Genomic DNA, 288358 nt, shown 5'->3' with positions numbered 1-288358 from the left:
TAAGTGTTCTCTTTTTCTCTTGAAGTTGTATTTCCTCTCTGTAGACAGTATCCCTAAACAATCATACTGTATGTATTCTGAGTCATTTTATTTTGCCTAATATGTTTTGGAGATTTATCTATACTGATATAGGTAGTTGTCACTCAATCACTTTCATTACCAAGTGTATTTTGTGACTTTACAGAAAAAAATTATCCATTCACCATATGATGGATTTGGGCTTTTTTTTTGTTTGTTTGTTTATTTCTGTAATGAATAGTTGAGCTATGGATATTCTTGCACACGTGCAAGGTTTTCTCCAGCTATTATTTCAGTTAGGCTTGGTTTCAGCCATGAATTATAGAAACTCAAAATAACAGTGGGTTAAACCAGATAAAAATGTATTTAAGTGAGACCTTGATAGATGTGGTGCCAGGCTAATAAAGATGCTCTGCTCTTCTAAATCCCCAGAGACCCAGCCTCCTCCCAGCTCATGATGCTGCCATTTCTAGAATGTGGTTCTCATTCTCACAGTCCAAGATAATGGCATCCTGTATTTCAGGCAGTGAGATGAAGGAAGAATTAAAAATCAGGTACAAACACACACATCACCTATCCATTAAGGAAGGTTCTTGAAAAATGTTACACAGTATTTCTACTTATATCCCATTGGCCGGAAATTATGTGGCCACACCTGTCTACAATGGAGGATGAGAAATGAAGTCTTTATTCCAGGCAGTCATATGGCCAGCTAGAAATTCTATTTTCAGAGGAAGATGAGGATAGATCTTGGGAAAGAGTTGGAAGACTCTATCATAGGTACATGCCTAGGAGTAAAATTGCTGGGCGACAGGGTAGGCATACCTTCATTTATACAAGGCATTACCAAATCATTCCACCAAAAAAGGTAGAATTTAAGGACAGTCACTCATTGGACAAGTATTTACTGAACACCTGTTATGCTCCAGATTGTTCTAAAAGCTGGGCTGTAACAGTGAGGTCCTGTTCTGGTGGAGACAACAATAAGCAGGTAAACAAATCAATGTTCTAATTTGGGGAGTAGTGTCAGGGTAACGAGTAGAGGTTGTAGGAGTGCTAGGTTTAGAGAGTGGTCAGGGAAGGCACTCTCCAGGGGACTGATGGGAGAGAGGTGAAAGGTCACAGTGGACTAAACCCAGATCCTTCTGTGTGTCTTGCATTGGCTCATAAGAACAAACTTGTCTTTTCTCACAAGTGGTCTTCTTGTTTAGCCCATCAAAAGAACTAAATGTGATGTTACTGATAATATATTCAAATAATGATGATTTGGGGAGGACCTCCTGCCTGGAATGCAGTAGAGCTATCCAGAAGTTTGGAGACCAGTCTCTGATTTACCATCTATTCATCAAGAACATCCCAAGTGCAGAGCATTGTACCAGCTGAAGGGGTATTAAAAATGCACGACCAAGAGTGTGAATGGTAGCTTGCAGGCACAAAGACAATGCAGTTGTACTGCCATTAAGGTGAGTACAGGAGGACAGATACCTGCCCCAAAATGTGCAAGGCTGGGGCGCACATTCTGGGAAACAAGCCCCAAGTGCAGGTGTTCATATTTAATTTTCCCAAAATATGCTGAGAGGGCTTCTTTGAATACAGCAGCCCAGCTGATGGCTTTTTCTTTGCTACTTATAGTTATAATTCTATTCCTGCTAATCCAGTTCCCATTGCCTAGGAAAATTATATACAAACCAATGCAACTTGAACATGATATGGACATTATTCTCTCTCTCTCTCTTTTTAATCAGTGGTGTGTGAGCTAAATGGTATTTTAAAAAACACATTGCAGCATAGCAGATTCTACTTACACATTGCATTTTCAGCGCTCAACTATCCAATCCTTGAATGCAAAACTTTACTTGCTATAACTCCACATCCCCATCCCCTAATCCCTATCACACTATTTGATCACTGATTCCTGACTAAACTTTTGCCTGAAGGGTCAAGAAACAGCATGATGCTAATCTCCATCCCTGGCTTGAACTTGGAGCCATGCCCTAATTAGGCTTCAGCTTCAGGCAGCTGAGAGAGCCAACCACAAACAGCAGGGAAGCTGAAACAAAGAAACCAGCCACCATTCAATCAACAAACACCAAAAGTGAGGGTGCAACGCGTATTCTACGTGAACATCAAGGCAGACCCTCTAGGGTGCCTGTCCTTGAGAAGCGAACAGTCGAACAGGGCACCAAATCTGTACAAAACTATTAATTTTACAAAGCAAAACATGAGATGAAGTCAGTGCTAAGCAATCTGGTGATGAACAGCACTTGCTGCTTCTGGAGCCCCATAAAGATGCTTTTGCAAGTCCCACGACTGGGGCCATCTATTACATTGAACCAGACAGGGCTCCTTTCCTCTACACATTACATCTTGGAAGCAGTCTTGGCACACGGTTACATTACAAAATTTCATCACCCTAAAGTAATCTAAAGACATTAAGTCAGGAAACAGAGTAAGACGTTTGGCAAGCCCCTTCCCTTGGCTGCCAAATTTCTGATTTAACAGTGCCCTTTGCTTCACTTAGGAGATTCAGGTCTGAAGTTGAATTCCTAATTTTCAGCTTCTCTGGGTTTAGCAGAGACACGTTGCCAGGGACACCTCCTCCACTGAGTGTTGTCACTGAAACCCAGGGGTACAGCATATCTGTGGATATGAGGAGAGGTTGAGACTTTTTCAGACAGTGTGTCTTCTGTCTCCTGCTTTTGTCCCCCATCTCTCTATGTACAGAAAGTCCTTCACCACTCCACCAAAAGAGATCACTTCCTATCTCTTCTGGAGGCCTTCATAATTCACCAATCCACAGGTCTTCATTTCCCTCCAGCCCACCCCCCAAAACCCCTGCATTGTAGTGGCCAATCGCCAATGCGTCGGATACAATTGGGCATTTAACAATTAAGTGTTAAATTGGAATGACGTGCGTTGGGCTTGTTTAAAGTCCCACAGCAGGTACAGGATTATTGAGCAATTATTTAGTAATTCCAACTGGGGAGGTGGCGAAGGCCTCTGAGAGAAGGCAGCATGTGAGCCTGAGGGATGGAGTTGGTCCTGATGGGGGGAGAAAAAGGATGGAACAGCATGAGTAAAAAGGCATGTTCAAGGAACAGTGAGCAATTTAGTGGCGACGCAGATTGCATGAAGTCGATGGCAGATAAAATTGAAAGAATGGGCTTGAGTTAGATCATAGAGAATCTTGAATGCCAGATTGAGAATTTGAATTTGACTCAGTAGAAAATTGACAGCTATTGAAAACTTTTGTGGAATGAAGTTCATCTGTGCTCTAGAAACTCGGGCAAACTTGGAGGCCAGTAAGAAGGCTACCATGTGACATAATGAGTACTTATCATGGAAAGTAAGAGTGCAAATTAAACGGAGGGGACCAGATTCACAAGTCACTGGAGAAGCTCGTGCTTGGCTGCTGACTTTCTGATTACTAAAGTGAGATCCTGGGTGAGACCCCAGGATAGCTAGTCATGGGTCTGCCCACGTTTCTATGCAGGGGCAGAGGAAGAATAAGGAATAAATGTACAGAGGCATTGGGAGACACAAAACTGACTAGATCCCATGAGTCATGCGTTTCAACATGCTGGTTACTTTAGGGTCTTTCTTATATATTCACCAGGAAACAGTGCTATCCCCAAGGACAGGCGAGTAAGTGACAACCGCTTCATTTATTCATTCGTCGAATATTTATCGATCACTTACTGTATGTTAAGTGCTCCGTACATAAGGTGTTTATCATCTGGGGTGATGCAGAAAGTCATACAAATGGGGCAATTCCAATGGAACGGGTAGCAGGTATGGTAGAGGCAAGCACAAGGCACCCATAGATCACTGAGGAGGCAGCTAACTGAATCCTGCAAGAATAAAGAAGCATCAGCCAGAATAGCAGGAGGGCAGTGAATGGAGGGACCCTCAAGTCAAGGAGAACAATCTTAATAAAAGCCCCAGGGTGAGAGAGGGCTTGGGTTTAGGGAAATAAGTCACGTGTATGGTTCGAGGTAAGAAGGAGACAAGAGTAGTGGGGACAGTACCACATGCAGACTGTGCAGCCTCCCAAACCACCCCAGGGGCTGGGGACTGTATCCCATGGCACTGGGAGCTACCCAAACTTGTTCAGCTAGGAGACAACCGTCTTGTGCTTAACAAAGCTCCCTCTGGCTGCAGAGAGGAGAGTGGATCAGAGGGGCTGATCAGAGGCTGCAGCTTGGGTGTGTACCGTTCATCATGTGGCTGTCCCTGCCCGGTACTCTCTTCTGCCCGTAGAAATCAGTCCTGTCCATCATGCAGCTTCTGGGACACCTTCTCTGTGTCTGTCAGCCAATCACAGTTAATTGCTTCTTCTTCAGCATTTCCACTATCCAGTTGCATACACCTCTATTTCCCTTAACACACCCAGCTCCATAACACCTCCTGGGATATTGAAATCATGAGGACACCCTTTGTAAATTATAAACTGTGGTACAAATGTTTGCAATGTGATGACAATAGCGATAGGTGGTCTTTCCAGTAGCCTGAAAGATGTCTGAGAATAGTGATTGTGTAGTAAATCTCCCAAACCCGCACACCTCTACATGGGCAAGTCCTCACTCCAAATGGGCTTTCATGCTGAAGAGGCGCCGAGACATAAAGTAGCAAGGACTCTAGAGCCAGACAGCCCTGGGTTTGAATCCCAGCTCCTGACTAGCCATGTAGTCTTGAGCTCATTTTACCTCTCTAAGGTTTAGTTTCTGTGTCTGTAAATAGTAATAAAAATACTTAACCCGCAAGGTTGTTGTGAGGCTCAGGAGTAACATATTGAAAGTGCCTGGCATACTATCTGAGTAGTAGTGGCTATTCGTGTATTGTCTCCATTGGTATACTCACGCGGGTGAAACCAAATCCCAGTTTAGGAAACAGCCCTCTGAAGAAACTAATACACAAACAAGAAAAGCTGCAATGAAAATTCATTTTGCTCAGATAAAATCCAACGAACAAGTTCCAGAAAGACAAAGCTCCTCACGCTGATTGTATATTCAAATAGGACTTTTGATGATGGAAATTTTATAAATCCACACTGACCAATATGTAGCCATTGGCCACCTGTGACTCTTGAGGACTTGAGGATGTGTCTAACATTAATTTTTAATTTAATTTACTTTAATCTAAATTTAAATAGTGACCCATAGCTTGTAGATGTCCTGATGGACAGTGTGGACAGATGCTATGTCCCGGGGCAGCCCTCACAGTGTGGGGCTAGTGAAGAGCTTGGGAGGGAAGGGTAGGGGCAGGAAGGGGGAGGAGGAGATCTGTTTTCAAAGCTGTCCAAGAGGTTGGGTTAGTCTGCATACAAGAGTTATAAGAAGTTTTAAGAAGAAAGGGCCAAGCAGCCAGCAACAAAGCAATAGAAGTTGAGGAAGACAGATGCCACACCCCTGCATAAGGATACAGATGATCACCACTGTGTTCAGGGAAGGGAACGCCATCTCCAGAAGGCTGTGCTAGGTGCAGGTCCTGTCTAGGTATAACAGCCCTATGCCGTCCCTGCAAATGAATTTTATCAGCAGGTCATGTGCCATGACGTGCGAGGGTTTATGATCATACTTCACAACCTTTGGCTAAACCCTAGATTTTACTCCAAAGAAATCTAGTTCTGGGGAGCAGTGAGCAACCGCCAGAGACTTCAGGCGAAAGCTGGGGTGCTAGGGTGGCATTCTGAATTCCAGAGGGGTCCCCTGCTCTGTGTTATCTCCTCTCACAGTGCCACACAGGGGTTTATCTACAGAACAAGAGAGGAAAGGGGGCCTGAACACATGATTCGTTTTCCCATTCCTTTGCCTGCCTGCCGCTGGACGATTGTCTTGTTACATTCTGGGTCACATGGAGACAGTCCCAGGGAGGGCCACCTTCCTCCTTTGTGGGACCACCAAACAAGCCAGAGATGAAAGGACGCTGATCGCACACCCACTGGCCATGCAGAGGAGCCAGAGACTGGAAAGGAAAAGGAGAAAGAGAGGGACAGCACCGGGGCGCCTGGTGGCTCAGTCGGTTAAGCGTCCGACTTCAGCCAGGTCACGATCTCGCGGTCCGTGAGTTCGAGCCCCGCGTCGGGCTCTGGGCTGATGGCTCAGAGCCTGGAGCCTGTTTCCGATTCTGTGTCTCCCTCTCTCTCTGCCCCTCCCCCGTTCATGCTCTGTCTCTCTCTGTCCCAAAAATAAATAAACGTTGAAAAAAAAATTAAAAAAAAAAAAAAGAGAGGGACAGCACCAGGGTGCTATGAGGCAGGGGTTTTAGCTTGGTGTGAAATATCTAAAGATTTGGGGGTATGTAGGAACCTAATTCTAGAATCTATACCTATTTCTCCCAATTTTTCGTCCTGAGTGATATAACCAAAAATTAAGCTTGCACATACAAGTTTGGCTCAATACAACAGATGTTTATTAGCCAGGCCCTGAGGGGATACATTCAAATTAGGCAGAATCCCAGCCTTCCAGGAAGGAGCCAAGAGGAATGTAACCATTGTCAGAGAGGAGTAGACAATGCACACAGGAGCAATAGATATTGTGAGGTTTGTGATCCCAATAGGTATTCAGGGATGTCTGCAGAGGAGAACGATGCTGGAGCTGTGCCTGGAAGGATAAGAAAAATCCCAATTAGCCTAAAAAAAATAAATCAAGAACATTCTTGGAAGAGAGACTAAGTGAATAAAGGCCCAGAGACATGGAGTTGATATTGGTGACAAGGCACAGAGCAGTGCATGATAGGTGTGCTCTAGGGGAAGACAGGGTTGAGAGAAAGGATGGTGGGGAACAAAGCTGTTGATTATCGCAAGGAAATGTTGATTATGGCAAGATTCACAAAGCACTCTGGATGCCCTGCCCAGTCTTTCTGACATCAGGTGAAAGGTAGTGGGGATCTAGCGAAGCATTTTATGCAGAGAAGTGACACATATTCTTTCAACAAACTTTCCTGAAGACAAATACTTCTAAAGATGAAAAGACTGGGGTGCCTGGGTGGGGTTAAGCATCTGACTTGTGGTTTCCGCTCAGGTCATGATCTCACAGTTCGTGAGTTCAAGCCCGCCATGGACCTCTGCACTGACAACGTGGAGCCTGCTTGGGATTCCCTGTCTCCCTTTCTCTCTGCCCCTGCCCTGCTCGCTCACTCTCTCTCTCTCTCAAAAATAAATAAATAAACGTTAAAAAAAAAAAGATGAAAAGACCCTAGACACTTTCGTTGGGTTCTTAGGGTGTAAACGACAAGATGCTTTTGGAGGGACACGAGGGCAGCAATGAAAGCAGAGGTCAGCATTCTGCAGCATGGAGCGTGCAGCGAATGCAATGGTAATTCCTTAAAAATCTGTGTGAATGGAAAAGAAAGAATCATTGTATTTTCTCTCTTATTTACCCAGTGAAGTGAATTTAAAAAAATGATGAGTTGAATCCCAGGGCAACCATCCACATATAGTCAATATTGATCCCCATCCCAGGGAAGACCATAAGTAATTTTATCAAGCTGTCTCAACAACTCTGGATCTGAATGCAATGTGCGCACATGCAACAAAAATATACCCACACTGCTACTTGTTTTCTCTTACTAACCACTGGTAAGTTGTCAGCTACAGACATTCATTCCATATTCCCCAAGGCTTGTGTTGACGAAATGACTAGCTCAGGATTACCAACACTGTGGTATGTCACTGTTCATCCAAGATAAAGACTTACCCAGTGAAGGCTGAAGAAAAGAGGACACCACCAAATCAAAGGAGCACTAAAACAACTTAAAAAATATTTTTTTGATCTTGGTGATTCTATGGTTCAAAAAAAAAGTGTCTGGGTATCTTCAAGAAACTGGAAAAAACAAGCCACACAATAGGAGAAAATACTTAAAAATCATATACCTAATAAGAAACTAGTATCAAGAATATATAAAGAGCTCTCATAACTCAACAATATAAAGACAAATAATCTAACTAAAAAATCAACAAAGTATTCAAATAGACATTTCTCCAAAGAAGAGAAATAAATTATCTGTAAACATGTAAAACATACTGAGCATCATTAGTCATTAAAGGATACAAATCAAAGTCACAATGAAGTAGTATTTCACACTTACTAGAAATGGCTAGACTTGGAAATATGAATAATAACAAGTGTTGATGGGGATGTGGAAAAATTGAAACTGTCATACATTCCTGGTGGGGATATAAAATGGTGAAGCTGCTTTTGGAAAGCAGTTTGGCCTTACATTAAAAAACTAAACATTGGGGTGCCTGGGTGGCTCAGTCGGTTAAGTGTCCCGGCTTCGGCTCAGGTCATGATCGCATGGTTCGAGCCCTACATCAGGCTCTGTGCTGACAGCTCAGAGCCTTGAGCCTGCTTTGGATTCTGTGTCTCCCTTACTCTCTGTCTCTCTCCTGCTCTCTCTCTCTCTCTCTCCCTCTCTCAAAAATAAACATTAAAAACTAAAAACACAAAAAAAAAACCCAACTAAACATAGAGTTATCACATGCCCTAGCAATCCCTCTCCTAGGCATATAACAAGAGCTGAAAACATATATTCACATAAAAACTTGTACATGACTGTTCATAACAGTATTATTCATGATAGCCAAAAAGTGGAAACAACCCAAATGTTTATCAACTGATGAATGGGCAAACAAAATGTGGTATATCTATTCAATGGACGATTATCCAGCCACAAAAAGGAACACAGTACTAATACATGCTACAACATGGATAAACCCTGAAAACATTATGCTAAGTAAAATAAACCAACACATAGGGCCACATATTATATGATTCCATTTTTATGAAATGTCAAAAACAAGTGGATCCGTAGGGGCAGAAATTAGATTGTTGACTGCCAATGACTGGAGGAAGGGAGTGGAATGGAGGGCAATTGCTAATGGGTATAAGATTTCCTTTTGGGATAATGAAGATGTTCTGGATGCATCTAGTGGTGATGGTTGTACAACATTGTGAGGAAACTTAAAATCACCAAATTACATACTTTAAAGTAGTGGATTTTATGGTATGTGTATTATATCTCCATTAAAAAAAAAAATCAGGGGCGCCTGGGTGGCGCAGTCGGGTTAAGCGTCTGACTTCAGCCAGGTCACAATCTCGCGATCCGTGAGTTCGAGCCCCGCGTCAGGCTCTGGGCTGATGGCTCAGAGCCTGGAGCCTGTTTCCGATTCTGTGTCTCCCTCTCTCTCTGCCCCTCCCCCGTTCATGCTCTGTCTCTCTCTGTCCCAAAAAAAATAAATAAATGTTGAAAAAAAATTAAAAAAAAAATCAGTTGACTTCTTGGTCTAGTAACCTAGCTATTTTTTTGAGGGTAATATGTCTTTTTCACTTGTTGCTTTGAATACATATTATGATGTACCTAGGAGTGTATGTCTTTTAGCCTCCTTGGAATTCATTGGTCTTTTGAAATTTGAGGATTAGAGTCTTTCATCAATTCTGGAGCCATTATTCTTCAAAAATTGCTTCTCCTTCATAATCTCTCTTTTCTGCTTTTGGGATTCCAGGTAGACTCAGGAGAGATCCTTTCACTCTTTTTTTTTTTTTTTTTGATACCTATTAACTTCTTTTTCGTATTTTTATTTCTCTTTCTCTCTCTCTCTGCTGCATACTGGCTTTCTTCAGATTTATTTTCAATTCTGTCTTGAGATACACCTCACTAGCTGTTAAATCATCGATTGTCTAATTTAATTTATTATTACCATCCAGGTAATGATAATTCAGTCTAAATGAGGCCATATCGTGCTTATCAATGCTTAGGTGGGCCTCCCCACCCCCACCCCCCACCTTAAGCGTCTGGGCTCAAAATAGGCAGTTTTCCTGTCTGTCCCCTATTGAGAAACAGGTGAATATTTTCATGTTTGTACATGAGCAAAAACTCGTAGCAAAGTATGAGTAAATGGCCAACACTAGCTAAAGACGGTACAACCCAGGAGAGATTTTCAAGTTTATCTCTTCCTGGAGCTACTGTCTGCATTTCAAAGGGTTGTAAATACCTAGAGAACTTCTTCTCTTCCCAGAGCAAATTTGTTTACATTAGAGAGCGAAGGGTCCTTTCCCTCTCTGCAGAGGGGAAGGTGGCCGCCGTGTGGCAGTTCCTGTGTAAACTGAGATTCATCATTTCAGCATTCCCCTCCTGCAGGACAGACTCCTCTGTACACGCAGGGTGAACATCTGCCCTTATCACATCACCCTTCAGAGGGAAAATGGAGCCTGCGGGACCAACACTGTTATTGCTGTAAGTAATAATGGCTCTGATCTCTGATCCAGAAACCTGGTGTTTGCTATCAAGATAAAATAACTAAGACCTCGCCCTCCCTTGCATGCGCAGGAGGTGAAAGGCTGGTTTATTCTATGGTCACTCTTACATTAAAGGTATAGACCTTTGAAGCTCCGGCTTTGTACAGGGGCTCTCCTAGTACACTCAGAAGTTTAGGTTTTTTCTCTTTTTCCCCTTGCCCTGTGAGGTTGTGAAAGAGAAACTCTAGATCACCAGAGTTGGTGTCTGCGCTCAGGGTGCCTCCCACCCCGCCACCTGCTCAAATTGCACCCTCTGTCTCTCTCTCAATAAATAAACAAACTTTAAAAAATATATAATAACTTATTTAAAAATATTTTATCCAGACTTCTTCATTTTCCTAGGAGGGTCAGTCAGAGAGTCTATTTTGCATACTGCCAGAAACAGAAATTTCATCTTCATGTCTTGCTGAGACTTCTTGATAGACATTTCTGGGGAACTGAAGAAGTCATACCTAGTAGACCCACTCCAGGGTCCCTTTCTGCCTTAGAATGTTATTTCTTTTACTACATTGTACCAATGCATTTTGGCATCTCAGCTGCATTTAGGTAGCAGAAAGTACAGGGCTTTATTTAGAGAGCTACAGGGTTGTTTGAAGCAGGCTTTAGCTTCCTCCCAAATCTCCATAAGCCCTAACACATTGATATGGACAATTGGTATTTTTTCAAAATTATGTGAAGTGCCAGGCAAATTCAGTTTGCCATGTATCCTTCCTCTTCCAATTTGATTACACTTCCTAATTTCCTCTCACATTAGCACTCTAAATTACAATAATATGTAGGGGAAAGTCAAGGGACCATTTAAACAAACAAAAATCAGCATATACTGTGTCAACAGGAAGGAATCTAGGCCATGAAACAAGCTAAGGATGTTACAGAGGGGTCTCAGAAATTCCAGAAGGCACTGGCTAGCTCCAAGGCAATAGAATGCTTTTACACTGGGGCATTGCTAGAGGATCACAGTCCTGGAATGTACCCGTGCACTATATCACTACCACCTCGCAACGTATTTAAGCAGGTAAAATGGGGTTAAAATGAAGCACTGTGGCAGCCCAGAGGTGAGAAAAGAAATCAAAAGGCATCTTCTGCTATTTGTGTGTTCACAGAGCCTAGCCCAGGTCTTCACTTCCAGTAATTGCTTACGAAAAAAATCAAATTGGGTGACCTATTACTTCAAGCACTGGAGAGACCTTCCTTTTTTAGGGCTGAGGTATAGACTTGTTTGCAAACGTTTATTAAATGTTTGCAGAATTCAATCCAGATTCAAACTAAATCATTTCCTGTTCACCATGGGCCAGAGAAGAAGGTTTTCTGACACCTAAGTTCAAATCCAATCTCTGTCACTTATTAACTGTGTGGACAGGTCACTTTGGAGGGAAGAAAGGAAGTGTCTCAGTTTCGTCCTCTTTAATTGGGGGGAGGAGGAATCCAACCAGCCCAGATTATCGTACTGCTGTTACCAATCGTTACAATCAACAAATGAGAGAAGAGATGTATGAAAAGTATATGGTGGTAAAACAGCGTAAGGAATAATATTAGTTTGCTTTGATAATAATGCTAACAACTCAACCCACTTCCCTGTTTGAATGGTGCACAGGAAACTTAGGCAGGAAAATATATTTATTGCTTTTGCAAGAACCTCCAGGGCACCTTCAGGAGTCATGTCTGAGTCAGGGCCTTTCCTTCTTCTCTCCAACTTCATGACAGGTTGGAAAAGACCTCAAATTAGATGAGAGGGAAAAAAATCATGAAATGGTAACCTCGTGGGCCAAACGCTTTGGAGGAGAGTTTGCATGTGTTGGACCACGGAGGGTATGGCTCTCTCAGTGCCAAGAGTTATTTTAACCCCCATTAAGATGGAGACACAGGCTCTTTAGAGCCAGGGAGCTCGAAACACAGGCAACCACCTCATCCTGACTCACAAGGATGATTTTCCACTCAACAGCCATTGTCGCATCCTCCTGGCAAACAGGGCTTGTATTTTATTCTGGTGTTTAATACCTTCCTCACATGACTCAGAAGAAAAATCCTAATTAAAGTCAGTCTTGGTGGTTTCATTTTCCTCTCAGCATATATTTATGGAGCACCTTTTACATGTCAGACACTGCTCTAGGTTCTGGGAAATGTCAGTGAACAAAACACAGTCCCTTCCCTCGGTCTAGAGGTTAGACAGATAACAAACAGATAAAAACATATATCATGTCATATGGAAAGAAGTGCTTTAAACAAAAATGAAGGAGAATAAGGGTTCGAAGAGAGTGACAGAGGATATGATTTTAAATAAGGTTGTCAGAGAAGAACTTTCTGAAAAAATAACACTTCTGCACAGACTTGGTATATCAGTACCTGAAGCACTTTTACAATAGGCACACCTTCTGTATAAGCTTTTTATTAACACCGGCGTACCTCATTTTGTTGTGCTTTGCTTCGTTGTGCTTGTACATACTATGTTGTTCACAAATTGAGGGTTTGTGGCGATCTTGCAATGAGCAAATGTATCAGTGCCATTTTTCCGATAGCATTTATTCACATCATGCCTCTCTGTCACATTTTGGTAATTCATGCAATATTTAAAACTCTTTCATTATTACTATATTTGTTTTGGTGATCTGTGATCAGTAATCTTTGATGTTACTATTGCAATTGTATTTGGGGCACCATGAACCACACCTATGTAAGACAGTGAGCTTAAGGGATAAATGTATTGTGTGTGTTCTGACTGCTTCACCAACCCTGCTCACCTGTATTTCTCCTTCTCCTTGGGTTTCTCTATTCCTTTAGACAACAATATTGAAAGTAGTCAGTTAATAACCCTGCAGTGTCCTCTAAGTTTTCAAGTGAAAGGAAGATTTTCATATCTCTCACTTTATTTTTTTTTAATGTTTTCTATTTAATTTTTTATTTTAGAGAGGGAGAGAGATCGAGCACATGAGCAGGGAAGAGGGGCAGAGAGAGGGAGAGACAGAGAGAGACAGAGAGAATCCCAAGCAGGCTCCATGCTCAGCACAGAGCCCGACGCGGGGCTGGATCTCAGCATGGTGGGATCATGACCTGAGCCAAAATCAAGAGTGAGATGTTCAACTGACTGAGCCACCCAGGTGCCCTTCACATCTCTCACTTTAAATAAAAAGCTAGAAACAAATGTGGTGCCTAGGTGGCTCAGTTGGTTAAAGCAGATGACTCTTGATTTCAGCTCATGTCATGATCTCACGGTTTGTGAGTTCAAGCCCCGCATCAGGTTCTACACTATGACAGTGTGGAGTCTGCTTAGGATTCTCTCCCTCTCTCTCTCTCTGTCTCTCTCTCTCTCTGCCCCTCCCACAGTTGTCTCTCTCTCTCTCTCTCTCAAAACAAATAAACTTAAAAAAAAATTAAGCTAGAAATGATTAAGCTTAGTGAAGAAGGCATGTTGAAAGATAGGCTGAAAGCTAGGCCTCTTGCACATTAGCCAAGTTGTGAAGGCAAAGGAAAAGTTCTTGAATGAAATTAAAAGTGCTACTCCAGAGACCACATGAATGACAAGAAAGCAAAACACCCTATTGCTGATGTGGAGAAAGTCTGAATGGTCTGGCCGAAAGATCACACCAGCCCCAACATTCCGTTCCCTTAGACCAAAGCCTAATCCAGAGCAAGGCCCTAACTCTTCTCATTCTATGAAGGCTGAGAGGTGGGGAAGCTGTGGAAGGTAAATTTGAAGCCAGCAAAGGTTGGTTCATGGGATTTAAGGAAAGAAGCCGCTTGTCTAACACAAGGTGAAGCAGCACGTTATCCAGAAGATCTAGTTAAGATCTTTAGTGAAGGTGCCTATACCCCAAAACAATAGACTTTCAGTGTAGACTCCTATAGGAAGAAGATGCCCTTTGGGACTTTCACAGCTAGAAGGGAAAAGTCAATGCCTGGCTTGAAACCTTTAAAGGACAAGCTGACTCTCTTGTTAGCAGCTAATGCAGCTGATAACTTTAAGTTGAATCCAGTGCTCACCATTGGAAAAATCCTAGGGCTCTTAAGAATTATACTGAATCTATTCTTCCTGTGCTCTATAAATGGAACAACAAAGCCTGGCTGACAGCCCATCTGTTTACAAAATGGTTTACTGCATATTTTAAGTCCACTGTTGGGAACTACTACTCAGAAGAAAACATTCCTTTCAAAATATTACTGCTCACTGACAATGCACCTGGTCCCCCAGAATCTCTGATGAAGATGTACAATGAGATTAATATTGTTTTCATGCCTGCTAACACACCATCCATTCTGCGGCCCTTGGATCAAAGGAGTACTTTGGCTTTTGAGTCTTATTATTTAAGAAATATGTTTCGTAAGTGTAGGAGTGCTGATAACACTGACCCCTTCTCTGGCCCTCCATCTTGTTCGTGCCTGTGCAATGATCTCCCTTGGGGCTACGTGTTCCAGGCCCCGTGAAGTTCAATGCATGCCCTGACCAGAATGCAGGAAGGCTTGTTCTGATCTTCCCTAAAGTGGTGCACAGAAGGCTCCACTTTATTTTTTAAATGTTTTTTATTTATTAGAGAGAGAGAGAGAGAGAGAAAGAGAGAGAGAGACAGAGAGAGAGACAGAGAGAATCCCTGGCAGGATCCATGCTATCAGCACAGACAGTCTGTCTCAGAGTTCAATCTCACAAACCATGAGATCATGACCTGAGCCAAAATCAAAAGTCGGATGCTTAACCGACTGAGCCACTGAGGTGCCCCTACTTTAGATAACTAGTAGAGTTGAGAGCCCCCTGGCACACAGATGGTACTGCTTTGGATAACTACCCTGTGACCACACCACCATGCGATCTGCTTTATAAAAACTGAGGTTGAGGCCCAGACTTGGCGGAGAATAGGGAGTGGGGGATAGCTTCATGGTGCCTGAGTCATACGTTAGCCAGATTCCTCCATCAGTAAGTTACCCTGAATAAAATTTGGTCTAAACGATATGGGTATGGAATGACTTGCTTGCTTTTCAGTGTCAAAGCGCCTTTTCAATCTGGATGATAATTTACTGACCCTCCTCCACCTTCTAACAATTGGCCAGCTAGCCAGGAAGAGACTGAAAACGAAGCAAGCATGGGTAAAAAGGCTGGGCGGGTGACGGGGGCGGGGGCGGGGGGGAAGTCACTGTCCTTGTCCTGGGGTGTGTGGGGCAGGGAAACCCCTCTGCCCATGGGGGAAATCCCAGGTTGGCCAGCTACCTGCATGTGGGGAGACTTGGCCAGATATTTCGAGTGGTTCGGACCAGTGCGTGAGTATAGGGCTGCCGCCCAAACCCCTGATTGTTAGATATCCTATCTGAAATGACGGGAAAGAGAAATGGAAAAGGGAAAGTGAACAAGTTGTTGCCGCCATGGCTTGGTCATTGATCTGTGTGTTAAGAGATGCCATGGGAAACGGATATGAGTAAGGAGAGAATTGAAACAGGGTTGAGGGGGCGCCTGGGTGGCGCAGTCGGTTAGGCGTCCGACTTCAGCCAGGTCACAATCTCGCGGTCCGTGAGTTCGAGCCCCGCGTCAGGCTCTGGGCTGATGGCTCAGAGCCTGGAGCCTGTTTCCGATTCTGTGTCTCCCTCTCTCTCTGCCCCTCCCCCGTTCATGCTCTGTCTCTCTTTGTCCCAAAAAAAATAAATAAACGTTGAAAAAAAAAATTAAAAAAAAAAAAGAAACAGGGTTGAGAAGCATTGGCTTTGGAAAAGGATGCAAAATCCATATCTTCGATACAGACATTATGTCCAAAGAATCCAACTGTAGGAGGAACGTTTACGAATTCTGGCACATGAGATGGTAAAGATGCAAGGGCACAGACTAGCGGGTGCTAAAGTGTGAACTATTCCATCTCAAGAGAATCAGGCCCCTAAAGCATGGGATCCCTGAGGTCACGACTCCTCTAATGAGGAGAGCATTATCATGGAGGAGGAAAATGACTTATAGGCATGCCCTTTGATTCAAACAAAGACCCAGGCTACTCAGGAGTCTAGGGATGATCAAAAAGAAATTCCTGCTGGTCTGAAAATTTTACTGCTAGGGAATATCATACCACTTAGTGGAACTAACCAGCTGCTTTAAGCAAAAGGGCTAAAAAGGGGTAGCTACTTGGTGCTACAACTGTGGGATACTGGGGGAAATGGTATTATGTTAAATGGTTTGAGATTTCCAACATGGCTTCAGTCACTGTTCATCCCACCTTGTGACAAAGATTATTCACCACGGGCATGGGTGAGAATCTTGGGCACTTAGCTAATATGACCAAATGAATGCTTGTATTAGGATAACCTGGCTTCAGGTTCCCTCCCCTCAGTGACACTGGACCTCTATGGAAGAACTACAAGAAATTATATGTGAACTGGGAATGAAACATGCCATTTTTGCCAGGCATTTTAGAGGTCCAAAGAATTATTTTCCCCTGGGATGAAAGATCGTATCTTTTTTATTTTATTTATTTTTTTTAACGTTTATTTATTTTTGGGACAGAGAGAGACAGAGCATGAACGGGGGAGGGTCAGAGAGAGGGAGACACAGAATCTGAAACAGGCTCCAGGCTCTGAGCTGTCAGCACAGAGCCCAACGCGGGGCTCGAACTCACGGACCATGAGATCACGACCTGAGGTGAAGTTGGCCGCTTAACCGACTGAGCCACCCAGGCGCCCCGAAAGATCGTATCTTATAGTCAGCACTGGGGGCGTGGTATGAGACTTAAGTATCTGCTTTTGTCCCTAGGGTTTATCAGCCCCTTGCTATAGTAGCTGCGATGGTGGCTGACTTCAGTAAAACTGAAAAAATCTGTCATAAGGATAATAGGTTGAAAAACAGAAAATCGTGCTGATGATAAAATGGCAGAAAGAGGGACCATCAAGGTCTCAAACAATTGTGGCAAGATCTAACATTATCTGGGACCTCTAGAGAAAATACAGATCACCCGATTCAGTCTTGCTGAGCCTATGGAAGGTGTTGTGTAAGGAAGGCAATTTATTCCTTTGAAGGAAGGTTCAAGAAAGCCAGGTGTGTTGCCAAGCACCCCTGCACTAACAGGAATTTTAGGGAGGGATACCCCCTACCTCTAGAGACCAAGGATTAGGCCAATGGCGAGAGTTGCCCTGTAGTACATGCAAGAGGACATGACTGGAGACCCCATCTTGAATTAACCATTTATTGGTCTCCCCGTAGCAGACTATATTAGCTCTAATAGACACTGGAACTGAATGCATACTTACTTATCCATGGAAACCTCTCAAGATTTGGAGTAGAAAAAAAGGCTATTGATGGTTATGGGGGACAAATTGTCAAGGTCAAACTAGTCTCTCCCTACAGATTGGAAAACTCTCTCCCTGCTGTTTTCTAGTGCATATGTCCCCCATTCTGGAGTATATTTGGAGTATATTTGGGGAGTAGATGTTCTATAGGACCTAGATCTAATTACAGTGACCGGTGAATTCAGGTTGCGTATTCAAGTAGTGAAGCCCATCATTGTGGGTCCCGAAAATGGGAATTTATATAGCTGCCAGATCTGGGAGAACAATAAATTTAAAACAATAGAAGCTACCAGGGGGCACTATGAGATTACTGCCTCATTAAAGAACTAGAAAAGCTTTGATTATCAGGCCTTCTCAGAGCCCATTCAGTAGTCTAGTTTAGACAGTGAAGAAATCTAATAGGACTAGCAAATGATGATAGATTATAGGGAACTCAAGTTACTCTGCCCATCCATACCCACATGCCTAATGTATCCTTATGTGAGAAAATCACAACATCCATGAAGACCCATAATTATGTACTTGACCTATCTAATGCCTTTTTCAGAATTCCATTAGGACTTGAATCCCAAGACCAATTCACTTTCACATGGAACAGGTGACAGGCATTGCCCCAAGGGACTATCTCCATAGTCCACAATTTGTCACAGGATGGTAGCCAGAGATTTGGAAAAATGGGTATTGTCAGAGGAAATGGTGCTTTATCATTACATAGATGATGTATGTTAACTTGTGGTGACTTATCCTCTCTTTCTCAAGTAGTCATACCATTACAGGATGGATTAAGGACAGGTTCAGTAAACCTAAGAGTGCCTGTGGTCAGGTAACATCTTACAGAAATGGCATGCTTACCTACAGCAGATAAGCACTCATACTACCAACCCGCTCTCTTATGAACTGCACTTGTTACTGGGGCTGGTCACCTATGGCTACCCAGCTCAACTTCCACAATTTGCAGACCTTATGCCTCTCCACCCCAAGTAAAGGGTAGTCTCACCTCCAGTGGACACATGGAGCACACACTGACAGCAGTTGCCAAGGAAACTCACCTATTGGGAATTCCTTTGCTGTCTGACTAGATTTTAATGCACTTTGATTCAAAGAAGAAACAAAATAGTGGACAGAATTGAGAGCGGTATGGATTGTGTTGATGCATGAACCCATGCCCCTCAATTTAGCCGGACTGATAGCTGGACAGTGTGAAACAGATGAACACCATGGTTACCACAATGGTACAAATAAGACTGGGCTATATTAAATGGCCCCCTGTGTGGAATAGAACTATGGAAAACTATTTGGGAAGCATGCATTACACCTGATGCAGCCATCCATATATCTGTTCACTGCCCATCCACGCTACTAGGCAATCCTGAGGCAAACTCTCCAGCCCTGGTGTGAGCCCTTCTGCTGGAGGAAAAGCTGACTCAGAATGGGTCCACTATAAATCAGTATACTGAGGTCCCTGGAAAACAGTGAAAATATTACATTTGCCCTTAATATACTCTGGTCTACAAGTTGCTGACAAGGACTGCCCTCCATGCCACCTCAGGTGAAGGATGTTGCACCGTACCCCAGGGCATATTGGGCTGAATACACACCCCGTTTCTCACTAGCAGAGGGATGGCCTGCACTGGAATTGGCAGAGCACAAATACGCACTGACCTGTGTGCACACATCTACAGGACTTGTGCAAGCTTTTGCCTATAAAAGAGCCAATCAGGGTGCAACTATAAAGGGATTAAAAAAACAACAACTAGAGGTCATGTATGGAATACCAACTCAGATAGTGATCAAGGGACATGTTTTACTGGCCATGATGCCCAAGAATGGGCAGACGCCTGGGACGTACTATGGACTTTGCCCGGGCCATACCATTCCACTGCTGCCAGCCTAACTGAAAGGAAAAATAGACTGATGTAAAATACACTGAAGACTCGGTCACCAGCTGGCTCCCTCCAGGAATATCTCCATAGCTAACAGGCAGTTTAACTCTTTAATGCCACATTCACAGCAAGACCTATCAGTGTATGAAAGCCTAATCAACAACCCCCCACAGCTCAGCCCCAAAGGTGCAGGTATTGTCTGGAGGTTTGAGGCCTAAGGTGGGGGCAGAGAGACTCATCTTGCTATTGCCACAAGACCTCCCACCTGGTAAGAATTTAGTTCTTCGGACATTAGCTCAGGTGCCTTGCTACCCCTGAGGTGGGCTGATGTCCTAACACCTTGTGGCCAAGGGCTCACATCCAATATTCTTAACCCCTCCTTCTACCTTGGTCAGGAACCCATACACACAAGTAACTTCTTCTGAACCTCTGGTGCTAAAATAGGGCTGTTAGTATGGGGGGGCCCACCCAAATGTCTATACACTACAGACACACCCTCACATGATACTAAGGGGCAAAATAGATGGTATTGTCCCCAGGGAAAATACCTAAACCAGGGATGGTATTGGCTCATGGGGATCAAACCGCTACCATGTTGTTGCTGAATGAAGATTTGCCGTATCTATTGTCTGTAAAACATCTGTCTTATTGTGCCTGGCCTCTCACTGCTGATGTTCCATTCTGTTGCATCAGGAGATGTCTTCCTGTCACAGGCCACCACTTACGTTGAAGTTCACAATCACCCCCACAGTTGGGTCTGTGGAAAGGACCTCTTCACTGGGTTGCTTAGCACCATGGTTCTAAGTTTTTGGTCTTCTAGGTATATTAATATTGTTGCTGTGGCATAAGAATGCAAGTCGCCTCCCAATAGCTGGCTATAGAGTCATTGCAGAACGATGGCACGTAAATGTCGTATGGGCCGTATAAGAAGTTGGGAGGTAGAGTGTAGGAGTGCTGATGACACTAACTTCATCTTTGGCCCTCCATCTTGTTCATGCTTGTGCAATGACCTCCCTCAAGGCTATACGTTCCAGGCCCCATGGGGGTTAATATATGCCTTGACCAGAGTGCAGGAAGGCTTGTTCTGATCATCCCTAAATTGGTGCACAGAAGGCTCCACTTTAGGTAGCTAGTAGATCTGAGAGCCTTTGGCACACAGATGATACCACTTTAGATAACTACCCTGTGACCTCACCACCATTTCCTTTGCTCTATAAAAGCTGGAGATTAAGATCCAGACTTGGCGGAGAAGAGGGAGTGAATAATAGCTGCACAGTGCCTGGATTGTCCACCTGATTCCACACCCCCCCACCCCCAATCAGTAAATTATCTTGAATAAAACTGTATAAATGGCATGGAGTGGCTTGCTTCACTTTTTGGTCTTGAAGTGCCTTCTCAGTCTGGAGGATACTTTATTGACCCTCTTCCACCTTCTAACACATAAGGATACAGCTGCCATGGATAGTGATCCCACTGATGGGTCTGGGCAAAGTAAATTGAAAACCTTCTGGAAAGGCTTCCCCACTCTATATGCCCTTAAGAACCTTCATGATTTGTGGAGAGAGGTCAAAATGTCAACATTAATAGGAGCTTTCAAGTTGATTCCAGCCCTCATCCTCCGTCCCTCACTTTGAGGGATTCAAGACTTCAGTGAAGGAAGTAACTGCAGATGTGGTGGAAACAGCATGAGAACTCGACTGAGAAGTGGCACCTGAAGATGGGACTGAATTGTTGCAATCTCATGATAAATTCTGACCAGATGAGGAGTTGCTTTTCATGGATGAGCAAAGACAGTGGATTCTTGAGCTGGAAACTATTCCTGGTGAAGATGCTGTGAAGATTGTTGAAATGAAAGCAAAGGATTTAGAATATTACATAAAGTTAGTTGATAAAGCAGCAGCAGGGTTTGAAAGGGTTGACTCCCTATGAAAGAAGTTCTACTGTGGGTAAAAGGCTATCAAACAGCATCGCATGCTACAGCGAAATCCTTGATTCCACAGGCTACCATTACAATAGACCGCAGGAATGTCATGTAGAACCACAGTGAGACATCAGCCAGTGGCTGGTTTCCCATTGCCTTACAAGTCACCCGAGTCCTGTGTTCATGTGCATCTGCTCAGTTACTCGAACAAAACCAACTCTGCAGTGTTACACAGGTATCTGTAGAGACAGGACAGCATAAGCTGAAGGAAGTTTATTACTGCAAGTCACCTTAAAGGAGAAAATACTAAGGGCAGTTTTCACAGATATTACTTCTAGAGGCATGGGGGCAGACAACCCACCATCTCACTGCCAGAACAGATTGTATAATTTGTATGTTCAACCCCCAGTGGGTTTGTTTAGGGGCAGCCATACCACTTGGTTCTGCCCGGTGAGATACAAGCAGAGGTCGGCTAGAGGTATCTGGTCGGACTTATCTTGCTCTTGAAAGTAGGCACCTATCTGAAAGACCATCCCAGGTACCCAATCCATGGTACTTCCTGCTCCTTGTCATTACAAGAAAGTGAACCACTTTTGACACCCAGATCCCAAGAAGCCCTTCTCCTGACACACCACCACCTTTTCAGCTCATTTGGTTTGACACCCCTACTTCTGCAATTCTAAGTCTTCCGTGAGACCTCTAATCCACTGACTCGTCTATTATTTCCTTCTTTGGTGGCTTAGATCAGAGACCATCCTTGTCACCACTCCCTTGAAAACATCTCAACACCCTTGCCCCACTCCTTCTAAGGTATTTCCTCACCTTCTTGGAACCACAGGGCTCTTGCTAACTGCCTCTTCTGTCCTGCTGATACTTAGCTGGGAGATTCCAAGACAGCTGTATCCATGCTTATGGCTGGCATCGGCCCTGGATGAATTTCAAAGTTGGGTTCATTGTGAAAGGAATGAAGTTTCAGCTTCAGGATCCTCCTTTGCATGACACCTTTCAAAGACCCTAGTGATGGATTTACAAGGCCACATCAGTTTTGTTTTTAAACTTTAATATGATGTTTTTCTTAAAAATGTCCCCCTAAATTATATAAGCTTTAGGTCCTATAAAACTAAGTCCACCCCTGCCAGGTGTTGATTATTTTGAATATTACCCCTGACCATCCCTTAAGCAGATGTACATTGCTTTATAATAGACTCATCACATCTACCCAAGGCCAGGATGATCTGGACCCTGCTTGTGTCTGCTCATCTGCTGAGGTCCTCTTCATTCTACCCTCCAGGCACACTGGTCTTCCTCTACTTCTTTAGCATGCCAAGTTTGTCCCCTCTGTGTTCTTCACACATTCTGTCCCCTCTGCTTGAAATACTCTTCTCTTACTTATCAGGTCTCTGCTCCTGACCATCCTCACTAAAGCAGATGCCTGTCATCTTTCAATCTCTTTCCAAACCTTCATAGCCCTGCAAAATTAAATTCTTTTATTTTTGCATTAACTTTTTGTCCATATCCTTCATGCAACTATATTCTCCACAAGTATAGGGATGGGATTTATATATTCATTATTGTGTCCCCAGGATCTACACACAAATGGTTTGAATTAATTGTGAACGACACAGACTGTGTGGGGTTGTTAGTGAGGGTCTATGGCTGAAAGGAAAGTCTGTAATGACTGTTTATGCTTCCATCAGACTTCTCTAGCTTCTGGGTACCTGGGTGGCTCAGTCGATTAAGCATTTGACTTCAGCTTAGGTCATGATCTCACACTTTGTGAGTTCAAGTCCCTCATTGGGTGAACACGAGCCCCACTTCTGGTAAAACACAAGACCCCTCTCTCTCTCTCTCTCTGCCCTTCACTCACTTGCACCCTCTCTCTCAAAAACAACAACAAAAATGACTAAAATGTGAGCTGGTCTCCCAGGCACATGGCCTATGCAGGCTGTTTCTCCAGACTCCTGCAGAACCCTTAATGTTTCCAACCTCTGCAGGAGAGCATGACAGTTTCATGATGCTCTAGGCAAGTCGTAGTACTCCTCTGACTCCTTTGCTACAGCAAAAGTGAGGCCTCCCTTTCGGCACCTGCGTGCCTTCTCCTCTGCCCGCAACTTCTCTTGTTCTCTCCATTTGTCCAACGATGACAATTGTCCTTATATTAGGGGACAGACCAGGGAAAGATACCTCCAGCATGACTACTGCAGGGTATAGTACGTTTATTAAGTTGGAGATTGTTGAACACAACATGCAAAATTATATAAATGTTCATGAATATACATGTAAATGTTAATTATATAAAATTTATGTTCTGATCACCTGGGGCTGGAAATATGGTAACTTTAATCAAGGGTTCCCTGAGGGAGGTAATATTGACAACTTGCCTGGGACTTGAGAGATTCCGGGTGTGTTTGCGAAGAAACTGTTATGTAAGAGCAGCTGCTTTTCCTTCCCACCATCAATCATGGTTTAACATCTCCCCAAGTGCCTTTTATAAACAGGACACTGTGCTGGTCAGTATTACCTGCCTTTACCTGCCTACTTTTATCACTTCCATTTGTACAGTGTACATTTTTCATACACTTTCTTTTTTTAATTTTTTAATTAAAATTTTTTTTCATTTTTGAAAGTATTGATTTGCTTTTAAGAGTAGACAATCCATATGACATTATTGATTAGCAATATGAATGCTAAATTTTTTATATCATTTCCTCATGTTAATATGGTTTCATTATCCCAACACTCTTTCACCCAATTCTTTAAACTCTTACTGAATATTTATTCTATAGGCTATATAATGAAATTCTACCAAACAGTTATGTGCTTTATTTTATTGCTCTCTAAAGACCATATCTATCACTACACTGGACCATGGGCTCCTTGAGGCTGTAGATTCTTTTTTTTTTGTTTACATTTTATTAATAATTTATTTTTTAATTTATATCCCAGTTAGTTAGCATATAGTGAAACAATGATTTCAGGAGTAGATTCCTTAATGCCCCTTACCCATTTAGCCCATCCCCCCCTTCCACAACCCCTCCAGCAACCCTCAGTTTGTTCTCCATATTTTTTTTTTAATTTTTTTTTTCAACGTTTATTTATTTTGGGGGCAGAGAGAGACAGAGCATGAACGGGGGAGGGGCAGAGAGAGAGGGAGACACAGAATCGGAAACAGGCTCCAGGCTCTGAGCCATCAGCCCAGAGCCTGAGGCGGGGCTCGAACTCCCGGACCGCGAGATCGTGACCTGGCTGAAGTCGGACGCTTAACCGACTGTGCCACCCAGGCGCCCCTGTTCTCCATATTTATGAGTCTCTTCTGTTTTGTCCCCCGCCCTGTTTTTATATTGTTTTTGTTTCCCTTCCCTTATGTTCATCTGTTTTGTCTCTTAAAGTCTTCATATGAATGAAGTCATATGATATTTGTCTTTCTCTGCCTAATTTTGCTTAGCATAATACCCTCTAGTTCCATCCACGTAGTTGCAAATGGCAAGGTTTCATTCTTTTTGATTGCCAAGTAATACTCCATTGTATATATATACCACTTCTTTTTTATCCACTCATTCATCAATGGATATTTGGGCTCTTTCCATACTCTGGCTACTGTTGATAGTGCTGCTATAAACATTATAGCAGCATGTGCCCCTTCGAAACAGCATATCTGTATCCCTTGGATAAATACCTAGTAGTGCAATTGCTGGGTCGTAGGGTAGTTCTATTTTTAATTTTTTTGAGGAACCTCCATACTGCTTTCCAGAGTGGCTGCACCAGTTTGCATTCCCACCAGCAATGCAAAAGACATCCTCTTTCTCTGCATCCTCGCCAACATCTGTTGTTGCCTGAATTGTTGATGTTAGCCATTCTGACAGGTGTGAGGTGGTATCTCATTGTGGTTTTGATTTGTATTTCCCTCATGATGAGTGATTTGAGCATTTTTTCATGTGTCAATTGGCCATCCAGATGTCTTCTTTGAAAAAGTGTCTATTCATGTCTTTTGCGCATTTCTTCACTGGATTATTTGGTTTTTGGGTGTTGAGTTTGAAAGGTCTTTATAGATTTTGGATACTAACCCTCTATCTGATATGTCGTTTGCAAATATCTTCTCACAGTCTGTCGGTTGCTTTTTAGTTTTGCTGATTGTTTCCTTTGCTGTGCAGAAGCTTTTTATTTTGATGTGGTCCCAATAGTTCATTTTTGCTCTTGTTTCCCTTGCCTCAGGAGACATGAGTAAGAAGTTGCTGTGGCCAAGGTCAAAGAGGTTATTGCCTGCTTTCTCCTCTAGGCTGTTTTGGTTTTTTTGTTTTTGGGGGTTTTTTTTTGTCAACAATATGCATGTTTATTACTTTAAGCCATTAAGTTTCAGGGGGGTGTTTGTTATGCACCATTACTGTGGCAATAAGTCACTGATGCATCCTTGTTTGCACTGTCTGATATGCTCTAACCTAGTTCTTTTTTTGTTATTACTAATACGAAATTTATTGTCAAATTGGTTTCCATACAACACCCAGTGCTCGTCCCAAAGGTGCCCTCCTCAATGCCCATCACCCATCCTCCCCACCTCCCACCCCCCATCAACCCTCAGTTTATTCTTCCTCTAGGGTTTTGATGGCTTCCTGTCTTATGTTTAGGTCTTTCATCCATTTTGAGTTTATTTTTGTGTGTGGTGTAAGAAAGTGGTCCAGGTTCATTTTTCTGCATGTAGCTGTCCAGTTTTCCCAGGACCACTTGCTAAAAAGACTGTCTTTATTCCATTGGATATTCTTTCCTGCTTTGTCAAAGATTAGTTGGCCATATGTTTGTGGGTCCAATTCTGGGTTTCTATTCTGTTCTGTTGATCTCAGTGTCTGTTCTTGTGCCATTCATACACTTTCATATGCATTAGCTCATTCACTTCTCAGACTAACTCTGCAGTGAGGGAGAAGGGGTATTGTTATGCCTCTTTTATAGATAAGAAAACAGGACATTTAGAACCACAAGGAAGTGTATGACATACCCCAAAGCCTATGCCTACAGTGTGTTCCAGGTTGGACTTCACATGCCCAATGCTGTGTTGAGAAAGGCAGTACAGGACAGAGGGAAAGGCCAAGCCTAAGGTTCCAACCATCTGTTTCTGATTCCAGTTATTCCCCAAACTACCCTGTGATACTTCACCGCTCTTTAGATGTTTGTTATCCTGACTAAATGAAGCCATTGTACTAATAGCAGTTCTTTGCCTGGGCTACACATTAGGATCATCAGGTGAGCTTTAAAAAATTCCCATGCCCAAACTATATCCCAAATCAATTAAATCCAATCTCTGGGGCTGGGAGATGTGGCTTCACCTACGGTTCTTTCACATTCCCCTGGCTATTTGCAAATGGAGCTAAGGTTGAGAATATTGGCTCTGAAGTAAATGATTCCTTGCATTTTTCAACACACTGTAAACTTCCATCTGAAGACAACTTGTAGCCTCTGACCAATATAAATGTTCACTGATTGAGCTGTCTCCAAAGAAGCCCATTTAACATTGTTAACCCACCCTCTCCCAATCACATGTGACCACAAAAGCCTTTCCTCATGTGATAATTTTTAATACCCTATTAATATCCTACATCCCTAATGTACTCTGGGAAACACTCCATTCAGGGTCCATCTTTTTTTTTTTTTAAGTCAATTCAGAAAAGTTTGATTCTCTGAGCTGTTTGAGGTGCCTTACATGAGTAAGTGCCTTACATGAGTGCCTTAGAAAACAGTCTCTTGCAAACTGCCAGCACGTGCCCAGATGGGATGATGGTAACTTCTACTCACTCCTCTGTGTTTGGATTCAGTTCTATAATTAGCATTCCCATCAGCATGTTCTGAGGGTAGACTAAGAGAGACTCTTCCACATATGTTTCATGTGTTTCAGAGGTTTTAAAGAGCCAACCATTAAGGCAAAACCATTAAAATATAAAATAAAATGCAGCAGCATACATAAAGGCACAAAATGCAAAAGCAAGAAAGGCGAGATAAATAAATTTGAATACATCAGACTTTTAAATGGCAGAAGACCGCACAGACTAAGAAGAAAAGTGTAGACTTGGAGGGAACATGTGAAGCATACATAACAAGTCACAAACGTGTGGAATATGTAAAGAAGTCTCATAATTCAACAAATAGCCCCAAATAAAAATAAATGAAGACATGAGCAGGTAATTCACAGAAGAAAGACAAATAGCCAACGTGAAGAAATGTACAGCCTCACAAATAATCAAAGGAAAACAGACTAAAATAATAACAAGACATCATTTTTCACACATGAGATTGGCACAAAATGTAAAAATATTAATAACAGGTTTTCCTGGGGAATAGCAAAAGCTGTACTCTTCCACACTGTTGGTGAGGAAATAAACCTAAAAGGCCTTTTTGGAGGGCAATTTAGAGTAGCTAACAAATTTTTTTTTATTTTTTTCATGTTTATTTTTGAGAAAGAGAGAGAGAGAGAGAGAGAGAGAGAGAGAGAGAGAGAGACAGGGCATGAGCAGGGGAGGGACAGAGAGAGAGAGGGAGGGAGATACAGAATCCAAAGCAGGCTCCAGGCTCTGAGCTATCAGCGCAGAGCCTAACACGGGGTGGGGCTTAAACCCATGAACAGGGAGATCATGACCCGAGACAAAGTTGGACACTTAACTGACTGAGCCACCCAGGCGCCCCTAATAAAATTTTTAATTCACATTTCCTCTCACCCAGAACTCCATTTCTTCATCTTTACCCCGACTTGCAAGTACACCAGCCCATGTCAATGCAAAAAATGCAAAATAATGCCAAAAAAAAAAAAAATGGGCAAAGAGTAAGTAGCCAACAAATGCGTCTATGGAAATGCAAAGAGAAACATCTGGAATCCCCAGGGGACTGGTATGTGGAGGTCAAAGTGGACTGCTTTATCTACATTATTTCATTTTTTTTTTTTTTTGAGAGAGAGGGGATAAGATAGTCTTAATGACAGTGCACAACTCACAAGGTTGTAAGCATTAGATGAGTGAATATATATAAAGCATACAGTGCTTTCTCATAGGCACTGGGTAGTATCTTTGTCATCTTTAGCAACAGAGAATGGTATTCAATAACTGCCTGTACCTCAGGAATGTCTTCTGGCCTCTGCTCTGCCATTGCTGTAGAAGACCTTCTGTCACCTATCGTGGCTTCTGGGAATCCCTACCTTTAAAACTCCCTTCCTCCTCCATTCGGGCAGTGATCAGGCAGTGATCACTGAATCTAGCCTTCCTGTGTCAAGATGACAGAGCACAGGTGTTTGTTCAAGTCTCTGAGGTCGAGCTTGCCACAGACATTAGGGGAAATATGCAAACATCGGTCATCGCGCTTTCTTAAATGCTTGCTGACTAATGCTCACTTCTCTAAGAAAACACATTTTCCCCTTCTTTGGAGAAGATTCCAGGCCCTGCTGGATGTGGGATAGGGGCATTAGAAGGGGAAAGGAAAAGAGTGAAGGGGCATCACATTTTTATTTCAGACAAATTCTTAGGCTTCAGCGACAACATTTCCCACCTCCTCTAAAACGCATGGAACAGGGGCACCTGGGTCACTCAGTTAAGTGTCCAACTTGGGCTCAGGTCATGATCTCTTAATTTATGAGTTCGAGCCCTATGTTGGGCTCTGTGCTGACAGCTCAGAGCCTGGAGTCTGCTTCAGATTCTGTCTCCATCTCTCTCTGTGTCTCCCTAGTTCGCGCTCTGTCTGTCTCTCTCTCTCACACACACAAATAAATAAACATAAAAATAAAACAAAACCTATGGACATTTAGCCCTGGAAGCATTTACCCTAACCAAAAGAAAATGCATTTCAATAAATTAATTTTTTTTCAACAGCACTAATGAAGTGGTGACAGAGTATTGGGGAGGGACTCATTTTAGAGCTTAGTAAATTGGCACGCCAAGAAGGAAATTACAGGGAGGACTGAGTGGTGATTCCTTGCTCAGGACACCTAGAAGAAGCAAAGAGACACAGACTCTAGGAACTTACTAGAGATCCATTTGTTCCTTTTTCTCTCCGGTTGCTTCCTCTGACATATTTTTTTCTTTTTTAACTTTAGTTTTGCAAGAAGACCAGAGTCAACCCTATCAGCTTTTCCTCCCTGCTCACTTGAAAACCTTCTTTTTAACCTCCTTTACCCAGAGTTCCGCTCAGGCCTGCATGAGGCTTTTGTCTCCATTCACCTTTCTCAATTTGACATGATTGACTTCTCTTCCATTCATCCCCTTTGGGAGGTTTTACCCAGAGATTTGGTCCTGCTCCCTGCTTTTCTTCTCTTCCTCTCCATGAGGGAATCTCTCCATGCTCAAATTTTCATTTTTATTCGGAGGCAAATGGCCTTAGACATTCCTTGCAGACTCTGCAATTCTCATGCAAGGCAGTTACTTCCAAAGCTTTCGCTGGGTTACTTTCCAGCTTCCCTAACTTCTCTCAAAGTTACTTCCATCTTGCTGGGTTCCTGCCCAAGTCCCAGCTATCCTCCGGACTCTGAGGAGGCAGGGAATCTCCTCCTCATTTCTCTTTGCCCATATAAATCTCCCCGGGGTCTAATTCCAGTCCCACCTTTCTAAAAAGCCTTTTAGGATGTCCCCAGCCAGAAGGGATTCTCCCTCATCTGAATTCCTATGGCACTTAACATCTATATCACTGAAGCACCCCATCATCTATAGTCTGTGAAGAACTACAGGGGACATATGAGGTGCCAACAGAGGATGCTGTGTGCATGTGTTCAGAGAAACATCTCTACCTCCTAGGTACATTGCTAGGGAAAGAGAAAGCAGTGTTTTATTTATTAAATATGAAATTTATTGTCAAATTGGTTTCCATACAACACCCAGTGATCATCCCAACAGGTGCCCTCCTCAATACCCATCATCCACCCACCCTGCCCTCCCACCCCCCCATCAATCCTCAGTTTATTCTCAGTTTTTAAGAGTCTCTTATGGTTTAGCTCCCTCCCTCTCTTTTTTTTTCCTTCCCCTCCCCAATGATCTTCTGTTAAGTTTCTCAGGATCCACATAAGAGTGAAAACATATGGTATCTGTCTTTCTCTGCATGGCTTATTTCACTTAGCATCACACTCTCCAGTTCCATCCACGTTGCTACAAAGGGCCATATTTCATTCTTTCTCATTGCCACGTAGTGTTCCATTGTGTATATAAACCACAATTTCTTTATCCATTCATCAGTTGATGGACATTTAGTCTCTTTCCATAATTTGGCTATTGTTGAGAGTGCTGTTATAAACATTGGGGTAAAAGTGCCCCTATGCATCAGCACTCCTGTATCCCTTGGGTCAATTCCTAGCAGTGCTATTGCTGGGTCATAGGGTAGATCTATTTTTAATTTTTTGAGGAACCTCCACACTGTTTTCCAGAGCGGCTACACCAGTTTGCATTCCCACCAACAGTGCAAGAGGGTTCCCGTTTCTCCACATCCTCTCCAGCATCTATAGTCTCCTGATTTGTTCATTTCGGCCACTCTGACTGGCGTGAAGTGATATCTGAGTGTGGTTTTGATTTGTATTTCCCTGATGAGGAGAGACGTTGAGCATCTTTTCATGTGGCTGTTGGCCATCTGGATGTCTTCTTTAGAGAAGTGTCTATTCATGTTTTCTTCCCATTTCTTCACTGGATTATTTGTTTTTTGGGTGTGGAGTTTGGTGAGTTCTTTATAGATTTTGGATACTAGCCCTTTGTCCGATATGTCATTTGCAAATATCTTTTCCCATTCCGTCAGTTACCTTTTAGTTTCGTTGATTCTTTCCTTTGCATTGCAGAGGCTTTTTGTCTTCATGAGGTCTCAATAGTTCATTTTTGTTTTTAATTCCCTTGCCTTTGGAGATGTGTCAAGTAAGAAATTGCTGCGGAGAAGGCAGTGATTTAAAAAAATAATGTCCTCTCTTCATAGGCTCTTATGGTCTGGGAAGGAAAACACAAATTTAGCCACATATTGTCCATGTGTACAAACCTTTGGTTGAATTGGATGGTTGGAAGTATTATCATTTGCCCTCTTGGGGTCGATTACTAAACTATTCAGCATGCCTCAGGACCTTTGATGAGATCATATGTACATAATACTTTAATCAGGACAGTTTTTAGATTAATTCCTGGAAACAGTTCCGTGGCATAATTTCTCATTGGTTTATTTCCCTACTTTCTTTCTTATCGCTATAGAAAATACCAGATACACAGGACAGTTTCACAGATAACCCTCACAAAATGATATTAAAATATATATTTAAGAGAAAATGCTATGTAGCATACATATCTGTCATTAAATATGTAAACACTGAGGATCTTTGGGTGAGCCCAGTTTCTAAAACCCACTCACTTTGCTGTCACATTGCTACCCCAACACTCCTCACAGACCCATTTTCAAAACCTCAGATTTCCAGTTATCTTAGCTTTCCTAACACTACTTTATTTATTGATTTTGATTCTATCCAAACCTGCTCTGGAGGGAGCTATCTTGGATATTATATGGCCCTTGCCCACAAAATGCTCCACATATTCAGGCTAAGCAGAAAATGCTCCCTGAGTTTAGAAGCACAGTCTGTATAACCTAGATGTGACTGGCCACTTTTTAGGCTTTTTTCCTTTGGTTCAGAACTTTCAAACCTGTGTATATATTTTTTAAAAATATGTTTCACTGGTTGGAACCTCTCCTTTCTGTTCCCTTTTAGTTATGTTTATTCTCTTTTTCTTCACTTGCTCCCCTATGAGTCATTTCACATTCCCCTTGGATCATTTCCCCCACTCAATCAATTTCAAAAGTTTCTCTGTACATATAGCATTCCTATAGATGGCCTCCTTCCATGTAAATCTCTTATTGTAAACATCTTGTATTATTCTGTTTCCCAGAGTAGCTGGAATCAAGATTGATAACATCTTTCTCACTTGCCCATGACTTCGAGGATCCCTACGGCCTATGTTGCAGCACTTGGGAGGTTTGGCTCAATGACAAGTCTTCCATAATTCTCTTACTTTGAGATATGGCCACTTCAAGCCAAATGGGCAAATAGTCTTCACCTACAAAGTAACTCTGTTCTGTTTCCAGTCCCCTCCCCTGGTCTTAGGCAAAAATATCTGGTGCAGTGGGTAGAACACAGAAGTGTGAGTAGGATGTCTCCTGGTGTACTTGTTTTCCAATAATGATCTTTCGTCCACAACCCAAACATGGCTTTTTCAACAGCCTCTCCTCTTTTTGTTAATGTTTGTTTGTTTGTTTGTTTGTTTGTTTATTAAGAGAAAGAGAGAATGTGAGCAGGGGAAGGGCAGAGAGAGGGAGAGAGAAAATCCCAAGCAGGCTCTACACTCAGCAGTCAGCATGGAGCCCAATACGGGGCTCAATCTTACCACCGTGAGATCACAACCTAAGCCAATATCAAAGTCAGATGCTGAACTGAATGAGCTATCCAGTGCCCCAACAGCCTCTCTTCTTAAACTGAGCTCCTCCCATGAGGATCTTGAGCTGATAGACAAGACCTCACATGGACTCCTCTTTCCCATCAATATGTTTGAATAGCCATCTCCTGATATAAGACCCTTAAAACAAGCTCATGAGTTTCACCTGTGATATGTTCAGCCCCCTCATCCAGTAAAAAGATGATGAGATCTCAGATATAGGACATTTTTTTAGAGTCTGCCCTTTTTTACCTCATGGGTAGAGATACTATAGCATAGAGGTTAAGAGGATGGACTTAAAACCCAGGATACTTGCACTTACATTTCAACTCAACCTTGAGCAAGTTTCTTTAGCCTCTACAAGTGTCAGTTTCGTTATCTGTAGAATTGGGGATGGTAATATCTATCTTCTAGTACTGTTAGGATTATTAAAATTGCCCATAAACTAGATCATAAAGCAAGTCGCCACTGAAATTATTTAAAGCATGTCCTCTGGAATTAAGTTAGAAATTAATGGTAAAGTACTAGAAAATTCCCACCTACTTGGAAATTAGGTAACCCGTGACTCAAATAGGGTACTCAGGTTTTGTCTACCCAGTTTTCCTACATGCATTTGCATACCTCGATACCGGTAAAAATTGCTGGAAGAAAAAAGCTGCCCAAGCAAAGAAGCTAACTTAATGCAACCTAACTGATGCTTCCATTGGCCATTACGTGCAGAAAACTCAGTAACACAGGAATCTTGGGCTTGGTCTTCCTTTTTCTCATGGGAGCACATGTTGACACTACACAGGAGAGTGCCACCCTCTCTCAATATACACATTTGTGTACACAATTAGGTGAACTTCCTCTAACCATTTTGCAGATTCTGAAAGAGAGGATTTATAAGCAAAGCATAGTTTACCAGTTCATCTTTTTCTGTTCAGTAAATACAGAAATCACAAGAGGGCAAAACTGGAGATTAAACACACTATTTCTGAGTAGAACTCTCAGGCTAGAGGCCTTGTGGGCCAGGAGGGGTGCTAGCTGACTCACTGGTGTGATCTGAAGGACTGTGTGAATTTTGCCAGCTTGCTAAACAATTTGCACTTGACTGGGACCAGGATATTTTGTATTTGCACCCATGCCTAACATTTCAATCAGCATGTATGCTAATGATATATCTCCTAGGAAATGCGAGGGATTAATGATAAAAATGTGAATCATTATCCAGGGTTATGAGTTAACCAATCCTATTCTACTCAACAAACATTTATATAGCAACTATATTTAGTTACACACTGGGCTAGGGCAACAGTGCCACTAAATGCAAACATCCAGATGGACTTGTTATAGAAAAAGCATTGAATCTCAGATCAATTTCACATATAGGCTGGCCTAAGAAATGAACAATAGACATAGAACTGGAAGTTTTATATTCTGGTCCAAGCTCTGACACTTACTCACTGTGCGTCAGCAGGCAAGTTTAATAACCTTGCTTGCTGGCATACAACAAGGAGAGAGAGGAAACCAGTTATTTTCAAATAAGATAATGAATGTGAAAGCTGTTTTAATACAATTGAGGAGACTCTTTGTGTAATGCTGTGGAATGATCTCCAAGAAAGTACTGTTAAATTCTTTCTTTTTTTGGCAAGGGTACAGAAAAGCGCTTTCGTTTTCTTCCTTTGTTTGTTTTAAAGAGAAATCCTATATCTACAGACTGCTAAATGCATAGAATGTCTTTGGAGGTATACACAAAAAATGTTGCTAGTATTGCTGACCTCTGGGGAAAGTTACAGTGTGGACGGTGGAAATGACAAGAAGAATTTTTAAGATAAGGAAATTGAAACATATAGAGGTTAAATAACTTCCCAAGGACATCTGGTAAATATCTAAAATAGCAGGGATTCAAAATGAGGTGGTCTAATCGTAGAATTCACTCTGTGACCACCATGCCCTACTGTCCCCTGACCTTCTGAAGAGAGGGTGTCCATGCTGCAAAGTTAACCTCTGCTCTAAAAGCCCACCTCAGATATCTAGCCATTATCTGTAGAATTCAGTCTACCAACCATTTCCTCCCCTTTTCTAGACTGACATGCCACACTGGCTGAGAACATTATTTCATTAAATTGCACTCTCTTTCTCTGGAACAAATCAATACAAAACCACAAAGATTTGGGGCGCCTGGGTGGCTCAGTCGGTTAAGCGTCCGACTTGGGCTCAGGTCATGATCTCACAGTCTGGGAGTTCGAGCCCCGCGTCGGGCTCTGTGCTGACGGCTCAGAGCCTGGAGCCTGTTTCAGATTCTGTGTCTCCCTCTCTCTGACCCTCCCCGGTTCATGCTCTGTCTCTCTCTGTCTCAAAAATCAATAAATGTTTTTTAAAATTTTTTTTTAAAAACCACAAAGATTTCTCTAAAAACATATACAAAATTCCTGTCCTAGGTCTGTTTTTTTTTCTTTTAATTTTGTATCCCTGACAGCTAGAAAAGAATCACTTATTTTAATAGGAATGATCCTTCCTGTATGACACTAATTGAAACGTTGTTTGCGTTCAGAAGATGTCTTAACAGAAAATGTCTTATTTAATTGGTTGGAGCCTTTCTGAAAGTCACTGTCTAACCCAGGGATCTTTGGCCAGACATTGCTTGGCTCCTTTCACTTAATTGGAGATACATGCACTGCTCTTTGGTTGTGGTGGTGGTTCATGCATTCTTCCCACAGTGCCTCTTTGCTGCCCTGCTTTAATCATCCACCAAACCATTTGGGGCTTCTTTCCAGAAACTTTCAACGTAACCTACCTGTTTCAAGACTGGAGCTGAAGTTATTGTTCTTCTTGGTTTTAGTTGTCTTAGCAGACTTCAAACTGATATCCTTCTGGGTCGCTTCAGTGATCAGGGTCATGCTCATTCCAACAAGACCCACGTTGCCTGGGTCTCCTTCATGCTGTGACTTCATTTCCACATCACTGCAGCCATCTCCTCCCTCCCATGGTCACACCCTGGACTTATCATCATCATTCCTTTGATTTCCACCTCAAAAATGCTAGACTTAAAAGTCCCACTGCCTGATCACAGCCTTATAAGCTTCTACCCATCAACCCCTAAAACCATTCCAGAAATCCTATCCAAGGATCCAATATCAGGTAGCCAATTCTCACCTAGCTCTACTTTCTTTTCTATTCAACCTGGATCCCAAGGTCAAATGCTTCAAACCTAATAACAGCATCCTTAGGTCTTCACTTGCCTGTCGTTCTACATCTGCTGGAATGTCTCCCAACCCTTGGAGAATCTAGCAAGTCTGTACCTCTACCTCTCCCAGGCTGAAAGAGTAAAGCATGTAAACTTACAGATTGATGACTCCACTGAGGCCTCAGTTCATGAATCCCTTTACTTGACTCTAGTAAGTTCCTTTTCCCACTTACCTTAGAGACTGTATTAAGTTTAATAATCTCCTATTTCAGTTAGGACCGTATTTGGGTGCATATAATTGAAACACAATATAGCAGTGACCTAAACTTGATATAAGTTTGTTTCTCCATTATGTAAAAGAAAATCAGAGATTGGCACTCCAGGTGTGCTTGTAGAGATACCACAAAGTCCTCAGAACCTAGGCATCTATTTTTCTGTTCTGTGATCTTCAGCAGACGACTTGTAAACTTAAGATTACCTCATGACACAAAATGGCTGCCAGAGTACCTGTCATCATATTCTAGACAGCAAGAAAATAGAAGTCCAGAAGGGCAAAAGAATACCCCTCAAAGCCAAGTTGTCTTTCTTTAAGAACCTTCATAGAAGTCCCGTATAACACTCCTATTGATATCTTATTGGCCGTAACTTGATCATATGAGCATGTTTAGTTGTAAGGTAAGCTGGGAAATGCAGTTTCTAAGCTATGTATGTCACTCGCCCAAACAAAATCAAGACTGTTACTAAGCAAGAAGGGGGGGAATGGATTTGGAGTAAGCATCTAACTGCCCCTACCACATCTTCATAATGCCTCTACTCCCACACTCCTCATTTCAGACAGCTCTTTTACTGGGAAGAGACCAACAGGTGTGAAATCCCTTAATATCTCTCCCCTCCATTTCTAATTCATCTGATTACAGAAACCACACTTAACTTACTTTATTCCTGTCTTGGAGGAAGAGTGTCTCTACCCCGCAAGGCTAAAACCTGTGCTTTTATCATATGTCATTTATCACATGTCAAGTGTGCAGCAATAAAGATGTTAAATTTTTTCAAATTTTAAATTCATTCACTTCTTAATCCCTTACCATCTGTCTTCCACAGTCATTATTCTCCTGAAACTCTTCTAGCCAGGGTCACCAATTAAAATCAAACTGCCAAATCCAAAGCGAGTTTTCAAAAAACAGTTTTATGGTTCCCCCCAAATTAACCATAGAACTATCTATTCTACTCCTACTCTATTCCTCCATATATACTCCAAAAAACTGAAAACAAATACTAAAAAAAAAAATGCATGTACATGCAAGTTCATAGCAATACTATTCACAGTAGCTAGTAGATAAACTCAGCTCAAACATCCATTACTGGATGAATAGATTTAAAACATTGTGGCATATTTATTCAATAGAATATTCTTCAGCCATAAAAAGCAATGAAATACTGGCAAATGCTACAATGTAGATGAACCTTGAAATTATTATGCTAAGAGAAAGAAGCCAGACACAAAAAGTCACATGTTAAGGGATTTCATTTATATGAAATATTCAGATGGATAAATCCATAGATATGTAACCCAGATGGGTGGTCACCAGGAGCTGGGAGGAAGCCACTTAACCTATATAGGGTTTTACTTTGAAATAATGGAAATGTTTCGGAGCTAGGTAGAGGTGGTGGTTACATCGTATTATGAATGTGCTAAATGCCACTGCATGGTTTGCTGTAAAATAGTTAATTTAAATAGCTATGTGAATTTCATCTCAATAAATTACTCTTTTATAACATCACTTTTCCGTTCTCTTACTCATACTTTCCACCATTGACCACCACCTACTTCAAAAATTCTTCCTTCCTTTGATTTCCTGAGCATCAGTTTTTATGGTTTTTCTGCGTGCTTCTCTGACCATTCTTACCCTTTCTCTTTTGCTGATTCAACTTTTTTTGTAATCATGTGATTTTTGAAAATTCTCCGGACTATTTGGGTTCTCTTCTATTTTTGTTCCTCCAGGATTCTCCCCTCTATTATCTCAGTTCTATTAGAGGAAGTTTATGCTCCTGTTCTCGTCTCTGGATAAAGAACTTCTATTCCCAGGAAGAAACAGTATTGGGAAAACCCATCTGAACAGACCATGTTACCGGCCCCATGGAAGAAGGAGTGATTTATCTAATTGGAGAGTTGCAAAAATCTGACACTCATTTTTACACAGTCCTTTATAGGGAGAGGTTAAAATGTTGAACTTCATGGTTCCCATGTGGCCTATCCTCTTTCTTTTGGTACCAGCCTTTGCAGAAACATAAATTCTGCTCTCCTCTATAAGCTAAGCTTAACTGCAGACTTTTGGAAGGAAGTTAGTAATTTCAAATTAGAAGGGAGAGTTTTAGGAAACCTCGTTGTGGCAATAGATCCGAGCTGTATTCGCCATGCCAGTCTTCTTAGTAATAAAACAGAGTATCAATCTCCACCTATTGAAATCTTTATTTAATTTATCTCTTACCTTTTAATTCAGAGAGAGAAGGACATGGTCTAACACCCTTTTAAGCCTCAACAGTTTCCAACCACGACTTCAGTACCAGTTGCTACCAAATTTATCACTCTGGCCCCTTTCTGTTTCTTCTTTTTTTTTTTAAACTGAATTATAATCAATATACAGTAATATATTAGTTTCAAGTGCACCACATACTGATTTAATATTTTTAATTTTTTTAAGTTTATTTTATTTTTTAGAGAGAGAGTGTGTGCGAGCATGAGTTGGGGAGGGGCAGAGAGAGAGGGAGACACAGAATCTGAAGCAGGCTCCAGGCTCTGCTGTCAGCAAAGAGCCTGACATGGGGCTTGAACTTGTGTACCACAAGATCGTGACCTTAGCCAAAGTCGGACGCTTAACTGACTGAGTCACTCAGGCACCCCCTGATTCAATATTTTTATACATTGCAAAATGATCACCATGATGGGTCTAGTTACTGCCAGCATACAAAATTATTACAATATTATTGACTATATTCCCTATGATGTACATTAAGTCCCCATGAATTATTTATTTGATAACTGAAGGTTTGTACCTCTTAATCTCCTTCACCTATTTCTCCTGTCCCCCCACCCTTGGGCAACCGCCAGGTCTCTGTAAGTCTCTTTTTTTTATTCATTTGTTTTGGACTTTTTTAGATTCCACATACAAATGAAATCATATGGTATTTGTCTTTCTCAGACTTGTATCACGTAGCATAATACCCTCTAGGCGCATCCATGTTGTTGCAAATGACAAGATTTCATTCTTTTTCTTTTAGAGCTAATGTTCCATTGTGTGTGTTTGTGTGTGTGTGTGTGTGTGTGTGTTTGTGACACACACACACACACCACCACCACCACCACCACCACCACCACATTTCTTTATCCATACATCTATGAATGAGCATTTAGGTTGCTTCCATATCTTGGCTGTTGTAACACTGCAATGAACGTAGGAATGCATACATCTTTTCAAATTTGTGTTTTCATTTTCAAATAAATACCTAGAAGTGGAATTGCTAGATCATAGTATTTCTATTTTCAATTTTTTGAAGAACTGCCATCCTGTTTTTCCTAGTGACTGCATCAATTTACACTCCCATAAACAGTGCATGATGGCTCCCTTTTCTCCACATCCTCACCAACACTTGTTATTTCCTGTCTTTTTGAGTCCAGCCATTCTGACAGGTGTGAGGTTCACATTTTCCTGGTAGTTAGTGGTGTTGAGCACCTTTTCATGTACCTATTGCTGGTCCTGATCCTTATTTTCAAGTGACCACCTGTCTTCTTCCCCCATCCCAAACATCTCCTGTATGATTATTTGGTTGATTTTTAAAACTTTAACTTTATTTAACATGATTTTTTAAAGTTAAATCCAAATTAGTTAACATATAGTGTAATAATAACTTCTGCAATAGAATTTAGTGATTCATCACCTACATATAACACCCAATGCTTATCCCTACAAGTGCCCTCCTTAATGCCCATCACCCATTTAGCCCATCCCCCCACCCAACAACCCACCAACAGCCCTCATTTTTTTCTCTGTATTTAAGAGTCTCTTATGGTTTGTCTCCCTCTCTGTTTTTATCTTATTTTTGCTTCCTTTCCCCTATTTTCATCTGTTTTGTTTCATAAATTCCGCATGTAAGTGAAATCATGATATTTGTCTTTCTCTGACTTATTTTGCTTAGCACAATACACGTTAGTTCCATCCATGTTATTGTAAATGGTAAGATTTCATTCTTGTTGATCACTAAGTAATATTCCAGTGTGTGTGTGTGTGTGTGTGTGTGTGTGTGTGTGTGTATCACATCTTCTTTATCCATTCAACAGTCAATAGCTACTTGGGCTCTTTCCATACTGTGGCTATTGTTGATAGTGCTGCTATAAACCTTAGGGTACATGTACTCCTTCAAATCAACATTTTTGTATCCTTTGGATAAATACCTAATAGTGTGATTGCTGCGTCATAGGGTAGCTCTATTTTTAGTTTTTTGAGGAACCTTCATACTGTTTTCCAAAGTGGCTGCACCAGTTTGCATTCCCACCAACAGTGCAGAAGTGTTCCCCTTTCTCTGCATCCTGGCCAATATCTGTTGTTGCCGGAGTTGTTAATTTTAGCCATTCTGACAGGTGTCAGGTGGTATCTCATTGTGGTTTTGATTTGCATTTCCCTGATGATGAGTTAACATGATTTTTGAAGTTACAAGTATACACTCTCTGGAGACTCAAAATTATTACACCTCAGAGCATTATGTAGTTGATAAAGATGACAAAATGGAGGAACCTGGGGAATGGGAGGATCAAAGGAGTTATATGATCCAACATCACTCCTATAAGTTGCCTAAAGCAGGAACTGGGAAACCATCAAGAGCCAAGGCAGCTGACTTTGTCCCTTTTTAAACCTTCTCATGATTCCAGAAGTGACTGGAATTGTTCTTCTCACAGGGGCTCCTCTGTTACTTTAGACTGTGTTAGAGACTTTCTCTTACCTGCGGCCAATGTCATGTTTATTATGTTCTTAATACTTCTCATTATTGTCCACATTTTCCTTGAGAGTGTTACAATTGAAGCACAACGTTTTAGGTATAAAGTAACATACCCACTTACGGGGTTTGGGCTGCTGTAATAAAGTACCATAGACTAGGTGCTGTATAGGCAACAAGTTTATTTCTCACAGTTCTTAAGGCTGGACAGCCAAGATCTCAGTGCTGGCATGACTGGGTCTGGGGAGGGTCCTCTCCCAGAGTGCAGAATGCTGTCTTATTCTTCACACAGAGGCAAGCAGAGAGGAAGGAAGCCCTCTCACATCTCCTCCAAGAAGGGCACTAGTCCCATTCCTGAGGCCTCCACCCTCATGGCCTAATCACCTCCCAAAGGCCCACCTCCTAATATCACATAGGGAGTTTAGATTCCAACCTAAGAATTTTGAGGGGACACACAGGCAGTCTTTGACAGTCCACTACCCTTCATTTGCTCCTTGTGGTGAGCAGATGGGTGGACCTCCTGCTCAGCTTCCTGTTCGCCCTCCACCTGATGCGCCTGTTCCAATTGCGGAAGCTGGAAGGCGTAAAAGCTACATTTAGGATGTGGATACAAATTACGTGCCACCAGTTAGGTGCATTGTGCAAGATATAGAAGGCAGAAATGGTGCATAAGCCTTCTCCTTTCCTCTTTTGGTCTGTTTTGTTGTTGTTGTTGTTGTTGTTGTTGTTGTGTTTTGTTTCGTCTTCTGGCAAACGGTATCTTGGACACAGGAGATTTTTCCAAAGCAGGGTTCCAGTGACTAAGAAGAGGCGGTTGTGACAGAGACAGCAGGGGTAGTGGCCTCCTGATTTTGGCTTCCTGATCCTTGGAGGTGCCGTTCAGACAGTGCAATGCAGGGTCCTTGGCTACAGGGTGGAGTACTTCTCAACATTTCCAGGGGTAGCCTCAGAGGTGGTAACTCCCCTGGGGTCAATCCTGCTGTGTTGTTCTGGGAGCAAGGATTTTGCTCTTCCCAGGCTTCTAGTGATATTTACTATCACTTAATTTCCTTTATTAAATCTTTCTTGCCTAAAATAGCTAAAGCACTTCTCTTTCCTGCATTGAACCCTAATGGATGCATTACACTACTTTTTTTTTTGAAGATTATGTATTTATTTTTGAGAGACAGGGAACATGAGCAGGGGAGGCACAGAGAGAAAGGGAGAGAGAATCCCTATAGCACAGAGCCCAACAGGGGACTAGCTCCCAAGAACCGTGAGGTCATGACTTGAAATCCAGAGTCAGACACCTAACCGACTGAGCCACCCAGGTGCTCCATGGCTTTCTATCCCCAGTACCAGAAAGGAATTAGAGATATCAATTATTTTATGGCTAAGGACCCAGGAATGCCCACATCCTGCTCTACTTATATCCCTTTCTATTAGGAGTTTCCAAGGGAGCCATCTGAAAAAGGAATAATAAATAAAAATCAAAGTACCACTTTATTACTAGTTGTGCACAATCTTAAAACCCAAATGCAGTGCCTTGATAAAGGTTACAGTGGGGCCTGGGGCTGCCTGCTCCAAGTTCCCATCTTGACATCTTACCAATTTGGACACAGGCAGGCAGGAAGTTGAAGAGAGAGAGAGAGAATCAACAGAATCATCTAGAATCCACTTATTCATCCAGCTGTGAGAAACAGGAGAGAAAGAGAGAAGTTTCTTGCATTTTAAGGGACAGTAACCTTGCCCACTGGTCAGCAAGACCCAGTCAATCATCCTGGACGCTGAGCTCACAAACTGACAACTCTCCAGAGGGGTAAAGGAGGGGGTGGATGTAGGCAAGGAACTGAGCACATATGTCAGCCATGGGACACGATGGATGTCAAGAAGGAACTGGCCAGGCAGAGCAGAAGGGCAAGGACTAGTGAGTATCCCTGTGACAGTTAGGGTCTCCTCGTTTGGATTCATGAACTTGTCATAAATGGGAGTGTGTGAGTGAAGGAAAGAAAGTTGACAGTCATGAGGAAGCTAGCCTGTGGGTAGTGATATTAACAAAGCAGGAGGTGTTGATCATAATCAACAAGTGTGTATGAATTTTTACAATTAGTTGGCCCTAATGGAAATGCTGGTGGAGACATTGTTAGAATATACTGATTTTTCTGGATGGGAAAGACTGAAAACAGAAATCCTGGATGCACCTCTAATAGGCTGTTCGATTTAACCCATTGAAGAGGAAATGGGTGATGTGAACTTGGACGTTCCCTCTAATGTTTTGCGATTCTAGTCTGTACCCCAAACTGGCAGCACTTTAGAGTTTTTGCCATCTCTAAAAAGCTTCCTGACTCAAACAAATCAACAAATGCTACCACTACCACTCTAGCTGCTAATCACTACTTCCTTAAAGACACCCCTTAAAGCCAAGCCCCCTTATTTGTGTGCTAATGGAAAGAATACATCTTTCTGAAAAGCAAAGAAGGTAGACTTTGGAATTTTTCTTTTTAATTCAAATTGATCCTTTGTGAAAATAGGCAGGAGAAAGTCAGAAAAATTAAAATAATCCAGAAAAGTTAAAAATAATCCAGAAAATAAAATTCTGTTTTGTTTATGTTGCTGAAACCATGGTTTACGTTGTTGATCTCACCATGAATGACTCAAGTTTATAGTCAACTGGCACTCTGATGATATTTAGCTCTTATATTAATATGGTCTTGAGAATATATCCTAAGAATTCTGTCATCTATACCAGAGATGAAATTTCTTGGGGACAAAAACTGTCTCATTAACACCTACATCCTTCACAGCGTAGGTGTTGACACAGACTCTAGGAGTCATTGGATGAATGGAGACATAGTAGGATGGGTGGTTAAGCAGATGGGCACACAGATGGCTGGATGGATAAATACAATGAGTTATTTTTGTTATCTTAATCAGTATACTCCTTCGGAAGGGCTTCAAGATGAATCTGTATAATCCTGAACACTTGAAAGAGAGAGGAGGAGTCAGGGATTATAGTAAAACCCAGACAAAATACAACAAAACATGTTAGTACTGAAGGTTTTTAAAAATGTTTACATTCTGAAGTCAATAACTCTGATCATGTGCTTTTCTTGTAACATTTTTTTTGTTTTCTTTAATGCTTTTATTTATTTATTTTTGATAGAGAGAACAAGAAGGGGAGGGGCAGAGAAAGAGGGAGACAGTGGATAAGAAGCGGGCCCTGTGCTGACAATAGCAGCCCTTCGTAGGGCTTGAACCCACAAATCGTGAGATCATGACCTGAGCCGAAGTCGGTCGCTTAACCAACTGAGCCAACCAGTCACCCTTCTTGTAACATTTTATATCCTATTTTTCATTTCTTAAATTTTGGTAGACTTAAAATAATGCTGTGTTAATGTTTGCTCCAGGAGAGTGTTAGAACACAGCTAACCTGGAACCTGGCCAGTCCCAAGTATGGTCCACCAAACAGCACCATCTCCATCACCTGGGACCATATTAGAAATGCAGCATCTGAGGCTTCTTCCTAGACATACTAAACCAGAATCTGCATCTTCACACGTTCCCCGGATGAGTCCTATACACATTAAAGTCTTAGAGACACTGGTCTAGATCTGAGCCAATAATGAGTAGGAAGTGGGATTAGCCCAGAAGCCATGGACTCTTGCATCAGAGACTTAGTCTAAGCAAAGTATAGTACATCCTAAGTCCTATCCTGATGGTGAAGAAGTCTCAGGTGCTAAGGAAGGGAGTTTGATATATTGGAACATAAAAAGTGAGCTGTGGAGAACGGAGACTGTAGGGCTAGAGGGGATTGTGCATGTATGCGTGTGTGTGTGTGTGCGTGTGTGTGTATGTGTGTAGGCTGGAGGGAAGAACAGTCAAATTCATCTTCTGAATAACAGGAACCATCAGAAATGCAAGAGACTGCAGTCAGCTGATTGAAATATGATGCAGGGCCTTCCCTTAGGTCTGGACATCACTGCTGAGCCCTAGAGCCTCAGGGAGGGGCAGCCAGGTCTGTGTCTTGCTCGGGAAGGGGGACAATATGAGCATGAACATCTCAGCCACAAAAGATTTTCCAGCTTTGGCTAGAGGCAATACGCTGGGTGTTTATTCCAAAGAACCAAGTCTTTAGAAGCGAGAATGTAGGAAAAGGCCGGAAGTGACATTTGGGGAAAGTGAGGCAGACAGCTGATGTGACTTCTCAATCCCACCAGCTGGGTAGGTGACGCTGTGCAAATTAATTCACTTCTTCAGTATATTTTTTGTTATTTTCTTAATAGTTACTCAAGGGATTCCAATATATATCTTATTATATTTTACTTCAGGTTAATAGTGACTTAATTCTGGTAAAATATAGTAACTTGGCTCCAGTATAGCTCCATTTCCTTCTTCCTTCTTTGCGCTACTCTTGCCATTTTGTATACATACATCCAGCAGTCCGGTGTCATAATCATTGCTTTGCATAATCTTATATCTTTTAAACAAGCTCATATATATATAATATATATAATCCACAGGAAGAAATAAAGAACATTGGAGATAGCAAATCTAAAAGACTATATGGCCATATATACGTTATCTAGTTACATCTCTATCTGTATATTTCAAGTCTGCCCCAGCTTTTACTTTCCCCTCAGCCAGGCCTTCTCAGACATGCACATCCTCTTAGCCAGTGATATGTGGAGAGCTTATCTAATTTTCAAGGTCTTCCTGTTAAATTTCTGGCCACAACCTCAGGCTGGCAAGGCTATAGGCTTTTCCTATTTGTTTGCTAATGAGTTTTCTAATTTTACTGCCACTGCCCTCCTCTGCAAATCACGCCAGTCCCCTCTGGCAGCTAAAGCTGCTGATTTTCACAAGCAGCCCCACCCGGTAGCACTGTGGTGCCAACAGATCTGGGGTAAGGGTATGGAGTAGCCCCAGGCAAGAAAGCCACAGACTCCCATTGTTCTTACCCAGAGTTCAGCAGGGTTTCGTGAATAAATGTTTCTCATTTTGTTGTTTGCTTTTGTCAGTTTCCAGAGCCCTGAACCGGTTGCGGATAATTTTCTCTAGTTGTTTTTGTGGGAGAGAATTTGTCATCTTCTCCACTCTGCATTGCTAGAAGCCATGCCTCCTATTCACTTCCACTGGCTTTGGGTTTTTCATCGGTAAAATGAGGTCTCTACCACCCTAGTCCTATGCTATTTTCACTGGACCAGGAAACCAAAAGTTTTCAGGAGCTAGAAGCCTATTAAAGATGACACAGGACACATCACTTAGGGTTCAGGCACCAGCAACCTTGGCTGACTCTGTCTGGCTGACGCGGTTTAGAAGACTATGGGGCAGCTCAGAGACAAGGCTGCCACTGGTACAAATCTAAAAGGATTCTTCTTTGAATTAAAAAAAAATGTTTAAATTAGTGTATTATTGCACAACTAAACATAACACTCAGGCAACCCCAGGAAAGTAGAAACCTAGAAACCAGGCAGGTGGCTACCTCATCTGTAAAGGAAAGAGAAGGGGGAAGGGAAAGGAGTAAGTGACTAAAAGGAGGGGCAGGGCAGTGATGGCTTTGATGCCATAAAGCAAACATTTTTTAAATTGGCCCGAATATATGCGTCCCACTCAGAATAAAGTAAAACTAAAGCTTTTTACTTGGGTCCATGGTCTGAACGCTTCTCTCTACTCCCACCCCACCCCCATGACCTTCATATGTTGAAATCCTAATGCCCAATCTGATGGTGTTAGGAGGTGATCTCCTGCCCCTCAGGAGGTGATTAGATCATGTGCTTGGAGTCCTCATGAATGGGATTATTGTTCTCATAAGAGACACCCCATAGATCTCCCTCTGTCCCTTCTACTAGTCAGCAGTCTCCAACTCAGATGAGGGCTTTCGCCAGAACCCAACCGCCCTGGCACCCTGATCTTGGACTGCCAGCCTCCAGAACTGTGAGAAATAAGTTTGTGTTGTTTATAAGATACCTGGTCTCTGGGATTTTGTTACAGCAGCACAAACAGACTAGCACAGAAAAATGCCCTTAGTTTTCCAGGCTCTTCCAAAGGAGGACTGCAAGGGCCCGAGCAAGCAGAAGATGTAATGCACACAAGTGCCCCCGTTCCTGGCTGCTCAGCCACATCCTGATGTGCAACATTCACATCACTGGCAGTAGGCACACTCCACTCTCCCAGCCCCTGCTCCCCAGGAAAGGGACTATGTCTAGGTAGGTTTGCTCTCAGATGCTGTCAGAGCATCTAAAACAATGGAAGGATGAGGGAAGCAACCTCAGGGAACATCCAGAGTTGCACAGGGAGAAGACCAGTTTGTATATGTGTGGGTGCCAACAAGTGAGCGTGCAGGTGAATGTATATTCCTGGATGGTAGTGAAAGTTTATTTCACCAAAAGCTCTCTGCTGCTTTGAGAGGATCCACCCCCATTCTCCTAGAAGTTAAAATCAGTCCACAATGTGAATGCTTCCCTTCCCTTACACTTGGTGCCCTTATATAGTACACAATGGGAACAATCGTGCAAAGGAAAGCTGGATAACCAAAATTTTAAAAGAGCAGTTTGAAAGATCCAGGAACCAGGGCCTCATTCCTATGATTAATAAACTTCAACCATGTTTAATCATAGCCTCACTCTACTCAAGATAAAAAGATTCCTGGGAGAAAGCATCTGATTGGCTAACCCTGGGCCATGTGTCCATGCTTTGGCCAGGATGGGACAAGTTGTCTTGTCCCTTAAGTGCTTAATAACCTTTTAGCACTGTACCCTATCAAGAATAGCTCCCCAGAGCAGAATTAGGGTTCTGTTCCTAGAAAGGGGAACACACACTGAGCAGGCAAAAACAACAGATGGCTAACACAGAAAAATTAATTAGGGATCAGATTTCTTTATTATAGGACTTCTCGACGCCTTTATGTGGCAAATTTTGTTTTATGAATCTTTAATAGGAAATCAAATATGTAACATTTCTCAATTTACCAAGGAACACTTTTTTGGCAGAATGCTTCGAGAGACAAGGGCCCTCCCTTCCCCTCTCCCCCCAAAAAGACCACCTTTAGAGAAATTAGACCATACTGTCTCTGTGCCCACAGGTATTGTAGCCCGTGAGGGCAAGAAATTGAATTTACCATTGAATCTCCAATGCCTGGAACAGACCTAGCACAGAGAAGGTACTCAATAAACGGAGCACTGAATGAATCTGTTTATATTATCTGTGTATTTATCTCTGAAAGTCTGAATTGCATGAGGCATTGCAGGAGCCATGCTCATCAAAGGAAAATTTAGTTAGGTTAATTCTATTGTGCTCACTAGGTCTGAGTAAACTATCCATCCTCCACAGAGCCTCAGAGTCCTATAGTTGAAAGGAAAATCCAATACGTCACTCCTACTCCTAAAACGGATGCCTATTTCAGGCCACTACAAACTCCTGAGTATGATGTGCGGTGGCTTTGAAATTCTGGCCCCTGCCCGTCTCCTGCCTCTCTCCATCCCCCACTTTATGCTTCAGGAAAATGACTGATACGTTTATAAGTCTTTAAGTTTGAAAGGTTTTCTTACTCCTCTGTAACTATACAAATGCTGTTCCTCTGCCCCCTCCTTTTAGCCATTTAGAAAATCCATCTTTCACAATCCGGATTCACTGTTAACTCCACTGTAAGGTTCCCCTGATCTCTCACCCGGCTGCTAGCCCAGTCCTAGTCCTCTCCTCTGAATGGTGGACATTTGTGAACCGCTGCATATTCACCACATGCTTCTGCTGTCTATGCTCTTTGTCTTCCCTCATGAGCCCCGTGGGAATAAGGATCACACATGTTCACCTGAGTAGTTGTAGTACCTCATACCTAGTACCTAACTTCAACTAACCAGGATGAGAAAAATCCCACCAAGAGATTCAGAGAGAGGGACTGTCATGCCAGGAAGTACATCCATGGGTGAGAGAAGAGGCTTAGAGGGGCCTGTGGGTGGCTCAGTCAGTTAAGCGTCCAACTCTTGGTTTCCACTCAGGTCATGATCTCTTGGTTCGTGAATTCAAACCCTGCCTCGGTCTCTGCACTGATGGTGTAGAGACCCTCTCTCTCTCTGCCCCTCCCCTGCTCTCTTTCTCTCTCAAAAACATAAATGAACTAAACAAAATTTAAAAGTTAAAAAAAAAAAAGAAGAAGAGGGTGAGAAGTCAACCAGAGGTAGTGAGTGCCTTAGTTTTTGTTTCCAGGAAGCAGGCTCTGAGACCAGTATTCAACTGCAAGCAATTTATTGGGCAATGAAAGGAATATGGGTAGTTGAGGGAGGGAGTCCAATGGGAAGGGAAGACAAGGCAAGGCAACCACTACAGGGCATTCTTATTAAGCCACATACCAAAGTAGGCAGCTGGAGCTTAATCCCACATGGACACCCTGGAAAATAGTGCAAAGTACACACCTTAGAATTATCCTGGCCAAGGCGTTTGGGAGCTGGGGTATTTATACTAGTCAGTCAATGACTTGGACTATCCCCCCAAAGGAGTGTTAATTCTTAGGCACTGACAGCCTGCAACTTGGGTGCAGCCCTCCAACAAAGACACCTGCCAGAGCTGACCTTTGGAAGTCAGACTGGCTTGGAAAGACAAGGTAAAAGGGTTCTCAGATGTGGGCAGAGAATTGATAGCATTGGCTAGAGTGAGGCAACTCAGAAGTTCACAATAACTGCTACTACCCCTGGCCTTGATGTACAGAGGGTGGGGATGGGGTTACTGAGTCCCAGAAGCCAGTAATACATGGCAGAATCTGGAATCCTCACTGTGGGCTTGTTCAGGAGACACTAAGAGACAAAGAGGGCATTTACCACTCCCAAAGACTCTTCACAAGGCAGAGAAAGAGGCTTCCTCCTTCCTCCTTCATCCTTCCTCCTGTCCTCCAGTCTCCCACCAGGGCCTCCCATTCACCAAAACCAGCAGGGAGACACTTGACAAGAGTCTGGGAAACCAGCTTGCCCTCCAGTGATGTAGAGCGGAGTAGATCAGAGAAACAGCAAACCAGCCCATCCCTGGCAGACAGACTATTGTGCCACGAAGGGACTCTGTTCTCCCCAAAGCCAGCAGCATCAGGATTACCTGAGTAGTTTTTCTAAAATATAGATCCCTAAGCCCTATGTTTGGCCTGATGAATCTGAACTTTACAGATAAGGTTAGGGTCCCAGGAAGCTGTATTTTAACAAGTTCCCAAGGAGATTCTTACACATAATAAAATTTGGAACTACTGGGGAACTGACTCAATGTAGAAGTTTTGGAGATTAAAAAAAATTAAATGAAATATATAACAAGATGAAAATTGTATTTCTTGCCAAAAAAATCAATTAGTACAAGTGGTCCTTCCAGTTAAGTTTAACTGCTTAACAATTTTACAGAGAAAAAGTACTCAAAATCAAAGGATGTTGGAAAATATAAAAGCCTGAGGCAATACCAATATGCTTTTGTCATACTATATTGCTATTATTATTTTGTTATTTATTATGATTATTATTTATATGGTATCTATCCACCCAGACCCCTGGATTGAGTTTCTTGAGGACAAGGATTAGGTCTTATTACATTTTGCATGCACTGCTCAGAACATGGCCAGTTACATAGCAGGAGTCCAACAAATGTAGATTTAAGTTCAGAGTCTAAAGCGACCCCTTAACCAGTATGTCTCTGACGATGGCTTTTTCAGGCACAGGCCAACTCAGAATGTGGCTAAAAAAAAATTTTTTTTTTAATTTCCAACACCCTTTTGGGTTTTCCATAAAATTGGCCTTTAAATTTTTTTTTCTCCAGTTTTGAGCATACATGCAACAAAGTTGTTAAATGATGCATTATACATGATATATTGCGCTTATTTCAGAATAATTAAGCAATTATTATCATAGAAACTGCATTACTCAATTTTATTAAGAAAAGTCCCCTTTTCCTTAGAGAGTAATATATTCAGATTAAGAAATATTCTAAGGCAAAAATCAGACGAAACAAGCTTTCAAAATTGCAAATCCAAACTAAGAAAAAGATTAACAGTGTTCTAAAATGAGAAGAGCAAAAACAATTTATCAATTTTACTGTTTCAAGGGAGTGGACAAGAGGATGAAAACTATATTAAAAAATTTCCATTACCATAAAAAACCACATAAGCACATTTATTTACAGGGAAATAAAGTAGAAACATAATGCCACATGTAAAACAGGAAGCCTATTCGCCCCAAGGCTAGACCTGTTTGGAAGACAGTTCCCAGAAATTGATTAAGAGGACACACCGAAATCAGTCAAACATGGTTTGAAATCAACACCCAGCATAAAATACCTACGTGATCTTGAGCAAAGTTCAATCTCTGTACCTTTACCTTATCATTTTGAAAATAAGACCAAAGACACCTACTTAAAGGGCTGGTTAACCAGTATACTTTTTAATTATTAACTACTGTCTTACTATTTATAAAGTTTGGAGCTAAATAGAAAGATGAATTGACCGTGTGGAATAGGCTTCTGGCAATCTAGCATACCTAATGAAATGATCTGGCATGGAAAGAGGGTCAGCAGGGGCATGTGGCTGTGAAGGAGCATGGATCCAAGGTCCATCATGGAAGGACATCAACCAGGGGTCAAGAGGACGTAGGAAAGGAAATTATTCCCAGATCAAGCAAGCCAGGGGGCTCAAGTTTATGGATCTAGAGTAGGTAACTACAGGATAATGATAAAGAAAAACTCACTTCATGACCCATTAACTAGCTGTGTGACCTAGAGAAGATTACCTATTCTCTCTGGGCTTCAGTTTCATCATTTAAAAAAAACTAGCATAATAATGCCCACCTCACTGGATAACTGTCAGAATTAAGTGTGATCATTTGTGTAGTATGTTGACCACGGTGTTTGGCACATAATAAATGCTCAGAAAAAGCTAGCTAGTGCAATATTAGCATCAGAGCCTCTGTTTCCAGGCTTTTGTTTGGAAAGAGAATGCCTGCTCCAACATGAGTGAGGACTGAAAAAAAAATTACAGTCATAGTTCTATATAAACTGAAGTTATCAAGGCAGGTACTCAGGGAAATAAGGCAAAGGTACAGATACAGAAGTTAGATACTATGGGAGACTGGCTCATAACAATGGTAGAAATGCAGTAACTGAAACTGGGACAAAACAGATTTTAACTAGCAGCAAGTATGAAATGATGGATGGGGTCAACCTTCTGGTAGAGCTCAAGCTGGCTCAACTGTTGGTAGAGAAGGACTCTGGAAAAGGCAGACAGGTGATTCCTAAAAATATCAAAATTAAAGTGCTATAACTCCCTATCTATCCAGAGATCATTTGTGCAGCAGTGTTTTCACTCAATAAGCAAGCAGAAGAGCCTTCTGAGCAATCTAAATCAGTGTCATAAAACTCATGAAACAAAATGGGTACCTATTATTACTCATAGGAAACTTTTCATCCCCTCATTCAGATCCCATTATACTCTTACCTTACAAGCAATTTTAATGAACATTTGTATTTGGTTTCCTAACCCACAACAGATTTGGGGAGAAGGGGGAAACTTCCAGTGGTGGAAATTCTATCAGAAAGAGAGGGACTATAGGGTCATCTGGGTGGCTCAGTCAGCTGAGTATCCATCTTCGGCTCAGGTCATGATCTCATGATTCATGGGTTCAAGCCCCACGTTGGGCTCTGTGCTGACAGCTCAGAGCCTGGAGCCTGCTTTGGATTCATTCTCTCTCTCTCTCTCTCTCTCTCTCTCTCTGCTCCTCCCTGACTTGCACGCGCACTCTCTCTCTCTCTCTCATAAATAAATAAAACATTTTTAAAAAAAGAACAAGAGGCACAATAAAGTTATACAAAATAGAAACAAGTCTTATAAAGCATAGTGGCCTTGCCTCATTTCATGCAAGGGCAAATTGTCCCAGATGCCTCATAAACCAAGAAAGCCCAGTATAGTACTAGACATTTATAATGGTAGTTTTGAGTAGTTTTGAGTTCCCCTCATCAACCACCCAGTAGATTGAGCCAAGAAACCAGAAGTTACTTTCTTTGCCTCATCCTACATATCAAGTCCATCAGCAAGTCTTCTCCATCATCAATCCAAAATATGTTCTGGATTTGTTCATACACCTCTCTTTACTTGGCATCTGCATCACCCTCGTCCAGGCCATGACATTCTCTTTCCTGGATCATAGTAATGTCCCCTAACTGGCCTGTACAATGACCCATTCACCCAAGTGAGCTTTTAAAACAACTATTAGCATACATCAGATCCCTGATTTAAATCTCTGGTAGCTTTCTATCACCTTAACGGGAAAGTCAAAACCCAGGATTCTGTTCCTGAGGCATAAGGTCTGACTGTGGCTTTCCTCACCGGCTCTACTCACCACTCTCTGACCACGCTCCCCTTCTCTCTGTCCCTTGAATACCCCACACCCAATGGACACCCTTAGCACTTGCTCTTCTCTCTTCCTGGAATGCTCACCTCCCAGATGTTTGCAGCCACCAGCTCAAATGTCATCTTTCTCCACATGTCTACTCTGATCACTCGATCCAAAGTCATCACACAGCTATTCAATTACTTCCCACTGTCTGAATATTTTGCATAGCACTTAACCCCACTGGATATTTCCTGTTTATTTCACAGAGTGTCATCCGTCTCCCCACACAGAAGGTGGTCTTTTCTCTCTCATTCACCCTTGTGTCCTCAGTACATAGAGCAGTACCGGGTACCTAATGAATGCATTATAAATATTTGTGAAAAGAATATAAATGAATAACTTTGCCCCTCCCCCACCCAATTTTTTTCTTTAAAGGAAATCATCTACAATTCTTAGAACATCAGTACTGGATACATGTAAGTCACTTGCAACCCCCTCGCAGTAATCAGGTCCTGCTAATGGCTGAGAACTGCCACCATGCCCAAGGACAAGAAATACGTCTTCTTGCAGGAGGGCAGCATAATGGAGAAGTTCTTTTAGAGATGTGAATCTGCACAGCATGTGCAGGGCACATCAGAGGGGAAAGGCAAGAGCCAAAACGACCAGACGAATGTCTATTTTATCTTTCCATGTGTGGAGTGTTGGGGCCTGAACCAGTGGCTGTAAAAGGCACAGATGCAAGGACCATGGTGGCAGAAGTAACAGGATCAGAGGCAGATTAGGTTTGTGGAGGGGGCCACATGGGGAGCTACTGGGAGCTCAGAACTGTGGCAGTGATTTTTTTAATATATATTTTTAAAAGTTTACTTATTTATTTTGAGAGAGGGTGTGTGCATGAGCAGGGGAGGGACAGAGAGAGGGAGACAGAGAGAATCCCAAGCAGGCTGCACACTGTCAGCACAGAGCCTGATCTAATAAATGTATAGATTCACACATTCATATAGCAGGATGTTCCTTTATAATTTGATTTTTCTTACATGATAATCATGAAAATCATGCATTCTTTTAAAGACTGGAAAACCTATCTGGTGTCAATAACACATCAATCAAAAATGTTAAAGTAATTATAGCTATGTGCCAAATGAATACAATTATTTTGAATAAATTCAATGAAAAGCAGCAATTGGGTCTTTTCAGTTTTTTTTAACACTTTGAGGATTTAGCTGACTTTTTTAATGTTTATTTTTAAGAGAGAGAAAGAGCCAGAGCAAGCGAGTGGGGGAGGGGCGGGGGGGGGCAGGGGATCTGTATTGACAGCAGAGAGCCTGATGTGGGGCTCGAACTCACAAACCATGAGATCATGACCTGAGCCGAAGTCTCAGGCTAAGACGCTTAACTGACTGAACCACCCAGGCACCCCTGACATTTTTACTTTACCTATACTTGGTATGGATTATCAGTATTCCATTGCTGCTGTTACAGATAATCACAAACTTAGGAGCTTAAACACAGTTCTGCAAGTCAGAAGTCTGGCACAGTTCTCACTGGACTAACCTGATGGTGTAGGCAGGGCTGCTTCTGTTTCTGGATGCTCTGGGGGGAGAATATATTTCCTTTACCTTTCCAGCTTCGAGAGGCTGCCCACGTGTTGCGACTGGTGTTCTCTTCCTCCATCTTCGAAACCAGCAATGCATCTCTCTAACCCTTTCTCCATCACTGAATGTTTCTCTCTGACCACAGCTGGAAGAGGCTCTCTAATCCTCAGGACCCCTGCAATTAGACTGGGTCCACCCAGAGCATCCAGGACAGTCTCCCCATCTCAAGGTCTGGACCACAGCTGCAAAGTCCATTTTGCTATGTAAGGGGGCACGTTCACAGGTTCTGGTGGTTGGGGGGTAGACATCTTTGAAGGGCCATTATTCTGCTAGCCACATGTGGAATCCTGTAGCTATAATTTTCATCCATTAGAAATAAATCTTTAAATGTTGCCAGTTTCCTCTTGTGGCTGGATTCTCCAGTGGCTACTCATGTCACGGGAGGAAAAGGCAACTCAAAAACTTGACTTGATCAATTTTATTGCCTGTGTTTTAGAAAGGTATTTTATTTCACTTATGTATACCCCCACTTTGTCCTAGGACCTTTAAGGGCCCCTAAGAATATGATAAGGATGATGTGTCAGGTGCAGAAACATGGCCTCCTCTCTTTCCCTCTTTTCGTGTGGACCCTCTTGCAACAGTTGAGCACAAATGAGCCTGAAGTTGAGGGAGTTGATAAAATATAATACCTGCCATAATACCAGGACCTGCCTTCTAGGATAGCTGTGAGGGTTAAATGAAGTACATTTAATTAATTTATTTATTGAATGACCCTAACCCTTAGAGAAAGAGCTGATGTATAAGTTTTGAATAAAAATTTTTAAAAATTATTTTTTACCATTTCAGAAGTATGCCTCAATGAACAAAGGTTAAATGTTTTCCTCCTAGGGGTATAATTTCACTCCTCAAAGTACCCACTTGGGAGGCGCCAAAACCTCATGGGTTTCATTGTGACCTGCATGTCCTCATTCCTGTATGAGCCAGCAAGTTAGCCCATGTCTCTCGAGGTATCCAGACTTGGGGTAACAGGGGACCTTTCACACCCCAGGACTCTACAGCGTCAGCTCTGGCCTGCTTTTCTTCCAAGGAGAGATTCTATGATATTTAGAACTCAGAGTTTGAGTGGAAATCCTTAATAATCACTCTCCACATATTGCTTTGAAGATTCAAGATAAAGTTAACATCTTCTAACACTCTGATATTGCCACTCTTGTCTTCTCTTCTTCCCTAAATATCCAGGCTTCCCCCTCTGTATTTGCCTAGAAGTTTTAAAGTTCCTTTATGGCTTTTTCTAGCCTATGCTCAGCAGAGCTCCCTGGTAACCTCCCAATCAGCAGTAACTTTTCCAGGATAAGGATAGTGGCCCTTATCTCAATCACTAAGGGCTCCAGTTCTAGAAAAAAGTGAGCAGTCTGGGATGTAGACATGGGGTGACCACAAGGTGGTAAAATCCCACTTGAATTCCGCCCCCCCCCTTCTCTTCCCCTCTGAAAGCAGTAGGTCTTGTCCCACAGTTCAGACTAAACTATGGCCATATCAACTTTCCATTTTGCTTGAATACTCAAATACCCTCATGCCCTATTAGCAAGAAGTGGTATTTTGGGAAATCACCAAATCTAAGCCATTGACCAATCTCCCAGGAGCTTGCAGAGTGCAACAATATTCAGACCTGTTCCTTCACACCAGGCTGAAAGAGCAGTGGAACGATGGCTGCACAACTGAGATGTCTTCTACCTAGTGTCACCATGGGGACCAGTTCTGCTCAGTCCTTCCAATGCTTGCCCCCTCATTTGGACTCTGAAGTGACAAGTCTTTCAGATGACACCCTCATTCTCAGGAGTGTTCCGTTTCAGTCTTTTCACTTCCAGGATGGCTGGTCCAGAAGAGCCACTGGTATGAACGGTGCATTGTGTAGGAACTAGCCCTGTGTCACACACTTTGAGGTCTCAGTTCCAGGTCATCAGCCTAGATGTCCTCTATGCATAAGGTTGATTTTATTTTAGGAACCTCATAGCCCTTCCCTACCCTGGGTTTAGTAGGAGCCTTCCATCCCCTTCCTCAGCAGTTCTACCTAACCAGACCTCAGAGAGCAGTTTAGAACATTGGCCCCTTGTCTTCCAAAATGTCTTGGGCTCCTATGCAAATCAGTTGTCATCTTCCTCCAAAATCAGTTTCCCCAAGCAGCAGGCTTGCTGTGTTGACAAAATTCAGATATGCCCCAAACCCAGAACAGTGAGTGCCAGTTAGCCCTATATTAAACTACTAACAGAGCCGCTTAAAGGCGGAGGGAAGAGACGAGCCTCTCTTGATAATACATACACCCACACATTTCAGATGAAAAAGCAAAGTCTGAAGACAAAATCAGATAATGCAGTGCAAACTTTTTGTATCAGGCACATTTTTATTTGATCCGTCTAAACATCAAAATACATTTCACCAATCTCCTCTTTTGTCTGATTTGGGTGATCTCCGGAAGATTTGAATAATTGAGATGTACAGATAGTAGTACAGATAGTATAACTTTTCTTTAAATATGTTGTTTATTGACAGGGCTTTCAAAAAGATATTTTGATACAGAAAATCCATTCTCTCCTTGGATACAAATATTTGTTAAAAGCAAATTGCTAGCAGATGGAATCCCTTAAGACCTCCCACAGCAAGAGCAAAGTGTTGCTACTGTGGATAAGCCATGCTCACAGTTTCCTCCCTTGTGCTGAAAGGAAACGATAGCAGGATGCATCATTTACTCTTAATTGTGTATTATAGCATAGACATAATGCTTTGTGACACATGATTTGAATAAGCAAGGAGAAACATATTCCACTCACCAGAATTGTTAAACAGTTTATGAAACACTTTGGGAGAGGCTGATCCGTAGCCAACGCTATTCGTGGCTGTCTTAATCCCCAGACTGGTCTCCACTGGTCTTTTAGCCTAGAGCTCATTGAAAAACCTCAACTGCCTCTCAGAAGGAGAACTGATTAGGGGTTGTCTCTCTCAAACCCTGAATCTTTATGCCTAAGTCAGGGAGAGCAAACAGACTTTCGTCTAAAGAGCCAACTCTGATCAATAACCAATTCAGCATTTGCACCCCGCTGACAGCCAAGAGTAATGTCTGCTTAGGCATGGAGGGGCACGCATGGGGTGCACAGCTTTGCCTCACTCACCTGGGTCTTCCCAGGGCCTCCCTCAAACAGTGCCCAGCTGACAGAAGGCATTCAGTCAGAGTATGGAAAATAAGTCAGAGGATGGGCTAATTAATCGATCATTTCCGGCTTCTATCTTTGAAAAAGCACAGGGTTGTAGAAATCACACTAAACTAGAGAATGTTTGCTCTAGGGCCATCAACTACCTGGGTAAGTCTCTTTACCAGAGTCTCAATTTCCCTCTGTATAAAATGAATCTAGCAATACCCACCCTGATTGATTAGCAGGTGAAATAATGTGCTTTGCTGAAAACAACCAGTACCCTACATTTCTATGTAGCTGAATCCATCAACCACCACTTGCTTGTGAGCTTTTCAGCCTGCTCAACTGACACTCAGGGCCTCCTAGACATGTACATGGTGGTTTTTCAGGGGCAGCTTCCTCCTGGAAACCAGCCTTGGAAGAAGGGAGAAAGACTACCGAGCAGCATGTCAGAAAAGGTAGTTTGTAGCAAATAGACTCAGTGGTGATGAAATCGTTAACTCCTGGGCAGAATTATACCGTGAACTTTACAATAACATAATAAAAGGAGAACATGAAAATTCTAAGTGCTACACGGTGGCATTTAGATACAAGAGGTTTCCAGAGGTATCTCCTTGACAACCAAAGACATGTGGAGGGAGCATAACCTTCTGTAGCCTGTTTCTGTCAAAACAAACTATCACTTCATTACATCTGTTCTAGGTGGGGGGCCTCTCTGTGTTCCACAGAAAATCATATTTATTCATTAGAGGAGATTTCCTACTCTGTTTAAATGATTCCGAAATGAAAATCCCAGGGACATTTAGAAGATCGCTTTCAGAGTTTTTAGGGCAGTGTTCCACCTCCTCGAAGATAGGCCCCATCTATCTCTCATTCTCTCCGCTCCACTCAGACCTCTGCAAGAGCTTTCCATGTACTCGGAATAAAATTGCAAACTCTCATAACACTGACAGGGCCTGAATGATCTGGAGCTGCCTCACTTCTTCGCTAGGTGCCTGTGCTACTGCACTGCCCCTCACCCACTCGGCGGAGGCAAGGCTGTTCCTTAAACAGCCACCCCACCCCCTCCAGACTTTTGCCTGTGCTGTGTCCTCCCCCAGGAACACTTTTCACCTAGAGTCACAAGAATCTCTCCCTCCCTTCTTTCAGTTCCCTTATCAAAGAGGACTTCGCTGCCATTCTATTTGAATTAGCAGTCCCTACCCCACCATTATTGGTTCTCTAACTTTCTCAACGTTTTTCTCCATCGCTCTTAAGCTATCTGACATTGTTTTTCAAATGTGTGTGTATGTATACACATATCAACAAATATATACGTTGTTTATTTGCTTTTGGTTTATCTTCCCTTATCAGATTGGAAGCCCCTAAGACAGACACTCCGCTTTGATTTCATTGCTCTAGCTCCACTGCTTGGAGCCATACCCGGGGTTGTGTGCACTCAATAAAATGAATGAATGAATGACCACCCCCTACCCAGCCTGCTCTCCCATCCTGTTCATCCGCGCCCCCCCCCCCCATGTGCACATTACCGTCTCATCTCCGTGCCCTCGCACACTGGGGCCCCTCCACCTAGAATGCCTTTTCCCTTCTTCATGGTTCCAGAAGGGACTCTGTCCACCACACAGGGTGAAACTGACTGAGGAAAAAGGGGAGGAGGAGCTTGCCAGAAAAAAAGTTGCAGCAGGAGAGAACTGTGACAGGAAACACAGGGAGAACTGGAGAAATAATCTGCTCTACAGAAGAAGGAAAGGAGTGAGGGAGACAGAGAAGAGCCATTCTCCCCAACCCCAGCCTCATGCTCAGACACACACACGATGCTTTGTCACCAGCAACTGAGACGCAGGCCTCCCACCTGTCCTCTCTCCCCCTACTTTCCATCCACCAAAGTCTTCCTTTTCTCCTTAATGCCCACCCAGGGGATCCCCCACCCAGCCCCTCAGAGTTCATGCACCCCGGCAACCTTGGTCAGGTACTCTGTCCAGCATTAGAGAGGGTTTTAGTTTTTTCACTTTTTTTTTCTTTCTACAACTAAATAGTAAACTCCTTTGGGAAACAAAAATATATAGACTTTTGAGATATGTTTGAATCTTGACTCCAACACTTAGTACTATATTTCATTGAATCGAAACCAGCATTATTTTATAAACAGCATTATTTTATAAAAACAGAAAAATACAGCTAGTTAACTGTAAGACATGATCAATTATAAAATGCATCCTGATGGCAGGGGCACCTGGGTGGCTCAGTCGGTTAAGTGTCCAACTTCAGCTTAGGTTGTGCTCTCGCGGTTCTTGGGTTGGAGCCCCACGTCGGGCTCTGTGCTGATGGCTCAGAGCCTGGAGCCTGCTTCGGTTTCTGTGTCTCCCTCTCTCTCTGCCTCTCCCCTCCTCATTCTCTGTCTGTCAAAAATAAACTTTAAAAAAAAATTTTTTTTAATGCATCCTGATGGCAGAGATCTGAGAATGTAAAAAGGAAACGTCAAAGCATCGGTGAAATGCAGAGGGTATGTGGTCTTAGACGAGTGGCTAAACCTCTTTGAGCTTTAGACTTTCCATGTGTGGAATGAAAACCATACTTTTTCATTTGTTCAACAAGTATTTATTGAGTGTTTACGTGATGCAATTTTTTGGTTGAAAGGAATAGGAACTGGCTCTGGGTAACTTCAGCACAAGGAGATTTACTGGAAGGGTATTGGGAGCTCAGAGAATTCAAGAGGGGCTGGAGAAGCAGGCTCTAGAGGAACACTGAGGGTAGGAGATGGCAACAGTCATGGCAACAGTCTCCCGCCAGGAAGGGGTCCGGTCAGGACAGAGATGCTAGTAGTCAACACTTCCTCTTGCCCTTGGGCAAACACTTTCCTCCTCTGATGGATGGAGCCTGCCCCCTGGTGCAGGGGGCCCAGCCAGCATCTGTCACCTTTGACTTCTAAAGTAGGAGACAAGCACCTGAATTTGCCAATCAAAGCTTCATACAAGAAGATAAGAGATAATTCCCCAAAGTAATTTGGGTCACTATCAGGGAGGCAAGGAAGGTGGGATGGATGCTACATGGCAAAACAAAAGCCAAGAGAAAGATGAATATCACAGTGAGTTCCTAATATGTGCCAGGCACCATGCCCAAAACAGTCATGGCTCCTGCTTTCATAGGGTAACTATCCAGTAAAAAGGACAAGTATTACCAATAACAGCAACAACAAAAAGATACTTTCAATGAAGAAGAAAAGCGATTGCCGTGAGAGAGGAAGAGAGGATAACTGGGGGGACTTCCTGCTTAGTTAAGTCCTGTGACCCATTCTCAGTCCTCATTTTATATGAACTGTCAAAGCTTTGACGCAGTTGATCACTTCCTCTCCGTGAAAAACCTTCTTCACTTGGCTTCAAGGAGATCATGTCTTCATGGTTTTCCTCCTCCTTCCCTAGCTGTTCCTTCACCTTTGCTGGATGCTTCATTTCCCCAACTCTTCCATGCTAGTGGGCTCCAGGGCTTAGCCTTCAGACTCCTACTCTGTCTATATCCACTCCTTTGGTAATTCCATCCAATCTCACAGTCATAAATAATGTCTGTGCACTGACGACTGACAAATGTGTTTCTCCAGGCAGAACCTCTACACTGAGCCCCAGACCTGTGTCCAACTCATGCCTCAGTATCTCCATTGGGATGTCCAATCCCAAATGGAGGTTCAAAGTTATCATGTCTAAATCTAATTCTTCATCTTTCCTCTGCCAAGCCTATCCCCTAGTCTTCTCCATTTTAGGCAAAGGCAACACCATCCTCCCACAAACCTGGGTATCTCCTTTGACTCTGGTCTCTCTCTTACATCCTACAGCTAATTCACCAGCAAACCCTGTTGGCTCCAGATCTATTCACTTCTCATACTTTCACAGCTACCACCCTGGCCCAAGCCTGGACTAGGGTAACAGCCCCCTAAAAGGCTGGCCTGTTTCTGTTCTTGCCCCCACTACATTCTAATTTCAACACAATGCCTTGAGTAATCTTTTAAAAGTCTAGATCGGATTATGTACCCCTCCCCAAACTCTTGTGATAGCCACCAAGTCCCCACTCAGTCTTCCTTCTGACCTCTTCAGACCTGATCTCCTGGCTCTCTCGTTCATTCACTCTGTGCTAGCAGGGGTTCTCCCTACAAGTGCTCTTTTTGTAAGTGCTCTTCCCTCCTCCCAGAATGTTCTCTCCCCTGGGTTTCCACATGTCTTCCTCCCTCCCCTTTGAGGTCTTTACCAAAATGTTATCTTCTCTATTAGGCACTCTCTCACTACCATATTTAAAATTGCAGCACCCCCAAACATGCACACACACATAATTCTTCCCCCAATTCCCCATTTTATTTTCCCCATGCCATTCAGCATTATCTGGCATATTATATATTTTATCTATGGGTGTGTTCCCCACTAGAATATAAACTGCATAAGGCCAGGACTTCCATTCCCTGCTTACAATATTTCCTGGCACATGTAGACCCTCAATAAATAATTGTTGAATGAACCAAGTTGTCTCACCTTTCTGCATATCACTTGAAGAAAATGTAAGAAATAACCCTGCCTACAAGAGAAGATTCCCATAAGAAGTCAGTGAAATACTGTGCCTTATATACTGAGCTGCACTGTATACAATGAGGAAGTAGAGAATGTGTATCTCACACGGCCACGTTTTGACACCCTGCTCATTTAGCAATCCTTCCCACGGACTGAAAAATGAAGGCTTGTTTTGCTATCTCACAATACAAGCTAAAGACTGAAAGGTCTTTCCCTTCCCTCTATAACAAAGGTATATTTCCTATCCTCTCCTCACCACATCCTCATTAAAAAAAAAAAAAAATACCCACATGAAATAAAAACAGGCTGAAAACACCTATAAAGCAACATTACTGTATAATAATAGTAATGATTGGTCGCCTTTCCAAAAATATGTTTTCAAAGCACCCAAATCTGTTAGGCTTTTATAAAAGAAAACGAAGTACATGGTGGGCTAAGCTAGTAGGGAAGGAGGAAGATGAATACAGTGGGGGAGCTCATGGACCCCTTCTGTAGAAATATTCCCTGCGGCTGAACCACAGGCCGACTAGCCTCAAACTGACTTCTTCCCAGGACAGATCTGAGCCGCATTCATATTGCATCAGCCCCCAAGGAAACTGAGTGCCTGGACGTATCCCACCTGGCAGGCTGGGAATATATAATTATAAGTCTGCAGATAGCAATTGTACATGTTTCAGTGGATTAGGAAAGGCAACTAAACAGAGAGTGATTGAATGCAATGCAGTGTGTTAGGACGGGGCCAATTTTCCAGCATTTGTGTTCCTTTTGGCGGTTTCCTCCCTTTCCATCTTCATGGTTTGCCTGTCACATCAGACAAGTCGATTGCAGAAGGACTCCATCATTCTTGAAATGCAGCTGAAAGCAAGGATTATCAAAGAGGAGCACCTGCCATGAGGCAAAGCTACAGAGGACCTGAAAGGAAGTCTGCCATCTTGCTGTGACTCTTATGAGGTCATACCTGGAAGGCTGCCATGACCAAGGCTAGCATAGGGTAGTACCTTGAGGGAGGGAGAGTGGGAATAAGGGTCATGGGGGGATAATATGATAATAAGAACTACCATGAATTAAGTGCTTACTTTGTACCAGGACTCTATTTGCTACATCATAGGCATGCATTACCTAATTTCATTCTTGCACTAATCCCCCTGAGGTTGGTACGGATATGCTCACGATTCTACAAGTGTAGAAAGAGGCTCAGAGTGGCGGTGGGAGGCTTCCAGTGTTCCTCATGTGCTAACACTAAGAGCACTTCGAATTAAGGGACTTTTCATGATCTGAAGCACCTAGTCCCAGAGAGCGGGCACACACACAAGACTTTGTCTCCTTGTAAGAGGTCGCAGAAGGATCTTGCTCATAAAGCCACCTCTGCCTGTCCACATTTCCTAGAACTCAGCAGGCTGGGCTGTACTCTCACCGATTTGACTAGACTCTGGCTATGTGCCCATAAAGAATCCACCTTGATGAAGCAGAGAAGGTATGGTTTCTAAATCTGGGTTTTTATAAAGAAATATTGCCATCTGGTGGACACCTGGTCACACTTTTTTAAAAATTGTGAAAATTCTCATTTAAAAAATTGTGAAAATTCTCAGAAGCAAGGGGAAGGGTGACGTCTTCTGAACTTGAGTTGTCCTCTTGTAGCTTCAACCCTTTTCGCTTTGGTTGTGGGACGCTTGTATGTACTGCACCATGAAATAGGCTTATTCTTTTGGTACACTCACATCAGTCTTCAGAATTTACATTAACCTAAAAATAACGTGACCACTATCCACCTGCCTACCACCCATAAAAATCAAGTCCTCACGTTTTCACCATCGTGATAAGTCATCTCCATCAACCCAGTTGTTTAATCCAGCAATCTGGGGGGCACCTGGGTGGCTTGGTCGGTTCAGCATCCGACTTCAGCTCAGGTCATGATCTCCTAATTCGTGGGTTCGAGCCCCGCATCAGGCTCTGTGCTGACAGCTCAGAGCCTAGAGCGTGCTTCAGACTCTGTGTCTCCCTCTCTCTCTGCCCCTCCCCCACTTGGGCTCTGTCTGTCTGTCTGTCTGTCTCTCTTTAAAAATAAATAAACATTTAAAAAAAAATCCAGCAACTTGGGAGTTATTTTGACACCTTCTTCTTCCTCACCTATCCTCCCTCCGTCCCAACATACAGTCCCTCACCAATGTCTCATCAATCCTGTCTCAAAAATATACTTCAAAGCTATCCACCAATCTCTCCATTCCTTTGGTCACAATGCTGGTTCAAACCACCATCTCTTGCTTAGACTTATACAGTAGCCTCTTAACTGATTTCCTTGCTCCTTATCTGAGTCCTGCCTGTGTTGTAAATCTCATATCACTGTCCCACTATTGTGCTGCATTCTGGCAACACTGGTCTTCTTTTGGATTTATATAACACCCCAAGCTCTTTGCTACCTCAGGACCTTCACACATGCTATTGTCATTGGCTGAGTTGCTCTTTGCACTTGAAAATCGCCTATGTATGTTTCAGGTACGAACTGGAAATACTTGACTCTCAATGTAAATTATTTCCATTATTCTTTTTTATGACAGCCTTTTAATTTTTTTCTCTTAGGGCATGTTACTTTTTATAATTATACATTAGTATATTTGATTTTTCAAAAAGTTTTCCAATTCTTCACCTATGTTATGACTGTGAGTTCCATGAAGTAAAGAGCCATAGCTATTTAATCTTTGTACCCTTGGTGCCTAACAGAGTAATGTGCATTGGAGATTATTTTTTTTAAAGAATGAAAGCTTACTATTATGACCAGTATTACTACCATTGTCAGTAATAATACTCCCCTACCTTATTTTAGCATGTGGTTTATTAAAAGTGCTGTTGTCATTTCACCAAAGAGGACATACAGATGTTGCTATGAATGTTTGTTTCCCCCCCCCCAAATTCACATGTTAAATCCTAATGCCTAATGTGATGGTATTAGGAGGTGGGCACTCTAGGAGGTGATTAGATCATGAAGGTTGAGTCTCATGATGGGATCAGTGTCCTTATAAGAAAAAGGGAAAAGGTGACTCTTTCTTTCTGTCATGTGAGGATACAAAGAGAAGATGGCCAGCTGTAAACCAGGAAAAGGTTCTTGGTCCTCATCCAGAACCTGACCATGCTGACTTCCAGCATCCAGAACTGTAAGGAAATGAATGTTGGTTGTTTAAGCCACCCAATCTATGATATTCCTCTGTAGCAAGCAGAACTAAGACAAACGGCAAATAAGCACACGAAAAGATGTTCAACACTATTAGGTGTTAAGAATCTCTTTGCCCGAAGAAATACCTTTTTAATTGTGTTGTCCTTTGCAGTGATACCAAACTGCGTATCTTTGTACTCCTGCCCAATGAAGTCCCCGCTTCTTACTTTTATGCATAACCAAAGGGTCCACTGAAGCGTTTTACCGGCAAGAGCTGGTTTTTTCCTGTCAACCAACCTCCTAGAAAAATGTGTTTAGGTTGAGGGTCCGGATCCATTAGTGAATAGAGAAACCCACTGGTGGGGCTGCAACCAGCATTGACTTAAAAGATACACTAGAGGGGCGCCTGCGTGGCTCAGTCGGTTGAGCATCCGACTTCGGCTCAGGTCATGATCTCTCGGTTGATGAGTTTGAGCCCTGTGTCGGGCTCTGTGCTGACAGCTCGGAGCCTGGAGCCTGCTTCAGATTCTGTGTCTCCCTCTTTCTCTGCCCCTTCCCCGCTCATGCTCTGTCTCTCTCTGTCTCAAAAATAAAATATTAAAAAAAAAAAAAGATACACTAGAAAAAACAGACACAAGAGGTGTTTGCAATATTGGCATTTTTATCTCCATGAAACAGAAACATTCAGAAGGGAACCTATTTTTTCTTCTCCCCACCTTTTTACCTCAACCCACAAAAAAGATAGCACTTATGCTCACCTTCCAGGAGAGACAGAATTCCTACCCTTGCAGCCTCTCTATAGGCCCCCTCACAGTCAGCCCAAGGAGGAAGCCAGCAGGTGCCTATCCAAGAGACTGGAGCCTCATTCACATCCGGTGCTTCTTTTATTATTTATTTATTTATTTATTTATTTTTGAGAGAGAGAGAGAGAAAGTGCGAGTAGGAAAGGGACAGAGAGAGGGAGGGAGATACAGAATCTGAAATAGGCTCCAGGCTCTGAGCTGTCGGCCCAGAGCCCGACGCAGGGCTCGAACTCGGGAACGGCAAGATCACGACCTGAGCCAAAGCTGGATGCTTAACCGAATGAGCCACCCAGGTGCCCCTCACATCTGGTGCTTCTTAATGGCTGCCTGGTCTGCTACCCGTATCCTCTTCTCCTTCATGCGCCCACATGCAATGGCAGTCACACCCCGGGCATGGATGTTCCTTGAGGGTAGGCCTGGCAATACTTGTGCTGTCTGTCCAGATTTTTGGTCCTCAATGTGAGGTTGAGGCAGGCCAGTCCTCCTCTCCTGCAGCAGGTAAGGTGAGTGGATTAGAACCGCTGTACAGGTCTTGCTGTTCTAGACTTCACCAATCTCCACTTGAGGGAGTAGAAAACCCACGTTGGCTTCCAGACCCAACCCTCCAGCTAACCAGACGTCCTTCTGTTCCAAGCAGATACGGCTGGCTCTGTGTTTCTGATTGGCTACTGATCCTCAGATATGTAGCTCCCTCAGCAGGGAGCCTTGGACGTTAGGGGCGCCACAACTCCACTTCCAACTGCATATAAGAAATACACATGACTTTGATAAAATGTACACCAGATTCATTTCATGAATATTTAAAAGCTTCACTCATTTGCTCTAAGACTTTAGGCAAGTTTTTAACCATTCTTAGTCTAGCATTTTTAATATAAGATGACAGGACTTGAATCTCACCCAGAGTGCAGATAATACCTACTCTGTAGGCTGGTTGTAGAGATTTCATAAGATAATGCACACAAAGAACAGTGCCTTGCACACAGTAAGAGCTTAATAAATGTTACATACTAGTGTTCATATTATTTCCTTCCAGCTTAAAAAACAAACAAACTATTTTACTGTATCACAATACATATGTGCAATGACTAGGAATTTAGTCCAAAACACTCTCTCATCATGGTTGTCGAAACAAGGGAAATGTGAAAGTCAATAATAGCAAAAAAAGAAGAGAAAATTATGATTCAGGGAAGAATAAAGACATGTTCTAAGAGCCAAGAGAAAGAGAAAGAGAAAATGAGTCATGAAAATAGAGGCCAAGAAACACTGAAGCTTGTGTAGCGTCTCTGTAACCTCATTCTAAATTCAAGCAATACAGCCTCACAGAGATGTAACTATCAGAAAATCAGAACCTGATACTACCACCACCCAGACTGGTACATTTTTACCTGTCGGGCAAGCAACTTTGTGCCCGTATGGGGAGTTAGTGATACATGATTAAACACAGTTGATTTAACACAGAATTATTTCTACCCCTTCCTCAAATCACACTAAAATAACAATAAATGAAAGCAAAGAGCTATAAGTCACAGGAACAAGGAAAATGAGAGAAAGGGCTAAAGTAGACAAAAAATAGGTAGTACATGAACAGACAAGGCAGCTGACTTAGCAGAAAAAAGAAAGCTGAAAGCCAAATATCTGAGAAGGGTAGGGGGAGTGCTAATATAAAGCAAGCTGGTTCAGGGACACCTTGCTAATAGAAAGCAAGTTGCTAGAGTGCGTGACTCCTAATATCAGGGTCGTGAGTTCAAGTCCCATGGCCCTATGTTGGGTGTGGAGCCTACTTTAAAAAAAAGAAAAAGAAAAAAAGAAAAAAGGAAAGCAAGGTGGTTCATTCCACCCAAATCCAGAAAGACTCAGGAATTGGAGGCACCAACAATTTTTGAGGATAAGGATGTGAAGTGGAGCTCAAAATAGAATTGGTTGAAAGTTTGTATAAGACCTCCAAATCCCTGCCACTTACTTTTGCAGCCAGCCAGCCACCCACTTTCCCTCACTCAGGAAGCTGACTGGAGATGTATTCCTATTAGAATGTAAGCCCCGTGAGGGCAGAATTTTCATCTATTTTGATTGCTGGTGGGTTTGATTGAAAGCACCTAGAATTATGCCTGGCACAAAGTGCAAAGGGGATACCAGGTAAGTATTTGTTGAACGAATAAATGATTGGGAACCCAGAGAGTAGGGACACGAACCACCGCTGAGTACAAGGTACTCAAAAACAAACAAACAAACAAAAACAAAAACAAAAAAACCCAGATAAGATAAAAATCTAGATTTAAAAAGCAAAACAAAACAAAAACCATGATGAGATTTTCAGGCTCATAGAAGTCTGGCAGCCAGCCTTAACCCTTCCCACCTCCAAAGAGAGCCTCTGACCTCCTCCTTTCTGGCATATTTGGAAAGTCCAAGAGAAAAAACCTACAGAAACCAACAGAGGTCTGCACTCAGAGACCAAATTTCTGCTACCTCACCTACTACTACCACTCAGTAAGCCCTGTACATACACACACCCAGAGGCTCTAATCAGAATCAACCAAGAATCAGTAGACCTTTGTGGAAAGCTAGTATGAAAGACACATATTAAAAATAAGGAACTAGACCTTTTTAAAAAGAAACACAAAAACTCAAAAGAAACGAAGGAGACCATGAAAAAAATCTCCAAAAAAGAAAAATACTTTCCAAATAGATACTGCTTCCATTTAACCAGAACATTTATTACTAAACGTTTTTTTAATGTTTATTAATTTTTGACAGAGAGACAGAGCACCAGCGGGGGAGAGGCAGAGAAAGAGGGAGACACAATCCAAAGCAGGCTCCAGGCTCTGAGCCGTCAGCACAGAGCCCGATGCCGGGCTCGAACCCACAAACCACGAGATCATGACCCAAGCCAAAGTCAGACGCTTAACCATCTGAGCCACCCAGGCGCTCCCAGAACATTTATTACTAAAAAATAAAGTATGTGTGTGGTGGATGGGGAGAGAGAGGAGGCATTCAAAGAATAAGAGGTTTTTCTTTTTTTAATGTCAAGAAGACAACATCATTGGAATGTATATCTCTTAGAGGAAACACTTACAACAGGTGTTGCACTTTGGGAGAAAAGTGTGGTCCACCGTAACACTTAATTTGAAAGTTTCCTGAGTATTATTCTCATATAAAAAGAGTATACAATACCATCAATATGACACTGAAATTCATGTCCACAAAATAACAATGTATATTTTATAAGGACACATACACATAAAAAGATACACATCAGAATTAGGTAGAATTAGAATATTTGCCCATGAATAGGAAGGAAATGGGAGTAGGAACAGGGTAAAAAAAAAAGGAGGTATGAATGAAAATTTTATCAGATAAGAGAAGGCCCATGCACAGATTAATAATGAAGGTAAATCAAGAACTGAGAAATATGATTAGCTGAAGCTTCTGCACCTGAGTTAAAAGAGGGAGTGTCACTATATTATTCACAATTACTTGGGCTGAAACAAGCCAGAAACAATGGACTGGCTCACTGAAAAATCCAGGAGTGGTCTTTTTCAGGAAGATTTGGATCCGGACTCAAATGATGTCTACAACTCTCAGTTCTGCTCTCCCAAAATTCAGTGGCTTAGAATAACCATTTTACTTTGTTCACATGTGTTAGGAATTCAAGAAAGGCTCAACTGGACATTTTGTTTCTCATTCACTTGGTGTCAGGTGATGTCTGGCCAGAGCCAGAAGTTCGTCTTCTACAATAGCTTCTTCATTCACATCTGTTCAGTATCTTGGTGGTCTGTGTCCCCACCCCTGCACGCATGCACATATTCTCTCTCTCTCTCTCTTTCTCTCTCTCTCTCTCTCTCTCTCTCTCTCATACACACTGTGCATTATAGCTTAGTTTTTATTCAAGGGCTATTTCTGTAAGCTACTTTTATCATAAGTAACCTAGCACATCTAAAGTTCCTTGTTTCCATCATCTCTTCAGTAATTTGGTCTATTAGCAGGGACTGATGGAGTATAGGGAAATCTTCATGACCTCACAGTTATTGTTGCAGGGCCATAGTTTAATCTCTAAAAGAAGCTAACAGGCTTTATAGAGTAGAACCAAAGATACAAATCTTGGCTGAGAGCAGATCCATGTTCTTCTGAAATTGGAGGGCCTGTAAGGCAAAGTTCAGTGCATTATAAAATTATGATGCATTATACAAATGTGGGGGCTCGTTAACAATTGTGGACTGACCAGTATGTCTTCATGGAAAAACTCCTTTCTTTCAAAGCCAGCATACAGTAGAACTTGTTTTTTTATATCGAAGCCATAGAAGATTTGGGGGTTTTGTTTCTTGTTTGTTTTGGCAGAGGAATGGAGCACAGTTCGAGGTGCCTTCTAGAAAGAATAATCTGGATTCACTTAAGAAGAATTGGGAGAGGAACTCAATCTATGATCTCTAAATATTTTCATTGTGCACTTCATCAGTAAGGACTTTGAGTATGTTGTCCCAACATGTGTTTTTATTTACATATTATTTACCTGAACTACTGTTCTAAGGAAAAGACACATATTAAATGTAGCTATAATTTCCAATATTTTTTTTATCTTGCCCTCAGTTGGCTCTCTTGGAGACTCGAGTCAGAAAGACCAGTGGAGAGGCTATTGCAATTATCAAGTGAAGTTTTTAAGAAAATAACTCACTTGTCAAGTTCATCATTAGGATACATATTAATTTAAGGGTGTTAATAAAGATAAGCTTTCTCTTTTAAGGAGGAGGAGTGAGCATGCTATTATGGGTGGAAATGCTGAACACTGGTCCCAGTGTTACCAGCCTAAGAAAAGAGGTCAGGGTGGCAACTGCACTGGGAAACACAATTAATATTTGTAAAGGGCTTAGGGCCAATCAGATTAAGAGGCAGGGTCAAAGGCAAGATTCATTATTACTGCCAGGTTCCTGAATTCCAAACCAATTCCAAAAATGTGACCTAATCTACCAAGAGCTTTGGCAGATTTACAGACAGAGTAGCTTGAGTGAAGTTGCCAGCATTGTACCCCACAATGTCCTCAAATTGCTAATGAATAGAATTTGGCATATGTCCTTCTAGTCCCAGAATAAGAGCCTGTGCTCTCAACAAAACTTGTTTAATTTCCTTTCCTGGCATTCAAAGCCTCCCATGATCTGGCCCGGGTACACTTTCATTCATTCTCTCAGTATTTCATGAGCACTGTTCTCCATCAGGCAACGTTATAAGAGCTGAGGAACAACAGTAAACCAAACAGACCTGCCCTCATGGAGCTTACAGCCTGACGAGGGAGACAGACCATACAAAAATAGTGTTAGATAATGATAAGTGGAAAGAAGAATAATGCATGGTTTAGAGTGACAGGGGAGACCGCTGCTTACAGTCAAGATGGGGGTAAAGGAACTGGTTTCTCTTCCTACCTGAAACAACCTAAAAACAGACAAAATGTATGAAACAACAGTTTGTAAAACACTGCACTTCAGGTGATGAGAGAAGAGTGATCCCTGAGAGAAAAAACAAATGAGGGGAGCCCTCCACCTCACCTAGTGTACTGCCTTGAGGGAGTTTCCAGACACAGCGGAGAGCTGGGAATTCAGGAAGAGCCTGGTGGGCCCCCTGAGTTGAGATAGTGGGGATGGGAGCTTGGGGAAGTCCAAGCAAGTAGGACTACTTGCCACTACAGAGCACCAGAGAGAAGAAGGTTGAACAGAAAGAGAACCCAGAGACTGGCAGAAGGTCCCCTTGAGTATCATGATACATATGATGGGAGTAATGAGTGATGGGAAACTCGTGAGGATGAAGCGAACCACCCAAGGCCAGGGAAAGAGCCACTTGTCAGGATCAGAGGTAACAGGGCCTGATGATCACACAGGGCCAGGAATGGTGCCTCTTCCTACCAACCAGAAGGGAAAACCTCAAGATTTCTGGAGCATTGGGTAAACATTCAGGTCTTACTTCAGTAGGGGAAAAATCACTTCTGGGGTGATAACTGTTCCAATCTTGTTGAATAAATCTTAACCGCAAGACCTAAAAGGATAAATCTGTTTCCAAGTAACTTAACTACGTTCCAGAACAAAGCTCAAGGCTATTTATAGGAATACAAAAATATCTAGCACAATCCATCAGAGGCCTCTGGAAGTCAATCCATACCCAAATTGTTACTGGAACCATACATGACTAATAAATACAAGAAAAGATGTCCAAGTTTTTTGATAACTCAGGAAATAGGAAAATAACAACAAGATGGGGAGGGTTTAAAACACCAGAGGAATGTGGTCAGAACACTCCTCAAATTAATACACCTTTATTACATTCAACATTTCAATGTGGTTCATAATTCTCAAGGTAGTCTGAGGACAGAAATAGTTCATATTTCTATTTTTAGAAATACTGAGATAATAGAGTAATACTAATAATAATGCCAGGATCCTGGCATTGTTGGTATTTTTCTCTCAGTGAATCTCTCATTTTTCTAGAGCAATACCGAGACACTTAAAAAAAAAAAAACCACCTCATTTTAATTGCATTTTCTGAGATTCCCCTACATCCCAAAAAGCATTTTAGATATTCTGAGAACCATGCAGTGTAAATTGGAGTCACCGAGGTTGCAGGCTTGGTATTTTCCATTCTCACCAGAACATAAAGCTAAATGAAATTAGCAGGTCTGTTATCAGAGTGCCAGAGCGAATACTTTCCATTCCCATCACAGCTTAGCTCACCGGTCCACAGAATCGACTGTGTCTGAGTCAAAACCCAGTGGCATAGGCTATAGATGGACCAATAATCTAATCATCATCCACCAGGCTGCTTCCTTTTCTGACTCTCCAGGGGCCTTCTATTTTCTTCAGGGGAGCTCTGGGGTGGGTGGTTGACAAAGAGAATGTTTCTGTTGAACAATTTAATTACTTAGCATCTAAGTAGATTCCACGTCAGGGCCAACGTCCAGCTCTTCTGGCCGAGTTCTAGAAAAGAGCCAGGGCCTGGCATTACTCAGACTGGCATTAGTTACTCTTGCTCCTGTGGTTTCTGTAAGTGAGAGCATTGATGCCAGGTACCACTGACGGTGAAGGAGAAAAAAATCCCAAAACTCCTCTGTGAACCTGGAGGCCAGATGGATTGTGTGGATGGGAAACTTTAAAGAAAACCGGAGGAGAGTATGACAGGAATGAGGGAAGAGAGGGGACTTGCCCCATTCATTTCCCAGCCTTTCCCCTGGATCCTGACACCCTCCTTCCCTCCACAGCTCTGCTGGCTGTTTTTCCTCCAGGTCCGGGTTGATTCTTTGGGACCTCACTCCTCATCCCCTGCAATAATTTATTTTGTCCAGGATGTCTTCAATCATTCTGTCTTGGAGAGACCCAGGCCAGAAGGAGAGAACCTCAGTCCCCATCTAGCCCTCTCTTTAGTGAAATAGCATTTGAGGGCAAAATAGAGATCGGGTATAACCTTATTTCATTGGGAAAACGAGAAGGAATTGGAAGAGCAGGAGGGCGAGGAGGAGAACGGGAGGAGCAGGCAGAGAAAAGGGGGAGTAGGAAAATAGTGAGGGAAGAAGGGGGAGGAGGAAGGAGAATATGCAGACATTAACTACCCAAATATTGGTACTGTCACTTTGTTGTGTTGCTGCAATCACTACTCATGACTGGGAGGTACTTGAAATTATACAGACTATATTCCTTTAACATAGAAAATTCAGATGCATTAAAATCTGAAGAATTAGTAAAATCTAGGCTACAATTTGCCATACTGAAAACGTTTTCAAGTCTACTTGTCTACACCTCTCTAGAGTGGCAGATAAATATTTTAAGCTTTGTGAGCCATAAGGTCTCTGCCACAACCTTCACTCTATCATTGTAAAGCAAAAGCAGCCAAAGACAATAGATAAATGAACGGGTGTGGTTGTGTTCCAATAACACTTTATTTACCAAAACAGATGGCTACTGGTCTGGCCCTCTGGCTGTACTTTGTCAACCCCTGGCCTATACAATGCTTTTTTTCTTCTTTTTATAATATGAAAAAAGACACATTTACAATATGCAAACAACTCACATTATTCATAGAGAAAGAAAGAAAGAAAATTCGTGCGGTATTAAAATATGTAGGTTAGCTGAAACTCCAGCACCCTGAGAAAATCACTGTTAACATTTGGGCAAATGTCGCTGCAGATATACTGATTTGGACGTGTGTGTGTATGTACATGTATGCTTCTTTATATGTGAGTGGGAAATGCTACGTGTGCTCTTCTATAACCTGCTTTCTATGCTCAAAAATATATTCAGGGTATCCTCTCATGTGAATATATTTACATCTTTTCATGGGGCGTTTTAGAAGGCAGTACCATGTTTTCTCTGGACATTTGGGTTGCTCCTCCCTATAGCCTCTGCACCTCTACCTTCTAGCTGACCACTGATTGAAACCCTCTACTGATGGGAATTTTGTTAACTTTTGAGCCCATATATTTGGCCTCTAGACAACAGTATCCGAGGACTTCCACTCTCCAGAGCTAGAGGGCTTAGCTCTATAACAGCCAGATAGTTGAGTTAGTAATCACCTAATGTAAGTTACTGCCTCATCGTTGGGCCACACCCACCCAGGCCTCCAAAGACTTCCACCCACTTGAGGATGGAACTGTGATCAACTGCCTACTGATCTGTACCCACAGTTTTGGTCATAGCTCCAGCCTGTGGCGATACACGTTTCAACAAGTTCCTTGGGAATTTCCAAGATTGAGGGTGCTTCTCCCTAACCTAACTTTTACCATGGGAAGATGGCAGCCTCTGACTGAGCAGAAAAACCAGTTTGTGAAACACTTACCCAGGTAACGTATTCAAAAGGAGGTACCTCTCCATAACTTCCAGGGCAGGTTCAGGCAGAATGTGGCCATGTGCAACAGGACAAATAAAATTCTTAGGGAGCAAATCTGATATTCTAGAAAAGTTGTTCTGAAGTCTGTGGAGACGTCATCACCCACAGACTGATCAATTTGGCCCACTTTTTTTTCTTCATCTTTCTTCACCCATCTCTTTCTGACCGATGTTTTAGTTAGGGTGCTGTTACTGAATATTGAATAGTGCTTCACATATGAATTGCAACTAATTTTAAAAATCACTTTTTTCCGAGGTATAAAACCATTTCTCTTGCTTGGGTCATGAGGGATTATATAGCAGAAAAAAACACCTCTTTTAAAAAAATTAACTTCCATAGAATTGGAATGTTAGAGACCACTCTCTTACAATCCCTTTATTTTAAAAACAAAAAGGGGCGCCTGGGTAACTCAGTCAGTTAAGCGTCCGATTTGTGCTCAGGTCATGATCTCACGGTCTGTGGGTTTGAGCCCAGCATCTAGGAGCCCAGCATCTAGCTCTGTGCTGACAGCTCAGAGCCTGGAGCCTATTTCAGATTCTGTGTCTCCCTCTCTCTGCTCCTCCTCCACTTGTGCTCTGTCTCTCTCAAGAATAAATAAAATAAAATAAAAAATTTTTAAGACAAGTAAATGCCTGGTAAAGTGCCCCAAATTCACAGTTTGTTAATGGCAAAGTCAGGACTTACTCCCAAAGGCTTCATCTCATAATGTATAATATTTCGTTTTACTATACTGCCATTCTTAGGCAACTCATTTATTTATTTGTATTTATTTGTCTCAAGTGCCATTGGAGGGGTAGAAAATAAGTCGGGTGAGAACATAAAAAGGGAAGGAAAAAGAGTTTTTAAAAGTCTAAAAGAAAAAAATTCGAGGAAATTAAATAGGCTTACGGTATAAGGAAGGTTAAGTACAATTAAAAGTTTTCCAGGTGCTATGTGGAAGACCAAGGGGTCAGGCCCTCCTGGGCTGGGCTGAGTATTCCTGTTATGATTGACTGTAAGTCCAAGTGAGATATCAGAGATCATTTGCCTAGAGTGATACTGTGGAGTTTCTCCCAGTCCTCTGTTCAGCCCTGACACATCTGTTCTTGACCATTCATAGCTGTGTCCATCAGCGGGCATTGCCCTCAGGGAACTGTTTTGCCTATGGCTTTGCCTCTTCCCAGGAATGCAGGATATGGAGGAGATATACAACTCCTGTACTCGCTGGGATTCAGGCCCAGCTGTAACCACATTGAGAGGGAGCTTCTCCCTCTGCCCAATCCTGCCAACCTCACCTCCTTACAGGTGAGATGTAACTTTTTAACCACTTGCCAATAAAACTTCAAATAAGGTGTTTCTAGGTAACTCAATCTAAGACACTACTCAAATGAACCCTTTCTGCATATCGCTCAGAAAGGGAATAAAGCCCAGATTTCTTGTCCCATCCTCTTATTAACCTAAACCATTCTCAGCTGTTTTCCCTCTTTTGCTGGCTAAAAAGCTCCTGTTAAGTACAACTTGACATAAGCTGTCCTCCCAGCAGGGGTAGCTTCCCAAGCTGTGGGATGCTGACTCTGAGTGTGTTCTATACAATGATTATGCTTATACTGGATGGGCTGATTTTTTTACTTTAACAGTTGTTCTCTTAGCTTGGGATTCCCCAGAAGCAAATCTTGCAATGAGGATTCAAGTTAAAATGAGTTATTAGCATCCAGACCAGCTTCACTGATGTGCCATCTATAGAGTCCTGCACATCTATGCAGAAACACAGGACCCCACACTTGGTCTAATACTCTGCTCTTACCAACTTGAAATTCTTTATAACTTATGAACATTTTTCTTTATCTTGCATGGAGGCCTGCAAATCACATAGTTGGTCCTGATTAGAATATGTTCCCAGGAAATACTGGTAGGGGAATGGGACCTAGAAGGGTAAGAAGGCCAATAAAGAATATGATATCAAGCAAAATCCCATAGAAGAGGGGAGGGAATCTAGTCTAATCTCATAGGGAGCTCTGTAGACAACAGAGATCCACCCTGGGGTTGTCTCAACTGGAGGCAAAGGAACCACAGTATTTATGCCTCTATTCTCCTAGGTCACTGGTTAAAGGGTGTAGTGGGGACAGGGGAGCATTAATTCCCAGGTACTCCCAGCTGTCCCTGGCACAGGCAAAGCAAATCCTGCAGCTGTTGAGGGTGGTACTCTGACAATGAGATGCAGGTTGCTATGACCGCTCTCCTGGGGCAAGGCATCCAACCAGCAACTACCTCTATTTGCAGTATCCCTGCCGCAACCTCATCTAATCGTTTCACTGGGAATGATACTTGAGTAGGGTTCAGGAGGAAAGTAAGAGTTAAGGTGATGTCCTCATCGCGGTCCTTGGCTGCTAGCTTCCCCGGGCCTCACTTCTTCTCTTCAGTTGGTGAAACTCAACACACACATCCCTCACCAGTGCCACCAGACTCCATTTCAAGCATGCACTCTGCCCACACTGGTTCCGAGTGACCTACTTTGGCCTCACCTTCTCTTTTGTCTCCATCCTGTCAAACAAGAAAGCAGATACCTGGGGATACACGGGAAGTCTGCTGACTGCTAAGATTTCTGCATACCCACCTTTTTTACTCTTTCTGGACTTTTCTAGGGTGAGCGCCTTGTCTGACTCATATTTGTGTCCCTCCATCACCTTTAGTGCAATGCTTGGCACACAACAGGTGCTCGATGAATGTTCCTTGAATGGCTGTTTGTATGAATAGTTTGCACTCTGTATAAACAGAAGTGGCTCTTCAAACTACCTGACCTGAATCCATTCAGAAAAGACCAACCAAATCCAATTAATTCATTATGCAGAGCTCTGCCAGGTATTGGGTATTTGGAAGCCCAAATTTCATGGGGGAGAGATGGAGAAGCTCGTGATGGGTGCATGCACTTCAAATTCGACAATCCGCAGTTATATCTCCATTTTCTGGGAAACAAAATCTCCCCATGGCCCCAGGGCCCTTTAAATTTTACTGTGACTGTTTTCTTAAGAAATTCCTGGAGCAGAGCCTAACTTTTGTGTAGGGGGTTGGCAGCGCTTACATTCGAGGCCCAGGGGACGGTTGGCATAGGGGTTAGCGAGGCGTTTGCACGCGAAGGAAACTTTTGAGGAGTCTTTTGAGGAGCAGCACAGCGGAGGGTCGTGTGAAGCGGGGCCCCGAGAGTCCTTGAACTCCAGGGCCTCCATGAATCTGGGAAGGGAAAACGGGGATGGCCAAGGCGGCCAGACGTTTGTGGAGGTCCACAGCTCCCGACCTCTCTACTTTGGCGGCCCGGACACGGCACGGATTCTGCGGCTGAAGCTGAGAACAGCCAGGGTGCCTGGGCCAGAGGGAGGGCCAGGGCCGGAGGAAGGAGTCAGGGGCCGCCGCCGCCCCGCCCGTCGGGCTGTCCGCCCCGCCCACCCCGAGCGAGGCGGAGCCGGCGCCCGGAGGAGCAGGAGGAGGAGGAGAGGTCGGAGCCGTCTCCAGGAGCCCTTAGAGACCGAGTCCCCGGCGGCGGCGGCGGGGGGAGCGCACCGGCAGGCGAGTAGGCACCGAACGGCGGGCGCAGGTGGCGAGTCTGGTCCCCGCGGGCACAGGGGCGCAGAGCGGGGCGTCGGCCGGCCAGTTCGGGGGCCGCCTCCGAGTTCCCAGTGCTGGGAAGCGAGATGGAGGGAGGGAACGGAGGAAGGAAGGAAGGAGGGAAGAGTGTCCTGGAGGGCGGGGACTGGTCGGGGCCCTGGGCCCCGGAGAAGGGGATGGGGGAGGGAGGGCGAGGGACGCCGAGACCCAGAGACGGACTGCGCGCCCGCCCTCGACGGGCGGCGGCCGGGAGCCGCGGAAAGCGGGGGCCCCACGGGGCTACGGCTGGGGACGAGGCCCCGGGATGGGGGCGGGAGCGGGAGGAAAGGTCTCGCCCTCGCCCGCGTCCTCGCCGCCCCGCGGCCGTGCGCCCCGCGCCCAGTTGTGGTTGGAGGCTCCGGTGTTCCCAGCCCTTCCTTGCGGCGGTGCCAGGCTCTGGAGGCGGGCAGGCATCTGGGGGCGACTGGGGCGCCACGCCCCTCTTCCCTACTTTCTTCCGGCTCTTTCTTGGGACTAGCGGGCGGGCTAGCAGCCCCGGAACCCGCTCGCCGCTGGGTCTAGCGGGGAGATAGCGGGTCGTGGGGAGAACCCACCTCACATGTTCCGCGAGGGACCCCCACCAGTGAGTGGCTCTGAGACGCTATTTGCAGGTGGTATGGGAAGGTCGAGGCTCACGAGTCTTGGGTGATTTTTTTTTTTTTTAAAGCATTGTCGGGACATTTATTGCGTGGATCGGGGTGACTTATTTTTCCCCTTAATTTTATTTGGGGGATATCAGTTAAAACTAATTTTAAAACGCTGTCACTAAAGTCGTCGGACTTGTCCCTCGCCTTATGTTTGTGCCTTGTAAACTTAAACCATTCATAACTTTCGCAGAACTCATGGTTCTTGTTAAATCACCGCCGCGGAGTGAAACTTTGGACAACTGGAAATCTAAGAGAAGAAACTGATGAGGCCTGTTATCTTGTAGTCACCCTTGACCGGGCGTGGTTGTATACAAACAAGGTTATAGAGAAGGAAATGGGCAAAAACTGGAGAGAAGGCAGATCCCCTGCGCCCACGTGTCGGGGCACGTTTAATGGCTGCTCCAAGTGGAAACAAACCGGGAATTTATTAAGACCTTGTGGAGTTGGACAAACTTCACATGATTAGCTTCCTTCCCATCAGTTATTTCCTCTCCTCCCCTGCTGTCTTTGCGGACACTGTTTATATTTCCTGGGGCTGTTGTAGCTTGGTCTGAATGGATTGTCTATAATGAATCTTTTGGATGTTGTCAGAGTCAGGGTCTGTGTCTGTGTGTTCTCTACTTTTAAAAGCGGAGTTCAGCTTTGTTTTTAAAGTGCTGGTCACCACACTGCACCATTGCTGGTGTTTCTGGGCTCTGCGTGTAAATTATCCCAGGATGGCGGCCCTTACCTAGGAGAACCAGGAAGGCAGGCAACGCAAGAATGACGGGGTCGGGTATTACTATTGCCAAAACAATCACATTCAAGTAAAGAGCTGTTTGATTTTTTTTTTTTAGGCCAAATTGTATGTATTAACAAGCTCCCCCTTTTTTTTCAATAAACATGATTTACACACACATAATTTTTAAAAGTAATCAAACATGTTACAGACTCTTCAGTGACAAAAGGACTTTGGGATCAAATGTTTAGTCTCTTTGCTTCCCTAACAGTTAACTAGCACCATAAAATGCTGGTTTAAGTCCAAAAAATGGTGAACAGTCTAACGATGGTGTTTTTGTAAAACCATGTAAGAAATGTTGTATTTACTGTGTTTAACCCAGGTAATTCACTAGTTATTGAACCCCGACAGCATTTAAGTTTGTGTTGAAATACATACAAATGTGAATCTGTTTCACAAGAGACTGAAAAGATTAATATAAAGAGAGCAAGCTCCGGTCTCATTTGGAAGATTAGCTCTTTAACAACAAGATTTGAGGTATTGGGCTTGTATTGTCACTTGTTGAAGGACATGGGTGGTTTGTCAAGTTGTGACAGCAAAGAGGCTCAGTCAAAACACTTGAGGAAATGGTTAGCTAATACCAGATTAATTTTGTTTGTTTTTTATGTTGAAAATCTCTCTGAGACCAAAAAGAACTAAAAATTTCAAATTTAGAATTAAGTAATTTATTGCTGGATAAATTGTAGGATTTGTTTTGGGTGTTGTTTTGTTTTTTTAAGTTTTGTATGTCAGCTCAAGCTTAATTTAGGGAGGTAAGTTGTGGAAGTCAACATTTTTGGGGCCTGATTTGGAAGAGAAGCTGTTTCATAGTGATTTGAGGTCTGAGTTCTGGTGTCAGACAGATCTGGGTGGGAATATTAGTTCTTTAACCTTTTCAGTCTGATTTGTATAATGGGGATGATAGTGGTCTCTATCTCAATGATTTTCATGAAAATATATGAAACAGCCTTTGCAAACTTTTTGTACCCAACACAGTTAATGTTCAACATGATGAGATTTTACTTTTCTAGCTTTCTCTAGCAGTAGGCTATTGGACAAATTACAAGATGGTAGTTTGAGCCTTCTGGAAATGCTAGATAAAGCTATTTATTTTATTTTTAAACTTTATTTATTTATTTTGAGAGAGAGAACGCGCACGCGTGGGGGAGTGAATGTGAGTCGGGGAGGGGCAGAGAGAGGCAGGCTTGGTGCTGGCAGCGTGGAGCCCGTGGAGCCCGACATGGGGCTAGATCTCATGAACCTAGCTGTGACCTGAGCTGAAATCAAGAGGCGGAAGCTTAATTTATGGAGCCACCCAGGGCCCCTGGAGCTATTTTAAATTACAAAGAAGATACCTGATTTTATAGATAGAGCTATCTATCTAAAGGTATAAAATATCTGTGTACATCTGTGTGTCATGTTTCTACCACAGTGGTATGAATAATTATGATTCATTAAAGTTTTAATTAATTAAAGTTTTAATATGCTTTTAGTGCTAAAATTATAGTCATATAATATTTTTAGAGCCAGGCAGTCAGAAACATTTCATTAATCATATTTTAAATTTAAAGAGTTTATATTTTAAAAAGTTTTGTTTATTAGTCCTGGATAGGAAATTAAACCAGGAACAGAAATATTTATCTTTAACCAAGTATGATTTTTAATTAAAGTATGAAAAAATGTGACCCAAGGGTTTCCAGTTATTTTTCATGTACTGATGCTCAATGCCAACAGATAAGCCATCAGAAGTGTTTAGTACTGATTAGGAGCATTTTGTAAACGTTTTATAAAAGTGTCGTGACTGCTGTAAACTTTTGTGAGAATGAGTGTTCGGCTGATTCAAGGACTCTACTCATCACATTATTGAGTCATTTGTGAAATTTAAAAAATGCTTCTATCTTTAAATCAAATCCTTTTAAGCACCTGTTGTTTTGGCCTTAATGTATATCAGGTGCCTGAGGTTGGACTGATTGGAATCGTAGCTCCTGTAACAGATGACTTATTTTACTAATTGTACCACAGGGAGGCCAAGATGGTGTTTTATAGTATTTTAAAGTAATTGTAAAGGGTACAGTGTTATTATGAATCATTTCTTACCTATGACATTATACTCTGAAGCAGTGAAGGACTTGATTGAATAAATTATTGATTCTTTTCACTCCTACAACATCATAGCATAGAGATGGATTCCTGACTCTTGCTTCTAGGTGTGTAGAGTGTGGGCAAATTGCTTCATCTGTCTCTGCTTCCATGAGGTGTTATGAGGGAGAAATGAGTTCATCTGTCTAAAGCATTTAGAACAGAGTCTGTGTTCAACAAATACTAATGTTAAATTATTACTTCCTGAGATTTTCTCTTTTCTAAATGCTATGTAATTAGCACGTATTATTTTTGTAAAAAGGAAAACAACTGTGTGAAATTGTAATGTTTCCCCCAAACTTGAAAAAGCTCAGTAATTATAGGAGTGCCTGGGTGGCTCACTCGGTTGAGAGTCCGACTTCGGCTCAGGTCATGGTCTCACGGTTCATGAGTTCGACCCCCCACATGGAGCTCTGTGCTGACAGCTCAGAGCCTGGAGCCTGCTTCAGATTCTGTGTCTCTCTCTCTCTTTGCCCCTCCCCTGCTCTCACTCTCTCTCTCTCTCTCTAAAAATAAAATTAAAAAAAATTTTTTAAACTCAGTAATTATAAAGTCCTGCCAAACAGTACTTACAAAGTAAGAGAATATGATTAGGTAATTGTCATTGCATTTTTTAAATGTGAAATGGATTGCTACATTAATTTGTTCAACAAATTAATTCTCCTGGCTCTCCATGCCATTTTCCTTTCTTATTAGAAACTTAAAAAGGGGTGCCTGGGTGGCTCAGTCGGTTGAGCGTCTGACTTCGGCTCAGGTCATGATCTGGCGGTCCGTGAGTTTGAGCCCCGCGTCAGGCTCTGTGCTGAGAGCTCAGAGCCTGGAGCCTGCTTTGGATTCTGTGTCTCCCTCTCTCTGCCCCTCCCCCGCTCATGCTCTGTCTCTCTGTGTCAAAAATAAACAGTAAAAAAAAAAATAAAAAAAAAAACACTAATCCATGCAGTCTATGTTATGTTAGGTTAAGTAGGGGAAGGGAAGTATGCACAGTTACAGTGCATTATTAACAATTACAGCTAGGTCAAAAAAAAAAAAAGGATTTATGCAGATGAAGGAAAGTCTAGAAGAAAATACAGACCAATGGATGGTGGGATTCTGGTACTTTCCTACTTTTCTTCCCCGTTTCCCCAGTGAGTATACATGTAATAAAGTCTACTTGTGTAACAATTACTTGGTAAAAACTCTGGTTTATTAGCTACAAATAGCAGGCTTTTGTTGTTTGAGAAAAAAACACCAGCTTTCATAGCAGTTGAAGATCCTTAAATGTCCAAACCCTTGTAGTGAAAATTGGTTAGCAGTAAAAGGCTGTTTCAGAAGTTCATATAGGTTTATCTTCCTAAGAGGTGTTTGAAATTAAGGACTGCATACAGACCAAGTCTACCAACCTTGACTTCATGGAAATGGTCACTTCTCAGATCTAAGCTCTGCATTGACAGGTTGCATGCCTACAGCACCTTCAGCTGTCAGGTGCCTCCACGATAGTCACAAGGAAGACATAAGTGCACTTAGTTTGGCAGGAAGGTTTGAGAGATAAAAAGTATTTAGAGCACAATTGTGTGCTTCCATTTATTGAGCTGTTCTACAGGTGCATCCAGCGAGAGGGCCTGAGGGATGGTGGGGGAGGGGAGTGGGAGTGGGGGTTCCATTTAGAAGCTATAAATCAAATCGACAGAAAGATGGGAAGAGGGCTCCTTTTAGGGATGAGGTGACCCACCTGAAGATAATTATCAGTGCCTTTACATCGGGATTAGCTGTCTTTCAGTCAGAAGGCAAAGCTTCTAAAAATTGCCTCAGAGACCCAGCAGGCCTGAAGTGATCTGTGAAGTCGACCTCTCCCGTGCATGGACTCCCAAAGAGGCCTTGAGCGTACAGATGAAGGAACTGGCCTGCTGAGTCCCATTCTAGAACCACCTCATACCAACAAGGCCCGGCCTCCCCACTGTTCTCTCTTAGGAAGAGTAGTGATCAGGTGGCTTGGACGCAAGCAGAGGGGAGTGATTTGACTGAAGGTTCCTTCTAGCTGGATTTTTCCATTTATTGCCAGGTCTCTTCAAAATCATTTCTAGTGTCACTTAAATGTTTGGTTTATCACGTCAGGCTTTATTGGGTACCGTAAAAGTGTTTATTGTGAGTGTCTGGTTGTCCTCCTCTGACAAGGAGGGTTTCTGTCTTTTAATGGGTCTGCATTTCGGAAGATTACTGTATGATAAAAATCAGGGTGTTGCAGACTGTTAAGACTTTTGATACTTTCAATTCTGCTGGAGAATTAGTAGCTAAAAAAAAATTTCTTGTAGGGCTGCTTAGTGAATCAGTTACTAAGCATCTTCTGTAGTTTTTCACATTCATTGATTATAAGCAGAGACTTACAGAATAGACCACGGTTCTCCTTGCAGTCAATGTCACATGATTGACATAGGCTTCCCCGTTGGTTGATCAAGGAGACTAGTCTACATTCTGGTTTACCTGGGGTGGCGGCATCATAAATGCTCACTGGAGGGGGCTGTGAATCAGTCATCAGCTCTGCACTTGCATTCCCGTATAGAGAGTTCATCCTGAATGGCTGTGTGCAAACCACATGAGCCCATTGGGGGTGGAATCTTAACTTTACCAATATAGAATAATCACGCTTTTATTTAGCGGCAGGTGCTATGGGCCAGGATGTCCCTGAGCACTGGACATTAAACCCTAACCCTCCTGGGACCCTTTGACTAAGACCTCCAGCTTGTAGGGACCTCAAATTTGTCTGTTTTTCACAGAAGAATTTCTTGCAGAAGAGCAACACAATTTAGCTCTCAACGTGAGCTAAATAAATCTAAGGATGGAAAGAGGACTCAAAAATCCAAAAGCTGCTTGGACTTTATTGAGGCTTAGTAAGGACTTTGTTGATATAAAACCATCACACTGGGTTTATTCAACCTGAATCTCGGGCAAATTGGAAAAATGTTGAAATCAGCACACTTGATGCCTGTCCTGTACCCAGACTACTGAAACCTTTTGAATTATTAGAGCATGGCCTGTGCATTACACCATGGGGCTTTGCCTGGGTGTATAAGGTCATGATTGGCTGTCAGGGGAGGGTTGGATGCCTGGCCAACTAGCAGAAGGATTGAATTGTGACTTCTTGACAGGGCTGCCTTGAACTCTTGTACACGTTGTTCACTGCACAAGAGTGTCTGGCCAAGGAACCAAGTGGGGCTCAAATCTGCTCAAAAAACCATGTGTCCCAGGGGCGCCTGGGTGGCGCAGTCGGTTAAGCGTCCGACTTCAGCCAGGTCACGATCTCGCGGTCCATGAGTTCGAGCCCCGCGTCGGGCTCTGAGCTGATGGCTCAGAGCCTGGAGCCTGTTTCCGATTCTGTGTCTCCCTCTCTCTCTGCCCCTCGCCTGTTCATGCTCTGTCTCTCTCTGTCCCAAAAATAAATAAACGTTAAAAAAAAAAAAAAAAAAAAAAAAAAAAAAAAAAAACCATGTGTCCTAGGCTAGAATTGTCTGCCAGGAGGAGGGGGCACTTCCTGATGCCATCAAGTCTGCAAGGCTAGGTCCACTTGGAGGGGTTGCTTTTTTCTAACTCCTGCAAAGGCACAATGTGGCTGCAGTGGCTCTGCCTCTCAAGGGCCTCTTTGGCCACAATAAACTGTAAATGCCATGAGCTGGTAGAGTCTGACATGTAGTAGGTGTTTAATAAATGCCAGTGGAATGAAGGAATAGAGCCACGTTCTCTGTAGCGTGTGTCAGTGCAGTGCCTGAGCCAGTGTTCTTTTTTAATCAAGTAAAATTGATCGTATCTGCTAGGAAGTGCATGTTCCCTGTGATGGGCTTCTTAGTCTTCCATTCATCGTTTCTAAGGGGCAGATCAAGATCAGTATTTGGGGTGTTGTCGACATTCTTTACTATTAGTAACACCGACAACATGCTCAGTATTGCTGGGCTCCCTGCACCCCTTTCATGGTCTACCTGATGAAGGGAATACAGTGGTGACTCCTGGGAATGTGCAAAGGGATCCGTGTTATTTATTGACCAGCTTGGGCCCTCTTCTGGGGGGCAGGATGCAAAGGACAGTGGCTGCAGGAGCCTTTGGAACTTACCTGGGAGCAACTGCTTCTCCTGTAAAATGGTTTTTCTAGTTTATGGTAAGACAAGGGAGAGCCTTATTGCTAAAGCTACCAAAACCTAAGGGAGTTTGTCTGTGCCCCCTCTGTGCCAGCTGGCACTTCTTGCATACTTTCTCTTTTACGTTGATCCTTTAGAAAGCAAAGCCTACTCAGAATTAACTTCCTCTTCCTGGCTGCTCTCCCCAGAGGCAGTCCCACTGCAGGTAGGACAGGCCATGTTGAATGGATCAAACTGCTAAGACAGTGGTTCTGAGGATAAGGGTGCTGGTTTGGACTTGGGACTTTAGCCTTCTGAACCTTTATGAAGGGACTACCTAGCTTGTGGGGAAAAAAAAAAGTCCACAGGTACAAAACCGTAAATGCCTTTCACATTTGATCTTGGTTAAGTGCAGCCTTCTTCAGGCAAATTCAGATTCCCAAAACAGAAATAGCAGGATTCCCTACTGAATTTCTTAAAATTTTTTTTAATGTTCATTTATTTTTGAGAAAGAGACAGAGCGTGAGCAGGGGAGGGGCAGAGAGAGGGAGACCTAGAATCTGAAGCAGGCTCCAGGCTCTGAGCTGTCAGTGCAGAGCCGGAAGCGTGGCTCGAACCCATGAATCATGAGATCATGACCTGAGCTGAAGGCAGATGCTTAACGGACTGAGCTACCCAGATACCCCCCCCACCCCCGCACTGAATTTCTTTAGGTAGTAGACTCACCTATTGCATTTACAGTTATTATTTGATTTTACAAAATTCCAGGAGGCTCAACTTTTCAGGAATATCTCTCTGTTGAATTAAGCAGAATATCCCTATACATGCTTGTCCCACCCCCCTTTTTTAAACATAAATCTCTGATGAGCAGCATGCTTCAGCCATTACCGTCCAAACTGAGAAAGCAAATAAATGCCTCCGGCACGTTGCCTGGGAGGTAATCTTAGTGTTTCTGTCTTTACCTCCCATTTGCCTGCAGTTCTCTGACTTTATTCTGGCTGTAATAAATAGCAGGGGCCTCAGGGACACCCCACGCCCAGCAGGTAATGCAAAACAGGGCGGAGATCACCCTCTCCAGGCTCGCCGTGCTCACCTGAACTCTGGACCAAGGTTTCTTTCATTTACTGTTGTCCCCGTGAGAACTCCCTGCCTCAGTCAAGATTTCCCAGACACCTTCTGTGCTGAACTCCTCCTTAGCTTTGTGCCTTCCAGGCTGGTCTTGTCCTCTTCCTCACACTCCTGTGAAAAATGGCTTATATAGCCTCTTCATTTTTTAAAAAATAGGTCATGTATTTATATGGTCCCGCAAACCCTCACAACCATATATAAACACTGAGAAACCTTGCTGCACCCCTTCCCCATCCAAGTCTTTCCCACACTCTACAGGTTGTAACTTGTAAATATAGCAAATAAGAATATGTGTATATGTGTGTGTGTGTGTGTGTGTGTGTGTGTGTGTATTTGAATTAGGGGTGCCTGGCTGTCTCAGTCAGTAGACCATGCAGCTCTCAATCTAGGGTTGGAGGTTCGAGCCCCACGGTGTGTATAGAGATTACTTAAAAATAAAATCATTAAAAATATATATAAATAAATAAGTTACCAGTATGTCCTGGAGATCTCTCTCTTAGCACATTATTTTGCCACTGTGTGGACATACCATAGTTTATTCATCCAATCCCCTGTTGCTGGACTTTTGGATTATTTCCAGCCTTTTGCTATTACAAGCAGTGCTGCAACAAATAAAGGTGTACTGGGTCATCTTGCCTGTGTGCAGGTGCACCTAAAGGACGGGTTCCCAGAGGCCGGTCTGCTGAATCAAAGGGCCCTGCCATCCCCCTCTGGAAGGGTTGGCTCACTTTGCCTTCTCACCGGCAATTCTCTGGATGGTCTTTTACGCCACAGCCCCACCAGCAAGAAGTCTGTTGGCTCTGGGGCGCCTGGGTGGCTCGGTTGGTCGGGTGTCTGAATTCGGCTCAGGTTATGATCTCACGGTTCATGGGTTCAAGCCCCGCGTCGGGCTCCGTGCTGACAGCTCAGAGCCTGGAGCCTACTTTGGATTCTGCGTCTGCCCCTCCCATGCTCATGCTGTCTGTCAATAATAAATGTTAAAAAACAACAACAAAAAAGAAGCGTATCAGCTCTATTTTTGCTAATCTGGTTGGTGAGAAATGGTAATTTGGAGTTGTTTAAATTCTTCGGGTTATGAGTGAGGTGGAGGTTTGGGGCCATTTGTACATTTTCCCCTGTGCACTGTCCATCCTGCTGTGGACATTTCTTGACCTTTCCTCCGGAAGCAAGCCTCTGTCAAAATCTCTTAAATACAGACTTAAGAATGTGATGGCTCTTTTGGGCCTAAGGGTAGAGGGGGCTGCCAAATTGTCAGTGCAAAATTGAGAGAAGTGGAAAGTAGGGTTTTATGCCAGTTGCTAATGTCTGATTTATAAATAGTTTTCGGCTAATGGTATTATTAAACTGGGGCTTCTCCAAAACCATTATAAGGATGATCTTCTAGTCTAGAATTTGTCTCAAACAAAAACAAGAGAAGAGATTGAGAATACATAAATTCCAGTGGTATTTCCTGCAAGATCTTTTAAGAAATGTAGAATTTTCTACTTATGTGTTTCACCTGAAAGGCCCCACATGTCACATTTTTTTTGTTTCCCCGCTGAATTGGGCTCCTGTTCTTCCTTTGACTTCAGCATCAGAGAGCTGTCTACTCTATGTCTGAAGTGAAAGAGAAGAGGGAAGGACAGCGTAAGAAGACCAGCTGGAGTTCAGGATTTGACGAGAGGCAGGGGGTTGGAATTGCACAGATTCTCCCCTCTTCTGGAGGTGCTCTTTCAGTCAGCTCTGGGGATGAGGATATGTTAACAGAAAAGTAATTGTCATCTTTTAAAAAATGAAATCCATCAAAAGAGAAAAATCGTGGTTTAGCAAAAAGATGGCTGTGGGATTTTGGGTTTGCTTGTAGAAATTCATATGAGGCAGTCCTGTGTATCTCTATCAAAAAAAAAGAGAGAAAAGCCAAACAAACCCCACATCAGCAATAAACTCTCTTCCCCAGAGTTCACACATTTAGTAGAGGCCCATGGAAGCTCCAGAAAGGAGGACCTGCTCCTCCAGGGCCCAGGGCCCCCTTGTTACTGCCTGAGTATGTCAATTTCTCTGGATGCTTTTTATTTTTCCTTCCAGTGCTTCTTTCTGTTGTTGGCCTCCCCAACTATAGTGTTAGCTCCATAGGATAGGCTCTTGGTTTGCTGTTCTGTCCCCAGGACCTAGAAGGTTAGCTAGCACCTTGAGGTGTTCCATCAACAGTAGGTGATAAATGATGCTGTGGGCACACACCTTCTGGACCTGGCTGGGTCTCTGCAGTCAACTATGATAGAGGTCCCATGTCAGACATGGGCCTGCCATGGGCAGGGGCAGTGGCATGTGAGCCATTCCTGGCCTGGTCTTTCAGCAGGATTCTTTAGCCCTTATGTGATCTCTGACAGTGTGCGTGATGGTTGAGAGCTCAAGCTTGCAGTCTGAATCACCTGGGCAAGTCACCTGACTTCTCAGAGCCTCTGTTTGCAAAATAGAGATAATAACACCATATTTCATCAAATTCGAGATGCCATCAATTATGAGACATGCTATTCTGTGTGCCAATAAGAAAAAAATTGCTGCTGATTCAACTCTAACCCACATCAACCATTATCAACCTTAAGACTATTACTTTTCTGTGGCTGCTGTAATAGATAACTACAAATGTAACAGCTTAAAACAACACACATGTATTGTCTTATAGTTCTGTAGGTCAAAAGTTGGCAAGGGTTTCGCTTGTTGCTTTGGGTTTTACAAGTCCTGAGTCTTATTGGGATGTTCTGGGAAGAATCCATTTGCAGGGTCATTGAGGTTGTTGGTAGAATCCAGTTCCTTGCAGTTGTCAGACTCCTTGCTGGCTGCCAGCTGGGGGGCCACCCTCAGCTCTTAGAGACCTCTCTCTGGTGCTTGCACTTGTACCCTGCATCTCAGAGCCAGCAGTAGCATGACAAGTCCTTCTCATGCCCAGAATCTCTCTGAGGCCTCCTTCTGCTCCATGTTTGCCTCCATTCAGAGAAAGTTCTCTGCTTTCAAGGGTTCATTTGATTTAATTGGGCCCACCTGGATAATCCAGAGTATTTCCCCCCCCCCCCCCCCCATATTAAGGTCTGTGACCTACCTTAATTATAGTTGTGAAGTCCCTTTTGCCATGTAGTATAATATATCACAGGTTCCAAGGATTAGGACATAGCCATCTTTGGGGGACCATTCTGCCTACTCAAAGAGCCATCCCAATATCAGGGATGTAAACAGAATATGCTTCCTAGAATTGATGAAATGCTATCTTTAGCCCAGGAATAAAGGAGCTACTGATAGATATAAACATTCAGTGTGTTAATAGTAAGTGCTCAAGTATTAAGGACTGTTGTTGTAATTAATATTAGGATCATAGTGCTCACATTAAAGCTATCTTTAATTTCAGTTGAAGTTATTCACACAGTTAAATGCATTTGGAGCTGATTGGGAGAAGATAGTGTTCCAGCAGGTAATTTGATGCCGATGATGTTCATTTGCTAGGAGCTTTACATGCACTTATTCTCACCTCTCGGTAGCCCTGTGTGGTAAGTAATACTGGTTCCGTTTACAGGCAAGGAAGCAAGTTCTGAGAGGTTGAATACCACTTAAGAGCTCAGTAGCAAGTGGTGGTGGCATCTAGGCTCTGAAGCCCGGTCTGTCTGACTCTGAAGTCTGCGCTCTTCCTGGCGCATGCTCCCTGTCCCACAGTCCCTGGTGGGACCATGTGAAAAGTACAACAGGGAGAGGTGGCCACCAGGTTTGTGGGCTGGAGGGGGTGGTTTCCTGGAAAGGGAAGGAACACAGAGGAAGAGACAGTGCCCTGTGACATGTCTGTCTTGTACTCAGATGTTTCTTTGCTAAGAATGATTTAGCTCATTGAGGACAAAGGTTCTGTCCTTTCGTCCTTTTTTCAGTTTTTAGTAAGTACAAAAATGATCTTTTTTCATTCAACAGATATTTATCAATTACCTTCTCTGGAGATACAGCTATGAATAATACTGTGATTTATAATAAGAAATACATATATGGTTCATTGGTCCTGGCACTAAGTTCCTACAGTTCTTGGACTTTTTTAAGTGATGAGAGTGATAAACATTCTTTTGTTGTGTTAATGAGGTGACTTTTGGGCCCACCCATAGGCTGGGGGCTGGTTACCAGAGGAATGAACCCCTAATTACAAAGTGGGAACTTACCCTCCCAGAGGAGGAGAAGGGCTGGAGTTTGAATCAGTCACCAGCGGACAGTGATTTGATCAATTGTGTCTGCAATGAAACCTCCATAAAAACCCAAAAGGAGGAGGTGAGGATAGCTTCTGGTTGGTGAACACCTAGAGATGCAGAGAGAGGACCACGCCTGGGAAGCTCAGTGCCCTCTCCCCACGCTTTGCCCAATGCGTCTCTTCCATCTGGCTGTTCCGAGTTATGGCCTTTTATAATAAACCAGGGATGTAGTAAGTAGGAGTTGAGTTCCGCGAGCCATTCTCACACATTAACCAAACACAGGGAGGGGGGCATGGAAACCCTGGATCTGTAGCCGGTGGTTCAGAAGCACAGGCGACAACCTGGGCTTGAGACTGGCGTCAGAAGTGGCAGGCCGGGGTGGGGTGGGGTGGGGTGGGGCGGTTTTGTGGGACCGAACCCTTAACGTGTGGAATCTGGTGCTATCTCAGGTAGACAGCGTGAGAATTGAGTTGAGTTATGGAACACTCAGCTGGTGTTGAGAATTGCTTTCTGATGTGGATCCCCCTTCTTCCCCTGTGAACTGGAATTGGTGACCAGAACCCTTTTATGTACTGTGTGTGATTTTCAAAGGGAGATAAGTTTAGCATTGGGGAATTTCTGCTTTTTAAACTATTTTAAGTGTAACCAGGACAAAGGGGGAAAAAAGGAGAAGAGTGGTTTAGCAGAACGGGAGTAAAAGTAGTTGCTACCTGAATTCAATAAACTACTCTAAGATTGCCATCTCTAGAATTTTCCCAAGGTGTAACTGCAGATTGTCTGTCTTAGGCGCTTGAAATTCAGGTAAACATTATTGAAAACCAATATTATCATCTGCTCAAAACCTGCTTTTCTTCCTGCCCTTTCTTTCCTTCTTTACTTCTTTTATAAAGTTTATTTATTTTGGGAGAGAAAGGGAAAGCAAGCAGGGGAAGGGCAGAGAGAGGGAGAGAGAGAATCCCAAGCAGGCTCCGTGCTGTCAGCACAGAGCCCAACATAGGGCTCTATCCCATGAACCATGAGATCATGACCTGAGCTGAAATCAAGAGTCTGAAACTTAATCAGCTGAGCCACCCAGATGCCCCTCTTCTTGCCTTTTCTAATTCGACTCAAGACTTATTCATCCACCCAAGATGCCAGGCTCTGAACCAAGTCATCTGGAACCCCTCTCTCCTCACCTACCTCCAGTTTAGATGTTCTTAGCCCCTACCAATGCCTGCTGCATCTGCTTTCTGACCAGCCCACCTGCCTGCCCTTGACCCCCACTGCCTCTCACCTGGATGGTTGCTATGGCTTCGAATTGACCTCGACCCTTCACACTGCTACCAGTGGAGTAAGTAACACTTCAATCTGAATATGTCACTTCCTATCTAGCAGCTCCCCAAAGGTATCACAGTCCAGCAGTTAAGTGTTCATACTGTCTAGGTTCAAGGCCTGGCTATGTTTCTTACAAGCTTTGGAATCTCAGAAGAATTCTTTATTCACTTTGTATCTCCATCTCCCATCCCCAAAATGGGAGTGGTAGTAGCACCTACCAAACAGATAGGTTTGTGGAATTGAAATGAATTACTCTGTGTGGAGCAGAAAGCCCTCAGTGAACACTGTTCTCCCCCAGTCCTCGATAGCTGGAGTTCACCTTTCCTGTTGCCCCCGGCCCCACCCAGTGCCATGCAGGACTTGGTCTTCGGACAGAGCTCTTTGTTGATAAGCCATAGCTAGCGAGGTACACATGTGCACAGTACGTATTTAGGCATTTGCATAGCAATTTGCCAGTCATTTTAGGTCTCTTGAATCTGATGAAAAAAAATTGGACCTGCATTTTATATTTCATTTTTCTAAGAGTTCATTTTTAGTGCATTTTATCAAAGTATTGGTCCATGATGAATTGGAAGTAAAACCAAAAATCTGATCTCTCACCACAGATAGTTTGAGAAGCACTACTGTGTTCCCACATGCCCTCTTAGTTGATTCACTCACACTGACCAGGTTACTCTTACTCACTGTGTAGCCTTAAATCTCTCTGAATTTCTTCCCATCCTTTCCTCTGCCTAGGGTTTATTACATATTTATTAAGCACCTGATTAAGTGCCAGTCTCTGGGGGACATAAGGATGAATAAGATATGCCTCTACTTTTGAAAAAGTTTCCCTCAAACTACCCAGTGAATTCCTGCCTGTCTTTTGAAATCTAGCATAATTTCATTCCTTCACCCACTGAGAAAACATTTATTACATACCAGCAGAGCCATTACATACCATTACGAGGCACTTGCTATCTGCTATTCCTGCCCTTAAGGATCACAAGCCAATGGGGGAGACAGACACAAGACGAATAAACAAATAACAGTGATGGGATAGGAATGTTCCACAGCATCATGAGTAGAGAAGTGTGGAAGGGCAGAGGAAGGTGTGCCTGGCTTCCTTGGCCTGGCTAAGGGGGGATGAGGAAGTCAGAATGGTCTCACAGTTAGAGTATGGCATCATCAAAGATGAAGACCAGGTCTTGAGGTCAAGCTCAGGGCTAAAACCCAGCTCTGCCACTCACTAGTCATATGACTTTGACCACATCTCTGTCTCTTCAGCTTGCTATGACAATACCATGGACAAGGTGACTTATAAATGGCAAATGTATTCCTCACAGTTCTGAAGGCTGGGAGGGCCAAGATTAAGACACTGGCAGGTTCAGTGTCTGATGAGGACCTGCTTTCTGGTTCATAGACAGCTATTTTCTCACTGAGTCCTCAGGACAGAAGATGGGGAGCTCTCCAGGGTCTCTTTGAGAAGAGCATTGAATCCCATTCATGAAGCCTCCACCCTTGTGACCTAATCACCTCCCAAAGGCCCCACCTCCAAGTAAGGTGGCATTGGGTTTAGGATTTCAGTGTGAATTTTGAGGGGACACATACATTCTGACCATAACATGCTCTGAACTTCAGACTCCTCATCTGTAAAATGGGGGCAACAGTACCTGTCTACCTCACAAGGGTGTTTTGAGGCTCACCTGAAATTATTATAGACATAGTGTACCTAGAACATGTACAATTCCATAAATGTTAGATGCTGTCACCTTTTTGCTCTCTGCCGTCCTCTCTGGGCATTTAAATTTTCTCTCGTGTGGGTTTCCAGAAGCATACTGTTAAACTCATTATGACATTGAATTATGCAGCTTTACCTGCCAATGACAGGCACTGTCCAGTGTACAGAAGATTCAATGTTTAGGGAATTTCTATTAAAATCTAACTTTGAGAGTGTCTTTTCAAAAAGCAAGGAGTCTGGTTGTTATGGACTGAATGTTTAGGTTGCCTCCAAAATCTGGATGTTGAAATCCTGACTCCCAAGATAATGGTATTAGGAGGTGAGGCCTTTGGGAAGTGAGGAGGTCATGGGGGCAGCTCCTATCCCCATAGGATTAGCTGTCTTGCTCCTGCAACCATGTGAGGACACAATGAGAAGATGGCCATTTTTGAACCTCACCGAATCTGCTAGCAACCTTAATTTTGGACTCCTAGTCTCCATAACTCTGAGAAATAAATTTTTGTTGTTTAAGCCACTTAGTCTATGGTATTTGTGCTCCACAGCACTTGTCCAACATTAATTTCCACTTTATAGATAGGGAAACTGAGGCTCTTTTTATAACATTGCTATTACTTGCCCTGGATCATGGAGCTAGCTAAGGGCAGAAGTGAGATTAGAACCCCACAACTCTTGTTTTCCTATTTTGTGCAGCCTCGTCAAGTCTACCTCAAGAGCAGGAGTCTGTCTGGGTGCTTTCCAGGCTCAGAACCGCTTATCGCCGCCTGTCCTGGGATGGTTGAGTGGGCAGGAACCAGGCTTGGAGACGCCTCAGGACACACCCTCTCTCCCCACCTGACTGGCTCACTGCTGCCCCACTGGTATTTATGGGTCACACCCTTCACGGTGAGGGCTCACCTGGAAACCTGGGGTGGAGGTTGGAGGACAGAGGTGGCCTGAGCTGGAAGCAGGAGGCTGCAGGGGACTGGAAGGAGAAGGGGACCTTGCATAGGAGTGAGTGATCTGTAAGGAAGGCAATGGAGCTAAGGAGGAGCCCGGTGAAGTCAGGCAGTTGGAGACTTAGGAAAGCTCTCGTAAGGATATCCAAAGGGCAGTGAAGCTGGTATTTTGATTTCTTTCCATCACCGTAAACATCTTGATGTACTTTTCTTCCCGCCCCCCCCCACCCCCACCTCTTTGCAAGGGGTATCCTTTACACTCTCTCTTAGATGGGGTTGTAATCTTTATTATGGAGGCAGGGCAAATGAAGTCACACTGAGGACTCTGACCTTGAATATTTGCTTGAGAAAAGTTTTAAATGTAGGATTTTAGCTTATCTTTAGCTGATTATTATTATTATTATTATTATTATTATTATTATTATTTTGTTTTGAACAAAAGAAAAAGTTCTCGAAGGGAATGGGATCCGGTGGCTTAGGCAGCGTTGGTAGAGAATACACCAGGGTAGCGGCTTGAGAACTGGTCTGCACATTAGAATCAGCTGGGGAGTGATTTTGACAATCACGAAGCCCTGGCTACACCCACACAGCCCCTCTGGTCTGGGGCCCCGAAAGTGGTGGAAAAGTCCCAGGTGGGTTCAGCACACGGTCAAGCGTGGGGGGTGCCGGGAGGGTGGCCTTCTTGCCGCCTGAGTTCACTCTCCATCTGCAGTGCCGATAATTGACATGAGGGGAAGTCGTGATGTGGCCACCTGTGAGTCTTATGGATCTGGCTCATCCTCATGTCATTTTGGGGTTCGGGAGCAGCCTTTGAGCACACGTCCTCTCTGCACATCCTCTTCCTTGAAACACCCTCAGCTCTATCCTGGAGCTGTCTAAGCCATCCCTTAAAAAACGAAAAGCTCTTCCTACATATGACTAAATGATTAATGTATTCTGTTAGGTAAAAATAAAAAGGAGTGTCCTGGAAGGGTGAATGTTACCACCCTCATTTTAACAGCACAGTAACTCTGGGAACAAGAACAAGGTGCTCTGGTGCTAAAGGGGTCTTGATCAAAGCTCTGTCTCTCTGGCAGGCCACACCACCTCATGACCGTTTTTTGGGGAAGGCTGAAATCTGGGATTCTGTGACAGAGGTGTTACTCATGTCCAGGTTCAATATGGAGCCTAAGAGCAAATTGTTGTTTTTGAGGGGCATATGTAGGCTGTTGAATTTTGACTAGAAATGGCTTTAGTGGTCGACATAAGTTTTATGTCCAGCAGCATATTTTTACTTTGTCAAGGAAAGGAGAAATGGTGAGGGAAGGTGACCTATAAAATTTACATTCATAGAAATGATTTCTGGGTTTGTTTTGCCAGATACAAATACTGTTTTGTTTTGTTTTGTTTTGTTTTGTTTTGTTTTGTTTTGTTTTGTTTCAGAGGGTTGGGATTGAATGTCCATTCCACATAGATTTCCCCCATTCACCCCTGAGAGCTAGAAGCCTTCTGTATGGTAACACTTTCCAGAAGTATCTGAAAGTGGAAGTCCCTCAAGAACTCTTTTGGTCATAGACTGAACAAAAATGAAAAATGAAATCTCAAGAGTGCAGTGTGGTTTTAAAACTAACTTTTTATTTAAAAAAAAAAAAACTTTTGTAACTTTGATGATGAGAAGGAGTAGAAGATAACTTTTCTGTGCCTGCTCTTAACCAGGCTTTACAAGCCTTGTAAAATCTAAGTAGTTCATTTTATGGAGGAGAAAACTGTAACTCAGAAAGGTTCAGTAACTTGTCCAAGGCTGCACAGCCAGAATTCAAACCCATGCTTGCTTGACTATACTATGCTATCCTCTAATACTAAAAAAACACGCATAACTCAACAAGCGTTAATTTTCTTACACCTTTAAGAAACTTTTCTTTTATTGTCCTTATAACCATGAAATCATAAAAGCACATGAAAGCATTGTAAAGCTTGGGGCTTAATGGAGTCAGCATCTACGTGAAGGACAGAAAGTCCAGAGAAGAGAAAGTGGAACTGCTTCCTGGCAGGTACCATGTTTATAAAAAGCCCAGTAATCATTCATGCAAATTTGTTTCTAAACTGGCTCATAACAGCTGCAAAGACTGGAATTATCAGTTCCCAGCTCAATTGTCTTTTTATTGTTTGTGACTTGTTCTTGTTAAAGGTGGGGTTTCATAGGTGGCAACAGTTTTGCTGATCATTAACATGCCTTTGGCTGATTGTTGTACTGAATGTAGTATTTTGGTAATTTCACCAGAAAACAATGCTGAGGAAGTTTAGAGTAAATGTTGGAAAAGTGACAGAATTAAAGCGTTGGCATTGTCCCGAATTTCAGAAAGGGCTCAGAGCTGGCAGTCTGCAAGGGGTGCTAATGGACATTCTGGAAACTCTGTTTGCTAAGCAAGTACAATTTGTGTTTTTTTGCATGTTTTTGCAATGTTTTCTAAAGGTTTTTTTAAATGTATACTTTAGGGGCGCCTGGGTGGCTCAGTCGGTTAAGTGTCCGACTTCGGCTCCGGTCACAATCTCACACTCCGTGAGTTCGAGCCCCACGTCGGGCTCTGTGCTGACTGCTCAGAGCCTGGAGCCTGTTTCAGATTCTGTGTCTCCCTCTCTCTGACCCTCCCCCGTTCATGCTCTGTCTCTCTCTGTCTCAAAAATAAATAAACGTTAAAAAAATTTTTTTTTTAAATAAATGTATACTTTATAAGGTGAGACAGTGTTCATTGTCCATATTGAAAAGAGGGGTCCTGTAATGGCAGAGAACAGGAGCCTGACCAGCACCCAGCTCTGCCACTTGCTGCCCTGTGACCTTGAACAAGCTATGTAACCTTTCACTGCTTCAGTTTCCTCTCCTGGAAAATGGAGGTAGAGCCCCTTCTTCCTGGGGCTATTGTGAGGCATAAATAAGTTGATATATATAAAGTGCTGAAAGCTGTGCCTGGCACTGAGCGAGCTAGAAGCCCAGTAAATGTTTGCCATTGTTAGTTTAATTAATTGGAGTTTAATTAATCTAATTGGAGGGCCTGGTGGAGATAATGGTGAGGAGGAAGGAGGATGCTGAAGTTCCCCTTAGCCAACCTTCTGCTGATTCTAGCAGGATAGATAGTTCTTTTGGGCTCAATGATTTGAGGTTCGTGTTTTTTATTCTTGCAGTACTCCACATTTCTATTTCTGCAGTCTGGAATAGTAGAAAGATCATTGAACTATTTTTTTAAAACATGTTACCATTCTAGCTGTGCTTTCAAAAAGTGTTAGATGTGACCTCTGTTGAAAATAGATATTCAGTGGGGGTAGAGCTTGACCCAGGAAGTGATCGGGAGCTCAGTAAGGAGATCGTATGGTTCCAGGTGCTGTGGGAGGGGCCTCGAGCTCAGGCATGGACTGATACCCAAGCATCTGATCCCCTGAGGAGCCAATCCCACCTCCCTCCACCCCCCAAATCATAGTGAAGAGTGTAGTTTTCACCCCGTGGTGAAAAGAAGTGTACCACTTTCTGTAGAAATATATTTTTTCTGGCCCTAAGGTCCAACCGATTTGTCACGTATATCCTTAGGTGAGGAACACTGAGGGTAGATTCCTTAGTATCTTCAGCAGTTATTCCCAGGGAATATTTGGAGGGGTTGTTCTGATGGCTGTTTCTTATTTTAATCCTTGAAATGATTAGAAAGATGCAGTTTCATTCTTATTCAGTGATTATGTTCCTACAGAAAATGATAAAGTCCAAGTGCATTATTCTCCTGATCTAATTTGATGAAAGGCCAGCATGAAAGTCCTAAGAAAGGAGAGTGGGGAGTCAGAAGCCTGCCCTCTGGAGTTTTAGGAGCAGAATCATGGGATGGTACAGCTCAAAGGGGCCATTGTGGTCTTGGAGTCCAACTTCTGCTTTTTACAAGTCAGGAAACTGAGGCCCAGAGATCTGCTTGAGTTCATAGCACTAATTGTGGCATCCCTGGGACCCCTGATTCCAGGTCCAGCTGCCTGATGTCCACCCAACTATGACATCCTTGTCATAAAGGGTGTTCTTCAGAGCAATTCTGTGCAGAACTTTCTGCTGCTACAGAAATGTTCAGTCCAGATACATGTGGCTCTTGAGTACTTGGAACATGACTAGTGTAACTGAGAAGTTGGATTTTTTGCTTTATTTAATTTTAATTAAAATTTATATAGCCACATGTAGCTAATGGCTATCATTGTAGACAATCCAGCTTTAGAGATTCTTGAGGAGGAGAAAAAGGCCTGTCTTCCCCTCCTACCTCATTCTCACCAGGTGAGAAGCTCTCTTTTTCTAGTGGTTCAGGTACGTCTGGCCTTGTGCCGAACCAGGAGACTCACCCTGGGCCAACCACCCCACTTTCTGGGTGGAAGGTGGCTCCTCTGTAAAATGAGGGGTTGGGCTTAGAGCTCTCTCTGAGGCCTCGTTAGACCTAGTTCTTGCCCCTCGTCAGTAGTGTGAACTTTAGTGGGGCACTTAGCCCACCTGTGCCTCAGTTTCCTTATCTGTTACCTGAAGTAGTTAACACCTGCTCTGCATTTGCTCCCCCCCCCCCCCCCCACACACACGATATTGGGAGAGGCTCAAATTAGAAAATCAGTGAGGAAATCCCTTTACTACCTCCTCCTTCTTAATTGGTCTTTGTTGTCTGGAAATACTTTTCGTTTTGATAGGAGTCGTGGGTGGGTTTTCTTTTCTCTCTGATGCTGCAGTTGGTGAACTTCGGTGTCAAGGTGAATCTTTTTGTCAGAGTAGAGACAGTAATAACTCAGCAGCCCATATGAAATTTGAGCTGGAATGCTCGGTACTGATGATAGATGACAGATTTGATCAGTGGTGCTAGTTTTTCATAATCTTGCTTAACTAGGCATTCCCTCATCCACCCTTCCAAAGTCTGCTATTTCCTCCAAGAAACCAAAGCAGATCCCCTTTCATGAGAACTGTGACTTTTCTTCCTTTCGCTTTTTTTTTTTTCCCCCACATCAGCCTCTTTAAGTCCCATGTGGAATATGTGGTGCCATATGGTCTTCAGTAAACAAACCCGCTCAGGAATTGTCTCCCCAGGTAGCACGTCTACGTCACTGGTCCTCAAACCTTGTCCCCAGGCAGTGATTCTCCGCTGCCATGCCCGCAGCTCACTGGTGGGCCTTGACTCTCTCCAGAAGTGCATCACCAAATTTTGGTCAAGCCATAAAACCTATTTCTGCTACAACAGAGTAGGTGTGCTGACCTCACGTGAGTGGGGTACAGCCTGCTCTGGGTAGCAGGCAGTGTGACATGTAGCTGGGGCCAAAGAAGGATGGTTAGCTGGGCACTTGTGAGAAGGTTGCCCCCCCATATATACAATAGTGAAGGCAGGCCAGCAATATGGCCCTTGAGGGCAACCCTAGAGGGTGACCTTTCAGCTGAAGATACCCCTTATAACCCTAGGAAGCATTATTTTACTATGGCAGGATTTGCCTTATAGTTAGGGTTGAATGGTGTAGGGTTGACTCTTTTAGGTTTTTTCAGTGGTGCCACCGAAAACTGTAATATATGTAACTACACCAAAGACCACTGTTTCCTATTGCTGAGGTCCCTCAGGATGGCTGCGGGGAATGAGGCAGGACCCAGAGGGCACAAGTGGAGCCTTGCTAACCCAGGACCGTCAGAGCTGTTTCAAAGTTCCTTATTTTACCTTTGTCCAAAAGTATTCCCCTGCTTATAATATAGAGAAAAAAAAGTTGAAAACCACTACCCTAGAGAAATGGTCCTCAAATTTTACTGAGCCCCAGAGTTACCTGGAGGGTTTGTTAAAACAGAAGTTGTGGGGCCCACCCCTGGAGGAGTCCGTGTTGAGGCTCAAAGAATTGTGGAACTGGTTGCCAGGTGACACTTATGCTGCTGGTCCTGGGAACACTTTGAAAATAGAACCGTTGATTCCAGAGAACAGAAATAATACTCACCACCTCTTGTGTGTCGGGTTCTGTGTTAGATGCGATCAATTCAGTCTCACCTGAAGCTGAAAACTTGTATTACTACGCTCTTTTTACAAACAAGAAGACACAGTCATACAGAGTTTAAGCAACTCACCTGTCATTAAATTGCTGTTCATCAGAGAACTGGAATTTAAACTGATGCCGGATGCCGTCCCAATCTGGGATATCTCTTGCCTCTTTTGTAGATCAGGGATCTCCAACCTGCAGCCCAAGGTGGGGATGGGGGAAGGATTTATTGGAGGGGGTTTGAAAATCCAGATGTAAAAGCATGGCCTGCAGACTGAATATCTCACCTATTGGACATCTGTTGTTCACATGCATCTTTGTGATAAAGACACTATGAAGTCATGTTAAGTGTCCCAGCTGGACAAAGTCAATGTGGACTGAGCATTTTCTCACAATGGATACTAAGGGGACAGCTTCTATTACCAAGTGCTAGGAAGTTGTTTGTTTTATTTTTGATGGCGAGAAGTTGTCTTCATACTAGGAAAGATTAGGCGTTATTTCACTAAAGCATAGTGTCTGGTTGCCTTTCCTAGGTCTGGGCCTTGGGGAGAGGGAAGGTAGGCATAATATTGATGAACTGATTCTCGTTGAAGAAGGTTGCTGGAGAAATAATGCTGTCGTGTTGATTGATTCCACCAGGAATTCATTCAGCCTGCCTTCAGTGGGGACGGGATTCAGCCCCCAGGCCCTGCCCCCATCACCTTGCCCACAGGCCTGAACCCGCTTTCTCAGCTTCCTTCCACTCTCTCCCTGCTCTGTTGCTTGCTAAACCAGCCCTTCCTCTTGGAATCTATCCCGTCCTGCTGCCTGGACCCCTTCTGCATCAGTTGTCTCCTCTCCCACTTGCATTTTTGCTTCTCTCCTGTCTCATTCAAGTAACAGTTTTGGGTGAGCTCTCCATGTAGCAGAAACTTTTTTTCCTCTTCCAACAGATGTGTTCAGGCCTGGCAGCTCTGCTCGTAGTTAGGATAATCACACCCCTAGGATGTGTCTGACTTGGGCTAAGAACTAAACTTGCATCTTTTGCCACTGATCCCTTGTGGGGCCCCCTACATTCTCTAAGCATCTGTAAAAAGGGAACATAACTTCCTAAGATTGTTGCGAGGGTAACAGGTAAAACGATAACATGGTCAGCACTTAACATGGGGCCTCACGTGTGGTAAGTGCTCAGGATAGTTATGGTTCAGGAAGCTGACTTTTGAAGGAAAGGGGAAAAAAGTCATTCTCACTGCTCTTCCCTACACATCCCCTGCATTCAGTCCTTAAGGGTGCCATTCTCTCACTCCTTGTATTGAATCAGCTTCTAGATCAGTGCTTCTCAACCCTTGGTTCATTATGACCGCATATGGAAAAAAAAATAAATATAATTAAATTAATTAGCTTAAATTTAAATTAACTTCAATGTTTCCCCCACTAAGATAAATATAATAAGTGAGATAAAGAATAAGATTTTATTGGGTAGGGTTGAGCTTTGGAGGGACATGAACTATGTAATATCTAAGAATTGTTTTACTTCCCTTCCCTGAGAACCAATTTCCACCCCTGGAGTAGGCAGTGGGCAATACTTCTCCAGATGAGAATGCATCCTTTAGATCCTTAATTGTCTAACATTTGGGAGATGCACTAACTTCTTCTGGACGTGTCTATCACCTTTGGTCTCTTCTCACACGAACAGTACCTATCCTCTGTCTGTTGCTCCTCTTCTGGTGCCTTCGATCCCAGCTTTCCTGGCCCACTCAGCCCCACAGCTGGGACTGGGCATCTGAGACATCTGGGACAGGGTCCTGTCTTGGGGGAAAGACACACCTCACTCTATTGCAGCAGGAGGAGCAGGGTCCAGGGGGAGGCTGGGAAAGGAGCAGGGAGAGGCGAGTGTGAGGTGGGGCGTGGCGGCCACAGCAGGTGGGGCCGGGGGAGGTAGCCAGCTGGACTAGCCTAGGGGACGATGAGCGGACCAGAGCTTCCAAGGTACCACTTTGAGCACTGTTCTCTCTAATGATAGTTTTGTCTCTCCATAATCTTAACAGATGACCTTAAAAATAATAAGTGCTGGGGCGTCTGGGTGGCTCAGTGAGTTAAGCATCCGACTTTTGATTTTGGCTCAGGTCTTGATCTCCCAGTTTGTGATTTCGAGTCCCATGTCGGGCGGGCTGTTGGCTGACAGTGTGGAGCCTTCTTGGGACTCTTTCTGTCCTCCTCTCTCTGCCCTTTCTCCCCCTCCCCTTTCTCTTAAATAAACACACATTTAAAAACAAAAAGTGCTACAAGTGCCACTTTTTGAGAAATCTGCTTTTGGGGAAGCAGTGAATGCCTTTCAGGCAGACAGAGCAGAGTCTGCAGAAGTCTGGTGTCATGCAAGCATCAAATGTCAGGCTTGGCAGAGCAGCGGGAATGCCTGGCTGGAGGCAGAGATAGAGCCTAAGTGTGCCTTGCAGATGAGGGTTTGGAGCCATTAAAAATGGTTTTAAGCAAGTGCTTCCTTTTTTTGTGTATCTCTGATCCCGTTTTCTCCTTTTTCCCCATTTGCCTTCATTTATTACGTCCCAGAATGTTAATTGATCCTTTACTCTGGGCCTTTCCCAGACTGTCCATTCCCTCTCCCTGGAGGACCTCCTGATCTTTGTTGCAAATCTGGCCCTTTGGCATCCATAGTACCAAGCCTCCTTGGCACCTCTGTTTGGATTCCCCGTGGCCACCTGTGTATCCACCCCTTCTGCTTACCGAGGCTCGAATGCTTAGAATGAGCTGGTGCTTCTTTTATGTTCTCTAGTTTTTTTTTTTTAAAGATTTTTTTTTTTTTTTTCAACGTTTATTTATTTTTGGGACAGAGAGAGACAGAGCATGAACGGGGGAGGGGCAGAGAGAGAGGGAGACACAGAATCAGAAACAGGCTCCAGGCTCTGAGCCATCAGCCCAGAGCCCGACGCGGGGCTCGAACTCAGCAACAGCGAGATCGTGACCTGGCTGAAGTCGGACGCTTAACCGACTGCGCCACCCAGGCGCCCCTATGTTCTCTAGTTTTGAAACCACAGCAGGGCTTGGAGATCAGCTCTCCCTGTGGCACTGCCCACCTTCACTCAGGCATTCAACAAGCATTTCCTTCTTTCCCTTTTTCCTCCTTCCATCTCATCTCTGCCTTCCTCCCTCTTTTCCTCTTAGCCTTCCTTCCTTTCATGTAGCTGATACTCAGTGAGCTGAGATGAGACCTGTGCTGGTTGCCTTGTGTGCATTTTATTTAATACAGTGATTCTATGAAATTTTATATGATCATTATCCTGTTCTGCAGATAAGGAAAGTAAGGATCAAACAGGAAGGCTAACTTGTCCAAATTCACACAGTGAAGTGTCAGAATTAGGGGAAATCTGTGAAGTGTGACACTCCCCCCACCCCCATCTGTCTTTTCACTTCGACCATGAACACAGGATCCAAACTGGTCTCTCCTGTCCTTCACTACTCCATGCCTCCCAGATCCCGTTGGGATTCTTCCTCTGCCCCACAAATGCGATCATGTATCTCCCTTACCCCAAATTCCTCAGTTCATAGGCCACTCATGCTGATATCCAATCCCCCCACAACATGGCTGTGCTTTCTGTTGCTTTGAAGACATCAGGGTATGGTGGCAACCACATGGGATAGGGTGCCAGAAAACCTGGGTCTGGTGCTGGAGCCACTGCTTCCCAGCTGTGGGATCTTGAGCAGGTGACGAATTTTTCTGCGCCTCATTTGTTCATTTAACTCCATGAACATTCATTGTGTGCCTTTGTTGTGCTGACCTGTGTGTGAGGCTTCAAAATTCATTATGGGGAAAGCAAGCATAGTCCCTGCATTTAGAGAGCTGCAGACTGACCTCAGTCTCCTCCCCTGCACCACAGGGGTTGGTAACCCCGTCTTGCGGCGCTGTTGTGGGGAACTGATGGAGATGGGAGGCAGTGTGAACGTGCTTTGCAACACGTAAGGTGCTGCTCATCTCAAGTTAGATTTTCTTCTGCTTCTGCTCCAGTTATGTTCCCTGCATATTTCTACCTCTCCCTTTGCTCAAGCTCCTCCCCACCTCATGCACCTTTACACAACCTGTGTGGTCTTGATGGCCCCACTGGAAAAGTACCTCATCCATGAAACCTTTCCAGAACCTCCATGCTTAATATGAAGTTTTATTCATTCATTGAGGGATTCAGGAATATTTATTAAGCACTTAAAAAAAATTTTTTTAATGTTTATTTTTGAGAGAGAGAGAGGGCAGGGGGAAGGGGCAGAGACAGGGAGACACAGAAACTGAAGCAGGCTCCAGGCTCTGCACACAGCCTGACATGGGGCTCAAACCCACGAATTGCAAGATCATGACCTGACCCGAAGTCAGACACTTAACCCACTGAGCCACCCAGGCGCCCCTATTCAGCACTTTTCAGAACAGTGTTTTTCAAGGTGAGGTTCAAAGACCTTGGGAGTCTCAAGATCCTTCCAGGGCATCCACAACATCAAATTTATTTTTGTAATATTAAGATATTATTTGACCTTTTCATCCTATTGACGTTTAGAATGATGCAAAAGCAGTGGTGGCTGAAACTCTTCGTGCCTAATCATAAGTAAGGCAGTGCCACCAAATGGTATTAGTGCCCACATTCCTCACCACCACACACACTCACAGTTAAAAAAAAAAAAAGCCATTTTCACATAAGTATATCCTTGAAGCAGTAAAAATTATCAACTTTACTAAGTCTCAATCCTTGAAGGCACAGCTTTTTAACATTCTTTGTGGCACAATTAGGAGAATAAAGCCCTTCTGATAATAAAGTGTGATGATTGTCTCAAGGAAAAACACTTGCGCGATTATTTGAGTTGCAAGCTGAACTGACCCCATTTTTACTTGAAAGAATGTCTGATAGACAAACTATGACTATTCAGACTTGGATATTTGGTGGACAGTTTCTCGAAAAAGAACAAAGTGAGGCTGTCACTTCAAAAAAACAACTGTCAGTATGTGTTGCCTGTGATGAAATTCTAGCTTGCAAGCAAAAATTGGAATTTTAAAGAACTTGTGTCTGCCCCCATAAGCTTGGCGACAACCCACGCATTACTTCCAGTATACTCAAAGACGTTCCGGTGAGATCCGTGGTGATATTAATGAGTGTGATTTTTGATCCTGTGTGATGAAATGTGTCAACATTTGGAATACCTGTGGAATCAGGGAGCCACTGTTTCTCAATGACCAGTGTGAATGCTACTAACCCTGCCTGGGTAAAAGTTCTATTCAAATGCAAGACAGATTATTCAATTTCATATAGCAGAGTGTGAAAAGTTCACTGAAAGCAATTGAGGTAACTTTTAAGAACTCATCTCTTGCAGTGGTGCCCGGGTGGCTCAGTCGGTCAAGCGTCCGACTTCGGCTCAAGTCATGATCTCGCACTTCACGAGCTCAAGCCCCGAGGCGGGTGCTGTGCTGACAGCTCAGAGCCTGGAGCCTGCTTTGAATTCTGTGTCTCCCTCTCTCTCTGCCCCTCCCCTATTCATGCTCTATCTCTCGCTGTCTCTCAAAAATAAATAATTAAAAGAAAATCATCTCCTGTTAACTTTTGGCATGGTATCAAAGAAACATATCCACAGTTATCTGAAAAGCCTTTCCATCTATATCTGTATAAGCTTATACTTTCTTCATATATGACAATGGAAACAACATATCACACAGCAGATTGGACTCAATCAGAAATGAGAATCTAGCTGTTTCCTATTAGAGATTTGCAGAGACTTGACATTAAGTAGGTTTACAAAAATGTAAATCTCTTCTCACTAAATTTTTTTTTTTTGTTTTAGAAAAGAGTTGTTTTTCATAAAATACCACTTTTGTTGAGATCTGATGGATTTTTCAGTTTTATATTTATACATATAAATATATTTATAGTTTTTTGGTGTTTTTAGAGAGAGAGTGTGAGCAAGGGAGCAGGGTGGAGGGAGAGGGAATCTTAGGCGGTCTCCATGGTCAGCGTGGAGCCTGACATGGGGCTCGATCCCACAGCCCTGGGATCATGACCTGAGCCGAAATCAGGAGTTGGACGTTCAGCCGACTGAGCCAACCACACACCCCTCCCTATCAGTTATATTTTTAATGGATTAATGAAGATTTTCAAAACTTCTGCTTTAATTTCTAACAGTGAATATATCAATAGGTTAAGCCAAATAAACAGGTGCCCTTTGTGAGCCTCAATTTAAAGAGTATAAAGGGGTCCTAAGACCAAAAGTTTGAGAATTGCTCTGTGAGAAGTGTGTGTAAACAGTTGCAGTGCCTGGCAGACACCGTGAGAACTTAAGTCCGTCCTCCAGGGAGGTTCACCCGTGAGTACCCTGTGGTTCTGGGTTATCTGGCATTACCTGCTTAAGTACAGTATCAGGACAAATAGGCATGAAGTGACTATAGGCTAGTATACAGTGCTCTGTCCTCCATGGCCAGGCCTAGGAATGCATATTTTATAAGGGCATTAGAGATGTGAAAAGAGCCATTCACCAGAGGGACTAATAAATGTGTCTGTAGCCCCTTCTGAAAAGTCCAATTTCTGCTGCGGGTAGCGGCCCAAACTGTTAAAAATGGCCATGTTCTTAACTAATGTGACTTCTTCCCTTCCCTTTCTCTCTCAGCCACAGTTGGTTGGATCAAGAAGAGCCCCTGATCCTCAGGCAGCCATAGTCTGACAAGCGTCCTGGTCTGCTCTGACTAGGTCACAGCCCAGTACTGCTCAGCCTAGTAAAATGCACCCAGTAAAATGGGCCTAGTCAGATTCTTTATAAGAATTTGTGCATGAAAGACACCCAGGGCAGGGACAGTTGCCCAGTGGCAGTCTAATCTGTGGGCTGGAAATAAAATCTCAGAGAGGCCATTGGGCAGGCTTTGAGTCAGCAGAAACTATGAGGAAGCAGAGGGAAGACCCAACATGTGTGGCAGGAGCAACAGAAGCAGGGAGGAAGAGGCTGGGTCGTCAGTGCATGGGACTCCACACTCCTGCTGCTGTTGGGAGACCAGAGAATCTAATTGTGGAGGCTGTTCTGGTTCCTTCCAGTTCTTGGCCTGTTGGTTTGTTTGGTTTGGTTTTGGTCTCCGTGAGGGCCGGCCCATGGCTCTTATTGTCTCTATATACTTACAATAAGTGTCTCATAATTGAGGTCACTCAAGGGAGTCTGTTTATTTCCACAAAAGGGCTTAACATATAGGAAGGTGATCAGAAGTCAGTCAGAGAGGTGGGGTTGAGGGAGTTGGCTTGGAGGAGTTGGAGTTAGCAGGGCCTGACTGGACTTGAATGGACAGAGGGCATTCCATCCAGCCCAGGGCAGCAGCATGGCTGAGAGGCCAGTGCCAGGAGGGGGAGAGGATGGGAGGGGCAGTCACCATAGTAGAGGAAGGTAGGGATTGGTCAGCTCAGGTAGCCTTGCGTTGTATTGGGCATTAGAAAACACAGAGGAGGGCCTCTGAGGAGACTGAGGATCTGGAGAGAGAGCATTTGAATTAGGGAAGCTTGTTTTGAGGCCATTGTGGTGATCCTGTAGTGCCAGTGGGGGCGCTGGTTGCCTCGGCCCTGCTTGCAACAGAACTTGAGAAAGGCTTTGGCTTTGAGGATGTGGTTTTTTGTTAAATGCTGTGGTCCACGTTAGGAAAATCCCAGAGACAACATCCCTGCCCACTGGAACTAGACTGATCCTTTTTTCTCCATCTCCCACCCCATTTTCTAGGTTAGAACTTCTTCAGGCAAAGTGTGAAAAGTGTAACTGCGAATCAGTTGAATGAATTCATCTGGGATTTGGGATTTTCCCAAAGTCAGAACTACCACAGCAAGGGGCCCTTTTCCTTAAGCCACATAACCCTAGTTGGGCTTTTTGAGATTTCAGGTGTGGAATGTTAGGTCTTACTTTTGTGTTATTCATACTTGAGTTGTTGTTGTTGTTGTTTTCCCCATAGTCAGTTGAACTCATGGTTTTGAGCTGCCTAACTCAACTGTGCTTATATGTGTAAGCACTGGACAAGCAATAGGACTGCCTTTCTCTATGTCTCGTACTTGGTGACACCTCTTAGAGCATTTCCATCTTCCAGTGAAGCGTTGATGGGTAGGAGGTCTCTGCCTTTCAAGGGTCTGCATTTTGATGGCAGGACAAGTTAAGTTTGAGTGGAAAAAGAATTTTAGACATTATTCTTGTGAACATGACTTTTGTGTCTTATCAGTTAATTTTTAACTCATAAAAGTGTGATATTCCAAGTTTGAATGAGCCAGGTATTGAAATGGGGAGAAGTGAAGTAAGACTAATCCTTTCTTGTTGACCTTAGCAAAATGTTAGCTTGTTGAGCAATTGACTTTAGCTCTCTGGACCCCGTCTGTAAAGTGTTAATAATTATAATACTTCCTCAGTGTGGACATGAGAATTAAATGCACTAAAGTGTAACTCTGGGTAGACATGTATTTACTGAGCTGCATGCCATATACTCTGTGTTTGGGGTTAGAGTAGGAAACAAAGTTGAAGTGGGGTTCATAAGAAGTGCTTACAATTATGTTTAGTATATAGCGAAATATTCAAGAAGTGGTACCCATTGTTGTTTGAGAGAGGTGCGCCCAAGTTCAGAAATTCTGGAAGAAGCCTGATTTAGCCAAGGGAAGGGTATGGCAATGCAGGTCTTAAGCAGAAAGCACCCCGAGTGTGCCAGTCTCAGCAAGGAGTGATTGTTCCTGCAAAGAAAACTGGATTATCTGATATATAGTTTGGAAAAGTGTCACTTATTGTGCTTTTCACACACATGCACACACATAGGGCATTCATTATCACATGGCCTTCAGACACTGAGAACAATGTATATGTTGAGCCTGGCAAATAAATGGATGTCTTTTACCAGTTAGGGCATTCATTGTCATCATAGGTACCTAGAAAGCATGTTTTTCAAAACTGGTCACATGTTCAGTTGTGAAGATGTGTTCTGTAAGAATTCTGTCATATTGATCATAGGAAGGTCTGTGGGAATAAAACAATAGAAAGAAAAGCCAGTTGTGAGTGGTTTTATTAGATTCTGAATTTTTATTGGACACTTGAGAACTGTTCTGAGGAGTTTAGACTCTCATTCTAATGCCCGTGTCCATGTGTGTATTTTTGCATAGTTGGGATCAGTGTGTACATACTCTTTGTTCGTCTACTTTTGCATCTAACCTTGGTTCATGTTGCCCTTTTCCTGTGTCCTCATAGTTTACATCTTTCTCCGTACAATAGGCGATAAAATAATCCCCTGGGCTGGTAAGTAGCCGTTGGTTTAACTTTGTATCCAAGTACTAGGCATTTGGGTTGTTTAGGGTTTCACAAAAATATATTTGCTATAAACATCATGTACAGATTGCTCAGTCAGCAACTTATTATGCGCCTTCTGGACTGGCACTCTCTGCCAAGGTCTTAGAAGTGATATCAACTCATTAAACTAAGAGTCTTAAGAACTGGCATTCAGGATTTCCTGAGACAGCATCTTATTCTTTGGCTTATTTTTCTTCGTTTAATTAGCAGATATGTAGGGAGGACCTGTCACGTGCCAGAGAGTACCAGGCACTGGTAAGGTAGAAAAGGTCCCCAAATGATGGAGCATACAGTAGCCAATAGATTCGAGACGAATGTGGAAGCAAAAGTCATCATGGTGGCATTGCCATCCTGTAAACACAGTGTCAGTCAGACTTCCAGGTAGACAGTGGACATTTGGTCTTGGTGAGACAAAATGTCTAGATACAGTACAGTGTAACTACTTTAGATTAACTGCAGATGGTGAGGTGGGGGTAGTAAGAATTGCAGAATATTAAAATCAATACAGTTTTAATTATTTCTGAATTAGGACGGCAAAGTGATGGGTAGGTTTGAAGCTGCATGGTATAGTGAAAAGCACAAGCTTATGAATTCAGATAGTTCTAGATTTGACTCATAGCTCTGCCACTTGTAGACTTGTGGTATTGTAAAAAATATCTAAACCTTCTCAATCTCAGTGTCCTTAACTCTAAAATGGGTATAGTATTTTTTTTGTCCTTTGGGTTGTTCGTATCCCCAGTGCCCAGCACAGGGTAGGGGCTCAGCAGTTGGTTGTTGGCAGAATAAAAGAGGGATTGTGGATGGGTGGGTGGATGGATGGTTGGTTAGATAGATAGCTGGCTGGCTGGATAGATGGAAGGAAGGAATGAACAAACGAACCAACGAACGATCACTGTGGATTGAGAAAGACTTGAGGGCCTCTTTGCTAAATAATAAAGCAAGAGCAAGTTATATTGGCCCTATTACCTTGAGGTTTGCCAAGCAAATTTTCTTACGTCTAAGTTAAGGGAAACCAAATTAAGCCATAATTTTTTCTTTTATCGTCTCACTTGTGTCAAGGCTGTAAATGACAGAAAACATGACTAACTGAGGCCCTAACAAGTAGGGAGCTATTTCTCCAGATCTTCAGAAAGTCTGAAGGAGACAGCTGCTTCTGCCCTTTGCCACTATGGCTCTGTCTGTCTCCATTCCTTTGATCTACCCTGTTTGCGGTGTTGGGTTTAAAACATAGACTTTCTTTCTGGTGGTCACTAAACGATTGTCACAGTTCTGTGTCTCATGACCAGTTTCAAAGTTGAGAACCAGTGAGGGATCTACCATGCTGCTTCTGTCATTTATGAGGAGGCAGAATCCTTTCCCAGTACCCCCACAAAGCTCCCCCTCAGGCCAGGACCTTTTCTGAACTCACAGCATCTCTTCCTGAACAAACTGGGGTTCCGTTAGCAGGGAAATGTTGAGGGCTACGGGGAGGCTGAACCACCATAGTGTTGGCCACATTTTCACATAAGTAAACTGAAAAAGCAAAAAAGGCAGAAGTTCAAGTTTGGATATGACTTATTTATAAGACTTTATCTGTGTTAGGGGCTTCAGGACTTGTAAGCCCCCAGCTAGGATGTTAAGATTCTTTTGGTTTTAAGCCAGATGGCACTGTTTTTGTGGCTGGATGTATCTTTGTTGAATGTATGAAAGTTTTTAAATTTTTTTTCTTCTTCCTTTTTGCATGGTAGAAGAAAAGAGGAGTAAAAGAGTTAAAATAGAGGAATATTTTCTAGAGTTAGTGCTAGGCCTCTGAAATGCTGCAACCCTGACTTTTGCCAGAAGCCCTACCCTGACACTGGCCAAAGGACTGTTAACAAAATACTTGTCCAACCAAGCTAAGTGAAGAGAAGAAAATATAAAACACTATTTGAGGGAAGCGGCGGGGGGAGCTTTAGGACGGTTGGCAGTGAAACTTTGCAGAAGAGAGCAGGAATTTGAGGGTCGTTCAGAATGTCACTAGTGTATAGTTTATGTTGGCTCTGCCCATGTTCAATGTTCAGAGAACAGAGGGGAAAAGGCCACTTGTACAGCCCGAGAGGGGTGCAAGTACTGCAGAGTTAAGTCGCACATAAACACACAAACACACATGTTCTAGGAATCCAGATTTGTGGTTAAAAAAAAAAAAAAGAATTGATTTTTTGGGAGTTTTTGACTTGGATGACGAAATGCCTGATAATCAATATCTACCATTTTCCTTTTTGGACACGCCAGCCTAACAACTTGCATTCCTAAATGATTAAATGAGATACCATGTCACAAACTTCAAAACTTTTAAGCTTTAAAGAAATACACATATAAGAAAAAGTTCACTGTGACTTGCATATGATTTATTGTATTTTATTTATTAAGGAGGTCAAAGGGCAGAACTGATATGGATCATTGTTTTCTATTTTTGTCAACTCCAGTGTCAGAATTTGACCATATCCTTGAACCGTGCTATGTCTGACTTAATTTCTCAAGTGATTGGAAATTAATAATGCCTTGTGTTTACATGAGAGGTCCAAAGTTTCACCTACAAAAGTTCGAGAAAAATGATGCTTTTAGAAAAGGAGAAAAGACACAGTAGACAAATGTCGCTGATTGAACTCTCTGAAGCTGAGGTCTGCTAAGAGGCCAAGTAAAGGAGAGAAAGGTGGAATTCAGAGAGTGAGATACTGGCTCTGCAGGGTGGCATTCACTGCCATGCTGGGAAAATGCCAGAAGGCTGGGAGAATGGCTGTCCCCTCGGAGCTAACACTGACCACTTGGCGTATCATGATAAATGAGGTTCATTCATGAAGGAAAACACTGCTTTTCTGAAAAGCACCCATATTGAAGAAGCCACCAGAAAATCCAAATGTATAGAAGATACCTGGCAGGAGAAATCTGTGCTCCTTTCTATTTTTTTTTTTTTCCAAAAAGTTTTCTTAATGTTCCATAGTATAATCTTTGGCCACTGGGACCAAACTGCTTTGGGAGCATACAACAAAAGTAGTGTAGCAAACCACTTGGCATTGAAATTTGAGCCAGCCCTATTCAGAATTAACTGAAAGAAACACTGCCATTACCATAAATAAGGCAGACAGTCTCTTTATTAGTTGAATTCTCTGAGCATTTTTTTTTTGAAGGTAATAAAGCTTTAAGGCTTTAGTAAGAGGCAAAAGGCTATAAAACATGTCAGATGCTTGGATAAAAACTCGACATAGCCATGAGTTTGTGTACGTTGAGCCTACCCACCACATCACTGACCCTCAGGGGGTGGGGCACTCTGGTCCACCCCCCAGTGGGGTGTGTGAAAGATGGCAGACATATCCAAACCTAAGCAAGGGAGCTGGGTCATTTAAAAAACCATACACTATGTGATGATTTGCTTGGGAAAGGGGGGAATATTTTCATAATATAAACAGAAAAATTCAATTGCATAAAATATTTCTGGCTATTTGAGAATATGCATTCATTCAGTAACAAAAAAAAAAAAAAATACGTAGTCCCTGTCAGGCGTCACCTCAGGCACGGTGGGTACAGCAGTGAATAAACAACGTCCTCTTCTTGTGGAGTTTACATTCCAGTGAAGGAGAGAGATAATAATTCAGTAAGATAGCAAATAGAATGCCAGGAAGTGTTAAGTGCTATGAAGAAGAGCAAAGCAGGGTAAGAAAGGAGAGTGTAGGGCCTCTCTGAGGAGAGGACACTCATCACAAAGACCTGAAGGAAGTGAGGTTGAAAAGTGCGTGTGAGTTGGAGCAGGAGGAAGAATGTGTCTCAGCACCGAGGCAGGCGATAGCTTGGCATATTTGGGTTTTTTTGTTTGTTTGTTTTGCTTTTGTGTTTCTACATAAGAAATACTTTTTAAAATACGTATTTTTTAAAGTAATCTCTAGGCCCAAACTTACAACCTCAAGTTTGGGGCTCAGACTTATAACCTCAAGATCAAAAGTCATATGGCTCTACCCACTGAGCCAGCCAGGGGCCCCTGGATTGCTTGGCGCATTTGAGGAGAAGGGGAGGTCAGTGTGTCTGGGTAGAGTGAGCCAGGGCCAGTTCATGTAGAACCCAGGAAGCCGAGGATTTAGCTCGTGTGCTAAACATGCCTAGAAGCCCTTGGAGAGTTTTGAGCAGGGGAGTAAGGTGAAGAAAGATGACACCCCCACTGCTGAGGGACACTAGACTTGGAATGGGGGGAGGAGCACGGCCGAAGCCCAGAGACCCATGGGGATGCTGCCAGCTCAGACCAGGAGACTTGGAGGAGACCCTGAGGTGTGACTGGATCCGAGATGTCTTGAAGGTAGGGCTGACGGGATTTGCTGGTGGGTTGACTAGATGAACAGTAGGTGAGAAAGGAGCCAAAGGTGAATGAGGATTTGGGCTTGAGCAAAGGCATGAATGGTGGTGTCCAGCTTCCAGCACTGGGAGCCCCAGGGGAGCAGTGTGGGGGGATCGTTTAAGAATTTGGTTGTGGCCTTTGTTAAGCTTGAGATCCTAATAAGGCATCCTTGGGAAAATATCAAGAAGTCAGTCAGATAAATAACTAGAGTTCAGAGAAGAGGCTGGGGATGGAGAGATGTAGATTTGAAAGTTACCGGATTTAGGGGAGAGGAGAGGATCCAGCAGTGGAGACTGAGAACGCACATCAGTTTCCTGAAACAGCCATGGAAAGGGCACATCAGAATCTGGTTAGGGAAGGGAAGGTTTTTATGGTTATCAAAAGTGGGTGTCTTAAAAGGTTAAGAAAGACTGCCTTACATCATCAGTGTCCACAGCACTTGTAGGGGAGATATGTTCATAGGAACGAAACCTAGCTTAAGCAATAGAAGATAAATAGGAACCTAATTTCTGGATTCACAATTAGTTATAAACATGAACGTTTAGGGCTTTTTTTTTTTTTTCCTCCCTTTCGTTTATTGGAAACCTAGGATGTGTTAAGCAAAGAGCTCATTCTTGTGGGAAGGAAGAAAAATACATAGAAGTATAAAGTATGGCCTGTGCAGTCACAAGGCCTTATAATCAAATTGCCTATGCAGGTGCATAAACAAATAAGAAATGGGGTTGGGGGGTCAAGGAGACGAGTTGAGCATGGAAATGGCTAGCTGTACAGAACATCATCAGATGCCCTGGGCTACTGTTAAATCCCTTCCTAGAGGTATGGTGAATAACAGGGTTTTTGTTTGTTTGTTTGTTTGTTTTTCCCTTGGCTCTGGGTGATAGGTTTTTGTTTGTTTGTTTGTTTTTGTTTTTGTTTTTTTTCTGTTGCAGTGAGTTCAGGCTTGTGCATTCCCCCAAAGGAAGGTCATCAGATTGTGTAGTTCAGCATGTATATAAAATGGAAGCTCATGAGAATGTCTGGGAGAGGGTACAAACTAATGTTAACAGTAGAGGCAGCAAAGGTGGCTTTATCCAGGCAGCAAGTGGTAGGTGCAGGAACAGAGAGGTTGTGCCCACTGTGTTGGTTTTCTTAAGACTTGTCTTCTTACTGTAGAGTTATGTCTTTGAGTGGATTATGTTGAACACAGTGGGATTTGTTTTTGTAAGCTATTGATCTCTTGATGATATAGGAAAATATGAACAAGTCCTTAGAATCTATATCTTATCTACTCCTTTGATTGGTTTTCAGTGACCAAGGGACTCTCACTCAATGCCCACCCGCTTTGGTGGCTACAATTTAAAACTGAATCACTCAGTGGAGTCAAAGCCCCCAAACCAGGGTTTGGGTGGCCGCTCCTAGCATCAGCTAAGGAGCATTTATCATTTGCTTCTGAGGCCAAGGCCCGGAGAAGTAGCTCATCCACGTCAAAGGTCTGGCAGAGTGAAACCAAAACCTTCCCTGTCTGGTTTTTCTGATCCAGCTCCAGGCAGTGCCCTTTGCTGCATCCTGCCCTTATTATGCTGCCTGACTCTGTGCAGCAGACATCACCTGAATATTTGTGGGATGACTGTCTTCCTCGCTGTCTCAGCATCCAACAGAAAGTATGTCATCGAAAGGAGTGATAACGATTAGAGAGCTAAGCCCAGTGGACAAAATGATTATTTTCACCATGTGGCAGAAACTCAGTTACCCGGGACACTCCCATAAAGCTGGAACTTGCAGAGGGAAACATAGTTATATATTACAGTGATAAATGCTGCTCAATTTTACTTTTTGTTTTCTTAAGTTTTCTGAGGCTAATAAAAGTTCAACCCTGCCAAGGAGTTGTTGCTGTTTTTTTTAATAGCTCTATTCAAGTATGGTTGGATTTCGAAAATATTTTTTTCATTGAAAAGTAACCAGAAATATGTTGGAGATCATTGTCGCCAGAGAAAGAGTCTAAGGCTCCTATCTCCATTCCTGTGTGGGGAGAGTTCTCACTGTGGGGAATTGTGTCTGGCTAACATTAACTGAGATTCTGGGAGGATGCCTTTGAGTCAGGATTCAATGGTGGGCCCTTGATTCCTATCAGTTTGAAGTCTCTCTGCATCTTCTGCTGCCTGAAGGCCGCATGGGCTATTTCACTCATACCCCTGTTGCAAGGAAAGGAGAGCCCTTGAAGAGCTTATGCTCCCTTTTCTCAGGCCAGAACCCTGTACGGCAGATGCCTGACTCAATAGCACCGTAGCAAAAGCTCAAGTGAAGCCATCATCTCTTCCACAATCCCTGGTGATGGGTTTTCAGGGTGTTGGCGGGGTATGGAGCCAATGACCAAGAAAGAATTCTTGAAGACAAACGTCTTTGGTGCAAGACGGTGATTTTATGAAAGCACGAGGACAGGCCCCGTGGGCAGGAAGAGCTGCTCTGGGGTCGTGAAGAGTGACTGCTTATATACTGTGGGGTTGGGGGAGGTAAAGTCAAGAGGAAGTTTCTTAAAGGGATTTCTACATGCTAAAGAGGATTTTTTAGATTATTGGAGGCCTAGCTATTGTCAAGCTAAGGCTATTTTTCCCTCTAGCAAAGTATTATCATTAAGATAGTGGGGAGTTCCTGGAGATTAGGCTATTGAAGAGATATTTGTAAACTGGTGGACTCTATCAGTTTAACCATTTGTTTTCTGCTCTTTCCTTTGTGCTTGAGCAGCCAGAAGTGTCTGAGGAATATCACACAGATCCCACCTGGGGGTTGGGGGGAAGTTGTGCTAGCTTGTGCTTGGCCCTCAGCTTGCCTTACGGTACCTCATCACCTGGTCATTTTCTTTTCTGTAATTCTGCATGGCCCAGTTTTTTGCCATCATTCATTCTCTATAGATGTATCAGCCACCCCCTGCCTGTCAGATACTGTCATAAAGTAACATCCTGTTGTGACCATAGTTTTTTGGCAGCCGTGTTGTGTTCTTTTTCTTTATCTTCTAAACTTTAACTCTGTCTGTTGAACAGTAGCAGTATAAGCCATGGCCATGGGGTGAGGCACTGTAAGATGCCTAGTTAACAAAGACACATGAAAATATGTTTGCTGTATTCTGTGTAGGTAAGTAGACGAATTTATTTTAGGAAGATTTTCACCGTCACATGTTAAAGCTGAAAATGTTTGGTTAACTCTCAGTTAACAACAGCAGAAATTAAATTCAACCAGTCTTTTGGCTAATTGCTGTTTTCTATAAGCATTAAGTAAGTGGTTCTTTCCCTTCAGGACAACAGCTAGTGATCACTGGGCTCTCAACTAGTCTTTGTGCCTTGAACATATTATTCAGTAAGAATTATTGCAAATGATCTGCGAGCCTCCAAGCCCCCAAGATTTTCCAGAGGGTCCCATGGCTCAAAGGGTCCAGATTAATTTCTGGGGATTAGATCGCATTTAACATCGCACCAGTTCCCATATAAGAACCTGGGGCATAAACCCTTTGGTGCACTGTATGTACCTCACAAACCCTGAGTAGGGTGACCAACCATCTTGGTTGTATGTGGCACCGAAAGGATTTCTAGGATGTGGAACTTTCACTGCTAAAACCAAAAGTCCCAAGCATACCAAGAAGAGTTGGTTTCCCTAATCAAAAGTAGGATCTATGTACAGAAAGGAATATTGCTAAATACGATCTTCTGAAACCAGCAACTTATCTATAAAATGGAGATAATTCTGTCTTCCTCATGGGGTTGTGATAAGGCTCAACTATTCCTATCTGTGGGGCTGGGTAGCTGGCTATTGCTTTGTCCTCGGAGGGGATCAGCATCATCTCTGATAGGGCCCTCTAACTGCTTGCTCTCCAGAGGCCTGTCAGTGAGTCAGTACTAGTTACTATTTTTTCTTGTAATGTTTATTTTTCAGAGAGAGAGAGAGAGAGGGAGTGAACATGAGTGGGGGAGGGGCAGGAGAGAGGGAGACACAGAATCTGAAGCAGGCTTTAGGCTCTGAGCTGTGAACACAGAGCCTGACGTGGGGCTCAAACCCACAAACCGCAAGATCATGACCTTGAGCTGAAGTCAGATGCTTAACCGACTAAGTCACCCAGGTGCTCCAAATCAGTACTAGTTCTTTCTGATGTGAAGATGCTAGAGATCCTGGGTCATTTCTGTTGGCCCCATGCTTCTCACTGTAGTCACCCCCTTTGGGCTTTGCCTGGTACTGCCTCTTAGGTGATGAGGCCTCTCTTGCATCTAAAACTCCCCAACCCGGTGCATTAAGCAGTTTGCAGTCCTCAGTGGGCCTAGGTACTCACTTCCTCTTGGGCATTGGCACAGGTTGTTTCCTCTGCCTTGCTCACGACTCCCTCCTTTGAGTTTCTGGTTAACCTTGGCTGTTCTTCATACTTCAGCTCCAACACTGCTTCCTCTCGTAAGCCTTCCATGATCATCCCAGACTGGTATAGATGCCCCTCCTCTGTGCCCTCAGAGCTCCTTGTACTTACTGCAATTAGATAACATGCTGCTGAAGCTCTTAATTACCTCCTCATTTGTTTCCATGACTTATCGTAGGCTCCTCGAGGAGAAGGCCTATATGTTGCTCTCTGTTGTATCTGCAGCACCTTCCACATTGCTGGGCACGTGGTAGGCTTAGAGAGGCTGATGTGGGGCAGGATAGTGGAAGAACTCACCACCCTCATCTGTAGTTTGCTCTGACCTTGCTATGGCCCTGACCGCCCGGTCCTGTCAGTCCTTGGGAGATGTAAGCCACTCTTGATTTTTCTCAGAAGAACCCCATCCTGTCCTTACAGGGACCATCATCCAGTTTAGCTAGGTTTTCATTCACCCTGTAAGACACTAAGCACGTTATGAAAATACACAATACCAGCCCAAACTGCCAAGGGTTATATAAATATCAGTGGGGAGACTTAGGAACTGAGAATATTACGTAGGGTGGAGGCACACAGTTTTTTTGCTTACTTGTATATACACGGAATAAAAATATTTCTACTGTGGCGAGTTTAAATGTGAAATCCTCACACCCCCCACCCTCAGTTCTGAAGATGTAGTGACTTGTAGGCTTAATCGTGAATTTTGGAAGTTTCATTTTATAATTTGATCCAGATTATTTTTCTTTCTCCCTAGTGAACATTAATCGTTTCCTGTGAATTTTCCTGATATTAGGAAACAGATGTTTCATATTTTTATCTGCGTTTTTCCCAAATGCTGAACCAGGACTTTTGTAGTGTGTGTGTGTGTGTGTGTGTGTGTGTGTGTGTGTGTGTGTGTACACTGTGAATTTTTGAGGAATGAGTTATATCAGAATTTGCAAATAAAAGCATAACAGCTATATCTACAGAATTACACAGATTTGTCCAAGGCTGGAAACATTGTTGGACATTCTGTTTAATGTAGTTTGGTACTGTTTAGCTAATGTAGACTTCTGGCCTAAGAATGCATTAGGACTGTCTCATGTTAGTGTGCTTGCCAGAATAAGGAGCAGCTTAGCAAAAAGCACATAGTTAATGCAGCCTTCAGTGCTCTGATTTTTAACTAACTGTATTTTTTTGTTTGTTTGTTTTTACCTTGGTCTCTTAACTGCATGAAGTGCTTCATCTCTTACTAAAACACTGAGTCAGTGTTATCTCTGTGCAGAGTAGGGTGCTAGGATTTTGGGGAGATACAAACACAAATAAGATATGGACCTTGGGATCTTACTCAGTAGAAGAGGTGAAACATATACTAAAATACCTGCTCTAAAAGGTAGAGAGTGATAAAGGTTATAGAAATTCATAGAGAAGAGTGGTTTCATTGAGCCCAGAAGGGAAGGAATACTGGCAAGAAGAGTGATGTTTATGCTCGTTCAAAAAAAAAAAAAAAAAATGACAGTAAAGCAACACTTAATTTAGGTCTAAGTTATTTGGATTATTTTAACTTTATAAGGATGGTCCGTTACATAAGGCATTGTTTTGGTGGATTCTCTAAAAATAATACTAGCCAGAGAAAGACAAGTACTGCATGGTATCATTTATATGTGGAATCAAAACCAAAACAAATCAAATCGAACTCCTAGAAACAGTAGAAAAGTGGTTGCCAGGGCCTGGGGGGGACACAGGGAGAGGTTGGTAAAAACTTTAAGCTGTAAAATGAATAAGGGCTGAGGATCTAATGGGAAACATGTTGACTGTAGTTGATAACATTGTATTATATCATTGAGATTTTCTAGAAAAGCAGAACTTAAATTTTCTCACCCCACCCGAAGAAAAAGGTCAATATGTGAGATGATGGGTGTATTAATTAACTAAATAGGAGGAAGCCTTTTGCAATGTGTATCAAATCGCCATGATGGACACTTGAAATATCTTACAGTTTTACTTGTCAATTACACCTCAACAAAGCTGAATTAAAAATGCCAACATTTCTGGAGAGCCTCTAGTGCAGCAGGTGTGGTTCTCTGATGCTTTGTATAAAGGTTTTTTAATAGGAAATGAGGTAGAATTGGTGCTTGAGATAATTATCCATTTGCACAAAAACACATCTCTTTATTTTGGTTCCTGTGGTTCCAAGAACAAAGGGCTGAGTCCAATCTTGGCCAACTCCAAGGCTCGGTGACCCTGTTTAAGTTGCCTGGCCTGCGTGGGTCTCAGTTTTCTCAGGCGTGTAGTGCAAATTGTCGTATTCCACAGCTCACTCACAGGGTTGCTGTGAAAATAAAAGTGGGTGTAAATGAACATTGAAAAGCAATCAAAAGCCAAACATTTTGCCAAGAAACAATGTCATAGCTCATGAGGTTTATACAAAATGTGGCTGTCGCTTATTATTTATCAAAATGCTCTGTAAATTAAAAGGTGTTTATTCTAAAATTCAAAATACAGGGAATATATTTATAGCAAAGACAAATACTAACTCTTGATTATCATATACTATGTAAGAGCTCATTGAAATTCCTAACAAAAATATGAAGATCCTTCTATGAATAAGAAAAACATAAGCTTATTTTTCAAGGTGACAAACCATTAATAAACAGGAAAAAAAGTTCATTTTCACTAATTATCTTAGAAATACAAATTAAAACTGCATTAAGAATACCATTTTATGTGTAAAATGTCAACATCTCAGAAATTCCCCATTATTTGGTTGGTGGTGTTATATGCTAATTAAAGTCCCTTTTAAAAACAAAAAAATTGTTGGGGCGCCTGGGTGGCGCAGTCGGTTAAGCGTCCGACTTCAGCCAGGTCACGATCTCGCGGTCCGTGAGTTCGAGCCCGGCGTCGGGCTCTGGGCTGATGGCTCAGAGCCTGGAGCCTGTTTCCGATTCTGTGACTCCCTCTCTCTCTGCCCCTCCCCCTTTCATGCTCTGTCTCTCTCTCTGTCCCAAAAATAAATTAAAAACGTTGAAAAAAAAATTTTTTAAAAAATTGTTAATTCTACTGTTAGAAATTTAGGGAAGCTGGGGAAATAAGTGAAAGGGGCGAAAAAAGCTAAAACATGAAGATATCCAATGTAATATTATTTATAATAATAAAGACTGGTGACAATTTGCATTATTTAGTGCAGTATGGGAGTGACTTAGTAAATCGGAACTTTTTACATGAAGGACTGGTTTTAGGCCCCTTAAATAATCATTATGAATATGTGTAGAAACACAGAAAATATTTAAAATAAAATGGAAAAAGAAAATAATAGCCGTCATTTATGGAGCCTTTCCTGGTGGCATTGGGCCAACATTCTCCCTTTTTATTCAGATAGCAACTGTGTGCGTAAAGGATTTTTATGCGTTAGAAAATTGAGGCTTACAGGTAAATGGTTCAAGGACTTACATGTCATCAGTGGAGAAGCCAACATTCAGACCTCACCTTCTAACTCCAAAGCTTTCTCTGGGTTTACTATCAATAGCATTTGAACTGTGGCCATGGTCACGTAATAACGTGTGTGTGTGGAGCGTAACAGGCAAAAATAAGTGGTAGCATTACGATGGTGGGCATGTGGGCCCAGAGATGTTTGATGTCCTTTTAAAACTGTCATTGGGAAACATACACACACCACCACCACCACCACCACCACCACCACCACCACCACCACCAAAAAAGTGCCACTGCCCTTTCCATAGAAAAATAAGAAACAATATATTGAGTAAAATTTCATTTGTTTGCTCTGGCTTTTTATGTATTCTCATAGAGGTTGGCAAAATAGGAATTACATGTCTATTTTTAAAATTTCTCACTAGCTTTGGCATAATCAGGATACTTTCCCCCCAGATTATCTACAAAGTAGGTGAGGACACATCCCACCAGCTCTTTAATTAAAAACAAAATTTCAAGTCTCTAACTCTCTGTGGATTAAGGACAGTGAGCAGGTGGGAGAATTTCTCCTGATGAACAGCCCAGACCAGCTCTTCCGGGCAGGAGCCCATCTCAAGGTGGAGATAATGGGGTGGCACCATTTGGTTAAAGTAGGCCAGTTCACCTGCTCAGGGTGTGCCCTTTCCTAGGACAAAAGCCCTTGCACAGTGAGGGAAAATGTCACCATTTTTGTTCCTACTGTCTTTCACCTTTCGGGCTCAAGACTTGTCCTGATTCTTTGATGCATTACAGCATTGCTTTATAAAGTCAGGAGTCCTGGAGCACCCCAGTGGCTCAGTCAGTTAAGTGTCTGACTTCGGCTCAGGTCATGATCTCGTGGTCTGTGAGTTCAAGCCTAATGATGGGCTCTGTGCTAATAGCTCAGATCCTGGAGCCCATTTCTGATTCTGTGTCCCTCTCTCTCTGTCCCTCTCTCTCTGTCCCTCTGTGTCTCCCTCTCTCTCTGCCCCAGCTTGTGCTCTGTCTCTCTCTCTCTCTCAAAAATAAACATTAAAAAAATTTTTTTAAATAAAAAAATAAAGTCAGGAGCCCTGCAACATCTAGTAACACAAATTTCCATGATAGACTCAAGACACAGGGTATATTTTGCCTCACCTTTGTGGAACATGTATCTTTTACACTTACACCTACAGTAAGGGCCTTGTATGTTTTGAAGGCCCTTTTATATCCATTTTGCCATTTGAGATAACATCATGTCAGAATTTGCAAGTGGAAATCAGAACGGATCTGACTAGGGAAAGGTGGAGATGTCTTGAGAGCTGGAAACATTCTCCGACATGTTTCTCAATATAGCCCATTCAGGGTCACTTCCTATTTTGTGGGTGGGGAAATGGAGGCACCTGTTAGTTAAGTGATTTGCTGGAAGTCATGGTAGTCAAGACAGCTAGAAGCCAGGCCTATAAAACTAATGTTCCCCCCACCCCACCTCCTACAGTGCTATATTCTGTATTTTCTAGAGAATTAACATGAACTAGAAGCAGGTATGATCAGGATCCAGTGGCTGTTTAAAGATCTCCCAGGGCTATAATTTTGTATTTTATAATGACGGTAAATGTTATATAGTAATGGAGTCTAGCAAGTTATCACATGCATTTTAGACGATTCCTATCGAGTGGATCTTTTTACAGTGACACAAATACGTACACCTGTGCTGTTCAGTACAGTAGCTACTACTTTGTCTACTTGATTACTTGAAATATGGCTTATGAGTCTTTAATTGTTTAAATTCCCACATGTGCTAACATCTATTGTAGTGGACAGCAATAGTTCAAGACTTCTTGATGCTTTCTTGACATCTCCACTTGGGTAGCTCAAAGTTAACAAGGTCAATCAAATCAATTCTTTTTTTTTTTTTTTTTTTTTTCAAATTAGAACTCTTGATTTTCCTCGCACAACCTGTTTCTCCCCTAAAGAAGACACCACTGACCCAGTTGCTTGAGCCAAAACCTAGGTGTCCTCTAGACCCGTTCCTCTCTCTCCTCTCCCACAACCACTTCAGCAGCAGGTCTTGATTGTTTTACTTCCAGAACCTATCCTGAATCCATTCACTTCTCTCAATCTCAACTGCTACCATCCTGTGCCCAAGGTACCATCATTTCTCACTTAAACAATTGAATGGCCTCATACTGGTCACTGATCCATCCATCCACTGTTACCTCTTCCAGACTCCTCCATGCAGCTGCCAGAGAGACATTGTTAAATTCTTCAGTAGGTCACATCACTCCATGCTTATATGGAAAAATTTGTAGAACTTGTCACTATTTGAAGTTATCTTACTTCTTTGTGTACTTGCTTATTTTCTGTCTTCCATTACAGTGGGAGGGCCCCTATATCAGGAGCCTTGTTTACCTCATTTACTGCTACATCTCCAGCAGGTACAACCATGCCTGGCACATAATTTGCATTCAGTAAACCTCTCAATAACAATTAGATTAATGTTTATTGTAGAAGGAGATGAGGTAGGAAGAGTCAAAACACAATTGGTTGTTATAATTTGATTGTTAATAACTGAGATAATGTTGACATCCATATACATGGGAAGTTGGTGGTTTCTTTTACATTCTGGATGCAGTGGGAAGAGGGGCTGTGATGGCTAATTGCGTTTATTGGTGAGTGGTAGGCTGGGCCAATGTCCTGATGCAATCTCTGACGTGAGCTACAAAGAGCTCTTTCTCTCCCTAGAAGTCTGTGTATGTCCCAGATCTTGAAACTCTTGTCTTTCCCACTGGTAGAGAAAGGGGAGAGTGTCCTCCTACAAGGTCACTTTTTATATTCATCCAAGGAGAGTTTAGATAGTGCTGGAAAGAAACATACTGTGGAACTGAAGGGTAAGGAATGACAAAGCCATGACTGGACAACAAAAGGAGATTTTCAACATGAGACTTTTATTTTAAAAATATTTGGAATATACTCACTGAGTTATTTGAAGCCAAGTAAATCCAAAAAAAAAAAATATAGGGCTTTGTGTACTTTTTTAACTTGAATATTGCTTTTATTAAAAAAATTTTTTGAGAGAGAGAGCAAGCGATAGTGGAGGGGGGGGCAGGGAGGGCATAGAGAGAAGGAGAGAGAGAATCCCAAGCAGACCCCCCACTGTCAGCTCACAGCCTGACATGTGGGGCTCGAGCTCATGAACCTCGAGATCATGACCTGAGCTGAAGTTGGATGCTTAACCAACTGAGCCACCCAGGCGCCCCGAATATTGCATCTTTTAAAGGAAAGGGTCTTTTCTGTCATTCCTTTATAATGGTCAGCCAAGGCTTTCAGAGGGCATGTTATTACTTAGATCCACGTGCAAAGTTAAGGGAAGCTGATGATCTTGTTGGAGGTATGATCGAGTTGGCCAAGCTCTGAGTTGTGTCTGTTCCCTCTCCTAGTGAACAAGCATAGGCTGGATTTAAAACATATCCCCTCAGCACTGGCTGGATTTAAAAGATGAAGTGAAAGCTTGCTTTGCTAAAGAACATATTTGGAGACTTTTTATCCCAGTGTGTTTTTATTCACACTCTGGCTCTTGCACTTACAAGCTGGATAACCTTAGGCTGCTGACTTCTATGCCTCAGTTTGCTCACCTGCTAAATGAAGTAATAAAAGGACCTACCCTGTATGGTTACTGAGTAGATTAGAGGAACATGCACAGCACTTGGAACAGTGCCTGGCACATGACTCCATAAATACCAGCTTTTGTTATTATCCGTAGTAGTACATAATTCTCAACTGAATTGAATGAATACTACTGTTACTGCAGAGAGAGAAAGCTGTCCCTATGGCAGCTAAAGGAGTTCACAAAGGCTTCCCAGAGGAGATGACTTTGGAACTAATGCCTACAGGTAGGCTGATACGATAGGGAAAGGATGTGTTTGACAGAAAGAACAGAATCTGCAAAGGCACAGAGGGGTGAGTGTGTGGCATGTAGGGACCTGTAAATAGGTCTGTGTAGCTAAAAGACAAGATATCTGAGTGCCCGGGAAGAGGTCAGGCATGAGACCACTGCAGCTTTTGAGACTGGGCTAAGGAACTTGGATATGCTCCTACAACCTAGAGGAAGCCACTGAAGGACTTTCAGCAGGTTCGGGGCTCAGCATCCCACAGTGGCCTCAGTCCAAGGCCTGCTGATTCTGAACAGTGTCCCTGACCAGCCTCCTTTCCTACTATATGGGCGTGGAGTTCACACGTGTGGATCTTATTTTTCTCACTAGGTGTGACTTCTTTGGGGACCACGGATTAATCAATTTAAAAGGATATGTTTTCTGAATTCCTTTCTACCTGATTCTTCTGGTCTTCCTCTCCACCCAGCTAGGACAGATATAGAGGTGCCTATCTTATTAGACCCCTTTGAGAATCTGATGGAAGTGATAGACCCTTCCCTCAGAAAAATTGTGAAGACAAAATTTTCGAACGACCGACACCTACCCCCCCAACCCCGACACCATTAACCTCCTGCTGCATCCCGGTCAGACCCAGGCCTGCTTGTGGTGATTTTGCTCCTCCTCCATGTTGTTTTTATTTTAATTTGCTAGCACATCCCGTAACTCCTCCATCTGCCGTCACTGCTATTATCTGACCATGTATCGTGACAGCAGCCTTGGATCACTTGGTGGTTATAACTAAAACTGAAAGTAATTATCTCATCTTGAGCCATTCACATTTAGGTGAGCGTCTAGTGGCTAAAGGACATGCGATCTGGAGGCAGACCTCTACATGGATTAGAATCCCAGCTCTGTCACCAACGTATAACCTTGAGTATGTTACTTAACCTCTCCCAAGTCTCAGTTTCCTTATTACAAAATGGGAATGATAATATGCTTATCTCATAAGGTTATTGTGAGTGTTAATTGAAGTCAGATGCCAAGAACAGTTCCTGGCACATAGTTAAGTGCTATATAAATATTTGCTATTATTACGTGATTATTTCCAGTAAAATGACATCACAAATGGGGTGATGATGGATTACTAAGAGGAGAAAAATAGATGAATAAAATCTCTTCATGCATTTGACTTGATTTACCAGTACCTGAAGGCCAAAAGTTGATTCCCTCTGTGTCTGATGTGGCTACTCGCCATCGTGGCTGTTGACTACTTGAAATGTGGCTAGTCTGAGTTGTGACGTGCTGGGTCTTAAAGATTTAGTGTGACGAAAAGAATGTGAAATGTCTCATTAGTAATTTTTCTATTGGTTACATGGTGAAATGATAATATTCTGAATAAATTCAGTTACACATATTAAAATTTCATCCATTTCTTTTTGCCTGTTTAGTGTAACTACTAGAAAATAGAAAATTATATATATATAGCTCATGTTCCATTTCTGTTGAGCAGGACTGCCTTGGGCTCATCCTTATCAATAAAACAAAAATTTGTGCTTATTTGTGATCTATTGGGAAGCCTTGTATACTCTTCCCCATTGTCCTGGAGGTTGTGCTGGACTGTCCATTTTTTAATTGGTTCCATGCAGGGAGCTGTGGCTTGGTCTTAGCAGAAGGGGTTGAGGGACCAAGGCAAAAGCAACAACCAAAGAGGCTTCTGCTGACTTGGAGGGGTTTGGATGAAAACACTACCATTTATAGTTATACTGGCTTCAGACTTTCAGCGCTCCCTGAAGTAGAAGAGAGAAGGCTCTCTATTCAGGAAGTTGAAATATGTAGGCAAAAAACTCTCCCTATTCCATCAGGAGCCAGAAAAAGCTTTGCTAATCTTTAACTAAAAGAATAAATACTCAACATCATGGCGGTCACTTGGGACTGAAAGCACACCCTTTGCAAGTGTGATTTACTTATGGAATGTTTGCTTAATTCTATTTCAGATTTATTCTACCACTTCCAACCTGAAAACGGTGGGCCACAGGAAGTCTTTCTGGTGAGTTCTCTTTCATTTTTAAAACAATGTGACTGTTTGACATTATTTTTGAAATGATATTCACACTTCTAAGTTAGATACATCCCTACCAGGACTATGATTAGATGTCTATTTATTCACACTTTTTAAAATTTCCTCTCTGAAAGGATTTAAGATGTTTCCATGCCTTAAAAAAAAGCAGATCAATCCACATTCCTTTGCTAAGAACATGGTCAGGGAAAAGATCTATGATTATATGCCAAATACTGTTAAATTTTCTTTTTTTTTTTTTTTTTTTTTTTTTTTTTTGGTAATGAAACTATTTCCAGGCCCTTGTTGATGGTCTGCTTGTTTCAAGCAGTATCCAAAACAACAAAGTGTTATTTCAGCCAAGGAATTCAGACAGTCCCTTGCAGTGTGTTGTAATGAAAATTGGCTTACAGCTACAATGTATTAGCTTTCTTACTGCTGGAGGTTTCTTCTCCTCTCTTTGAACCTAAATGTGATTGTTGTGAGAGAATAGTTATGCATTGGTAGAAAACTGACTTTAGAGTTGGGCAAATAATATACTTTTTAAGTGAAAAATCTTCTGGGGCTTCATGTGGCCTGACTCCCTAATACTGTGGTGATATTCTTATTTGCAGTGCGTAGCAGTTAGCTTTTGCTGCGTAAGAAACCACTCCAAAATATACTGCCAGAAATTCGAGCCGAAATTTCCCGACTCCAAATAACAATCATTTCCTTATCCTGCAATGTTGTGGGTTGGCAGTCTGGGCTGGGCTTTGCTGTGTGATTCTTCTGGTTTCCAGTGGGACCACTCCTGTCTGAAGTCAGCTACAGGTCCACGATGGCTAAGGCATGTGTCTCAGCATCCTCCAGGCTACCCTGAGCATGTTCACATGGGGTTGATCAGGGTTGACCGAGACAAAGTGGGAACGTCTTGAGGTTGAGGTTCAGCTGTGGCACAGCGTTGTTTCCATCACATTCTGTCGGCCAAAGTGAGCTGTATGGCTGGCCTGGAATTACGAGGCTCCAGAGTCTACCCCTTAGTACAGGAGCTACAGAACTGTACTGCAGGCAGCATGGATAAAGAGAGGGGAAGGATTGTGGCCATTTTTATAGTCCTGCCATACAGGGCTTCTGAGTCACAGGGAAAGAGAAGGGCATGGAGTGAGGACTCCGATCCATGCCTATCCCATAGCCTGCCATCCTCTGTCCCCATTCTGCTTGACAGGCCCTGGCACTGCCAGCTGGCATCTCAGTTCAGGTTTCGAGGTGTTCTTGCCAGTGTCAGACTGCCCACTCTCTGACCTTCCCTCCACTCTACACTGCCGCACTGGTCATCCTTTGGCTCATCTTTCAGGCTGTCCCTGCTTTGCTCAGAAACTGTCGGTGCCCCAGGTCACCCACAGCACCAGCCTCGACTCCTCTCTCTGGCTTCTCCATATCCATCACCTGGCTATATCCTTTCCTGCTCGCCTCTCACTATTTCCTTTATTCCAGCCATGCTGGTCCCATTACCATTTCTCTGGAGGATACTTCATGCTGCTCACCCCTTCTCCACTTGGAAACCCTTCCCATTCTGAAGGTCCCACTGGAATATTCCCTTCTCCACAATATGGCCTCCCCGCCTATTCCTGCCATCTGGGATCTGCCCTGCCCTGAACTATTTCAAAGCCAAACCCTGTGCTCTGTGGTTCACTCCCTTCACCTTGGCTAGTCTTCCTTCTTCCATTGCTTTGTCAGTGATGTCTTTGAACCTAGACATGATTGCCGTGAGATAACTGTTATACAGTGGTAGAAAACGGACCTTAGAGAGCAGACGGCTACCTACACTTTCCTTGCACCACAGAGGTGTATACTGAGAGTATAGCAGGTACTTAGTCCTAGCATAGCAGGTATACCTTAGTATAGGTACTTAGTATATAGCAGGAGGCAGCATGGACACTGCAGTTGGTTGTCTGTCAGCAGCTCATCAGGATCACATGAGACACCTGTTGAAACACAAGCACAGGGTCCCTTCTCCTGCGCCCTCCCCATTCATTAGGTCTGGGGTAGACTCCCAGAATCTTAAAGTGCTCAGATGATTCGCATGCGATTGCTGCTTGCAAGTTGGCAACCACTTGTTATGGAAAGAATAAGAAATTTATATGAGACCTGGGTCTGAGCCCTGACTCTTCTGCTGCTGGCTGTGGGACCTTATGAACTCAGCCTCGTTGAGCTTCAGTTTCTCCCTCTGTAAAATGGGAATGATGTTTAACTTGAGGCCTGCCAGAAGATCTAAAAGGAGGATGTATGTGCAAGTGTTTTATAAACCATAAAAAATAATTAAAGTGCATTAACTGGTTATGGATCTGAGGCTAGCCAAGGTTAAGAAAGGGGAAGTTACCTTCGTGGTAGGTGTGGTCGTGGTAGTGATGGAGGAATAGGCAGTGAGTAGTTGCGTGGTAGTCATGGGAGGATACATAATAACAGCAGCAATAAGTCATATTAGTGTGTACTGGGGTTTTCTTTTCTTTTCTTTTCTTTTCTTTTTTTTTTTTTTTTTTTTTTTTTTTGAGTGCTGACTGTGTGAGCCAGGCACTGCTAACTGCTTTACATGGGATTATTTGAGATTTACGAGAAGAGCCCCCTGTTCAGTTGCATCTGTACCATCATTAGGGCCTATTCCACGATTAGTAAATGAGCCCTTTGGGTTTTTTGTCCTCTTCAAAATACCCAGTTAAAATGTGCTCATCCCTGAAAGAAGAAATACTTGATTAAACTCCTGTCAACCATGGACAGCCTGTCAATGTCAAGTAACAGGTCCTGTAGAAGTGTGAACTGCTTTGATTGGATGAGAGGAGATGGGAAAGGTAGAGCAACCATTAGTGGGAGGCACAGGAAAGGGCCAGAGGGTGCCCAGCTGCCCAAGGAAGGGTGGAGTGGTGGGAGGTCTGCACGAGGGCCGGGAGAGGGGGAGGAGGACCAAGTCATCTGCCGACAGTTTGGCGCAGGGCTCTTCCTGGTCCAAGGCCACCACCTTCTCAGCCTGCTCACCTAGAGCTTCCCCAAACAGCTACCACGACAGGCAGCATTTGTAAAACTGTCTTCCATTCACCATCCAATTTGTTTTACAAATAATAAATATTTTTATTATTATTATTATTATTATTATTATTGTTTTGTTTGCAAGTAGCAGAAATCCAACTGAAACTAGTTTCTTTTTTTTTTTAATTTTTTTTTAATGTTTATTTATTTTTGAGACAGAGAGCATGAGCGGAGGAGAGAGAGGGAGACACAGAATCCGAAGGAGGCTCCAGGCTCTGAGCTGTCAGCACAGAGCCTGACGTGGGTCTCGAACTCATGAGCTGTGAGATCATGACCTGAGCCGAAGTCAGACACTTAACTGACTAAGCCACCCAGGAGCCCCACTAGTTTCTTGACTTACGTAATTAAGATGTCTGTATTGGAATGGGCTTCTGGTATAGCTGTGTCCAGGGGTTCAAAATGTATCATTAGGCCATTATCTTTCACTCTCTCCATTTTTTGGCTCTGCTCAACTCTGTCAACTTCATTCACAGGCAAGCTCTTCCCTCACCATGTGCCAGAGGTGGCCATCAATGTTACATTTCCATCATCCTCACAGCTATGGATCTCATTGAAAAGGGGTTGCTTCTTTTGCCATTTTTCTAGCAATAGGACCAAGGAGGGATCTTAACGGGCCCAGTTTGGATTCTTTGCCTGAATCAACTTGGTTAGAAGCACACAGAAGACAATAGCAGTATCTATTTGGGCAAGGTTTGTTTCTGTGGCCCTTGAGAGAGGGTGGATCCCATTTCATGGAATGCAATCCCTATGAAAAAAGGAAGAATTTCGTTACCAGTAGAAGGAAGGAAGGAAGAGAGTGCCAAGCAGATAAAATTTTTAGGTACCAGAGTCCACTGATTTAGAAATTCTTAATGGGGGCGCGGGGAGGGGTGTCCACTAAACTGGAAAGGTTTAAAATTAGATTCAGCTTCACTTTCATCGGCTATCTATTCCAGGTTTGGTATCATGATCAAGACTAGTAACAGCATATGGAGAGGTCAAGGATGGGTGACCCCACTGTGGGGTCGGGTAGGCAGCTTTGGGCCTGAGGATCTCCTACCGCATCCCCAGAATCTATAGGAGTGATTATTAACCTGGACACAGTAAATAGGCTTCAGTAGACCTGTAACCCATTGAATGAAAAAAATGAATGAGCTTTTATAATAATTTGCAAAATTGTGTGTATGCACTTTTTTACTGGAAAAAGGGATTATGCTTCCATTGTTTTCTCATAGGATTCCATGGCCCCTACCGTTTAAGAGCCATTGCTTCACACGTACTTAAATTGTTTTATATTTGGCTAGCTTAATCTTATGCATCCATTTCTTGTCTTGGCTCAGCTAATAAAGTTTAGTGTCCATGATAAACATAGTTCCCTATGGAACAGACACAGTGATGTCAGTGGCTGAGTATGTTGCATTAAATTGCATGTTGAGGTTTTTAGGCATATATGTAAACTTTTTACAACCATAGCTGCCATTTACCTAAATGCTTACCCTGGTGCCAGGTTCTGTGCTACGTGCTTTATGTGCATTATCTGAACTAGTTATTTATACACATGACTATAATTCTGCAAACCTCAGGTCTATAGTAACACGTACAAGAACCAGCTCCTTCTCTCTGCCACTGTGAGAATACAGAATATAAACTCCATCTTTTCTGTCTTCCCTGTATCTGCTGCTGTGGGTCCACCTCTCTCTACCTTTCTCCCCACAGATGATAGAATCATAGAATCCCAGAGTTGGAAGAGGCCACTAAGATCATGCAATTCAGTGGTTACAAGCTCTGCTCTTTGGTTATCTAGCTTAGGGACTCCCAAGAGGGAAGGGTGGGCAGGACCCAAGTTCCTGCCCTACTTCAGCCACCACTGTCTGCTGAAAACCACTCATCTGCAAGGATAAAAAAGGTTCAGGATTAGATGTCAGACTTGAGGTTGAGTCCAGGCTACTACTTTGCTTACCAACCTGTGTGACCCTAAGAAAGGCACCCAACCTCTCTGAACCACATGTTCCTTAGTGGTCAAAGGGGATAATAACACTTGCCTCTTGGAGTTGTTAGGGGGACTGAATGAGGTAATACCTGTAAAGTCCTTGGTCTCGTGCCTGGCACATAGTCTGTGCTTAGCAAAGGTTAGCTGTAATTAGACATTCCACACGTGGCATCCGAGACCTAATTAAGACATGGCTATATTGTCTGTTTATTCAGTGAGGTGTGTCTTTTCTCCATTTTACTTTAAAAACTTAAGCCTATGACTTCTCTGTTTTTTCTTTGCCAATAAAAAGTCCTATGGCCCCTGTAAGTAACACACACACATACCACACATGCACATTTGCTTTGGAAATTGGAAATGCTCAATGTGTGGTCAATCAGCAGTCAGTATTCACTCAAGAGAAGACTCACCCCTCCCCCGCCATCTTGCCAGTATGGGTCTCCCCAGCTGCCCACCGCTTCAGGCTTCCCCAGGTGAAGTAGGGAGAGAGGGAGGAAGAGAGGAAGATTCTTACCTCACTGCCATTGTCACGCCTGGCACTGGGTCCTCTGAGCCTGGCTGATGGACAAATGGACTCTTTCTCTCTTGGCTGCTTCCGTGGCTTTCTCAAGGCCCCCCTGCTGGAACTTTCCAGCACTCAGGCAGTATGTCTCCTTCTGCTGGCTGTGACCATCAGCCAGCAGCTTCTGGTTTCCATTCACGTTCTGTCTTTGGGGTCCTCTCACCATCAGGCTGAATGAAGGCCGTTGGGTAGAACCTGTTTTAAGGAGACCGAAGCTGGCATTCCTGGAGCCCAGAGTTCATACTCCTTCAACCCCCCCAGAGGTAGGGGGTGAGCAGTCACTTTCCCTGACACAGCCTTCTGTTCTCCCACCTTAGGCCTCCTTAGTAACCCCCTCGTATTTTGGTTCCTCAGGCAGAAGTCATATACCAGTCCCCAAACTCTAGGAGACCCATATCAAGCCTTCCAGACATTGCCTTTGAAACCCTTTTCTCTAGGCTTGAAATGAAAGGCCAGCTCCCTCCACCCAAGCCATCTTGGGGAGGGTGGGAATCAGAGAATTTCCAAGGAATCTGCCTCACAAAATCCTCAACCCTTTCCACTGCCCTGAACCTGTTTATATATCCTCCTTATGGATCTTTGAGCCAGCTAAGTCAGCTTCTTAGAAATTTCCACATAATGGTCTGGCCCCTTGCTTTGGAATTTCCCATCTGTTGAATCTTGATGCTGGAGTGGAAACTTCCACTTTAGCATCTTGTAAGATTAACTGTTAACCCCTGGCTACTGCAAGGAACTCCTCTTCAGCGCCCCTAAAAGCGACTCTCCATCCTGTTCTTGAAACTTGAGCGAGCATGGGGAGCCCCCCACCTCCTCCTCTTCTCCCAAGTGTCTTCTTCCAATTTTCAGATAACGTGAAGTTGCTGGAAGGATGCTGCTCCCACAAAGCCAGGCCCAGCTCCCAGCTACATTCCCTTTAATGGGTGTCAGAAGTGTGTGTGTGACTCCCAGTTTGAAGAAATCGGCCTGGGCGGCAGAGATTCCAATGGCAGCCAGGCTTTTACCAGCACCCTGCCTCTAAGACCACAGGGAAGCCTTTGACCTTGTCTCCGGGAAGGTTTTCCTTACCATCACACCAAAGTGCACTTGTTAAAACCGCAAGAGAAAGCTAGTATTTGGAACCTCCATGCTCAATCACCGTCTCCCATGCTCATGACCCTAACATAGTTTTTCTTGTTCTGAGGGCTGATGGGGGCCATGCTTCATGGGGATTTCTAATCAAGGCTCCGTCCATAGTTTATGAACCCTGAAAAATCAAGACTACAGAATATGCCCTACTGTCCTGCAAAGACCACCCCTTCCCCCCTGTTTTGTTTGTTTGTTTGTTTTGTTTTTTGCAGTTTTTCTTTTATGCTTCAGCATCCTTTGGAGTCAGCAGATTTTTTCTGACTTCTCCAGCCCCAGCATTGTGAACTTGGCCTCTCTGGCAAGGTGCCCTCTTTTGTCATGTGCAAGTTGGGCCACTGTGATGGTAGGTAGGTCACTCTGTGTTTAGGTCCCCCAGCTCCTGGTAAAGGCAGAGTGTCAGATGAGCAAGTGACACATGCTAGCAGGACACTCGAGTCAGAGTTGGAGTCGCTTTGGGGATGATGGCCTAAGAATGTGTTAAGTGCATTTTGGGCAATTCCATCATTGGACTGGTTCCCCCAGCAAGACTCAACGTGTATCCAGATGTGAACCTGCCTTATGCCCTCCTGTTAGTTTTTCTGGCTGTTTATAAAGATGGTAGGATCTAGCTCCCTTCTCCTCCATCCCCTGCTCTGTGTCCTCCTTCAAACCCCAGATGATGTTGGAGACAGAGGCTGACAGGGCAGAACTGAACCCCCCGACCACTTCTCACCTGTGTTCTTCTCTCAGCCTCCAAGGATACAGCGCTTTCCATTTGGCCATTCACATATCTAGATGTATGAAATAGCTAACAGGCTGTCAACTAAAACATTCTTTTTATTTGTGTGCATTTTACAGCGGGGAGGTGCATTGTGTAGACAGGTATACCAGAGTCCAGACCTTTCCTTAGCTTTTGAGATACTTTGGGCAAGGTCTCTGAGCCTCAGTTTCCTCATTTGCTAAATGAGGATAATGCCAGTTGCCTCATGAGATAGCTGCATTGCATATAATGAATTCAGCACAGCGGCCTGTCACATAGTATATGTTCAATAAATGGTAGGTGTTACCATTATTTGCTTTTGACTGTTGCAATGATTTCTTAAAAATCCTTATAGCCTTGAAAGAAGAAGCCCAATTCTCCAGCATTTTTTTCTTTTTTGGATCAAACAGGAATTTGAGAAAAAATCAAAATGTGTGCGACCACCTGCTTTGAAAAAATAGCTTGCAAATCTCATTAGTTCTTTGTCATGTACAAAGTGACTTTTTTTGGTTGCACAGGCAGCATGCCCCAAGGGCTAAAAATAAAGCTCAACCTGTCCAAATACTAAATACCTTGGGCAACGTGCGACCTCAGGCAAGTCACTTACTCTTGAAGCCTCAACTTCTGCATCAGTACAATGAGGATAACACTGCACAGGGTTATTGAGAGAATTAAGTGAAATAATCCACGTGAAATGTTTAGTACACAGTAAGCACCCAAATAATGGTGGCCACTATCTTCACATCACGATACTACCTTTATTTTGCAGAACATTTCTTTTTCCTTGTGATAAATGGCTTCATGGAGACACTTTTATATGTAAGAAGTTCTCACTGTTTTATTCAAGAAAGAACAAGAACATTTAGGAGCAGGTTTGCTTATAAATACCAGGCTGTAGCATATACAAAAGCAAGCTACATTAACTAAACAACTTGTCATATCTTTAGACCTCCTCTCATTTCCTTGTTAAGATTTGAATAAGTGATTTTGCCACTAGATTGGGAGAAGTTTATAGATTATTTTTACAGGGACTGTGAAAATATGCAAACATAGCTATATTTGGTGAGGTGCTTTAAATTCACATCAGTTTCTTTTCTGTTGTCAATAGGACTGGCATAGTTGGAACCTTTGTGGAGCCCAAGGACGTCTCAAAAGGAGACCTGACCTTCCCATCAGGAGGAGGGGGAGAAGGCAGGGCCTGAGCCAACGGGATGACCCAAAACAAGGGCAGAGGCTTGGTCAGGCAGGGTTGGAGAGCTGGCCAGTGGTGGAGCTCGGATTCCTGATTAAGGAGGTTCATTCCCTCTAACAGGAATCCCGTGGAACACTTCCTTCCTAGGATCCCCCTGGGGCAGTGGGCACTCCGGAGCCAGTAGAGCTCCAGACTCCTTGCATCTTACCAGGTGCCCATGCTGTGCCAAGTACAGGGTTTGTATAGAATGAAGCGGCATCATGATTTGTTGGACTGATTTTGAAGTTTAGGTAACTCATGCCTGTACATCTTTGGTGAATGAATTGCCCAGGGAAGCAGAAACCCGCTCTTATGTTGGGTTTGACTTACCCACCTCCGCAGACAGACTGTTCAGGAGTACTTCCTTTACCTAGAAGCTTAAAACCTGGCTGGTGAGCTAGAGAAAAGGGGAGGCAGTACAGCCTTCAGGGTGGGACCGGTAGGTGGGGAAGCAGTGGGGCCACTTCTGTTGTTTGGTTGGGAGGTGTTTATTGAGCACCTGTGATGTGCCTGGGGCAGGGTGAAGAAGGAGCAGAACCAATGGGGACACTTTTGGCGGCTGACCACCTTGCACTCTCTTTCCCAGCCTCTTAGTCCACTTCCTGAGGTGGGAACTGAGCCATGTGACCATACAGAAATCACCCATTGCCATTTTGTGGACAAGGCTTGCAGGAGCCTCTTGCCAACACAGTCACTCCTCAGCCAGCAGTGCTGGCCACAGAGCTAATGACGGTTATGATGCCTGAGTTTCAGGGTCTTTCACCACTGGGGACCCCTTCTGAGACCCTATAGCTAATGTGCCATTCCTAACTTTATATTCTTCTGGTAAAGAGGCCCCCAAATCGAATAAGGCTCAGGGTCCACAAAAACTAGATCTGTTCCTAGGCCAGGGAGAACTGGCACACACTCAGGGTCTTTCCTTCTGCCCTGTTATGCCATCACCAAGAGACTAAACCTACAGTTTGCTTCAACTTTGAGAACAGGTTATGCCCTGTGTGAGACCTCTTCTGTGGCTTTATCTGAGTTCCCACTGGGAGCACGTAACCCTTTCTGTGAAGGGAAGGAAGGCCAGTGAGGAATTGCTGTCTGGGCTCCTTCCTGGCCACCAGACACCCTCAGGAGGTGGCAAGGTCCCACCATTCCTCCAGGAAAGCAGGGCGGGTGCTCTCAGGCCTCCAGTGGCTTTGTGGTTGCACAGGAGGAGGCCCTGCAAAGGGAACCCTGTGTGAGGCGCAGTGGAAAATTCTCCTAAAAAAAAAAAAAAAAAAGTAATATCCTTGAAACTGTATCAGCTTTGGCAAAACCATAACCCTGATCTCAAGTTTTAGGAGAGTAGACCTGCCAACCTACAGCACTATGCTGATAAAGTGTTCCTGCTCGCTGCCTTAATCATGTCCCTTCCCTCATTGCACAAAAGGGCTGGAGTGCTTGTTAATCAGTGAGAATTAAATGTATTGACAAGAAGCAGGAGGAGGGGGAAAGGCCCATTTTGTACTTGAATATCTAACTAGCGCTTTGCAAAAAAATCCCGTTTGAAAGGAATTTCCTTGTTTCAGTGAAATGCTGGCCAACTTCGCCCCCTGGAGGAGAATTGGAGAATTGCATAAAACGAGCCATCTGAGGCATCCTTATTGTTCTGACAGTCTGGAAAGAAATTGTCAGCCTGTGATGAGTCAGGATAGGGAAAGGGGCCTGGTCTGTAAAACTTTTTGGGGTTTTTTTGGTTGTTTTTTTCTTCTGCCTTCAAACAATTATTCTAAACCTAGGTTCAAATACTTGTTTTGTATCTATAAAGCGTAAAATAGTTAAAATGTTACCAGGTTTAAGGCTCACACCTATTAAACTACAGTGGACACTTTTTTTTTTTTTTGCCAGGTCTCGTGACCAATGCTAATTACCAATGCTAAGGATTGAGCCTCCTTTTATCCCTTGAAGTTGTGGTAGAGACAAAAACAACCAGAAAATAGAAATTTTCAACAACCAACTAGATACATATTGGTGATCCTAACTTAAAAACTGCAGCTCACCATTGCCTACATTGGAATCTTTTGAGTTAGTCCTGCTGGTTTAAATTACTTGCCTCTGGGGCGCCTGGGTGGCTCAGTCGGTTAAGTGTCCGACTTCAGCTCAGGTCATGATCTCGCGGTCCATGAGTTTGAGCCCCGCGTTGGGCTCTGGGCTGATGGCTCAGAGCCTGCAGCCTGCTTCTGATTCCGTGTCTCCCTCTCTCTCTGTCCCTCCCCTGTTCATGCTCTGTCCCTCTCTGTCTCAAAAATAAATAAACATTAAAAAAAAATTTTTTAAATATATTACTTGCCTCAGTTCACTTACACTTGCTACTAGCACCTGCCAGAAAGTAGCTTTCAGTCACAATTAGGCTAACAAAGTAAGACTTACTTCCCTACTACTTCCTATACTTTTTGTATATTTTTAAAACCAAAATGCAAAACAGAAGGGTAATAGCCAAAATATAAACACCTTCCCATGTATTGCAGCTTTTGTTAAGAGATGATTTTGTCCTGACGCTTTTACTAATCCTTTGTTAATTACTCAACTGCTTTTAATTACCAGATCTGACCCAATTATTTAGCTTCTGTTGTGTCTTCTATAATTAGAGCCTTCATAATAAAAATCTCATCTACTATCTTTTGTTCACCAAGTGGTAGTTCATGTCCCTGGGTGAATGTTTATCATCTCTATTGTTCTAGATTTTCATCCCCCAAGTGGAGGACACAATCACAGTATTTTTATTAGTAATGGTATTAATAGTTTAATAGTTATTGTTTTTCCTTTCCCTGCTCTCAGGAATCCTGAGACACACTTCAGTATTTGAGGGCATGGCATTGTTAAGAGGGTGTTTGTTACTTCTACATCAGATTCATTGCCTACTTGGGGCTGTGTGTCCTTAAAAGAAGGATGGGAAAGGGAAGACTGTACACATACCTTGTAGGTTATTATTGTGAACCCTTTTTTTTCAATATTTGACAGAGGTTTCTAATGATTATTGATCATACGTGTATTTATTGTATATAATATTTCATCTTGTGCAATTTTTATATAAGAAAATGATTTTTTTAATGTTTATTTATTTTTGAGAGAGACAGAGCACGTGAATGAGGGAGGTACACAGAGAAAGGGAAACACAGAATCTGAAGCAGCCTCCAGGCTCTGAGCTGTCAGCACAGAGCCCCACACAGGGCTCAAACGCACAAACCATGAGACCATGACCTGAGCTGAAGTTGGATGCTTCGCTGACTGAGCCACCCAGTTGCCCCAGAAAACCATTTTTTCACTGTACCATCTGTTTGCTTTTTGCACCCAATGTATGGAAACCAACTGTCCTAAGTGCTAAGTAGGCATTACTGGGGGGGGGGGGGGGGATATATTTCCCCCAGGATAAGTTCCTGGGAGATTGCTCTTGTGTCTAGCCTCTTGACACACTCTGACGAAGCTCAGAGCAGGTAGTGAGCCTGGGGAGCGGGAATTCCTGCTGGCCCCATCTCAGTCCACAGCACCGGCTGGTTTCTTTTCTTTGTGAATACTTACCTCCTTGCCTACGTCTGCAGCCACCACCCCTGTTATTTGGAGGAGAAGACACACACCTTTCTCAGTCATCTGCCCCCTTTTCATTGTTGAAAGTGACCATTAATCTAATGTTGAGACAGCCTGATTCATTAATGATTCCTTGATGTTCAGATAATTGCAAGGCTGAGCAACATCAGGATGGTTTGCATGTTTCCTCTCATTTCAGAATTTTCAAGCTTTCATTATTCGCAAACTGCAACATGCTGACGTTCAGACTCTGCTGACTAGGACAGACAGGAAGGAGAAGGGCAAGGTTTGCCACTGAGAGATGGGAGTTTGGGATAGGGCAGAATATGGATTCGTGTTTTTCGTAAAGGACAATGTTTTACAAACCTTTTGATGCAATTCTGTAGTAAGCACTTTGAGATGAAACAAAGGACACTGAGGCCTGACCCATTCCCCTTATGCTCCCCAGCTGTGGCTACACCAGTTCTGTCTGTCTCAAAGTACCAGGCTCTTTCCTGTCCCCACCCAGAGCACCCCCTCCAGTTACTTATTACTGGAGTATTTCATGGCCCTTAGTGCAATCTGTATTATCATGTTTATCTCTTTACATTGGAGCTTGATGTCATCACCTAGAAGGACACTGGCACGCAGCTGACAACTCAGGGAATATTAGCTGAACGAAGGAAGGAACACACGAGAAAATGAATGTATTCAGTGTCATCAGAGGAACAACAAACACCCTTTGTAAACCATCCCTTAAAGATGAAGTCTACTAGTACAGCATTGCAATATTTTTTGTCTTTCCAAATCAACCTGTATCTTACAACATGCCAGTGTGGAAGGCCAGTTAGCCTGAGGTGGAGTAGACACTTTTATCGGTTATGAGTCTGCACACTGACAGGAGCTTTATAGAAAAAAGCAATAAATATATTAACACTTAAAATATTCTTGAAATAACCTGAAATCATTCTTTTGACTTTGAGTTAATCATTAATGTAGAAATTAATGGAGACAAACCAGTAGGTAGTTTGATAGGAAGAGAGAGAAAGAGCTTCATTTTGGAATTACAGCAAAATTATACAACAGCCCAAATTCCATGATGAGGGAATGTTTACATAAAATGGAATCCTGCCAAAATCATTAAAAATCATGCATACTCACTTCTGTGGTCCAAAAGTGCATAATTTTAATCTAGTCAGGAAGAAAGAGCTGATAAACCTAAACTGAAGGGTGTTTCATAAAATAGCTGGTCTTTACGCAAAAGAATCAGTATCATGCATGAAATACAAAGACAGACTCTGGAACCATCTCCGATGAAAGGAAACTAAGATACACAGTTGAACTGCAGTGTGGAATTTTGAGTGTTCTTTTGCCATAAAGGACATTACGGGGACAACTGCTGAAATCTGAATACAGTTGTAGATTGGGTAATATCAATATTAATGTTAGTTTCCGGATTTGACTAACGGGTTATGTAAGAGAGCTCTTTATCTGTAGAAAATACATACTGAAGTATTTAAGGGCCAAGCAACATCATGACTACCTCTCTTACTCTCTCATGCTTTCTGTTGGAGAAGAGAATGCAGGGATTAAAGTAAATACAGTAAAATGTTCCCATTTGAGTAACCCAAATCTGGGTGAAAGAGAATTATTTTTGCCATTCCTATAACTTTTCTCTAAGTCTGAAATTATGCCAAAATAAACGTTTTAAAACATGATGCTTATAAAGACTTCGTGATCACATAGGAAAATGCCTTTGCTGAAAAGGAGCAAACTGTAAAATTGTATGATAGAATGTGATTTCAGCTCCTTAAAAAAAAAACTCACGTGGGGCGCCTGGGTGGCGCAGTCGGTTAAGCGACCGACTTCAGCCAGGTCACGATCTCACGGTCCGCGAGTTTGAGCCCCGCATCGGGCTCTGGGCTGATGGCTCAGAGCCTGGAGCCTGTTTCCAATTCTGTGTCTCCCTCTCTCTCTGCCCCTCCCCCGTTCATGCTCTGTCTCTCTCTGTCCCCAAAATAAATAAACGTTGAAAAAAAAAATTAAAAAAAAAAAAATTAAAAAAAAAAAAACTCACGGAGAAAGTAGTAGAAGGAAATAGAGCAACGTGTTAACTTCTGTTCTCTATTATCCACATTAATAAATGCTGTACATTTTTCTCTAGCAGGTATTTCTTGAAAGATCAGGAGGAAAAAATCTTGTAAAAGAAGATGGTATCTAACTCTCAAAGAACTGAGTGAGCTTCGCCCTTAGTGTCTTTGCCACCATGTACCCACTATACTAGAAGGGTGTCACACATGCGTAGACGGTCTCCAACTTACAACTTTTCGACTTTACAATGGTGGAAAACCAATACACATTCAATAGAAACTGTACTTTGCATTTTGCTGTTTTTCCAGGCTGGCACTGTGTGCTAAGGCACTGTCTCGTGGTGCTGGGCACTGACTACCAGCCGCACTCAGCTCCCAGACAAGGACATGATCACGAGGGTGAACAGCAAATGCACTGACAGCCATTCTGCTTTTCACTTTTAGTACAGTATTCAATAAATTACATGAGCTATTCAACGCTTTATTATAAAATAGGCTTTGTGTGAGATGATTTTGCCCAACTGCAGGCTAATTGAGTGTTCTGAGCATGTATAAGGTAGGTTGGTATATTTTTCTTTTTTTAAGAGTCGTCTTTATCGACGTATAATTTACCTAAAATAAACTGCACCCATTTAAAGTATATAGACTGTGGGGCTCCTGGGTGGCTCAGTCAGTTAAGCATCCGACATCAGCTCAGGTCATGATCTCACAGTCTGTGAGTTTGAGCCCCGCGTAGGGCTCTGTGCTGACAGCTCAGAGCCTGGAGCCTGCTTCGGATTCTCTGTCTCCCTCTCTCTCTCTACCCCTCCCCCATTCGTTCTCTCTCTCTTTCTCTCTCTCTCTCAAAAATATATAAACATTAACAAAGTTTTTAAGTATATAGTGTAAATTTTGATAAACATGTAGACCACGTAGCCATCATCACAATCTTGATATAGAACATTTCTTCGCCCTTAAAGGTTCTTTCATGCCTTCTTTCCTTTTCATCTTTAGTGTATTTGTCTCTAGTCTATCCTTCCTCTAGAATATAAGCTTTTTAAAAAACAACAACAACTATTTTTATTGAAGTGTAGCTGACATACAGTGTTAGCTTCAGGTGTTCACCTCAGTGATTCAACTATTCTATGCATTATGCTGTGCTCACTACCATAAGTATAGTCACCCTCTGTCATCATATTGTTATTACAGTATTACTGACAATATTCCCTATGCTGTACTTTTAACTCCATGGCTTATTTGTTTTATAACTAGAAGTTTTTACCTCTTAATCACCTTCACCTGTTTCGCCCACTCCCTACCTCCCTCCGTTCTGGCAGTTGCCAGTTTCTTCTCCGTATTTATGAGTCTGTGGTTTTTTTGTTTGTTACTCTGTTTTTTATATTCCACATATAAGGGAAATTTATGGTATTTGCATACCTTTTTCTGATTTATTTCACTTAACATATTACCCTCTAGGTCCATCCATGTTGTCACAAATGGCAAGATCTCATTCTTTTTTATGTCTGAGTAACATTTTATATATATATATATATATATATATATATATATATATATATATATATACACACACACACACACACACATACATACACACACATACACACACACTACATTTTCTGTATCCATTCATCTATGGATGAGCACTTAGGTTGCTTCCATATCTTGGCTATTATAAATAATGCTGCATTAAACATAGGAGTGCATGTATCTTTTCGTGTTTATGTTTTTATTTTCTTTGGGTAAAAACCTAGTAGTGGAATTACGGGATCATACGGTGATTCTGTTTTTAAATTTTTGAGGAACCTCCATACTGTTTTCCACAGTGTCTGCACTAATTTACATTCCTACCAATAGTGCACAAGGTTTCCTCTTCTCTACCTCCTTGCCAACACTTATTATGTCTTGTCTTTTTGATAGTAGCTAGTCTGACAGGTATAAGGTAATGTCTCACTGTGGTTTTGATTTGTATTTCCCTAATGATTAGTGATGTTGAACGTCTTTTCATGTATCTTTTGGCCATCTATATTGAAACAGAAAAATGCTGATTCAAGTCCTATGCCCATTTTTAATTAGATTATTTGGGTTTTTTTTTCTGTTGAATTGTGAAAGTTCATGTATTTTAGATATTAATCCCTTATCAGATAAATCATTTGCAAATATCTTCTTCCATTCAATAAGTGGCCTTTTCGTCTTGTTAATGGTTTCCTTCACTGTGCAAAGTCTTTTTATTTTGGTGTAGTCCCAATAATTTATTTTTGCTTGTGTTTCCCTTGCCTCAGGAGACATATCCATAAATATGTTGCAAAGGCCAATGGCCAAGAGATCACTGCCCATGTTTTCTTTTAGGAGTTTTATGGTTTCCGGTCTCACATTTGGGTCTTTAGTTGGTTTTGAGCTTATTTTTGTGTATCGTGTGAGAAAGTGGTCCAGTGGTGGGTGAGTATATTAAATGCATTTTCAACTTACGGTATTTTCAACTTTTGATGGTTTATTGGGACATAACCCCATAGTACGTCAAGGGAGATCTGGAAGCATACATACATGCATACACACACACTTTTTAAAACTTCTGTTTTCCTGTAATGATGTTTTGAGGGAAATTTTGTGTTGAGCAGGAGTTCAAACATGATGGTACCTCATAAACCTCTTCCCAACTCTGAATTCCTTGCTTTACTTTCCAGTTCTTTGGAAGTCAGCCCCTTTGCAATCCAGACACAATGCTAGGTACTAAATACATAAGGATAGATGGGCCTCCCAGCCTGTCTTCTAAAGATGTTCACAGTCCACAGCCAGACAAATCTGTGATTACAATCTTGTGCTGGGAACTTCGGGAGGGTAGCAGTTCCCACGAGAGGCAGACTTGGCTTGGGGCAGCTGTGGTGGTCGGGCCAGGCAGGCGTTGATCTCTAGACCTAGAAAGTTAAGTGAGATGTTGCCATTCAGAGCAAGGTAGCAGAGCATTCCAAGCTGAAAGTTCCAGCATCTCTAGCACATGTTCTCTCTGTGGCCCATTCAGTATCATTGGAGAAACCCCCGGCCAGAGAGGCGAGGTGTTCACGAGACCTGGGGGGCACGGGTCCTGTCCTTCAGGGGCTGCTATCCCAGGTGCTGGAGGAAGTGGTCCTGCTGCAGGGAACCAGAGGTGCTTTCCATAGCCCATGAACTTGATGCCTCCACTTGCAGAATCACTGCAGGAGTTTGCCTGATTTCCCCCACTCTGGAAACCAAATGCTGCCCCCCACCCAGGGAGGAGCAAGCAACGCTTGATGGTGGTACCATTTTGGAGAATTTGCTGATCTGTCACTCTGTCCTCAGTGGCACTCCTGAAACATGCCTTATTCATTTGGAAACATAAATCAAGGGGTCAGGTCTACCTGGCACTTGGCCTTACAGGCTCCATAGCTGTTTCTGAAGTCCCAGAGTTACGCCAAAGTAATGTTGAGAAGTGTGTTCCCTACTTCATTGGACAGTAATTCATCTTTGAACCACCATTTACCTGGGCCCATCATTCATTCCAGTCGTGAGAGCCTGAGGACACCAATATATAAGTATTTTTAATCTACCATGTAACCAGATCAAACAGGCAAAGCAGTTGTTAAGAATCCCATAACTGTGTTATGTTGAAAGCTTCTCCATTGATCTTGGGACCTTCTTTTTTCTTTTTGTAATCATTTGAGAGCATGATTTTTTTTTTTTTTTACTCAGGTATTATTTTTGATTTTTTTTTTAAGTTTATTTATTTTGAGAGAGAGAGAGAGAGTGAGCCAGGGAAGGGCAGAGAGAGAGAGGGGGAGAGAGAATCCCAAGCAGCCTCTGCACTGTCAGCACAGAGCCCGACACAGGGCTCGAACCCACAAACCATGAGATCATGACCTGAGCCGAAATCAAGAGTTGGATGCTTAACCGACTGAACCACCCAGGTGCCCCAGGTATTATTTTCATTTTAAAGATGTGTCAGTCCTAGGAGGATCTGAGCTGGAAAGAGGCCTTACAAATCGCCTAGCATCTAGTCTAACAACCTCATTTTCAGAAACTTAGAAAGGTAGAAGAGGCCTAAGTTTATTGCTCTTAGCATGAATGTTCTCCCACTCATTTTTTAAAACAAGAATAACAGTTGCACCACCATCCTGTGACCATTGCAAGGATTACATGAGTTAAGTACCTCAGGCTTTGGCACAGTATCTGGCAGCAGAGTAAGTCCATAATTCATATTAACTGGTGGTGTTACTGTTGAATCCTGTGCAAGTGTCTTCCTCTCCTGTTTGGCTGGAAATACAAGAGATTTGTTGCTTATTATCATGTCCCCATCATCTGGCACAGTGACCAGCACTTGGTTAGGTGCTCCATCTTGTTTCTAAATGATTGAAGACAGTATTTTGCTGAAGGTAGAAATTAGATGAAATCTGAATCAGAACCCAGGTACTAACTCTAAGGTCTAGGCTTTCCATGCTGTTCCACGTTGGCTTCCTTCTGTCTTTGATTCTAGGCAACTTGCTTCATTTCTCTGAGCCTCTGTTTCCTCACTTTGGATGTGTCCATCAGATCCCTCTAGTCCTGAAGCTCTGTGTGCCCCACCCACCAGCCTTTTAAGGAGACATACTCTCAACTGGCCACTAGGTGTCACGATTGGCCAAGTAGCAGAAAGGGGAGAAAAAAAAAAAAAAAAAAAAAAAGAAAGCATTTAACTGGTGAACTGGTTGCCCTAAGAAGAATATTAGTGGGAGTGATCTTGTAATTAGAAAAACGTTCCCTTGGATGAGTTGGAGGGAGGCAGTTGTCCCAGGATTTGTAAGCATGGACTTTGGAGCCAGGTATGGGTCAAAGCCCATAGCTCTGTTCACACCAGCTAGGACCTCCAGTTCCCTGGAACTTGCTAGGGCCCTTGTCTCAGTGGTGTCATGCATATAACATGCTCCGCACCTCGCCAGGGTTGAGGAAGAGCCTCACGACGTTAGCGGCTATGAGAGCTGCTTCTGGTATTTGATACCATAAAACTCCACTTTTCTGTTCCCTCCAAGCCAAGTAGACAGGCTTCAGAAGCCTTTGTGGTTTGCTCCCTGTTTTACAAAACCACACTTTTAAGTAGTCCCTTAAATGGCAGGATGGATGGCATGTCAATATCAAGTTAAAAGGAAGTCTAGAATATCTGGAGGAATATCAGAACTCCTGGAAGAGTCAGCATGGAGTCTAATTAGCACACAGCAAGGTGTCTGGAAAGTAACTAGAACTTGGGTGGAGGGGGGTGATGGGAGCACTGTCACAAAATGACATTGTTCAAAGAAGGGATTTCTTTGTTGCATGGACCATCATTTATATGTGGGTGTCTTATTTTTAACATACTTCAGGGAGAATCTTTTAGGAACAACAGTGACTAGTATTTATCGCACACTATGTGTAAGTTATTATACTAAATGCTGTACATGCATCATTCTCTTTAATCTTCACAACAACCCCGTGAGGTAGGTTTACCTCTTATGTCTATTTTCTAGATGAGGAAATTGAGGTGCAGAAAGATTAGAATAATAATAATAGCTAATGAGTACTGTGTACTTACTAAAAGTCAGGCATTAGTCTAAGATCTATAAGTATCCCTCCCACAATAACCCTGTTTACAGATGAGGACTCCCAGGCACAGAGAGGTTATGTAGCTTTGTTGAGGTCACACAGGGAGTGGGTGGAGCAGTCAGGACACAAACCCTGGCCCACATGATTGCAAAGTTCTTTTTTTAACTACTATACTATGCTGCCTCCTACAGCCCTTTGCATGTATGCAGTAGGCACTTGATCAGTGTTTACTGAGTTGAATAGCTCTCAGACTATAATTAGCCAACGCAGAGAAGTTTCTCTGAGGAAAGGACTCAGTTCTTGATACCCCAAACCACACCTCTGCCGGCTTTCGTTAACATTCCCTGAGCTGGACTTTGCACTGAACTTTTTGTGGGTAATAAGATCATTATTCTTCCATTGGAACGGTCAGGAGAAGGCTGTTCCCATGGCGAATGTTTTCAGGAAACATTTCTACAGGGGGCTTCTCAGCTGACTTTATTTTCTTCACTTTTGTCTGGTAGACGTTCCTTGGGTTTCTTCTGGTAGAGTGGTGTCCAGCAGTGTCTCTTTAGCCCATTAAAGCCACGACCAGAGGGTTGCCAGGGTGTCGAGCCAGCCCTCTGTGCTGCAGTCAGGCCATAGGGCACTCCCCAGGCCTGACACCACGCCGATCCCAGGGGACATGAACGGCAGAGGACCTGCTTCCCTGGTTAGTAAGCTGGCCACGGCTACCAGACAACATTTTTGGTTGTCATGATGCCAGTGAGCTCTGAGGAAGGGAAACAGGACCTGGGCCACAGTAATCATTGTCCAGCTATAATAATCCAGTCCCAGCGGTTTTGATCAATTGGTGTTTTATGTGTGCCTTATGTGTGGGAGGTTTCCACTGCAGTAGGAAACCCAGATGAGGTTAGGCTGAAACCTCCTTCTCAGACATGTGGTTCTGAGCACTGAGACTTGTTTCGTTGCCACTTTTTCTCTTATTTTATTTTTTTAAGTTTATTTACTTTGAGAGAAAGGGAGAGAGAGAATCCCAAGCAGGCCGTGCACTGTCACCACAGGGACGTGGGGCTCGAACTCACAAAACCATGAGATCCTGACCTGAGCCAAAACCGAGAGTTAAATACTTAACCGACTGAGCCATGCAGGAGCCCCACCACTTTTTCTCTCGAAGTGAACTGAGTCATCTCGAATCTTCCTTCGAACTTTGTCAGCATCTCTGGGGGCCTGTGTGAACTAGAGACTCGGGGGTCAGCCTTTCCAAGGAAAGCAGTGTTTTTCCTTCTGAATATTTTTCCATCTAAAAATGAGATATTTTTCCCCCATGGTGACCAAAATTATGCATATTAAAAGAGACAGATGGAGAGTTTGGAGCTGTTGAGGGTGGGGATGATAGCCAATAGAGGGAGGTCCCCAGGTAGACAGAAAGGCGTGAGATGGAGAGAGCACAGGGACGGAGGCTTCCATCTGTCGTTGCGCCTTTGGCCCTTTTACTTATCACCTTCTGTGTTCACCTTCCCAGGATGCAGTTGGAAGCAGGTTGGTGTTTGCCTTGTCATTAACACAGCTAGTGGACACTTGAGAGATAGGAAGATGGGTAAGGGATAGGCCAAAGGAGCTTCTGGACTCGTGGATTTTTTTTTTTTTAATTAATGTTTGTTTATTTTGAGAGAGAGCGAGCGAGAAAGAGAGAGAGCATGCAGAAGCAGGGGAGGATCAGAGAGAGAGAGAGGGAGACACAGAATCTGAAGCAGGCTCCAGGCTCTGAGCTGTCAGCACAGAGCCCAACGCAGGGTTCAAACCCACGAACCATGAGATCATGACCTGAGCCGAAGTTGGATGAAACTAACTCAGAGCACCTCACGTGGATGTTTTTCCTTGTCCCATCTAGAACAGGACTTCCTGCTTTCTTCTTCATAATGGCATGCTTAAAAAAGTCATACTATGGTATGGAGGATAATGCCCATGGCCTGAGGCCCGGATAGCCAGGTCATGCTTGGCCATGTGGGCTGAGGCTCTCCTAAACCTCAGCCAGGGGAACAGAGTGAGACATTGTACTCCATACAATCAGAAACCTCAAAGTACAGACCACCCCTACAGTAGGTTAGCAAGGTGTTTTACCAAACCCTTCTGCTGCAAAAGGTTGGAAATTCAAAGCAGTTGTTGGCTGTAAAGATTTCAAGGTCCAGATCCTTTGTGGACCTTGTGAGAAAAAAGAGTCAAAGAGACTAGAGCCTGCACAGAGGGATCAGCAGTATTGTTGGGACCAGAACTATCTCTTGCCTAACTATAGAATAGGCGTGAACGAGGAGCAAGTACTTCATATCACACATGCGTATGTGTGACACACACACACAGCTACACCCCGGGTTCAGAGCTACTACTGTGCCTTTTTTTTTTTAATGTTTATTTATTTTGAGAAGGAGAGAGAGAACGTGAGCAGGGGAGGGGCAGAGAGAAAGGGAGAGAGAGAATCCCAAGCCGGCTCCACGCTGTCAGCACAGAACCCAGTGCAGGGCTCCATCCCATGAACCATGAGATCGTGACCTGAGCCAAAATCAAGAGTCGGACGCTTGACTGACTGAGCCACCCAGGCGCCCCTACTTCTTCTAAAGTAACAGGTTTTCATATTTTCATTCTAACAAAGTATTGTATAACCAAAGAGAAATTTTAATCGCTGCACTGTACCATGCCACATCCAAAGCAGACCCCTTCCCCATCCTCAACCCAGGAGGTGGGAGGCTGATGTCCAGAGCTGTCATCCTTTGAGCAGCAGCCACAGGGCTGCTGGGGACCTGGGCCCGACAGCATTTGTCTTCAGTCTGTGTCTAGCCTGAGAAGCCCGTGTTACCCGGCAGTGTCTCACCACGGCAGCCTCCCGGCTGGTATCCCCGACTCTTACCTTGTCTCTCCCACCCATAATGCAGTGTGCTTTTATAAACTATAAGCCTGACAGGGCCATTCCTTTTTCTTTCTTCCTTTGTCCCTCTGAGGAACTAACTTGCATCTGCAATCAGGTGCAGCCCACAGTTCTTCAGGGAGGTCTTCCCACCTCAGCAAGGGTGCATCAGGCATCACTGTTGCAGCCTCTGCTGGACCTTTCGTCACAGTTTCCACACTGTTGTGAAGTTGTCTGTCTCCCTCCCTCCGCTCCCAGATGCTAAGCCCCTTGAGGACGACGGTGCTGTCTTAGCTGGCGGTAGCCCAAGGGCCTGGCACAAACAAGATGGGCCTTCAGTGCACATTCACCAGCCACTTCTGCCGATTGAACCTTCATCTTTGGCTCACTCTACGAGGCCTAGCTCTGCTTGTGGGTCTAGCTGAAAGCCTTAGCATCTTGGTGGTGTCAAGGCTTTCCTACAAACAGAATTTTACCACTAGTGATATCCCAAGCCCAGGATATATTTAGCATGGTTTGTCGGTAATTACTGTTCATCATCATGACCCTGGGACACTGTAAAAGTCTTAAGTGCCCTTGACTCATCACAGGCAAATTCAATTATTCATTTGGCAAACATTTTGAGGACCCACTTTGCACAAAGCATGTGCTTGGTACTACGAGGTATAGACGGATGGATAAGGTAGGGTTAGCCTCCCAGAGTTGACCGTAAAGCTTTTATATTTTGCTGATGGTTCTTCCTATGTTGAGTGTTTAAAAAGTACACACAAAAAACAAAAACAAAAAATAAAAAAATTAAGCCCTTGAAGAAGGCAAGACCTATTTTTTTTTTTAATTTTGTTTTCAACGTTTATTTATTTTTGGGACAGAGAGAGACAGAGCATGAACGGGGGAGGGGCAGAGAGGGAGACACAGAATCGGAAACAGGCTCCAGGCTCCGAGCCATCAGCCCAGAGCCTGACGCGGGGCTCGAACTCCCGGACCGCGAGATCGTGACCTGGCTGAAGTCGGACGCTTAACCAACTGTGCCACCCAGGCGCCCCGGCAAGACCTATTTTAAAGGTACTGAGATAGGGCACCTGGGTGGCTCAGTTGGTTAAGTGTCTCTTGACTTTGGCTGAGGCCATCATCTCCCAGTCGTGAATTTGAGACCTGCATCTGACTCTGTGCTGACAGCGTGGAGCTTGCTTGGAATTCTCTTTCTCCCTCTCTATGCCCCTCCCCTGCTTGCTTTCTATCTCTCTCTCAAAATAAATAAACATTAAAAAAAAAAAGAGTACTGGGATCTCACAGTATAAATCCAGAAGACACTGTGGGCTCTTAGTTCAGCACAGAAATGGGATGAGCCACACTGCCTTTGGGGGATACAACGATAGATCAAACAAACCCCACCCTCAGAAAGCCCATAATGGAACAGAAAAATAAGATTTTTACCTAAGTACTTCTAAGACAATATAAAGTGGAAAAAATTCCCTAAGTAGCTATATCCATTTTGACTACAAGTAGAAAACCCAACTCATCTAAAAAGAAGTTCAGATGCAGGCTTTCCGCAGGTGACCAATTTAGTAGTTCATCAACATCAAGTTCATTTCATTTATTATGTCATCCTCAAAGCATTAGCTAGCTCTCCTGATGGGTACAGAAAGGCTGTAGGCAGCTCCTTCTCTCCTGTCAATGCCAAGGCAGACAGAGAACTGTTTTTTATGCATCTCTCCTTAAGAATGAAGAGACCTTTAGAAACCTGTATCCCAACCCCAGCTGACTTCTCCTCATGTGTCATTGGCAGAACTGGGACATATGCCCACCCCAAAACTCATCCCTAACAAATGGGATGAGGTCATTTATGTGGTGTAGACCAATCTGCATTTACCCTAGTCACGTGAGGAAAGGGCACACTTGTTCTGTCAGCAGAGTGGAGGGGGGAAATGGCTATCGAGTGGCAGGTTAGAGTGCCGGGTACAGAGGAAATCATAAAAAATGTCACACTGTTCAGGAGGAGAGCAAGGTGGGCCCTCATAGAGGTTGCTTCCAGTGGAGAAGACCTACAAGCACACTTACTGTTTTTTTTTTTTTTTTAAAATTTTTTTTTTCAACATTTATTTATTTTTGGGACAGAGAGAGACAGAGCATGAACGGGGGAGGGGCAGAGAGAGAGGGAGACACAGAATGGGAAACAGGCTCCAGGCTCTAAGCCATCAGCCCAGAGCCTGACGCGGGGCTCGAACTCACGGACCGCGAGATCGTGACCTGGCTGAAGTCGGACGCTTAACCGACTGCGCCACCCAGGCGCCCCACACTTACTGTTTTAATGGAAGAAGTACAGGTGCTGTGGGAGCACATCAGGAAGGCTTCCTGGAGGAACTGACATTTAAGCTGTGGAAGAAGTCTACAAAGGGGAAGGACACAATATGATCTTTCTTTCAGGAAGTTTACTCTAGCTGTGAAGAATGGAGTGGCAGAGTTCGGATGGCAGGTAGACCAACTAGGAAGCTGTCGCAGTGTTTCAGAGATCAGTGGCAAGCTGCTTGTAGTCCCAGCTAGCTCTGTGGCAGTGGGGCTATAAAGTACATGAATTTGAGAAATCCCGCATATGCAGAGAGAGCAGGACTAGGAGATTATAAGAAGAGGCGCAGTGGGAGAGAGGGGGGCCCAGGGTGACTGCAGAGCGTCTGGCTTAAGCAGCTGCCTGGATAGTGGGGCGACTCCCTGAGTCGGAGACCATAACAGTGGGCGGTTTGTGGTGGGGATGGGAATGTTGAGTTCAGGTATGACTGGAGCTTGGTGTGTGGGAGGCGGGTGGGGTAAGAAACAAGCTGGAGAGGTAATCACGAGTCAGAACTCTCAGGGCCTGTGGGCCCCGCTGGGAGGTTATACTTGATCCTCCTAAGAGGCTGTGCAGGGAGGTGATGAGGAGAAACGGAGGCAAGGAAATTCTATGAACTATGCTGGAAAGGTCATAACAAGAAGGAGATGGTAGGTTCTCACATGTCACAGCCAAGTGGGCTGCAGGAAGCGGGGTCGAGGGGGGCCCAGGGTGGCTGAAAGGGGTATGGTGGTATTCTAGAGCGACAACACCAGCTCCATACCCAACAGCCTCACAAAAAGGAGAAGTGATAACTTAGAGCATTTAAATACGTGGTCACGCTCAAGGCACACCACCTGTCGGGGGCGGGCATTCTCCTACTAACAAGTACAGAAACAGCCACGGAATGAAACCACCCAGGGCGGTCAGGGCAGTTCTGGAAGCCGCTCCCTGCGCTCCTGACTCAGGCCAGTGCTCTTTTTACTACAGATCCTTCAAGGAGCCTTTATGCACCACTGCCCAGACACTGGACTAAGTGCTGGGATCACAGAACTGGGGAGAACACAATCCAGTGTGGCAGGCAGAGAAAGGCACGCAAGCAAATAAACAAATAAATAAATGCAGGCAATGAAGCATGAAGGCAGAAAGAGAGCTATGAGTGAGCACAGCACTTTCAGTGCTCAGGAACGGAGGAGGGTGGGGGGGGCAAGAGAAAACTCCTGCAAGTCCACTGAGAGCTGCCCTGGACCTCCTTTATCTCTGGCTTACCTGACCAGCATACCTTGCTTTATGATGTAAATGACCAGCACTGGTCCTGGATCCTCCATTCACTGTAAAACCTGCCTGAGTTGAAGCGCTGAGAGTGTTTGAAAACAGGAGCTTTAAAAAAAAAAATTCTTGCAACATATATACTGAACACCCAGTGTGTACTCAGCTGTGTTCCAGGTGTTGGGCATTCAAAGGTGAGTGAGATGTGGGGTCTTCATTGAGTAGAGAAGACAATTGCATGAACTTGCCATTGTAGTGCGATGAGGTCAGTGCAGTGGTGGCACTGGAGGGCGCCGAAAGAAGGCCACTAATTCTGCCTGGGAGTCACTAGGGAAAGTTGCTAGAAGCTGTAATACAGATCAGATTAAGCTACCCTTCTCTGCTTTGGAACTTTTTAAGGACACAGGGACATAAGTCAGCACTGACTAACAGCATCTGGCACATAGTAAACATGCAATGGATGATAGCTAATACTATTTGTAGCTAGATTAGTGAAGGGATCAGCTAAGAATAAGGAGAATGTTGCTAGAAAAGTAGATACTTTAGTTAACTGTCAGTTGCATAAATTTACATAAATTAAAGAGTTTGACATCAGAGCAGGAGTAGCTAACTGTTTTCAGCATATGCACCACCTAGGGTCGATGGGAGCCAGGTGTTGAAAAGACGTATTAATTAACTCACATCTGGGCCCAATAAGAAAGCACTGTGATCTATTAGTGATGTCTGCCATGGGCACGGAGGGGGATGAGGCAGAATACGTGCCACACATCTGCCGTCCTTAAATTAGAATAAGAGCTCAAATAACTGAGATCTGACTACATAAAACCTATGAACCCCACTCTTGTGCACTTCACATTTTCCAGAGACAAACAACAACGCCCTGTCCATATGTGAAATTTTTGTAAGTAATCATACTTCAGACCTGTCTATTGGAATGTAAAGTACATTCAGCCCAGTCCCTTATATTGGCTCCAGCTAGACAGCTGTCTTCTTGTCATTGATCAGAAGTAGAATCCTGAAACACCAAGGAAAGGTAAATATAGAGTAATTGATTGCCATGTTGATTGAACTATATTCCTCCCAATGGTGGGAGAGTAGAGGAACTTATGTTAAATTTTCTGTAAGAGCTGATATGAGAAAGGAGCTGCTGACAAGACTATGCCGTTATTCAGGGCTTATGATTAAAGGGTCAGCCCGATCAGTCAGTGAAGGATGAGCCACACTGAGTTACTACCAGGCACCATGAGGGGAAGTGGAGAAGAAATGGCCGTTGCTTGTATTTTGGCAATAACTCTTGCTGAAAGACAGCTGTGATATGAATGCGCTAGCTCTTGTCATGCTTCACAATCATTAACCTGACATCTCTGTTTTGCTGGGCTAAATGCTGGTTTGGGTTAGAAAGGCAGCCAAGAACTCAAAGACGTAGAGAGGCATGTTCAGTACATGAGTTTAGCATGTTAAATTTGGAAGATCTTCCTGTTCACTATTGTTCTGGTCTCCCACTTCGAGAGTTGTCCACAGGTTAATCCTTTTTGTCAGTCTTAGAGATACAAGAGATCTCTTGCTTTTCATGTTGGAAAATCATTTAGGTTTATCTTTTCGGGATACTTTTGAATGGGAACGAGGGCCAAGATAAGGCTGTTTAGGTTACCTGTGTCCAGAGGCTCTTACAGGGAGCCGTACAACAGCAGGCATTTGGGTACATGTGACCTTTTCTTTTTTTTAAATTTTTTTTTTCAACGTTTATTTATTTTTGGGACAGAGAGAGACAGAGCATGAACGGGGGAGGGGCAGAGAGAGAGGGAGACACAGAATCGGAAACAGGCTCCAGGCTCTGAGCCATCAGCCCAGAGCCCGACGCGGGGCTCGAACTCACAGACCGCGAGATCGTGACCTTTTCTACTCATAGTCACAAACACAGCAACGCAGACTTGCTGGAAGGCCCCACCCTGGCAGTTAACAGTTAATAATGCTCCCTTAGAGCCACCACACCGCAGGCTTGAAGGAGATTGGCCACCTCAGCCACAGACTTCACCATGGGCCAGGGAGCTGATGGTGTTTGTCCTTCCCTGAAGCACAGAAAACTTTTTTCTATGCATATAGTATTATTCCCAAAGGCAGACCATTAAACATTCTCCTTATGCCCCAGCAAGAAAGTGTCTTAAAGATTCTCCCTTACTTTCGAACAACTGTAGCTTTTACTTTAAATTTTTTTAAATGTTTGTTTATTTTTGAGAGGGGGTGGGGGGGAGGGGGCGGGGGGGGGGGGGGGATACAGAATCCCAAGCAAACCCCAGGCTCCGAGCTGTCTGCACAGAGCCTAACGCAGGGCTCAAATCCACGAACCTTGAGATCATGACCGGAGCCTAAGTCGGACGCTTAACCGACTGAGCCACCCAGGCGCCCCTATAGCTTTTCCGTCACTTATTTATTTATTTAGTGGCCAACAAACATATATGATATATATATTTATTTATTGTAATAAATATATATATATTTATGTGTTAGTATATCTATGAATATGAATATATATAGATGTAGTAACAAAAATATGAATGGCCAGTCACGGAGGCTGTGATCTTTACTATAAATCTTTTTTGAAAAGAGGTAAGTATGAATGGATATACAGGTGTGTGTGTGTGTGTGTGTGTGTGTGTGTGTGTGTAATAGTTGGAAAAATCCTGAGTGGCCCAAATAATTGTTATAATTAAAAACTGTTGAAAAAATATTTTGATACAAAAGGAAAGACAAAAGTGTTATCTTTTTTTAAATGGTGAACAAAAATAACTCTTTGTTAATGTTATTTTTAAAGTATCTGATATACAGATTATTACTTACATGAAGTGTCATAAAATAGGAAAATACATCCAACGAGGGGAAATACCTGTGCAAGTCACTGATGCTGTAACTAAAGTGAATTCACTAAAGTGAATCATTAAAGTAAATAGAAAGAACTGAAGTTTATTCTGCATGTGATCTGCCAATCTGATAGGAGTCTGGCTCAAAAAGAGGGTATATAAATATGGACAGGATATTCTGAGAAATGAGTGGGCCTGGCAACACAACCCCCAGTTAGAACACTGTTTCTGTGGGAAAATATGCTTCCTAAGAGCCTTCTTTGAAACCAGCTTTTGAAATCCTGCTGATTTATAAGTCGGGGGTTAAGGGTATAAAGTGATCACCTACCGATCTGTAAAATTCTCAGCACTATTTAGTCATCAGGGATTTATTGAATAACTGCTGGGTGGATTATGTGATAAGCATAGCAGGGTGAGACAAAAGAAATAAAGGAGCATTTCTGCCCTCAAGAAGCTTGTACCCAGTCGGAGAGAAAGCCTGCGTGCAAAGCAACCGAAGAGCTTTGGGGCCTGAGCCTGCAAAACAGGAGTCCTCCAGGGGGCAGCAGGGAGGAGGGGTGCAAGGCAGTGTGGCTAATCAGGACAATGTGGGGTTCCACCGGCAAAGTGTGTTCCCCATTAATTTGTAATCCCCAGAGGCACACCGAAGAGTCTTTCTCCTCTTCCTGGAGAGCCTCTCACACAAGCTTGAAGCAGTGGCTGCAGTGAATGTCATATGATCCCAGAGTCCTGAGCAATTCAAAACCACAAATGGCATGTGGCATTACCTTATTAGGAAAGGTTCGGACTTTTTCTTTCCTTTTTTTTTTTTTTTTTTTTTTAATTTTCTTTTCTTTCCTATTCTTTTCTTTCTTTTTATTTTTTTCATCTCTTTTTTCCTGGGTTTTTTTTTTGTTTTTTTTTTTTCTTTTTTCTTTTGGAAGGTAGGCTCTTGGTGGGCTAGGCTGTGATGTATACTTCCCATCCCCAAAGTTCCAGTTCTGAAGCACGCCCTGGTGAATCAGCCTTTCTGAGATTTGGAACCTGACTTTGTGTGTTTTGTGTCATTTTCTGGGAGAGTCTACAAATGGAACAAGGCTTAACCAGTGACTCAGTAACAGCAGGCAGGGTCCTTGCCTTATTTGTAAGGAGAAGCTACTGCTTTTCATTTTTCTCAAGACTGGGGTCACCAAAAGTGACAAGGGACATGGGGGGGGGGGGCAAGTTGGCTGTAAATTCCTGAGCCTGGGGCTGTGCTGCATCCTCCTGGGAATGACTCTCGCCTGTGGAGAGGGGGCTGTGGCTGCGGCTTCAGCTGCCAGGTACGCCATCCAGATCAACCACTGTGCTCTGATTGGAAACGCCTAAAATAGGCCCTTTGCTCTGTTCTGCACATAGCCTCTGAGAAGTGCTTCCCAGGGGCTGCGGATCAGCAAATAATTGCATCCAAGCCGTACTTACGGATCTATTCTTGAGTGTTTAGAAGCAGGGAGTCCTTGTTCCTCCTTAGGCAGCAGGGGAAGGGGGGTGGGGGGTGGATGCCATTCCTCTCCAAAGTGTTTACATTATAATAATAATAGTAGCAATGATAACGAAGCACAATTTGTTGAGTGTTTACTATGTTCCAGGAACTGGAAGCACTTCATATGCTTCATCCCATTTAATTGTCCTTAGAGCCCTGGAGGAGTTTTTACATTATTATCTCCATTTTGCCGATGAGGCAAGCCAGGCTTAGGAAGGTTAAGTAACCTATCCAGAGCCTCCCTGCTAGTAAATTACAAAGCCAGTATGCAAACTCAGATCTGGCTACCTCCACATTTCATTACCAGACTTTGCTTCCTCTCAGACACAGTGTTATTTACAATTGCTTACAGTTCTTTTACTTTATTCTCCTGTGTTACTTGGGAAGGAGCAGAGCTTCCCCCTGCACCCCCCAGACACTCCCAGGGGAGTGAGAAGAGGGAGAGGCGTTGGAAAAATAAGTCAGAGATTAATTTATTTTGAAAAAGGAGGGTTAGTGAGGGAAGTGTTGACTTGGCCGGCACAGGAGAGGCTATTCAGGACTTCGCGTGCATTGCGGAAGAATGCATGGAAATGAGTGGGAGAAACAGAAAGTAAACTGGGACAGGGCAGGACCCAACAGAAGGAAACGAGATAGTCAGCAAAGAAAGGGGCAGTCCTGCCTTCAAAAGCAGTGTGTTAATGATTAGCACTCTGCAAACGTTTCAGATCTCACACGCTCACGGGTGGTATGCAGAACCCTCTTGTCTGGAGGAGAGTTTTGCTTTCCCGAAGACAAAACCGTGACATTTAATTCTGAGTTTCTACAAGGACTGGATGAAATCACCACTGGAAAAACAAGAATGGCAGCACATGTTAATTATTTCAGGAACTCTAAGAGGGTGCAAATAAAACACTCGCCACCCCAAGGAGAGATGCTGCAGACAAGCCTTCCTCCACCCTCTCTTTCTGCTGCTCCCTCCCCCACAGTCATTCTGCCTCCTGCCCCCTTGCTGCCTGGATCCCACATCCCAAAGTTCCCTGTGAAGAAGGAAAAAAATGCATAAAGGAGGTTTTTTTTTTGCAAAGTAAACTGACTCTTCCCAGAAACCAGTGGTATCCTTGTTCGGCTTCTCTGACCTTCCTATCACATTGATCTTTGATTTGGCATCCTGCCCCTTAACACTAGCTTCTCTGCCACCAGCATCTGAAAAGCCAGGGATTTCTTTATTGATCTTTAACCAAACTCTTAAATACCCAGGACTTACCCTCTTCAAAAGAACCATTTTGCAAGCAGAAGAATCTTTTTGAAAGTGAATTGTAGTCCACTTTGCATATTCTCCCCCCACTTTTTTTTTCCCCTAAAAGGAAAGCTCTTCATCCCTGCCCACCCTCCCCTCCCTTCCACCCTCTCCTCCCTTCTACACACTAACAGTCTCTGGTTTTAATATAGCAAGTTCTGTAACTATTAGTCTTTTGCAGATTAGGAGAGTGAAACATTGCAGCCGCTCTCTGCGGGTTCCCATTCTGCCCCAGTGAATAGAACTATGCCCCACCATCCTTCTCCTCCTGGCCAGTGGCCTCAAGTCCCCTGGTATCTCTGCCTTGGCACAGGGAGCTGACATTGTTTGCATAGCGTACATTCCTGGACAATTGAACTAGCCAGTTTAACCTTCAGAGCATCCCCATCGGTTTGTGGGTGTTTGTTCCGGGGAGAGGGGGAGAAGAGACAGTGGCTTTCATGGTTCACACATGATGCTACCCACACACATAAAATTCCAAATCCTTATACTCTAGAGATTAGCTGAACACGGTGCTGCCGAAATTCACAAGTGAAATCAATTGTTGAGGGTGCTTCAGTCTTTCCAAAAGCGGGATACCATTCATACTTTGTTCTTACAGCCCTCCCTGTTCACCTCACTGCCGTCAGAGGAAAGCCTTTTAAGACGATTTCATGTGAAATTAATCTTCATTAATTAAGATGCAATAATAGCACATATTTCTTGAAATACATTATGACTGGCATCTAATGAGGGAGACTTTAAAAGTCTCTTCTTTCTTTCTTTTTTTTTAATGTTTGTTTATTCCTGAGACAGAGACAGAGCATGATCAGGGGAGGGGCAGAGAGAGAGGGAGACACAGGACCTGAAGTAGGCTCCAGGCTCCGAGCTGTCAGCACGAGAGCCTGACACGGGGCTCGAACCCACGAACTGTGGGATCATGACCTGAGCCGAAGTCGGACGCTTAACCGATTGAGCCACCCAGGCGACCCTAAAAGTCTTATCCCAAAGATCAAATCTTTGACCATCCAACACTCAGAAAAATTTTTTGTGCTTTTAAAACTGCATGTTATAAATTATTTCCAGTTTTGTGTACATGAAGGTTGGTTCCAGAAATGACATCAGGAAAGATACAAAAGTTGAATCTCATCAATTTTTCTTCATTTTGAATGAATTATAGTCCCCCCCCATCACCCAGCACTCACCCTCATCAAAAAACTTAATATATTACTTGCTTTAGGGATGTTTAGCAGACTTTTCCTTTCAAATTGGAGTTTAAGCCTACCACATCTATTATCACCTTTCACCTTCCCCAGATTCTAAAAGAATAAATGTCTTAGAACCTTGAAATCGAAAGAAAAAAAATTGCAATCTCTCTGAATTACTTGCCGCTACTCACTAGGTTAAGCATAACTTTTTCTTTTTTTCTTTTTTTTTTTTTTTGCACATAATTTAAAAATCAGAACACCAACCGGTGGATTTAAGCCAAACCCCTATTTTTAGAACAGTGTAAAAAAAAAAAAAAAATCACAGATTTTATTTTCAGCCACACAGAGGGACAGTCATGGAGGAGGCTCCCGGGCGTTTCTCCGTCCCTTGCTGAAGAGCTGGTTTGAACACCTCCTCCCCTGGGGAGCTGCCTCCCTGCTGACGCCTTCCCCAGCACAAGCCAGTTCCAAACCTCTGACGAATTGGTTACTGGGAAGAAAGGATGTTGCAGGCTTACTTTAAAAAAAGAAGAAAGCAAACAACAAAAAGTGTTTTGTAACTTTCCTTTTAGTTATAGTGCATTTGACAAAGTGCTCAATGAGCTTGGGGGGAAATGGAAACTTTTTTTTTTTTTAATTAAGAATGGAAGAGAAAAGTTTCCTTATGTATTCTTACAGGAGTCAACTTAATTATGCCTTTGTCAGCAGGTAGTTTATAGGGGAGTCAATTTTTAAAAAAGGAGAAGGCTCTGGCCTTTAATTATCCCAGTTGGTATTCAGCTTTAGAAAGTCAGCGTACCTGCTGAGTATGTTAATTTAACCACTTTATAGCATCTTAACTCTGCTGCCTTTCCTCGACCAAACCAATTCCCCAAAGAAAAGAATTCAGAGGAGTTAGGTGATACAGGAGAGCTTTATACCTTCCTATCTTCCCTTCTGTTTAATCTATACTTAGGGCTTTAATTAAAATCTTGAGGTCAGTTTTTTTTTTTCCTTAAAGTCATTTACTCATTGATTCACATATTTCTGCATCCCACAAATTCAATCAATAAACATTTAAGTGCTTGCTTTTCACGAAGTGCAGGGTTATCCTGCCTTCAGAAACCTTAGATTCTAAGGGAACAGAGACAAGTAATAAGGGGCTTATTCCAGACCATAGTAAGTGATCAAGTCATTTCCACAAATATTTATTAAGTGTCCACCTGCTACCCAGAAATAGGAGATGCTCTTGTAGAACAGTCTTTGCGGAGGGGCTCTCAAATTTGCTTTCATTCTTCTTCCCTAATCCTGTGAGATAAAGGGGGACAGGTGCCATTTTCTTCATGTTCGAGGAGAGAAAATTAAAATTGAAAGAAATGAAGCCATGGGCTCCAAAGTTACAAAATCCCCACGTGGAAGAACCAGAACAGGGCACTTGGCCCGGTTTCTGTCATTCTTTCCCTGTGCTGTGTGCATCCTGGTCACAATGGTCCCAGCAGCTTTTAACGCAGGTGGATTTGGGGCCCAGGAGAATACAGTGCCTTTTCCCAATTGCACAGCTAATTGTCAGATCTGGGACTAAAGCCTAGATCTCTATTCTAAATGTATTCTTTCAGCTCAGCAATTCAGATCAAAAGCCTGCTGGGTCCCACAGCCAGTGGACATGGTGGGCTTGCAACTTGGCCACAGCAAGAGTGAATTTCAATACATCTTCCGTTGATAATATATCCATTGTCCCCTGCTTGGTTTATCAGCTATGTATAGGTGCCCACATAAGAGAGATTTGTATTTTATTTCACAACATTTATGAAATATTTACTATGTGCCAAGCACTGTTCCAAACACTTTACAAACATTAACTCATTCCCTCCTCAATACAACCTGAGAGGACAGGTACAATTACCACCCTCATCTTTGCAGATGAGGAAAGAGGCACAGAGATAATAAGTAACTTGCCCTCAGTCATACAATTAGTAGGGGGCAGAGCTGGTCAAGCCCAGACAGCTTGGCTCCAGTCTATGAACTTAGCCACTACTCCAGGTTGCTAAATGGGATCACATTTTCCCTTAGGCAATGTGCTAGGAGGGATAGAAGATTTGGAACCAGAGAGGCCTAAGTTCAAATCCCAGATCTGCCCTTTAGTAGGTGTGGGATTTGGCACAAAATCATTCTTCCCATCTGTAAAATGGGACTAATGCATACTTCATAGGGTTGTAGTGAAGATGGAAGATATTTCCATAGCTCCTCACAAAAACACCCAGTCGTGGCAGCCACTCAGCGGGTAGCGGTTACACATTCATGGTTCTAGACTCAAGCCTTGTCTCCATCTGTTTCTGTAAAGCTGGCTAAGTAAGATATGTGAGCTCTCTGCGGGTTACAAATAGGCACCCCTTTTTATGAACATTCTTTACCTATCTGAAAATTAGTTGGAGAGGTGCCTGAGTACGATGTGAGGCCTAGTGAAGAAGAAATACCACAGGTAGCTGTTGCCTTTCCTGGGACATCTGAGAATTTTGGCTTGGGCTCTAGACTCACATGTAGCAGTTGACTATTTCAAAAACCCTGCTGCTTACCCTGGAACCATCTTGCTCAGAATGTAGCCAAGGAACTCATGTCTACCTGAGGTCAGATCCCAGCACTCTGGCGCTTGCTAGCTCCAATTTATTTAATTGCCTTGTGCCTTAGTTTCTCCCTATGTCAAGTGGGGAGGATAGTAGGTTCCCCCCCCCCCCATAGGATTAGAATGAAGATTTAATAAGTTAATCCTCATATAGCATTTAGCACAGTGCCTGGTACATAGTAAGAGCACAGTAAGTACTGTTGAGATTATCGTTAATAGTATTCTCCTCATTCAAGCAATATCCTTTGGGGACCCCGCCCCCCAACTTCCTCCCTTCTCTCTCTCACACACACCTGAAGTGGCTTACTACATTATTAAGGTACTGACCATTTTCAGTACTCTACAGACAGGTAAATACCATTTTCTCCATCTCAATATATTTCCAGAAAATTATTTAGCATCCAATCTATGTTTCCCAAGTCTCTGAGAGAACAAAACTTTCAAAGAAAGCTAGATGACCGGCCTGCCTCATAACTTAGCTCCTGCTTCCAAAAGCATTACAGACACCTTTATTAATTATATTGCTAATTAACAAATTATAAACTAATTATAATTAATTGAATTTTCTGAAGTCTTAAAAATAGGTCTTAAATTTAAATAGGGGCTCTTGGGGTGGTTGTTTGTTTGTTTTGTCTTTTGGGGTTTTGTTTTGGTGACAGTCAAGAAGCAAATTCAGACATAGGCAGATAAGAGTAACCTCAACCGCCTTCTTTCCCTGGGGCCTCACCTTGCAAAGGGTGCTGCTTCTGCCCAGAGCCATTCCGGCCTGTCATCCTCCCTTCCCAGTCCAACCAGCCGTATCTGAGGTTCACACTGGCTGTGCCAGCACAAATAAAAAATCTACATCACGTGCTGTACAGGAATATTCATGCCACAAGATTAGGAGTTTTCATTATTCACAAAAATTTGTTGCATCTTGCTTTATTTAACTCTGTGTTGATGATGTTGGCTGACCTGGCTTTCCTATGCAAGAGGAACCTTGCCTCCGCATTACATACTAGGTACAGTACATACTAAATCTTGATGCTGAGAATCCAAGATCCAGATTCCCAAAATACCACATGGCATTTTGTTTTCTTTCTGCCTAGCTTCTCCTCCTCCTTCCCTACTTCAGATCCTGGAAGGTGGCTTTCATGATACCACCATCCAGAGATGTTCTCCTTCCTGAATCCATCAGTACTCTGAATTTTGCCCTGCATGATCAGAGACCTGTGTTCTTCTGATTAATAAGTAGACAGCTTGTGACTTCACTCTTCTAATGAGTAAAAACATCAGTATTTTGCCTACCAGTGCCAAGAGCATTTATCATACCTGTATAGCATCTAACAGCATATGTTTACTGTTTTTCTTTAAATCTATTTCAACTTAACTCAGTTTCTAAGGTAGCCTTTCCCTAAGCCATATCCTCAAGAAAACCATTGGTCTAGTGTGTGATTATCTTTTTCTAACAAACATCAAGCATTAACTATAATTATTATTAAAGAATGTATGTCTCTGACCACCAAAAATTATTGAATGTTCCGAAGAGTGGAAAATAGCACTCTTTGACATCATGACATCACATGGTATAATTTGCTAGCATTCTTTCACAGGGTAGTGACTTTGTTTATAACCAAAAAAAAAAAAAAAAAAAAAAAAAAAATTTTTTTTTTTTTTTTTTTTAGGTCGTGTGTGTTGCTTTGTATACACTGTTCTGCACTATTTTTCTTTTTCTTCAGCTTCTTTGGACTCTATCATTTAAGGCTCTAAAATATATTCCTCTCTTGAGATAATAATTATCCTTATGGTATAATAAATATGAGGATAAAAACTCTGAGCACAGTGCCTGGCACAGAATTAGGGCTGTTAGCTCCTCTTTGGTCGGTGCAGGTGTCTTCTTCTCAGCTGAATTTTTCAAATCCTTGGAATCACAGAATTCCTAAATTCTTTGTGAATATATAGTATAGTGGCTTCTTGCCAGAGGAAACCCAGCACGTGCTTATTAAATGAATAAAAATTGGACAATGGGGGAATAGTCAGGGAAAATAAACAGAGACTGGGGGCAAGAGGATAAAACGTTTCTCGATATTAGTACACATTGTTGTGGATGGGTCTCTTTTTGTGACTGCCCTTATTCAAATGATTTCTGAAAGGATGTTGGAGAATCTGTCTCTGGCCAGGTTACCCCTCATTTATGCCACCTCTAAGAGGAGGAGAAAGGACTGAAATCATCTCAGGACTTTGAAGTTTGGGTCACTGAAACACTGAAATAACTTTCCAGAACATCTTTTACCCCATGGGCGAAAACTCAGCAGCTGAAGGACAGTGGAGCAGTGAATGAGACCCACCTCCCTCTGGAGCATCTGTCTGCTCCTCAGCCCTAGCCCAGCAACCACATTGGAATACGTGCTCTGGAAAGATACCAGAAGTGTATATTTTTATGTGAAAACTCTCAATTTTAAAATGTTGGCACTGGTTTTTTGTTTGTTTGTTTGTTTGTTTGTTAATGTTCATTTTTGAGAGAGAGAGAGAGAGACAGGGCGGAAGTGGGGAGGGGCAGAGAGGGAGAGAGACACAGAATCCGAAGCAGGCTCCAGGCTCCAAGCTGTCAGCATACAGTCCGAATCAGGGCTCGAACCCACAAACCTTGAGATCATGACCCTAGCCGAAGTCAGACGCTCAACAGACTGAGCCACGCAGGTGCCCCCTCTTTTTTTTTTAAACTAATTCTCTGTGGGCCAAATAAAACAGGTCTGCAGGCCAGCCCCAGACCTCCAGCTGCCAGTTTGTGAATTCTGACTTACTTGATTTTAGAGTTTGTCCTTAGATAATACAACATTTTTTCAAAAACTTGTTCTAATGTCAGGCAGCTAGTTTAATTGTGATAAACTCTGAGAATGCTGGAATGAAAGAGCAATTTGTAACTTTCGTGGTCACTTCCTGTTGGGTGTGATCCCAGCTCTTCCAAAATCTGAGAACCAGCTGTTGGCCCTCAAGCTTGGGCTCAGATCTTTCCCCTCTTTGCAAACAAAGGAAACAGATGCCAGGCAGTTAACCACACAGGTAACATCTTGGTAGGAGGGGCTTCTGTTAGAATACAGTGAGCTCTCTTCCAGAGTCAATGCATTTTTGTAAAGCAATAAGGAACAGCTTGGAAGAAAAGTTCATGTTGGCTGCACATGTCAATGACCTTAACCCAAGAAGGTGGTGGCCTTGAAGTCCAGGTGTGCAATCATTTAGAATAGCCTGGAATTCTGACTTGTTTATTCTTCTCAAAGACCAGAAGAGCTTTAAAAAGCAAACAAGGGGCGCCTGGGTAGCTCAGTAAGTTAAGCGTCTGACTTATGATTTCAAGCCTAGGTCATAATCTCATGGTTCATAGGTTCAAGTCCCCCGTCGGGCTCTGTGCTATAGATTCTCTCTTGGGACTTTCTTGCCCTTGCCCCTCCCCTGTTCTTGTGCTTTCTCTCCCTCTCCCTCTCTCTCTCTCAAAATAAATAAACTAAAAAAAAAACAAAAACAAAAAAACTTCTTAAAAAAAGCAAACAAAAAAATTTAAATCATCAGAAATGCTTTTTGGTTCTCAGCACTAATAATCTTTAAGGAGTATTTTTCTGTCTCCTTTCCCCAGTGTATAATTTATAAAAATGAACTGAGGTCCAAGTTAGATAAGAAGCTATATGATTGATGCATGACCTTCATATCTGAATTGAAGTGGGAACAAACAGTGGTAAGAAGTATTTGGGCAGGTAGTTCATTTTAATTCTTTTTTTTTTCTTTTAAGATCTTGTGGATGAAAGTACGAAACAGGTGATATACCCCCTTTATTCACCCATATCCGTGGCGTACCTGTTACGTTATATATGTAGTGGACTTCTGAATGAAGCCATAATCTTTCCCTACTCAGTGTCGGCGATGGGCAAACTTATTCTTTAAAGGGCCAGATAGTGGGGCGCCTGGGTGGCGCAGTCGGTTAAGCGTCCGACTTCAGCCAGGTCACGATCTCGCGGTCCGTGAGTTCAAGCCCCGCGTCAGGCTCTGGGCTGATGGCTCAGAGCCTGGAGCCTGTTTCCGATTCTGTGTCTCCCTCTCTCTCTGCCCCTCCCCCGTTCATGCTCTGTCTCTCTCTGTCCCAAAAATAAATAAAACGTTGAAAAAAAAAATTTTTTTTAAAGGGCCAGATAGTAATTATTTTAGGCTTTGTGGACCATGCAGTCTCTGTCACAGCTATGCAGTTCCGCCATTGGAGGGCGAAAGCAATCATGAATAATACATAAACAGGTGGGCATGTTCATATTCCCGTGAAATCTTATTTGCAAAAATTGACAGCAGACTGGATTTAACCTTCAGGCAGTAATTTGCCTCTTGAGCTGAGTGAGGAAGAAATATGGGAGACTTCATTATATTTATTTATTACATTCTTTATTGGTTCCATTGATGAAACAATAATAGCAAAAGCATAGACCTACCTTGGCAAATCAACTTCATCTTTCTATGTTGTAATCACTCTTTGTCCATTTACATATGTAATTTTTAATGTTTATTTGTTTTTGAGAGACAGAGAGAGGGGGAGAGAGAGAGAGAGAGACGGAATCCGAAGCAGGCTTCAGGCTCTGAGCTGTTAACACAGAGCCTGATGTAGGGCTTGAACCCACGAACTGTGAGATCATCACCTGAGCTGAAGTCGCATGCTTAACCAACTGAGCCACTCAGTCACCTCTGCATATATAATTTTTATACACCTTGTGAGTAGCGGAAGTAAAAATGTTTTCCTTAATGTGATACCTCAACATCTGTATATAGCAGTACAGTGTTCAGAATTATACCTTAAGTGGTGTAGGGTAGGATACTCCTTCTTGCTGACTTACCATAATTCATCCATTTCTGTGTTTTGTGAATTTTTATTTTTTTCCTTCATTTTTAATTTTTCAACAAGTAATATGGCAGTAAATATCTCTATGCACATGCCTTGTACTCTGGATTGTTTCCTTAGGATAAATTCCCTGAGTTAGAATTATTGGTTCAAAAGATAGGAACTTTTTTTTTTTTAATGTTTATTCATTTTTGAAAGACAGAGACAGAGCACAAGCAGGGGTGGGGCGGAGAGAGAAGGAGACACGGAATCTGAAGCAGGCTCCAAGATCTGAGCTGTCAGCACAGAGCCCGATGCAGGGCTCGAACTCACAAACCGTGAGATCATGACCTGAGCCGAAGTCGGGCACTCAACCGACTGAGTCACCCAGGCGCCCCAGGAACTTTTTTAAATACATTTTGAAAAGGATTGAAAAGTGACTTTGAAAAAGTTGTAACTGTTGCCCACAGTAGTTCTTGTTTCACAGTGGCTTTCATGGCCACGTCAGCCTTAGATTAAGCGGGCCACTGGATTTGGAATATCTGAACTCACTGTGTCTGCTTCATGCCCAGCTCTGGGGTGCTCCAGCCTGCAGGAGTGGAAACATAACACTTCCCTCCCCACTGAAGCTGATCTGCTGGATATTCTTAGTAATGGGGGGATCATTAGGAGTAAATATCTAACTTTCCAAGTAGACAACTCTGAAGCAGCTCCTCCTTTGAAGGCTAGATCTTAAACACCACTTCCGAAAAGCCATCCCCGATGCTCTGGGCCACTTAGAACCCCTTTGCTCTGTGATTTTCTTGGCATAGAGCACAACCCCATAGAATACCCACAACACATTTTATCACCTGTGAATGCCAACCTTCCCTCACTGCTCTATCCCTGGTACCTCATGTGGGTCCTGGCATACAATAGGTTTGCAGTAAACTTAGGTTGAATTAAGATCATGCTGGTCCCTGTGTGGCATCTCTGTTGTGCATTGGTGGTCCGTGTCTAGGACATTGTAAAGACTCACTGTGCTCTGCAGCACAGCCTAGAATTAAGATGGTCTTCTGTGTCCAAAAATGGCAAAAATCCAAACACAGGGGACGGATGGACCGTCTAGATGTCAGGGAGAGGATCTCAGAGCAGGAAGAGCTAGTCCCAGAATTCTAATCACGGCGTGTCTAAGTATAACAGAAACTCTGCCCCTGGGGTTCCCCTGTCTGAGGACAGAATGTGTTAATGGAAAGCAGGTGGTCTGCCAGGAGTCTGGAAGGGAGAAGAATCAGTTGATGCTTACTGAGCATTGTCCGGGCCGATACCTGCTAAATCTGAGGTTACAGGAGAAGTGGGCCAGTGTGCCGGCGGGCCTCACCACAGCCCAGCTGATCCATCTCACTGTTATTCACCTCCCTTTGCTTAGACCATGTGCTCCCCGTGCAGCCTCCCAGGGTGTCCCCTGGCATCCTTCCTGAAGCACCTGATCCCAGGGAGGGCTGACCTGCGTAGAAGAGCAAGTCTACTGGTTTCTCTGTCTCTTTGAGCTTGACTAGCATGGGTCATCCCCGGAGAGGATTCCCTCTGAAGGTAACTGATAGGGTTTCAGAACCTGACAAGCTGAGGCCTGGACTTGACCATAGTGTCTCACTGTGGTGTTGCCCAGCCCAAGCCCAAAGCTAAGGGTGGCTGGCATTCTGCCTGACGGGCATCTTGCCTGACTTCCTTGGGCACCTTCCACCTGCCTCAGAACTGTCAGTCCTGAGGAGAGCTGCACACATGGTCAGAGAAATGGGCTTTGGAGTTGAGCAAACCTGGAACCTCTTACTAATAAGAGGCAAGCAGGAGCTGGTGGGAAGACAGGCCATGGCTAGGACTGGTTGAGCCACTGGGCAGCCAGGGGTTCAGAGTTCCCTGACACCATCATCACCACCAAATCCATTAAAGGACCTATTACTACTTCTTCAGTGGCTTCTAGAATAATTTCTGTGATCTCATTCTCAGAGAAGTGTCAGGATCCCACTAACCCCTGGCCCATCCAACAGAGTCACTGAGCCACCCACACACTGGGCCATTTCCTTGGGTTTCTTATCTCACATTTGCTACTGACACCCAGGTTCAAACCTTGTCTCTTCCGTTCAGTGACTGTGAGACTGCAGGCAGTTCACATACACTTTCTGAGTGCGTTTCCTTGTTTGTGAAATGGTTGTAATATTATACACCTTGTCAGGTTTGCATATGGGTTACAGATAATGTAAAAAACAGAAGCTGGCAGGCACGTAAGACACATTCAATAAATGATATTTACGGTATTTCTATCACTCAGTCATTCATTCAACACATACATTCTAGGCACTGTTCCAGGAGCTGGGCAAACAGCATTGAAAGAGACAGACCTTGTCGGGTGCGATAGTGTGTATAGAAAGCTATATGGTCCCAGCTACTCGGGAGACTGAACAGGAGGATTGTCTCAGCCCATGAATTCTGGGCTGTGGGACCCTATGCCAGTTGGGAGTCCACACTAAGTTCGGCATCAATGTGGTGACCTCCCAGGAGCAGGGGACCACTGAGTTGCCTAAGGAGGGGGTGAACTGGCCCAGGCTGGGAAAAGACAGACCTCTCTCTCATGGAACTCAGGTTCTAGGAGCAGAGGCAGGCAAAAGACACATAGAATGGAATGCCAGGCACTGAGTGACCCCTGTTCAGCAGAAAACGGAAGCAGAGTAAGAAGAAAGAAAGTGATGGGTAGAATAGAGTAGTGGCTATTTCAAGCAGGGCAATCAGGGAATGCCTTCCTGAGAAAAAGGATGTGAGCAGAAACCTGAACAAAGAGAATAACCCATACACATATCTCAGGGAAGGACATTCCAAGCAGGAAGGGTAGCAGATGCTAAGGCCCTGAGGTGGGAGCAGGCCTGGCATGTTTATGGAAAAAGCCAGTAGACCACAAAAATTAAGGAGAGGAGACTGGGAGAAAGTCTGGAGTAGTGGCCAGTAGCCAGATCTAGGGTCTCCTAAACCATGCTAAGACTCTGGAATTATTCCAGGAATTATGGGAAGCCACCGAAGGGTTTTTTGTTTTGGTTTTTTTTTAAATTTTTTTTTTCAATGTTTATTTATTTTTTTGGGACAGAGAGAGACAGAGCATGAATGGGGGAGGGGCAGAGAGAGAGGGAGACACAGAATCGGAAACAGGCTCCAGGCTCTGAGCCATCAGCCCAGAGCCTGACGCGGGGCTCGAACTCACGGACCGCGAGATCATGACCTGGTTGAAGTCGGACGCTTAACCGACTGCGCCACCCAGGCGCCCCTGAAGGGTTTTGAATCATGTGATCGGATTAAATTTAGAAAGCTTTGGGGGCACCTGGGAGGCTCAGTCAGTTAAGCATCCAACTTTGGCCTAGGCCATGATCTCATGGTTCTCATAAGTTCAAGTCCCACATCAGGCTCTGTGCTGATAGCTCAGAGCCTGGAGCCTGCTTCGGATTCTGTGTCTCCCTCTCTCTCTGCCCCTCCTCTGCCCATGCTCTCTTTCTCTCTCAAAAATAAATAAACATTTAAAAAAATTTTTTAGAAAGCTTTGCTCCAGCTGCTGATTGTAAAGTAAACTGTAGGGCAGCAAGAGAGAGATGGAAAAGGCCAGCTAACACGGCATCTCAGAGTCCAGGAGAGAGAGACGAGTATGGCCTGGACCATGCTGGGGGCATGGAAGCAATAACAAGCCCAAGACGTGTTTTTGTAGGGGGTGCCAGCAGTGCTTTCTTCAAGATTGACTTCTGGATATGAAAGGAGTCCGGGATGCTCCAAGTATTCTGGGCCTGAGCATTGGATAAATGATGTCGCCATTTCAGAGATGGGGAATGCCAAGGGAGGAAGGGATTTTGGCAGGTGTGGAGGGAGGAAGCCAGAGGTAACTTTACACGTGTTAAGTTTGGATGCATTTCAAGTGGAGATGTTGAGCTGGCAGGTGGATATTAGAAGCCAGAGTCTCCAGGGAAGTTTGAAGCTGGAGATTAAAAAGAGGAAGCGTTCAGGATTGTGGGAAAGAGTTGCTGTAGACCAAAGCTCTGGGAGCACCATGTCTATTTTATTCACCTCTGTATACCCAGCACAGGCATTCAGAATGTATCTGACAAGTAAATGCATCCATTGCACAATGAATGTGGTTTAGTGCCAAACAAAATCATTAACTGAAAGTTTGCTTTATTATTCCCAGCAAAAAATAGAAACCTGGTGTATAGTTTCTTAAGAAATAATTGGCTTCTGATAACATCAAAGTTTGATACTGAAAGGAAACTTTGAGGCCATTTAATACAAAAGTTCAAAATCTGTGGACAGAGGATGGTAAGGAGAGTAGACACTTTATTGCCAAGGGCGGGAGGATGTCTATAGGGGCCACACATTGACAATAATCTGATTAAATAATGTCTTGAACATCACTGCACTGTTATCATTCAAGTATATGAAGATGTTGCAATTAAAGAGAACAACATTTCTGTTAATTTTTTGTCATGATGTGTTCTCATAACCAATAGGCTCCAAAAGAACAACTATCTTTGGGGGGGAGAAAGTTCAGTGAGTGTTTCTATATTAAAAGGAGTCTTTTTACTGAAGTGGATCCTCATTTTGCGAATGAAGAAACTGAGGCTCAGGTTAAGCAATTGCCAGAGTGCCAAAGTTAGCTAAATGGCAAGAGCCAGAACTTAAGCTCTGTTCCTAACAACTCCCTTTCCCAGCATTTATTCAAAGTGTGGTCAGCCAAACACACTGATCTCATGAGATGTTCCTCGGAAACCAAGTCTATGTTCAGGATGGGACATATCTGAAACACCGATCTAACCCATGCTCCCTTTTTTTCAATTGATGCAGAAAGGGAATAGGGGTGGGAATAAGTGACTTGAGTAATTTAAGCAGCTAATTAACCAAATGGGCCTAGATATACCATAGGTCTCCTTAAGTTGGGCCTAAAGTTCTCTCTACCACCCCTATGCCCATTCTGTCTCTCAGCACCAACTTTTCTCAGACCAGTGACCGAGGTCTTGCTTTAGGACATCATTCATATCTAGCCATGGAATTATTTTGGTGATTTATTTTGCTGATGATTTAATACAAGGATTATAATTAGACTTTGTTTTTGCTGATTTCAGAATCCACTTATAGTTGCCTAAACACATTCCGTTTGGCAGTGTGTAAGAATAATAGTCAAAGAAGGGTCAAGGAAAGTGAAATTTTTAATGTGCAGTAGATCATTTACCAAGTGAGTGATTCTCATGTTGAAAATTAAGACTCGATTTTAGTTGCAAACATCATTTTAAGGAAGCTTAGAAACCCGTATGGAATTTCAGGATGGGGCACATCTGAATATCCACATTCTCAGTCAAATCCCAACTCCACAGTGTAACAGCTGTGTGGACCGTGGCCATTCCCCCTGCTCCAAGCCTCAGTTTACATATGTGCAAAATGGGCAGGGAGATACTTCCTTTCCAGTGTTGCCGTGGGCAGTAGGTAGCACACACATGTGGTGCCTGCACGGATGAGTCCCTGGGGAAAGAGACGAGCTCCTCTCATCTTGCATGTGGAGAAACTGAGGCCTTCCGGGAACCCAAAGAAACCAGTCTGAGTTTAGCCTCCTGGAGTCCAGTCCCCCTAGGTTTTAATTACTCTCCAACTCAGATCCCATCTCCTGATGTTCTTGGCTCCTGTCTAACCCAGGCTGTACTTGCCAGGACACTGCCTGTCCATACTCATGGACAGTTTCTCTGGCAGAGAAACTGCCTATGAGGGGCCCCTGCCCCTGGGGTTGGCATCACAAGTCTGAGCCTGTGGGCTGTTTGAGCAAGTCCCCCCGAGAGGCAGCCGAGGTGGCTCCATTTCTCACACATCCCTGCCACACAGTGCAGCTGGCCCTGGCCCCAGCACAGGTTCATTTACATAGTTGCACAACAGGAAGCAAGTCCAGTGTTTAGAGCGACTGTGGCCCACTGGGAGCCAATTACTTCAGGTGCCCTGGGTCCTGGAAGCTTGGGCTGTGTGTGCCCTTGGCTTCCACTCTTGCTTCAGTCTTCCACTGCGGCTTGGTGGGGTTTGGGTGTGTGTGTGTGTGTGTGTGTGTGCGTGTGCGCGCGCGCGCGTGCGCGCAGGTTTTGGCTTGTTGTTTGTCAACTGTCACATGTTTGGCAGGCATGACCGGAAGGGGGGTTGCTGTGTCAGGCGGGGGGGAGGGGGTGCCTCTCGTGGAGGCAGAGTTCCTGCACAGAGTTCTCCCACAGCGGCTGCAAGTGAAATGGCAGATGCATGTGTCACTCCGTCAGACGGGAACAGGAAGACATCCTGTTGATGCCAAGCCGTTTTGAGTTCAGTTCAAAGAACTGATCCCTTCAAAAAGTGTGCACCGTCCTCCTCTCCCCTGACGCAGTGAGTCCAGTACCTGGCTCTGAGGCTTGTGAAGGACGTCTCAGCTTGGTTTAGTGCTCAGGAAATTGGCTGGTGTCCTCCGTCTGAGTCTGTCACAGTATCAGAGGACCCTCCTGGCCAAGGAAACTTTCTGCCTGAACTGCTCTTTGAAAATAGTTTCCCTTGTGTCTCCTTCCCTTGGAATGGTAATGCAGTCTATGGTGTGTGCGCATTTTCTTTTGTGTTAAATGTTTTTCATGTTTTTCTGACAGGAGGAGCTGTTGTTAGTGAAGATCATTTAGAAGTTATAGTATTTATGGGGATTCTCGGCTCCTTTTAATGGAATTTTCATAATTCCCTTGTTCTTCTTAATCAGTATTCTTGCCAGTCGTTTTCATGGCTGCCTTTATGGAATGCTTAGAGCCAGGCACATTTTAAGAACTTCGCTCATGCACTTAATCCTCACAACAGCTCCATGAGGTGGACAAACAACCATTATTCCCATTTTGCGAATGAAGAAACTGAGGCTCAGGTTAAGCAATTGCCAGAGTGCCAAAGTTAGTTAAATGGCAAGAGCCAGAGCTTAAGCTCTGTTCCTAACAACTCCCTTTGCCAGCATTTATTCAAAGTGTGGTCAGCCAAACACACTGATCTCATGAGATGATCTCGGAAAACATGTCTGTGTTCAAATAACTGGGGGAAATGCTGCAAACCATATGCCTCTTGCAGAGCATAAATGCATTTTACTGCAGAAGGACCACGAGAAGTCTTGCATGAAAGAAGCCTGTTTATCTTTGTTTCACTAGAATTTCCAAAATATATGTGACATGGAACCTTATATCTGTATATGCCTATGAAGTTAGAAACATATTTTGAGAAACCCCACACTAGTGTGGGAAGGCATGCAGCTTGGTGGGTAGGCTTCAGATTCCTTGCCTGCTACTGCCTAGGGAAATTATGTAGCTTCCCCTGCCTCACTTTTCCCCTCTGTGTAACAGAGAAACATACAAGCACCTTCTCACACCCAGGGTGATTGTGAGAATTAAGTTAGTCCGTGCATCTAACGGACCTAGAAAAGTGTTGTGGGCTGGCGGAGAGAAGTAGTTGATGTTCTAAATGTAGCAGAACAAATCAAAACATGTGCTACCTGTGGGGTCTGACCACAACCAAAATGCTGTTTCACGATGTTCAGAAAACATCACAGAGGCGCACCCTCTCTTTTCCCTCTTTCTCTCTGCAGATCCTGACTCAGGAGCAGAGACCCACTTTTCCCCTGGTGCTCTCTCTAGCTGTCCTGGATTCTCTCTGTCCCTCACCATCTGGTTGGTCCAGATAGCAGCTCAGACCTGGGCTTGGGCCTCAGCCTTTGAGTCAGGATTGGCATGCACCCCTCCTGGGACAGGGGATAGCTATCTGGCTTAGCCACATGCTTGTGGGTGGCCCCGGGTAGAATCTGCAGGGAGAATGTGCTGGTGAGACAGGAACTCAAGTTCCCTATTTAAACAAGATAGCTGCCCTTGCAAACCCATGGGCCCCTGGATTTCCAGAAGGGGAAACAATTGCAAAGCATTGCACTTTCACTGAATTTGCCACTGCTTCTGTCACCTGCATCTGACCAGAAGAGCCCTGCCAAGGGGAGTGGATGCTGGGCTAGGAGTCTTGCAATTCTGTAGACTCAGCCTCTGGGTGCTGGTCTCCCAGCACCCAGCACCCAGCCTGCCTGAGCCACCTTTCACAACGGCCTGCAGCAGGCAGATATCGCCCTGTGGAGGCTTGCTCTTCCCCTCCCCTGCATGTTCAGAGGTTGGTCCTGCAGTGACTCCCAGGATGATTAGGGAGAAGTCCACTGGGGAGAAGGAGGGGCAATTGCAGGAATCGACTACTTTTTTAAAATGAATCCTATATATTTATGTTGCCCTTCGTGCTTTTTTCTGTACATTTTAGGTATCTCAGAATGAGAAAATTAGAAAAATGTACCACTCTCTGTATGAGCAAGCCTGGTTGCTCATAATGTATTGTTGAGTGAAAAAAAAAAAAGTAATTTGCAGAACTGTATGTAAATATCCCATTTGTTTCAAAACCCATACACATGTGTAGGATGTGTGTGTTTGTGAAGGCCAGAAGAAGGTGGGGAAGGAAAGAAAAAGACTGTATGGACCGTAGGTACCTCTTCTGAGTGAAATTAGAAGGGTTGTACTTTTCATTCTGTTCACATGCATATAGTTTGAATTTTTCACCACATTCATTTTGTTATTTAAAAAGGGAAGAAAATAATAAGGCAAACACCCAAGCTAGTTCCACAAATAGGGCCAGACTAAGTAGTAGTGGCTAATGATGGGTGTTGCCTGACTGGCTGGGAGGTTTTGCAGTAAGAGGGAAGGAAACCCAGACCAGACCAGAAAATGGGCCAATTCCAGTCACCGAGCCGTGCGCACTCGGCAGCGTGTGGCTTCAGAGCCTGTGCACTTGCAGATGGTGCTGCTGAGTTTTGCTTTTCCTTCCCTACCCCTTCCCTTGGGGAAGCCACACGGGCTGCTCAGATCCTCCAGAGTTCAGCTCCCCCGAAATTGCCCTGAGTCATGTTAAATCACCTTCATCACCCAGGCCCTGACCACCTGCACAGACCCACCCCAAGCTCATATACAAGTGGGTAACTGCCAGGAAGGCAGTCATGGTCACCGAGCCACCTCTGCAGAGTTCTTGCTCCCTATGAAAGCTACTCCCTCAAACCTGGAGCCCCGCCAAGTGGACAAGATCAGAGAGCATGGGATCAGGCGGGGAGCCCTGTCTGGGAGTCAGGAGCCCCAGTGTCTGGGGTTCTCTGCTCAGTTCCCGGGGGCCTTGGGTAAGTCATCAAGTTTCCTTTGGCCTCAGTTTTCTCATGGATGGACAGAGAATCTAATGACAGGGTGGTTGAGAGATGTGATAACAATTGGAAGCGCTTCAAAAGGTAAAAGGTGGTGATACACAAAAACTGATCTTGTAGACGTATTATGAGCAGTACTGTGTTAGGGCACCTGCAGTGTCTGGGTTGATTTCTCTTTCTGTTTTGATTTGCAGGCAGAGCCCCTTTCTTTGCAGCATTCAGAGTATCTGCTGTCCCAGAAATTCCTTTTTTACAGATAAGGACCCGAGAGGTGGAACAGTCTGTCTCTTTTCCCCACACTCCCAGATTCCATGTGCTAGGGGCTCAGCATTTAGCCAGGAGCCAGAGAAGAGTCCCTTTGATTCTGAGGGCCTCCCTAGAGGATTGTCAGCATTCATTTAAGAACATAGGGTGAGATTCCACTCCCCACGTGCACTTCCTGAAGGGCCTTGAGGAAACTTAAACGTTCTCCTTTGTGATTGTGGAGTTTTCCTTCAGATGTCAGTCATTCAGAATAGTGAAGGCATTTAGGCATAGAATTCAAATCTTAAGGTTGAATGGAGCACCTGAACTGGCCAGCTCATTTGTGTGTCTTTTCTTTCCCATTTTCCCACTTTCTTTCCTCATTCATTCGAAAACCATTTTAAGTAGACATTGCACATTGATTTGTTAAGTAAATGTTTATTGAGTGCTACCACGTGTAAGACCATATGCTAGCACTAAAACCAGTTTTGTCTTCCATTAGCTTAAGTCCTGTAGGGGTGGGGAGCACAGAAACGAAGCACCCAAATAACCACATTACAAAGCAAGAGGCAGTTCAGTGCCACACAAACAGAACAATGTGTTTTAGACCCTTAGAGGAGGAGCAGACCATCTGCATCCATCTGACATAACAAGGAGGCACATCTCTGATCAGATCATTCCCTGCTCAAAAATTTTTCCGTGGCTCTCAGTTGCCTACAGCATAAAAGTTCAAACTTAAGAGCCTGGCAGCCAACCTTTTGACCCCCATCTCACACCCCTTCTAACTCCTTTTCATAATGTCTCTGCTCTGGGATAGATACCTGACCTTCCCTGCACAGGACCAGGGCTTTCATGGCTCTAGCCTTTGCCCCTCTGTTCAGAATGCCCTCCCCTCTCAGCTCCAAATCATGCAAAGCTGTGTCACCTCTTCCACAAAGCCTGCCCAGATTTCCCCCAACCAGAAGGAATCGCTCTGTAACCTGAACTCTCCTTGGACTGGCCTCTCTCTGTTCTGATACTTTTCTGCTTACAGTTATTTGTGGATACATCTGTTTCCCCTCTACTGGATTGAAAGCTCCTTGAGGATTTGTTTATTTGTACATACTTGTGCTTGGGGGAGGATCAGAACAGACCCTGGTAAACAGTTGTGGGAGAGAGGGACAGGGTAGTTTTGGGGTAGAGGATCATCAGAGACCTGGTAGTAGAGGTAACCTGACATGACTTGAAAGCAGGGGTGGAATCTCAACAGGGGCAGGTGGGAGGGTCCAGGGCTTTCTGAAACTAACAGAGTAAGTCACAGCATTCAGTTTCAGAGATCACTTGGGTTGCTACAAGTAGGATGATTTGTCTTTTCCTCTTGGATTGTGTGGCCCCTTGGATCAATGCTATAGACCCTTTCCCCAGAAAATGTACATACCCACAGCATTTCACAGAGAGTACCTGGACCCTCTAGAGGCAATGAAGCCCCAAAGCAAAAAAAAAAAAAAAAAAAAAAAAAGTTGAGTAAAGACAAGAAAGGTGAATTAGAGCCGTATTGTAATGGTCTTCGCAGTCACAGTGAAAGTTGTGTTTGGTTCAGCAGTTCATTGGGGCAGGTGATGGTTTTGTTTGTTTTAACTTTTTATTGAAGTATAATCTCATGCAGCTACTTACCCAGATCATAAGCATAATTCCCCCCCCACCCATGTCTGTGGCTGAACACACACATGTAGCCAGCACTTAGAAAAGCCCCTTAGTGCCCCCTTTGCCACCTTCTCCTTCAAAAGTAAACCGTAGCCTGATGTCTAACAGCATAGATTAGTTTCCCCCCATTTTTGTACTTAATGGACACCTATGGTATATATTCTTTTAAGAATCTGGCTTTCAGTTAACATTATGTTTGTGAGATTCATCCACATTGCTTCATGTATTTGAAGCTTGTTTGTTGTCATTTGCTGTAGAGTATTCCATCGAGTGAGTTACTATTCTCCGGTTTTGGTCATTTGGGCAGTTTCCATTGGGGACTGTTATGAATGGTGTTGCTCTGAACACCTTAATGCATGTCTTTTTTTGAACACATTTCTGTTGGTATTCACCTAGGACTAGAATGGCAATGTGTAAGTGTTCTGCCCAAGTGAATACTGCCATAATTTACATGCCCACCAACCAGTTGATGGTTTTTAAGGAACATCTTATGACTGGAGCTGAATTTTAGATTTATCTGGCTGTGGTATCTTTTTTTTTTTTTTTTTTTCAACGTTTATTTATTTTTTTGGGACAGAGAGAGACAGAGCATGAACGGGGGAGGGGCAGAGAGAGAGGGAGACACAGAATCGGAAACAGGCTCCAGGCTCTGAGCCATCAGCCCAGAGCCTGACGTGGGGCTCGAACTCGCCGATCGTGAGATCGTGACCTGGTTGAAGTCGGATGCTTAACCGACTGCGCCACCCAGGCGCCCCTGGCTGTGGTATCTTTGATGGCCCAGAGCACTGGTTTCGAATTGTGTTTCAAAGAGCCCTGGGAATCTGCAGAGTCCCCTTCTGGGGGCTGCGCCAGGGGAGGGAGAAGGGAAGGTTGAGTTGTGGTAGTGCTGTTCATTCCCAACCACCCTCTAGCAGAGCAGGAGAGCTCTTATCTGTTGATTAGCTTTTGCCATTATCTAGGATTGCTGGCCCACCACCAGCCATCTGACAGGTGGACAGCTGTTGGGGGAAAACTCAGGGAAACCAAGAATGCCAAGGCCACTACTGTCCTCTCCCAGCACACATCAAGGGAGGGCCTGACCAAAAGGTCAATGGCAGGGCCACCAGGGGGGGAAATGTGAACTGGAAAATAGAACATGTAGGACCCGTCACCTCACTGGATGTCAAGGAACAAGGGGATTGTTGCTGAGACAATGTCCTGAGTCTAGATAACTATAATAAAGGCTGTTGTATTAGCAGGGAGATTGAGAAGCCAAATCCAATGAAGGACCCCCTGTGTCAAAGAGGGGGAGTCCGACTTCTGGTGAGTTTTAGGAGCAGGCAGGGCTATCTGGATGGGGTTCCTGCAGACAGGTGTAGGGCCAGATATAGATGTAAGAGCCTCTGCCAGCCCTTGGGAGCAGATGAAAAAGAGATTGGAGAGACGGAAAAAACAGGCACTCAGGCAGAATCTTCAAGGACTCCGACAGGGGAAGATGTCAGCCTGGAGACAGAAGGCGATCAGAGACATAAGATGTAACCAGAGAGGACAGGAGACAAGTCAGGAGGGTGGGACAGTCCAGCAGTGTCAGTGCCAGAAAATGGACTTGTCCAAAGAGTTCTTCAGCTTTATCTAGAATCATGAAATTTCACGGAAGTGTCTTCTTAACCACCAGTTATATTCAAGGTTATGTGCATACTGTGCTGTTATCTTTGAAAACTGGCAACAGTGTGCCCTTGCACATGGTAACCAGAAATTTCGGTTTACTCTGATACCCTTTCCCAGAACATCCAGGCTAAAAGAGAACTTACTGTATTTGTGGGTGTGGCTTTAATTTTAAACGCCTATAGACACTATTTTCTTTCCTGTATGCTTGCTAGCTTTAAAACCCACTTGGTGGGAAAGCTGTCCTGCCCCTCCCTCACTTAGGCCGGTCCCCAATTGTAATGTCTTGGGGGCTTCAGGAGTAGCTCTGTACTGACCCCCGCCCCCTATGTGCGTAATACTTTCAGGGCACTAGATGCAGCTCTGTCCCCTTCCCAGTCGACTTTAGTGGCACATATAGTCCCTGCTTTGGTCATTATGATAATAGATAAATATTAAGAGCTTAAACCAGTGGTCTGGGTAGTTCTGAAGAGCAGGAAAGGAATCTAAAAAAAATATGAATAAACAAATAAAAAGCAGAATCAGACCTCTAAATACAGAGAACAAACTGATGGTTGCCAGAGGGCAGGCGGTTGGGGGAGGGCAAAATGGGTGAAGGGGAGCGGGAGATAACAGGCTTCCAGTTCTGGGATGAATGAGTCACAGGATGAAAGGTACAGCATAGGGAATATACTCACTGGTATTGTGATAGCGTGTGGTGACAGACACATGTGAGCGTAGCATAGAGAATTTGAATCACTATGTTGTGTGCCTGAAGCTAATGTAACTGTGTACTCAGATTTAAAAATTACAAAAGAAAGAAAGATGCATAGAAGAGGCACAGAGCACTTGTATTGTTCTCCCTTTTTAAGGATGAGGAAGCAGAGGCCCAGAAAGAGGAAGTGACTTGTCCAAGGCCACCAGCTTAATTCAGGCAGAGCCATGAGGGAGACCCGGGCGTTGTACCTTAATAGCCCTGCTACGACGTTCAAGTCCTGTGGCTCTTTCCCTAGAATACACATCCACATCACCCGGAGCTTTTGCCAGGACCTACCCCTGATATTTGGATTCTGGAGGTTTGGGAGTGAGGTTAGGAATGCAGGTGCATTGAACAAGCTGCCCAGGTGATTCTGAAAGCCAGCCTGTTAGAAATTCAGTTTCTAGTCACTTTGTGGTTTCTGCCTTTTGCTCCACATTACCTCTTAAGTGCAGGTATAATCTGCTTCTAAGAAAATGTCATCAACTGGGTTATATTTAAGAGAGGAAAAACCAATCCTTTCCTCCATTTAAGAAGAATGTGAGGGTGCCCGGGTGGCTCAGTTGGTTGAGCGTCCGACTTCGGCTCAGGTCATGATCTCGAGGTTCTGGTGTTCAACCCCGTGTTGGGCTCGTTACTGTCAGCACAGAGCCCTCTTCATATCCTCTGCCCCCTCTCTCTAACCCTCCCCCACTTACACTCTCTCAAATAAAACATTTAAAAAATAATAACAATGAAAAAGCAGCATGTCTATATTAAAAGTGGAAATACACTACATATTAAGAGGGGAAGCACCTGACAGCTTACTAAGAAACAGAAGTCTTATGAGGTAAAAGAATTCCAATATTTTGCCAATTATCTACAAAAATATCTTACTAACTGCATAAATTTGTAAGCTAAATTCAAGCAGTTCACACAAGTCCATTAGTAGAAATTAAAATACAATTCAGTCATTAATTGACCCCATCTAATATAGACAGTATATGAGAAGGCACTTTATAAATTGCAGTCTTTTAATAGCATTATTGTTATATCAGGCTTACTACATTAGAAATAGAATATCAGGTTCTACATTGGGTAAAGGCAGAAGTAATATACAAACACGTGGCCACATCTGCATGTGACACTTAAGTGTGTTTTCCCAGAACTGAGCTTGGTATGGCCTTCATTTGTAAGGGAAGGCACAGGCCTCCAGTGGTCATGTGGTCACTGAGTCTGTTCGTTTTTAAATGTTGACACTGACAGGCGATAGCTGTTTGTAAGACTTGGATGCGTGGATTTCTTGGATGCGTGTAAGACTTGGATTTCTCTGTAATATAAACACGTGCTGTTTATTTTGACTTACACTCTGTATAAAAGTGTTCCAAAGAATCTCATGCACTTCTGAAAATATCCCAAGGACAAACTTTTGATAGAATCAACTCAACCTTCTAGAACTCCTATTTGGCCACAGACAACTGAATGCTGATCTCCTGTGATCTCTCTCAGGAGTTTAATCCCTGGATTCATTAAGTGTTAGAAAAGTTTAAGTAACTTTACAGTTAAATACATGAATGAATAAAAAGTATTGATATTGCTGTATGAACTGTTAGGATTTGCTTGAAAGCGTATATTATGCCCAAGGCTGCTCATAAAATGAATTACCCTTGGGAAGCAGCCTTCCCTCCCTCCACTTTAAGTAACTGACCTGTGCAGGTGAATTTAAGCAGTGGAGGCATTTGGGGCTACTTCTTTCTTCCCAAGGCTTGCAGCAGCAGAATTTTACTTTCCTGTATCTATCCTTAAGGGGTCACAGGTCTCCTAAAAGCAAAGTCAGTACCACCCTCCCTTTCACACGTACAGGAAGGAGGACCATATACACACTAGTACTGTATTTTGGAAACCAAGTAGAACTGTACTCAAGGCAGAGAAGCAGTTGTGTAAAATGTTACATTATAGTTCAGGGATGTTTAGTATGGTTCCTAATTGATATTTAATTAGAATCAGAGCTAAACAATGAGTTTCTCTGACTTAACCTCTTGGTCCAGTAGATAATGCATCTGGGAAAGTATTATCTGAAGGAATCCTTTGTGTTTTTTGTTTGTTAAAATATTTATTTATTTATTTATTTATTTATTTATTTATTTATTGAGAGAGAGAGAGAGAGAGAGAGAGAGAGAGAGAATGCGTGCGGGGTAGGGGCAGAGAGAGCCTCTCAAGCAGGTTCCACACTGTCAGCGAAGAGCCTGACACAGGGCTCGAACTCACAAATCTTGAGACCATGACCTGAGCCGAAATCAAGAGTTGGATGCTTAAGTGTGACTGAGCCACCCAGGCGCCCCTCTGAAGGAATCCTTTTGTCATGTGACATGATTCCATTTATTTGAGAAATTCTGATGTTCATACACGGGGTTCAGGCCCTTACCACTCGCCTACGATACTGCCACAGATCCTTGTGTCATCATTTATTATTTATCATTTACCACTTACGGTAAAGTAGTTACTGAGTTCCTGCTCTGTGCCCGGCCCCAGGACTATATCATCCCTTTCGTTTCCTAAATTATGAAGAGGAAAAATTGCAAAGCTGTCACTTCCTGCCAAGGCCAATGACTTACTTCACTTAACAAAATACCCGGTAGGTCCATTTGTGTTGTTGCAAATGGTAAGATTTCATTCTCTCTTTGTGACTGAATAATATTCCATTGTATGTATAGACAACATCTTTACCCATTCATCTCTCTGTGGGCACCTAGGCTGCTTCCATATCTTGGCTGTAGTAAATAATGCTTCAGAAAACATAGGGGTGCATACATCTTTTCAAATTAGTGTTTTCGTTTTCTTTAGGTAAATACCCAGTAGTAGAATTACTGGATTGTGTGTTACTTCTATTTTTAATGTTTTGAGGAACCTGCATACAAAATAACAAGTACTTTGAACTGTGAGGGCCAGCCCAGATGTTCGTCTTGCTGGTCACCCTGGGAATCCCGTAGATTTTGCTTTTCCTCAAAGCGGTTATCAAGTCCGGACATGTTGGAAAGGAGGTAGGACATGTTTCCTGCTATACAGTTAACGGAAGGTGAGATGAAAGAGGAAAGGAAAAGTAAGAATCCTATTTTGTCTTGTGGCATTATGGTTATGGGTATGTGGACCACGGCCTTTTTGTGTGTGCGGGTGAATGCAGGGAGAAGTACTTCCTGGCCAGTTAACATCGGCATCTGTGACCCAGAGCCTGAGCACTGTGTAAAGTGGGCAAAGGGCCTGGATTGTGGCTGTTTTAGGCCCCTGTGTGCCTCCTTAAAAGGCAGTTACTTCCTCCACACTGTGGACATTGGACATACTTGCTATATCATGATCTGGAGGAGGAAATGGTAGATAATAATTAACATATCTTCCATTCTTTAATGCCAGGGCTCATCTTCTAGTGCATATTATTATTGTGTTACAGGTTGTGAAGTATTTAGGATCATTGAATTTTACTTTTAACCTTTAATTCTTGAAATTTTCAAACCTATACAAACTGATACAAAAATAGAATGAATTCTGTGTACCCATCACTCAACTTCAGCAATCAGCCCGCGATTGTCAAATGGCCAGTCCTGCTTCCTCCATCCCCTCCCCCACTCTCCCCACTCGCCTAGTTTCTATCACATTTGTTTTGCCCTGAACCTTTTTTTTTCTGTCTTTAGAGATCTAATTCAACTTTGCCCATGAAATGACCTGACAAAGTCTCTAATAACACTTGTCTTTAATTCCATAAAATAACGCTAAAGTGATTACATGCAATTGGGATTTTTCTTTAATTTGAGAGAAAGAGAGCACTAGAGAGAGCAAGCATGAGCAGAGGAGAGGGGTAGAGGGAGAAAGAGAATCTTAAGCAGGTTGCGTGCCTAGTGCAGAGCCTGACGTGGGACTTGATCCCACAATGCTGGCAACATGACCTGAACTGAAATCAAGAGTGGGACGCTCAACCGACTGAGCCACCCAGGAGCCCCAACTGGGGTTTTTCTTAATGGTGATGCTTGATGCTGAGAAAATTCCCTGGACTTCCTATGCATGGAATTAGACAGCAAGGGCTCTTTGTGCCTGGCTTCCTTTGCTCAGTGTGATGTCTGAGAGATCCGTGCATGTTGTTTGCGTGCACCTCTGCTTGGTTTCTCTTTGCTTCCCACCTGTAAGCTCCCTTCTGGCCTGAGCTGCTGGGTGCCTGCCTCCCTTCTTTTCCACCTCTGTGTCTTCCAGGCCTCCTTCATCATCCTGGAGCTCCAACCTCAGCCCATGCTTTCTGGCCCTTACTTAATCTCTCTAGCCTCCTCACACTCTCCCTGGTTGTTCAACGCTCCTCCTCCACTTTTTGAAAATGCTCAGATGACAGCCGTCTCTTGAAACAATCCTCCCACCCCTCAGAGTTCCCGTCAAGTTCCTTGTCTTCACTACACTGCCACTTCTCTAAATATTCCTGACACTCAACCACCTGAGTTCTTGGATTAATAGTTCTCTCTTGTGCCCCTTCTCATTTGACCTGCGTTCACTTCGTGCTCTGGAAAGCTCACCCGGGGGTCCCCAGGAACCCCTTAACCACCCAGTCCTATGAGCTATGGTCACTCCTTCCTTCCTGTACACAACCCCGCCCCCCCAAAGTGGCTAATGACTGGCCCTCCTCCTGGTTTTGTGAGTTACAAATGCTGGGATTGATTGAGATAGAGATAGAGAGAGATAGAGAGAGAGAGAGAGAGAGAGAGATTAGATAGAGATAGAGATCGTAAAAATATGACATGTGGATGCAAGCACAAACTCTGGAACCAGGCTGCTGAAATTGGAGTACCAGCTCCTCTGCATCTACTCCTGAACTTGGGAAAGCAATAGTAATAACCCCATAGCATTGTTTTCAGGAGTAAAAGAGTTAGTATCTGTAAAGGTGTTAGAACAACACTTGGCAAGCATACAACGTGCTATAGACGTGGTAGCTGGTGAGACCAAAAAAGTAAAAACTTACAAACTGCAGGAGTGCATAAAAGCAATTCTAAAAATCCCCCAGTTCTCACCACCTAACAATAGCTACATTTTAGAATATATATCCTTCTAGTATGTTTTCTGGGTATAACATTTTTAAGCAAGCATATCTATATAGCATTAACTTCTGCCCTTCTCCCCAACATTCCTCTCTCCTCTTAGCTGTCCCTGCCAGTGTCACCCTGTCCTGGCAGCCCCCTTGGCCCCCTCTCTGCTCCTTTGAATCTGCCCTTTTTGTCCACACCCATGTGAGGAAGACCCCAGGAAGCTTCCCGCTCTTTTCTTCAGGCCCTCCCTCCGGTGTGGTGCTAAATCACCACTTCTGGGCTGCCAGTCCCCATTCAACCCCAAGAAGGAAGTCTTGTTCATTATTAATGTCTCCTAGCTCTTGGATCCAGCTCTTTCTTTGCGTTCCGTTCACCTTCATCTGTTTGATGAAGTCCTAGGAACAGTAATGATGGGGACAGACAGCCTGTGCCAGGCTCTTTTTTTTGTAGGATTGCATTTAATCATTACAGTCCTGAGAGGTAGGCACTCTTGTTTATCCCATTTTACAGGCAGAGAACCTAAGAGTTCAGTGAGGCTAAATCATTCATTCAACATCCTGCAACACTAAGTGACACAGCCCAGATTTGAACCCAGTTCCATCTGACCCCAAAGCCTGGGCTCTTTACCGTATTGCCTGTCCCTAGGCCTTCCATGGAAATAGTCTATCTTGTCTTTCTCTGTCTCCCAGTTCTGTTCCATCCAATGTTGCTCGGTTCTTTTTCTGTTAATACTCCCTAGGTCTGTCACTTCTGCTCAGAAACCTGTGGGGCTCCCATTTTCACATAACAGAGTCAGCTTTAACCTACTTTCTGCTGCTCCCTCCATATCCATTCTGAAATTCTCTTCACTCCTTGGCTACCACCTACCCAGTTCCTTCCCTTCAAGGATTGATAAGTTTAAGAAATGTATCCTTCACACACCTCTCTGCTGCCCCAAGTCCCCACTGACCATCCCCTCCCCAAGCTCCTATGCTTACCTTTGTCTTGCTTTATTGGCCTTTTAACTATCGGTCTGGTATATGCCACATGCCTTGTTTGTTGGGCGGCATAGCCCCCACCGTGACTGTAGACTCTTGTCAGCCTTCTCTTTGACCCTGCTCCTCCAGTGCCTCCAAGCACCTGGCCCCTTCAAAGCAATAAAACGGCTGCCTGGTTGCCTCTTAATCTGGATTAAGATTGGATGGATGCAGCAGCACTTGCCTGTTTCTTTGCTTTCAGTCATCTATTAAGTGTTTGGGTGGTTTGTCCAAATGGACTGCAGGCAAGCAAGTGAACGTCTGTCTGCTTAGCAATATCAGAAAGCATGGCCTTTGCTTAAAGTAGATCAGATGCTAGGCCTTTATGACCAGAATCCAAAATATCTCTGTTCTTCTGCTTTTGAGGGTAGAACAGCTATGTTGTAGAGAATGTCCTGGGCAAGGGATCCCATTGTAGATCACCTCCATCCCTGCTCAGCTAGGGCAGGTGGTAGGGGGTCCAGGAAGGCCGATGGGAAGGGCTCCCAGTTGGTCACAGACATATGGAAAGGAAGGTACAAGTTCTCTGGGTGTGAGTATCAAAAAGGCCACAGACAACATTACAGGTCAGAGTTTGTTTGGAATGTATGCCCCCTTCCTTTGACAGCTTTGGGCCTGTGTCCTTTGCCAGGAATAACTTCCTCAACATGAAGGCTGTGTGCCTGTTTAGTCCTAGGATAATGCCAGGGATATGGACCAGGCTTGGTTTAAATAGACCAATTGTTGATTTATTTAAAAGCTGGATTCTGCTCCAGTTTAAAAAGTTCTAATTCCGAAATCACCTCCTCCTAACATAGTGGTTCTTCATTAGGGAGCATCTGAACCACCTGGTGGGCTTGTCAAACTACAGACTGCTTGGGACACCCCACCCCTCCAGAGTGTCTGAATCAGGAGGTCCAGGTGGGAGGTTGAGAATAATCCTTATTTCTTTTTTTTTTTTTTAATGTTTGTTTATTTATTTTGAGAGAACATGAGAGAGAGCATGCCCCCACATGTGCATGAGTGGGGAAGCGGGGGGGGGGGGGGGGGAGGGGGGGGCGCGGTTAGAGAGAATCCCAAGCAGTCTCCGTGCTGTTAGCACAGAGCCCAACATGGGGCTCAATCCCATGAACCATGAGATCATGACCTGAGCTGAAATCAAGAGTTGGACACTTAACCAACTGAGCCACCCAAGTGGCCCAAGAATCCTCATTTCTAAGAAGTTCCCAGTGACGATGTTGCTGTCTGCTGGTGTGGAGACTAACCAGTCTATGGGGACTTCTCCACTGGGGCCACTCCCTGCTCTGAGACTGCTTCCCTTCACAAATGCTTATTAGCCCCTCAGGGTACCAGGGAACTGTATCTCGAATATGTTCTTATGTTGTTTGGAAATCATTCTCTCACTTCATATAACATCGTTTGCCCCCCCCCCCCCCAAAACAGTGAGTCCTTTTAAGGCAGGAGATTTGTCTTCTGCTTCTCTCATCATTCCCACTTCCGCTTTCCAGCCCCAGCAAGCTCCTCACACAGGACCTGCAGGTGGCTGCAGTGTGCAGTGATGGTTAGGAACACCAGGGTTCATTTCAGCCCTGGCACTTACTTGCAAGGTATCCCAGAGAGCTTTGGTTTCCTCATTGGGAAAGTGGTTAATAATCCCACCCTCATCATGATCTCCAGAAAAGAGTGGTAGTTAAAAAGTAAAATAGGGGCGCCTGGGTGGCTCAGTTGATTAAGCGGCCGACTTCGGCTCAGGTCATGATCTCTTGGTCCGTGAGTTCGAGCCCCGCGTCGGGCTCTGTGCTGACAGCTCAGAGCCTGGAGCCTGTTTCAGATTCTGTGTCTCCCTCTCTCTGACCCTCCCCTGTTCATGCTCTGTCTCTCCCTGTCTCAAAAATAAATAAAAAAACGTTAAAAAAAATAAATAAATGAAAATAAAATAAAATAAAATAAAATAATAAACAGGCTACAGAGCCATGCATATAGCATGCTCCCATTGGTGTTTTTTAAGAGAGATATGTAAATAATCATGCTTGTGTATGCATCACATGTCTTCAGAAGGCGACATGAGGAACTGATAACAGTGATCACCTCATGTAGTCTAGAGTAGGACAGCTAATTTTTGTTGTATGCCCTTTGGGTAAATTTGTTGTTTAAAATTTTTACTAGCAGCATATTGTTTTAAAATTTAAAAATTAGTTAATGAAATAATAAGTTCTTTTTCAGAGTAAATAAAATAACTTTAAATAAAGCCCATAACAGTGCCTGGCACAGAAAATCACTCTGTAACTGTTAGCTTTTGTGTTGAATATTAAATAATTATAGAATTCATCCATGTATTTATTAACAGACAAGATTGCCAGCTGCCCCTTAAGCCAGCCATGCAAATATGAGCAAATCATTTCTCAAGCTGTCTTGCTATGTTAGGTAGAGAGGAAAACTTGTTTGCAAAGGTCATACTCATTGTTGACTGCAAACACATGCTTCTGCTGGATCCTGGCCTGACATATAGCCTAAGGGGCTGGGTCCTGCACCCCTGTAGGTCACCATCACATAGCTGCGCCCTACGGCCCCCCTTCACTGGCTGAAAACCTGTTTGGGCACAGTATGGGGGTACAAAGCAATCAGCACTGCCCTCAGAATCTGGGTGCTACACAAGTGGCCAGCCCATGCTGAAGGTGAATGTTCACGGGCAGCTTGACCCCGTCAAGTGTCTGGGACTCCACCCAGGCTTCTCAAAGCTGTGAAGGGAACCAAACAGGTGGGTAACCTTTGGCTTGGAACAGTCCGTATTTTGTGGGATACTTGTGGGAAGGAGCAGCAGGGTGTATCCTGTTTCTAAGAAAACAAACACCCGACACAAACACCCCAGAGTGAGACGTTCACTGGCTGATGTGTTGGTGGCTACATCTTACCCAACTGTTTATTAAGGCCCCATTCTCTGCATTAGTCAGTGTGACAGAGAAGATGGCGTGCGATAACTCACCTGTCTGGTTAAGGGTGTGGCTTTGAAGTAAGAGAGATCTGAGTTCAAAATCTGTCTCTACCACTTACTAGCTATCTGATCTTGAGCAAATTATTTAACCTAAGCTTTAGTCTTGACAGATATGATAAAACTGAGCTCTTACGGTTGCAGATGATAGTAAATGAACTAATAACGGTATAGAGTATTTTTAAATAGTACCTAGCACAGAATAAGTAATGAATAAATGTTACTGGTATACTATTATTATTCAGCTAAACTTCTCACAGTCTGGTGGGAAGACAATATTCGTACATACGAAGTCAGTTACATAACAATAAGCATTAGCTGCCATATCATTAGCACCAAAATAAAACTGCTGGATGACAGCTATACATCTTCCTTCAGAAAGAGTAAACATAAGTACACACACAGCTCCTGCTCCCTGCCTCTCTCGTGCCTGGGCCATCCCCTATGGGTCCTTGAACTCCTAAGCTTTAAGCATTTAGCAGGAATTCGTAAAGGGAATAAATTACTGTAAGCAAGAGCAAAGAGGCCTTCCTAGAAGAGATAAAAAAGTGAACTAGGGCCTAAAAGAAGAGAGAATTTATTTTATTTTATTTTTTTTAATGTTTATTTTGAGAGAGAGAGAGAGAGCATGAGTGGGGGAGGAACAAAGAGAGAGGGAGACACAGAATCCAAAGCAGGCTCCAGGCTCTGCTGTGTCAGCACAGAGCCCGACGCGGGGCTCAAACCCACGAACCGTGAGATCATGACCTGAGCCCAAGTCGACGGTCAACTGGCTGAGCCACCCAGGTGCCCCCAAAAGAGAGAATGTAAATAGGCCAAGAGAAGCAGGCAGAGAACTTGCTCAGATACTTGCAAGAGGACTTGTAAACACAGACCACAAGAAAAATGGGGAGTGTGGTGACAGCTCCCTGGCACTAAAGCAGCATCGCAATGAAGCTTCTGGGTCTGGCCTCTGGAATCAGACCGCCTGGGCTCGCATCCCACCCAGGCAGCTTGCTAGCTGTTTGATACGAGGCATACACTTAACTTCTCAATGGCTCAGTTCCTTCATTGGCGATGAGAAGGTTTTTATTATGGTGGCAGAAATATTAGAGAGGATCTGGATTGCAAAGCTGAGCCCTTTGGACTCTTCTGGGGGGACTGGAGAATCCTCTTCTGAGACCAGGGGAAATAAATTGACAGTGCCATTGTATCTGTGCATATACTGGTCAGGATAGATTAGATCGGAGAAAGAAAGACGAGAGGCATGAGTCCTGTTAGGGGGCTGATACAGTGGCCCTAACATGAGGTGCTGGGAGCCAAGACAGAGGTCAAATAGCAGTGGGGAGAATGGGGAAGAATAAAAATAAGGGGTTTGTCAAAACATAGGGATCAAGAGAATTTGGGAAGTGCCAGGGTCTGAGGATGCACTGTCTGGTGAGGCAGCCACTGTGTGACTCATGAATACTTCAAGTGCGGCCAGTCCAAATCAAGATGTGCTGTATCTGTAAAATGCAGACCGGGTTTTAAATATTTAGTACCAAAAAAAAGTAAAACATCTCAGTAATTTTTTACATGGATTACATTTCAATTTTGGTCATATTCATCTAAAGATATCAAAATGTCACTTTTTTCTTTTTTTCATGTGGCTACTAGAAAAAACTTTAAATAATCACATATGTGGCTCACATTTCTATTGGATAACACTTGGCCTAAGGAATTAGGAGAAGGCAAAAGGGGATGCTTCAGTGACCAGGACAGTGGTGGTGTCACTCATAGAGAAAGGGACACCAGCAAGGTTGGAGGCAGGCAGTGGTGTTTCACTGGGTTTTCCATGTGTTGTGTTTAAAGCAACTGGGGACCATTTTGCATGTAAATTTTTAAAAATTTTTTAGTGTTTATTTTTTGAGCGAGAGTGAGCAGGGGAGGGACAGAGAGAGAGAGGGAGGGAGAGAATCCCAAGCAGGCTCTGCACTGTCAGCACAGAGCCCAACGTGGGGCTCAGCCCCACAAACTGTGAGATCATGACCTGAGCCGAAATCAAGAGCTGGATGCTCAACTGACTGAGCCACCCAGGTGCCCTGCATGTAAATTTATACAGGCTTTCATTTAAGACATTGAGATTGTGGTAAGGCATTGTATGCGAAGTGCGTTGGTCATAGCTAACGTCATAAGGGTAGATCAACGTCTACTGAGGACCAGTGTGGGTCAGGCAGGTGCTGTGTAATGTATATACGTTCTTTCATTTCCTCCTGGTAACAACCCTGTGAAGTAGGTACTATTATTATCCTTTCTTATTTTACAGATGAGGAAACTGAAGTTCAGAGAAGTGAAGCAACTTGAGGTGTAGTAGTGATGAGCCAGGATCCAAATTTATCTGTCAAAGCCCTGTTCACTCTGCTACATCAGTCCTCCAGGACGGAGCCCTGGAGAAATGAGAAATGAGAAAATGAGAGTCAGAGGAAGGAGCTGTACTGTAGAAAGGAATATCACTGGACAAGCAAGAACAGGATAGTCTAGCATCACTGAGGAGAAACTTTTCCAGAAGGAAGAGGCTGTTCAGAAAACAAAGTTAGACTTTTATAGCAAAGAACTATGTTAGATGATAACAGCTATTTCAAGCTGAAGGGCACTGAATCCTGTAAGTTCAGGTCATTAAAAAGGAGTATTTTCCGGGGCTTGTTCAGAACCCTGGAAAGTTAAGCATGGATAGGAAGTGGCATTCTTTTAAATGGACATATTTTATTCCCAGGCAAAAATAAACGTGAATAGAACCAAGAGGCAAGACTCTGGCAATCATTATTGGTGTTTCTCAGGAAGACCAAATCAAAATTACATGGGAAGCTTTAAATACAGATTCTTGGGCCCTGCTGCAGACCTATTGAATCAGATTTTTTTTTTTTTTAATAAGTGCCTCAGATGTTCTAGATATACAGTGAAGTTAGGAACCCGCTACTCAGGCTCTGCAGCTCTCTCCTGGATTTATTACCCAGATTGGCTCATTCTCGTGGCTTCCAACCAGCTTCGCTAGGGATGATGGGATCATCCTCTGTCTTTAGCAATAGCCTTACCTAGAATCTGGGACAGTCCTTCTCTTAATGAAGAGCAACCAATTCTTCTTCACTTCAGTCTTCTTCCAAGGCCACTTTCTCAACACCTGCTGTCATTGGTATGGAGACCACCTATCTAAATGAGTAGTGGGCCCTAAATGGAGGTCATGTCTTCTTTTGTCCAGCGCTGCTGACTGACAGTTCCCCCCCCCTTCCTTCCCATTCCTTCCTTGTACTCTTTTTTTTTTTTTTTATAAATTTTTTTTTTTCAACGTTTATTTATTTTTGGGACAGAGAGAGACAGAGCATGAACGGGGGAGGGGCAGAGAGAGAGGGAGACACAGAATCGGAAACAGGCTCCAGGCTCTGAGCCATCAGCCCAGAGCTGTTCCTTGTACTCTTAATGTTCAGAGACCAGCAGTATAGGGTGGTGATTAAGAGGATGACCTTGGAAGTCAGGTGGCCTGAGTCCCAGCTCTGCTACATAAATCAGCATACTCTTCAGCAAGACTCTTTTGGCCTCTCTGTGTTTCATCTGTAAAACAGAAATGATAAAAGAACTCATCTCTAAGAGGATTAAATGAAATGATTCATGGAATTCACTTACCGGGCACATAATAAATGGTGGTAGTTGTCACATTTTGTCATTATACCTACAACAGTAACATTGTCACCACCATCATCATTATTATTCAGGGACATGTGGCTGGACGGCAGGTAAAGTGAACTCATCAAAGATACCAGATGAGGACCTCTCAGGGGTCTGCAAGTATAAAAGCATGCTACTTTTAGAGGATGCACTCTTGAGGTCTTGAGAGAATGCTGTTCTTACTCTTTTTCATTCTGCTCATTCTGAGCCCATATAAACTCTTAGAAGAGCTCCAGTCACTCTGTCTTCCCCAGCCGCAGTGGCATTTTCCACTGTTCCATGCAGCCCTTCCTTATCACGCCCTCTCATTTTTCTCCCCCATGGGCCGGTAACTGGTTCTTTTTGCTCTTTGCTCTCAAAACTGGACGGGAACAGGGCAGGACATGGGGCTGGTCACAGGTTCACCACTCTTGATCTTACAGCCTGTGAGGTCTGGTTGGGGAGAAGGAGAAAGAGAATGTTATGGCTTGCATCTCCACGTTTTCAGGTCTTAGGGTTTGATGTGTTCAATCGTGGCATGATAATAATAGAAATCACAGCTAGCCTTTGTAAGTTATTTACAGATTACAAAACAACAGATTAACAATTGTGTATCAGTCAAGGTTCAGTTACCGCAAGCAGCGTGCTTGGCAGTGCGAGCAGAATGGGCTTTCGTACAGGAGATGAGGTGCTTGTGTAATCAGTAGAAGGGCCGGAGCAACTGGTTCTTGACTTCTCGACCGGGACCAGCTTCCAGACATCACCACAGAACTGGCCCCGGGGGCCCAGCAGGAGGTGGAGAATTGGGAGACTGCTGTAGCCACACAGTTTCTTAGCACCACATCGATAGAGACTGCATGCTGGGATGCTCCCAAAGAGCAACTTGCTCACCGCCCTGCTTGCCAGCAGAAAATAAGCCAAGCCGCAAGCACCGGCCTTCTCACTTCCACCTTCAGATCTCTGATGATCACATCCGTATCCCTTTGGCGGAGCCCGCATCCTCCAGATCCCTAGTTGTAAGAGAACGAGCCGTGGCTCGTAGATGTCCATCTTCTCCCTGCACCTTCACATGTTCTCCCCTCTGTGCCCATCTGTCTCTAAATTCCCTCTTCTTTTTTCTTTTTTTATTTGAGAGGGAGAGCGTGCACAAGCAAGCAAGGTAGGGGCAGAGAGAGAGAGAGAGAGAGAGAGAAAGAGAGAATATATCCCAAACGGTCTCTGCACTGTGAACACAGAGCCTTGATGTGGGGCTTGAACCCACAAACCTGTGAGACCATGACCTGAACTGAAATCAAGAGTTGGATGCTTAACTGACTGAGCCATCCTGATGCTCCCTAAATTCCCTCTTCTTATAAGGACACCGGTCATATTGGATCAGGGCCCACCCTAATAAGCTCATTTAACTTAATCATGTCTGTAAAGGCCCTATCTCCAAATACACTTTATTCTGAGTTATGGGGGGTTACTTTTCTTTCCATCAGGGCGGTTCAGTAGGGCGCCCCAGGAGGAAGGTAGGGCAGTTGTTCAGTGCCAACCGTCAGGGACTGCAGGTGCCTAGAGTACTTCTCAGAGGATGTGATCAGAAGGTATAGGTACTTAACACTCAGCAAAAGTATTCTTTGTATTTATTATACTCACATGCTTATGTTATCTGATGCTCTTAACAGCTCTTTGAAATAGGAAAGTATTATTATCCCCACTTTTCCCATGAGAAAATTGAGGCTTACATGGGTTGTGAGTCCTTCCCTAGGGCCCCAGAACTAGGCAGTGGCAAGGGCAGGAGTGAGCTCAAGTCCCCTGCCCTAATCCTTGAGTATGTCCCTGGAACTAAATGTCCAAGGCATAGTACAAAGGCCATGTCACAAGTTCAAATAGAGGGATGGGCAGGTATGCCAGCAAATGTTAAAGCAGCAGCCTCTACTTAGATTCAGCCCAGTTTTATAAAATTTTCTGACTTTTCCAGAAATCTTTCTTTGTCTTAAAGGGATAGCTCAGTTTTTCAAATGTTGACAATTTAAAGTTAAACACACCCCCCTCCCCCCCCCCCCCCCAGTTGAGTTAACCCTGTGCGGGGCCCAATCAAACACATCAGTAGTCTGGATTCAGCCTGCAGGCTCTGATTTAAAAGAAGTGTTCAGGAGATAGAGACACTGTTCTACGGATCTGACTGTCCTCCCTCTCAGGCCATATTAGAAACATGTTGCTACCCAATCATATTACCTTGACATTCTTCTTTTGCTCTTTTGCTGGGTGAATTTTTCTCCTGTTTCACACCCGAATGCATGATTTTCAGTCTTGTCAGTGAACCAAGGGACCCAACATTATTAAGTATCTGTGTGTACAAGCTACGTACTGATAGGCACTCTTGTTTCTCTTCCCAACAACCCTGTGAGCTAAGTGTTGCTGCCTGCACCCCGTTAATAGATGAGGGGGACTGATAAAGGGCCAAGCCAGGGTAAGACATTAAGACTTTGATAGTTGAAGGAAGATCAGATGGAAGCCTTTTTTTTTTTTTTTTTTTTTTTTTAACTTGCTCTTTTATTATAGACACAAGGGGTGTATTTGCTCAGAATACTGGCTTCGGTTCAGTGCTTCAGTTATTTGCCCGGCCAGGATGACCTTGTGATTCAGCTGCTGCTTCCCCAAGTGTGCTCCCTCACACACTTTCCATCCCCACCCTCTCCGTGCAGCAGACCCCTCTGGACAAAGGTTAAGATGCTCTTCTTTCCCTAATGGGAAATGTTGTTCCTAGGAATTTCTAGGAACCTAAGAATTCAGATGAACAACAGCCTTAAAACCAATGCCAACTATTTGAATCACTAAATATTATGTATGTTTATTCAGATTTGCTAGCCACCTGTAAAAATGTGAACAAGGCTGCAGAAGCTACAGCCAGGGTTTCATGAAACTGGGGGTCTGTGCAGGCCTCTGCCCTTTAGGAAGGCAGAGGCAGGGCTGGTGGCTCAGGATCTCCAGATGCTGACCTCAGTCCTTGCCTGGTCGTGACAGCTAGAACATTCTTGCTTAGCTTGCGGAAAGGAGAGGGGAGGCCTGTTTTTCAGGACACCGGATAAACAGATGCTTTCTGCACCAGAAGGGCTGTTGCACAGACACAAAGCAGTCAGCAAGCCCACAACTCCAGGTCATCAGTGTCAAGGTCACCCTAGCCCTGAGTGTTTGTGAATCAAATTAATTGGAATTGTATCCTTTCCTTGGTGCAATAGGAAGCATGGCTTCCGGGGTGAAAGGCTTATGAGCTGGTTCAGGCCTTATGAGCTGGGTTAACTTGAAGCAAGTTTTTCTAATTTCAGTTGCCTCATCTATGAAATGAGTATGAAATAGTAATAACACCTTTCAGGATCGTAGTGAGGCTTCACGGACCGCTGCGCATGAAAGCAACGTGTGCAGTCTAGGGTTTCATACAAATATCTGATGGTGTTTGCCTTGGAAGCTTTCTTAAAATAAGAATAAAGCAAGCTTTTTATCCACGTGGTAGCACAAACAGACAGACATCCTTGCCTTTGAGGGAAGAGCAAAGAAAACCCGCTCAAGGCACAAAGATGGTTGGAGATACCTGTTCTCTCGGTCCAGCTGTTGAGGAGATTCAGAGAAGCTGCAGGTTAGGAGAAGTCCTCAGCTAGACCTCCAGCTCCTGGAAACACCTCCTCTCTCTCCACAACCAAATAGCAGTGGCCGTTTTTGCAGTGACAGGAGGCATCTCAGCCCTGGGTCCCTCCATGGGGCTCCTTAAGTTGAAACAGTGTAACTTTGATCTGACTTTTCCCTGAGTTAGAAGAATGTTGTAATAAGAGATGATGTTCTCCAGTGGCCTGGTACACAACTTTTTCTAGGAATGGCCACAAATACCCCATTTAATTGACCTGCCAAACGCTATTCCTATATTCAGTAGGAAGTTGGTGGTGGTTAATAATCTGTGAAGCTGTGAAAATCACCCATCTCCTACACTTTAACCACTTTTCTGGGTGAATTTAGACATATGCTAGGAGAGGGAAACAGACTTTGAGAAAAGAATTCATATTTGCGTTGGGAGCCCAAGATAAGTTGGTGGGGCCAGAGGACGGGCTCCACTCCCCCTGAAGCAGAAGAGAAAGGGTCCCCAGGAAAAGGAAGCAGGAAGCTGTCTGAGAAACAGGGAGGACTGTGAAGGGAGCAGATATCAGAATAGGGGAAACCTGCCAGAGGTGCTAAACCTGCAAGTGTGATCTGTGAATTGCTGTTTTCAATCACAACTATAATACACGAAGAAACTCACGGGTACTAGAGGCAAAGTTTCTTACCGATTTCAGAGGGACCTACCCCAGTATTTAAAAAAAAATTTTTTTAACATTTCATTTTTTGAGAGACAGGGGGAGCCAGCCGGGGAGGGGCAGAGAGAGAGGGAGACACAGAATCTGAAGCAGGCTCCAGGCTTCGAGCTGTCAGCACAGAGTCAGACGCAGGGCTCGAACGAACGAACGAACCGTGAGATCATGGCCTGAGCCGAAGTTGTACACTTAACTGACTGAGCTACCCAGGTGCCTCTACCCCAGTATTTTATAGAGCCTGACCGTGGGCTCTTTGCTCATAGCTACGCGGGTGGGAGCAACGAGTGGTCCAGGCCTGACCGATGTGAACTGGTGTGCAGTTACAGGGAAACTTGCTCAGGCCTTGGAAACTTTATGCCCTGGAGCCTGAGAAGAGAATGCTTGGCGTTATTCTCATGCAAAGGGACATTTAGAAAGTCCTTAGGATGCAGCCTGGAAACCACAGGCCCTTCAGAATGGTATCATATTCACATTCTGGAGGTTGGGGGCCAAATCTCAGAAACCTCGCCAACTGGCACAGGAGCCCAGTTTAACATGCTGCAGGGCACAAAACGTGGAACTAGAATGCCATGAATCAGGATGCTTCACTCTGCTTGCAGGGAGGTTTGCCTTCTGCCTCGGTCCCATTTCAAAGACTCTGTTAATAAATGCTTGCCTGGGAGCACAGAACAACACTGGGCCAGGACGCTGGGTATAAGCAAAACCACCGGGAGAGGACCCTAAGGCCTCTCCCTTGGGTGGGGCAGGATGATTGGAATCTGAGGAAGAGGCAGTGAGTCAGGGAGTGTTGAAATGAGGTCGCCAAGGCCTAGGATTAAAGCCAGGCCACCCTGCCCTGTGTATAATGTATGGATGATTCCTCCTCCCAGTTTCCTGCACTGGTGGGACATCCTTATTTCTAGGGGAATCCTCTGTTGTCTGTCACCAGCCATTCCATTCTACCCTGACAGCGGAGTGCAGCAGAATCGCCTAAGGATGCACTTACAAGGGGCCTCATGCCATGGCCCACCCAGGCCCCGTCATCAGAATCCTGGAGCCCCACTGACCTGGGCGAGGCAGCCAGGTACACAGGCAATTCTGATTCATCGTGCTGGGTGTGGCCTCCCAAGGATAAATACAAGAGCAGCTGCTATTTTTGGGGTGCCTTGGTCCTCTGATAAACACTACATGGGCATCAGCAAAGTGGCTCCTCAAAAACCATCATCTCCTCAAATTATGCAGAAGAAAGCTTGGGCTCATAGAGGTTAAGTGATCAGCCCAGTTTCACCCAGCTAGTAAGTGGCAGAGGCAGGGTCCAAACCCAGGAATATGAAGCATGACGATGAGGCTGGATGTCAAAGTTCAGCACACAGTTAAAAACACAGGTTTATTTGTACAGTTGACCCAAAGCCACCTCTGACCAAAGCCCTGTCTAAATCTTGGAGCCAAGCCCTTGGGAGCATTCCAAGTGTGGCAGAGCTCAGGCAGAGCACCTTGGTGCCCACGTGGTGGACACCGTGGAGCCTGGGGGTTGCGGGCATGTTTTGTAGCCCTGCCTGGTCCTAGGCCTTTATGGCAGAGATGCTTTTTGCAAGTGCGGCCCTTCCAGAAAGTTGAGTCAGTCTGGGTTTGCTGCAGGCGCCACGGTGCCCCCAAGACTTTGCTGAGCCCTTGCATAGTACGAGGGAGGCATACCTACTGTCCACCTGCTTCTATGAGTCACAAAACTGCCACCCGGCCTGCCAGCTCTGCATTTTCCCCCACTCGCCACCGTGCCAAGACAGAACTTAGCCATATATGGCAGGGGCACCAGTAGTGCTTTTCCCTAGGCTGCCTGCCTTTTGGAATATGTCCTTGGACAACCAGCCGGGTTAAAGCTCAAGGTCCAGGAGGTTTCATTTCCTTTTTACCAGGTGGCTGGGGAGCGAGAGAAAAAGAGCAGCCTTGGCTCCAAGGGCTCAGGCCCGAGAGGAGAGTCAACCCCCAAACATGTGGTGGGGGTACAGGATTAGCAAGTGCCCTGGGCGCCCCGGTTGAGGCCAGAGAGAGGTAAAGGAGGGAAAGATAGAGTTCTGTTAAATATTCAGGCTTTAGGCTGCTCAGTGTATCCCCTTTGACATTTGTAGGGGGTTCATCATTGAGAGTCTTTCAGCTGAAAGGTTCCCACTTTTTCTTGAATAAAGGCTTCCTTATCTGCCTAACTAACATTCCTCAAATGATTGCAAACCTCGATAGCACCTAAAAATGCACCCTTTGTGCAAAGTTCTCCAGAGGCACTCTCCTTTGCTGTTTTCTGTTGCCAGGACTTGAATCAGTGTAATAGTTGGGTAAGAGAGCCAAAATGAAATAAAATCAAACCTTCTATTAAAGGACATAGCAGTAATATTAAACTACACACGTAATGTGGCCTGTGCTTGCATACGCTCATATGTGCCGGAGGCCCCCTAACTACTGCAAATGTTTATGTATATTTGTTTCCTCTCAGAAGATGCTAGAAAAGGCTCCATTGTGCTGCGTGTTGGGGTGGACGGATGAAACTAGTACTGGGTTTCTGCAAAGGAAAGATTTATGAAGGAGCTCCAATGGGAGGGCATTCTTGTAACTACCTCACAGAGCCCGTGATGACTGGGAAAAATGCATCCTTTTCCCCTAAGTAATGCAAACTTTAGGAATGTTTAAACAACTTACATTCTTTTCAGGTTTCAGGTAAAAACAATACCTGACAATGTCGAGCAAAACAGCAAGCACCAACAACATCGCCCAGGCAAGGAGAACTGTGCAGCAGTTGAGAATGGAAGCCTCCATTGAGAGAATAAAGGTAAGAGGCCTGGATGGGATCAGACGTGTTTTCTGGTCAGGCCCCTCTGCTCCCCACGGCGGGGCCACGTTTCCGAGAAGGCAGTGCTATTCCCTGCGGCTTGGGGCCAGGATTTTCCTAGGGCCGGCTGAGAGCCTCAGAATCTAACGTCCATTTCTGCCCAGCCTGAGCTTCATTTCAAAAGCACAGGCAAGCCAAAGTGTCTGAGTTAGCCTCTCTGTTGGAACAGAAAACCTAGACCCAATGACAGGATTCCCCAAGAACCTACCTTCCCTGAAGGAACACAGCCAAGTCCCGTGATCTCTGTGTTCTGCACTGGGACAGGGGTTCTAGATGGATTTTATAAACACCCTTGTTATCCCTCTGGAATTTACTAAGTGCGTTAGAGTATAGTCTGGCATAGCAAGTCAACACTCGGGGTCTCCTTTTTTAAGACTACGCCACTTTTTTAAATGTGTGTGCACTATTTTAATGACCACATTCTGTACCTGGGGTGAGTAATGCCAGCCTTAGTTGTGATCTATGAGAAAGGGGAAGGCATTTGTTAGGTCACCTGACTTCGAAGTCTTTTCTCCCCAAATCCCAAGAGAGAACTAGGCAGTGTGTGCCCTGGAATGTTGTGAGTAATGCTGTTTCCTAGAAACTGAAGCAGTCACCTGATACATTCCTCTGGGCCTGGAGATAGTCACCTGTCTTCAAAACATGAGGCTGCTTATGCTGTATTTGACGGGACTCAGCTGCCCTGTGTTCCTTGCCTGAGGACACTGATCTGATTAGTCTGTGGAATAGCCCACCCAGACTTCTGAACAGGGTGTGGCATTTTCTGTTTTTAATTCATGCCAGAGAAAGGCACTGAATCTTCCCATTCTGGTTTTATCCCTCTTATTTTTCTAAGACCAACCTTTAACAGTAGAACCTAAAGCTCTTCTCTCAAGAATACGGACTCCAAGCCCATAATTCAGTTCCAATTTTGTATCAAATACAAACTAAGATACAGCCTTCCCTTGATTCACATATACTTCCCCATTCCCATGCTTATTTTGAAAAGCATCAAACCTGTAAAAGAGCTATCACAACAAACACCCATATACCCTTTGCCACGATTCACCAATTATTAACATTTTGCCTCATTTGCTTTTTCTGTGTCTTGTACACACACCCACACAACACATACCCTTTAAACCACTTGAAAGTTATTTGCAAACATCGTGACTCTTCACCCTTAAATACTTCACCTTCCCCATAACTACACTACAGTTTATAACATTTGGGATCATCTAATAATATCTAACACACAGTCCACTTTTGAAGAATCCAGGCCACTCATTTCGCAGAATGGCCCTCCCATGGGATACCATTGCTTGCCGATGCTTCGATGCCAGCTAAATGTTTTGGTGGGAATAGTTGCTAGCTGGTGGTGCGTCATCTGTGCTCACCCTAGGAGACACGTGATGTCATTTTTCTCCGATCTTTAAATCCGATCACTTGGTTAAAGAAGCAGAGCTACCAGATTTGTCCGTTTACAAATCTTTTTCCTTTTTAACTGACAAGTAATCTGGGAGAAACGGGGTCTGGAAAGATCACTCCACCAGTCTTCTACGTAGAGGACCAGCATTCAACTACCCTTTTAAAGTTTGTGAATACATTATTTTCTTGTGTGTTTGCTTTGGTTCATCCACACGTCAGGTCTCAAAGGCATCGGCGGACCTCATGTCCTACTGTGAGGAGCACGCCAGGAGCGACCCTTTGCTGATCGGGATACCCACCTCAGAAAACCCTTTCAAGGATAAAAAAACTTGCATCATCTTATAGAGGAACATGGAAACCGTCCCTCGCCTCTTCTCAACAAAGCAAATTATGAGCAGCTCCTTGGAAGACATTTACCTTCAGCTTATTTGGTAACCACTGCTAATAACTAAAATACTCTAACTTGGAACGATTGACTCTGATGTCTTTATTTTCCAAGCTGCCCTTTCTCTAAAACACCTTTTACTCATTTAATACAGAATAACAATCTTCTTTTCCATTTGATAACTATGGTGTCCTATTGGGTTACTGCTTCAGAAAAGTTGGTCTGGGCCATTTTAAAAAAACATTATCTGCTTTTAAATATATGAATAACCCAGTCATATCAAGACTTAAATTACCTAAGTACCTGTCTAGGTTAAAATGCCAAGAATAACTTAATGAAACCTTTATATCATAGTATGTTTTTAATAGGGTTGTGCCAACCTGTACAGTGTACATGGGTGAGGAGTGTTTTGTGTATATATATATGTCTTTGTATATACACATATCAATGCTATTTCCTTTTTAAAATTTCTCTCTCCATGCCATCAGTTCGACTCCAGAAGTTATACCTTTGTCTTGAGCTGTATGTAGATAGAATAAAAGTTTTTCATATAGTTATTGTACAAAAAGATATCCACTGTAATTGAGTTGTGAAGAAATGTTGCTGACCTCTTAGGCTAGAATTAACTATACCGATTAAAATTTAAAAACTGAACTAAAAACCCTCTTATCAGGTATTGACAAGGGAACCTAAAAAGGCTCCCATGATCCTGAGTCTAGAAGAGGGGGGAGGCCTCTGGGCCAGACTCTGGGGCTCATGTTCTCTAGATTGTGGAGAGACACCTCTGAAATGTCCACCCTAATGCCTAGAGTACACATGAGCCCCGCCCAGAGGAGAGCAGGAATGTGTGAAAACCAGCTGCTTTTCTCAGCCAAACTTTGTAATTTCACTCTCTCTGCCCTGCCCTTTGTCTTTCCTCTCCCACTAGAACGTATCTTTCCAGAGGTGGTATTCACCTCCCCAACCCCAAGTGGGTGGAACATGGTGGGATGGAAATACATGAAACACAACAGTATCAGGCACTTTTCAAATAGCTATAGTGCCAGTGTGTTCCCTACCTTGTCCACAAACCACCCGAGGCAGGCTTGGATTCAGGGGTACATGACTTGGGCTTCAGGGTTCCAGCAGCAGGTTCCTTGATTTTCCTCTGGACATGAGTACAGCCCTCACATCCTTGGAATTTCCAGTGGGCATCCCAAGAATCTCCTGTGCCCAGAGAGAGTATTTTAACTTTATCAGAGAAAGAGAAAGCGTTCTTAAAAAAAAAAAAAAAAAAAAGCTCACCTAAGGGCTCAAACCATTCACAAGCCTTTGATATTTTAATTCATCTTTAGTTCATTAAAAATAACTACTGATGAAGGATTAAAAGCTTATTTTCAAAAAGGAGTCAACCCCAAAATGGAATTATTTCTGATGGTTTTCCCTAGTTCTGTACAATCTTGCCCTGCAACACAAGCCCCTTTTAAAACCTAATGTCTGGTGTTAAGTATTAAGCGGATTGTGGGTGAACAAATGTAGTGCTATTTTTAAACTGTTCAAATATATAGTCAGTATTTCCCCAGTCACCTATCTGTTCAGTATTGTGAACTGCCCTCACTTTTCCAAGATCATGTGAAAATCATGCCACTGGCCTTATCCTCTTGTCCTCTGCCTCTGGGTTTTGCAATATGACCAGTTTCCACATAAATTGTAGGCACCTGTTTAGGAGAGATAAAGGTGAAGTTTGAAATGTACACGAAAAAGACAACATTGCATTTAATGCTTCACTTAATGAGACATTTTCTTTTAATAAGTATATTTTTCTACCGATAGTTTCAGAACACTAATCTTATTTTCACTCTGATTTTTTCTTTAAATATTTATAATACAGCTTGTTAAATATTTTTATGAAATTTTATTATACCTTTTCATTATATGTGCACTTTTTCAGTAGCAAGCATAGTTCATTGCTTAGTACTAAGTTATGTTCTTTTACCTAATGGAAAACAAATATGTTTTGCTCCCTATTTGTTAATGTGCTTATAGTGGTAAGGAATGGACTTGAGGTCCCTGGAGATTTTATTTTTCCTGGTCAGATATCATAAAGGCTAGGAGTATAAATATCATGTAGCTTCCTAATGATGTATAGGGCATGTTTAAGAAAAGTGAAATCACATCCTTTGATGCTGGACCCAGTGGGGAAAAATTGTAGTTAAATGTTGATTTACTTAAAACTAGACGTCTATGTGAGAAAGTACATGTATAGGACATATAGAAATCACTTTTATTTGTCAGGCTTTATTTTACTTGTGAAACACCATTTTTAACTGTTCTACAGCAGCTGGTTTATGATAATGGACAAATGCCCAGTACGTGTTGTTTTTCCAACTACCACTATAAAAACACAATCACATATATACATGCAACTTTTGGCTTCATATCTGTGAAGCTATTTAAATGTGTTCATTATACTTTTGCCTTTAATGCTGTTTCTGTTAACGGTGACTTTTTTTCATTCTTATATGTTCATTAGTGCATAAATCTGTCCAATTGAGGCCTCAGGACCACGGCAAGATATGCTAGATAAAATTTCATAACTCCAAAGTATTTTACAGAAACACATTATTCCAGTTTGTTCACCAAGTATAGGTTGTGGCTATTTTTTCTTCTACAGAGAATCAGGTTTTTACATTTCCTTACCTTATGAAAATGAAAGTGCCATAATTATCTTTTAAAGGAAGGACCTGCCTTCTTTCCATACTGTTTTTGTACTTTACTAATCTTTATCAAAGAAATTATACCAGTGACTTAGTAATTTTGAGGCATAGGTTAGTTTAGGTAGTAGAGGATGCAAACTTTTTCTTCAGATGCCTTCTTCTCAGCTCATTTACAACTAAGTGTCATCTGATTACTCCAACTATTGATTGAAGATCTGTAGAAGCCCAAGAAATGAACTATAGTACATGTCTGTCCTTCTCCATAAAATATAATACTGGAGTGCGTTATGAATTGTATTGATTTCTTTTATGATAGATCTATTAACAGGAACAAAATAGGTGAATCAAATAGAATTAAGTGTAAATGAAAATAGAGCACTTACCTAAAGTTGGGTGGCCTGGATCATAGCCTTGGATCCTTTTTTAGCCAATGTGGTGCCGCTGTGTCGTGTGACTCTGAACAAGGCACTTCATCTCGCTGGGCCTCCGTTTTGCCATCTGTAAAACAAGGGGCTTGAAGTAGATGATGGTGGACACCCCCCTGCCCCCGCACCTCCACTCTCCAAAGCCTCGGTCCAATGGCCTACCCCTCTACAGGTCCTGCCAATGTGTTGGTGCTATAAGCTGCTTCAAATATAAAATGGTTCGTCTATCATATATGCTCATTTAATAGCTTATGAAAGTCCTTTTTGTTATAAAGCTTTTTCTGGTTTTATGGACTTGATTACTGTAATGTTTTGTTTTTAGCCATGTAACTCTAAACATCATTCACTTGTCCCAGTAATCTGGGATGGGATTTTGTTATTTTATGGCATTCTTTGGCTACTCATCTGTCCAGCATCTTATTAACCTAAGCACTGTGATCATTGTTTGGAAAGCTGTCCTATGGAAAGAATAGAAACATTTCCTTCACATGTACTTCACAGATTCAAAAGAAGTTTCATTAAAACATCCTTCTCTTTACTGGATCCGTGCCTCACTGTATCATCCTACTCGTGTTTTGCTCAATAAATTAATAGAAGACCAGCTCTCTTCCATTCTCCTTCATTCAGTTACCATTTTCTTAACACCTGCTGAGAGCCAGATGTTGAATACCAGGCTCTGACCCTCCAATGAGTAAGACTCACACCAGCCCGTGCAAAGCTCACAGTCCGGAGCAAGGAGGGTGGCATGGCAGATAGAGAAACTGACAATCGAGTAGCAGAGTACCCTGTGTGAAGGTGAGCACATGGTACTGTGAGAGCCCAGAGGAGGAAGGACCAGCTCCACAACAGTGAGGTCTGAGGAGGCTTCCAAGGGAGGTGATGTGTGAGCTGGGTCTTGAGAAAAGAAGAAATTTTGTAAGCACTAGAATGAAGTCTTGGAAGAAAGTGAGGGAAGAGGAGGAGAGTGGGCTCAAAACTAGAGTGCAGAGTAATTCCCAAACTACTTGTTTGTCCTGCAAGCAACAGGAAGGCAGTGGAGGTTATTAAAGAGGAATGATGTAATGGTATCCAATGTGTAGAGAGGGTGGTTTCCCAGCCTGAGACCCAGCTGTGACCATGGAAACAGATAACAAATGAAAAAGCCATTACGCTCACAATGACTCATATTCACCAAGTATTTGCCAAAGGTACCCTGCCTCCTCCTCAATTCCTTCCCCTAAGGCTGGGATTCCCTTAGAAATGAAGGAACAATATCATCATCCATGAAGGAAAAAAAGGCAGCCAGTGAGTGTCCGGTTATGGATTTGGGCAGCTACAGAGATGACCCTGGCTTCTGAGAATCAGTACATACACACTATAAAGGGTAGGAGCAAAAGAGTCCTTCAGCCCTTTCTAGGAAAGGACTGAAGAATTGAGATTTTGATCATGAAAAACAGCAGCTAACATGCACTTTCACTGGTTCAGACCAAAGTATCAGAAGTTCCTGTGACTTTCAGTGGAGGACAATTGTACTAGGAGATGGGACTGGGTAGGGGTGAATTTAAAACAAAGTGAGGGAAGAGAAGGTAATGAAAGGATAGACAATGTAAGTAAACATGGCAGATGAAATGTTATACTACCTTAATGTTAAGAACAAGGAACTCAAACCTACAGGTGATGGTGGTAGCTTGGTGTGGAGATTCATGTCACGTGGCTTTCCAACTCTCCAAGATACGGGGGGGGGGGGGGGGGGGGGGGGGGGGGGGGGGGGGTGAACACCTTCTCATTGGCAAGATGGTCAGTTACAACATACATATACATGTGTATAGTATTTATAAGCCGCCTTATTTGGTGGTGGTAGACACCTGTTGAGGATTTCTCCCTCCTTCCTTCCCTGTCCCTAGGTTTACAAACCTTTGGCTTACAGCTCTGTAGAACCTGATTCCACCATCAGCTATACCCATCTTTGCACCATCTAGCATGGATATCACCTTTAGCTTGTCTTCAGAGCATGGCCCTACTGGCTACTTTACCTCTTTACCACTGTAAGCAGCAAACCTTTGCCTTCAGATGAGCCCTTCTGCTATTCCAATTACTATCTCCTTATCAGAGTCATTCATGTCTATCAAGGCCGTTTAACTGTAGGCCAGCCTTGGCCAAACATGCACAGTTGGTCTCAAGAACCCTTCAATTATCAATTTTTTCAGAAACCAATATTCTCTTTATCCTGAGGGAAAATGCAATCCAAATATATTCATTCTAAAATGCTAATGACTTAATGGTTAGAAGATCACTATGGAAAGAGCCATGTTTAGCATAAAGGAGAAGTTAATAGTAAAGTTTTAGATATCATTAAGAATTATTCATATGAAGCATTCCTATACCCTATAAATCCTAATCTTCTTAATTATAAAAGCAAGTAATTGAAATCATTGAGATGCATAATGGCAAGATCCCAGGCTTGGAGGTCTAAGAAATTTGCAGCCAAAACATCTATGTACAAGTTGCTACTTCTGGTCTCTAGATCCGGTCACCCCCCCCATCCTTCCACACACACATCCTACTTAGGTAGAAATGACAGCTTCATTCACTAAGAGACTTTAAATCTGGTCCTAACATAAAATATTCATCCTGTGACATCATGGGGGACCCTGTGGATCTAGAAGTTGTTCTACTGGGGGCAAGCCTAAGGCACTCACTGGAAGAACATGGCCAGCAGTACCTGCTTTGTTCCTGGCACTGACTGGCACAGAGCATTCATGTCTCCTGGGATCTGGTTAAGGATAACCCTAAGTAAAAGTTGGCATGTGAACAAAAGAGAAAACCCAGAAATAAACCCATGCTTATATGGCCAATCTATGGCGAAGGAGGCAAGAATATACAATGAGGAAAAGAGTCTCTTTGATAGTGCTGGGAAAACTAGACAGCTACATGCATAAGGATGAAACTGGACCACTTTTTACATTATATACAAATAAAATGGATTAAAGACCTAAATATGAGACACAAAACCATAAAATACCTAGAAGAAAACATTGGCAATGATTTCCTTAACATCGGCCTTAGCGACATTTTTCTGGATATGTCTCCCCAAGACATAACAAAAACAAAAGCAAAAATAAACTATTGGGACTACACCAAAATAAGAGACTTTTGCACAGGGTAGGAAACTAGCAAAATGAAAGGCAACTTACTGGGAGAAGAGACTTGCAAATAATATATCTGAAAAGGGGTTAATATCTAGAATAAAAAACTTATTCAACTCAATACACACACACACACTAATAATCCAATTAAAACTGGGCAGAGGACCTGAATAGACATTTTTCCAAAGAAGACATTCAGGTGGCAAACAGACTCATGAAGAGGTGCTCAACATCACTAAGCATCAGAGAAATGCAAGTCAAAACCACAATGAGGCATCACCTCACACCTGTCAGAATGACTAGAATCAAAAAGTCAAGAAATAATATGTGTTGGTTAGGGTGTAGAGAAGAGGAATCCTCTTACACTGTTGGTGGGAATACAAATATTCACAAATACACTGTGAAAAACAGTATGGAGTTTCCTAAAAAAACAAAAACAAAAAACCCCTATCCAGTAATTTACCTGCGAGGTATTTACCCAAAGAAAACAAAACGCTACTTTGAAAAGATATATGCACCCCTATGTTTATTGCATTTTTAAAAATTTTAATTCTAGTGTAATTAATATGCAGTGCTATATTAGTTTCAGGTATACAATATAATGATTCAACAATTCTATATATTACTGAGTGCTCATCAAGATAAGTGTACTCTTAATCCCCCTTCACCTATTTCGCCCATCCACCTCACCTACTTCCCCTATGGTAACCATCTGTTCTCTATAGTTAAGAGTCTGGGGGTTTTTTTGTTTCTCTTTTTTGCCTTTGTTCATTTGTTTTGTTTTTCAGGTTCCACATATGTGAAATCATACAGTATTAGTCTTTCTCTGACTTATTTTGCTTAGTGTAATATCCTTCTAGATCCATCTATGCTGTTGCAATTGGCAACATTTCATTCTTTTTTATGGCTGAATAATATTCCATTATATATATATATATATACACACACACACACATATATATGTACATATATGTATACATATATATATGTGCATGTGTATATATGTGTGTATATATATGTGTGTGTATATATATGCATATATATATATATATATATATATATATAAAACACTTCTTTATCCATGGACATTTGGTTGCTTCCATGTCTTGGCTATTGTAAATAATGCTACACTGTAGCCAAATTATGGAGGCAGCCCAAGTATCCATGGATAAATGAATGGATAAAGATGTGAGATACACACACAATGGGCTACTACCTCAGACATAAAAAAGAATGAAATCTTGACATTTGCAAGCACATGGATGGATCTAGAGGGTATAAGGTTCAGTGAAATAAGTCAGAGAAAGACAAGTACCATACGATTTCACTCCTATGTGGAATCTAAAAAACAAAACAAAAAACAGAAACAGACCCATAAATGCAGAGAAGAAATGTGATTGCCAGAGGGGAGGGGGTTGGGGGATGGGCAAAATGGATGAAGGCAAGTGGGAGGTATAAACTTCCAGTAATGAAATGAGTCAGTCATGGAGATAAAAGGGACGACACAAGGAATATAACCACTGATACTGTAATATCACTGTATAGTCACAGATGGTAGCTATACTTGTGGGCATAGCATAACAGAGAGAGTTGTGGAATCACCACGATGTATACCTGAAACTAATGTAACACTGCACGTGTGTCAATTTTAAAATCTCACAACAGACCCACGAGGCAGCTACTATTATTATCCCTACTTTACATATGAGGAAATACAAGTGTGAAGAGATCCAAATGCATATTTGCTAGGTCTTTTAAAAACACCGAATTTTTCATGAGCAGCTAGTATGAGGTAAGAGAACACATGTCCTGGAATCAGGAAATGTAGGTTCTAGTCCAACTGCCGCTAATTTGCTATGCAACCTTAGGACCTTTATGACTTCTGGTCCTGCTTCCAGGAAAAAAAAAAAAAAAAGAAAAAGAAAGGATCTACTTTTTAAAAAGGACTTAGTCTAGATAATTGTTAACGTTTCTTCTAACTTTACATTTTATACAAATTTGAGAGAGGTGAGCAATTCACTTTCAGGTGCATTTTGCCATCTCCACCCCAAGTCATTTTATATTTCCTTCCTTGAATTAAAAATCAGGAGAACCAAGTCTAGAGTATGAGGTCAGAGGATATGTGGGTTTGCTGCGTGTAATTATAGGTATTTAAAAGATATTTAAAGAATCACTTCCTGATACTTCAGCTATTGACTCATCAACAGGACTGGAAAGAATTTTTAAGTAAAAATGATTTGCAGAAAGGTATTTTGTCTAGAGGCAATTAATAGAATTAAGAGAGCAAAGTGCCAACAATGCCTTTCTAAGAGGAGTTCAAAAACATAACGACAAAAAAAAAAAAAAAGCTCAACCAAATTTTAAATGTGAGTAACAGAGAATTTGGTTTTTAGAAGCAAGAAAAAGAAGAATTCATTCATTTGTTAATGCCCTGCTAGGAATGTAGTAGTTCCCACTGGCAGTGTGCTAAATATGTCCTAGGATAAACCCAGAAAAGACAGGGATCTCCCAGGATAGTTGAGGCAGGGGTTATGGGGATAGGTAGTAGGAGGTAAACATAAATTACTATGCATTGTGGTAAATGCTATTATTAGTTGGCTCTGAAGGAACATGACAAAATCACAGCAGGAGATCTAAGCAGAAACAGAAATACGTAATATACCTGATAGAGAATTTAAGGTAATGATCATAAAGCTACTGGTTTCAGAAAAGAGTGGAGGATGTCAGTGCGACCCTTAAAAGGAGATAAAAACTAACATATCAGAGATGAAAAACTCAACAGATGAAATTAAAAATGTAATAGATGGGATAAATAGTAGGCTATAGAAAGCAGAGGAATAGATCAGTGACCTGGAGGATAGAGTAATGGGAAGCAATAAAGTTGAAGAGGTGAAAGACAAACAAATACTGCATAATGAGAACAGACTTAGAGAACTCAGCAACACCATTCAGTATAATAACATGTACATTATAGGGATCCCAGAAGGAGAAGAGAGAGAAAGGGGGGTAGAAAATGTGTTTAAAGAAATAATAGCTGAAAATGTCATGATTCTGGGGAAGTAAACAGAGATTCCCCCAACAAATTCAACCCAAAGAGGTCCACACCAAGACACATAGTAATTAAAATGACAAAAAAAAAAAAAAAATAGTGATAAAGAGGTTTAAAAGTTGCAAGAGAAAAGAAGACAGTTAAGGAAATCCCATAAGACTATCAGCTGATTTTTCAGCAGAAACTTTGCAGGCCAGGAGGGAGTGGCATGATATATTCAGAGTGTGGAAAGGCAAAAATCTTAAGGTAAGAATAGTCTATCCAGCAAAGCTATCATTCAGAATAGAAGATAAAGAATTTCCCAGACAAACAAAAGTTAAGAATGCATGACCACTAAACCGGCCCTACAAGAAATGTTAAAGGGGACTCTGAGGGGGGAAACAACAATAACAACATAAGAATAAGGAAAATAGGAAGCACAAAAGCAAAATAAATAAGTGAATAAATAAATAAATCTGTAAAAATCAGTCAAGGAAGGAACAAAATAGAAGGATGTAAAATATGATACCAAACATCTGAACCTTGGAGGGAAGAGAAAAATGAGTTCAAAATTAAGCAACCATTAGCTTAATATAGACTGCTACAAGCAGAAGATGTTTTATATAAACTGAATGGTAATCACAAGCCAAAAAACAGTAAATAGGTATGCAAAAAAATGAAGAGTAAGGAATCTAAGTATATCACTAAAGAAAACCGGCAAACCATGAAGAAGAAAAAGAGGAGAAAGGATCAGAGAAAAACTACAGAAACAACCACAAAACAAGTAAAAAAAAAAAAAAAAAGCAAATAGTTATCTATCAATAATTATTCTGTATGTAAATGGACTAAATCCTCCAATCAAAAGACATAAGGTGATGTAATGGATAGAAAAACAAGTCATCTATATGTTGCCTAATAGAGACTCATTTCAGACTAAAGACACATGCTGATTGAAAGTGAGGAGATGAAGAAACATTTATCAGGCAAATGGATGTCAAAAGAAAGCTGGAGTAGCAATACTTATATTGGGCAAAATGGACTTTAAAACAAAGTCTGTAAAAAGAGACAAGGACACTATAAAATCATGAAGGGGACAATCCAAAAGAAGATATGACAACTGTTAATACCTATGCACCCAACATGGAAACACCCAAATACATAAAGCAGCTAATAACAAACACAAAGGAACAATTCAATAATAATACAATAACAGTAAACAAATAACAGTAAAAGAACACCTCGCTTACATCGATGGACAAATCATCCAAACAGAAAATCAACAAGGAAACAGTGCCTTTGAATGACACACTGGACTAGATATATTCAGAACATTCCACGATAAAACAGCAGAATACACATTCTTTTCAAGTGCATACGGAACATTCTCCAGAATAGATCACATATTAGGCTACAAAACAAGCCTCAACAAATCCAAAAAGATCAAAGTCATACCATGCATCTTTTCTGGCCACAATGCTATGAAACTAGAAATCAACCACAAGAAAAAAATCTGGAAAGTCCACAAATACATGGAGGTTAAATAACATGCTGCTAAACAATAAGTGAGTCAACCAAGAATTAAAAGCAGAAATCAAAAAATACATGGAAACAAACAAAAATGAAAAAAATATATAAAAAAGTAAAAAAAAAAAAAAAGAAAGAAAGAAAAGAAAAGAAACAAACATGAAAACACAATGGTCCAAAACCTGTATGATGCAGCAAAAACAGTTCTAAAGAGGGGAGTATATTGGAATACAGGCCTACATCCAGAGGCAAGAAAAATCTCAACTAAACAGCTTAACCTTACACCTAAAAGAATTAGAAAAAGAACAATAAATAAAACCCAAAACCAGAAGAAGGAAGGAAATAATAAAGTTTAGAGTAGAAACAAATGATTTAGAAAGTAAGAAAACCAATAAAACAGATCAATGAAACCAGAAGCTGGTTCTTTGAAAACATCAACAAAATGGATAAACCTCTAGCCAGATGAAAGAGAGAAAGGGAAGGGGGGAGAAAGAAAAGAAAGAACTCAAGTAAAAATAACAAATGAAAGAGGAGAAATAACAATGAACACCACAGAAAGACAAATAATTATAAGAGAATATCATGAAAAACTGTATGCCAACAAATTAGACAAACTAGAAGAAATGGATACATTCCTAGAAACATACAACCTCCCATAAGTGAAGCAGGAAGAAACAGAAAATTTGAACAGACCAATCACCAGCAAGGGGATTAAAGTAGTAATCAAAAAACTGCCCACAAACAAAAGTCCAGAACCAGATGGTTCATAGGTGAATTCTACCAAACATTTAAAGAAGAGTTAATACGTATTCTACTCAAACTCTTCCAAAAAATAGAAGGAAAACCTCCGAATTCATTCTATGAAGACAGTATCACCCTTATACCAAAATAAACAGAACTACAGGCCAATATCTCTGATGAACATTAATGCAGAAATCCTCAACAAAAGTGCTAGCAAACCAAATCTAACAATACATTAAAAATATCATTCACTACTATCAAATGGGATTTATTCCTGGTTTGCAAGGGTGGTTCAATATCCACAAATCAATGTCACATACCACATCAATAAAAGGATAAAAACCATATGATCATTTCAATAGATGCAGAGAAAGCATTTGACAAAGTATAACATCCATTCTTGATAAAAGCCCTCAACAAAGTAGGGAACATACCTGAACATAATAAAGGCCGTATATGAAAAACCCACAACAAACATCACACTCAATGGGGAAAATCTGAGAGATGTCCCCCCTGAGGTCAGGAATAAGACAAGGATGTCAACTCTCATCACTTTTACTCAACATAGTACTGGAAGATCTAGCCACAGCAGATAGACAACAAAAATAAATGAAATTCATCCAAATCAGTGAGGAAGAAATAAAACTTCTATTTGCAGATGACATAATATATAGAAAACCTAAAGACTACCAAAAAATTACTAGAACTGATCAATGAATTCAGTAGTCACAAAAGACAAAATCAATGTACAGAAATCTGTTGCATTTCTATACACTAATAATGAAGCAGAAGAAAGAGAAATTAAGAAAATAATCCCATTACAATTGCATCAAAAATAGTAAAATACCTAGGAATAAACCTAATCAAAGGTGAAAGACCTCTACTCTGAAAACTATAAAACATTGATGAAAAAATTTGGAGATGAAACAAACAAGTGGAAAGACATTACATGCTCATGGATTGCAAGAACAAAAACTTAAAATGTCTATACTACCCAAAGCAATACACACACTTAATGTAATCCCTATCAAAATACCAACAGCATTTTTCACAGAGCTAGAACAATCCTAAAATTTGTATGGAACCACAAAAGGCTCTGAATAGCCAAAGCGATTTTGAAAAAGAAAGCAAAGCTGGAGGCATCACAATTCCAGACTTCAAGTTACATTACAAAGCTGTAGTAATGAAATAAGTATGGTCCTGGCACAAAAACAGACACATAGATCAATAGAACAGAATAGAAAACCCACAATTATGTGGTCAATTAATCTTTGATGAAGCAGGAAAGAATATGTAATGGGAAACAGACAGCTGTCTCTTCAACAAATGGTGTTGGGAAAACTGGACAGCTACATGCAAAAGAATGAAACTGGACCATTTTCTTACACCATATACAAAAATAAATTAAAGATGGATTAAGACCTAAATGTGAGACCTGAAACCATAAAAATACTACAAGAGAGCACAGACAGTAATTTCTCTGACATTGGCCATAATAACATTCTTCTAGATATGTCTCCTGAGACAAGGAAAATAAAAGCAAAAAATAAACTATTGGGACTACATCAAAATAAAAGTCTTCTTCAAAACAAGGGGAACAATCAACAAAACTAAGAAGATACTTGCAAATGACATATCCAATATAGGGTTAGTGTCCAAAATATACAAAGAACTACAAATCAACACCCAAAAACCAAATAATCTAATTTAAAAATGGGCAGAAAATGAACAGACTTTTCTGCAAAGAAGACATCCAGATGGTCAACAGACACAAGAAAAGATACTCAACATCACTCATCATCAGGGAAATGCAAATCAAAACTACAATGAGATATCACCTCACCGCTATCGGAATGGCTAAAATCAAAAACACAAGAAACAACAAGTGTTGGCAAGGATGTGGGAAGAAAAGGAAGCCTCTTGCACTGTTAGTGGGAACGCAGATTGGTGCAGCCACTGTGGAAAACAGTAGGGAGTTTCACTAAAAAGTTAAAAATACAACTACCCTATGATTCAGTAATGATGGTACTGTGTATTTACCCAAACATACAAAAACACTAATTCAAAGGGATACATGTACTTCTATGTTTATAGCAGCATTATTTATGAAAGCCAAATTATGGAAATGTCCATCAATAGGTGAATGGATCAAGAAGAGGAATATTATTCAGCCCTAAAAAAGAATGCAATCTTGCCATTTGCAACAACTCGGATGGATCTAGAGGGTACTATGCTAAGCTAAATAAGCCAGAGAAAGACACATATTATGATTTCACTCATATGTGAAATATAAGAAACAAAACAAATGAACAAAAGAAAAAAAAAGAGACAAACCAAGAAAGAGACTCTTAACTATAGAGAACTGAGGGTTACCAGAAAAGAGATGGGTAGAGAGAAGGATTAAATAGGTGATGGGGATTAAAGAGTACACTTGCAATGAATGGAATTCACACCAGGTGATGCATGGAATTGTTGACTCAGTATATTGTACACCTGAAACTAATATAACACTGTATGTTAACTATACAAGAATTAAAATTAAATTAAGTTGTATTTTATTGTTTTATTATTTTGAGAGAGAGAAGGAGAGAAAGAAGAGAGAGAGGCACACAGAGAATCCCAAGCAGTCTCTGTACTGTCAGCACAGAGCCTGATGCAGGGTTCAACTGCATAAACAGGGAGATCATGACCTGAGCTGAAATTGAGTCAAACGCTTAACCAACTCAGCCACCCAGGCCCCTAAATTAAAATTTTTAAAAATGATAAAGAAGTTGGCTCTGCCTAAATCAAAAATTCTCACAGAGGAGGCAATATATCAGTTGGGTCTTGAAGGCTGGGCAGGAGTTGGTTAGTGAAGAACAGGGACAGGATAGTCTCAGCAGAGAAGACAGTGTATGCAAATGCACTAGGTTCTAAATGAGTCTAGGGTATTCAAACAACCCAGATATTTGTGGCAGGTGTATGAGGAGGAGAAGGTTGATGAGGCCGGGAAGGAAGTTTGAGTCAAGTCAAAGGCTATGAGTTTGTATTGATTATACAGGCAAGGGAAGGGAGTTGGTAGAGGTTTTTAAGCAGGGTCCTGCCATAGCCTTTGTTTTCATAAAGGTAATTAGAATGTAAGAGGAAAATAAAGTAGTGGAGAGAAACTGGCAGTAGTGTTTCTAATCTCTGCTGAGTCCCCAGTAGTGTCTCACAATTCTTTCATTTGACCTGTCTAGTTCCTTCATTTCAAACCATTATCACCCTCCTCAACCCTCCTACTTATCACCTTCCTACCAGGCAAACAATTCTGCCTTCCCCATCAAACAAAATGTTGGGGCCATTTGGCTTGAATTCTCAAACTTCCTATCTTCTCACACTCAAATGTCTCCATCACACCCATCCGAGTATCTTCCATCAGATGCACAGGTTGAGAAGCAACCTCGAGGTCAAGTCCAAACCCTCCAGCTATTCTGAAAGCCCCTTGCCTTCTCTCCTTTATTAAAATTTTCCAAAGAGTGATCAACCTTCTTTGCCTTCTCTGCCCCACCTCCCTTCTTCTCAATTGGCTGCAATCCTGCTTTTACTCCCACTATTGTAATGGAACTGATTTCACCCAGGATATTGGCCAGTGAACTCTCAATTTCCAAATTCAATGGAGCATTTCAGTCTCTGCTTCAAGGACCCAACTGCTTGAATCATTCTTTTTCATAAACTCACCATTCTGCATCACTGACTTCTGTGATATCAAACTCTCCTTTTTCTCTCCTCTGTCTCTTCATTTTTCTGCCTCCTAAAATTCCACCCTCAGTCCCAAGTTTCAATCCTTAGCCCATTGCTGCTCTTCCCATTTTACTCATTCTTCTTGGAAAGTCCATCCATTGTCACTGCTATTCATATGCTAAAGATTTCCAAATCTATACATCCAGCCCATCTTTTGTCCAAGCATCAGACTTACCTACCCTATTGGACATTTTCAACAGATAGCACACAGGGACTTGGAACATGATGTGTCGAAATCCATCTCCCTTCCTGAAATTTAATTGGTAGCACTATCACTAAGTTGCCACACCTGGAAACTGAAGAGGCATTCAAGAATCTCCCCTCATCTGTTACATCTGATCACCCATTCTTGCCCATTTCATTTCCCGAATACTTTGCAAATCCATCCTGATTTTCCTCATCAGCTACAAATTCGGCCTATATCATCCCTTTTGCTGAACTACTGCAAAAGCCTCCCATCTGGACTCCAGCCTATGTGGCTGCCCCTGGCCTTGGGGTAACCAACTATCTTGGCTTACTTGGGACTATTCTTGTTTGGGCTCTAAGAATCTCACATTCCAGAAATCCCTCAATACCCATTGTTCATGATACTTTTAGTTGTAAATGAAACTTGCTTAAGCACATTACTGGAAATCCATGGGCCTCACTTCAAGTAGGGCTGGATTCAGGAGTTCTGCTTTCAGGTTTCATCTCTGACCTTTCCTCTTGAATAGACTTCTCTATGAGGCAAGCCTGCTGCTAAGCAACACAGACACACGCATCAGCCCAACACCAGAAAGAGATTCTCTACTCTAGTGGAAATGTCTCGGGAAGTTTTCTGATTGGCCCAGCTGAAGTCACATGTCTATCCCCAAACCAATCACCATAGAAGGATTGGCTAGACCTGTATTACAAATCTACCCTTGAAGTGGGGAGAACTCCTAAGAAAGAAGATTCACAGAATGAAGAGGCAGGGAGTCAAGATGGACAACAATGAACTGCTATCCCCTTTAAATCCCATCCAGCGTCCTGTAGTCTGGCCAACTGGACCCATCTGAGAAGAGTGCACCCTAGAACACTCCAATTTAACCATGTTACTTTTCTACATAAAACCCTTAAAATTCTCTCAATACTTGCAGGACAAAGCCCATGCTCTTTGAAAGGGGATACAAGACTATGATCTGGTCTCTGTCTACCTTTTCAGCCTACCTTTCTCCACTCCCTTCCTTAACACTTAATCCTCTAGTAAATGCCACAGACTACAAGAGTCCCTCATGGGCCACACCTTTCTCCCCTGACTAGTTATTAATCATGCTTCAAGAGTCAGGTCAAGCATCTCTCTTTCCTGGAAAGCTTCCTTACCACCACGACTACCCTAAACACACACATACACATACACACACACACACACACACACACACACACACACAGCACATGCCCAAACTTGCCCTGACACCACACCAACTTGAAAATGTGTCAGCCTCCTCTACTAGACTGCAGGTAGAGACCGTACCATAATCATGTTTATATAGGAAGTTCTAGCACAGTGCTTAGCATGCAGTATGTGTGTGACCTTTGATCTTGAACAGAAAATGTTCTGATAAATAAACAAGAAAGGACCAAATTCAGTTAATAGAAGTGGAGGACAAACTAGCTTAGTCGAAATGAACATAACCTAAGTAGATGGTGTCTTTCCATATTCTGTTCCGTTGGGCTATGTGGTTTATTGGGGGTTTTCTTTTTTCTTTAAATCACCCTCTAATTTGCAAATACGGAGTAATTACATACAAGACATACATAACATACATACATAGAAGATTACTCATGGGGGATGTAATTATCATTAGGTTGCATAGATCGAGTACTTCCAGGAACTGATCTAAGTGTTTTCTATGCACTATTCCTTTAATCCTCATAACAAACCAATGACATAAGCCTTGTTTATTTTCCCATTTTAAAGGAGAAATAATTGAGGCTTAAAGAAGTTACACTAACTTTCTCAAGTTCTAGCGAGGATCAAGGATCCAAGCCCTGGTCTTCTGGTTATAAAAGCCCATTGTCTTAACTACTACACTTTTAGTCTTTATCTTTTTTCAGCTCAATCCTTAACAATTACACAAGGAAGCAAAAGGAAATCAGAAGGCTCTTCTCCAGGTAAGCCATTTCTTGTGAAGTTAGTATTTTGATAATTATAATACAATTACAATACAGTGATATAATCAGGTGTTAAGTGGTGATACTAAGAAAGTTTGCTGCTTCTGTGCATATTAAATTCTTTCCCAGACGCTTGATTGTAGAAAATGAGTTAGCATAAAAGCATTAAAGCACCTAGGGACAGAAATCACTTTTACCTTGACGAAGTTCTAAGATGAAAGAGAACAATTCTTAGAATTCTCCCCTGGTTTTTGTCTCCTTTTGTTTTCCTGAGGCTCTGTCCTACTTACTGGATAAGTAAAAGATTAGATCCAATTGGTTTCATCCTCCCCCAGGCTAACGTGTGCTGTCTGGTTGGCCTCTTCAAGAGATAGCTCCAGCATACAGAGGAATGAGTTCACAGTAAAATTCTGATTCTTCTTCCTTGCCTTGTGACTTTGGAGGTGTCTTTTGACTTCTCTGAACCTGAGTTGCTTTAGCAAGGACTCAAATTAATAAATGCGTAAGCATGTGATAAGCCAGACAGTTCTAATTGAAATGATAAAAATACGAACTCTATTCACTTCCCAAGCTTCTAGCTTGTGTCTGACACGAAGCACTACTCCATCAACAACCGGTTGTTTTGATCATTCTGATCAGGTTCTTCCTTGTCTTGTCCAAAGTGCCCAGTGTTGTGTTTAGCACATAATAAACAGGTCTGTCAGTAGGCCAGTTCAAGGCAGTGCTAAGCGCCATTCTGTTTTGCAGACTCTTTCGCCTTTTGGAGTTCTTGTAACTTGTACAGTAACCACCTTAGTAAACTAGTAAATTCTAACTCCATCCACAAGTAGCAAAGATTTCTGGTTTTATCACTTCGCTGAAGATCTCTTCAATCTTTGCAGAGAAATGTATATTCCTTAGCTCCTAGTGGGTTGGCATCAGGGAGACTGGAGACTGATCAAATGAGAGCTTCCCCCTCCTTCTCTCCCACTCCCCCGAGACTTGTAGAATGGTTTTGCTGAAATTCAGCGGGAAGAACGCCAAGAGTTCTCAAACTTCTCTGATAATAAGAATTACCTGAAGTGCTTGTTAAAAAATAAATTCTGAGCCTTATCTCAGCCGCACTTAATCTGAAGCTCCTGGGAAGGGTTTTGAAGCTGCATTTTTAACAAACATCCATAGGTCTTATTATCAGAACAATTGGGAAATCCTGATAATGCAAACACCTCACTTTATACAGGAAAGTTCTGAGGCCCAGACTGAGAGATGTGAATTGTTGGAGGTGAAGGGTGAACCCCACATGCTTAAGAGGATTAGGAAGGGAAGCCTAAGTGAGTCCAAGCAGGCTTGAGTTGACAATTGGGAGGGGTAAGGTCTGTGGCAAACAGGAAATCCTTGTTTAAAAGGGAAAAGCCTCCTCTGAACTCCAGCCAATTGTTGCCACAGATAGCAATGGAAATCAGAATTTTTCTAAAAAATGTCTCCATGTTTAAATGTTGACAACTGATTTAAAATAAAATTTTTTAAACATTTAAAAGCCAAACTTCTCTTAGCTAGCAGTTTCTAACCTTGCACTAGGACTTTGTGAGCCATAGCATCTTTTCCTTGCCTTTCATGCTGATGATAGCATACTGCCTCTTTTCTCAGTGTTAAGTGGTTTAAAAAAAAATTTTTTTTTTACTACGTAATCTCTATGCCCACCATGGGGCTCAAACTCACGACACCAAGATCAAGAGTCCACATGCTCTACCAACTGAGCCGGCCAGGCACCCCTAAAATAGCCTTCTATCACCTAATAAAAAAGGCTGACTAATAGGACGGGCCCTTCATGGTCTGGTTCCTACCACCTTTCCTACTTCATTACCCATCATTGGAAAATAAGAATTCTAGACCCAGATTACCTCGGTCTGCATCCTGGATTTGCAACTTCCTAACAGTAATATGACTCCAGGTAAATATATCTCTTCATTTTCCAAATGGCAATAATAGTACCTACTTCCACCGGGTTGTTGTGAATATTAATGTGTTACCGTAAAACTCTTAGAACAGTGCTCAGCATGTAGTAAACCCTCTATCTGTTATGGTTGCCCCCCCAGAAGCTAGCCCCAAAGATGCCTTGAATTCATACCTTTGGAGCTGCAGTTCCCCCTCCTGGAACAAATGTTCTTTACAGTCCCCTGGCCGAGCTCTTGATTCTTCAGGTCTCACTGTTCTGGCAATGCTCCTGGCCCAGGAACACTCAGGCCTTGAATATTACTCATCATCGCTTATCACCCTAAATTGCAGGAGTCAGGCATCTCCACTAAAGGCAGAGACCTTGCTTTTTCACTTTTGTAGCCCCAGGACCTAACACAGTGTCAGGTACATCCTTTCAATAAATAGTACTAAAGGAATAAATGTGCTGATCTTGATTTTCTTATTTGATTATAAACTTAAGGGCAAACCCTCCCATAGGCTACATCTATGTATTCTCTGCAGCCCCTAGCAGAATTATATTCCATAGTCAATCAATTAAGTAATTTCTGCGGTTTGCAAAATACAGTGCTAGCTTCGGATCAAAGAGCTTATTACTACAGTTTGGTCCATGCCATCCCCACATGCCCTCCAGGGATTTCTACCTTTTGAATCCCATTAGCAGTTCTCCGGGCCTTTCTTCTGTTATGAGCACTTTTCACCTTGGATTATATCTACTGATGTGCATGTCTCATTGCTTCATTAGACTATGAACTCCTTGGGGCCAGAGTATGTGGCTGATTTTTTGCAGACTTCAATATAACTAGCATAGTTCCTTGCCCATAGTAAGAACTCATTAAATATTTCTTGGTGGTCTTCATGATACAGCCTTTTCACAGAGTTTCTTATGTTTCTCTAAGGACTGTTAAAAAGAAAAAAAAAAAGGAGGGGCGCCTGAGTGGCTCAGTCAGTTAAGCATCCAACTTCGGCTCAGGTCATGATCTAGTAGTTCGTGAGTTCAAGCCCTATGTCCTGGTCTGTGCTGACGGCTCAGAGCCTGGAGCCTGCTTCAAATTCTGTGTCCCCCTCTCTCTCTGCCCCACCCCTGCTTGTGCTCTGTCTCTCTTTGTCTTTCAGAAATGAATAAACATTAAAACAAAATTTTTTTAAAAAGGAGAGGCATCTGGGTGGCCCAGTTGGATAAGTTTCCGACTCTTGGTTTTGACTCAGGTCGTGATCTCACAACTTGTAAGTTTGAGCCCCCTGCATCAGGCTGTGTGCTGACAGCATGGAGCCTGCTCAGGATTCTCTCTCTCTGCCCCTCCTCTGCTCGCTGGTGCTCTCTCTTTCAGAATAGATAAATAAGCTTAGGGGCACTTGTACCCCAGTGTTTACAGCAGCACTCTCAACTTTCTCATAGCCAAATTATGGAAAGAGCCTAAATGTCCATCAACTGATGAATGGATAAAGAAATTGTGGTTTATATACACAATGGAGTACTATGTGGCAATGAGAAAGAACGAAATATGGCCCTTTGTAGCAACGTGGGTGGAACTGGAGAGTGTGATGCTAAGTGAAATAAGCCATGCAGAGAAAGATAGATACCATATGTATTCACTCTTACGTGGATCCTGAGAAACTTAACAGGAACCCATGGGGGAGGGGAAGGAAAAAAAAAAAGGTTAGAGTGGGAGAGAGCCAAAGCATAAGAGACTCTTAAAAACTGAGAACAAACTGAGGGTTGATAGGGGGTGGGAGGGAGGGGAGGGTGGGTGATGGGTATTGAGGAGGGCACCTTTTGGGATGAGCACTGGGTGTTGTATGGAAACCAGTTTGACAATAAACTTCATATATTGAAAAAATAAATAAATAAATAAGCTTAAAATAAATAAATAAATACATAAATAAATAAAAAGAAAAAAAAAAGATTCAGTGCAATTTCAGGGACACCGGCCCTGTGTGATGAATCATGTCATGGGGAGTTTTGTTCATTTGAAGGAAACACGTGTCACACTGCAGCTTCTTACCACATATTGTAGAACACAGTTTAACCTCTATAGTTGCAATTTGAGGAAACGATGGTTTCACAAGGTTACAGCAAAGCATCTCAAAAGACACTTTGGAACTGCTTCCAGTTGACAGTATACAAATGCTCTTTCCTAGAAAGAACCCTTTTTGTTTATTTGGAAAGTAATGTATGCATTACAGGTGATTAGTTACCTTCACGAGTCCTTGTAGTATAGAAGTTTAACTTACTGAGGGCTTTGGTTAATTGTAAAAGGAGGAGGCAATGCCGTCTATGACACTGAGGTGAAGGTGCCAGTGGAAAAAATAGGTGTTTTCCACATTCAGCACACCTGAGTTAGATGAAGAGCGCTTTGTTCCTGTGGTAACATTTCCACCTACTTGCAATAAGTAGGTTTTCATAGCATTTAAGGCAACAACTGAAGAATATTGACACCAATTAGAGGGAGACGTTGTCTGGGTAGTTGCACACGTGTTTACAATCAACTGTTTCATGATTGGGTTTTTCAATGCAATGGTAACTTTGCGTTATGTTCCGTCAGGGAAGAATAACGACAGTTAAAACTTAAAGCAAAACCCAAAACAAGAGTTCTGCATTAATTGTTGGGACCTTCCTGAAACAAAACACTCTGAAGAATGTAGACTATTAATTGCTTCATACCTCTAAGCACTATGAATTTAGAATAGAGACTCTAAACTCCTTTCTCAAAATAAATATATTTATACTGTGTTTTAAGGCATCAGAGAAATCTGTCTGATGGATGGTTTTTAGTTTCCCTATTGCTATTGCAGTTTAGTAATAGACACACTATACTGAGCACTTATTGATTATATGCCAGGTAGTTTGCATTCATTATTTCTAAATCATTCATTGAGTCAACAAATACTAATTCAATACCTACTGCTTGCTGACAAGTGTGCTAAATCCTGGGCTACAATTATGAACCAGACATTAGCTCTTACCTTTAGGGAAGATACAGTTTTGTAGAAGAGGTAACGATTCTGCAAGCTGGGTGATTTTACCTCCATCTTTAGATGAGGAGAACGAGATGCAGAGGGGCTAATACTGGCTGCTCCCCATGCTCTTCAACACCAGGCGACACTGCCGATCTCTTCCCTGCTTCCTGCTTTAATTTACTCATCTTTGCAAGAGTTTTAAATCAGGCAACTGAGGAAGGGGCTTGAAAATCCTTAGTAGGAAGGCAAGAAAATTCTATTGAAAACTCACTGCTCTCAATCTTTTGGGAAAACAACTATTAAATACTAGTTATGCTTTGGATTAGGCACCAGCTTAAATAAAATACAATGAGCTTAAACAAGGCCTAAAAACCCACATTTCTGTAAGATGTGGAAAAAGAAACTTAATTGCAAGGTGGAGGGCACACGGGTTCATGTTATTCTTAAAATGCAGAAACTTGGAGCTTTTTGTTAGTATTAGTTGGTTTGTTTTTCTCTCCAGACTTTTGCTTTTCCCTGATTATATGTGGTCATGACAAGGATGGGAGACAGATGGCAGGGGAGCCATTGAGGGTGCCCTTTGCCAAATAGGCAAAAAAAGAAAAAGAAAAAGAAAAAGAAAAAATATCCCGTGGACTAAAGCCATGTTAGACTTCTCAGTAAGCATTTTTGCTTTCTTTGGCTATACCTACAGGAGATTGTTGCAGTTAATTATCAAGTGACTGTTCCAACTAAGAGATGATTGTTCTGCTGAAGGCTTTCATTTATTTTGTTCTCTTCTTCCATCTGCCCCATCTAACTTAACCAGACCCCTCAAAACCATAGCAGAAATGCTCAGCTGGAAAACATACAGCTCTGGAGAGAATAAGGGCACCAGAAATCTTTGCCAGGCCACTTCCCTATTCCTTAAATATGGTTCTGCAAAATGCACAGCCTTGGACTGGTACAGTCACTTCCTGGTTGGCATTACCTACAGCCTCTTATCCCAATAACCCCTTTCACAGTCCCCGGTGTTATCTTCCTAGAACACTGATCACGTCACTCCCTGTGTGAAGGCCTCTGCTGAATCCCCAAAGTTTATAGAAGGAAGCCCAAATGCCTGAGGGTGAAACAGAACGGCCTTCATAGTCTGGGCCTAATCCCCACCTACTTTTTCAACCTTATCTCTCCTTTTTCTTTTCTACACCAGAGGCGCACACACAATCACTCTTTGTTCCCCGAACAGGGTTTGGTCTCTCAGGGCTCCACACCTTTGCACAAACTAGTGTCGCTGCCAACAGCATCCTAGCTGGGGAAATGACACTTGTGTTTTAAGACCCACAGAACTTGCTGTCTCCCCAATAAAACCTTCCCTGGTCTTGCAGGTTAACGTCGGTCACTTTCACCTTTCTGCTTCCTTAGTATTTTGCATATAGTCTTCTTATAACATTAATATCACTGAACTATAACTACTCAGATTTTGCAAGTATAGTCTCTAACACCTTTTCCCTAACTGCGACCCCCAACTCCTCTTAAATCACCTTTGGTTTTCTGACTTTTGACACCATGTAGATAGAGTAGGGCCCTAGTAAAATGTCTGTTAAATAAAGAATAAAAAATAAAACTATGCCACGTCCAGCTCAAATGTTTAAAAGTGGAAAAAAATACACACACACACACACACACACACACCAGAGATCTATCTATATATAGAGATACACACATATACTATATATATGATTTCATAAGGGTTTTAATTTTTCCATATAAAAAAAACTTAAAAATACATTCCAAGTTAAAAGAAACAAAAGCACACATTAAGAAATGATGCAATTATTCCATACCAGTTTATTGTAGGTATTGTGTTTCAAAAAATTTATAGCATAAATAACTTCTCATGTCATAAAATAACTTAGTACAATTTATAATAAAACTTTGAGAATTTAACATCTCATCAAAATACAATAAAATATGGTTTTAAAATAGGATCAACCCTTTCTGTTTTTCTTTTATTTGAGGGCACATAAACCAAAAATACCCAAACTACTGCCGCACATTTGAACTTTAACAAAGCGCATTTGGTTTATTTAAATGTAACTCAACCATTCTAAATTAATACATAGTTTGTTTTCCTTCCTGCGTGGTTCTTTGTAATTTTTGTTCCTTTTGACTTGTATTTGTTTCAACACAGCTTCCTTCTTCATTTTCACCTCTTTCCATCTGCAAAGTCATCTATCTCCGGGCCCTCGGAACATGTAGTTGAACTCACTCAGCCCCTTGACATCAGTTTCTGTAATCCTTGCATCAGTGTGGGGAGTAACTGCTTGAGTAACTACAAAGGTATTTCAAAACTTCAGTGCAATTTGGTTCAGTTATTTTCATTCAGATGCCATCACCGTTCGGGGAGATTAATCACTGGAACCCACTGATCCATGTAGCGACTTTCCCGGCAAAAGCAAATAAGTTGACTTAAGGCAGGATCCTTCCACTGCGATGAATGTGGATTCTGGAAACAAATTGAGAAAAATAAATTCACTATTTTTAAAAAAATCAGCATTTGCTAATAATTACACTTATTTTAAGAGGAAGACAACCTGAACGTTCTATACTTTGGCTGTGTGACATAGAGACCAGTTACAACCATAAAAAATAAGCTTTCTTCTAGGTAGTTGGTTTCCTGCAAAATCATTAAGGGTAATTCTCCACTAAACCATACTCTGCAAAGTTTGAATGCATGCAACCCTCTGAACCATTTATATATATATATATATATATATATATATATATATGCATGGTATTTATTTAGTTTTGCACGAGAGCATATTTATTTAGTTTTGCATGACATTATCATTCACAGGTTTGTCCTACCAAAGTTGTACTGTGGAAGAGACCTGAGTGAAAACAACTCTGAGGAATATTTCCATGCTGTGTATGCAATGGATGAAAGCTGCATAGCAGTTAACTAGAAATGCCACCTGTTTTACCTCTCCAAAGACAGGAGAGGAGTAGTAATTTTCAAGAGTACCAAAATGGTTAGGCTGCCACTTAACTAGACCAGTCAAAAAGAGTAAAATGTAAAAGACAAAGCTATCATATTACCTCTGAAAACACAAGTTCTCTATCTACCAAAGGTTTTTACCAGGGAAAAAAGGCCCATTAAAAAAATGGAAGACTGCAGAGAAAAAATTCCCACTCTATCCTCTTCAAGTATTTCTAGGGAATTAATAAGGTCTGTCTCCTACACCATTTCTATTTTTAACTCTGAGTGGCGGCGAATGAAGCTGACTCCTTAATGAGGGTGAGCCAGGAATTTATTTGGCTTTATCTAATCTGCCCTACTAAAGGAATTAGTCACGGGAGGTAGTGCAGATGTAGGTAGGGAGTAGCTGGGCTGACAATGCTGACTCACAAGGATCTCTTCCGCTGCTGGCAGCCTCCAACGTGCTTAGACATGTTCTGTACCAGAGAAAATCCTGATGATGAAACTAGCACATCTCGGCCGAAAGTCCAGCCACACTCTCTAATGGGGCAAAAGCAGCCACGCTCTTGCCCTCCCCCTCATTCCAGATCTGCAGTCAGGCGACTCTGAACCCTCGCTCACTCCCCTCCAGAACTCTTCACTCCAGCCGGCCCGCAGCCCCCCTCTCGCTTACCGTCACCAGGACGCAGTGCAGGTCCGGGGGCTGCTCGGCGCCCTGGCTCGCTGCTGGGCTTGCGTCGGTCTCCAGGAGCAGGAGCTCAGCCAGTCGGCCCGGGTTGCTGACGCGCAGGATGTTGATGTCGTTCTCGCAGCAGAACGCCTGGATCAGGGTGAAGTGGATCTGCAGAGCCACATCTCTGTCGTCGTCCTCGTCCGCCGCCAGCAGGCACAGCACCACGTTATCCGGGTCGCTGAGGGCAGCGGGAGGGGCGGATGAGCGCAGAGACACCACCCGTCCGCGTGGACGCCCGCAATACCCGCCCGGGTCCCGGGGTCGGCCCCGTCCTGCCCGCTGCCCGTGGGGCAGGTGGGAAGCCGCAGGAAGCTGCGCTGCAGGGCGGGGGGGCGCTCGGCGAGGTCGCCTCCGACGGGGCTGGGGAGAGAAGGGGGTGCCACGAAGGACTCGCGAGGGCCCCACTTACACGTTGAGCAGCTTGGCCGCCTCGTACACCCCGACGGTGATGGTGCGCTGACTCAGGGCTTTGCTGAGCACTTCCTCGAGGGCATCCCCCACCTTATCCATCCTACACGTGAGGGAGAGCAAAGGGGTCCCGTCAGCCCCGGTCCCTTCAGGGCCATCGCCGCCCCTTCGCCCTGCACCGCGACTCTCCCTCCCGAGTTCGTGCGCCACCGCGCCGCTCCGCTTTCTGCAAACCCAAAGCCCCCCCCACCCCGGCCCTGTCACCCCCAGTGAACCCTCACACGCCCAGAGGCCGGGTGGCCTGCGAAAAACCCCGAGAGGGCCACCCGCCACCCTCCCCCGAGGGCGCTGCCAGTCCCCGGCGCTGGGCGCAGCCACAGGCTGCCAGCCGCAGGAGCGGCACCGGCAGGGACAGTCCCTTCTGCCTTTTGCAAAGGCCTGGAGGGCTTGGCCGGGTTGGGGGCACGCTCCTTCCGTCCACGGACGCCTCGGGGAAGGCCCCCGGAGCGAGACGGACGGGAGGTGCCCTCTGCAAACTTTTAACCAGTCGCTCCCCGCCAAACCTTGCCCAGAGGGGCCGCAATGGGGTGCACGCAGTGGGCGAAAAGAGTTCAGGGAGAGACTCCGGCCGCCTTACCTTTCGGTCTTCTGCTCTCCAGCCGAGAATTCCTCCAAAGTCATATTGCAACTGCAAATCCCCCTCAGAGAGAGCGCGGCGTGCGGACTGCTCCTGCCACGGTGGGCGCTTGGGCGCCTGCTCTCTGCACTCCCTCACAGGCTCTTCCAGCTCCCGCTGCCACCGCGCGGTCCGTCCGTCCGTCTGTCCCTCTCGCCCCACTCGCTCGCCCGCTCCCGGCCCCCTCGCCTCGCCACGGGCCGCGACTCCGACGGGGCAGCTGCCTCACAGCCACTGAAGGACAAAGGCCCCGCTCGCCCGAGTTATCCTGCCAACCTCCAGCCAACCACCACCAGCCTCATTTGCATACGCACAGCCATTGGGTTATGCAAATAAGCCTGCTCTGACAATTTGACCCCAGCTCCTGGAACCGTGGGGAGAGAAGCGGAAGGGGGTGGAGCCACGCGGAAGGCGAGCTCAGGGCCGAGGGCGGTGCAGGGACAGGGGAGGGCGGGGTCCGGAGCGGACTCTCTTAGCCTGTTGGAGGGGCCCGTAGGAGGGTGGGGGGGGCCCTTTGCGAAGGCCGGGCGGGAGGGGGTTGTCTTCCAATTGAGTCTGGAGCAGGCTGCCAAGTGTTTTTCTAGTTAGTGCATTCTTTTTTTTTTTTTTTTTTTTGGTCGTTTCATGTCTTTTGTTTTTAGGGGTTGTTATTAAAATCTATTTCCAGGGTTAATGCACCCAAGTCTAGTAATTATTAGTAAGCAGGTTACATAAAAAGAGTGTTTCAGACCTCTGGGGCAAAGTTTACCTCAGAAGTGTTGTTTATGTAAGTCTAGGCAAAGCTGCTTATTAGTAGTAGTATTATTTCGGTGCCCTGATGGCTGGTTTGATTTATTTTTGGAAGGTTGCAAGGGTTGGAAGCTCAAAAAAGAAAAATCAACAGTTTTGTGTTTGGTGATGGCAGGGAACCAAGTTGGAATCTTTTCCACAGAAAGGCTTCCCACCTGCCCAGGGTAACGCTGGAAAACCGTGTTCAGGAGGAGCTCGTTACCACATGTGTGTATCCTAGCCTTACAACCCAAATTCACCTTTCTCAAGAGAGCTTTTCCCAAAGGAGAATCCTCCTGCACAGGCACCAGCTAGGAGACAAATGTCTGACACCCACACAAGTCTAAATTCAAAATACTCTCAATATGCCCTAAGCTTCCTTTCATAAGGCAAATATGTCACTACCTTCCACAGAGAGCCTATGATCTCACTGTGAATTATTGATGTTAGATGCTGAATCATGAAGCTGCAGCTATAGGACCTTTTAGTCATATGCTAAAATTTCACCTTTGAGATCATGGCAACCTGTGGGTGGAAAACAAGCAGTAGTTACACATTTTTGAAAAGCAAACTTTAGTGTATAGACTTTGACTTAGTAAGTTGAAAATTCTTTCCTTTGTTTTATGAGTATATGCAATAAATGCAAAAACATGTCTTAAACCTATTGAAGTCATCAAAAGTGAAAATGCCTCCCATATGCTCTCATTCAAAACTGCCTGCATTATTAAGGTCTCTGGATAGCCAAAGGTTAATTTTTTGCAAAGGTACATAGGAGTTTTTGCACCTGCATGTTTGTATCATTGTAGACAAAATATTGTCCAGCTCTCTTAATTTTAATTTTGTGGAAAAGAAATGATATGTTGGTTTTCTGGTTCATTTATTTGAGCTGACATTTTGCACTGAATTCCTAACTGCATTGTCAGCAAGGGGCAATGTTTGAGTAAAGGAATGGTTATGGCCAATACATAATTTACCCAAGGATGCTTGTGTATTTCATATCTATGCCTAAATCCAAACATGTGATGCCTTTGTTAAAGAATTCCTTAACATTGAAATTTAGGTAGGTGCTGAAAAACTTGAAGTTTTGCAAACAAAAGGTGAATTACACAATATGGCGTGACTCATCTTTTGGAAACTGTTGAACTGAGTTCTGTAGAACTCCAAGGTTCTATCCACTAGGTATTTCTTAGAGGTTCTTTGGAAGAAAGTGTGATCACAGCAAGCTGACAAAGATTTAGGGGATTTGTTGATAGCAGGGACTGTGACTTCATGAACTTAGTGTTCTCAGCATCTCACACAATTTCTGCATTTATTAGAAGAACAGTCAATGTTTATTGAGTTGAATAGAATCTGACAGTTGATCGAGATCTCAGGATGCTGCAGTCCTGTTCAGTGCATGAATTTTCTCTAAGATACTATACATTTAACTTTAACTCAAAAAAGTTTCTTTGATGTCATACTATATACCAAGAACAATGCAATTCCTGGTCCTTTGCCTTTAAAGTGCTTGCCATTTAATTGGTATGCCCATGCTTGGACTGGATTTTGGGACAAAATAGTGTGCACTGTCATCAGCTAGCTATGCTGAAAGTCCCATGACTTTAGTCATCTGAACGGAAGCTGTAGGATGGTGGAACCCGTGTATTGTTTATGCCAATTCAAATGAACCACGGCCCTAATAATGCCCCACCCAAGTCAACTATATAGGCCTAGTTCCTCACTCAAAAACTCTACTGCATGTTATATTCGGCCTCATGGGAAACTGATTTGTTCAAGCATTGTGGGGTTGTTCTGTGACAGAAACCTAGCCTTCCAGTATTCAAAAATATTCATTTGTCATACTTTCTGACTCAGATATGTTACATAATTTCATCTCATTGCTGAGTCTACCTAGAGTGTTTCATCAGTGATTATCTTCCAAGTTGGTCCTCGTGGCTGAGAGTAGAAGCTCCCATTTCACTACAGTTGGATTACAGTTATATTTTCAGATGATCACAGATTATTTATTTCACAACACTTATTAGTCCCGGGGGAAGTTGCTATCCAATGATAGATCGGAGGAATTTCCCTAGATTGGTATAGAAAATGTATGTATATGTACTGTTTAAAATAACTCTGTGAAGTCATTTTAAAAACAACCCCAAATAGCCCCGAGTTCTTCAACTGCACAGGACTGGAATGACCTGTAATAATATTTGTAAGGATGCCAAATGGTTATATTCGGAAATTGGATGAAACTATGTACTCAAGAATTGTTAAATTATTTTAGTATCACTACCTACTTTGTATGTTTAGAGTCTTTTTCATATTTTCTTCACTTTTATCATACATATTTTCCTACTATTGGTTCATAGTGTAGAATGATAATCTTTCTCTTTAGAGCTTAGTCAATCCTTTAACATCTGAAAGAAATATGATGCTTACTATTGCAGTATTAGATCATTGTTTGTATTAAAGGAGATCAATTAGGCTATGACATAGTTATATAAGTATAACTATGTAACTATTATATTTTATTATTAAAAATCATAAGTTGTCTGATATAAACTGATATAAGTCTAGTGAAACTGGTTTCTAAAGGCAGCCTGTGAATTTTCTTCAGTTTCTTCCCCAGAGAAGATTATTCAGTAAATTTATTGTCACCTAAAAATGTGTTTTTTAGGGCAATATTTTCATTTGAATTTAACAAATTTGAATTTAACAAGTTTAAATAAATGTTTAGCTTCTTGGGCCATCACTGTGGTAGGCAAATTCTAAGATGACCTCAATGATCTTTAACTCCCTTGGTTTAGAGGTCTATATAATCCTCTTCCCTTGAGTGTGGGCAGAACCTATGCCTTGCTTCTAACCAGTTGAATATGGCAATGGTGTTGGGCGTCACATCCATGATTATATTACATTCTAAGGTAAAGGTGAAAGGATTTAGCAGATGTAATTAAGGCCCTAATCAATTGGCTCCGAACTAATGGAAAGGGAGATTATGCTAGGTTGGCCTGACTTAATCAGGTGACCCCTTAGGAGAGGGCCTAGGTTTTCTCTGAAGACAGACTAGGAGCATCAAAGACTCTCCATCACTGGCTTTGAAGAAGCAAATTTTCACAAATTCTACAGTGGCAAGGTAATTAAGTTTGCCTGCAACCTGAGCGAGTTTAGAAATGGATCCATCCCTAGTCGATCCTTCAGATGAAAATGTAGTCCTGGGTAACACTGATTTTAGCCTTGTTTAGCCTTCTCTCTGAGAAGAGAACCGAACTGAGCCATGCCTGAACTTCTGGCCTGTAGAAACTGTGAAATAATAAATGAATGTTGTTTTAGATCACTAAGTTTGGGGTAATTTGTTACAAAGCATCAAAACCTAATAGAATCCCCTTAATGCCATCTTGTTGTGTGTTCAACAAATCCTTACCCTATGCAAATTCTCTTCAGTTATTAATATACATGGAATTAGAGTCATTCTGTTGTTTTGAGCCTTATGCCAACCGTCTTGTGTTGCCATCAGCTGTTCACATTTCACCAGCCATGCAGGAGCCAGCGAGATGAGGTGTCAAATGAAGAGACTCACTGGGACATTTTTCAATGACCCCCTCACCCCATTCCTCAACTCCCCACTGAGTCATGTGTATGTCAGCAGGCTTCTATTATAGTAGGAATTGTCTCTCTGTGAATGTCTCTGAATGGTAGACTAATCAGTGGTGAGGGAGGTAGGTGGTCTGAGGTGGTAATTGGCCAATGGTAATTTGTTCTTGAATAGGTTTCTGAATTTTTTATCTCTGAAAGAGAAGAGGTCATTCTTTTCACCCATCTACTTCATTGCAAAGTTTGCTTCTTCCTATGTCTTAACAGTTTAGTCCTTGGACCTCTTCTCTTCTCTGTCTACACTCACTCTTTTGGTGACTTCATCCTTGGCTTTAAACATTTATATGCTGATGACTCCCAAATATACTTCCAATATGGTCACTCATCATTCTTGAACTTCAGGCTTACTCATCATCTCTGTCTTAATACACGATAAGCATCTCAAACTAAAAATGACAAAAGTTGACCTTCTGATTGTTCTCCTATAGGTCAATCCTTCCCATTTTTCAGCCTCCACATCATGGTGTCATCCTTGACTTCTTTCCTTCACAACCCACATCCACTCCATCAGCAAATCCTATCAGCTTACCTCAAAACGTAAAATAATTCAACAATTTCTCAGGGCTGCCACCACCACCACCATCATCTCCCACCTGGATCACTGCAACAACTGATCTCTCTCTCTGCTTTTGCCCTTCCTCTGCTCACCTCCAGCAGCCAAAGTGATTCTATAAAGAGCAGGTCAAGTCCCAGTCGAGTCTCTGACCCAAACTTATGATAGATCCTCTTTTCACTGAGAGTAAAAGCCAAAATGCTTACTATGGTTTAAAAGAACCTATAAAATCTGTTCACTATGATGAAAATGTTCTAATATTGATGGTAGTGCTAGTTGCAGAACCCTGTTAATATCTTAAAAACCACTGAATAGAGCATGTAGGGTGAATTATACGGAATGTGAATTATATCTCAATAAAGTTACTATTAAAAAAATATATCAGATCCCTACACCAACCTCATCTTTTACTACTCTCTCCCATGCTCATCCCTCTCTAGGCACACTGACTTTCCTTTTGTCTCAGGGCCTTTGTACTTCCTGCTTGCCTAGAATATTCTTTCTCCTGATAACCACCTTGCTCACGCCCTTCAAGTCCCCTTCTTAATGAGGCCTGACCTGACCACTCTACTTAAGTTGCAATACCCAGCATTACTGATCTCCTAAACCCTGTTCCTTCTCTCTTTAACAAACTATATCATTGGTCACTTTCTAACATATATTTTTACTTCTATATGTTGTCTATCATCTGACTACCCCCTCAGCCCACTCTACTCCCCCAGTACAAATTCAATGCAGTAGGATTTGTTTTGTTCACTGGTTGATCTCTAGGTGTTTAAAATAGTGCCTGGCACAGAGTGGACCCTCAATAAACATTGAGTCAGACACTGTTGAAGGAATAAAAGTTGTCCAGATTCAAAGATGTAATTGATGAACTAGAACATAAAGCTATAAGTAAACTTTTAGTCTCTTCTTATATATTGGAAAGGAAGATGTCTTGATTGAACGCTGTTTTTATTGGTTGTATTTTTTAATTACAGAGGCTTGTGCACCCTTATCTGCATTTTATATTCTTCTACATACTTCCTCAACCCCCAACCTGACAATTTTCTAAATATTTTTTTTTCAGGAGCTATAAACTGGTCCATTTTGTAAGCTAAGGATTTGTGACCTCTACCAGTCTGTACTGTATACACATATAAAACCCAGTAGATTAAAAGGTGCTTAATTGCCAAGCTTCAAGTCTTGTTCTTTTAATGTAGCATAAAGAGATTATAATGATGAGGAAAACAACCTTGAAAGGTTTTATGAAGGTGAGTTTTGAAGTGGGAGATTTAAAAGGGCAAAGATGGGGTGTTTTGTTATAGAAGCAACATACGAGAAACACAGTGGAGATGAAGTTAAAGAAACTGAGTAGCATTTAGGACACCGTAAACAAAAGAAATAAGGGGTAAAGGAAAATAAGAGCATTATTTACTCCTATTTGAACTTTCACATTTTTCTCTGGCTTCAGTGCTTGCCTAAGCATTTAATCTCTATTCACTGAAAGTTTTTGACAGTAGAGCTTATGATTTGAAATTGCTTGTAAGATCTGTGCCGTGAATAATATACATTCTTATATTTCTCTCTGGTTCTCTTTTACTTTGGCAATGAAATGTCAATCTCAAGGTCTGGAAGGTATTAAATATTAAAACAAGATAATTTACGATTAAACCCTGTAAGACTGGTCTTTTGAAGAGGGTCTAGGACACGGTCTTTTGAAGTGCTCATTTCTGGCTGGCTGGGCTTGGAGGATGTCTGACAGTACTCTGTGTGGCTACTGTTTGACTTTATATTGTAAAGGTCCAAAGTAGCCTCATTTTTAGTAACCAAAGAATGTGGAGAGCAGACTGTTATCTGGCTGTCCATTATGAACACTTTACTCCTGTGCTCCACGGACCATATCAGTTTGTGGCAAAGTGATGGATTGTGTTTAACATTCTGTTGTTGACCTATAAGGATTTTTGCCATATGTTCTAGCTCATGCCCTTAAGATATAGGAGGGGGAGAGCATATTAGTATCACTGACCACTAAGCAGAAATGTGTCAGAGATTTTGCTTTCTCAGCTGGAACATCACCCTTGGCAAGCCGTCCCTCCCTATTCTAGGAAAACATCACCATCAAATACAAGAAGGCCTGTTTATAGATTAATCTGATGGTTTGTATTATGTATCTGTATTTTAGGGAAGTTTTGAAATAATGCTGTAAAATTAAGATTTATGTGGCTACTTTGCATGCACAACCAACATAATTCTAATTTGATGTCCTTTCAAGAATGTGGCTTACAAAGTGATGCATGATATTAGGCAGGCTGTTCGCCCGCTCCATACCTCAGTTTCCCCATTTGTCAACTATTTTGTAATTTGTTTTTTAGAATTCCGTCTCCCCAGAATAAATAGTAGGCATAATCCTTACACATAGATAGATAAAAGCAGAAGTGTTCTGGCTGCACTAGCCAGATAGGGATGGGGGTAAAGGAAACAGAGTTCTGCAGATTTAGGACTCCTCTCACTCCCCTCCCCCAACTCAACCCATAGTCTCTGAAACACACATTGGTCACAGTTGGAAACTGAAAACTTAGTCCTAAGGGACTCTTCCAGCTGTAACTTTTTTTTTTTTGCTTATTAATTTTGTTATTCTATAATTATTCTATAATTTTCACAGCCCCTGAGAAACTTCTATCTTTACCACCGAAATGTTTTTCTGGGCGTAGACAATGTAATCAAGTAATTTGTGTAAAGAATCAAAAATACATTCATAGTCTTCTGCTTTGATATCAATTTTCAAAAATTGCAATCCATTTCAATAAATTTAGTTGAGATTATGTTACAACTTGCCTCATTAATCTTAATGTATCGCCTGGTTACCAAATGCTTTGGAGTATGGTTTGGCCCTGTGTCTTAATAAACAGGTCGCACCTGGGAGCTAGTGGGAACTCTCCCATCTGAGAAGAAACAGCTACAACAGATGGTAAAACGACTGAAAACCAGGTGGGGTCATTGTTTAATGACCATACGAATTAAGTTTGGTTAATTTGGCGTGCCTCTCATTATCCCTGGCAACTGGACCCTCTACTCCATTTTGTAAGTTTGGATTTATATCTTTTACATAAACTATGAAAACAAGTCCATCTGTGATCCCAAAGCTACACTCGCCTTGAATCCAACCACAATGTAAATCCTGATTTCTTTGGTTCTGACTGTGAAGAACCCATAAACACGGGGCTTTGGCAGTACTCTGCAATTTACTTTTTTTTCAGTTACTTCTTATCATCCATGACAGGTTCCCTTCACTCTTTTTGAAGTTTTTATTTGTAAAAAGAACTTAATTTTCAGCCTAAAACACATATGAGCATACTTTCCAAGAATCTGAGATGTCAAAATTTCAACCCACGTGTACCCCTTTAGAAGATCTTCTTCTGAAAGCTGTGTGTAACAGTGAGTGACACAGGGATGTTTCCAAACATTCCTAACTCGACTTGTGATTTGCTAGTGAAAAACAGCACGTTTGTTAAATGCTTGTCATGTACTTGGCACTATGATAAGATTTTTATTTATATGACATCACTTGACTGTCATGACCCTCTTTGAGGAGGATATGGTTATCTTCATTTTATTGCTGAAGAAGCAATGTATGGACTATTGGAGAGGTTAAGCTAGTTACTAGCTCAAAGGCCCCACAGCTAAGTGGCAGACCCAGGATGCAAATGCACATCTGTGGGACCCCGGACCTCACCTTCTTAGCCAAAGATTATCTTCCTCTAGAACAGCTGTAGTTCACATAGCATCAGAGCATCATACTCAGAATGCAGACTCTGGAGTCAGGCTTAGGCAGGTCATCTAACCTCTTTGGTCACTTTCCTGAGTAATAATAGTACCTATCTCATAAGTTCCTTATGACAATTTAATGAGGTAATATACATGCAGCATTTACAATGCACGGCACAAAGAATGCCATACATGTTACTTACACAGCACACATTTTTCCAATTCCCATTCTAATTTTTTTCATTCCCAACTCCTTCATCTGTGTAAAATATCGGATTTTCCCTTTCCTCTAACATCTGGGGCATCAATCGCTCATGGTAAAAGTACTGGGCTTCCCTGACCTCACCTAATGCTGTGAAAAATTCCACTGAATTTTAATACAGCCACAGCTGAATCCAATATACGTGTCCCCCCTACCACCCCCCTCCCCTCAACTACAGATGAACCAAGTTTTCTCCGTTTGTGCACTTCAGACATTCACGCAGTTTTGAGAGCGTGAATGATGTTCTTCTGCAAGGACCAAGTCTTGATGTTATTCAAACCCTTCCTGTGTGTGTGTGTGCGCGCGCGCGCGCGCTTGCAACCCCCACCCCTCCCAGCGCGTGACCTCGCGCACACATGTTTAATACAGAACAATGAGTTTCTTAAATTGTAGAATACCCTTACATTTCTTTTATCCTCTGAAAGCTTCCTGTATTTGTGAACTCCTTTCAAATCAGCAACTGCAGCCTCAACATCTGGGTCCTCCCTGCTGTAGGGAACATAAATTAACTGGTAGCATCCTGTAAATGTTACGGGTGGGAAACTGGGAGTACAGAGAGGCAGGCCAGAGTGCGTTCGGTATCTAGCAGCTGGTCCCGATGTAGTGCCTCAGAACTGGTTTTAGCTGACGTCAGATAACGCTGATGTGCACCAGATTGGCTTGTAGTACCAGTAAAGCTGACCCCTCCCACTTCCCCTACTGCCCCCGTGCTTGCCAGAATGCTGGAGACCATTATGAACTCACAGTTGTCATTTGATCTCCATCTGGCTGCTGTCACTAAAGCTGCCTTTTATCGCTTGCCAGAAGTGTAAAGCTAAAGACATTTCTCTTTCTCACAGATCTTTGCTTCTAGTCCTTACTTTTTTAATTTTCTGGGTAGTTCCAAATAATTCTCCTTCTGTCTGAGTCTATGTACCACCATCAGGAAACTAACAAAGGACCCACTGGAGTATTTACCCACATGTCTACTTGATGAACTAGATTTAGCAATAGATTTTTAGGAAGTGCTAGAGGTGGACTGTGGCTTTGTTGACTTCAGATATTATGTCTTAAACTCGATGTGGTTTGAATTTCTGAGATAAATGTGAGATTTGCATGTGTGATCTCATGCTGTGGTAAATTTTATGGAGCTGTAGATCACAATAGTCTAGCCATACAATTATAAGGGTCTCTGTACTGAATTAGAATCTACACAAATTAAACGATAAATATAAGACCAATATGCCATAAATTGGATCTTATAACAGCTTAATAATCTAAGGAGGACAGAAGAATGAATTCTGAGGTGATGTTTAATGTACTTAGTCACTAGAATGTTCTTAGCATAGAAAATTCATTGTAAATCTGGTACCAGCTTAAAGATGTGCTGTTAGCAATGGTCCAGTAGTTAAGATTTTGCAATCTTAGCACCACAGCCTGAAGATCATTCCTGGTCAAGAGACCTCTTGAGAAATAACATTTCACATTCAGTAAACGTTGTTGATGGACATGGATGGAAAATGGGCTCTAAAAGTTTTAGAAGCAAATTTAGGATCCTGATTTTTAGTGAATGTGGCAAATTAATCCTTTAAGGAGTAATTATAAAGAACTTTTTATGTATGTTTTCAATATACTGTTTCTAAAAAAAAAATAGGAGTCACTACATTCTGTATGAATCCATATCGTGTTTGCATGTAAAAAATGAAATAATTGTGGAAGGACATACATCACAATGAAAACATGTTCCTCTCTGATGGGATTACAGGTCATGTTGATTTTCTTATTTTTACTTACTTTTATTTGATAATGTTTCATAAAATAAGCATGTGTTACTTTTTAAAAATATTTTAAAGAGGTAAAACTTACCTTCAATGAAAAACACACATCTTAAGTGTACACTTTGATGAGTTTTGACAAATGTATACACTCATTTAACTCAATCAAGATATAAAGTTCAATTAAGATATAACCTCAGGGTGCCTGGGTGGCTCCTGTGTCTCCCTCTCTCTCTGCCCTACCCCCACACTCATGCTCTGTCTCTGTCTCTCAAAAATAAATAAACGTTAAATAAATGAAAAAAGATATAACCTCAACAGTATATAACCCCAATCATGATATATAACATTTCCATTTTCCTAGAAAGCTCCCTTGTACCCTCTTCCAAGCCCCACATCCCATAAGCAGCCACTCTTTAATTAAAAACACAGCACAGTTTTTTTTAAAAAAACTTCTGTGTAGACTGAGATAGGAATAAAAAGTAAATAAATAAATAAGTTGAAACAGTTCCTTCATTCTCATCTCCTGTCAGTGAGGAAATGAGAGAAATGATAGAGAAAGCATGGAAGAGAGAATTTAAGATCTAAATCATGTAACTCAAGAAAACTCGAAGAGCAAGATAATACCTAAGATTTGATAAGATCTTAGATCCATTATTTTATTCCAGTAGAAAAAGGGGGAAAGACTACTAGACAATAAGCTCTAAGACGTCAGGGACTGTGTTCATTTTGTTCACCATATCCTCAGTAACCTGACTCAAGAAATGTTTGTAGACTGAATAAGTGGATACTATTATTCAGTTACACAGTCAACCAATATTCATTCTTCCAGTAAATATCTACTGACCCCTTACTATGTGCTATGGATTGTGCTAAAGCCCTGGAGACAGAATAAAAGACAATGGCCCCTAAAAATGATAGAAATGGTGTCTAACCTCATGAACCTTACAATATGTATTGTCAGGAAGACTGATGTTAGCTGTGTTTTAGAAACAGATAGAATGACACAGTTGGGGAATTAAAGAAGAAGGAGCTTGGTGAGTCTGAAGAAGTGAGAGAAGTCCAGTGCAGCAAGGGCGAGAAAACAAGAGGTGGGGGTGCAGAGTTAGTCAAGGAGATGATGCAAACAGGACCTCGTTGGTTGTCAGATGGATTTGGTATTTTATCCCAAGAAGAACCTGGAGCCATTGAAGGATTTTAAGCAGAGGAAGGACATGGTGAATTTTGTGTTTTTAAAGTATCATTCTGACTCTTGAACAGAGAGAACGGCTTGAACGAAGATAAAGGCAGATATGGGAAGACCAGTAAAGAGGTTGTGGTAATAGTGTAAATAGTGTGGAGGGCTCTGGAGATGATGGCAGTAGAGGGAGGAAAGAGATGTGGAGCTAAGGCATATTCAGAGGTAGAACTGAGCCTTGGCAAACTGATTGGCTATGATGAAAAAATGAGTAGTGTCAGGAGTGACTCCAGGTCTGGGCATGAGCAACTTGGTTGATGGTAGAACCATTTAATTTTCTTTCCTCTCAGATCCAGTGCAAAAGAAACCAAGCTCATAGCCTGACAATGGTGAGGGTCACACCTCTGTTGGGCAGAGTTCAAATTATGGGTCTATAATGTGTCCACTGCAAACCTGAGGCACATCCCACAAAGGTGGTAATTTGGAATGGCTGGTATAGTGCAACATGGTGATGATGCAAGGATTTTTATGCCCACTCCCTTTTCTCTTGGGTGCCTTTCTTTGATCTTGCCCATGTTTCTCCCTTTCTTCCAATGACCCTCTTATCCTTTTCAGGTGTCTGATAATTCAGCTTTACTAAGCTAATTACTGATAATTGTGGCTCTAAGCCGGAGTTGCCTTTTCCCTACCTCCTAGACCCTACATATCTTGAGTCTTTGCTTTTTAAAAGTAATGGGATGGATATCACAGGGATAGGATGGGTCACAGAGCCAGTTGTTACAACTATAATTTCTTAGAGAAATGAAGCTGTCCTTAGCTTGTGTAGACTGGGCCCCTCCTATCGTTCTTTATTTCCCCTATTATTTTCTTCCTTGCCCTTTTCCAGTATTTTCTTGGCACTCTCTATCAATTGTTTTTATTTTGGATCCTAGCTCTGTGACCTTGGAAAGTTTACTTAAGATCTCTGAACCTCAGTTTCTTCAGCTATAGTTAGGGGATAATATTAACTTCAGTGGGTTTAATACCTTCTACATGATAATGTGTCACTATTGATTGCTTTCCGCCACCACCCACTCATTGGCTTTATTGCTGGCCATCTTTAGGAAGTCATTGTCAGACATAATCAACTTCTATAGGCAAGCTGGAAGGTACTGCCACAGTTGGATTTGGAAGGTGTTTCTCCCATCTCTGTTCCCCTCCTCACTTGTACACTACATGAGGACACGCCATCTTTGAGAGATGGCTATTTGTCTCATCAAGTTATGAGTATATCTCAATGGACATAATATTGATTAAGGGATAGAGTGTGGCTAGACCTGCACAAGTCATGTCCACGATGAGAAAAGCAATTCAGTAAGTGTTCTATACTGATTACCAATCACAAATGTCCTTGTGTATAAAAACTAGTCCTTTGTTTGAAGAGTACACATATGAATCAAGCAAACCAACTCCTATCATTTATGTCTATGAATAATATGTGTGTTTCATCAAAAATCAGTTAACAAGGGCTCAACACCCACTCATTTGTAGTTATGCATGGTCATTAAGCACCTACTACATACAAAGCGTGCCCCAGGATCTGGGTTCACAGTGATGAGCAAGACAGAGCTCCAATGGAGTTCACATTCTCTTGAAGAAGATGCACTCGAAACAACTAATTGCAGAATTAATTGATCAATGATAATTGTGGTAAGTTCCGCAAACAATTACAGGTTGCTATGAGAGTTTATAGCAGGGGATCTGATCGCATGGAGAGGTTAGGGAGGTGGGAAAAGACTTCTGAGGAAATTACTAGTAAGCACTGGATTTGAAGGCTAAAAAGCAATTCCTGAGAAAAAAAAGAGAGCTCCCCAGTTGTGTGAGAAATGATGATTCTGAGTTTCCCAGTGCCAGTAGTGTCTCAGGATCTGACCCCAACAGAGCAGACTTCAGTTTCGGTGACTTGGTGTTCTGAAGCTGCAATCCGTAAGGATCTCACCACTTGGTTACGCCCAAACGGAAGAAATACACTAGGTGCTCTCAGACTCAACCAAGAAAAATTGGGTAGAGAGTATAGAGGTATTAAATAACATTTAATTTCCCTTACCAAAGACACACACAACCTACTCAGGACCCTTCACTCTATTGAAGGTCTGCTTTGGGACGCTAGAATACACATCCGAGAGCTCACTCACCCCTACACTAATCTTGCAATGCAGATATGAACCCACTTCACACCCAGGGGAACTGAGGAAGAGGGAGATTAAATAACCCTCCCCAAATCACACCTGTACCAACCCTCATCCCATGAAAGCTCATGATCTTCCAGCTACACCAAGCTGCACCATTGTTAGCATATTGTTAGATGACTGCTTTCCTCTTTAGAAGCACTTAGAACATTAAAGAAACAATTTAAAAGTGAAAGTGAGCCCTGGAACCAGAGAGGTGTTAAACCCAAATACAATCTGTGATGTTCCCATTTAAAAAAAATTGTTTAATAAAGATAATGATGACTTGTGAGCAGGTTCATGCTTTGACTATTTCAGTTTGTGTGTGTTGCTATTCTGGCCCCCTAAGTTTTACCAGCAAAGAGGTGAGAAAGGGAGGTTAACGTGATTAAGATTTCTACAAATGGACTGAACCTTGAAAAACTAAATAGATCACACCATCAGATGGTTAAGGAGGAGTAACTTAGTTTTGTGAACCATTGTCAGCTTCCCAGGATCTGGATGCTTACTGTCTTCATGTAAATTAAACTATGCTGTATTTATATTGAACTTCCATTTTCAAAGCACTAACATGTTATTTAATTTTATCCTTAGTATATTGGAGATCACAGTCAAATAGTGCCAGAAAACCAAAGAGCACTCGGGAAGCTTCTTGAGAACAGTTTGGCAATTGAGAAATCACATTGGAAGGGTTTTAGGATTATTTCTTTCTCTGTTCCATGGGAAAACTCAAGTGACCCAAAAAAACCATGGTTCTTTGGAAAGAGATCAAGAAACAAATAAATAGACTCTGCATGCGCCTCTTTGCTTGTGGGAGTTGGAGAAGTGGAAATCCGCACAAAAACTTCATTTCTTGCAGTTTGTGCATTGGCCTCCTCCAGAATTGGGAGTGTCCCTGATATAAATGATGCTAAGTAATTATATGAAGCACTACTTTAAATTGGTCTGGTAGGCCTAAGCAAAATGATGTGCTCTCCTGGACCCCGCACCTTTGGTTGAGCCTTGGGTCTATTTCTCTCCTCACAGGCGCCTCAAGCGCCTTGAGTGTTATGCTCCTACTCATTTCTCTGACATCCCCACTGAAAAGCATGAGTTCAAGCCTTGAGCCTCTCCGTATCCATATAATTGCTACTCCTCCTGTCCTACACCCCCACCCCCTCTTGCCGCCACCACCACTTTCCTCCATATACCCCCAATGGGAGTGCCGGAAGTATATTTTTGCAAACTAAACCAATCAGGTTGCATCACTTCTGAGAAACTTTATTTGGCTTTCTTTAACTATGGAGCAAAGTCCAAGCTGCACAGCATGGCAAAGGATCTGACCTCTGCTGGCCTCCTCAGTGTCATTTCCTGTCTCATAAAGTACTTGTGCCCCCAGGTACTTCTTGTTCCAGCAGTGCTGGAGCATTTATGGCGCCCGATAGGTCTGGCTTCATGGATTTGCAACCTATGCCATTGCATAAGTCACCATCCCTAGAAGGGCTCTTTGATTTAATGCTTTGCTATAATAGTTTGGAACTCTTAATAATTTATGAACAAGGGGCCCCACATTTCCATTTTGTGCTGGGCTCTGCAAACTAGAGCAAACTAGACTAGTGGCTGGTCCGGATACCCAGACATCATCCTGCTTCCCTCCTCTGTGCCTTGCAGGTACTCTTCTCTCTGCCCAGCATACCTTTCCGTGTGTCTGAATTTCATGTGTTCTCTGTAGTCTTTCAAACCTAATCTGAATACTATTTCTTTAGTGGAAACTTCCCTGAACCCTTGTCTTTTTACCCTCAATGACATTAATCACTCCCTTCACTGTGCTACTTTTTATGTTGCACATACATCTATTATTGTGCTTCCATGCTATGTGATTAATCACTCCCCTGCCTATCACCCCCAACCTATGAACTTCTTAATGTTTATTTATTTTTGAGAGAGAGACACAGAGTTTGAGTTGGGGAGGGTCAGAGAGAAAGGGAGACACAGAATCTGAAGTGGGCTACAGGCTCTGAGCTGTCAGCACAGAGCCTGACGTGGGGCCCGAACTCACCAATGGTGAGATCAGACCTGAGCTGCAGTCAGACGCTTAACTGACTGAGCCACCCAGGTGCCTCATCAACTTTTGAACTTCTTTTTTTTTTTTTTTTTTTTTTTTTTTAATGTTTTTATTTATTTTTGGGACAGAGAGAGACAGAGTATGAACGGGGGAGGGGCAGAGAGAGAGGGAGACACAGAATCGGAAACAGGCTCCAGGCTCCGAGCCATCAGCCCAGAGCCTGACGCGGGGCTCGAACTCAGGGACCGCGAGATCGTGACCTGGCTGAAGTCGGACGCTTAACCGACTGCGCCACCCAGGCGCCCCAACTTTTGAACTTCTTGAGGACAGAGTCCATGCAGGCCACAGGCAGTGGAGCATAATGGTTAGGAATTCCAGAACCAGACTATATGCCTGGGTGTTACCCTGGCCAGGTCACCTGGCTTGTGTCTTCGTTTTCTCTCTTAACAAAAGGAGGGTAATCATAGAATCTATATTGAAAGGTTGTTACTGTAAGGTTTGAACAAGATAATCTATGTAAAGTGCTTAGAACAGGGCCTGGCAAATTGTAAGTGCTCAATAAATGTTTCTTGTTCCTTTACATTGTTCTCTTTGGTTTCCTAGAATGTAGTTCAATGGCTAGAACATTTGTTCTTGAACATTTATTGAATACTGTGCACCGGGTTTTGAATACTGTGCTGGCTGCCTGAGAAGCAAAGCAAAATAAAGCATGACTTCTACTCTCAAAGAATTTAATTTTTGACAGGGAGAGAGACAAGCAATTAACAATTACAGTCCAGAATGATAAAATACTAAGTGCAGATTACTTTGAGAGCACAGAAGAAAGGATCTGAATCTGCCTGGGGAGGTGAAGCTTGATCTGAATTGTGCAGGATGAGCAGGAGTTAGCTAAACATGGAAAAGGAGGAAGGTTATTTCAGGGAGAGGGAACAGTATATGCAAAGGCACCTAAATGTGACAATCTCGCCTGTTTAGGGAGATAAATGTCATTTTATGTCATTTAAGCAAATGGTGTTTGGTGATGCTTGGAAGTCTACAGATAGCCTGGAAAGACTAGCAAATAGATTTTAACTCTGGTCTAATGGTGGTAGTTGCCTGGAACATCGCATTGAGAAAGATTCCCAAACCATGTCCAGACTGTGGGAAATGTGAGGAAATACATTAGTTCCATTTGTTAGGGAAGTAGAAGAGGAGAGTGGGACCCTGCATGTCACATATCTGCCATTATTGATAGATCATGTAGGGCCTCATATGCTGTATTACAGAGGTTGGATTTTATCCTGAAAACTATAGGGAATAATAGAAAGATTTTAAGTGTGGCAGTGACATGATCAGATTACATAATAGGTGCTCCATAAATGCTTGTTGAATTGAACTGACTATGGGCCCTTCTTCACCTATTAATGATTTAGTGTATCAAATGCACCCAAATGATCTGAACCCAGCAAAGAAAACATGCATAACTGAGCCTATCGTGCTCAGAGGCACTGTGCTAAGTGCTGAAAGAATTAGAGCAGCATCTAAAAGGTGCTTGACATGCTCCCATGGTGTGGTTTACACAGCAAAACAGGCTGGTTCACACTGCAGTTTCGAACAGAGGATTAAAGTGGTATTAATAATTTATGCAGCTATAATATTTCATGCTATGAGCTGGACATATCCCAAAAGAAAGACTCCCAGTGGCTTTTTGAACCTTTAACTCTTCTGCCAGTTACAAATCAAACAGTAAGGAAATGGTTGGAAGAAACGGATTGTAATGTTTTTAAACATAAATGTATTAATACATCTCTTTATCAACATATCTAATAGGTACTTCATTTGTAACTAGATGGAAAGGGCCCTGAAATTTGGGCTATTAAAAAGTAAATACCCTAATTTATTATTCTTAAGAAAATAGGTTAATCCTATAAAATTAACATTTGTTATTGCAATCATTATCTTTCAACTGTGGTTTGAAAAATCTTGTGAGAAGCTGAGTTTCTGATAGAACATACAAAGGGAAGTTGTCCTCAACAAATCTAGCACAGTAGCTGAAGGCATATATTTCTATTTATTTTCCTTGATTCCAAAGGGATTTAATAACAATGCAAATGGTATAGCAAGGAAAAATTAATTTAAAATAACTATGAAAGATGCGGCAAAGGAAATTTGAATGTAAGAAAATCCAATGGAGTCCATGTGTGGGATTAGTGCACAACGTAAAAAATTATATGCATCTCAACACACTCAAGCCATGCAACATTAGAGCATATTATGTGCCAGAAAGAAAACTGCGGTAATTGATATTAATTATTATAAGTAAAAAGCCGAAAAGCAGATATTTCAGATACTGCCTAGATATGATTAAAAATATCAATGAAGATATCAAGATCAAAATTTCACTTTATTGGAAACAATTTTTAAGTTTTTTTAATTGAAATATATTTGACATACAAGGTTACATTAATTTTAACTATGTGACAAGATTATACTTTACGCTATGCTCACCAAAAGTGTACCTACTTTCTGTCACCACAGAACACTATCACAATACCATTGACTATATTCCCTATGCTATGCCTTTTATTCCTGTGATTTCACTCTTTCTTATGTGTCTAATTGTTTTGTCTATAGCTTTTAGGAATTTCCCCCCTTTGACTTCCTATCATTATAAAGGCTGACAATGCTCATAGATCAGCATGGAAGAGTTTTGTCTTTGTGTAAATATCTTTGTTTGCATGGGTTGAGGGTAAAAGGAAAGCATTTGAACTGCAAACAACTTGAATAGTGTTATGTCTATATCACTAGTATCTAGCATAGTTCCTAATATATTAGGATATATCAATACTCAATAATTGTCAGTTGAAAGAAGAAATGAAACTTCACAGAATTTACAATCCTTACGAAAATGCATAACCACTAAAGATTTACGCCTCTATGATACCTTTATCATAGCTTCAAGGCTCAGTTCTTAATATATGTGGTCATGTTACCTGGATATTTTCTTCTACAAGAATCTAAGCTACAATGCAGACCCCAGAGGAAGATACTTTAGGAAGACAAGGAATGCAAGTCAAAGAAAAATCAAAGAGAGAGAAATTTCTCTTGCTTTGCTATTACTCCGTTTGCTGCCTCCATAACTCATGAATTTGTAAAAACAGGAAGACCTCCAGAGCCTCAGACAAGACTCTCCCACTCCCATCCAGCTGCCTCTTACTCTCTGAAAGGATTTTTTTTAAGCTTCCTTCCACTGGGACTCTAGAACACTCAAGAGATTTGGGAAGGAAACCACTTTTTTTTTCTTTTTCTTTTTTTTTGTAGTCTACGTTGTGCCACATACTATGCAAAGCAATTTAGCAGAAATTGTATCATTTAATTGTCACGGAAAATTTGAGAGGCAGGTATATTCTCACTTTATACATAAAGGAACTACTGCTCACAAAGATATCTGGCTTCAAGGATCACAAAAAATGGGATGGAGCTGGGATTCAACCACATGTGTACTCTGCTTCTTTCCCCTGTGCTCTGCAAGACTGGTATTTCTCTGGCTCTCGAACCTTACTCAAGGTCTTTCTTGTTTTCATTGTTGTTCAAGAACCCTTTATGTTCAGTCATCATGAGGATATAGTATTTGTACCTTAGAATGGGCATTAATACATTGTTTATGTTTCTAATACATTTGGCATGAACTGTTAGGATAGCAGATTGATCCAGTTAGGCTGATACTTCACAACAATCTACTGTTTGAGGAGAAAAAGGAGGCCATGGCAAGTATATAGAAAAAATACTTTCTGTACTGTCCTAAACACAAGAGGTCTCCAGTTCCATGAGTTGACCATTAAAGTGTGTTACTCAAATTACCAATATGATATAATGACTTTATGGAAAATAATTTGGAAAGCATCTCCACTGGAGGTAGAAAAACTGTCAAGAAGGTATAGGCACACTCCTTCCCAGCGGTGGGGGTGCGAAGGATGCATGAATAGGATTGGAGAGGGAAAGGCCAGCGTGGTAGACAGTAACATGCATTTAACATGTTTAAATACTCCTATTATGTCATTTAACCTTGAAGCAGGTGTTAGTGTCCTCACTTTTCAGATGAGAAAAGTAAAGCTGAGGGACTTGCTGAGTTCTTATAGAACTAAATGGCAGAGCTGGGTTTGAACCCAGATTGATGCTCATGCCCCTATTTTTAGCCATGATGCCATATAGCCTTACACAAGAACAACTGGCATTATGTTGCTATCCCTTAGATTTTAGTTTTGCTTTCATGTCTCTACCAGAATTGTATTTATTAGATTTCTTTTTCTGGTGTGTGTGTGTGCGTGCATGTGTGTGTGTGTGTGTGTGTGTGTGCAAGTGTATGTTGTATGTGGTTGTAGTTAAGTCTGCGCTAAGGGAGAATTCAACCAACAATTCCATAGCTCCAAGGGTCCTCTTAGCCAGGATATACTAGTTTATCATGTAACTTAATTTCATTACAACTTACAGTGCTTATTTTTTGTAATAGTCTTCAGGAAATGCTATTGTTTTACTTCATTCATGTATCTGCATGTATATATTCACATACATAATATGAAAACATTGGGCATATAATCTCAGTGGCATTATTTACCTTTAAGGTGAAATGGTGTTTCCTCTCACGACCCAGCTTCTGCCACTTTTTACTTATTTAATATGTATTTGAGTACCTGTTATTAGTTAGATACACTGCTAGACATCCAGGACATGCTGATATAAGGATATGGTTCGTGTACTCAAGGAATTTATAGAAACTTATTCTACTTTATGTTTTAAACACAGATAAGGTTGATCTTAAATCAGTGGAATAGTCCAAGTTTAATTAAGTTAAATATATTCCTGTAATCCTATCCCCCGCCCTCCATACAAACTCCTCTATGAGGTAGCAATAATTTATAGAGTACCTATGTTTTTTTTTATTTTTTTTCAACGTTTTTTATTTATTTTTTGGGACAGAGAGAGACAGAGCATGAACGGGGGAGGGGCAGAGAGAGAGGGAGACACAGAATCGGAAACAGGCTCCAGGCTCCGAGCCTCAGCCCAGAGCCTGACGCGGGGCTGGAACTCCCCGACCGCGAGATCGTGACCTGGCTGAGGTGGGACGCCCAACTGACTGCGCCACCCAGGCGCCCCTAGAGTACCTATGTTTAGTGTGCAGAGTAAGAGATGCCCAATAGCCTGTGGTTGAATTCTAGTTAGTTCCTGCTAAAGAAGTTCCCCAAAGTTCTGGAACACTAAATGTTGGAAGAGTCCCAGAAATTAAGAGATTACCTTCACAATTATTGGAAGATTCTGTTATTTTAAATATATTATCTAAAGCCTAGAAAAACATGCCTACAGTCAAATCCTGGCTTCTTCATCCACTATCTGTATCATGTTGCTATGTTATATAATCTTTCCTGAGTCTCAATATCCTTATTTGTAAAACAATAATAAGATAATAAAAATAATAAAATAGTAATAAAATAATAAAGAGATAATAAAAAGATGATAATGCCTTGGTTTATTTATTCATCCAGAAAACATTTTTAAAAATATCTACTTTAAAAACTTTAAAAACATCCCAGGCCTTGAGCTAGGCACTATATATAAATAATGTTCAACAAGATAGACACTGTTTCTACCCTCATGAACCTTACAGCCCAGGGAGGAACAGAGGCAATAAATGAACTGGATGCCATGATAGTGAATGAAGGAGAGAAACCTGCTTTCTAGTGGATGGTCAGCCAAGGCCTCTCTGCAGAAGTGACATTTAGGCTGACATCTAAAGACTGAAAAGGGTGAACTTTGTAAATGGCAAGTGGGTAAAGTGTTTCAGGGAAATTATTTGTGCAAAGGCCCTGAGTTGGTAAAGAGGGGTTGAGAAACTAAATGTAGTCTAGTAGATTGGAAACTGAAAAGGAGGGCATCTTCCTAAAAAGTGAATATTAACTATGCTCAAACCCAGTAATTCCACTTCTGGGTATATATCCTAGAGAAATTCTTGCATGAGTCTACTAGAAGACACATTTAAGAATGATCCTAATAGCGCCAAGATAGCACAAGATTAGACCAGTCCAAACACTGACAGAAGAAAAGAGATGTCAGTTTTTGTATGGTCACATAATGCAATGTTATACAGCACCAAAAATAAGCTACATGGACCAACAAAGATGAATCTTATAAACATTACTTTGAGTGGAGAAAACAAACCATTAAGAAACAACTCATGATATTATTTACTATGCATTTAAAATCATCTTAGAATACCCAACATTTAAAAAATTTTTTTGTAGATACATATTATATATTGTAAAAGTATTTTTAAAAAGGAAGGAAACTGAACCTTCTGCTTCTAGCCAAGATACTGGAATGGAGAGTAAATTTACTGTAACTAAGAAAGTATAAGATTGTATGAAACAATGCTTTTTAGAAATTGAACAACAGCAGAGCAGGACTGTAATGCCTGAGTGAAGGAAAACAAACAAGGTGAGATCTGTAATTATACCAGCTTATCTCCTGGAAAGAGTTTCTAGATGGTAGTATAGGAAGGAGGAACCCAGAGGCCAGTGATCTTGCTGACTAGAGTAAACAGAGACTGGAGTGAAGGGAGAACAAGGCAGCCACAGTTTGCCTGACAGAATACTGCAGAAGAGGGAAGTTTGTAGAAAGAGAACTTCAGAAGGTGTGATGGGAAGGGGGATGGACTAAATGGGCAAGGGGCATTAAGGTGGATATTTGTTGGGATGAGCACTGGGTATGATACATAGGGGATGAATCACTGAAATCTACTCCTGAAATCATCATTGCACAATATGCTAACTGACTTGGATGTAAATTAAAAAAGAAAAAAGAAAAAAGAAAGAAAAAAGAAAAAGAAAAAGCTCCAGAGATCTGCAGAGGAGTCACCCTAATGTTTTTGGCTGAGTATGTATCTATGCTTGAGTGAGACAGGCTTACCCAAGGTCAGGGAAATACCCATTAGAAAGGAATGGGTCTCACACAGGAGTCGGAAAAGCTCCTGTACCCACAAGTCAGAGTGAAAAGATCTCATAACATATGTGGCACCAGGTAGGAACCTTAGAGGTCAAACACCTTAGCAGTGGGCTTCAAATCTGACTAAAGGCTGAGGTGGACCCAAAATAACAAAGCTTAAAGCAAGCTTGAAAGGATCCAAGTGTGAACTAAATAACTGTGTGCCAGAAAAAACAAACAGACAAACAGACAAACAAACAAACAAACATGATTTAAAGGAATACAAGAAAATCTAGCAACCAGCAACATGAATTCATAATGTCCAGTATCTGCCAAAAATAAATAACTGCGAGGCATGCAAAGAAGCAGGAAAATAATGACCTGGAACCTAGACAAAACCAATCAACAGAAACAGGTATAGAGGTGATATTGATAATTAAACTAGTAGACAAGGACATTAAAACAGCTATTATAAATGTGTTGTGTGTGTTCAAAGGTAGGAGAAAATATAGCAATAATGAAGAGAGAATTTAAAGATGTGAAAAAGACCCAAGTGGAACTTCTGGAGGTGAAAAATATAATAACCAAAGTGAAAAATACATTGGATAGCATTTGTGTCACTGCATTTAAAGTACACCTCTGGCAGAAAACATATATTGAATATTGCTCCCTATTTTTTTAATGTTTATGTATTTGCTTTGAGAGAGAGAGAGAGCAAGAGAGGGGCAGAGAGAGAGAATCCCAAGCAGGTTCCACGCTGGCTGCAGGTGCAGAGCCCAACACGGGGCTTGAAATCACGAATCGTGAGTTCATGACCTGAGCCGAAACCAAGAGTCAGACACTTAACTGACTGAGCCACCCAGGCACCCCTGGATCTTGCTTTTTAAAATCCAGTCTGACAATCTCTGAATTTTGGAGTGTTTACTGCCTCATATTAAATGTAATTATCAAAATGGTTGGATGAGGTAGGCCATTTTGCTATTTTTTTTCTATCCCTCTCATCTTTTTTATTGTTGCCACTCCCCCTTCGTCCTTTACTACTTTTTGTGCTTAAAACTTATTTTTTGTCTTCCATTTAAATTCATCTGTTAACTTGATTGCTGTATTTCTTTGCATTATTTTTTTAGTCGTTCCTCTAAGGTTATAATATGTATCTTTAACTTCTACCAACCTACCTTAAATACATACTTATAAACTTCTGCTGAAATATAGGAATTTATCAGTAGCCTAACAGCATTTCTCTTCCTTTTGTGCTATTGTCATATTTATTACACCTGGATATGCTGTAAACCTCATAATACAGTATATAATGTGTGCTTTAAGATTCATAAACCTCTTAAAGAAATTAAAAGAATAAAAGGAAAAATACATAAGTAAGTATAATCTTTCATATTTATGCTCATATTTACCAATTCCAGTGTTTTCCATTTCTTCCTAAGGGAGAATGAGCTACCATCTGGTGTCATTTCCCGTTAGCCTGGTGGACTTCCTCTAACATTTCTTTCTTTTTAAAAAAAAAAAATTTTTTAACGTTTATTCATTTTTGAGAGACAGAGCACAAGCAGGGGAGGGGCAGAGAGAAAGGGAGACACAGAACCTGAAGCAGGCTCCAAGCTCTGAACTGCCAGCACAGAGCCCCACATGGGGCTCAAACTCATGAACTATGAGATCATGACCTGAGCAAAAGTCTGACTCAACCCACTGAGCCACACAGGTGCCCCTTCCTCTAGCACTTCTTATAGTGCAGATATGCTGGCAACAAATTTCACCAGTTTGTTTATTTGGGATTGTCTTTATTTTGTCCTCATTTCTGAAAAATAGTCTAGACATAGAATTCTTGTTTTTTTTCTTTTAACATCTGAATTATCATTCCAATGTTTTCTGGCTTCTATTGTTTCGTCAGAAACAGAAAGGAGTGGACCATTAATTGCATTGTTTTCATTCTTTATTCGTTTAAATATGCTTCCTGCCACTTTATTTTTCCTCCCTTTGTGGGATTTCAACTACATGTAGCATGAACTGTTTCATGAGATTCTGTCCATTTTTTTAAATCTTTTTTCTCTCTGTTCTTCAGATTTATAATTCTATTCATCTTTTTTTCCATATTTATTTATTTATTTATTTTTAAAATGTAATTTATTGTCAAATTGGCTTCCATACAACACCCAGTGCTCATTAAGCTCACTGACTTTCCTCTGCCAGGTCGAATCTTCTGTTGAGTTCACCTAATACATTTTTCATTTCAATATGCAACTTCTGAGCTCTAGAATTTCCATTTGGATCTTTTTTTTTTTTTTTTATAGGATCTGCTTCTCTGGTTCCTTATTTGTTCTCTCATTATTAGTATATTTTCCCTTAATTACTTAAATATATACATTTTTAAAAATTCCTTAGACATACTTGTAACAGCTGCTTTGAAAACTTTTTGTGCTAAATCTAACACCTGGGGCCAATTGGAATCAGTTTTCATAGACTGGTTTTTATTTCTGTGTATGGGTCTCTGTATATCTAATAATATTTTGGGTTAAAAAGCAAACATTGTTAACAATCTGTTTAGTGATTTGGGGGTCTGTTTTATTCTTCTTATGATTGTTGGGTTTTGTGCCAGTAGGTAACTAACTTCTCCGCACGAAAAATTGTAAAAGCTTACATTTTCCAGAGTGTGCAGCCATTGGTGTCTCTACTCAGTTTTGTTCTGTTTTTTCCTGGAGGAGGATGCTTGGCTCCCTAAGGTCGACCCTATGCCTACATAGCTTATTGGTAAGTCAAAGCTCTGGGTACGGGTTATACTTGATCCTCACGCCGGTGAGGACGTCGCTTTCTCCTGAGCTGTGTGTAGGTTGAGGAGCACATTTAAAGGTATAGTGAATTCACAAATAACCTCAGACTTTCCATTTTCACTGGGTTCTTTGGGGTGCACATGTAGTACAGCACGCTATACTACATGCAGAACTATGTGGAAATTTTATTTATATCAGCCCTCCTTTAACTCTCTTATTTCTAAACTTTCTCCATACTAGCTATCCCACTGTCTTCCCCCCCAAGCCAAGACAACCACTTTACCCAGCTGATAAAACTGTATGTTTTTGCTCCTCGACATGGGGGTGGGTCCATGGGAATGCCTCCTCCTGTGCCCTGACCAGCATGAAGGCCACAAACTCATTCTTTTTATTTGGTATGGTAGAATCCACATGAACAAAAATTTGTATATTGTTGCCTGTCTTTGGTCACTTTCCAGTGCTATGAAATGGTTGTTGTGAATAATTTTGTTCAGTTTTATACTAATTTGCTACCGAGGGGAATTTCTCTACCTCTTCTTCATGCCACCATTATGGCAAGTAGAGCCTCCAAGCAGGCTTTTTTAACAGAAATTGACAAGCTGATTCTAAGATTCATATGGAAATTCAAGGGAACTAAAATAGCCAAAGAATCTTGAAAAAGTAAAAGAAACTTACTTTACCTGGCTCCCAAAAACTTACTGAACAACTAGTGTGATATTAGCATAAGGAGAAACACCTATTGACCTAGATCAACTGAAAAGAGTAGACCCACTCCGGAAATAGACCCACTCATGTATGGTCAATTGATTTTTGACAAGGGTGTTGAGATATTTCAACAGGGAAAAGAGAGTCTTTTTAACAAATGGTGCTACAACAATTGGCCCTTACCTTACGTCACACACAAAAACTAACTTGGAATGTATCATCGACCTAAATATAAGAGCTAAAACTATTAAAATTATAGTATAAAAAGTCTTAGGAGAAGATATTTGTGACTTTGGAGTAACAACTTTTTTTTGTTTTTTTTTTTTTTTGCTAGATCACAAAAAGTATAAACTGTAAAAGAAAAATTCATAAACTGGTTTTCATCAAAATTAAAATCATTTGTTCTTTGAAAGACACAGTTAAGAAAATGGAGATGCAATCCACCAATTGGGAGAAAACTTTGCAAAACATGTATCTGGTAAAAGACTTGAATCCAGAACATATAAAGAACTCTTACAACTTGATAAGAGGACAAACACCTAATTTTAAAAATGAGCAAGCAATATGAAAAGATATTTCACCAAAGAGAATATATGGATGACAAACACATAAAAAGATGCTCAACATCATTAGCCAAGAGAGAAATGCAAATTAAAACCATAATGAGATACCAGTACATGCTCACTAGAATGGCTACAGTTAAAAAGATCAACCATACCAAGTGTTAAGGAAAATATAAAGAAACTGAAACTCTCATATATTACTGGGGGGGTGGGAGGATGAAAAAACGGTGCAACCACTTAGGAAAAAGCTTGGCAGTTTCCGTAAAATTAAATGTACACTTTCCATAGAACCAGCAATCCCTTCCCCAGGTATTTACCCAAGAGAAATAAAGACCTATATTTACAGGGATGCCTGGGTGGCTTGGTAGGTTGAGCATCTTGATTTTGGCTCAGGTCATGATCTCACAGTTGTGAGATCAAGCCCCACAACTGTGGGTGAGTGTGCTGAGTGTGGAGCCTGCTTGGGATTCTCTCTTTCCCTCTTTCTCTGCCTCTTCCCCACTTGCTTTCTCTCTCAAAATAAATACATAAACTTAAAAAGAAAAAAACCATACATTTAAACAAAGACCTGTACCTAAATGTGCAAAGCATTCTTAGTAATAATAGCCGAGATCTGGAAACAACCCAAATGTCCTTCAACTGGTGAAAGGATAAACACATTGTGACATATCCATACATGGATTACTCTTCAGCATAAGGCATGAAGTATTAATATATATAACAGCATGGATAATTCTCAAAAGTATTATATTAACTGCAAGAAATCAAACACAAAAGACTGTACTATGTGATTCCATTTATATAAAATTCTAGAAAAGGTAAAACTATAGTTATAGAAATCACTGGTTGTTAGGGGCTGAAGGTGCTGGTGGAGACCGACTACAAAGGGGCAAGAAATTTTGGGGACCGAAAGAAATGTGCTAGATTTTAATTATAGTGGTGGTAACATGAAGGTATATATTTATACCAAAATTCATCCAATTATACTGTTAAATTATGTTCATTTTATTGTATCTCAATTATTTTACAGTATGTCTGATTAAGAAAAACCAAGGGCATAATAAAAACAAAATTCAGATAGGGTTAACTTTGGAGGAAATGTAGGGAGACTGAATATGAGAGGTGTCCATAAGAACCTTGAATACTGCTGATCCTTCTAATAGTCTTTCTGTATATTAAGTTAAAATAAAAAATAATAGGTTGGAATGAATAGGGGAGAAGAAATGTGGACACATGCAAAAAACCTTAGAGAATTAAGGCAGCAGCTACAGAAGAATGTGATAGCAAGGCTTTTGTTTGTTTGTTTGTAAATGCAGGAGACCTAGAGCATATTGTTATGCCAATGAGACTGATTCACTAAAGAGGGAGAGAATTTTGATGGAAGAAGGAACAAAGAAGGAGTGAAGTCCATAGGAGGGACTTTGGAGCCAACAGGAGGGATCACTTTTGGTCGTGGGAAGTTTTCTTTCTCCATGGTAAGGGGAGAATAAAGGGAAGAGGGGTATAGATTCATTAGGCTTAGGAACTTGGTGCTGGGAAGATGAAGGAATTTCCTTCTCAAAGTTCCAGTTTTCTCAATGAAGTGTGGGTGAAGGCCATCAGCGGAACTGGGGAGGAGTAGGAGATTTGAGGGCAGGGCTTAAAATGGCCATCTGGATCGAGTAGTGAGGATCCCATCAGGGAGTGTATGCTTAGTGCCTGGTGTATGCTTAGTGCTGGTCCTTCTACATCATTCACACTTCAGCTACACTGGGTGCCTCCTCTGGTGGAGGGTTATTTACTCCGGTGGCTGAGGTCTGGAGGGAGAAGGGCTCAGTAATGAGTAAGAGTCAGCAGAGGAGGCAGCTGTCTCCCTGGCAGTCTCCTTGTCCTGGATCTGCAGTCGAAAACACTGCTAGAGATCTGTTTACAGCATTTTGCAATCCACGGAGGGCAAGAGAGGCCTCTTCTGAAAGTTTTGCTTGCTAATCTAATGTTTCCAGCTAGGCCACTGCTAAACAGAATGTTTTCTTGCGTAGTTTTGTTTTGGGCATGTGTACAGGATGTTGTTGTTGTTGTTTTAATGTTTACTTTTGAGAGAGAGAGAGAGAGAGAGAGAGACAGAGTACAAGTGGGGGAGGGCAGAGAGAGATAGGGAGACACAGAATCTGAAGCAGGCTCCAGGCTCTGAGCACAGAGCCTGATCCAGGTCTCAAACTCACGGACCGTGAGATTATGACCTGAGCCGAAGTCCAATGCTTAACTGACCGAGGCAGCCAGGTGCCCCTGTACATGGTGTTTTGATGTGTACTAAATACATCAGTTGATTGCTCCTTTTGCTCCCACTCTCTGTGCTATGCTGTAATATACATTATACTATATATGTATGAATGTGTATACTATAATTTATGGTATATTATAATAGTATTTCCTACTTACAATTTGTGCTTTATGTTTCTGTCTGAGATTGAAGGTATTCATTCCATGTGGAATGGATTAATCAACCAACCCAAATGTATTTATTGAACACTTTGTGCAGGCTTGGGAGACAGGCTTTTGTAAGGAGTGTTGACAGACACTGCTCTGAGATCCCCTACAATCTGGTAGGTAAGACGTATACATATTAAGGACATGGTGTGGTAAAATACCAACGTACAGAATTTAGATTTGAATTTGAAATCTATAGAAGCTAACTATATTTATAACCTTAGGCAAAATACTTCCTTACTTCCAGGTCCTTGTTTTCCTCGTTTATAAAAAAATGGGGGCGTGGATTGTTGTAAGAAATAAATAAGGCACTATAGGGAAACTGACTAGCATGGTAACAGCATAGTCAGAACTCAATAAAGTTGAGCCTGCCACATGAAGATATCTTGTGAGTTAATCACCACATCAAAGTGCAGACAGCTGTTCTCTCCTCTGTAAAACAGAGACTACAGCAACACCTACTTCTTGGGGTCATCATGGCAATTGTGCGATAACAATGCTAAGTTGATTACCTGTATAATTTCATTTGTTTTTCATAAGAGCCCTGTGAGGTGGGAGAATCAATGTCCATTTTACAGATGAGAAAACTAAAATACAGAGAGATTAACTTTCCCAAGGTCACACAGTTAGTACGTGGTAGAATCAAGGGACAGAAACCCAGGAAGCCTTTTAACTAAATGTTAGTAATAGGAGTGGTATTAGTAGTACTGGCCGTATTGCCAATAGAAGTAGTAGAAGTAAGACCTAAAGAGAGATCACTTTGGGGGCACCTGGGTGGCCCAGTCGATTAAGCTCTGACTCTGGATTTCGACTCACGTCATTATCTCACGGTTCGTGAATTTGAGCCCAGCGTTGGGCTCTGTGCTGACAGTGTGTGCACGCACACTGTCTCTCTGTCTCTCTCTCAAAAACAAATAAATAAACATTTTAAAAAGAGAGAGAGAGAGGTCACTTTGATGGCAGTAGACACAAAAGACTTCTGGCCGTGGGGTCTGAGATTGGATTTTAAGTGTGGCAAGATCTCTGTAGGCAGGGAGGAATGAAGGCTTCCCAAAGCAGAGGGCAATCGTCAGCCAAAGTTCACAGTCTGGGATGCTCAGGTTTGCTCGTGGAACTCGGCCTTTTTGACCCCTGCAAAGAGTGTGTCTTATGGGGAAAAACAGTGTACGATGAGGCCAGAAAAGATAGATAGAGCCTGATTTAGAGAGAAATAAATACTGAAATAAGACATTTGCCTACAAGTTTGTTGTGAACAAAGGGAGTCTTTGATTGGATGTGCCAGCCTGGAACTCGGGACAAAAGCTAGCATAGAACTAAATATTTGGGATTTGTGTGCACAAAGGTGGTAAAGATTTCAAGTCTTACACAGAGCTTTAGAGTTTGCCTAGTGCCTTCACATCTAAGGCTTTTGCTGATGTTCACAATAACCTTGTCATTGGGGTGTGCAGGTAACTGCCATTGAGCTAGCGCACGTGAATGCTTGCATTAAAGTGGATAACTTAATTAAAGTCACTTCCTTGTTTATAGACAAGACAATAAGGGTCAAAGATGCTAACTAACTTGCCCAAGTTCACAATGCTAGTAAGTGTTGGAGCTAGGACTTGAACGGTTTCTTTGCTCCTAGCTTGTTCACTTTTCCACACCTTATATTGTCAGCCCAACAGTTAGTTCTGTATAATTAATTCGTCCAACCAACAACTGAAGACCTACCATATGTCTCATACAGCATCAAGCTACAGGGCTGCAGGGACAAATATGTGTAGTAATGCTCACAAACATTAGGGAAAATAGATTTAAAAAAACAAACAGAATCTGGCAAGTGCAGAGACAGTGGTGGGAGCACAAGTGCTACAGAGTGGGGGTACTTGGGGGAGAATGTCTTCACAAAGAAGGAAAAGTTTGAACTGAACTGCGGATCCCAAGTACACTCTCCCAGATGGTCTGTCTCCCACTTAACCCTCCCAGAATGTCAAGTGGAAGTGGACACGCTGGAACTGTGGGTGTGCTGGAGGCTCTCAGAGGAGAAACAGTGTGAACAAGAGATAGGAAGGAGATGTATGTGGCAGCCAGAAGACCGCAACCTTGGATCTTCCTCCAAAGAACCAGATGTGAGGATTACAGGAGCTGACAGCCTCCAGCTGCTGCCCCTCCAGGATCCATGCTGCCTTCTTGCTGAGCTGATGCTCCCCTGGTTGCTCCTGGCCAGTGTCAGAGCACAGCAAAGGTAAAAGGTACTAGAGCCAGATCATTCTTGCCCAGCGGGGGAGTCCTCAAACAGGTACTCTTTTCTCTGGAGCTCATCAGCCTGACCAAGAAAGTTTCTCAGAGCTGCCAGGCAGCCTGGGGAGATTCCTGCCCAATCCTCCTTCGTTCCCCTCTCCTCTTACAGGAGTCACATCTGCATCATGGTACCAGGTTCTCCAAAGGTACTCCCTCCCCTTGCACTGACACTCAGGGTTAGACAAGGAGAGACACCAAGGGTGAAATGCTTGGAAATGCCTTTCTTTTTATGAGTGCAGAAGGAGAATGAAAGACGCCATGGAGGTAAGAGGGCACTCCGCAGAAAGCCTTGTGACCACCATGTAAAGAGAGCGAATCTCAGGAGGATGATCCCCAGCTGGATTCTGAAGAGAAAACAGGGGTGGTGAGAACACTCGCAGCTACATTCCAGGCACAATGGTCAGTGCTGGAAAAGCATTCACTGAATGAATGAACAGAAATGGAGAACACCTCAGCTATGTAAAGCCAGCAGCTGCCACAGAAAAAAAACAAAACAAAACAAAAAACCAAATTCTCATTTGGTTTAACCCAGTAAAGGTTTGTTTTTCACTCACAGTGAGACCAGTGCTGGTCAGGAGACCCTTCCCTGTGGCTTGTCCTTATCAAGCAGGAGTTGTCCTTGATGCCAAGAAAGGCGAGGAGGGAGCTGGAGCATGGGGGTTGGGGGGTTTAAGGGTCTGCCTTAGAAGTGGCCTGCATCACTTCTCCCCACACCCCATTGGCTAGAACGTAGGCACATGGCCCCCACCTCACAGGGAGGGAGGGAGGAGAAAAGAGTTGCTCCTGAGTGCCCTGGAAGAGGAAGATGGAACAAGGCTGGCTAAACCACACCATTACCTCTGCCACACGGAGTACGCCCTAGTGCTTAGCAATTAAGAACTCACTACTTGCACAAGATCAATGCATGATTTTTAAAAATCTATGTCTAATTATAAATGTATTCTTTCAGTAAGTGCAAAATAGAAACACTACAAGATTTTTTAAACATCAAGTCCTAGTTTAATTAGCAGTGTTTTTTCTTTCATAGTAGTTTTGATATTAGGCTTTTATAATAAGAAATACATACAGTAAAAAAAAAACCCAACTCACTATAAACCTCCAAAAACATGAGTGTGTACATGAGGGGTGGGGGCATTTAAACCCACCAAATGTTTCAGTAGTGGAAGCCGACACTCCAGGTGCACGGAGTGGGTGAAACAGCAGAGGGCTGTAAGCAGGTAGAGATAACTCAGTGCTGCCCACTTCTCTTCTCCCTTCTGATCCCCGGGTTGAGAACGGCCCTCTCATTTCCCATACACACTCTGCATTTCCCCCTCCTGCAACTGCATGAAAAGGACCAGTTCCATTCACGGAGCTATGAGCTCTGCAGGGGGGGGGGGGTGGTGTGGGTACGTGCTTCAGGTCAGCGTCCCCAGTCCCTCGCTCAGTGCCTGGTGCAGAGCCGCTGTCTGTTGGACGAATGAAAAATAGTCTCCACTCTGGAGATTCTGATGGAGTAATCTGGGATGGAGAAGGGGCATCCTCCTTTTTATTAAATTTATTAATTTATTTATTGTTAATTTTAACCTTTTTTAAGCTTATTTCTTTATATGGAGAGAATGCACGCCTGGGGGAGGGGCAGAGAGAGAGGGAGAGAGAGAGAATCCCAAGCAGGCTCTGCACCACCAACGCAGAGCCCAGTGCGGGGCTTGATCCCACAACTGTGAGATCGTGACCAGAGCCAAAATCAAGAGTTGGACGCTTGACTGACTGAGCCACCCAGGTGCCCTTAAATTTATTTTTTAAAAATTGCTGTAAAATATACATAATAAGTAGTTTACCATTTTAACCATTTTTTCCATGGTAACCATTTTTAAGTCTACAGCTCTGTGGCATTGAGTACATTCACACTGTTGTTCATCCATCACAACCAATCACTCCAGAACTTTTTTCCTCTTGCAAAACTAAAACTCAAAACCCATTAAACCATAACTCTCCATTCCCCCTTTTCCCAGCCCCTGGCACCCACTTTTTACTTTCTGTCTCTATGAATTTGACTGCTCAAAGTACCACGGATAAGCAGAATCATATAGTATTTCTCAGTGTACTCAGAAATGGATGAGAATGGGGCACCTGGGTGGCTCAGTTGGTTAAGCGTCCGACTTCAGCTCAAGTCATGATCTCGTGGCTCACGAGTGCGAGCCCCACATCGGGCTCTGTGCTGACAGCTCAGAGCCTGGATCCTGCTTCAGATTCTGTGTATCCTTCTCTCTCTACCCCTTCCCACTTGTACTCTGTCTCTCTCTCAAAAATAATAAAAACATTAAAATTTTTTTTTAAAGAAATAGATGAGAAATCGTTAGAAGGCCAGCAAGGTGTCTGTAAGCACTCAGTCAGATGGCACCTGGCAGACTATGTCGCACGGTGGGCTTGGGGGCTCCAGGGCAACGTGGAGAAAGTGGATCATGGAAATGATCCAGGATTGGAAATAGGCCAGAGGATGTGGCAGAAGGTCAAGGGAGGGGAGGGAGGCTAAATGCCAAAGAAGTGCTGAGCATTGCATACCTAAACAATTCCATGGCTTCACAGAGGTTTCTTGGTACAAATAAGGAGAGTTACTGTCCTATACATGGACACCCTTATCTTATCCCATCAAAGCAATCACAATACCCCCTGGAGAGCAACTCTATGCCTAGACTGATGGTCTTTCCAGCTAGTGAAAACTTGCCTTATAAATCAAGGTCTTCCAGATTGCACTCAGGAACCAGAATTCTTCCTTGCACCTGCCTCATTGTTCTGTCACTGCAGCAGCCAGCCCAGTCCAGGGCCACGAGGAACAGATTTCTAAGACCTCAGGGAGACCCCTAATGAGTCTAGGTAAGCCTGGAAGTTCCAGAAAGCCTTGCCCTTCCTACTTTACTATGACAGCTGTGGGCTGCAGTGACAATGTCTCCAATGATCTCATTTTGAGCTCATCTTTGTAAAAAGGAAAAAAAAAAATTAGAAGTTTCCTAAGCAATTGTACTGAAAAATTCATTCCCATCCTCCTCCCTTCCTCTTAGATGACCCAATCTATCTTTTTGATCTGGAACTTTATCTGGAATCTATGGCAAATACGAAGCTTTTTTCATATTTCCCTCTGATGCCCCCGTTTACCCCTAAGTGTTTGCTGGCATTGTTCCATCTCTTTTCATTGCTCTGTGGGTCTCAGCTTCATCCCTGTGTAATTGCTCAGACTGCCTCCTGCTTGCTCTGAGAGATCTGTCAGTTGCTGCCTGCTGCTTGCTGTCTGTTATCTTTTACTTGCTCCACTGGGCTTTTGGCTGCCCTCTGGACATTGCTGCTGTTCTAGGACTAGATATAGATCTGTTTGTTTTTCTAAGTAGCCTCTTACACTAGCATTTTGCTGTCCAGATTTTATTGCCTTTATTGCCTTTCTTTCTTTCTTCCTTCCTTCCTTCCTTTCTTTCTTTCTTTCTTTCTTCTTTCTTTCCTTTCCTTTTCTTTTCTTTTCTTTTTTTTCTTTTCTTTCTCCTTGTCTATTTCCTGTTGAGACCAGGCATGTTAGAGACACTCCAGAAAGCAGGCAGCCTAGGGAAACCACCATCCTCCTGGAGTCCTTGGAAGTGTCCAAAGTGACAGTGTCCTTCAATTGCAAATGTGCAGGCAGCCTGGCAAGTGGCCTGCTGACTCTGGGACAACCCAGTCCTCAGAGGATATGGAGGGAATTAACTTTGTTTAATAAATAGAATAGCCTGACAAAATTAACTATAAAGATGTGGGGCTGGGAATTGAAAAAGATGCAAAAGGAAGTGTCTTTTTGTTCTTTCTTTGGTGTGCACCAGGGCAACATTTTCGTGTGCCATGTGTCTTCTAACTGATAATGCAAAGTGAGGCTACTCCAGGCTCTTCTTGGAAAGGCCCGGGACCCTCCCAGCTCCTATTCCAGCCTCCTCCCACCTCATTCCAGCTTCTGCAGAGCTGCTGACCTTTATACTTTCTGTTTACCTCTAGAAACTGGTGTTGGCCCCTGGCTTCCTGTGTTTGTACTGCTAGCACTCCCTGGGGATCCAGGCTGTTTCAGTTCTTGGCTGCCCCAGGCAGAACACCCCACACTAGTTTTGGTCCCATTTTGTACCAACTCTAGACACTACAGTCTGGCTTCTTCTCTCCATCCAGGCCTTCAGAGGCTGTCCAGTTTGGGGGATGGAGGGGTGGTGGCACATAGGTCACAATGAGTGTCTGAAGGATTCTTGTCCCTGGGTGGTAGAAATGTGAGAAGAAATGATCTCCAAGAAAGGAACAGAAAGTGGTTCAGAATAAGTTCTTTGCAATCTGAGTAAAAGAAATCTGGGGGTGGGGCACCTGGATGGCTCAGTCAGTTGAGCATCCGACTTCAGCTTAGGTCATGATCTCACAGTTGGTGAGTTTGGGCCCTGCATCAGGCTCTGTGCTGACAGCTCAGAGCCTGGAGGCTGCTTCCGGTTCTGTGTCCCCTTCTCTCTCTGCCCCTTCCCCACACGTGCTCTGTCTCTTTCTGCCTCTCAAAAATAAAGAAAACTAATAAAAAAATTTTTTTTAAATAAATAAATAAGATATCTTGGGGGGAAATGAGAGCATCAGTCAAATGGTTAAGAATATCATGAAATTAAAACTGGTAAAAGTCTTAAGAATTGGGGGGAAAATATTGAGTTAGATATTGGCATTGAACATAAGAATCTGTGTAAGAATCCGATCTTATAAAATGCGGTAACAATAATCCAGATCACCAATTTGCAGCTGGCTGAAACTATTCAAGGTAAATACCACTCCATGATCAAAAGAGTGAGAATAGCTGGCCTATTTTTTCATTGCTTCACTGACCTATTTTAGAGACATTCTGAATACCACCCAAGTGCCTGCCTGGTGGTAGATACCATGGAAGATAAAAAGAACTATAACACATAGTGCATGCCCTCCAGATAGTTAAACACATAAAAAGTGAAGTTAGGATAAAGAAACAAAAGGTGCTACAAGAGAAAATGATGAAGTACCAAGTAAATAAGTACTATGTGTCCTCATGAGGAAGCATCCCTGGGGCTAGAGGGAATCACAGAGCATTCATGGAGAAGGTAGACCTCAAGGGACCTTGATGACTAGGTAAGATTGTAAAGGAAAAGAGGAATCATGCTTAGTGATGGTTCACTGAGTTCTCGTTATATACGACCAACTGTGGAAGAGCTGTCTCAAGTTGAAATCAACAAAGGACATCTTTGTTGTTTTCCCAATGAGAGAAAATAAGAAGATTCAATGACAAATGTCTGGTTTCTGGCTGTTGAGTCATTGTGTGTTTTAGATGCTGTATAGTATCTTTATCATGGTACCTATCTGGAAGGTATATTCTGTGACCTAGAGAAAAATACGGGTTTAGGATGCATTCACCTTCCAAAATAAAAGCTTGATAATGGTGGCTTAATCAATGAAGAAGCTTAATTATCTCACAAAACACAGAGTCCATGGTTACTATAACTATGCACACATATCCTGGGGGGGGGGAGGGGCAAGGGCAGGATATTTCCTTTACCCTGTTTTTTTGCATGCCCTCAGGCTAATTTCCCCATAGTCACAAGATGGCGACTGCAATTTGCACAGCAATGCATTTCAAGCATGAAGAAAGGGTGAGAGCCAAGGACATTCTCCTCCTGAGGCTGTCTTCCCATCTAAGAAGAAACATCTTTGACAAGCTCTCCAGCAGCTTTTCCCTGAAGTCTCATTGGCCAGAACTGAATCATATGCTTACCTCTAGCAAATTACTGGCAAAGATCTAAGCCCTTCATGAGTCATCCCCTCAGTCTGGGGTAGACGGCCAGCTTCCATGAGGTCAAGGGATCTCTACTTACTTTCTGAATAAAACCAGAGTTCTCTTTGGCAGAGGAGAGAATGGGGATGATGGATGAGGAGACAGTGAACAGTGTCTTGCCACATTCACCAGTGCTAAAGGTCCCTGCCCATGTGGCTTCTCCAATGGCTACAGCCAGCTTCTTCCTTTGCTATAATCAGCCTCTGACCTTAGTCTTCATTTACAACTCTGATTTTTTCCCCCAATTCTTGAAAATTATTGTTCTTGCAAAATGAATCTGGCTTATGCAAGAGAGGTAACTGAAAACTCCAGTCAGTAAACCCTTATTCAGAAAAAACCCCTGTCTATACCCTATAAATTAGTGAATGAATGTACTTTTATAGGTTTTAAGGTTTTTTTAATATAAAATTTATTGTCAAATTGGTTTCCATAAAACACCCAGTGCTCATCCCAACAGATGCCCTCCTCAATGCCCATCACCCACTTTCCCCTCCCTCCCACCCCCCATCAACCCTCAGTTTATTCTCAGCTTTTAAGAGTCTCTTATGTTTTGCTTCCTTCCCTCTCTGTAACTTTTTTCCCCCCTTCCCCTCACCCATGGTCTTCTGTTAAGTTTCTCAGGATCCACATAAGAGTGAAAACATATGGTATCTGTCTTTCTCTGTATGACCTATTTCACTTAGCATAACACTCTCCAGTTCCATCCATGTTGCTACAAAAGGCCGTATTTCATTTTTTCTCATTGCCACGTAGTATTCCACTGTGTATATAAACCACAATTTCTTTATCCATTCATCAGTTGATGGACATTTAGGCTTTTTCCATAATTTGGCTATTGTTGAGAGTGCTGCTATAAACATTGGGGCACAAGTGCCTCTATGCATCAGCACTCCTGTAGCCCTTGGGTAAATTCCTAGCACTGCTATTGCTGGGTCATAGGGGAAATCTATTTTTAATTTTTTGAGGAAACTCCACACTGTTTTCCAGAGTGGCTACACCAGTTTGCATTCCCACCAACAGTGCAAGAGGGTTCCCGTTTCTCCACATCCTCTCCAGCATCTATAGTCTCCTGATTTGTTCCTTTTGGCCACTCTGACTGGCGTGAGGTGATATCTGAGTGTGGTTTTGATTTGTATTTCCCTGATGAGGAGCAACGTTGAGCATCTTTTCATGTGCCTGTTGGCCATCCGGATGTCTTCTTTAGAGAAGTGTCTATTCATGTTTTCTGCCCATTTCTTCACTGGATTATTTGTTTTTTGGGTGTGGAGTTTGGTGAGCTCTTTATAGATTTTGGATACTAGCCCTTTGTCTGATATGTCATTTGCAAATATCTTCCCATTCCGTTGGTTGCCTTTTAGTTTTTTTGGTTGTTTCCTTTGCTGTGCAGAAGCTTTTTATCTTAATGAGGTCCCAATAGTTCATTTTTGCTTTTAATTTCCTTGCCTTTGGGGATGTATAGGTTTTAAGTTTAAAAAACATTAAAGTTAGGTACACTTTTCACCATTCTTCCTAACTAAACTGGCTAAAAATGAATCTCTAGACCCAACTGTTTTAGATAACAAGGCTTCTTACGTTGTAATTATTAGCTTCTCGGTCCAAATTCCCCACTGGATTAAAATCTAGAGGACAGAGTTCAACGTCTTAAGCAAGTCTGCATCCTAAACTATAGAATTATGCATTTCAATGCAGTAGCCACTAGCCACACATATAGTGACTAAGCATTTGAAATGTGACAAATGAGACTGAGCTACTGAATTTCTAATTATATTAAATTTTAATGAATTTAAGTTTAAAATAGAATTCAGTTATTGGGAAACATCTAAGCATGCTTGGAACAATTCAGGTATGTGAGTCTACTTTTCCAACTACAAAGTTTATGAAATCTAAATACAGGTTGACTATTTCCAATGAAAACTTAGTGTCTGAAGTGAGACAGGCTATTAAATGTAAAACATACATGGGATTTTGAAGACTTGATATGGAAAAAAGAACGTAAAAAAACTCATAAACAATTTTTAATATATTTTTGAGAGGAAAAGAGAGAACACAAGCAGGGAAGGTGCAGAGAGAGAGGGAGAGAGAGAATCCCAAGCAGGTGTGCAGAGCCTGACATGGGGCTCGATCTCACAAAGCATGAGATCATGACCTGAGCCTAAATCAAGAGTCCAAAGCTTAACAGACTGAGCCACCCAGGTGCCCCAATAATTTTTTATATTGATTACATGGTGCAGTGTCCATATTTTGAACATATTGGGCTTAATAAAGTATATTAAAATTAATGTCACCTGTTTCATTTTACTTTTTAAAAGTCATTTCTAGAAAAAATTAAATCACACGTGTGACTTACTTTATATTTCTCTTTGATGGTAATGCTCTAGCACATAGCACATTCAAATGTTTGTTGAATGAATGAATGAATTCAGGGACCTGACCCAGGTCACTCAGAAAGGCTCAAAACTGAGTCTCAGGTTCCACTGACCCTCACTGCCTCTTTCTTTCCACCACTCATTGTAGCCTCCTCTGCTCCACACAGTGCTTCCTGGTCACAATCTCATGTCCAAGTGTAGATCAGAAAACTTCCTCATGGAAGTCAGCTCTGTAAACTCTGACGAGCATCTGTGTTGAGGTTCTGTGTGGAAGTGGCTTCTAGAAAACAGAGCCCTCTTTGAGGGACAGAAGTAAATGACTTAGGGTGCCAAATCTCAGAGGACCTTTTTGTTTCATATTGTGCTGTTTCTGGGTATCTTTTCTGAAATCTCCAGTCATCCCCATGTATGTTGCCATTCTGAAAATCCTTCCAGTAAACGCGTGGTTTTACACTCTCCTGGGCAGACTTCTTGCCATCCCCTGGGCTCTGGTGACACAAAAGAGACAGGAGTAACGTAGGCTGTCTGCGCACAACTGGAGGAGGGCCGAGAAACTGTGGCCACCCACGCTGCTCCTCGCCAGAGGAGCTCGGCACTCCCTCTCCAGCGGCTGAGAGAGCAGCTGCTTTGTTAGACCCTACACCAGAAGATTCGCTCCAACTCCGTGGAGACCGCTCCCCCAGACTGCAGCCATTACAGAGCGGTGCTTCTCCACAAATCCTGCACAGAGCCATCTGGGCCTGTGACTCGTACGCTGGAGTGAAAGCACCGTAATTTCTCAGTTTCAATTTTAGGTCCCCACGTTCATGCTGAAAGTATCTTTATTTATGAAAGATTTCATTTAACAGACATTCATTCGACAAATTTTTATTGAATACCTGTCACGTGCCAAGTGATGTGACGTGCCAAGATGAAACCATACAGACTGATTTACTGGTCTGAACTGTACAGACATTACTTCCTTAGCTGAACTATAAATAAATTATGCATAAATGTATCTGAACTATCAGAGGCAAGAGAGGCACAGATAATTTTTAAGAGCATAATCCAAAGATGCATCTTTATATAAAATAGTGGACTTACCATCCTGGCTCAAAACTAGAGTTCTCTCTGGACCAATTTTTTTGTTTTTTTGTTTTTGTTTTTGTCTCTGACAGTGGCATCAAAACATTGGTGAAATTCTAGGAATTATTCTAAGGAAATAATCAGATATATGGTGTAAAGATTTATAATATATGAGTGGTAATTGCAGTGTCACTTAAAAGAGAAAAAATGCAAACCCTCTAAATGTTGAATAAGAGAGGTTTGATTTTTGTGCCTATGTGACCGAAAATTATTGCAAATCATTACAAATCAAGTTTTGTTATTTTTATTTCCTAAAAGTTTATTAATTTATTTTGAGAGAGAGAGTGTGTGTGTGCAAGTGAGGTGGGGAGGGGGAACAGAGAGAGGGAGAGCAAGAACCCCAAGCAGGCTCCATGCTGTCAGCGCAGAATCTGGTGCAGAGCCCAGTCTCATGATCCCGTGAGGTCATGACCTGAGCCAAAATCAGAGCTGGATGCTTAACTGACTGAGCAACCCAGGTGCCCCACGAATCAAGCTTTAAAGAATACTTAGTGATGTGGGAAAAATGTTTCCCTTATACATTAGTATTTAAAGGTCAGGACATAAAAGTACACGTGGTTTATGTTTTCAATTTGAGGGAATACCTATATAGTCAGAGAAAAATCCTGGGAGGATGGATATTGAAATTAACAACATCCCTGGGGGTGAAACCATGCAGAGCTTTTATTTTCTTCTCTCACCTTAATTTTTTTTATGTTCTGCATAATTGTTTACTATTTTTGTAGTAAAAATAATGAAATTTTTTAATTTTTTAATTTTTGTTTTTTAATACAATCTATTGTCAAGTTGGCTAACACACAGTGTATGCAGTGTGCTCTTGGTTTGGGGGGTAAATTCCCGTGATTCATCGCTTACATACAACACCCAGTGCTCATCCCAAGTGCCTTCCTCAATGCCCATCACCCATTTTCCCCTCTCCCCCACCCTGTCCCCATTAACCCTCTGTTTGTTTTCTGTATTTAAGAGTCTCTTATGGTTTGCCTCCCACCCTCTCTGTTTGTAACTAAAAAATATTAGCTTTAAAAAAAATCAGTGCATTTTCCTCTATAGAACTAATTTGTAAATATTAAAAAAAAAAAGAAACTCATCTCTGCACCCTTCCCCTTCCCCCCTCGCTTCCTCCCCCCCCCCCCCCCCCCCCCCCCCCCCCCCCCCCCCCCCCCCCCGCCTCCCCCGGCCCCAACATCTCCACCTTTCCTCAGATACACATTCTGGATCTGTCACACTAACTCTGTTAAAACTTTTGAACCCTTTTGTAACATTGTGGTAAATTGTGTTTATAAGACACATTGCATGGGCAATTAAATCTATAAACTTACTTCCTGAGAGTGGGAGGTATAATGCTGTCACATCCCTGGGCGATTGGGAAGACACCAAGTAGGGAAGAAGCTAGTACAGCTCCTGGCCTATAAGGAGCCCTCCTTATAGGGAGCTTCTCTTCTCCCTGCCAGTATTTATCCCTTTACCACTCTCTGCCTTGTAGAGTGTTACATGTTTTTATATTAAATAATTCATTTCTTTTTTCATTGTGCTAACATACACATAACATTAAATTTACCATTTTAACCTTTCCAAAGTGTTCAGTTCTGTGGCATCAAGTGCATTCGTGCTGTTTTGCAACCATCAACATCATCCATTTCCAGAACTTTTTTCATCTTCCCAAACTGTAACTTGGTACTCATTAAACAATAACTCCCCATTTCCTCCTCTCCCCAGCCCCCAACCACCATTCTGCTTTCTGTCTCTATGAATTTGACTACTCTAGATATCCCACGTAAGCAAAATCTTACAGTATTTCTCCCTTTATGACTGGCATAATTCACTTAGCCTAATGTCCTCAAGGTCCATCCAATGCTGTGGAATGTGTCAGAATTTCCTTCTTTTTTAGGGCTGGATAATATGACATTGTATGTATACAGTGCATTTTGTTTATCTGTTCATCTTTTGATGGACGCTTGGGTCGCCTCCACCTGGTTACTGAATAATGTTGCCACTAACATGTGTGTACAGATATCTATTTGAACAATTCTTTTGCTTGAAGTAGTGATCGCTGGATCGTATGTTAATTCTATTTTTAATGTTTCAAGGAACCAACAGACTGTTTTCAATAGTTGCTGCACCATTTTGCATGTAATAGTGTTATTTTTATTCACTTTTCTTCTCCCTAATTAAGTTGATATCTTCTTGAGATCAAGTGCATTCACTTTGGAATCCCCCCAGAGCAATTAGAGAATTGCCTCAAGCATCATAGATGCTCAATAAATCCTTGATGAATAAAAGTCCTTTTTTCTAACTTCTAGAAGCTCATTTCCATGGTTAGTGTGTCCTTTTTCTCCTCCTCATTCTTTCCTCAGCTCTCATAAACTGTGATTGAGCAGACCTCTGCCAATAATCTCCATATCTTTAATGATGTATGACCTTTGGTCATGCAGCTTCCGGTTTAGTGTCACTCAGCCGTTAAGAGCTTGGGCAATGGAGTCAGAAAGATGTGGCCTCAAGTCCTGGCTCTGCCACTTGTGAGGCATATGACCTTCGGTGAGGTTCTAACCTCTTGTTTTGGATATTTATTGCTGTATAACAACACACTCTGAAACTTAGTGGCTTGAAACAATAACCATTTCATTATTCATTACAATTCTGTGAGTCTGCTGAGTCAATTCTTGTACCCCACATGGTGTCCACTGGGGTCATTCACATGGCTGCATTCATCAGTGAGCTTGGCTAGGGTTCAGATAACCAAGAAGGCCTCACTCACATGTCTGGCTTCTCAGTAGGGAGGGCTAGAATCACTGGGGACTGGCTGAACCTTTCTCTCTTTTTTTAGTCTCTCATAAAAACTGGACCTCCTTTTCTGTGAGGTCTCTCTCAACAGGTTAGTGAGACTTCTTTACATGGCAACTGGCTTTCGAGAGAACAAAAATGAAAATTGCCAGTCATCTTACAACATAGACCAGAATGGGCCCAGCATCATCTCCAATCTAGTTTGTACAAAGCAGTCATGCCCAGCTGAAACTCAAGGGAAAGGGAAATACTGTAGAGAGGCAACACTTGGTGGGACGAGGGCCATATGCATAGTGGGATGGGGAAATTGGTAGTCATATTTACAGACAATCCCTCTCTAAGCCTCTGCTTCCCCATCTGTAAAATGGGAGATAATAATAATAGTTATTTATAATATTATAGTGAACATTCAGCATGATAAAGTACGCAAGATATATACTAATCGTGATGCTAATTATTATTGTTATCTTATTCCAATCAGGGTGGAAGTCATTCAGGCTCTTTCCGAAATTCACTTCTCTTCTCTTTAGCTAATAAGATCAATACTGCACTAATCATCACCACAAAGAGTACTGGAATCAACACAAAAATCCCTACTCTCCCTGGAGCAGGCCAAGACTGGCCTCCTGGGAATCCTCAGGGCTTTCCAGTCCCCACACCTGTTGCTCACTTCCCTCTTGAGGTGTGGCTCTTGAAATGAGAGGTCATCACAGTCTTTGGAGGTTACTTTCGAAATGCAAGAGCTTTCTGTCATTTGTTTTTATGAAATCAACATTTTGCTTATTGAAACATTTTAATGCCTTCTCTTTGGGAACTTTGAGATTTCATTGTGTACTTTCATGAAAGAAAATAAAAAGCAGAAGACAGCACAAAATGCATGCGTTTCATAACTCAGATACTCAAAGAAAAATGTCATTTCCATGCTGATCTGGTTTTCTCACCAAATCGTATCCATTGGTGGGTAGGAGGAAAGATTTGCTTGGTTCGATCTGATTTAAAGTGTAGTCTAATCTGATCATTCCAACAGCTCCTTTCTAGATGGTGCACTATTTTTCTTGGATAAAATGCTCTGTATCTTAGTCCTGCCCTTCTTCTAAGATGGTCTCTGGATGTAAGGGGGAATGATATGGCTTTTAGTGCTTCCTAGACAAATGGAAGAGCCAGAGTCCTTGGGGCCATGTCCTATCCCTCCTCTCGTCTCCAGGGTGATGCCTCTTGTCCACCTGTTTACTTCTTGCCCCACAGGCACGGGCAGCTGAAGCCTGAGGCTGGTAACTAGTCATTTACTTTTCTGGGTTTAGGCAGCACGCCTAGTGCCACCAGCCTGATTCAATTTCAGCTGCATCCCTGTGGGTGCTGTGGCCAGTTGGTGACTCAGGCAGTCGGCTTTGCAGCCCTCTCTCAGGAACAACCATGCCTCAATACAACAACCTCTCTGGCATTCTCGGCAGCTCAATTCTCAGCCCCTTCTGGGTTCAGCCTCTCTCTGGTTGACCACACTGCCAGTGCCATCACCTTATCCTTTAAGGGTTTTGCTCTCTCAGGGCACCTGGGTGGCTCAATCGGCTAAGTGTCCGACTTCGGCTCAGGTCATGATCTCACGGTTCATGGGTTTGGGCTCTGCGTCAGGCTCTGTGCTGACAGCTCAGAGCCTGGAGCCTGCTTCGGATTCTCTGTCTTTCACGCTCTCTGCCCCGCCCCCACTTGTGCTCTGTCTCTCTGTCTCTCAAAAATGAATACATGTTGGGGCGCCTGGGTGGCGCAGTCGGTTGGGCGTCCGACTTCAGCCAGGTCACGATCTCGCGGTCCGGGAGTTTGAGCCCCGCGTCGGGCTCTGGGCTGATGGCTCAGAGCCTGGAGCCTGTTTCCGATTCTGTGTCTCCCTCTCTCTCCGACCCTCCCCTGTTCATGCTCTGTCTCTCTCTGTCCCAAAAATAAAATAAACGTTGAAAAAAAAATTAAAAAAAAAATGAATACATGTTAAAAACATTTTAAAAAAGAAGTTTTGCTCTCTGAAATAATGCTTTGATAAACATATTGTGTGTGGCTGGTGTCTTCCAGGAATGGATACAAAGGAGTGGAATTGTGGTATTATTATATTTTAAAATGGTCCCATTTACCTCCAAAGTCACTATTGACAATTTATACTTTATTTCCCCACACCCATGTTAATTCAGAAGATTATCAACTCTATAAAGTTGGCCAATGTGATGGTTCTTATAAACGGATTTTAGTATTGCTAAGCATTTTTTCTTATGTTTAGTGACCATATCTATTCTGTGAATTTCCTGTTCATATCTTGACTTCTTTTCTATCATTTTTTTTTCTTATGGATTTACATAACCAAATGCCTACATTAGCTTGGGCTGCCATAGCAAAATACCATAGACTGGCTTAAACAACAGAAATTTGGTTTTTCATAGTTCTGGAGGCAGGAAGGTCCAAAACCAAGCTGCCTGCCAGGTGGGCATCTAGTGAAAGCTCTACCCTTAGGTTACAAAGTCTTGTTACTTTGTAGCCACTTGGGCCTGTTTTGGTGCTTGCATATGAAACATGAAAGACTTCCCTCTTCTTCTTCTTATAAGACCACCAATCCTATTAGATTATGATTATTTAACCTTAATTACTTCCTAAAAGCCCTATCTCTAAATATTATCACATTGTGGGTTAGGGCTTCAACATATGAATCTGGGGGTGAGATGGGGGTGGGGAGGAGACATAATCAGTCCATAACACTAGGGTAATATTCATTTGTTTGTTACACAATTTTGCATACACACATATGCCTATGTGTGTATGTATATGCATATACATTCATCTTCAAATATTTTCTCTTAGACCATAACTTGACTTTGAATTTTGTTAATTGTGTCTTCTGTCATAGAGAAGTTTTTAGTTTTGCTGTGTGGAATTCATTCATCTTTTTTTAACAGATTTTTTTAAACTTTTAAGAAAATTTTAATTTTTTTTTTTTTTTAACGTTTATTTATTTTTGGGACAGAGAGAGACAGAGCATGAACGAGGGAGGGGCAGAGAGAGAGGGAGACACAGAATCGGAAACAGGCTCCAGGCTCCGAGCCATCAGCCCAGAGCCTGATGCGGGGCTCGAGCTCACGGACCGCGAGATCGTGACCTGGCTGAAGTCGGACGCTTAACCGACTGCGCCACCCAGGCGCCCCAACTTTTAAGAAAATTTTAATGTTTATTTTTGAGAGAGAGAGAAAGAGGGAGAACAGAGTGTGAGCAGGGGAGGGGCAGAGAGAAAAGGAGACACAGAATCCGAAGTAGGCTCCAGGCTCTGAGCTGTCAGCACAGAGCCTGATGCAGGTCTCAAACTCACAAACTGTGAAATCATGACCTGAGCTAAAGTTGGGCACTTAACTGACTGAGCCTCCCAGGCACACCTTTTCATGGCTTGCTGTTTTTATGATTTGTTTAAGAGGGCCTTCTATATCCCAAAGTTCATAAACATATTATTTGTTCTTCTGTATTTGAGAAGAAGAATTTGCACATATGCCTTTTGAGACTGATGCCTTTTGCTGGGGCGGGAAGGAGGTATAGTTTTAACTAATGGTTTAATTTCTTTAATGGTTATTCATTTAATGTTTTCTACTTCTTGGACAAGTTCTGATTATTTATATTTTCCTAAAAAAATCATCCATCTCATCTGGGTCTCAAGTTCATGGGCATAAATTTCTTCATAATGTTTCCTTTAAAAATCACCCTTTATATGTGTACATCTGTCATTTTCATGCCTAGTATGACCTACTGTTTTCTCTGTTTCATTAATTGTTCTAGCAAAATGAATTTTGGCCTTAAGTAAACCTGTAGTTTTATTGATCAAGTTTGCTGAGTTTTTCTCTATTTCATTAATTTCTTTTCCAATATCAATTAATTCATTTCTTACCACTTATTTTGGCTTCATTCTGTTTTTCTTTTCAATATTTTTTATGTTCTAATAAATAAATGTAAGGCTAGAGTTTTCTTCTGAAAATTGCTTTGGCCATATCCCATTGGCTTTGATGTGTGCTGTTTTCATTGTGGTCCAGTTCCAAGTAGTTTATTTCCTCTTTAAACCAACAGATCTTTAGAAGTGTTTTTATATTTCAGGAGTATAGACTTATTTTGGCTCCCTGTTTGTTAATTTCTAAATTTATTGCATTCTGACCAATGAATGTGGCCTGTATAATAACAGTTTTTAAAAATATGTTGCCATTTCCTTTGGGCATAAAACAGAGCCAAATTCGGTGAGCTCTGTATGTGTGCTTTTAACTGAGACAAAAAAAAAAGCTTAATATTGTATTATTTTTTGCCTTCCCGTTTTGTCATAACTTCTGAGACAGGCAATCATTTAGTTGCATTTGATAACAAAGCTATCTTTGACTCGTTTATTCAACAGATAGCTATTGAGTGCCTTCTTGTTCTAGGCACCATAGGCTTTGCGGGACACAAAGGTGAGCAAAACCAGACTATCTGCTCTTCTGTGTTTATAGTCTAGTGAGAGTGGCAGACATGAACCACCTGGTCCCGTCAGTGAGACAATGCCCCAAAGCAAAGATATTTGATTCTATGAATGCATGTCACAGAAGGTCCTGTCTTAAGGAAAGCTTTCCTGATGCTCGCGTAGAAAGCCAAAAGAGGAGTAAAAGGCTGAGAAGGGAGGAGAAGACTGTTGTAGGCAGAACAGCATGTTGCAAGGCCTTTCTGTGCAATGTGAACAAGGTGTCCCAGGTCCTGGAAGCAGGCCAGTGTGCCTGCAGTACCCAAACCACGTGCTCAGCAGTGCTGGCCAATGCTAGGAAGAGTACATGTGTGTGCATGGTGGAGGGAGAGGGGGTGAAGAGCACACCAGGCCTTAGGAAGAGGTTTGTCTATATTTAAGAAAAATGGGAAGCCATGAAAAGAATTTAGGCAGGCTTACAGGATCACATTTGTGGGTTTAAAAAATAAACTGGAGGGGCGCCTGGATGGCTCAGTCGGTTGAGCATCCGTCTTCAGCTCAGGTCATGATCTCACAGTTTGTGAGTTTGAGCCCCGCGTCAGGCTCCATGCTGACAGCTCAGACCCTGGAGCCTGCTTCAGATTTTCTGTCTCCCTCTCTCTCTCTGCCCTTCCCCTGCTCATACTCTCTCTCTCTCCCTCTCTCTCTGTCTCTCAAAAATAAATAAACAAAAATTTTTTTTAAAAATAAATAAATTGAAGAGAAACTGGTAATGTTTGCTCCAGGGAGGTTTTTTTCTTCCTTGATGTTGCACACACAGAGGTCCTATGTTCCTTCTTGCTCCCTCCTTTTAGTGAAGTTAAATTAAATGTGTTGAAGAAAAATAATTGCCCAGTGCCTAGTTCATTAGGAGACTACAAATTTGCCCTGTATGTTTGGACCAAGCCTTCCCTGGTGGTAGATTACAATAATGATGACAGCAAGAGTCACATAATAAAGAATGATAGCTGTCATTTTTTTAACATTTCCTACGTGTCCTAGCTCTGTGCCAGATCCTTTACAAGTTTTATCTCACTTAATCTTTACAACAACCTTAGGAGATCTTTTAAAATTTATTATTATTATTTTTTACCACATTCATCAATGACTATGTCTGCCACCCCTTCTAAGGGAAACTGCCTTGACCACCACCTTGGCTGAAGGAGGGCTGCCCCCAGTGGCTTTGATTTTTCCAATGTAATCATTTTCAAACACACATGCATGGGTCGGAGGTATACACACACCTCGACTGGGTCAGAGGTGGTACGTGGACCCAAAAGCAATCAACCCATTGGTCCGCTAGCAGTTTTTAGGGTACCATAACACAAAAAGACTTGTCCAAATACATTCTTGCTTTTTAGAAAGTTCAAGTTGAGATATATAAAGGAAGTCAGTTAATTGTGGAGACTGAATTTGGAAGACAAGAAGCCAGAGAAGCCACGATGGGCCTGTGTGAGTTGAGGGCACGAGTAAGGAAAGGTGTAAGTAAGCAGAAGCTGTGAGGTGGAGAAGAGACACCCAGGGGGAGGATGGAGAAACTGGTTCACAGAGGGAAGAGATGCAGACCTGAGAAGACGTCAGCTCTTGGAGAAGAGCTGAGTCAGGTGAATGCTGGGCACCAAAGAAAGGATCCGTATACTCATGCCCTGGGATCCAAGTCTAGTCTCTGAAAGCCCAACTCTGAGCTTTGCATGAGACGTCTGCCTCCCTCATCAGGCCTTACAGAAGTTCATTATAGAGTGTGTCTGAAGGAATCTCTGCTCCATGCAGTAAAAAAGAGACTTAGCATTACCACGTGCAGATGAAGAAAGAGAGGCTCAGAGGTTAAGTAACTTGTCCAAGTTGGTAGAGCAGAAAATCAAACTCAAATTAGTGTGAATATAGAACCCGTGCTCTTAAGCATAATAATACTATTAATAGTATAGCAACAGGAATTATCTGTTCAAAAATGTTTGTTCAATAAGGGAAGGAAGCAAAAATAATATAAAAACAGGGAGGGGGACAAAACATAAGAGTCTGTTAAATAGAGAGAACAAACTGAGGGTTGCTGGAGGATTGTGGGTAGGGGGATGGACTAAACGGGCAAGGGGCATTAAGGAGGATATTTGTTGGGATTATACATAGGGGATGAATCACTGGAATCTACTCCTGAAATCATTAAGGCACTATATGCTAACTAACTTGGATGTAAATTTAAAAATAAAAATAAATAAAAAATAAAACAAGCTTTTAGTTCTCTTTTTACCTTGAACACAAACACAAGGAGCATAGAACTTTCAAATCAGCAAACCAAGTAACTTGGCATTATTGGCCTGTTAAGTATTATGGTGTAACACTAGCTGACGTAAGAAGATCCTCGCTTCTGAGGGGACTGCACAAAAACAGTGTTTTTGTGTCTGCTATTTGGACAGGGGGGGTGGGAAAGTGGGGGCAGAGACACATCAAAAGATAGGCTTATAATTCCTCTTCCAAGAACTGGCTAGAGCCGTGCAGGTCTTGGACCTGATTATCTCTTGGCCCAGGGAATGGCCCTGCGTGAACTAGATCACGCAGAAGAAAACTTCCAGCAATCGTTGGGAAGTAGATTGCCGCTAATCTAGTTTTTGGTAGTGGGGGCACAGAGCTAGGTGCCCAATCAACCCTAATTGTGGCCCTCTATGTAGAATGTCTTCTTCCTTATAAAAGGGTTTGCGAGTGAAGTGGCAAAGAGAATGAATCCAAAACATTTAATGAGTGCCTAGAAATATGAGACCTTGTGCCCAGGTAAAGAACATAAAGATGAGAGTCGTAGGTCCACAAAGTTTGAAGTAGGTCACCTTCATCACTATGACACAGCGGAAAATCTCTGTGGCTGCAAACTTCTGGTAAACGAACAACCTTTTCTTTCCTGAAAACTTTCTCAGAATGTGTGCACTGACCCAGCTGCCTCTCTGGATTTTTCCAGGTCCTGTACTGTGGGCAGTGGGGATCCTCCTCTTTGATATCCCTACCCAGCAATCCCCTACATATCCTGAGCCAACTGCAGCTGAAGACATTTCCCCTCTTGACCTTTGCCAAACCACCTTTTACCTAATTCCTGTGTTTACCCTGTTGAGAGGGGTTGTGGTTAGCACCCAGGGACCAGACAGAGCCACCAAGATGAGACAGATTAGGAAAGTCCAGGTGGGATGCATCAAGCCCCAGCTGGATGCTCCATGAGGGTCGGTTCCGTGAGAGTCAGAGAGCCCAACAGTGAAGGTCAAAACCAAGCTCTGAGGGTGTCCTCAGGATTCCATAGTTTATTACCTGTGTCTATCTTGACTCTTCTTTCCTTACTCAGATACCCACTGCACTATTACTTACTTAATGTTTTTCTCCTAAAATTTTACTTTTTAAATTAATTAAAGAAAGCTTTATGTAAGTATAGCAAATGAAAAATGAGGATCACTTGTCAAAACTAAAGAAGGAAACCTTGAAAACAGATTTAACTATTAAGGTAAAAATCACCTGCCCTGTTTCAACTATAATTGCAGCTCACTGCTGTTGGAGAGGGCCTGCCTCCAGCTGGGGTGCCTGTGTCTGACCAGAGTCAGTTCCGTATGCAGATCTTGTTTCCTCGAGGGGCAATTGAGAGACCTCAGAGAGGGGACTTAAGCTAGCTGAGCTTGTTTCCTTCCTTGTCAACTAGAAACAACATTACCTGTTTTGTAGAGACCAGATGAAATATTGCAACAAAAGCACTTAGCACAAGACCTGACGCACATTATATGCTCCATCAATGCTGTTTATTTTCCCCAGTCCTCCCTATACACACACTTGTGATTTTCAGACCATCCATCACAATGTTTGTTTGGGAATATTGCTAAGACCAAAATTCAACGTGAAATAGAAGACATAGAAGTTAAAACCAGTGAGAAAGATATAATTTTAAAGCTATTATCGATAAAGACAAGAATCAGTACGCTAGAGCAATGGTTTGTGAAGACTAGTTAGCTAAGATTAAATATATCTTTGTGGAGGGGGTCCAGGGCTGCCTCTAATAGAAGGTGTTGGCCAGGTCCTCCTTAACACAACCCCCCATCCAAACAGTCCTTCAGAGAAACCTAACTCTAGATTCCTGGCAGCACAGGCTAGAAGCAAATCAGGTCTGCTTGGGTCCAGAGTCCAGATCCTCAACCCCACTTGGCATGGCTTTAACCACAGGCCTGAGCTTTCCCATCATGCCCAGTTCAGGCCAGAGGTATGGCTCTCTGTAGTCAGAATGCCTCTCAGCCCAGGTCAGAGGGGCACATTTGTGGCTAGTCCCCAGCCTCCAGCACAGCAGCTCCAGACAATGCCACAGAATTTTCCCAAATGAAACATCCCCCTTCCTGTACAGCTTAGCTCTGGCCACCTTGACCTCCCCTCACTTTCAACCACTTCCTTTCTTTCCCAATACCAGCTTCCCTCTACATGCCCTACATTCCCTCTGTGTTTCTTCACAATGTTGCTTCACCCATCTCCCAAGATACTAACCTACCTTTCTCCTTTCCTCTTCTATCGCCTCTCCCTTATTCTTTCTTCCTCTTTCTATTTCATCCTACCTTCTCCTTCCCTTCCTCCATATGTTCTTTCCTTCTTTCACACATGTTTATGTGGAGCATTTACTGATGGGCTAGGCATTATGCTAGGGGTTACAGTGGTAACAGGATCCTTATCTTCATTGGATGTTTACCCTAAAAAGAAAGTCTAACACTAACAAATCATTCCTCAGATAATTAATTATTCTAGCAATAATGCTGTAAATAAGGAATCTGAGTGGGTCAGATTCTATGGAACTCATTTGACATTTTCCATGTCCAATTGGCATATCTGATGTACTAGATTGTGACTACCCTATAGAGTAAGGATTATGTTTGCTCTGCATTATATTTCTCGTGTCTGGTGCAGAGCCTGACAAAGACACAGTATACACTCGATATTATTTGTGGAATAAGTAAATGAAGTGCTTTTAAATATAACTTTTTGGTGCTCATTTATATATGGGAAGCATGAGGGAAAGTCAGACTTGGCAGACATCCCCTTTCTCCATCCATCCCCCACCAATGGCCAGGTGATTAATAGCCAACTAGCTGCCAAAAGTATGAGGTGTCAAGAAATGGACGAAGTCAAAAGTCCTCCTAGATTCCCTGCCTTCTGCTCCCCCACTGAGGAACATCTACCTGAGAACTCCCTTCCAGGAACCCCAACTCTGGGGACAAAAAAGGATAATCATTCTGCCTGGCTTGGTAGCTTCCTGGATATAGAGGTATTTTGACAACTCTCACTATGGCCAAATAAGTGTCTTTCAATTCACATCCATTTTGGGACTTTTTACTCTGCCCATCTCAATTATGTAGTAAGCAGTGGATTACTGGAAATCACATTAATAGGATCAGCTATGAAAAGAAATTAATCCCAAATGGGAGGATGGGTGCAACTTTCAGAAATAACCACAAGGAGAAAATGTCCAGAAGATATTTACCCCTGTACATTCAAAATGGAAAATACTAATAAGGTATTAGAGGATGGGAGAAAACAAGCTGAGAAAGAAAACGAAGCCCTTCCATGACAGCAAAAGCACCATTCAGAAAGAGAGTGGTAAGGAAGCAGAGTACCAGTCCCACCTCAGACCCTCCAGAAGATGTGTGGAGGTCACGGAGCATGAGGAGCAAGACGATAGGGCATTATGGGGGAGTCAGTGGGCCTTGGGCTTGACCTGGATGTGACCTGGCTCTGATAAGAATCTGTCCAACTTGGCAGTAATATGACAGTAAATTCCACAGGGCTAAAGAGCACACTTCATGCCAAAAAAACTTGATTGCTTTTCTTGGACAGAATTATCCTCATTGTTATTGTGTGCTAGACAAAAAAAGTGCAAGAGATGCAGCATCTCTAACTTTCTGGCTCGCGACACAATCAGCCCATTCTCCTGGTACCCAAGGGAAGTAGGCTGCTGTAAGGGCTCATGAGGTCACCTTCTACGCATGGGGTGCCCTGGCAAGCATGTCAGAGTGAAAGGGACGGATGCTCAGCCCACTTTGGGATGAGCAATAACTCCTCGTGCCCGGTTCATAAACTCAGAATTTTTTAGCTACAAAGGATGTTAGTAATTGCCCATTCCAAAAGCCCCGAACTAGTTCAACTCCGTTGTTTCCAAGGTGAGACCGAGGTCAAGACACGGGAAATGACTTACTCAGAGAACATTGCTAACTTAGTAGCAAAGCCAAGACCTACTCACAAGGTGCCTTCCTCCACTTTCATTTCCTCATAGTAAGTGCTCAATAAATGTTAACCATGATGATGATCATCATCGCCACCATCACTTACTATTATGTGTACTTCACACACCCAGTGGCAATTAGAGAGGGTCTTCCCACTCTGTGAGTGCAGAAACCAGCTGATTTACTGAGGGCCACTCAGCTAAGAAGTGCAGCAGGCCTGGATCCAGGTGTTCTGATTATACTCCCTGTGCTGTCTGTCCTGTGATCCATATATCATGAGGCTACAAGCTATGAACTTTCATACACAAAAAGAACCTACGATCATTGGCTCTGGAGAATAACTCTGCCAGCTTTGTCTACACAGGAGCTGGGCTAGTAGGATGCTCCCCAGGAGTTGCTTCTAGACTTGGAGGTGAGGCTGAGAGGCCGTGAGATGGTGCATAAGAGGTGTCCAATTCATGAGACATCCAGGTGGGGCTGTCCAGTTGGCAGATGTTGTAAAATATCTAAAGTTCTGGGTAGAGGTCAGGGCTGGAGATGAAGACTTGGGGATCATCAGTGTATAGGTGATTGTTGAAGCCATGGGGAGAGAAGAGCCTGTGGAAGAGCAGGAAAGGTCAGGGAAATACAAAGAAAACCTGGAAAGTGTGGTTCCATAGGAGCCAATGAGGTAGCGTGTGACAAGGCCGTTGATTTGATTGGCTCTGAAATATCACGTGCCACAAGAAATCCCACCAGGTTTCGTGAGGAGGGAGGAGGAGGTCTTGGGAGAAAGAGATCAGGAAGTCTTGGGTGCCATGGGCAAGAGGAAGTTTGCCAGAACTGTGGTGTTGGGGGCCAGAAAACAGAGGGCTGATGTATGTAAAGGAAGAGACTGGAAAGAATAGTACAACCTGTGTAGTTACAAAGATTGCCCTCGAGCAGGACGAGGACAACAAAGACATGAGAATAGATTTAGGTCAGAGATCCGCGAGCTGAGAGAGATCAGACAGAACAGCCTTAATTTTGTGATAAAACAAGATTATGTGCTAGGACCGCAGAGTATGTGACTTAGAACTGACCATCTTCCCTCTCCCCCTGTGAGCTTTGCACCTGGGGATTGCAAGAAGAGTTTGGTCTAGCATTTAGTTACCACTACTAGTCCCTTACTAGGTCTCTACTGAGCATGAACAATGTACTAGGCCTCATGCCTGTAACTGAGGACAACACAAGGATGACTGTGACTTAGTGCCCACGCATAAGGAGCTCTCAGGGTTAAAGCCTGAGAATTAGCAATACTCCAGAGGAAGCTGGAAACTGGGCTGGGCCAGGTATGCTGATCTCCTGTCCAAGAGTCTATTCACTCAACCAACAAATTCACTGAGGGGCTTTTACGTGCCAGACACTGACCCAAGTGCCAAAAACACAGCAGAGAACAAAACAGACCTAAGGTCCACTCTCATGGACCTTATATTCCAAATGGGGTGTGTTAGCCAGGAGAGTGTATATCACCTGCAAAGTATCAGTGGTTTAAC

General features: G+C 42.7%; 2 protein-coding genes across 4 annotated transcripts; one reads left to right on the top strand and one right to left on the bottom strand.

Annotated features, from left to right (window-relative positions):
* The first annotated feature begins 78809 nt into the window (after positions 1-78809).
* Positions 78810-208755, top strand: GNG12 (G protein subunit gamma 12). 3 transcript variants are annotated; one of them, XM_043575228.1, is made up of 4 exons: positions 78810-78931; positions 129195-129247; positions 203063-203181; positions 204868-208755. In XM_043575228.1, exons 3-4 carry the CDS (start codon positions 203089-203091, stop codon positions 204991-204993), a joined length of 219 nt encoding a protein of 72 aa, XP_043431163.1. In that variant the 5' UTR covers positions 78810-78931; positions 129195-129247; positions 203063-203088; the 3' UTR covers positions 204994-208755. The 3 variants fall into 3 exon arrangements, with proteins under 3 accessions (XP_043431163.1, XP_043431164.1, XP_043431165.1); XM_043575229.1 differs by having other exon boundaries at positions 78810-78959; XM_043575230.1 differs by lacking the exons at positions 78810-78931; positions 129195-129247 and adding an exon at positions 186437-186461.
* A 20433-nt stretch (positions 208756-229188) lies between these two features.
* On the bottom strand, positions 229189-232512 carry GADD45A (growth arrest and DNA damage inducible alpha). The gene is made up of 4 exons (XM_043575227.1): positions 232119-232512; positions 231483-231584; positions 231014-231251; positions 229189-229866 (listed from the first exon to the last, which is right to left on the bottom strand). The coding sequence occupies exons 1-4, from the start codon at positions 232160-232162 to the stop codon at positions 229753-229755; spliced, it is 498 nt and encodes a 165-aa protein (XP_043431162.1). The 5' UTR covers positions 232163-232512; the 3' UTR covers positions 229189-229752.
* Positions 232513-288358: the final 55846 nt, after the last annotated feature.

The sequence above is a fragment of the Prionailurus bengalensis genome, chromosome C1, assembly GCF_016509475.1.
Source record: "Prionailurus bengalensis isolate Pbe53 chromosome C1, Fcat_Pben_1.1_paternal_pri, whole genome shotgun sequence".
In the NCBI taxonomy this organism is placed as follows: Eukaryota; Metazoa; Chordata; class Mammalia; order Carnivora; family Felidae; genus Prionailurus; species Prionailurus bengalensis.
The sequence above is the reverse complement of the archived record's forward strand: the minus strand, read 5'-3'. Positions and strand labels throughout refer to the sequence as shown.

Coding starts and splice junctions, on each gene's coding strand:
- GNG12 (XM_043575228.1), top strand. CDS start 203,089: ATGTCGAGCAAAACAGCAAGCACCAACAACATCGCCCAGGCAAGGAGA. Junction 203,182..204,867: donor CCTCCATTGAGAGAATAAAG/GTAAGAGGCCTG, acceptor TCCACACGTCAG/GTCTCAAAGGCATCGGCGGA.
- GADD45A (XM_043575227.1), bottom strand. CDS start 232,162: ATGACTTTGGAGGAATTCTCGGCTGGAGAGCAGAAGACCGAAAG. Junction 231,585..232,118: donor GGAGAGCAGAAGACCGAAAG/GTAAGGCGGCCG, acceptor CCTCACGTGTAG/GATGGATAAGGTGGGGGATG. Junction 231,252..231,482: donor GCGGCCAAGCTGCTCAACGT/GTAAGTGGGGCC, acceptor CGCTGCCCTCAG/CGACCCGGATAACGTGGTGC.